The following is a 254644-nucleotide window of genomic DNA, read 5'->3' on the forward strand; positions in this document are numbered from 1 at the left end:
TATTGTTATACAGCATTGTGATGTTTGAGTGCATTAGCAGTGCAAAGGTTCGTGTTATTTTTGTGTTTTAATTGAGTAGTTGAGTACTGTATATCTGTTGCATTAACAATTCAGTCGCCATTTTGAGTGCTTTGCGCACACGCTTAATGAATGACACGAGTCAATCTGGGTGAAGTGGTCTATGTAAAATGGTGTTGGATTTTAGTTTATACATTCTGTGTGTTTAAGTGACACATTTGTCATCTTTCTAGTAATGAGAGTGACATTTATGTGAATCTTTATTGATTTATTTTGTACACTCTTCTTTCCACACAATATGTAAATTATATATTGCCTTTATGTGAAACAGGCTATGGAATACGGGTGTGTATGTATTCATATTTCTTATGTGTACACTCATAAGTTACTAAAGTTTTAAGATCTCAGAAGTAAACTGACGCACCAAAGGAACGACACTCATTTTGTCTGTCTCTTTATTTATTCACAGTGTTTTCACAGATACACAGTGCTTCACTGCCTGTGTGTCCTTTGCTGCCAGCCCAGATATCCCCTAGGTCTGAGGCCGGTAACAATAGCAGTAAGAAAATGGCTAAAGCAAGCGGCAGGAAACAAAACCAAGTGAATTGGAGGTGCTACTATCGGAGGTAGAGACTAGAAAAAATATTTTTTTTGGAACTTTGTCCTCCGAAATTAATAACAAAAGGAAAAAATATGAGTGGGAGAGTTTGGCTGAAGCCGTCAATGCGGTGGGATCTGAAAGTCGCACTGTAAATGACCTTAAAAAGAGACAATCTGATATAAAGGTGGACGTTAAACGGAGAACTGCTGCGCACCGACAAATTGTGGGAAGAACAGGCAGTGGTAAAAGGGGTCGATTAACTTTCACCATTTGAGCAGAGAGTTGCCTCAATTATGGATGACACTTTACTCTCTGGAGTAGTATCTGCTGCTGCGGGAGCAGGGGCGATTCTAGGATTTTTTCAACTGGGGGGCACAAGAGGGGCCACGATTAATACAGAGGGGCCAATCTTGTGTTGTTTGAACTGTATATCCAAATCATTTCAAGAGTTCAGTAACCTTTAAAATCAGTAATAAACAGTGATACCCTATTATATTTTAATAGCAGTTATTCACTGCTCTAAATCAAAACAATCAAATACAATTTGTATTAACTTTTCACTTTACAAAAGTGAAAGAAAAATTGTAATAAATAAAAGAATCAAATGTATGAACAGTGTACAACTCACAAATAATAAAAATAATAGAATTTATTTACAATAGCCTTATATAATATATATATATATAATAGCCTTATTTATATAAATGCAGAATAAGATTAATAATTCATAGAAATAAATACACAATTAATGAATTAATATAACTAATATAAATTTTTGTTTATTATCCACATCCCATTTAATTTGCATAGCAGCAGTTACAGTAAATTTGCATTGATGAATAAACAAAATCTACTTATGTCAAGGCTAATTAATCTTGAGCATATTGATTTAAAAATATCATATAATTATACTTTGTTAGATAGCTACTTGTTCAAAAAGGTAGCTTTAGTTTAACATGTAAAATATGTGGATCCTATAGAAACAGTTTAGAATAGCTTAATAGTCCAGTGTTATTTTACAACCCGAATTCCGGAAAAGTTGGGACGTTTTTTTAATTTTAATAAAATGAAAACTAAAAGACTTTCAAATCACATGAGCCAATATTTTATTCACAATAGAACATAGATAACATAGCAAATGTTTAAACTGAGAAAGTTTACAATTTTATGCACAAAATGAGCTCATTTCAATTTTGATTTCTGCTACAGGTCTCAAAATAGTTGGGACGGGGCATGTTTACCATGGTGTAGCATCTCCTTTCTTTTCAAAACAGTTTGAAGACGTCTGGGCATTGAGGCTATGAGTTGCTGGAGTTTTGCTGTTGGAATTTGGTCCCATTCTTGCCTTATATAGATTTCCAGCTGCTGAAGAGTTTGTGGTCGTCTTTGACGTATTTTTCGTTTAATGATGCGCCAAATGTTCTCTATAGGTGAAAGATCTGGACTGCAGGCAGGCCAGGTTAGCACCCGAACTGTTCTACGACGAAGCCATGCTGTTGTTATAGCTGCAGTATGTGGTTTTGCATTGTCCTGCTGAAATAAACAAGGCCTTCCCTGAAATAGACGTTTGGAGGGAAGCATATGTTGCTCTAAAACCTTTATATACCTTTCAGCATTCACAGAGCCTTCCAAAACATGCAAGCTGCCCATACCGTATGCACTTATGCACCCCCATACCATCAGAGATGCTGGCTTTTGAACTGAACGCTGATAACATGCTGGAAGGTCTCCCTCCTCTTTAGCCCGGAGGACACGGCGTCCGTGATTTCCAACAAGAATGTCAAATTTGGACTCGTCTGACCATAAAACACTATTCCACTTTGAAATAGTCTATTTTAAATGAGCCTTGGCCCACAGGACACGACGGCGCTTCTGGACCATGTTCACATATGGCCTCCTTTTTGCATGATAGAGCTTTAGTTGGCATCTGCTGATGGCACGGCGGATTGTGTTTACCGACAGTGGTTTCTGGAAGTATTCCTGGGCCCATTTAGTAATGTCATTGACATAATCATGCCGATGAGTGATGCAGTGTCGTCTGAGAGCCCGAAGACCACGGGCATCCTATAAAGGTCTCCGGCCTTGTCCCTTACGCACAGAGATTTCTCCAGTTTCTCTGAATCTTTTGATGATGTTATGCACTGTAGATGATGAGATTTGCAAAGCATTTGCAATTTGACGTTGAGGAACATTGTTTTTAAAGTTTTCCACAATTTTTTTACGCAGTCTTTCACAGATTGGAGAGCCTCTGCCCATCTTTACTTCTGAGAGACTTTGCTTCTCTAAGACAAAGCTTTTATAGCTAATCATGTTACAGACCTGATATCAATTAACTTAATTAATCACTAGATGTTCTCCCAGCTGAATCTTTTCAAAACTGCTTGCTTTTTTAGCCATTTGTTGCCCCCGTGCCAACTTTTTTGAGACCTGTAGCAGGCATTAAATTTTAAATGAGCTAATTAAGTGGATAAAAGTGTAAAATTTCTCAGTTTAAACATTTGCCAGTTATCTATGTTCTATTGTGAATAAAATATTGGCTAATGTGATTTGAAATTCCTTTAGTTTTCATTTTATTAAAATTTAAAAAACGTCCCAACTTTTCCGGAATTCGGGTTGTAGTATTAGTTATTTATTTTGCTATTTAATCATGCATTAAATATTTATGTATGATATTTGCGGACATATGATGAACATATGATAAAGCCAGGTGCTAAATTATTTTTTTCATTTTGATTACACACAAGATGAAAAAAGATGTTCAGAGGGATTTCAGCATATTTATATATTTATATATTTTCGGCATATTTTTTTATTTTTATTAAAATGTCTCATTAATCAGGCCAGTAATGATTTATTAAGAAATCCCTCTGGAGATATCTTTAGAATACAGAATATAGGTGTATAACTGGAGAGTTTGGTGCACATAGCTGCTACATAGGCTAAGATGTTTGTAATGAAGAATGACAAAAAACTCATTTTGAGAAAACGGCATTTAAAGATTTGTAATGTAAAAGCTAATTATTTTTTTTAGTGGAAACAACTATTTACAGACACAATATCTTGTCAAATCCTTAGCAATCAACAATACAAACCAACTAAAACACATCAAAACCTATAACTCAGCATTTATGGCCTTCAACTAAACAGAAAAACAGTCAAAAACACTGTGGAAATGTCAGAGCACGTCACGTGATTCGTTCAGATGGAAATTGGCATCAGCCAATGAAATTCACTTTTAGTGTTAAATGCCCCATTGTACTTTCACAATTGGTTGCTGATTAAAAGGAAATGACCATATTTGGATCCGAGAACATTGTATGGGAGAGAGCTAGAGAGAGAGCTTTCCAGGGTGCAGACAGCAATCGCGGAGCACCATGGTGATTTAGAACGCCAACTGAATTTATGAGAAATCTACAGACGCAAATAGACTAAAGGTGTAGTAAAATAAAGACCTATATGTGTATTTTGGACTTTTTTTTCACCACAAGTCTGAAAGAAGACATGTTATTGAAGACAAACAGCCCCAAATCTCAAAATTGACCAGTAAAAAAAACAATGTTTTTGCATCTGTCTCACCCATAGACTGTAAAAAAAAGTCTCAAGTGTGGAGCGTTAGATAAACATCATTCGATTTGTTTCATCACCTCACTTAAGTGAAAAAAGTCCCTAATCGACTGCATGATTCAATAATGACTTTATTAGAATTGCAATTATACTTTTTTTAAACCATTGCTTTGGCGTGTTTGGCCGAAAAATAAGTAAATCGTAACGCAGTAAACCCCTTTTACATTCAGCATCATAGTAAATATAATGATTAGCTTGGTCTGCTCTAGGAGATAACATCGTCATCGAACCTGGTCTGTCTAACACCGAAAGACGTTAACGTTAGTACCAAACACTTCTTGCACTGCAACAACTCGCTAATCGAAAAACATAAGCTATATAAAATAGATCAACTTACCGTGTGCTTTTTTTGTTGGAAAACAGCAGCTCGCTATTCTTGGTCCTTGTTGAGAAGCATCACGACGCAATCATGAGTTATTTACTAAACTGAAAGATTATGATTTGAATTTGTGAGTGACAGACAAGTAGAAGGGTGGGGGCACACTGGGGGGCCAATCAGTTTTCAGGAGGGCCATGGCCCCTCCCCTGGCTACGCCACTGTGTTGTAGTGATGGGATTTATGGCTCTTTGAGGGGATCCGGATCTTCGCGATCCGTTCCTTTCAAAGAGCCGTTCATAAGCATCTCAGTTTATCCTGGAAATAATCACTGGGAGGAATGATGAGGAGAGATTTGTAGTCAAATAATGACAGTGACATCACTATTTTGGATTTACCTTTAGTACAAAGTGTGTGTGTGTGTGTGTGTAAAGCTACGTTGACTTATGTTATTCATACAATACCTACTCACAAATAAACATCAAAAACAAAGCCGGCTGCAATGAATTTCTGTGCAAAACAGCTTTTACTACAAACACTTCCACACAAGAACATTGTTATCACACAAGAACATTTTGATAGAAAACAAAAAATATTTAAAGTAGATAAAATTAAAATAAATAAAATGGAAATGTCTACATACTACATACTATTACTACTGTAAACTTTGCAAATAGAACATCAGCCAACTCGGAGTCCGCCCCTCTTGAGCAGCCAGCGCCCACTGTGCCCAGCGTTTCCAGTGCTCCCCCCAGTGCTAACTCCCGTCCGTCTGGCCGCGTCTTGACGCATGCTGTTTTGGAGTCACAACAGCAAATCGTTATGGCCATCAGAGAAATTAACAGTCACCTGAAAAATATCACTGACGCACTCACAGACATAAGCCACTCATTAAAGGAATTGGTCAAAAAATGAACTTGTCTCTGATTACCATTTATATTGTTGCAATCACATGTTGGCGGGCCTGAACGGCATGTTGGTTGGGGTGCACATACATTGGTCCTGGGTCAGGGTCATCTGGCGGTGCTGCCACGTCACCAAGGGGTATGCCATGCCTGTGCGCGACATAGTGCAGCACACCACAGGCCAGCACAATGCGGCACACCTTGTCAGGGTGGTATAACATCATCCCCCCAGTCCTATCAAGGCAGCGCCACCGACATTTCAGCTGCCCAATCGCCCGCTCTACATCATGGGTTGACCCAGGCCACCTTGCCACAATATTTGTTGGGCGCATTTGTGCATCACATATTATCTGATCATTTATTGAATGGAAATGTTTCCGATTCACATATGCAAATTCTTCTTCAGATGGCACCTTTATAGCAATGTGTGTGCAGTCGATCGCTCCGATAACATTAGGAAAACTGGCTATCGCTGCAAATTTCAGTTTAATGTTTGGCTGGTCAACTGCATCATATGGGAACCTTATATACCTGGTAGACATGCGAATGATCACGTCCCATACCGCTGACACTGCCCGGCTCAAAGACGACTGGCTTATTCCTGAGCGGTCTGCCAGTTCCCCTTGGAAAGAACCAGTTGCCAGGAAACCAAGCACCTGCAAGGGAACGGATATTGAGTGGCTCCTCATTGTCTCTCTCTCTAGATTCGGACCAACACAGAGTGAACACAGGATAGCCCTTGGAAATCTGAAACGGCTGATAAGCCAGTCATCATCCTGGGCCAGAAAATCATTGTGGTCCCTAAAAACTCGTTCTCGTCGGATTCTGCCACTTGCAATGTCCTCTAATAAGGCCAAAGCTGCCATTGCCATAGACTAAGGGTTGTATCAAACTGCATAACGTTATGCTTTTATATGTTCTCATTTAATTGCATAATTTATATAATATTCCCACAAGGTTCGTGTGACAATACCTATATGTCGGCAGCCATATCACCCTGGAGCCCAAGACCGGTTTCCCACTGAAGCTAAGCAGGGCTGAGCCTGGTCAGTACCTGGATGGGAGACCTCCTGAGAAAACTAGGTTGCTGCTGGAAGAGGTGCTAGTGAGGCCAGCAGGGGGTGCTCACCCTGTGGTCTGTGTGGGTCCAAGCGCCCCAGTGTAGTGATGGGGACACTATACTGTCAACAAGCACCGTCCTTCGGATGAGACGTTAAACCGAGGTCCTGACTCTCTGTGGTCATTAAAAATCCCAGGATGTCTTTCGAAAAGAGTAGAGGTGTGACCTCGGTGAAATTCGCCCATTGGCCTCTGACCATCATGGCCTCCTAACAATCCCCATATCTGCTGATTGGCTTCATCACTCTGTCTCCTCTCCACCAGTAAGCTGGTGTGTGGTGTGTGGTGGGCGTTCTGGCGCACTATGGCTGCTGTCGCATCATCCAGGTGGATGCTGCACACTGGTGGTGGATGAGGAGATACCCCCAGACTATGTAAAGCGCTTTGAGTGCCTAGAAAATGTAATGAATTATGTCAATTATTTTATAAATTGCAAATTAATTGCAATGCTTCCCACAGGTGGTGGTGCGATAGACTTGTAGAACAATTTGTTGTGTAATGTTTGAAACTTCACTTCATTGCCTGTAAAAGTCACCAACGGACAAAAACAATGAGAAATGAATGTACGCCTGACATGTAATTGGCTTGGAGGTACATCCGACCGTGAGCGTGAAAGCTGGCGTACGCAAAGTTTTTGTGCGTACGCAAGGTTGATACATGCAACCCCTGGGGCCTGATGTATAAACGTTGCGGACGCACAAAATGGGCATAGAAATATGCGTACGCATTTTTCCACGCACATATCGGGATTTTAAAAAAATAAACTTGCCGTAAATAAGTCAGTTTCAGATTTCCAAGGGCTATCCTCTTGGAGCTCTGTGTAAGGATGCTCTTGACCGTACCTACGCATCTTTTAGAAGAGTATGTGTTTTGGTGACACCAACTGGCCCAAATGCAATAACTATTTAAAATGAAAAACTTCTAATTTATCCTATTACATCACCCAATAAATCAAATTGCATCAACCTGAATTATCATTATCAGCATTCTTAACCAGGTGCAAATACTTTGAATTTACTAATTTTTTTTAATGAATGGGCTATAAAAAGGTATGTGCGTATATAACATATCATCATAATGGATGCTCTAGCGCTGTTAGAAGACCTTGCTAATGACGCTCTACGGAGGGAGCGTGTTTTCAGAGACCGTGAAGATTTCCTTGCTCATGATGATGATTGGCTCATGAGCCAATTTCGATTCCCAAGAGCCATCCTCTTGGAATTGTGTTCTGAATTACGGCCAGTATTGGAAAGACCCTCGCGGAGAAACCACGCGCTGTGTGTTCCTGTACAAGTATTGACCACATTAGGCCATTTGGCCACTGGTACTTTCCAGCGAGAGTTGGCAGACCGATCGGGTATGTCGCAGTCATCCCTGAGGCGTGTAATGCCATATGTATGGGATGCCATAGTGGGGATGGCACCCCGATACATCCGTTTTCCTTACACACAAGCTGAACAGGCCAACATCAAAATGCAATTTGCAGCAATCGCCGGTTTTCCCAATGTAATCGGTGCTATTGACTGCACTCATGTTGCAATAAAGGCACCATCTGAGAATGAATTTGCTTTTGTTAACCAAAAACATTTTCATTCTTTGAACGTGCAGATCATAGGTGATGCGCATATGTCTCTGACAAATGTAGTTGCGAGATGGCCTGGGTCAACTCATTCCTACATTTTGTCCAACAGCAGTGTAGGGAACAGACTGCAAACAGGAGCTGTGCGTGATGGATGGCTTCGGGGTAAGTTGGCAGGAATGCGCATGTAATTGTACAGGTCCCCTTCTATTTTCAATATACATGTTGCCCCTTGGTAATATTATTAGAAAATACGGAATTAGCTTCCACTGCTATGCTGATGATACTCAGCTATATATCTCAACGAGACCAGATGAAACTTCCCAATTATCTAAGCTAACAGAGTGTGTTAAAAATGTAAAAGATTGGATGACAAATAATTTCAAATAAAAGACAGAGATATTAATTATTGGACCAAAAAACACCACACAGAATCTTGTAGATTACAATCTGCAGCTAGACGGATGTACTGTTACTTCCTCTACAGTCAGAAATCTGGGTGTTATATTAGACAGCAACTTGTCTTTTGAAAATCATATTTCCAATGTTACAAAAACTGCATTCTTCCATCTTAGAAACATTGCCAAGCTACGAAACATGTTATCTGTTTCTGATGCAGAAAAGCTAGTTCATGCATTCATGACCTCTAGACTGGACTATTGTAATGCACTTCTAGGTGGTTGTCCTGCTTCGTCAATAAACAAGCTACAGGTAGTCCAAAATGCAGCAGCTAGAGTCCTTACCAGGTCAAGAAAATATGATCATATTACCCCAATTTTACAGTCTCTGCACTGGCTACCTATTAAGTTCTGTATCAGTTACAAATTATCATTACTTACCTATAAGGCCCTAAATGGTTTAGCTCCTGCGTACCTAACTAGCCTTCTACCACGCTACAACCCATCACGCACCCTAAGTTCACAAAACGCTGGACTTTTGGTAGTTCCTAGGATAGCAAAGTCCACTAAAGGAGGTAGAGCTTTCTCACATTTGGCTCCCAAACTCTGGAATAGCCTTCCTGATAATGTTCGGGGTTCAGACACACTCTCTCTGTTTAAATCTAGATTAAAAACACATCTCTTTCGCCAAGCATACGAATAATGTATCTTTTAAATTTTGAGTGTAGTTGCATCTGATCAAATGTGCATTCTTATTCTTTAGCTTGGGTTAAACTAATTTTACTTTGTTGGATCAGCAGCTATGCTAATGATGTCTCTATTTTGTTTCTATGTTTTGCCACGGGATGTAGGATTTACACAAGCTCCAGTCTGGATCCAGAACACCTGAGAAGAGATGATGCTGACCCTCAGAGGACCCCAGATGATCCTAACCTTTAATCAACAAACAGAACTAACAATTATTGCTACATGTGTGACTGCATCATATAATAACTATTAATTAATAATATTGATAGTTCATCGTCTAGCTGACTACGTCTTGTATTATTATTATTATTTTTTATTTTTTCTAAAATCCTGTCAAACGTGCACAAACTACTAGCTACTACTAAATATCGAGAAACATAATTTTCTGTAAAGTTGCTTTGTAACGATTTGTATTGTAAAAAGCGCTATACAAATAAACTTGAATTGAATTGAATTGAATAATTGAGTAATGATGCAAATGTGTTTAAAGCATACCTTTTTAAATGTTTTTTCTTTTAGGTATAATTATAATCTCCAATGATAAACAAACCCACACTTATTTTAATATTTTTTTAAAGCAAAATTTCACATTAATCAATGCATATTTTCAGGAAACAAAACATGTTTTATAGCATTTAAAAATTAAGTGAAATGTTATATTGAATCAATATTGCCCTGGAAAAAACAAAAAGCTATCTGTAGGCTATTTTACAAGCATTTACTTTCTTTAAAGTATTCTTATAATATTGTTTATAATTGTTACCTCTGTCTAGCACTTGAAATGTTATACTAATTGTCCCATTGTATTTACATTCATTGTTTTGTTATATTTTCTTAAAAAAAAATTTGTAAATGTTTTACCTCTCAGGAGACAGTGGTTATCCCCTTAGAACGTGGCTGCTAACTCCACTAACTAGACCCCAAACCGAACAAGAATGGCGTTATAACGAGAAGCATTGCTGGACGCGTTCAGTGGCCGAACGCACTATTGGTCTGCTAAAAGGATGCTGGAGGTGCTTGGATAGGTCTGGTGGCACGGTATTGTACAGCCCTACAAAGTTTAGCCGCATTGTGGTGGCTTGCGCAGTGTTGCACAACATTGCTCAAAAGAATGGTATACCGGTTCTATAGAACGCCCATACTGAAGATAATGAACCCGACCCTGGCCCTCCTAATGCAGTGCATAATGCTATGGCAATACAGCGGCGTATAAATGTAATAAATGGAATGTAAAAAGGCAAGTGAATTCAAACTTTAAGTGAACCACTTGCGCAGTGTTGCACAACATTGCTCAAAAGAATGGTATACCGGTTCTATAGAACGCCCATACTGAAGATAATGAACCCGACCCTGGCCCTCCTAATGCAGTGCATAATGCTATGGCAATACAGCGGCGTATAAATGTAATAAATGGAATGTAAAACGGCAAGTGAATTCAAACTTTAAGTGAAATAAAGACAAAATTGTTTTTATTTCTTTCAGTTCGGAACACACCGCATTAACAGCATGAACCATGTGACGTTGGGTCTGCGTGACTTCTTCCGTCAGTACATGCCTTGAGTTACCAGTGCTCGGTGGTGGCACAAAGGATGATGATGATGCACTGGATTGCGCACAGGATGGGGTTGCTTGGGCATTTGATGATGGCGGCACACTGGAAGCTGGTGGAGGCACACAAGATGCCAGTGGTGGCACACAGGATGGCGGTGGAGGCACACAGGATGCCGGTGGTGGCACACAGGATGGTGGTGGAGGCACACAAGATGCCGGTGGTGGCACACAGGATGGTGGTGGAGGCACACAAGATGCCGGTGGTGGCACACAGGATGGTGGTGGAAGCACACAGGATGGCGGTGGCACATAGGATTTAAGCCTACATCCCTTGTCTACCCCACTTGGACCTCTCACCGGGCTTGAAGGCATTCCAGGATTAACTGTTCTTTTAATCATTAAAAAACGTTTAATTAAATAAAGGTTGTATTGCATATGTGTAAATGTGTGAAATAAAATGTGCACTTGATGACTTGCTTTTGTCTTTTTAAGTTCCATTTTTAGAATAAACAGGAAAATCGACTATTTTAATAAAAGTATATCTTAAGGGCAGCTGCATCTATTGCTAGATTTGTCACTTGGATATTTTAGGACTTTCCACTTCCACGGAATTTGAATTGGTTGATTTAAATTATCCACAATAAAAAAGCAGAATTTTAAACAGACAAAAAACTTATATAATGTGTAGATAAATCAATTACTTACCATCGTCACCGCAAATCACATCCGTATCACCTTGGAATTCTGGAAGAACTCCACTTAATCCTGTTTCCCCTATAATCGCACCCACCCTTGCATCAAAGGCTGAGAGGTCAGTGATTCCTTGACCACCACCAGTTGTTACGACACTGCGCCTGTGTGCACATTTTTTACAACTACTTTTAAGTCAGACCATTTTTTTTTGTCTCTTGGACTGTGCGAGGCACCGAGGTAACAGCATTGACTGCAAAATAGGCGGTCTTAACCTCCAAATATGGTTATTTCGGGAGTAGATTGGGGTAAGTTATAAACACGTGCACCTGCGTACAATATTCAGATAATTGTGATTTATAAAGTGAACCTTGCGCAGGTTCTGGCGTATGTACGGTTTTATAAATCTAAAAAACTTTTGTGTGTACGCAAATTCTGCCTTATGTGCGTACGCATACTTTAAGGGTGAAATCTACGCAAAGTTTTATACATGAGGTGCCAGGTCTGTGGGAACAAAACTATTCTCAAACTAAAATATCACAACCTGGCCTGTTATAGTGGCAGTGCTGCTTTACTGGTGCCAGACTAAAATACAGCAGCCTATATGTGACTTAATGATTTGAATGAAGCAATATAACCAGATTTTTTGTCTTTGTGTCCTTCTGCTTTTACTGTAAACGAGAACCTTCCAGAGACTATTTTGGAATTTAAAAGTCATGAGTGAAGAAATTACTGGCACTTCATTGAAACCACTATACACTCCACCCATGACCTCAAAAAAGTCTCTATTTTAGGTTCATGTTGGGTAAATATGTTGAAAATGGCCACATCTGTATGAATTCTAGCATCCAGATAAAGCCATGAGCACATTGTCATTCCTAATTCTGGTGTTAGAATGGCCAGAGGGCTCCTAAAACAGAGGTGAGGGATCAAAAACAGGGAAATTATGGCAACAATACCACCCAGCTCATTTTCTCACGCACTCCCACTGGGCGCAATGCAGCTAAACAGAGACATGGCTCAATTGGGAATTCCTGCCTCATTGTCCTTGGCAATCTTTTCAGTTCGGAAACCCTTCAGTTGAACAAATAAACATGGGGAAAAGTCAGAGATCAAAGTTCCTGATATGATGGCTTGACCATAAGATACTGAGTTTGAATCTGAGTTATACTTGATCTGCAATTAGACTTTTTTGTCAAGGATAATACAATAAAGTAACAAGACTTATTTCCATTGTGGTCCTTGAATGGTGTAATTTGATGGTTTTAAAACTTTTCAATACCCGGGACCCCAAAACATGAGGATCCCCTTGCAAGGAACCTCTTTCTTAAAGAGGTAAAATATGCTATAGATCTGCCATTAATAGTGTATGAGAAAAACAGTACATGTGATGATATAAATTATTTGCAAAATGCAACATTAAATATTCCACTTTTATATTGTCATTGTACTAAAGCCAAAATAAATTATTACAATTATATCTGGAAAATATTTACTTCGTAGTGAGTTACAATTCTCTACCAATTATGATATAATAATGTTAGACGTATAAACCCAAAGAGAAACATTTTCAGTTCAGTTCAATGTGTTTATATAACACTTTGCACATTAAATTTTGTTCCAAAACAGCTGTAGAGATAATACTGCCTAACAAATCTCCATTATAAAAGCTAAAGGTGACAGTGGTAAGGTGAAACTCCCTAGAAAGATACAGCACAAGGGAATATTATTCTTGACAGTACATTGCAAGGAATAAGATATTATACCCCCCCAAAAAAATATATGCAGATTAGTTTTTATTTTTTACTGTTAAAAACTATAGCTGTAAATAAAAAACAGTGATTTGTCTGATGTTTTAACCCATGTTTTTAAAAAAACTTTCTTTTTATTGAAGTTTTCATTGAACCTACCTGCAAATGTACTAGATTTCTTTCAAACCAACTTTTATTCCCTGGACGACAAGTATAAACCCATACACCAGATTTTTATTTGACTCACATGGGGTCCTTTGCTTTTAACTTTATCTGGATGAAACCTAACAGTTATAATAGTCCCAGAAGGTTCCCATTAGTCTATATTCCAGCAGGATGATTTAAGTACAGTATATAGGTGATGAGACAAGCCTGCATGGGTTGCGTCTGGCTGTGGAAACCACAAGAACATGATTAATCCAGACAGAGATTTATAGATGGTAAAACCACGGTCCTCGTCTGGACATCTTCCCTCACACATTCCTCCATTCTGTGACTCCCGACACATGTGTCTTTTATCAGAAGCACAAAAAAGTGCTGCTTTAATTATTTTTTACCTCTGAAAAATTAGTGGTCTTTCAGAGTGGAGGCGGACAGAGACATATGCCGCGTTTCCACCGAAATTACCCGGAACATTTGTACCAGGAACTTTTTCCCCCCAGACCTGTTGCTTTCTGCGTTTCCACCGCGGTGTAAAGTACCGGGAAGATTAGGCAAATAGACTGGTGACGTTGGTCTGCGCGCGTTTCTCAATACAAAGTACGCTGATTTTGGACGTGCATTCTCGGTAGTGCGGACTTTGTGCATTCGACTCGGGAGTGTGATGTCCGCGACGACGCAAATCCAGTAAATCTGCAAACAGCAACTTCAGTCAGCTGACCATGGCTACTATTTTCCTCTCTGTATATTTACAATAAAACGAAATAGGATATCAAATACCACTGCCTCCTTTCGTTTTCATTTAAGCATATTAACAACTGCAGAAATGTACTTAGTTCAGGGATATGTGTATATATACAGCCATTACAATGAAACGAACTATTATATAGATGTGCCTTTTTTATTTTCATTTTAACATATAGATAAATTGAATACAGACCAAAGATAACCTGTTAGATTTACCCAAAACGAATTATATTTTATGTTTAACCACTAAAGAGACATCAGAGCCAGCGGCACACATCAGAAGGTCTAGCCGAGGAGAGGCTGCTTCTCGGCGGATAGATGAACACTGAGCTCCCGCTGGTCGCGTCGAGCTGACCGTCTCTGAGATCGGCGAAACACATTTTTAAATAGGCGCTGTCTTTATAAATAAACCACAGACTTGAGTTTTAAACAACTACATTGAAATACTTGTAAAATTACATTTCATGACACAATAAAACAGTAATATTTTGAACATGATCCGAATAAATGGTTGTTGAACTCAATCAATGCTGCGTGAACTCAACTCGCTTTGCCCTACTGCAATTTTCCTCTCAGTATAGATACAGTCGGCATCTAGTCATAGCTGGGGGCGTGGCGAGGGCGGAGTCGGCGTGGGGGGAAACACTGCGAACATCGTGTGTATTTGAATGACAAAAATGCGCATATTGAGCACTCATTCCCAGAGACACGTAGAACAATTGTAGTCTCTTTTAACTTTAATACACTAGTCCATATCGATATTTGATTCATTTTAGAGCCCAAATGTAGATCTATTCATTCAAAAATAGCCAAATTCCGTGACGTTCTGCTTTATACAGCAAGTTCTATTTTTGACTGGATTCCGCGATTCAATCGTTTCGCAAACACAGACAGGGTGAATTTATGAATGAAAGTGTAAAAATGCTGATACAAAACTAAGTTGTTACGTGTCCACACGCTTTTTTAAGTGGGTTTATGTTCGACACTAGGCTAAAGTTTTGCTTCAGGTAGAATGATAAGGCTAATTATATATGCATGCCACTTACTGAAACAACCTTACACAGTTTTGATAACGTTAATAATGAACACGATGTTAATATAGCCTGCCTGTGATGAATGCCGACTGCACACATACACATGCTTAGTCTTGGGATTCCATAACTTCCCTTTGATCATCCTCACAACTTATTGCTTGTAGCCATTTTGTCATCCTTTCCGGTTCTGTATGTTTATTAGGAAGGATGTAGAACTTCAATTCATAATTTGTTAGTTTATTGGAGGTACAGAAAACGACACAGCAGCTCTTCGGCGTGATTGTCCCGTGTATTTCAAAATGACGCCAAGGCAATGTTTTCCCCCACGGGCTAAATTCACATCACGTGACGGGGCGTTCCCAGACCAACCGTCTGTATCTATATTACAATAACACGAAATAGGATATCAAATACCACTGCCTCCTTTCGTTTTCATTTAAACATAATAACAGCTGCATAAATGTACTTAGTTCAGGGATATGTGTATATATACAGCCATTACAATGAAACGAAATATTATATAGATTTGCCTTTTTTATTTTCATTTTAACATATAGATAAATTGAATACAGACCAAAGATAACCTGTTAGATTTACCCAAAACGAATTATATTTTATGTTTAACCACTAAAGAGACATCAGAGCCAGCGGCACACATCAGAAGGTCTAATTAGCCGAGGAGAGGCTGCTTCTCAGCGGATAGATGAACACTGAGCTCCCGCTGGTCGCGTCGAGCTGACCGTCTCTGAGATCGGCGAAACACATTTTTAAATAGGCGCTGTCTTTATAAATAAACCACAGACTTGAGTTTTAAACAACTACATTCTCGCCTGAAATACTTTTAAAATTACATTTCATGACACAATAAAACAGTAATATTTTGAACATGATCCGAATAAATGGTGGTTAAACTCAATATGCTGCGTGAACTCAACTCGCTTTGGCGAAACACATTTTTAAATAGGCGCTGTCTTTATAAATAAACCACAGATTTGAGTTTTAAACAACTACATTCTCGCCTGAAATACTTTTAAAATTACATTTCATGACACAATAACAGTAATATTTTGAAAATGTTGATCAGAAAATGAACCCCGAAAGTTCAGGAACCCAGCAGGGACTTTCTGAGGGGCATTTTTTTTACCCGGAACTTTATTTAGTTCCTGGTTCCTGCGGTGGAAACACACCGAGTACCAGGCCAAAGTCCCTAGTTCCTGGGTAAAGTTCCTGCGGTGGAAACGGGGCAATAGTCTCATGCACCACGGTAGTGTGATTGAACACAAACGCATGTGTACTGTTTTCACAGAACAGTTTTGAGGACTTTTCTTTTCTTCTTTTTAAGTTTATAAGATTCAATTGTAACTGACATTTTAGCTAAATGCTCACTGTTCAACAGCTTTAAGGAGATGAAGAAAAAATCTCCTCTTGACCTGGAACAATAAAAATTGAAAAACTGAAATTATTAAAATAACACTTAACACTCTTCTTGCCAAAAAGAGTAGATCAGTAGTTTTGAGAACCTCAAAGTTTTGAATAACACAATCTTTGATTTTTTATTTCATTAATGCTGTAAAAAGTGTATGTTTTGTATCAATAAATGATCTAAAATAATATATAGAAAAGTGAAGTGATGTGTAGAGTATGGTGTCCCATACTCAGAATTTAACCCATCCAACTGCACACGGTGAATAGTGAACACACACACACACACACACACACACACACACACACACAGTGAAGCAGTGGGCAGAGCCTTTTTTGCCGCAATGCCTGGGGAGCAGTTGGGGGTACAATTCTGCTGGTACTGAGACTTGAACCTGTGAAATTTGGGTTAAAATTCTGACTCTCCAACCATTAGACCATGACTGCCCCCAAATGAAAAAAACGAAAGATTTCATTAGAATACATTCTTGTTTCAGAATCTTTTATTTCTTGCCAGTAATGAGCAGAAATGAGAAGGATCATTACACATTACATTGTATAAGTGCACTGGTAGTTAATACTGTTTTTGATGGAATTTCACTTTCTTGAAGCATGGGAAAAGATATCACTATAATCGCTTTCAACATTGTTGTTGTTGTTGCTGTTGTTGACTGTGCCTTTGTACTAAACACACTGCTGTATTTATGGCCATTTGACATCCTCTGAGTGGTGGAAGCTAAACACACTGTCAAGGACAGGAATCTTGTCTGCACACCATGTCATAGCTGTCACCTTTGATGCATAACAGTCTTACAGTGAGGTCACATCATTGGTTTGCTATAAGACATTCAAATCATTGTGTCTCTTGTACACACAGCAACAATGGACTCATACTGTAGACTTATGGGACACAAGGTTCTGTTGATATGGGCCAAACTGGCTCCAGTCAGGAAATGTACATTCATCAGTTATCTTTGATTGCTGCCCCAAAACAAACAATGGGTCTCCAAACACAAATTTTTCAAGTGACAACACATTTTCACAGACATAAGAAATGTTTTGTATCCATTATGATACTGACATTTAGCCTACCCTATTACAGTTTTTTTCGATTGCTAAACGACAGTGAGCACAACTGGAGTCACATGTACAAAACTCTAACTACAGTCTGCACAGCAGCAGTTCATGTGGCCCAGACTCTAGTTCGTTTTTCATTGCTTGAACACAGTTTTCAAAACTCTACACACTTATCCCATGACTTTAACCACAACCTGCACAACACTGTGGATTTACAGCACTTTGTTCAAATGCTAACACACTGCTGTCAAAACTGTGAACCACACATTCAAAACAGAATAGATTTCAGTCTTGTGCCTTTCAAACACTGCTGATTGCAATTTCAGGATTAGCCCCTCAATTATTTGTTCGAATTACAGTATGTACTTTTAGTTTCTACCTTTTTTCTACCTTCTCATTACTGTTATTCTGTAAATTACTACAGACTATTGAAGCAAATTGCTAATTTTCATTTACCTTAAAGAATTGTTATGTTCTAAAAATGTAAATAGATCATGTGAAAGAATGTCACTCTTTTCTTTGAAGAAAATATGACTTTGTATGAAGTCACTGAAATAGTTCAAACTGTAAAGATGAAAAGTGAGTATTTTCTGTATTGGTGGTTGTTTGATGCTAGTGTTTTTCCTCTCCGTGTGTTCTGAGTGACAGTGTGTGTTATCTCAGTGAGGGTTGTGTTTAGTGTTTAGCTGCACTGAGCCTGTTTTGAGTCATGTGTTAAGAGTTGTGTTTCTTGGAATAAGTTTTGCAGGTGATGTGGACTGTTTAGCTCAGGTGACTGTTGGTAGCGCAAACTATAGTTAGAGTTTTGCACATGTAGCTCCAGTTGTGCTCACTGTCGTTTAGCAATCGAAAAAAAAACCTGACAGAACAGGGGAGGATAGTATAAAATTCATAGATAGACATTCAGTTTTTAAATGAATGTCCATTCACTTTTTGACTCTCACATCCTAAACACATTCAGTCTATAGCAGCTGTGAAATAAACCAATAACTAAAAAAAACTATTAACTACAGCAAACCTAAAAAGGGCGCTTGAGACAGTTTGTAAAAGAGGTGTTGAAAAAAATTGGTATATTGTTCCACCTAGTGGACACTTCTTGGTTATACAACGCACTATTGCCCTGTGGACACTCTTGACACATTAATTAAATTTTTACTAGTTTTGTCACATTACAATTTTTTATGGATATTAATTTAAATTAAATTAAAATATATTTCAAAACAAGTATTTTTCTTCTGAAAGTCATGAACAGTTTCACTACACTGCCAGTCCCAAGACACATCTGACTATGTTTCATGGAAATTAACCACTAGAAGTTACATTACATCTTAACATGTGCGGGGATGCTAGGTTTGAATAATATGCTATATTTTTATCATGTCAAAAATTAATTTTACAATATTATATATAATCATTCAATAAAATATTTTTTTGGAGAATTATAGCTTGATTGGACTGTGGGACTACCACATAAAAAAAAAAAAAAAAGATTTTTCACACAATAAATTCTGAAAAAGGTTTATGCTTACTACTATATAATAACATATATTTCCAAATGTGCTAATTCAGATATTTATAATGGATTTTCAAATTCTAAGACTGAAATGTGACAAGCAGAAAGGCATTTACAAAGTTGCAAAACTGCATAAATGTTTAAATCTTTTCTTCATATAATCAAAAGAAGAGTTAAAATATGTTCGTTTTTATACAAAAATAAACACTTGAGACATAAAAGTGCTTTAAGTAGAACCAACAGATTGATTTTCTATTTATACAGTCAGACCGCTTTCAATATAACAGACATTAAACTGAGAAAGTATTCATTACCTTTTGATTAATTAGAGAGGAAAAACTTCTAGATATTTTTTCACAGTTAACACACTGTGCTAACTGAATGGATTGACACAGATGTCACTTTGAAGATTTCTTAGAGTTACCCCTGACAATAAAATTAATGGTGATTTGATCTAGTCTCTGAAATTTAAACCAACTCACACTGAACCAAGACACTGCATTCCACGAACATGCCTCACTTCCAAAACACGCATATTAAAAACAACCCCCAGTTACATCTTGTAAGCCACAGTACTACTGTCCTCGGTGACTTTTAATAAAGGTTATATATGAAGCAGATTGAAGATTACACCCTCAAGAGATACACATCTGAGATACATTTGAGATACACCCTCAAGATTGAATTTAAAAATAAGATATTAAGATAGTGTTAGATGTCTGAATGTTTAAGCTTCTACTGCATTTATTTATAGCCTATATGTAACAGATTCTTTCTTTTTTTTAGGTTTATTTATAAAGCATTATAATATTTTATTATATTTATTAGCTTTTGTTATTTAATATTTCTTGTTAGCTTTTTAGCTACTTTTATTCCAGGTTTTAGTAAATGTAGTCCTTCAACTCTTTTTATTTCAGTTACCAAATTGCCAAAGTTAAAAAAAAAGTCATCTAAGATTTCTTCCAACTTTTATTTAGTAACTGAAAACTATTTTTAACAATGTTAGTTTTAGTTAATAACAACGCTATTTTTCTTTCTTTCTTTCTGATGTTATGTACAACATCATACAACATGACATTTATTTGGTGGACAAAGGTTTTTTTAAAGACAAACAAGCAGCATGTAATATACATGACCATAAAGTTGAAAATATGCATTGACCAATAATAATATTAACCACTTACATGTACTGTACATATATATATATATATATATATATATATATATATATATATATATATATATATATATATATATATATATATATATATATATAACTTTGTAAAAAAAAAATAGCTTTGTGTGTAAACAAAGAAATAAATGCACTATACAGCTACTTGAAAACATCTCTCGGGTATTTTTCGTTGATGATAAATTTTGCTCCAACCTTCGATGGGCACATACTGGTCTGAACATGTTGTTTCAGCTCTCATGTGAGTGAGATGATTATGTAACAGACATGACTTATGACTGTTTGTTTACAAATTCACTGTGCTAAAATTGTGAAACACCCAGTCATGGAAAGATGAGGGGCTTCCAGGAGGGGGGAAGTCTGACGTCTGTCTTTCACTGCCCAACGTCTGATCTCTCTTCTAGAACCATACAGACAGATGAAGATGGCAGGCGGCCATCAGGACAAACAGGTGAGGGACAATAGAAACTAAAAATGTTTTTGTATTGCAAAACTAACCCCTTGATCAATTGTCCTAAAAATCCTTCTGAATTTCTCACATTCTGTACCATACAACAACTGATTCAAATGCTCTTAGGAAACAATAAAATGGTAGTGTAAAATTGACCTGCCATGTTGTTGTGCAGTCAGGGAAGTTCTGGATGTTTACATGCCAACAGCTGTCACATGGGTGTTGTTTGACTGTGTGACTATGTGAATCACCTACACATTTCTCCCACAGATGGAGAGCTTGGAAAGGGAGGGGGTTGGTGTTGCTAAGTTTGGCATGTGACTTCTTCTTTAGTGGGTTGTGTTGGAGGGCTGCAAGTTTCTCCGAATCAAGCCGCACAAACAAGTGGTGGGAGCAATCCTATCCAAGCCGCCTCACGGATCAAGTGTCACAGACAGCCAGCCGGTATATAAACCCTGAGTGTGTCCTTCCCCAACAGATCAAATTAACCTCACTAAAGGCAGAAGCAACCAGAAAAGCTCAAGCTCAACCAAAAGGCAAAGCAGTCAAGGTTATAAGGACTCTACCTCAAACAACAGCAATGGACATCCAAAGGGGACAAATAGTCCGGGCTCCGAGTCCCATGGAGAGTCTGGAGAAGCAGCTGAGCTGCCCCATCTGCCTGGACATGTTCACAAAGCCGGTTGTCATTCTACCATGCCAGCACAATCTGTGCCGCGGCTGCGCCAGTGACCTCTACGACTCCAAAAACCCATACCACTTCTCTGGAGGCATCTTCCGATGCCCTACCTGCCGATTTGAGGTGGTGCTGGACCGCCATGGTGTCTACGGTCTGCAGAGGAACCTTCTGGTGGAGAACATCATCGACATCTACAAGCAACAGTTGGAGAAAGGAGGTAATGCCCTTGAACCCCCTTTGAAATCTAAAGAAACAAAAGAGTCTGTGTGTGAGGTACACGAAGATGAAAAAATTAACATCTACTGCATAACCTGTCAGACACCCACTTGCTCCATGTGCAAAGTATTCGGTCAGCACAAGGACTGTGAAGTTTCCACTCTACAAGGTGTTTATGAAGCCAAGAAGTCTGAACTTAAAAATTCAATCGACCTGCTAGGCACAAGCAACAGCTGCTTACAGGCAATGTTAACGCATTTGGAGGAAACCTGCAAAACGGTTGAAGAAAACAGCCAAACGCAGAAGCAGAAGTTGGGGGAGAAGTTAGATCTACTCTATGCCATCCTAGAAGACCGCAAGACCCAACTGCTAGAGCAGATCACTCAAGAACAGGATGAGAAGGTGGCTCTGGTGCGATCACTAATCCAGCAGTACAATGAACAGTTGCAGACCAGCATCAAGCTGATGGACAAAGCCTCCCAAACTATGGACAACAGCAATACGGCTGAGTTTCTCATCGCTGCCAAGAAGCTGATCACAGAAGCCAAAGATGCATCAAAGAACTCCCATCTACAGAGGCCAGAGCCCGGCTTTGAGAGTATGGACCACTTCACGCTCTTCACAGAAGACGTAGAGGCTATGCTTGCAAAAATGGACTTTGGAGTCCGTGGAGGTAATGATGATAAGGAGGAGGAAGAAGAAGAAGAGGAAGAGGAAGAATAAGCAATGATAGACTTTTGAAAAAGGACTTGGAAGGGAAAAAGGGACAACAGTCGATAAAAAAACCTTCATGGTTCATGATAAGGACAATATTCTAGCTGCATTTGATAACTGTGAGACAAGGGAAGTGCAATCTTAAAGCAGTTTTAGTACAAATTGTACAAATTGCACCATTTGTAATGTCTTTTCCACTTGACTTTTGTACTTTTTTTATCAATATCAATGTTTTTTCATATTTTTGTAGAACATAGAAGTTTATGTTTTGTTTGCTAAATTAAAGCTAGATTTATAAGCTGTAGAATACACCTCTGCTAACTAACTTTATAGTGTCATGTGAGATACAAATGTTTGAATACTTGAAATATTAAATAATGCACTTGACCCTAATGTAATGTTCATTTTCATTGGATAATTCAGTGAAAATAAAGGACTTACAAAAAAACAAAAAAACATTGGCACTTATTTAAATTACACTATTCATTTTTTTTTTCAGATGACCTTAAAATTCTTGGCATTTTACCACTTCCAACTGGGTTGCTATATCTGCATTCTCTCCAATCTATCCTTTTGAGGTATTGCACTACACAGTTGAAGTGGGTGGCTATTTTAGCATGGTGAGAATGACAGAAGCCACAGAACTCCAGGAATAGACTCACAGTGAGCTGCAGGCCTCATGTTTCCAACCCTGACAATTACAGCTGCTTACAGGCATGTTTGACAAAGTTATGGGACAGAGGTCAACATCGAATCTGATATCAGCTATAGACATAGTTGCTATGGCCCTAAAACAATCCCTAACGCTTGTCACTGGATTTAAATAACAATCCTGTACTTCAAGTAACCGAGTAGTGCCATTGTACGTCTAAAGATATATATATAAAAAAAAAATATGTAGATAGATTGAGCATAGAGACTGAACCATAATTTCTTATTTTTAAAAACTGTAATGATTTTATACCAGTAACGCTGGTCCTTTAAAGTATGTATAATATACATCCTATTTATTTAAATAAAACCACTTACACTGAGACAAAGGCTTGAGAGATAAAAGGCTAATGCTTAATGTTTACTGTAATGGCACCTTTAGCCATGCCAAACCCTGTTAGCAAAACTATCAAGCATTAATACGTTCAACTATCACCATTTTTGGCTTTTAGTGGACTGACTTGTCAGGTTTCTTCCCATACCTGCCTATGAACCCAGTGCCCTGTGGGCAAGATCCAACATGCAATATGAAGACTGGGCATCCAGAGAATCTGAACTTTACTTTAATTTTAATATTTTCTGTCAACTTTCAAATTTACCTCACTATATGTCCTTAGTAAAATTTTTACTCTGATTCATTTCCCCAAACCATATTTGTTACTTCTTACAAAATAAAATCAGAAGAAAACAGACTGCAAGAGAGCAGGTTTGACAATTAGTGTTCTGGCACTTACAAGTTGACTACTAAAAAACAAAATTCTAGCACAACCGCGGATGATTTCATTTTAGTCAAGACTTGGGGTGTGTGACATACAGTACTGTATCATCTGCGCTAATATCTTAAGTGGTGTTTTAAAGATGTGTGTTCTGAGATTAAGGAGGAGCCAAACAAACAAACAAACAAAAAAAAACCAGGCAAAATGCCTCTATGTCTTTTTTTATTTAGGCCTGTCATTTAATATAGTTAATCTATAAGAGTGACATTTTTCTCCAGATATCAGCATGAAAACAAATTTGGTAGGCTATTGATTTTACACAAGTTTAACAAAGTTAGTATTACGTTTTTGCTGTATTTCACACAGGACCAAGTTTTCTTATTGAATTAATCAGTTTTTTTTTCTTTTTTCAACAAATTCATCAAATGGAGATTCAGTGACTCACTCATTTAAGCACGGTGCATTCCAAAACGAGATATATCACCCTCCGAAGTGCACTTCAGAGTGAAAACAATCATGGTTGCCATACTGAAGGGTAGTTCCAAACCAACATGCTCAAAACTAGCCACTTCAAAGGGCCCTTCGGAATGAAGGATTTCGAAGGGTACAACTGATGGACACCTCAGGCTCCCATGGTCCTTTGCGCAGATTCTTTGCATGATGATGGTTCCTCCGTGTGTTCCCTTCACCCTTTCAAGCTCTCACTCCGAAGGATAGGGCATAGGGATGAGCCCTTCCGAATGGAACGCAGTTCCATGTTTCATTCTCATTCCTGAATGAATCAACCTTTTGAACAAATCGATTTAATCTCAGTGACTTGCTCATTAACAGTGACTTGCTGCTACCTACTGACGGCTTTCATTTCACATTTCAAGTAGGCTATCTTTTCATGTATTAAAGGGGTCACATGATGCAGTTTCAAGTTTTCCTTTCTCATTGGAGTTTTATAAGCTGTTCGTGAATAGATAAGATCCCTAAAGTTGCAAAGACTTAAGTCTCAAACCCAGGGCCATCGCTAGGATTTTTGGGCCCTGTGCACTGGTTTCGATATGCCAGTTTTTAACTGTTTTTTACCCCTGGCTTTTAATTTATGTAAATAAATTAATGCATAAAACAGGACAGAAACAAATACTGATAGCTATTACGGTTGCACTTTATTTTACAGTACGTGTACTTACATGTACTTATGCTGTACTTACAGTGTATTTATCTAAGAAAGTTCTGGTAATACAAGGTAACTACATGGTGTAGGGTTAGGTTTAGGGTTAGTACCTAGTTATTGTAATTACTATAATAAGTACATAGTATGTACATGGGGAACATGACTGTAAAATAAAGTGCTACCGCTATTACTGAATTCACCACAAATACAACAAACTTAGTAATGCTTTTTGGTCTCATATGAAAGCATTGATTTTGAGCTAGACTGCTGGAAAGTTACTGCTAATAAATTCTGTTATCATTTACTCATTTACTCACCCTCATGTCATTCCAATTGACTTTCTTCTGTTGAACACAAAAGAAGATTTGTTTTAAATTTTACCAAACCATTTTTGGTTACCCTTGATTTCTACTGTAATTGCGTGTATTTCTCAAATTATGTTCCACAGAAGAAAGAAATCCATACAGGTTTGGAACTGGATGATGTTGAGTAAATGATGACAATGTAAATTTTTGGGTGAATCTCCCTTTAAGAGCTTTATAATTTATAAATCATAAACACCTTATTTATATAAGACACTGATATTTATCTTTAATCATGCCCTTATTGAATTAATATTTTGCCTCAATTGGAATTCATTAGAACTAAACATCTAAAAGAAAGATGTTCTTTCACCATTTTACCATGTTTATATGGTTTAGAAAATTAATAATAAGTAATAATAAACTATAAAATTTGTCGTAAAAAAAAAATAAACATGGAGAAACTACTAAACACCTATTATAAAATTAAAATATTCCCCAATATGTATTAACAGTAACATTTATAATAAATATATTTATGCCCCATAAATACACCATAAATTAGGCTACTATAGTGCTGAATTGACAAGCCTATTGGCGTTTTCCTATATTCCTCATTAGGCAAGTTTCCATTACCCTTCAAATTAGGCAAATTGAAATAGTGAATTGAAAATACGCCTAATGGAAATGCATTAATTTTGCAAAAACTCCCAAATATCACAAAAACGTTTTAATGCTTGCATGAGGTGGTTTTCCAGGAAATGCTAAAAATGAATAATTTGTAAAACTGCAATGGAAAAAAAGTTTTTTTTTTTGCATTTACAGGTCACATGGCGTTTGTAAAAATTAATATGATCTTCTTCAGTTGTCACCTCCAAGAAATACTTCATATGTGGCTGCTCTCTAGTATAAGGGGCTTTCCCTACCATTAACGCTTAGACAATTTACACTGCACATGTCTGCGGTGCAATGTGGCTCTGTTATGGCCACTGAAGCTGATTGCGGCCACTCTAGTCAATGCTTGTGTTTATTCAAGCTGTGCCACACACTTTTCTGTTACAGTTCTCTGTGCTGCTTCTGTAAAGATACATGCATATGCCTCCAAAATCTCACCAAAATCTGTTGCCATGACTTATCGCGAGAGGCAAAAGATTACATTTTAGTTTAGGTTAATGGAAACGCCATCATTTCACAATACTTAGATTAGAATCCAAGATGGCGGCGCGTCCACACGCAGCAGCTTCTCTCTGTCCTGACAGAACGGTCTTTTCGTGTTTTTTGTCTTGTGAGTCGCAGTGTTTTTGTATGTCGTCATCGCATCTACCTGTCTGTAAACGCAGTCACGAGTTTCTGCTCGATGTCGGCAGAACCGCATTTTTACAGTTAAACTCCGCCTAGCGGAACGGCTGCGGGATCTCGGTCTGCTACAGAGGCCTACACCATCACTGACCCCCACTACTGCATCTCACCCACAGCGGAGGCACCACAAACGGTGTGAGAGGAAGCAGAAGAGGGGTAAGCGTGGAGGTACCTGGGCTAGGCTAACGGCTAACCCACACAAGCCATCCATCCCCACCATTGTACTGGCTAACGTAGGCTCGTTGGACAATAAAAAAGACTACATTCGATTACTACATTCAACTCAGAGGACTGTAAGAGACTGTTGTGCCTGCATACAGACCGCTCATTAAAGTCGCCAAACCAGTTCTCAAACAGATTAAAGTGTGGCCAGAAGGATCATCAGAGGTTCTTCAAGACTGCTTCAACACAACTGACTGGGACATGTTTAAGCAGGCTGCCACATGTAATAACACCACTGACCTCCAGGAGTACTCAGAGACTGTCACTGCCTACATCAACAAGTGTATTGATGATGTAACAGTCACAAAAACCATCACTCTCCGGGCCAATCAGAAGCCGTGGATGACAGGGGAGGTCTACAGACTCCTGGTCTGCACAGCAGCAGCACTGGCCAAGAAATCACAACAGTGTCTCTACTTCCTCCGCAAACTGAGGAGAGCCAGAGCCCGGCCCACATCATGTACACCTTGCACCATTGAGAGCATCCTGTCGAGCTGCATCACTGTTTGGTATCGCGCCTGCAACGCGTCCTGCCGAAAGACTCTGCAACGCATAGTGAGAGCAGCTGAGAAGATCATTGTTGTCTCTCTCCCCTCCCTGCAGGATATTTACGTAACCCGTCTCCCCCTTAAAGCCCTCTGCATCGCAGGTGATCCCACACACCCTTCAAACAGCTTCTTCAGTCTGCTGCCATTAGGGAGGAGACTGCGGAGTCTCCAGGCCAGGACCAGCAGACTGAAGGACAGCTTCATCCATCGGGCTGTCAGGAAGCTAAACTCCCTCCCAAACTTGCCCCCTCTCCTCTCTTCTAACCCCCCCCCCCCCCCCCCCCACAGATCCCACATCCCTAGGTGCTTCCACCCCCCCCCACTAACATACAATGGTATGCACCAGTCACTTTGTGCAGCATTGGTCTGCTCACTACCTCATTCAGCATGGAACTGATGTCATTCTACTACCTCATCAGTCAGTTAAATAAAATAACTGCTCTTGAACCCTTTGTCACTTTAATCAGACTAAATAACCTTTTTTTTGCACTAAAAATCTGTTATCTTCACTGTTGTTCACTTCATTGATTTGCACTCTATCTGCCATGTGCCTTGCGCTGCTTTATTTTAACTTTATTTTTAATTTTATTACATGTCTTTTTTATATTCCCTTATTGTATAGCTGTATCTACTTTTTATATTTGATCTAGATTTTTAGGCTCTACTGTTAATGTTATCTGTATGCACCTGGGGTCTGAGAGTAACGCAATTTCAATTCTCTGTATGTATGTACTGTACATGTGGAAGAATTGACAATTAAGCAGACTTGACTTGACTTTTTTATCAACATTTATAAAATATCACCAAAGTCTTGGGCTAATCTGTAATGGAAACTCATCTACTGTCGTGGCTGTTTTCTGCCGGTATCACTACAGAACATTTAATGCTTTCATATCACATGACTGTATAACAATTCTGTGTCACATCTGAATGGATCAAGTGACTTGCTCTGTTTATCACTTTTAAATCATGGCAGAAATGTGATGCAAGTTCATCAATGCTTTGCAGGTGACTGATCCCACTGTACATTGATGTGCAGAAACATCGGTTAGCTTTTCTATATGTGGTTTCACATGCACTGTAATTTAAAAACTAATATTGGGGAGGTCTCCCTCATTTCGGCGATCAGCCTACTAATTGAATGGAGTGTCCCGGTGCTTCTGTTGGCCAGAAGGCAATCACGAGCCCCCCAGAACTCTGGGCCCTATGCACTCTGTCACCCTTTTCCTACTAGCGATGCCCCTGCCCAAACCCAAAGAGATATTGATTATAAAAGTTAGGACTGGTCCACGCCCTCCTAAAACATCTTGTTTAAACACACCCCCACATGTCAACATCACGATGTGGGAAGATTTGCATAACGCCGCCCATATGTTCACTCAAAGAAAAAAGGTGTAACTTTATTGTTGCTGCCACCGCAGCCACCATGCCATGGAGACGCTGTGTGTTTTATTGTGAAAGCGAAACTTTGTTTGGCCTTCCAAAATAGGACACAACTAGAAATCAGTGGTTAAGTTGTATTTACAACACTGTTCCAGAAAAGTTCAACCCAAATATTCAGATGTGTGCAGCACATTTTATGACTCATATGTAAAGGATTTGCCACTGATGGTTTAAACGCGAGTTTTAAGCAGTAAAGGGTAGCGCTTGTTGTTTGTCATTTCTCTGATCACAAATGCAGATATGGTTTTATGTTTATGCGGTGCGATGAAATGCAATGCATAAAAAGACAGTATATGTCATTATGATCTGTAATTATGTCCCCATGCTGCAAATACCTCGTTTGTAATGGGTTTTATTGCTTTTGTCTCATCGTGCTGGTGTTCTTTTTTTATTATTATAAAGTTTATTTAGATAGGGACAGATACAAAAATAACATAGGTAAACTTTGACCATCATCTGATGCATGTATCATAATGTTTTTAGCTAAAGCTAATTTACAACACTATTTTGTTCTGATGATTTGTGCTACCCTTCAGATTTTATTACCTCCCATTAAAACAGATGGTAGCATAATTTGGAAGCAAAAGCCTTTATTAACATGTACACCTTCCCCAACCCTAAACCTACCCTTACTGCAGCATAAATAAAGTGTTGGTAGCATAATCTGATAGGTAGTATTATTTGTTAGAACACCGGGACACAGCATCACAGCATGGTAAGGGGCGTAACATTTTTGTCACACGCTTTAGATATTCGGCAAATCACAACACACTACATAGCTGGCCTAGAGCACACCTCACTTTTCAGAATGATGAGCTTTGTAAAAATCAACGCATTTCAGAAAGGCGGAGCAGAGAAGAGAAACAATAATGTACAGAATGTGGAAAATAATGTGTTTTTTTAACCTTAAACAGCATACACACGTCAAAACACCAAATGCACAAAATAATGCTATTTTAGCAACATCATATGATCCCTTTAAACAGTCTGTGTAAATTAATCTAAATGCCACTTTCGGATGCAGATTCCAAGTGGCTCTTATACAAAATGGAAGAGTTAAAACTGAACACAATCTTGTAGCTTAAACTGTGTATAGACAATATTTTATATATATATATATGTGTATACATATATGTATACAATATTTTATATATATATATATATGTATGTATATATGTATACATATATATGTATATATATATATATATATATATATATATATATATGTATATATATGTATATATGTATACATATATATGTATATATATATATATATATATATATATATGTATATATATATATATATATATATATATATTTAATGTATGTATATATGTATATATGTATGTAACATAGCCATTTAGCCTCCTTGTTAGTCGGTCCGCCTCCCATGCCGGAGACCCGGGTTCAAGCCCCGCTCAGAGGGAGTGTGAGGAGCGGTGGAGAGGACCCGGGAGAGAGGGGTTACACATATATTTATATAAAACACTTTTCTATGGAGCCCCACATATGACACGCAGGAAAAAATATAAGGATAAATCGTGTGCACGATTTACTAATTCGTTCCCTCAATGTACTAAACCGTGCACACGATTACTATAGCGTTCCCTCGATTTACTATTGCGTTCACTCGATTTATAAATTGTGCATACGATTTACTAATTCGTTACCTTGATTTGCTAAATCGTGGGCACGATTTAGCAAATTGAGCGAACGCAATAGTAAATCGAGGGAATGCAATAGTAATCGTGCGCACGTTTAAGTAAATTGAGGGAACGAATTAGTCAATTGTGCGCACAATTTATTTATTTTTTCTTGCATGACATGTGCGGGGCTCCATACTTTTCATACTTAAGTAAAATAATTATGACATACTTTAGAACTTTCACTCATGTAATATTCTAAACAGAAGAAAACAAACTAGTGACTTTAACTTCTACCAAAGTAATTTTCTTCTAAGATATCTATACTTTTACTTAAGTATGGCTTTAAAGTACTTTATCCACTACTGGTCAAAATAACAGCTGTTTGCAGGGTTGACCTCTTGATTTAAAATTTTCCAAGTATGTTGGCCTGAGCTGCTGTGAATAGTGTTTTGCACGTCTGTCATGTATATTTATCTGTTTAGTTTGAGGCTCAGCTGTCAGGTTTCTAACACACTGGCACGAGATGAAGTGTGTGCATGTGCAGATCAAAACTTTCTTCTAGAAACAAATTATTTAAAGGTGTTCTTCCATGATTTTCCATAAAACAAATGATTAATGTACACAACTTGTACATTAATAATCATAATTTTAAGTACAATAACATTATACAAATATTAGAAGTGTAACAACGAACAACCAAGTTTGATACTGATCTAACCAAAATAGACTTTATATATATAGTTATATATTTATTTGAAGACGTATGATAATCAGTCAACTAAAGGTGCTGTTCAAAAAAATTCAGGCCTTGAGTAGGTTTGGATCATGATCCTAAGAGTAATTCAATGTTGGAACCTTTTCTAACCTGGACATGTGGCAAGGGTCCTCCTTGCCCATGTAAGGTGGCACAAAAATAGAAATATTCATAATAATCTTGGCTAAAGAGTACAGTATCATGTTAGACACAAATGCTTGCACTCTGTCCCTGATTACATCTAAAAAGTTTTAGATATTGTATTTTATTTAATAATGTATTTTATTTTTGATTTATTAATAATAATTAGCATGGAAGCTCAAATGTATGACATTTTGGGTTTACCATATTTGATGCTAAATTTATATTTTAAATTTTGTTTTGGGTGAACTATACACAATACAAATGGTCAATATCCACAATACATATTGTTATTTTTTTACTGCAATATATTGTGACATGATTTGACTCCTAATAGAGATATCTTATTTTCCAAAGTAAATTAACTTCAAACTCAAAATAATATTGTTTAAACAATACATTGGTTACAGCATGAAATAATTTTGCCCACACTAGGTGCTTTCATTTCTGGCTCTGGTTACAGCTTACCCCTTAATTTGTCGGTTTCATTCTTCCCTATTTAACCACATTTACTTTTAAGAAACTCCTACTTTACAGCTCAACACACTCAACAAGTATATGGAAAGATCCATTTGGTACATTAGGAAAGTCACTGAAAGCTCAGCAATGCTTCCTTAAATAAAAACAGGACTTCCCCTAGCCAGCACCTAAGGCCAGAGCAATACATGGGGGCTAATTTTAGAGTAATGAATCAGCTTGCCCATAGTCTAGCCCCAGTGCACTAAAGGGCACCATCTCATTCAACCTCCTAACCTACAACATGAATAAAACATTATTTTTTTTTAATTATTTTTGCCTGAACCACAGCTCTGGAAATGGACTTTTCTGATAACAGAAACACTGATGCAGGCATTTTGTTTATCTACTAAACACAAGGATGGTAACTGCTGCGTCACTTTGAAAACAACAAAAGGTATGAAACTGAGGTATTGCATGGTGCACATCGAAGACTGCACTATGATGTGTAAAACTATCCCACATTCATTTTTAGCCACCACAGACATTGCCTATAGATGGGCGTACAGTAAATAGAATCTTTCACACTGTCATCTTGCCATATGCCTCATAGGCACTGTAGAGTGCACCAACATTACTTACTAAAGTCACATAAATGTAAAACTAGTTACTATAAAACACAAAAGTTCCAGGAATATTAAAATAGTAGGGAAAACAAGCTACTATTGATTTTTATTTTGGATTTCAAATGGTTGAGCATGGCTATATAAATTCTCTTAAATCTTTCTAAATTTAAGCATGAGGAAGAGTGTCACACTAAATGTCATCACGTCTGCCATTAAGCTTTATAGAAAAGTTTATTATACATGTACTTAATACCCATGCATTATTATCCATGCGTTTATACACTTTTGATCTGTTCCACAAAAACAAGCAGCTGTAGGGGTGCAATCTGTTAAATCAGTGTAGTTTTACTAAATATGAGCACTCTTTGAAAGACAATTAACCAAATCAAATTCAATGACAGAAACTAGTAGTTGTACACATAAAGGTATAGTTTAACCACAATTTTTTTATATTTTATTTTCTCACCGTTATGTTGTTCTGAAATCATTTAGTTAAACATGAATTAAGATATTTTTAATGAATCCTGAGATTTTTGTTCCTCCAACTGAAATTCCATAACACCAATTCTTCGATGCTTCACAAAGTTCATAAAAAGATCATAAAAGAAATTCATATAAATCAAGCAGTTTAAAGTCTTCTGAAGAGACACAATCACTTAATGTAATGGACAGATTTTATTTAGGCTTTTATTCCCAAATGTCCATTAATCGATGCACATGCACAGAAGAGAGGATCCAGGGCACCTTGTCTCCAAAAATTTGATTGATGAGGGTCATAAAAGCCATCTGTTCTAGACACCTGTTTGTACACCCCCCTCCCCTCCCTGTACACCCTCCAGTGACCTTAATATGAACTTATGAACCAAGGAGGAATTTCGGAGGGGGGAGAAGTTGTGGGAAGCTATGTGCTTTTTTTTTTTTTAAACTTTGAAAAGGGGGCGAAATCATGAAAATGGTGTAAGGGAAGATTTTATTAAGGTTTTAAATAAACAGTGTATTTCAAGAAACAGATTATAAACACATAGCAGCAATGGAAACAATGTAATGATCGTTTTCGTAGTTGGAAAAGTGTAAAAACGTTGTTAAAGTTGTTACAAATGAAATAAAACTATGTTACTGGTTATTTATCTGATACAACCAAACGAGTCAAAACTATCAGATATGTTTTCGTTAAGCAATACGTGAAAAAGATGTGAGAGCTTGTAGCATTACAATTTAAAAATGGTGTTTTGTTACCAGTTAGAAAATAAAGAAAACTAGGTAATAGAGTTTTAGCATTTGTACCTTACCTCAAACTGAAAAAAAGAAACGAATGTAAAGCAGCGATACAAACCAGAAAAGTAGGCGTTTTGTCACGAGGTTAGAGAAAATTTAAAACAAAAGAAAAAAGATGGTAGACATTACGTGGATCTAAAATAAAATACACCAGACCCCGTCTTTAAAACACCAGCACAAGATACTTGTCAAAACTATGCTGTACTTTACCACTAACTAAAATTTTACTGACAAGAGTTAAACAAAAGAAAAAAAAGATCCCACAGCAAAGTGTTATGACGTCTCCGGTAACGTTAGCTCAACTCAAACAAAAAAAAAGAAGCGAACGTAAAGCAATACTATAAACCAAGAAAGTAGGCGTTTGTCACGTCGGGTGAAAAGTTAAAACAAAAGAAAAAAATAGGTAACTTAGGCATTTACGCGGATCTAAAAGAAAATAGCCTACATCAGACAAGATACTTGTCAAATCTATGCAGCACTTTACCACTAACTACAATTTTAAAAAGCGAGACTGTTAGACGAAAGAAAAAAAAAAAGATCCTCCGGCAGAGTTGTGAAGCGTCCGTAAAACAACCTCCCGGCACCGATGAACAGTTAGAATGAGGCTCGGGAATGCTCCGGAAAAAAAACCACGCCTCCAGCGCTAGAGAGGGTCGGGCAGGAGGCGTGATAGCAGCATTAAATAGATTTAAATGTTACAATAATTAAACTAAGTAGTTTTTAATAAATAGACATCAGTCCTTAATTAGTGAAAACTTTATATCCGTTTAAACATATGGTCAATTTTTACTTTTTAAATGATGTAGACCTATACGATTTTTATTTACTTTTAGGCTAGTCTTAAAAAAAAAAAAACATAGTTGAAAAAGCGTTATTTGTTTTTAATGTGTTAAGTTAATTACTTTAATCTACGACTAGTCTAAATTTAGACTATCTCTGGCGATATATTTTTTTTATTTTTGTCAAGCTTAATTTCTCAAGCTATGTCAATTAACACACACACACACACACACACACACACACACACACACACACACACACACACACACACACACACACACACACTTTCCTTCTGTCAAGCTTGTGTCGCGTTATCTAGTAAATAAACCAGACGTCATCTCGGTCATCTCAAGCACCGAAACCCGAATGTGTCGGTGTCTGTGTGATTACAGGATTCTACATATCAGTTAGACATCAAGCGGTTGTAAAAACATCTAACAGGTTTTGAAATGCTTGTAACTGGCTTGTGAAACTAACTAATTTCAAGGGGTGTTATATATATATATAAAACACACACACACACACACACACACACACACACACACACACACACACACACACACACACACACACACATACTTTCCTTCCCCCATGCTTATTCTGTGAAACATTTCTATAGCCACATCTTTATTTAACAAAATCTAAAATGAGATCTGATTTATTGCTATATTAAATGCTTCTGTAAGTTGTAATCTTTCGTTGTCATATCTTTTACATTTTATTAAAATAGGTTCAACTGTTTCACAATATCGCATTTAACACAAAGTCCAGACACATGTATTTCATCTTATAAATAATGACTGATTAAGTGCAATGTGTCCAATTCTATGGCGAGATCTTCTCTTCTATTCCCAAAAATTCTCCATTCATTTCCAACTGGTCTTTGAATATTATATAAATGCTGGCATTTATTCTAACCAACCCATTTAATTTGACACGTATCTTTTTATTTTTATTTATTTTTAATTAGACCTTTTTATTTCTAATTTACTCATTGGAGTATTAAATAAGATGTCTGACATTTTAATGGTCCACTTTTATCTGGTCCACTACTTTCATTAACTATATGTGTGGGTATCCATACAAAATAAATCTTTGTTATTGCTTGTATTCTGAACAAACTCTGTAAAATGCCTGACAAAATGCTTTGTCTAGTAGAAGCTTCACCACTCTTTAAACTTGATAGTACTGAAAATGAGTCTGAACATATGACTACTTTAATGTGTTCAACCCCACTGAAGAGACAAAAATATGACAATCATTTCTGTAGTATAAACGGACGGATGATTAGATCTTCTTTCTGGTATTCTATGCTCTTTATTTTTAATCTAAACAAAAGACCTTGATGTTTTATTTTATTTTAATAAGCCACTCACACTTACTAACTTCTTATTAACTTATTAACTTCTGGCACGAAATTCTAGATTCATAAATGTATGTTTTTCAAAATTCCCCCACGTTTAGTGGCGTTTAAAGTGGAATTTGTGATGTATTTGGGGGGCGTTAAAAGGCATGAAAAGTCCCAAACCAAGACTTTTGTATTCTTCATTAGAGGACTTTGGTTTCTTAATGTGAAAATCTGTTACTCCCCCCTACATTTTCTTTATCATTATATTTTTATTTTTTCTTGTTTTATTTATTTTACATTTATTTTGTTTTATGATGTAAAGAGTGTGAACAAAAATTGAGTGTAATCTCAGACCGTATTTGTAAATCTACCAGTAATGGACGTCTTTATGTTTTTAATGTTTAAAGCATCGAATAAAAAATAAGAAACACACACTAACACTTCCCCAACCACCCTAATAACGTTGGTCGCAAAGGTTTAAATGTATGTTAAAAGAATTAAACAAAGTAATGTTTTTAATAACAACACATCAGTTCTCATTCGATGAAAACATTCTACCTGGTTTTAATATTAGACCGATGTTTTAACTATAAAATTAGGTTTACATATACGATTTAATTTTTTAATCTCAACAAAATTCCTTGTTGGAAAAAGTGTTGTTTTATTTAATTTTAATAAGTCACTCACACATACTTTAGTAGTCTAAACCCTTGAATACGTCTTTTATGTTGTCAATATTAACTTCTATCATTGCTATATCATTGCTATTTCAATTAAAACATGCGTTTAGGCAAACACAAATATTAAACAGGAATGAATGTGATATGTCAAGATGGGCTTTTCTTGCCAAAGAAACGTTTACAACATTACAGGAAAGGCTAAATATTTCATCTCTAGTAGTGCGTAGAAACGCGTCTGGTGTCTTTGTGTTAACTTTTACGACCATGTCAGACTTTAAAACATCTAAAGGTTTTTGGAGGGGGGGGGTTTGCAACTCAACTGTAATCTAATTAGTTTTCCGGGGGTTCTGGTGTTTTCCGTGATCAAAGGGTGACAATTTCAACTTCATGGGTTAGACCTGGATAGTAAGTTTAGCTGAAAGTTCATCTACTGGTCAAAAGGATGTGAAATCTTTTAACAAGTCAGACCATAGAAAAATGTAGTTTAATTCGAATTAATTTAGTTTATTTTAGTTACATTTATAATTTTATTAACCCCTAGATCTTTCAACCTCAACATAGACGTACTGAGAATGCAAACAAGTACACAAACACAACCATACAATCATAAACACACACACACACGCACACACACACACACACACACACACAGATACAAATTTAAACATACAGAAAACATGAACATGTAACCAAACAAATACAAATATACACTCAAACAGGTACATAAATACACAAACAAACAAGCGTAGTCTACCTTGCTTTTTTCAAGTCTCAATACACCCACACCCACACCCACACACACACACATACTTTCCTTCTCCCGCGCATATGTCGTGTTATCTAGTAAATAAACCAGACATATGTAGTTAAAAGTATCCCCATTTAACAATATAACAGGAAAGAAATATATCGTCTCAAGTCGTGCATTGAAACGTGACTGTGTCCGGCGTCTGGTGTTGTCATTTAACTGCCAAAACCATCCAGTCATACATCCCAATGTTAGGATTAACAAGACAGAGGGTGTTTTATATATATATATATATATATCGTTAGTTTTTATTTTAATTACATTTTTATTAACCCATAGATCTTCCAACCTCAACATAGATGTACTGAGAATGCAAACAAGTACACAAACACAACCATACAATCATAAACAAACACACACACACACACAGATACAAATGTAGACATACAGAAAAACATTAGATGTCCTTTATCACTTTCCAAATGGGGTTGTTAACCATGATGTTTAAAATAGTTTAAAAAGTATTATTTTTTAGCTTTCATGTAGGATTCATGTCAGCACTCAAATGTTTTTAGCAAGAGTCCAGAGACAGATGAAAATAGATGCGTGAAGAAAAAAATTTAAGAGTTTTTTTAATGACAGACTAGTTGGTTTAGATTGTTTAAAACAACTGAGTTTATGCATTTCTCTTGAATGTGTGTGTAGGGTAACTGTTGTATACATGAAGCAGAAGAAATACATAAACGCATTGTGGTTGATGTTAAACAATAAAAAATATATTATTTATATATCATAACTTACTTTCTTTTCAAAACACAATAAACATTCTTATGACTTTTTAACTGCGAACAACCGGTTTGGTTGGAAAATAAAAAATAAATAAAAACATATTAGGTTTCTTAGTTAGATTGCTTATAGTTTGTAGTAAAATCACATATATAAGCTAAAACATTTTTCTTTCAAACCACACGGTTTTCATACACATTCCTCACAAAACTGCCGACAAAGACCTTAAGTTTTTGTTTTAACGTTTAGCTGTAACTGAGACCTTGGGGGGGAATTATTTTATGCACAGTTTTGGGGAAGTTACTATGAACTTTGCAATAGGTTATAGATCACAAATGAACTGTCACGATCGGTGTTACAAAGAACCACTTGGAGAGATCCAAGTGCAGGTATGTGACTTTATTAAAGGGCAAATCCAAAGGGTAAACAGTCCAGGCAGGGTCAAAACCAGAGAATCCAAACATAAACCAAAACAGATAAGAACACACAGCAAGGGCAAGACAACGGGTTAACATGAACATTAAACAAGGACTCCGTGACTAAGACTCAGACAGACCAGGTATAAATACACAAAAGGATAATGGGGAAACAGGAGACAGGTGGGGAACAATCAATTAACTAAACAAGGAGGAAGGTGACCAAATAAGGAGACAGGAAGTGATAAGGTGACAGACACCGTGAGAAAGGGGGACATCTAGTGGAAACCCAGGGACACAACCCAGACACTGTGACAGTACCCCCCCTCTACGGAGCGGCTCCCAGACGCTCCACGACAGACACAAAACAGAGACCAGGAGGGAGGCGGACAGGTGGAGGCTCAGGGGGAGGGACGGAGGGCCAGACTCACTGAGGGGAACAGACAGAAACATAACAGAAACCAAGAAACACAAAACAGAAATCCATAAGGACATCATGTGGCGCCCCCCAGGGCGGAGCAGAAGACCACCACAACCGTGTGGTCAGGACGGAAGCCCCCCAGGGCGGAGCAGAAGACCACCACAACCGTGTGGTCAGGACGGAACCCCCCCAGGGCGGAGCAGAAGACCACCACGTCCGTGTGGTCAGAGCGGAAGCCCCCCAGGGCGGAGCAGAAGACCACCACGTCCGTGTGGTCAGAGCGGAAGCCCCCCAGGGCGGAGCAGAGGACCACCAAGTCCGCGTGGTCAGAGCGGAAGCCCCCCAGGGCGGAGCAGAGGACCACCACAACCGTGTAGTAAGGGCAAGCGCCTCCCAGGGCGGAGCAGAAGACCACCATGTCCGTGTGGTCAGAGCGGAAGCCCCCCAGGGCGGAGCAGATGACCACCACGCCCCTGTGGTCGATGCTGGAGTCCAACAGGGCGGAGCAGAAGGCCACCCAGTGACTTGACCTGACTCTGAAAGGTCCACGATGACTAGCCCTGTCTCTGGAAAGTCCATGGTACCTAGCCCTGGCTCTGGAAGGTCATCAGTGACTAGCCCTGACTCTGGGAGGTCATCGGTGACTAGCCCTGACTCTGGGAGGTCATCGGTGACTAGCCCTGACTCTGGGAGGTCATCGGTGACTAGCCCTGACTCTGGGAGGTCATCGGTGACTAGCCCTGACTCTGGGAGGTCATCGGTGACTAGCCCTGACTCTGGGAGGTCATCGGTGACTAGCCCTGACTCTGGGAGGTCATCGGTGACTAGCCCTGACTCTGGGAGGTCATCGGTGACTAACCCTGAATCTGGAGGGTCCACAAGCACCTGACTAGCCTCTGGAAGGTCAACCGGAACCTCACTCAACTCTGAAAATTCAACAGTCACCTGACTCGACTCTGGAAGGTCAACAGGAACTTGACTCGACCTTGGAGGGTCAACAGGAACACGACTTGATTCAAGAGGAACAACTGGAACATGACTCGATTCTGGATGATCAACAGGAACTAGCCCTAACTCTAGAGGGTAAACGGTAACTAACCCTGACTCTGGAGGGTCCACAAACATCTGACTCGACTCTGGAGGGTCAACTGGAACCTGACTCGACTCTGGAAGGTCAACTGGAACCTGACTCGACTCTGGAAGGTCAACTGGAACCTGACTCGACTCTGGAAGGTCAACAGGAACTAGCCCTGACTCTAGACTGGTCTCGGGCACCGCATCTGGAGCGGCCTCGGGCACCGCCTCGGCCTCCGGAACAGCATTGGGCACCGCCTCGGCCTCGGGCACCGCTTCGGCATCGGGCACCGCCTCGGCCTCCGGAACAGCATCGGGCACCGCCTCGGCCTCCGGAACAGCATCGGGCACCGCCTCGGCCTCCGGCACCGCCTCGGCCACCGGAACAGCATCGGGCACCGGAACAGCATCGGGCACCGCCTCGGCCTCCGGAACAGCATCGGGCACCGCCTCGGCCTCCGGAACAGCATCGGGCACCGCCTCGGCCTCCGGAACAGCATCGGGCACCGCCTCGGCCTCCGGGAACAGCATCGGGCACCGCCTCGGCCTCCGGGAACAGCATCGGGCACCGCCTCGGCCTCCGGGAACAGCATCGGGCACCGCCTCGGCCTCCGGGAACAGCATCGGGCACCGCCTCGGCCTCCGGAACAGCATCGGGCACCGGAACAGCATCGGCCTCCGGAACAGCATCGGGCACCGCCTCGGCCTCCGGAACAGCATCGGGCACCGCCTCGGCCTCCGGAACAGTCTCGGGCACCGCCTCGGGAATGTCCTCCTGGACGGCAGCGGTCCGCTCAGGGAAAATTCTCCGGGCTTTGAGGAACGGTAGACGCCTGTCACCTCCTCCGCCCTCTATGATGGCGAGTCGGTGGCACCTTGTCTGGAGACTCAGGCGTTGAGTCGGCCATCTTGTGCTGTGGTGCTGGGCTGGCGGCCATCTTGTGCTGTGGCTCTAAGCTGGCGGCCATCTTGTGCTGTGGCGCTGGGCTGGCGGCCATCTTGGGCCATGAATCTGGATCGGTGACTGACTTGGGCATTGGCGCTGGGTTAGCGGCCATCTTGGCGGAAGAGACAGGAGTGGCTGGGGCATCCCACGGAAGCCTATGCTGCAAGAAGTACACGAATTCCCAGAATTCCAGTGTCTCTAAATGCCCCATCTCCTCCTGAGAAACTGGATCATCCAGCCCGCTGTTGAAATAATCCTTCAGGGCCGCATCGTTGTATCCCATACCCTCGGCCAGGGACCAGAACACCTGTGCCAGGGCACCCACCTCATTGCCCTCTTGGCGGAGGGCGATCAGCCGGAGATACTTAGCTCTCCGCTCCGCCATCTTGGCTGGGGAACGGGAAAAAGACATACCGCTGGATCTCAGTGTGACGGAGTCCTTCTGTCACGATCGGTGTTACAAAGAACCACTTGGAGAGATCCAAGTGCAGGTATGTGACTTTATTAAAGGGCAAATCCAAAGGGTAAACAGTCCAGGCAGGGTCAAAACCAGAGAATCCAAACATAAACCAAAACAGATAAGAACACACAGCAAGGGCAAGACAACGGGTTAACATGAACATTAAACAAGGACTCCGTGACTAAGACTCAGACAGACCAGGTATAAATACACAAAAGGATAATGGGGAAACAGGAGACAGGTGGGGAACAATCAATTAACTAAACAAGGAGGAAGGTGACCAAATAAGGAGACAGGAAGTGATAAGGTGACAGACACCGTGAGAAAGGGGGACATCTAGTGGAAACCCAGGGACACAACCCAGACACTGTGACATGAACCTATTTAAAATCTAAAAGGTTGCGCAACTATATAAATTTCTTTAAAAAAAGTAATGTAACTGATAACATTTGATTACATGTTTATGACTTGTAATGTTTTTAACCGTTAATCTTTTGAAACGTGTAAACAGGACGGGTTAACATTAGTGCGCTCAACAACTAATGACCGTCAGACTTTTCAAAATCCTTCATCACTTAAATTAGGATTGTGATCGTGATTTCATTTTAAAGCACAACCACCACAAAAACAGATTTGCTTGGAGATTAAATACATAGAGTAGTTAGAGTTAGTTAAGGTGGTTTACGAAATATATTAATTAAATCTGTACGTGTGTGAAAAAATATTCAGATGTAACATTTTCATAATTAACCGCAATTTAATTATTTTTCTGTGACTGTAACTGATTACATTTTATTTTTGTAATCAAATGATATAATTTAGCTATATGTAACTAGTTGATCCCTAACACTGATTATGCATTCTGACAATAATAGATGGTGAAAGAGTTCATTACCCTCTTTAACTTTAAAAATGCGGACAGTGTCGCTTAACACTAGTTTGGCAAACAAGGGTTTGCTCTTAAAACAACCACCAGACCCCGACTTGAAAGCACCGTGACAAGTATAGCCATTGCAGAAATTTATTATAGAGATGCAGTAAGATAAACTCTGGATGCACGATTGACCGACTTATGACATGTTTACCATATTATTACAAGGCCCTGCTTACCTAGTTTTATAATGAAATATGTCTGTAAAATAAACAAACATACACACAATCTCCAGAACGGGGTCTGATGATGGGTCTTCATCATTTCCTGATGAAGACAGACTGGATATTCAGACCACAGCAGCAGGACACGATTGTCTTTTTCTAAAGATAAAGACAATTATTTGGTTTCAGGACACACGCATCCTAATGGTTCACAAGATAACATAACAAAGGTTGCTCCATTACAGCATAGCCAACCCTATTTTAGCCTGTTTTAGCACATGTACAGTATATCGTATTATTCTTGAATATAGTCGTTTAGTCTAAATATGTGTTATTCTAAAACAGTTATTTATTGTTATTATATGTATTATATGTTTTTGTTTTACAAAGGGGTTCAATTTAATACATTTAACTAATACCTCATTCAAGCTATGTAGATCTTCAGGTCAGGGAACTACAATACCCATCATACACCTTTGCAAATCTCTATTTTGTGATCTGTTTTACTGATGCAAAGTCCGATTCACTTCTGAAAATGATTCATTTGGACAGTTTGGTTCAATGAACCGATTCATAGGGCCCTTAAGTCATTTTCGCAGTTATGTCAGTACACATTTTTTTTCTTCTAACAACTCAAGAGTCATTTTATTTCCGTGAATCATCTAAATAAATGTATTGTGTGAACACATATTGGTGATCATTATCATCTGTTCATTTAAGTTAATGCTGAATCATCTAAATAAAGTTAACTGTGTGAACACATATTGGTGGTTATTGTATTTTGCTCATTTAAGTTAGTGATGTTTGTGTTCGCAGTTTTAGGCACAGTGCCTCTGTCATTTGTTTAGCTTAAACATCGGTTTTTAGTCAGTTACAAAGGTGTCAGGCATTAAATTTTTGTATTTTTAACTAACCTAATTATGACAGAGTTACAGGTTTCAGGTGTTTTTGGTGAGTGTAAGCGGTGAAAACTTAAATGTGACCGTCGAGTAACGTTAGCTACTCAAACGAAGACAAATTGTGTAAGTGTTCATTAAGATGTCGAAATGAAAATAAGCGTACAAATATCCATAATGACAATAAGTACAATATACCCTAAAGACACAATAGCCCCTGCTAAGTACACCCAAAATTTGTTAGAGTGGTGAGATATTTACATTTACATTTATTCATTTAGCAGACGCTTTTATCCAAAGCGACTTACAGATGAGGACGGTGGAAGCAATCAAAACAACAAAAAGAGCAATGGTATATAAGTGTTATAACAAGTCTCAGTTAGGTTAACACAGTACACGAAGCATGGGCTTTTAAATAATATAATAAATAAAAAGAAAACAGATAGAATAAAAAAGAATAGAGCAAGTTAGAGAACTTTACACACACACACACATATAAATAGATATAAACCGCAATGTTTTTCATAGCGTTACACTTTGAAACCAGAACGATATGTTTCCATGATTTTGTTAGCTCTTTCTGTTTGAATCTGTTTACCGTAGTTTTCACCATCCTAATTGCAATGGTTTGGTCTTGTGCTTAGGGCCTATACGACTCGTTTTCCCAGTTTTTGGTCTCGTGTAAGTGGGTCTCTTTGTTCATACCAAGCAATATTTCTGTGAATTTGGGTATTAAAATATTGCTTTAAACATCGTCTTCATTCAAGACGTTTACTTAACATCATTATATTATCCTAGTTTATATCAGATATAAGATATGTTGCTTATTATTATTATTATTTTTCCCGCTTGCTATCGCCCGTACAATCGTGATTTGAAAGTGAAGTGAAAGTGAAAGTGAAGTGACATTCAGCCAAGTATGGTGACCCATACTCAGAATTTGTGCTCTGCATTTAACCCATCCGAAATGCACACACACAGAGCAGTGAACACACACACACTGTGAGCACACACCCGGAGCAGTGGGCAGCCATTTATGCTGCGGCGCCCGGGGAGCAGTTGGGGGTTCGATGCCTTGCTCAAGGGCACCTAAGTCGTGGTATTGAGGGTGGAGAGAGAACTGTACATGCACTCCCCCCACCCACAATTCCTGCCGGCCCGGGACTCGAACTCACAACCTTTCGATTGGGAGTCCGACTCTCTAGCCATTAGGCCACGACTTCCCAAGGCCACGACTTCCCAATCAATTTGGGTCGCATTCCGCCGTGATGATCTTTTGCATCAGACCGATCATCTATCCTCTGTAGTGTAGTTTAAAAACAGGGTCGATAATGTCTTTTATCTTTTATAATGTCTCAACAGCGCCGCTCCATTTACCCTCCATGGGTCTTTGTGCAGCGTCAGACGACTTTTTCAGAATTCGATTCTTTCTAAGGCATAAACTTTGGCCCTAATCGATATAGAACTTTGTCGCCGAATGCGGATGTAATGTTTTAATTCACGATGAATTTCCGGTTTATAGATTTATTGTATAGTTTATTGTTCACAGCAGGCAACTGTAGCATTTATCAGACGGTCTTTGTTGGTTTTAGTGATCGGACCCACCCTCAACCCCTTGTATGGTGTTCACGATGGGGGATTGTCATCAGGAAGTCATAAACATTGGTCACGCCCAAGATGGCTCCGCCCAAGATGATCACTCGAGTCGGCCGTGATATTTTGGTTTGTTTGTTAACAATTCAATAATAATAAGCAACATATCTTATATCTGATATAAACTAGGATAATATAATGATGTTAAGTAAACGTCTCGAATGAAGACGATGTTTAAAGCAATATTTTAATACCCAAATTCACAGAAATATTGCTTGGTATGAACAAAGAGACCCACTTACACGAGACCAAAAACTGGGAAAACGAGTCGTATAGGCCCTAAGCACAAGACCAAACCATTGCAATTAGGATGGTGAAAACTACGGTAAACAGATTCAAACAGAAAGAGCAAACAAAATCATGGAAACATATCGTTCTGGTTTCAAAGTGTAACGCTATGAAAAACATTGCGGTTTATATCTATTTATATGTGTCTGTGTGTGTAAAGTTCTCTAACTTGCTCTATTCTTTTTTATTCTATCTGTTTTCTTTTTATTTATTATATTATTTAAAAGCCCATGCTTCGTGTACTGTGTTAACCTAACTGAGACTTGTTATAACACTTATATACCATTGCTCTTTTTGTTGTTTTGATTGCTTCCACCGTCCTCATCTGTAAGTCGCTTTGGATAAAAGCGTCTGCTAAATGAATAAATGTAAATGTAAATATCTCACCACTCTAACAAATTTTGGGTGTACTTATAGCAGGGGCTATTGTGTCTTTAGGGTATATTGTACTTATTGTCATTATGGATATTTGTATGCTTATTTTCATTTCGACATCTTAATGAACACTTACACAATTTGTCTTCGTTTGAGTAGCTAACGTTACTCGACTAAACAAATGACAGAGGCACTGTGCCTAAAACTGCAAACACAAACATCACTAACTTAAATGAGCAAAATACAATAACCACCAATATGTGTTCACACAGTTAACTTTATTTAGATGATTCAGCATTAACTTAAACGAACAGATGATAATGATCACCAATATGTGTTCACACAATACATTTATTTAGATGATTCACGGAAATAAAATGACTCTTGAGTTGTTAGAAGAAAAAAAAATGTGTACTGACATAACTGCGAAAATGACTTAAGGGCCCTATGAATCGGTTCATTGAACCAAACTGTCCAAATGAATCATTTTCAGAAGTGAATCGGACTTTGCATCAGTAAAACAGATCACAAAAAAGAGATTTGCAAAGGTGTATGATGGGTATTGTAGTTCCCTGACCTGAAGATCTACATAGCTTGAATGAGGTATTAGTTAAATGTATTAAATTGAACCCCTTTGTAAAACAAAAACATATAATACATATAATAACAATAAATAACTGTTTTAGAATAACACATATTTAGACTAAACGACTATATTCAAGAATAATACGATATACTGTACATGTGCTAAAACAGGCTAAAATAGGGTTGGCTATGCTGTAATGGAGCAACCTTTGTTATGTTATCTTGTGAACCATTAGGATGCGTGTGTCCTGAAACCAAATAATTGTCTTTATCTTTAGAAAAAGACAATCGTGTCCTGCTGCTGTGGTCTGAATATCCAGTCTGTCTTCATCAGGAAATGATGAAGACCCATCATCAGACCCCGTTCTGGAGATTGTGTGTATGTTTGTTTATTTTACAGACATATTTCATTATAAAACTAGGTAAGCAGGGCCTTGTAATAATATGGTAAACATGTCATAAGTCGGTCAATCGTGCATCCAGAGTTTATCTTACTGCATCTCTATAATAAATTTCTGCAATGGCTATACTTGTCACGGTGCTTTCAAGTCGGGGTCTGGTGGTTGTTTTAAGAGCAAACCTTTGTTTGCCAAACTAGTGTTAAGCGACACTGTCCGCATTTTTAAAGTTAAAGAGGTTAATGAACTCTTTCACCATCTATTATTGTCAGAATGCATAATCAGTGTTAGGGATCAACTAGTTACATATAGCTAAATTATATCATTTGATTACAAAAATAAAATGTAATCAGTTACAGTCACAGAAAAATAATTAAATTGCGGTTAATTATGAAAATGTTACATCTGAATATTTTTTCACACACGTACAGATTTAATTAATATATTTCGTAAACCACCTTAACTAACTCTAACTACTCTATGTATTTAATCTCCAAGCAAATCTGTTTTTGTGGTGGTTGTGCTTTAAAATGAAATCACGATCACAATCCTAATTTAAGTGATGAAGGATTTTGAAAAGTCTGACGGTCATTAGTTGTTGAGCGCTCTAATGTTAACCCGTCCTGTTTACACGTTTCAAAAGATTAACGGTTAAAAACATTACAAGTCATAAACATGTAATCAAATGTTATCAGTTACATTACTTTTTTTAAAGAAATTTATATAGTTGCGCAACCTTTTAGATTTTAAATAGGTTCATTTGTGATCTATAACCTATTGCAAAGTTCATAGTAACTTCCCCAAAACTGTGCATAAAATAATTCCCCCCCAAGGTCTCAGTTACAGCTAAACGTTAAAACAAAAACTTAAGGTCTTTGTCGGCAGTTTTGTGAGGAATGTGTGTGAAAACCGTGTGGTTTGAAAGAAAAATGTTTTAGCTTATATATGTGATTTTACTACAAACTATAAGCAATCTAACTAAGAAACCTAATATGTTTTTATTTATTTTTTATTTTCCAACCAAACTGGTTGTTCGCAGTTAAAAATTCATAAGAATGTTTATTGTGTTTTGAAAAGAAAGTAAGTTATGATATATAAATAATATATTTTTTTATTGTTTAACATCAACCACAATGCGTTTATGTATTTCTTCTGCTTCATGTATACAACAGTTACCCTACACACACATTCAAGAGAAATGCATAAACTCAGTTGTTTTAAACAATCTAAACCAACTAGTCTGTCATTAAAAAAAACTCTTAAATTTTTTTCTTCACGCATCTATTTTCATCTGTCTCTGGACTCTTGCTAAAAACATTTGAGTGCTGACATGAATCCTACATGAAAGCTAAAAAAAAATACTTTTTAAACTATTTTAAACATCATGGTTAACAACCCCATTTGGAAAGTGATAAAGGACATCTAATGTTTTTCTGTATGTCTACATTTGTATCTGTGTGTGTGTGTGTGTGTGTGTGTGTGTGTGTGTTTGTTTATGATTGTATGGTTGTGTTTGTGTACTTGTTTGCATTCTCAGTACATCTATGTTGAGGTTGGAAGATCTATGGGTTAATAAAAATGTAATTAAAATAAAAACTAACGATATATATATATATATAAAACACCCTCTGTCTTGTTAATCCTAACATTGGGATGTATGACTGGATGGTTTTGGCAGTTAAATGACAACACCAGACGCCGGACACAGTCACGTTTCAATGCACGACTTGAGACGATATATTTCTTTCCTGTTATATTGTTAAATGGGGATACTTTTAACTACATATGTCTGGTTTATTTACTAGATAACACGACATATGCGCGGGAGAAGGAAAGTATGTGTGTGTGTGTGGGGGGGTGTGTGTGTGTGTGGGTGTGGGTGTGGGTGTATTGAGACTTAAAAAAAGCAAGGTAGACTACGCTTGTTTGTTTGTGTATTTATGTACCTGTTTGAGTGTATGTTTGTATTTGTTTGGTTACATGTTCATGTTTTCTGTATGTTTAAATTTGTATCTGTGTGTGTGTGTGCGTGTGTGTGTGTGTGTGTGTGTGTGCGTGTGTGTGTGTGTTTATGATTGTATGGTTGTGTTTGTGTACTTGTTTGCATTCTCAGTACGTCTATGTTGAGGTTGAAAGATCTAGGGGTTAATAAAATTATAAATGTAACTAAAATAAACTAAATTAATTCGAATTAAACTACATTTTTCTATGGTCTGACTTGTTAAAAGATTTCACATCCTTTTGACCAGTAGAAGAACTTTCAGCTAAACTTACTATCCAGGTCTAACCCATAAAGTTGAAATTGTCACCCTTTGATCACGGAAAACACCAGAACCCCCGGAAAACTAATTAGATTACAGTTGAGTTGCAAACCCCCCCCCCTCCAAAAACCTTTAGATGTTTTAAAGTCTGACATGGTCGTAAAAGTTAACACAAAGACACCAGACGCGTTTCTACGCACTACTAGAGATGAAATATTTAGCCTTTCCTGTAATGTTGTAAAAGTTTCTTTGGCAAGAAAAGCCCATCTTGACATATCACATTCATTCCTGTTTAATATTTGTGTTTGCCTAAACGCATGTTTTAATTGATATAGCAATGATATAGCAATGATAGAAGTTAATATTGACAACATAAAAGACGTATTCAAGGGTTTAGACTACTAAAGTATGTGTGAGTGACTTATTAAAATTAAATAAAACAACACTTTTTCCAACAAGGAATTTTGTTGAGATTAAAAAATTAAATCGTATATGTAAACCTAATTTTATAGTTAAAACATCGGTCTAATATTAAAACCAGGTAGAATGTTTTCATCGAATGAGAACTGATGTGTTGTTATTAAAAACATTACTTTGTTTAATTCTTTTAACATACATTTAAACCTTTGCGACCAACGTTATTAGGGTGGTTGGGGAAGTGTTAGTGTGTGTTTCTTATTTTTTATTCGATGCTTTAAACATTAAAAACATAAAGACGTCCATTACTGGTAGATTTTACAAATACGGTCTGAGATTACACTCAATTTTTGTTCACACTCTTTACATCATAAAACAAAATAAATGTAAAATAAATAAAACAACACTTAAGAAAAAATAAAAATATAATGATAAAGAAAATGTAGGGGGGAGTAACAGATTTTCACATTAAGAAACCAAAGTCCTCTAATGAAGAATACAAAAGTCTTGGTTTGGGACTTTTCATGCCTTTTAACGCCCCCCAAATACATCACAAATTCCACTTTAAACGCCACTAAACGTGGGGGAATTTTGAAAAACATACATTTATGAATCTAGAATTTCGTGCCAGAAGTTAATAAGTTAATAAGAAGTTAGTAAGTGTGAGTGGCTTATTAAAATAAAATAAAACATCAAGGTCTTTTGTTTAGATTAAAAATAAAGAGCATAGAATACCAGAAAGAAGATCTAATCATCCGTCCGTTTATACTACAGAAATGATTGTCATATTTTTGTCTCTTCAGTGGGGTTGAACACATTAAAGTAGTCATATGTTCAGACTCATTTTCAGTACTATCAAGTTTAAAGAGTGGTGAAGCTTCTACTAGACAAAGCATTTTGTCAGGCATTTTACAGAGTTTGTTCAGAATACAAGCAATAACAAAGATTTATTTTGTATGGATACCCACACATATAGTTATTGAAAGTAGTGGACCAGATAAAAGTGGACCATTAAAATGTCAGACATCTTATTTAATACTCCAATGAGTAAATTAGAAATAAAAAGGTCTAATTAAAAATAAATAAAAATAAAAAGATACGTGTCAAATTAAATGGGTTGGTTAGAATAAATGCCAGCATTTATATAATATACAAAGACCAGTTGGAAATGAATGGAGAATTTTTGGGAATAGAAGAGAAGATCTCGCCATAGAATTGGACACATTGCACTTAATCAGTCATTATTTATAAGATGAAATACATGTGTCTGGACTTTGTGTTAAATGCGATATTGTGAAACAGTTGAACCTATTTTAATAAAATGTAAAAGATATGACAACGAAAGATTACAACTTACAGAAGCATTTAATATAGCAATAAATCAGATCTCATTTTAGATTTTGTTAAATAAAGATGTGGCTATAGAAATGTTTCACAGAATAAGCATGGGGGAAGGAAAGTATGTGTGTGTGTGTGTGAGTGTGTGTGTGTGTGTTTTATATATATATATAACACCCTTTGAAATTAGTTAGTTTCACAAGCCAGTTACAAGCATTTCAAAACCTGTTAGATGTTTTTACAACCGCTTGATGTCTAACTGATATGTAGAATCCTGTAATCACACAGACACCGACACATTCGGGTTTCGGTGCTTGAGATGACCGAGATGACGTCTGGTTTATTTACTAGATAACGCGACACAAGCTTGACAGAAGGAAAGTGTGTGTGTGTGTGTGTGTGTGTGTGTGTGTTAATTGACATAGCTTGAGAAATTAAGCTTGACAAAAATAAAAAAAATATATCGCCGGAGATAGTCTAAATTTAGACTAGTCGTAGATTAAAGTAATTAACTTAACACATTAAAAACAAATAACGCTTTTAGCCTAAAGACTAGCCTAAAAGTAAATAAAAATCGTATAGGTCTACATCATTTAAAAAGTAAAAATTGACCATATGTTTAAACGGATATAAAGTTTTCACTAATTAAGGACTGATGTCTATTTATTAAAAACTACTTAGTTTAATTATTGTAACGTGTAAATCTATTTAATGCTGCTATCACGCCTCCTGCCCGACCCTCTCTAGCGCTGGAGGCGTGGTTTTTTTTCCGGAGCATTCCCGAGCCTCATTCTAACTGTTCATCGGTGCCGGGAGGTTGTTTTACGGACGCTTCACAACTCTGCCGGAGGATCTTTTTTTTTTCTTTCGTCTAACAGTCTCGCTTTTTAAAATTGTAGTTAGTGGTAAAGTACTGCATAGATTTGACAAGTATCTTGTCAGATGTAGGCTATTTTCTTTTAGATCCGCGTAAATGCCTAAGTTACCTATTTTTTTCTTTTGTTTTAACTTTTCACCCGACGTGACAAACGCCTACTTTCTTGGTTTATAACATTGCTCTACGTTCGCTTCTTTTTTTTTGTTTGAGTCGAGCTAACGTTACCGGAGACGTCATAACACTTTGCTGTGGGATCTTTTTTTTTCTTTTGTTTAACTCTTGTCAGTAAAATTTTAGTTAGTGGTAAAGTACAGCATAGTTTTGACAAGTATCTTGTGCTGGTGTTTTAAAGACGGGGTCTGGTGTATTTTATTTTAGATCCACGTAATGTCTACCATCTTTTTTCTTTTGTTTTAAATTTTCTCTAACCTCGTGACAAAACGCCTACTTTTCTGGTTTGTATCGCTGCTTTACATTCGTTTCTTTTTTTCAGTTTGAGGTAAGGTACAAATGCTAAAACTCTATTACCTAGTTTTCTTTATTTTCTAACTGGTAACAAAACACCATTTTTAAATTGTAATGCTACAAGCTCTCACATCTTTTTCACGTATTGCTTAACGAAAACATATCTGATAGTTTTGACTCGTTTGGTTGTATCAGATAAATAACCAGTAACATAGTTTTATTTCATTTGTAACAACTTTAACAACGTTTTTACACTTTTCCAACTACGAAAACGATCATTACATTGTTTCCATTGCTGCTATGTGTTTATAATCTGTTTCTTGAAATACACTGTTTATTTAAAACCTTAATAAAATCTTCCCTTACACCATTTTCATGATTTCGCCCCCTTTTCAAAGTTTAAAAAAAAAAAAGCACATAGCTTCCCACAACTTCTCCCCCCTCCGAAATTCCTCCTTGGTTCATAAGTTCATATTAAGGTCACTGGAGGGTGTACAGGGAGGGGAGGGGGGTGTACAAACAGGTGTCTAGAACAGATGGCTTTTATGACCCTCATCAATCAAATTTTTGGAGACAAGGTGCCCTGGATCCTCTCTCACAGAGCAAATCAAATATACACTGTAAAACCCGACAAGTTAACTTAACTCAAACCGTTTGAGTAAACAGATTGCCTTGATTTAAACCATGTAAGTTTTGAAACTTTGCATTCAAGTAATTAAGTGATTAACTAAGTGCTGATTGAGCATTAGTGATGAACAGCTGCTGTTAACAAACAGAATCACTGAAGAAAAGAGAAACACAAGAACTACTACAACCGACTTCAGACACAGCCTTAGATGAAATCAACTGAAATAAAATACATGAAATCTCTCAAGATCTGATTAAACAACCCCACAAACAGCATCACCAGCTCCACTTATTAATAACCAGACTGACTTTATTTCTGTCAGACGTCTACAGAAGATCTTATTGAGAATGAACTAAGGTTTAGATGTTGATTTATTGTTTCATTTGAAGTAACCATGTTAGAGATCAGTGTTTGCAGTTTGCAGTGTTAGTTGGGCTCTTGACCCTTGATTTCTGTCTTAGTCTTTTCTCTGGCAGTTATAACCATGTGTTTCTAAAACACATTTGTTGTAATTCAAAAGCCCAGAAGAAATATATTCTGATTATTAATGTCTATTAATGTCACAAATACAAAGTATAACAACCTACACCTAGGTACAGGTTAACACCTGATGGCATTTTTTCTGGGCTTCTGAGTTACAACAAATGTGTTTTATAAACACACGGTTATAACAGCCAGAGAAAAGACTAAGACAGAAATCAAGGGTCAAGAGCCCAACTAAAGCAAACACTGATCTCTAACATGGTTACTTCAAATGAAACAATAAATCAACATCTAAACCTTAGTTCATTCTCAATAAGATCTTCTGTAGACGTCTGACAGAAATAAAGTCAGTCTGGTTATTAATAAGTGGAGCTGGTGATGCTGTTTGTGGGGTTGTTTAATCAGATCTTGAGTGATTTAATGTATTTTATTTCAGTTGATTTCATCTAAGGCTGTGTCTGAAGTCAGTTGTAGTAGTTCTTGTGTTTCTCTTTTCTTCAGTGATTCTGTTTGTTAACAGCAGCTGTTCATCACTAATTAACAATCAGCACTTAGTTAATCTTAATTGCAATGTACATCTTCTTTCAGTGAACTCAACTGAATTAAGTTCAGAGTACTGTTAGTTTTTTCAACTTAAATGGTTTAAGGCAATCGGTTTCCTCAAACGGTTTGAGTTAACATAACTTAAGGATATCTGTTTACTCAAACCGTTTGAGTTAACACATAACTTAAGGATATCTGTTTACTCAAACCGTTTGAGTTAACATAACTTGTCAGGTTTGAGTGAGGCTGTGTCTGAAGTCAGCTGTAGTTCCTTTCTCTCTTTTCTTCAGTGATTCTGTTTGTTAACAGCAGGTGTTCATCACTAAAGCTCAATTATCACTCAATTAATCACTTAATTACTTAATTGCAATGTATATCTTCTTTCAGTGAACTCAACTGAATTAAGTTCAGAGTACTCATAACTGTCAGTTTTTTCAACTTAAATGGTTTAAGGCAATCGGTTTCATCAAATGGTTTGAGTTAACATAACTTAAGGATATCTGTTTACTCAAACCGTTTGAGTTAAGTTTACTTGTCGGGTATTACAGTCAAGGCAATCGGTTTACTCAAACGGTTTGAGTTAAGTTAACTTGTCGGGTTTTACAGTGTATAGTAAACAGAAGACAAATGTGATAGATTGATGTGCAAGAACCAATGAGGTTTACTTACAATACAACTTATAGAAGAATATTATGTCATACCTCAATCTCCTCTAATATGAATGCCTACTGACATACTATATAGACAGACAGCAACAGTAATAGTCCCTGTTGGACTATCTGTTGTATAAAACATAAAAACATATATTAAAAAACGAAAAAAAGATAAACTATATTAACATTAAACAGAAGTCACATTGTAAAACAGGCTAATGTTCAACCAACTGTTTATTGTTCAATAAAATAAGTAATTAAAAAAAGTATCAATACGACAAACGCAAAGAATAAAAAACAAATACTAATAATCTCTCCTCAGATACCAGATTTTAATGCATTCATTATTCTGTTTATTTCAAGCAAGGAAAGGGTGGAGCTTTTCCTCCACCACAATTCATTTGAAAAACTAGACATGTGATTATGATTGCCATACCTCTGACTATCCTCACATTATCTGCCTCATCCCGAGAGACTTGATAAGAGCAGCTACTTGTCTGCAAGCAAGGTAAACAAAATCTTCATTATCATTTATGAAACTTTTTCTGTAAGCATAAAGCCTGCTTTTGTTTTAATGTTTTAATAAGTAATTTTTTTCAATTATATTATATCAATTATTCTTACTGCATTAAAGTTATGAATGTGAAGAGTGCATGCATGCTGTCACACTGCAATTTTCTATTGATCGCAGCAGGTATCTGTCAGACTTGATTCATTTCCTAGGTTCAGTTACTCATAGCACTGACTGAAATTATTACATGATCACATCATGAATATTGTTTCTATGAGGAGCCATGACAATCAATGCACTATTAGAATGAGAGCAGTACCACATTTACACACAACAGTGGTCTCATTGATATTTAAAGAAAATCATTCAGCATGTTATTTATTTTATGTTAAGTTATTCATGTTAAGTATAGCATGTTAAGTTATTCATGAATGATATTGCCAATATTGTGTTCTAATTTATTTTAATAAGTTAATACTTCTTTTCAAAACTTCATTTGAATTACTGATACAGGTGTTTACAGAATCAAAATATTTTGTAGACATGTTGAGAGTAGTCAAATGTATTTTTATTTAAAGGAGCTGCTGAGACTGGACTGAAAACAGTCACACTCAACGAATGAACTTTTGATTATGATTATGACTGCAGTGATTCATACTGTATATGATCATGTTGCATATTCTGGTAGCTCATAATGGTAACCTGTTATGAATGATAAGACTTGCATTATCCATAGACTTCTTATATATGTCATGTTTACTGTTTATTTTGTTTAAAAAAGATCAACTAACCTCTGAAAATGGAGAAGAAGTTGGACCTGTCCAGACTAACAGAAGAGGAGGCCAAACATGTGTGGGAGGTCATTCAAAGAGATTTTGACCTTAGGAAGAAGGAAGAGGAGAGGCTCAGGTAAGGACTTTAAATTACATTATTAATCTATATTACCATAGAGACAAATCGGACATGATTTAACACTGGTTCATTGGTTAACATATGTCATTGGAGCCAGCCAGCACTGACTCCAAAAGATACAAATGGTTTAGTGAACTGAGAGGTACAATTGCATAATTTATTCTATATTTATCTATATATTAGACTCTGTCTTTAGTAAACGCTAGGGGAGCAAGGTTATGAGAAAGGCCACAATGCGTGAAAGGCTGCTGTTGTAAAGACATCATGATGATCATGGTACAGTCACAAGGCCTGATCACACCATTCTCCACTGGCTGGGAAAACATGATGCCCCAGAGCTCTATTCTTTTTGGACAAGGAGGTCTCTGTGTGGCTATTGAATTGTTATTTGGAATATGTTCGTTTCTTTTTGTTGGCAAGGACAGTTTTTATATGGCTTGAATTCAAGTTGAATTATTGATCATGCTCTTTTACAACACCCATTATTTTTTGTAATGCAAATTTAATGTATTATGGTGAATATACTGGAAAATTTACTTTGTGTGGCTTACTGAGGTTTTGAAAACATTGCATTCACAAACGGACTCTTTGAGTCTTGATATAAAAATCGGAGATGCACTGATATTAAAATCCTGGCAGAGTTGATAATCATATAATTATGTTTTATTTTATGGATTATATTAAATAATTCTGTAAAGTTTTGTATAAATAAATCAAGCGTGGAAAATCAAAAACTAAAATTAGTCATTTTAAATAGCACCAGTGAATTCAGGCATCATAAGGTTATAATGTACATTATCAAACATTCCTATTCACCTTGCAATTTTCTAAAGATGATATTTAACATGGTTTGTAAATTATAAGTGTTATTAAAGATTAACCTAAATGAAAACAAATGAAGGCAAAGGTAATTTAAATGTTAAAACAGAAGCAATACCCACGGTAAATCATATATCCTTCAGTACAGATAAATTAAAACATCTCTAATATTGGGTGACAAGATATGGTACAGATATACTGTGTGTCCATAATAGGGAAAAGTATCAGTTTATTAGTTTAGGGCTAAGCCAAGCCTGCCTTCAGAAAGTAACCACAAAGCTTTTTCAGTGACTTAATCATGTATGTAATTTGTTTGTCTGTTTGTTTGTATTACACCACAGTGAGATTAAATCTAAGATTGAGAGGGAAGAAACAAAGAGGGAACTCCTGGGGTCTCAGACAAACCTGACTGACTCTCACTGTATCCGCTGCCTGCAGCCCTTTAAGTTCCTGGTGAACAGCAAACGGCAGTGTATGGACTGTAAACTCTACACCTGCAAGACCTGCAGCCGCTACAACAAGAAGGAGCATGGCTGGGTATGCGACCCCTGCCGCATGTCCAGGTTAGAAAAGGTTCCAACATTGGATTACAAATATAATGGAAATATCTTACAGCTTATTCTCTTAGGTAAACTATAAAGTAATGTATTTAATTAATCCCTGATATTAAAAAAAAATCTTTTTGTATATGCAGGGTCCTGAAAATTGGAACCTTGGGGTGGTACCATGACAACGTACACTCTCGCTTCAAGCGTTTTGGCAGCGCAAAAGTGATGAGGTCACTGTACAAGAGATTAAATGAAGAGGGTGAGTGCTATTAAAAGCTTCCCGATAACCTTTATTGTGTCGAAATGAGCTGCCACATCATCACCCTCTCTCTGTATCCCCAGTCATTTTAAGTGGTTAAGCAAGCAAGTGAGAGCTAAGAAGAGATAATGTACAGTCAGCCGGTCATTAATGCAAAATAAACCCTGGCATGATGATTAGCCTTGGATTAGAGGGGTCTTATATCACCCTGAAGGAGTTTATTTTGCAATCATGACCGCCTAGCTGTACATTATCCATGACATATTACTATCTTGTATTTCAATTTAACTTATTTGATAATTTTAGCAACTGCTAAATGAATGAATGTAAATATATTATCTTTAAGCTTCTGCTAATATAAAAGTATGGCAGTAATTACAGCATAATACACACAATATATATTATAATTTTACAATAATTTCACCTTCAACAATTTCAACACATTTCAACAAACATTACTCTCATTAGTTTAACAAAAATATTATCAGTGATCAGTTCAACATGTAGTAAATATGTAAAGCCTGTATACACTGCCTTTCAGATGAAGAACAGCAAGAGACAGCAATGGTGCAACGCATGTGTTATCATTAGATGTCTGTATGTATTTAGTTACCAAGTGGATTTGTTTATCACTCAGTTGAATTTAAAGAACTCTGTCTATTGGCTGTGTCCCAAGTGCTTAGGCCATAACTGGGTCACATGCTGTGTCTGGGGCACTGTAGAACTTGCTGATGTTGTTTATAGACTTGCATGACAGGACATGTTAAAGAGAAAAATGAGAAACCTTGGTTGAATGCACAAATGGAGGTGTAGATTTTCCACCCCAAGGATAAAGCTGACAACTGTAAAACTGTTAATGTTCTATGTTTACCATTTTTTAGGTTCAATATATTTGCTCTTATTAGTTTTGCTGTGGTATTATGTGCAACAACTAATTACTCAAGTATTTAATTTGTTCAAAATGCCTGATAAATGAGTTAAATACTCAGGAATGTCCAATTTCCCCCTTGTGTTCTCATTTGCACAAGACTCACGTCATTGTCCGTTGTTTATTTAGGGCACCGTGATGATGACACACAGAGCATGCCTGATGTGCGAAGTGAGTACACAAATACATTCATGCTGTGAAGGAAACGTACTCGGTTACTAACGTAACCTCGGTTCCCTGAGATGAGGGAACGAGTACTGCGTAAGCTAGCTTACGCTATGGGAAAAGGTCCCCTTTTCTCGAGAATATGAAGCCAAAAATTATCCTTAATTTTTAAATAATGTAAAACGCAGTGCTGCAGCACAGCAGACCCAAGCGAAGCGGCTCGCGCGCTTATTGGCTGTGCTGCGGCAACTGCAGCAACCTATGGTGAGGCGGCGGAGAGGAACGAACCAATGGGGGCGCTTCGCGCCCATTGGACGTCAGAGCGCGCCAAAATAGGCGTGGCTGGAACTATATAAGCCACCGCTTCACCATAGGGATCAGGTTTTAAATCGACTGAAGCGATCACCCGGTCCGAGCACATAGCACGGCAGGTTACGCAGTACTCGTTCCCTCATCTCAGGGAACCGAGGTTACGTTAGTAACCGAGTACGTTCCCTTTCGAGAGTACTCTCGTACTGCGTAAGCTAGCTTACGCTATGGGAACACAATGTAAAACGCCGTGCGTGCTCGGGAACTTCGACCTGTCACAGCCCGAGGCGAGAGCCCGGGGCTTTATAGCAGGAGAAATCCCAGTCCCAACAGCCAACCTTAGTGAGCTTTATATAGGGAACGAAAAAGGGGACGTGATAAGGCTTAGCACGTCTATATAGAAAGTACCCTGGCCTGCAGGGCAGGGACTTGCAGATTATAGAATCTAATAAATGTGGACGGAGAGGCCCAGCCTGCCGCCGCACAGATATCATCCAGTGGTATCCCGCAGGACCGAGCCCATGACGAGGCCATACCTCGGGTGGAATGGGCTCTGATGCCGAACGGGCAGTGAAGGCCTTTAGATTTGTAAGCCAGCGAGATAGTGTCTACTATCCATCGCGATAGGCTTTGCTTCGTGGTGGCGAGACCTCGGGTGCGCCCACCAAAGCATATGAAGAGCTGGTCCGACCTCCTGAATAAGGCGGAGCGCGCAATATAGGTTTTGAGAGCCCTGACGGGGCAGATGAAGCTCGCGTTGCTTTCGTCGCTTTGCGAGGAAAGGGCTGACAGCGAGATGACCTGCGCTCTGAACGGTGTTGAGAGCACCTTGGGGACATAGCCGTGTCTTGGTCTGAGAATGACTCTGGAGTCATTAGGCCCAAACTCGAGACAGTCAGCGCTTACAGATAGCGCATGTAAATCCCCCACTCGCTTGACTGAGGCCAGAGCCAGTAGAAAAGCGGTTTTGAACGAAAGAAGCTTCATATCGACAGACTGAAGCGGTTCAAAAGGGGGGCCCTTTAAGGCCTCTAGGACCGTAGACAGGTCCCAGGAAGGGATTGAAGGGGGTCGGGGAGGGTTCATCCGACGAGCTCCCTTAAGGAAACGAATGACCAGTTCGTTTTTTCCCAGTGATAGGCCGGCCACCGGAGCATGAGAAGCTGCAATGGCTGCCACATACACTTTGAGCGTAGACGGGGATCTGCCCGCATCTAAACGCTCCTGTAGGAAGGAGAGTATCTCCGTCACGTCACATAAGTGAGGGTCTAGGTTCCGTGTCCCGCACCAGGTGGAGAACACTGACCATTTCTGCGCATACAGGCGCCTGGTTGAGGGCGCTCTGGCTTCCGTAATGGTCTTTAACACTCCCTCAGGGAGGTTCCCGGGTACCCGTTGAGGGCCATACATGAAGGGCCCAAAGTTCGGGGTGGGGATGCCAGAGCGCGCCCTTCAGCTGCGTGAGGAGATCTTTCCGCAGCGGTATTGGCCATGGGGCTGTACTGGACAGCTGCATCAGCTCGGAGAACCAAGGTTGGGTCGTCCAGAGTGGGGCTACTAGCAGCATAGCACATCTGCTCTTCCTGACCCGATCGATGACCTGCGGTAGCATCGCGACCGGTGGGAAGGCATAAAGCGGGCGTCTGGGCCAATCGAGGGCCAGCGCGTCCCTGCTCTTTGAAAAATATATTGGGCAATGAGCGTTGTCTTCTGAGGCGAAGAGGTCGACCTCTGCCCTGCCGAAGATGCTCCACATCAACTGAACCGTTTGTGGGTGAAGAGACCACTCCCCAGGGGGAACATTCGCCCTGGAAAGCATGTCCGGGCCCCGATTCAGGATGCCAGGTACATGCGCTGCCTTTAGCGAGCGCAGATTGTAATGTGCCCATGTCAGAAGACGTTCGGTCAGGGTGTGCAAGGTTTCTGACCTGACACCACCCTGGCGATTTATGTAGGCCACCACTGACATGCTGTCTGATCTGACCAGAACGTGGTGGCCCTTTAAAAATGGGAGGAAAGCTTTCAGGGATAGTTCGACCGCTATCATCTCCAGACAGTTTATGTGTAACAGTCGCTCCGGGCTCGACCAGAGGCCGGAGGCAGACCTGCCCTCGTACAGGGCGCCCCAACCGAGGTTGGATGCATCTGTCGAGACTACTTTCCATTTCGAGACAGCGCCCGTGCTTACGCCTAACTGATACCAGTTGGCTATTTTCCAAGGGGCCAGAGCTGTGATGCAGCCGTGGGTCACCCTGATGCGCGCGCGGCCGGAAATCCAGGCGCGCGCTGGAACATGGTCTCTCAGCCAGCGCTGTAGTGGGCGCATGCGCAGCAGGCCCAGTTTGAGAACCGCAGAGGCTGATGCCATCAGACCTAGCATTTCCTGAAATCGTTTGAGCGGGTAAAGAGACCCGGCTTTGAACGACACGGCTAGATGCTGAATAGTGAGAGCGCGCTGTGACGTCAGACGCGCTGTACATGTCACAGAGTCTATGTCTATCCCCAAAAAGGAAATCCTCTGGCTGGGAGACAGAGCGCTCTTGACAGTGTTGATCGTGAGACCCAGGCATTCTAAATGGCTGAGGATCCAGGATCTGTGTGTCGTCAGTAGCTCCTCGGAATGGGCTTTAACTAGCCAGTCGTCGAGGTAGTTCAATACTCGCACTCCCCGCATTCTCAGGGGTGCGAGAGCGGCATCCATGCACCGTGTAAACGTACGGGGCGCTACGGAGAGGCCGAATGGAAGAACCATGTACTGATAAGTCTGCCCCTCGAAGGCGAATCTCAAGAATGGCCTGTGATGGGGTGCTATTTGAATGTGAAAGTAAGCGTCTTTCAGATCCACTGAGAAAAACCAATCCCTCGGGCGAATTTGCGCGAGTATTTGTTTGGTAGTTAACATTTTGAACGATCGCGTCATAAGCGCTTTGTTCAAACGTCTGAGATCTAGGATGGGTCTGAGACCGCCATCCTTTTTTGGTACGAGGAAGTAGCGGCTGTAAAAGCCTGACTCGCGCTGCGCAGGGGGAACAGTTTCTATCGCCCCTTTTGCAAGAAGGTTTATCAGTTCGGCGCGAAGGACGTGTGTCATTTCGCTTTTCACTTTCGTTTCGACCACGGCGCGAAAGCGCGGCGGTCTGCGAGCGAACTGGAGCAAGTAACCTCGTTTTATTATATTCAAAACCCAATTTGATATGCCGGGGATGGCCTGCCATGCAGCGGCTCGTGCGGCTATGGGTTGAATGTGCTTCGGGCACTGGCCGCCTGTTATGAGGGGACCAGTAGCTCGAGTATGCTGTGCTTGTGACACTGTGGTGACAGCGCTTATTTGTAGGGTTGCGCACTGAGAAGTGGGCACGCGCGCTACATTTAGAGCACCTCTAAATGTGCAGCAATAGCCTCCTCGAGAGGGGGGAGGCTCTCGTAACCGTGGTCTCGGGCGCCGTCGACAGAGGAGAGCGCTGACGAAACAGAAGTCTTCAAGCGTGCGGAGAATGGGGCTTTCCACGACTTCGTGAGTTCATCGTGAACTTCCGGGAAGAAGGGGGCGTTTCTTTGCGGAGGGGCCGAAGGGCGCCCCTGCAAGAACCATTCGTCCAGCCTGCTTTTAGCGGGCTCGTCTGGAGGAGACCAGTCGAGCTGAAGGTCGCTGACAGCCCTTGTAAGCACGCGAGTAAGCTCTGCGTCGATATCAGCGCGTTGTCCGGCGCAGTTGGGTGCTGTAGAGGGGGGGGGGGGGTCCCGCAATGGAGCCCGAACATTCCTCACTACTGGACGCGGCGAGAGAAAGGCTGTCGTGTCTGTCCTCTTCCGCCTCAGGCACTCCGAAGGAGAAGGGGGCGCTGGTGAGCAGGGACTGGCGCTGCTCGTCCACAAAGAGGACAGGCGAAGGAGAGAGAGCGGGCGAGGCACGCGGGGAGTGTTCCGGCGTGAGCTCGCGTGTAGCAGTGTGCTCAGGCATTCTCTGATCGCGGCGTTTCTTACGCGGCACTTGAGAGAGAAGAGGCGGAGCGGGTGGAGCATCGTGGCTGGTTTGAGCTAATCGAGCCCGCAGGGTCGATATAGCCATGCTTTCGCACTCAGGGCAGCCGCCCTTGGAGAGTGCGCTCTCAGCATGCTCGCGGCCCAGGCAGGAGACACAGATGATGTGGCGGTCCTCGCTGGGCAGAGGGCCTCGGCAGGAAGCACAGGCCCGAGGCATTTGAAACAACGCCTCGAATTCTGGAGAAAAAAGTGTGATGCAGCGGCAAACACACTAGCTTTGTAAGGATATAGTCACGCCGGATGGCGCAGCAGGAAGCGAGTGCTGAAGGCGGCGTCGAGATGAAGCACGAGCCGGCGTCCTCAGATCTGCGTTGCAGTGCTATCCCGCTGAGAGGCTTTTCGACGGCGTGTAGAGGCTTCTCCGGAGAAGACAGCGAAGTGCAGGTGAGATCGCTGAAGGAGATGAAATCTGATCCCTATGGTGAAGCGGTGGCTTATATAGTTCCAGCCACGCCTATTTTGGCGCGCTCTGACGTCCAATGGGCGCGAAGCGCCCCCATTGGTTCGTTCCTCTCCGCCGCCTCACCATAGGTTGCTGCAGTTGCCGCAGCACAGCCAATAAGCGCGCGAGCCGCTTCGCTTGGGTCTGCTGTGCTGCAGCACTGCGTTTTACATTATTTAAAAATTAAGGATAATTTTTGGCTTCATATTCTCGAGAAAAGGGGACCTTTTCCCATAGCGTAAGCTAGCTTACGCAGTACGAGAGTACTCTCGAAAGGGAACAACAGGAGCATAGCTGGTGCTGTCACAGAGCAAAGCTTAAGAGCAATTGGCCAAGCCTTATTTAAATTTATCAGTACTGAAACTATGCATTCTCTTTTGAATAATATATATGTTTTATTCTTAGATGTATATAATGGTCATGATGAACATTTGGATGCATCTGAAGCTCAACATTATAAGCAGGTAGACTCAATTTTGTAATGCTTTTGAATTTATGTTTCAATATGAATTTCAAGGGCTTTGTTTAGGCTTTCCCCTTGGTGAATTAACTTAATGGCTTATTATTTTAGTGCACAGTGTGCTAGTCTGGTACAGTTTTTGTATAGTGTTTAAGCCCTGTAAGGGAAAAAAATATAACTGGTAAATCATAATTATGAGATAAAAGGTCGAAACTATGAGACATTATGTCATAATTATAAAATAATAATTGTAAATGATGAAATATCAAGTATTGATTATTATTAACTTATGCTAAGTTATAATAATGAGATAAAAAGTCAAAATTAAAAAATTAAATTATGAGAGAATCATAACTATGACAAAAAGTTGAAATTATGAAATACTAAATCATTATGACTTAAAATGGGACATTATGAGATAAAGCCATAACTATGATTTAAAAATTACGATTTACAAAAACAAACAGAAATGGGCTATAATATATTGACTTAACCTACAGGTGTTTTACCCCTTCTCCATAAATCTGCAGTTTAAAGCAAATTATCTGTGCAAGGGATTTCTGCCACAACAATTAGACAAACACTTTTTTTTTCTGCAATTGAATTATTAAAGATACTCAAGTTACATTCAAAATCCACTTGGCTGAAGTGGCTCATTGAAAGGCATGGTACTTATGTTGCAGTTAAATGCTATACATCATATCATAAATCACTGTGAATACTTTAAAATTGTCTATAAGCAGAGTGGTAATATTTTAAAGTGTGCAATTATGATAAAAGAGCTCTCTCAAACCAGTATTTTGTAAGTCTTTGTCACTCATATTTTATATAAGCTAAATTGTCCTGACTTCTTCACAGAAACGAAAGACCAAGCGTCTTCTCTCTGTCCACCCCATGGATCTTGACATGGACGACTATACCACTCATTCTCGCAGACAGTCTATCCAGGTATTGAGAAAGCTGATATTGTTAAACATCCACTCTGTGGAACAGGGCACTCAGGCATCATAGACACTTTCATTCTTCTCCAGTACATGCATGAAGACAGAGGTCAGCGGAATGATGTAGAATACAACTCTGAAATGTACCATCACCATCATCATCGCCTGAACCGGAGGAAAAGTCTCGACAAGTTCTCACGCCCAGGTGAAGCAATATTCTGTCTGTACATTTTTGTCTTTCTTTCTTTCTTTCTCTTTCTTTCTTTCTTTCTTTCTTTCTGTCTGTCTTCCTCACATCTTTTTCAAATGTTACACATTCACACAAACATTTACAGATCTCATTTCAAAGGCTTCATGTAAAACTAGGATTTTAGATTTCACACACACACGCACACACACACACACACACACACACACACACACACACACACACACACACACACACACACACACACACACACACACACACACACACACACACACACACACACACACACACACACACACACACTGTATGTGAAAACCAGAACAGTCTGGAAAGTCAGCAGGGGATCTTTGATTGATTTTCATCCTTAAATGCCATTAAACTGATTAAACTGCTAATTTGTCTCCTTGATTTCTGTTTTAGATGATGGCATGTACTCTGAAAACAGAATGGTACGCGCTCGCTCGCTCTCTAAAATCAACTCCTCTTTGGCTCCACGCCAGATTTATCTGGATACTTCAGAGGAGGAAGATATGTTCCGATACCCTGTCTACCAGCTGCCCCCAAGACGCCGCAGTCGAGCATCATCTCAAGAAAACGTTCATCAGAGTGCACCACCGGTATCAGAGATTAAGGGACTTTCTTCACATTTGAAATTGATTAATACATATAAGTGCTAAATATTTTCTTTGTTGAGCTACCATTGAAGAAATGCTCTATTCACAGTTAGAGGAGATATTTAAGGATAGGGAGGTTTCTGAATTTAAACAAGGCCACTCCTTGACTGATACTGATATGACTTGATTCTTTAGCTCATGTGGATGTGCAAGATTTTAAACATACTCTGTCAATCAAAAGTTTGGGGGTCAGTAAGATTATTTTTTAAAGAAATTAAGATTTTCATTCAGCAAGGAATAAAGTAACAATAAAGACTTAGCAACTGAAGAATTTATATTTCAAATAAATGCTGCTCTTTTGAACTTTCTATTCATTGAATAATTTAGAAATAAAAATGCATCAAATATTCTACAATAGTATTAAGCAATGCAACCATTTATAACCTGCTGTGCTAATAAAAAAAATGTTAATTAGCACCACATCAGCATATTAAAATCATTTCTGGAGAATCATGTGACACTGAAGACTGTTTTGCCAACACAGAAATAAACTACATTTTGTATTATATTTAAAAAAGAGATAAACACATTGTTTTAAATTTCACAATATTACTGTACATAATATTACAAATAAATGTATCCTTGGTGAGCATAAGAAACTCACTTTTAAAAATCTTACAGATTCCAGAAACAGTAATGGATCTTTTAAAAGTACAGTTGTTTTTTAATTGCACCTTTTAATAAATAATTATGGGTTAGATTAGTTTTAGTCACCTCATGTTTTGACTGTTATTATAGTATGATTGATTATGATGAATGATTTCCACTTTTTTGACTTGTGTTAAATTCATCATTTGACCAATCTGCAACTGTGTTTTTTTTTTCTTTTCTTTTACCTGTTTCTGTGAGGTAGATCAATAACCTGAACAAGAGAATGTCTGCCATTGAGAGTCTCTTAAATCGACTTGAAGAGAAAATGACTTTGCCTCATGATCAGGTATGAGTAAAGTCTCTAAGTAGAACATAGCAGATATGCCCTTCACACTGAAAAAGTTTCATGTAGGTCCATCTCATGAATTTAATATTAAGTACTTATTGTGTATGTCTGTAGCCTGTCCAACCCACAGCAGGGCAGATGGAGGAGGAGAAGCTGAGGAGAAAACTAGATGAGCTGATGAGTGACAAGGCACTGTCCTCTGACGAGGATGAGCCAAAAATACCTCCTCATTCCAAAGGGCCCGCTGTGAGGGGGGACCAAGCACCAATGGCCCCTATATCCCAAGAACCTTTGAGCTCCTCCAGTGATGAAATGCCCACTGAAGCACAAAAGGTGAGGACTCAAACAACACACACATCCACAGATGCTGTCTTGTCCAAGGTAATGTTTTCCTGATAAAATATATTTTAATAATGTTTTAACTGTAGAACAATTTATGCAGATTAAGGTATCACATTATCAGGCTACCAGTGGAATACAAGTGGGTTTTAAGTCACACAACTTATTACAAGCTTGCCATATTATCGGTAAAATATTTTTTAGAATGCCAGACCACAAATACTTTAATAATCCTAAAAAGCTTAGTTTATAACTTAGCATAGGCAAAGAAACAGCTGAAAGATGTAATCCCCCTGGCTTATTTTCATAACCAATCAGTGTCTTATCTAAATACCATGAAGCATTAGCAACACTTATGCCTCATTTAGCTATAACCTTAGCAACACTAATACCTGACTACAGTCATTTTTAGGGTTTTAATGCTGATGAGGCTTCTCTCCTCTCGGTTAATTGCTTTCAGAGATCCACCGCGGCGGCCCTATGCGACATCACAACTGAGATTCTAAGAACAATTAATGCCACTGAAAGCGCTATGAACGAGTTGGCCCCCTCAAATCCTAATGACAGACCTCAGTTAGCGGTCACAGATCTTAAGCAGGCTGATGATGCTTTCAGGGAACTTGAGGAAAATGTAAGCTGATCCCACTAATAGATACTATTATATTTGTTTGAAGGAGTGAGATTACACACTTGGAATGGCATTGGCATAACCAAGGGGTTTTTATATCTCTAAAGTATATAAGCTATTTGTTCAGAACTCTGTATTTTCTTTTTCCTTTTTTACTGCAGGTGTACATGAGTGCAGGGAAGTCCTTCGAAATGGCAAAAAAATTGCAAATGATTGAGCAGAATGCTAAGAATCAATACAGTGGCCCGTTAACTGATTCAGAGCTCTCTGAACTGGAGGACCAGGTTGCCTTGGCAGCTGCTAAGGTTCAGAGCACAGAGAGTGAGGTGAGCTTCTATCTATCCATTTATCTACTGTATGTATCTGTCTGTATGTGTTTATTTATTTATTTATTTATTTATCAGGTCTCAGACATTGAGAGCAAGATTTCTGCTCTAAGTGCTAAAGGATTATCATTTGATCAAGCCAAGAAAAAGGTGATCTAAACAAACAGCCTTAGTAAAATAAAATTTATTGACTCAGGTTTCTTGCAGATTTGAACTAATTATGTGTTTTTGGTCATATTTTCTTTCAGGCACTGAGTATACAACAAAAAAGGAAGTTTTCCCAAGACAGAGTACACTTTTAAGTGTATACTTTACGTTAACTTCTTCAGCATAGTCTTACATATTCCTTATATCAAGATATCTGTGCCTATATTACTTGACAGTGTGCTTCATCATATGTTCAAGATTTTTGACACAGATCTTGACTTAGCACCATTAAATTCTTTGTGTCTTATGTAAATTGTCTTAATCAAATCTCAATCTAAATAAAATGATTAATAGTTAAAAAATGAAACTGTTTACAAGACAATAGATGTTAAACAATTTTCATGCCAAGAAAGCTTGATTAATTTCTGTTAATGATTTATTTTTCCACTAAAGATGTCACTTTATTAAGCTATACATTTCAAATTATTTAATATCTAACACTTACCCATAGAATATACACTGTTAAACATCTCTGGTAGTGATGAGAAGTTCGGATCATTTTACCGACTCGGACCTTTGAGTCTCATTCAGTAAAATGAACAAATCTTTTTTTTTTTGAGTCATTTAAATTAATTTTATCAAATATAATTAAAATGTTACGTGTTACTTCCCTGATGTACTAGTCCTTACGCAAACGTTGATCACACTACAAACAATACAAAACTATAATGCTATAATAAACAGAAAAGATTAATTCATTGATTAGCTCACCTCACCTTATCTGACCTCTTATCTTATCTAAGCCTTTGGGTTTGAGTTAACCAATGCAGTCTGAGCCGGAAAGAGGATTGATTAAGTTCTTCTCATGGATCTTTCAGGTTTGAGTCATTCCTTCATCATGTGACAGACCTATCAGCGTTACTAATGCATTTTAAATTAAATTAAAATTAAAATTTATGCATTTAGCAGACACTTTTATCCAAAGTGACTTACAGTGCATTCAGGCTATCAATTTTTACCTATCATGTGTTCCCGGGGAATCAAACCCCCAACCTTGCGATTGATAGCACAATGCTCTACCAATTGAGCTACAGGAACACAGCATTTTGAGCCGGAAAGAGAATTGTCATTATTATTATCATCATCATTATTATAAGTATTGTTTTCTATTACAGTTACTGCATTTCCTGTCTCAAATTGTAGCTTTTTACTTCTTACAGTTTATAAATGTATGAATTTCTGTCATGATTGTTATTTTTTATACACTGAATGTTGTAACAAAGGTAATAAAGAGTTGGTTATTATTATTATTATTAAGTCTCTTTCCGGCTCAGACTGCACAGGTTAAAGCTTATGGGTCTGTCACGTGATGGATAAATGACTCGAAAAACCTGATGACTCGATAGATGAACAAATCAATTATTTTTTGACCCAGTTCAAATAAAAGCTCAAAGAAGATTCAATGCATGGTTGCAGAGAGACTTGACCTTGAGAGTCAGAATAATGCTTGCTAATGCTTACATACTCTGCACTCTCTCTATATGTGGACAACAAAATCTGTAAATCAGTTGATAAAATCACGTTTAATTTTGTTTGGAAAAACAATATCCATTATGTTAAGAAGTCTGTATTAATGAACACATATGATTATGGTGGGTTGAATTTCCTTGAGTTCTCTTCTTTAAACAACACTTTCTAAATTAATTGGATTAGACAGTTCTTGTGCAATCAACTCAAACTGGAATTTTATCCCCAATTACTACTTTTCCAAATTAGGCGGTTTACATTTCCTATTCCTGCTAGAATCCCTTATAATTTATCTAAATTTCATAAACAGGCATTACTTGCATGGTCATTAATTTTTATGACAGAAAATAATAACTGGTTTGAGAATTATTTTGGTTATTTCCCAGTTATTTAACTCGGAAGGTCTTATTTTAAATTACAAAGAATTCTTATGTAAATGTAATTTTCAGTAACTCACTAAGAATTCTCAATTGTTATGCTTTTAAGGGACTCTGTTAGATCATCCAACACTTTATCTGTTTCTTTAGACTCATTTGAAATCCCAGTAGGAAAACTAAACTTTTTGTCACATCCTTCATCATGTAACTATAAGATTAGATCTCTTTTTAAAAAAGAGCTTGTAACAACTATTTATATGGTGTTTTATTTGAGGAATGTGGCTGATCATATTGATCGGAAAAAAGTATGGACTCTGTCATCGGAATACATAATAACTAACAAGGTTAGAGAAATCTCATTCAAACTGTTACACAGATTTTACCCAGCTAAAGTGTTTTTCAAAAGGTTTAAGTCAGACATATACAAGCTGCTCTATTTGTGGATCTTTTGGGATTGTCCTCACACACAACTAATTTGGATTGAATTTCTCTAATGTTATTCATCGCAGTGTGCTACAGGGTTTCCCTCTGCTTTTTAAGAATGTACTGTTTGGCTTCTTTAATATTCAAAACGACAAAATTAACGAATATTTTATTATTAACCTATTATGACTTCTTGGAAAATTTCATATTCACCGCAGTAAATTCACTCATCAAAATCCTTTATATATAGTAAAAAAAAGACTATATATATAAAAAAAGAAGTTCAACAGTATATCCAAAATATTTAATCTTGCAAAAATATTAAGGCTGTTTTTAATTTATTTTGTTATAGCTTTCATTTAGTATTATTTATTTTATGTTTACATACGTTTGTAAATGGTGCTTTGCATGTAATGCCACTTCTTTGTATGCAATATTGACATTCTCTGTACTTTATCTTTGGTACCTTTAATAAAACGAATAAAAAGAACTAATTTTCTTTCCAGCTCAGACTGCATTGGTTACGCTTATGGGTCTGTCATGCGATAAAGGAACGACTCGAAAACCCGAATCATGAGATGAACTAATCAATTCTCTTTCCGGCTCAGACACTGACTAAAACAGGTGAACTAGACTAATTCCAGTACAGAACCTATAGAAGTTTGTGCATGCGCGACTGAACGAATCACTCCCAGAGATAACTCGTTCTTCCCTAGTAACATTAAAGATTCGTTCAAACTGAACCAATCGTTTAAGAACAACCTATCACTAATCTCTGGGTAACACTTTATTTTAAGGTGTCCTTGTTACATGTTAAATGTACTTACTATTATAATAGCAACTAATTATGCATAATTACATGCAAGTAACCATAAGCCAAACCCAAATCCTACCCCTTAACATATAGTAAGTACATGTAGTTAATTGATATTACTCAGTATTTATAATTACACTGTAACAAGGACACTTTAAAATAAAGTGTAACCCATCGCTGTTTGTGATGCTTTCACTGCTTTAAGAAATAATATACATATATATATATATATATATATAGTTTAGTCATGAATCTCTAGATGGGGCAGGCTGATGGTTGTTAACATAACTGATTATATTTAGAGAGTTAAACAACTTGGCACGAGCTGATTGGTTCATGCTGCATATGCAGCCAATGAGCTTACTGCCTTGCATTTATATTGCAGGCTAACATTTACTAGAGAGATTCCTGCAGCACACTTTTCAGAGTTTCTCTGAAACCCTCCATCTTCCCCAGCTCCACCTGTATAGATCCGCTATGGGTTATTTTATATGCTGTTTGTGCATGTGCAAATACTCATGGGACTGTATTACCGTATGCATTGCCAGTAGTAGGTTCCTGTACTTGCATGCAGCAGCAGCAATAATCTACAATTACAACAATAACCAACAATAACCAAAATCTATTCTGCCAAGACCAAATACATTAATATTGTGATATCCATCACCATGCTAAAATCTTCAGAGAGTTAGCATGATTAATAAATACAGTATATAGTTTTAAACAACAGTTTGGTGAGGGTGGAGAACATCTTTTTAATCAGCAGGCTTTGTAGTCTTTTACTGAACATTAGCAGATGCATTATTATAGATCATATTATAGAAAGTGATCCATTATCATATAATCTCTCGTTCAAGGCAGTGAAGTGGTGCAGTAAAAGTCAGCAGACAAAGAAAAACTTGTTCAAAAATTAGGTTTAAAAAAAACGGATTTCGGCTCGAGTGTTCGTTTTTTTTTTTTTGGTTCACTGGTAGAAAACAGATAAACGACTTTAAAATGTGTTTTCCACATGTGGGCGGGCCCCTTTCCACCAAATCTTAACCTGTGATGTCATCAATTGTTCTTCAGTTCTGTTCAACAAAATAATAGTCCTCTTAAATTGAAACAAATGCTTACAAGCACACCACTCCGCTGAGAACTCCACTATACCTCCCGCAGGAGTGTACGTTAAGAAAGTTGGAAGTGCACTAAATTACTAAAGTTGTCTGAACGTGATGGATCATCCCATGAGGTTGTCAGGTGAGAGGTCATGTGGATCGTTTTACTTACGCCTAAATTATTATTCATTAATTGTACTAATAGTTAGATGGGGCAGGCTTTCACAAATGGGAGTTTTATTACAAAAAATATTTCATTCTCCTTGGGGTCAATTATCTAGGATTGTGCTGCCCTCTAGACTGCAGGATAAAAAGACTAAGGCATTTAATCTTATACAGCATGAACCTTGCCATTGTAGTTGCATTTATTTAATTCTCTCTGTAATTCAATATTATAGGCCTAGTTAAAATTTTGAAAATACATTATTTGAAAGAATAAAGTATTAAAACATAGGAAATAAGATAATAACACTGATATATTTGAGGCTAAAAAAATAACACATACAGTCAGATATATAAACGGTTTATATAAGGTTTTAACCACATAGGGGTTGTTTTTACAATGACCATGACAATATGACATGAAACGATGCACCAGTAGCACATCAACTTTAGTTGTCTAATAAAGCCTCTTGATGGAGCTAATGCACCAGCCCAGACCACTCTGTGATCCTTCCATCTATTCAAAAAGGAACAAGGTTCAACACAGACAGACAGACAGACAGATAGATAGATAGATAGATAGATAGATAGATAGATAGATAGATGAAATGACACATGAATCTCATTTGCGAACTTGCCCTAATATGCTAGAAGACGGAAATAATTAAAATTCAAAGGTCAGGTAACGCCCACAAGTGCCGCCCACTTTTCGCGCAGAGTCCCGCACATTGGGCTGCGGTATATTCTCATCCGAGAGCCGCTCATCTTCATACTGGTTCGATTTGCCCTAGAAACAAATGCAGCTTTGGAACGATTACTTTATTCCTCATTTGGTTTGACGTAGCGAACTAACGTAGGAAGGAATGTTAAGGGATGGCCGGCTATATTCTCGGGAATGAATATTGTCTATCGTAGCCTACTCATGGCGTATCAGCAAACTGTCATCTTCCAATCTTCCATCCTATCCGTGATGTTTTGACATATCGATGCGTCGTTTGAATGTGCAACAGGCTCCCGCCATATATTCATGCGGTTTATGGAGACGACGGGGCATCAAAGGGAGGATGTGTCCTATGCTCTACACATATTTGCTTGTAGTCGTTACAAATATAACCATTTATTAACGTTGCTCACTTACGACCATGACACACTGAATGGTGTCTTTGATCTATACACAACTGGACCGCACTTCAATTTGGCGAAGTCATTTTTTGTAGAAGTTTGTGTCAGATTATAAGGGAATTTAAAATGTCAACGCAAGTAACGGGGAGGAAAAGAATTCCCAACCGGGAGAAACTATCGGCGGAGGATGATTCTCTCAGTCATATAGCTCGAGAGGTAAGACAGATATCCAACATTTCACGTGCTCCTATAGACTCTATCATACTGCACAAAATGCGCCCTTTTACTCCAAGTACTGTAGTATTTATGGGAATAAATATATAAATATATAAGTCTTAATGGGAATCTCCAATGATCTTACTGAATAATTAAAGGGTTTTGTTTTGCATTATTGACACACTGTTTTCCTAATTAATGTTGTTCAGTTGCTTTGATGCAATGTATTTTGTTTAAAGCGCTATATAAATAAAGGTGACTTGACTTGACTTTTGGCGGTTGTGCTGTCCTCACTCCTCGTTTCCCGCATGCAGTATAGGGATAAATGAACACGAAAATGGTGACGCTCGTGTCCTTTAAAATGTGAATGGGAAACATTGTACCCCTTCTCCTCCCAATTAATAAGCGCTTGTGAATGACAAAAAACACAGTTTAAATTGTTGCTAGCATGACTGAAAGACTTAAGCTGTAGGTTAGGCTAATTGTTGTGGTAAACAAGCATTTGCTTCTATACAAATAGCGTTAGTGCAGTTGAGCAACAGCATCCTCATGTTTGGATAACTGCACAGCGGCGTGACGTCACTAAGCAACGATCAAACGAAAAAGCTAAGAGAACGACCCAGACTGCTGACGTCAGAACCTGCTCTGATGCACCCAGTAAATGGCCCGAAAAGCCTCTGGGATGTATTTTCAAACACACAGAGCTCAAATTGAGCTGATCACTTAAATACTTTACCATGTGATCCAGCATTGTCCTCCAATCATTCGGTTTTCAGTTCTTAATGAAAAACAGACACAGACAGCTAGGTTTCTTTTTGAAAGTATGGCGGGGTTTAGTCATTCTTGCTATTTTTATTTATACTCATCTATTATTATAAAACAATTAACTGATATTGTAATTGAAGTCATCTTATTGCTTATGTTTCAAAAGATGTTCCATATTAAGGATAAAAGGTTTGTGTTTAGTTCTTTGCAATAATATTCAGGTTTTCAGGTTCACTTAAAGACCTCTGTGAACTTTTGGATAAGCTGACCACATATGGAAAGCATTTCCTTACTGAAGAATCCACACAGCCATTTTTTTTTTACCAACACACTTCTTTTTTTTTCTTTTTGACCATGACCATATCTTGATGCTTGGTGCCCTTAATAGGTAAACTCTTTGGGTGTGGTGTGGAAATGTATCTTGGACATTTCATTTCCAGCTCTAGCAAAGGGATGGAAAAAGTAATGATGCTTTGCATCATTTGCCTATAGTCCTTGTGTTCTTGTAAAACTCTGTACCCACCCACTATTAAACTCACCACCCCTCTTACAGGATGAATCAGTCCCTGAAGAGTAGAATAAACTCCACATCCTCTAATGTTTTTCCTTTCTTTTTGTTCTGCATTCTCACAGATACTTCACAATCACCCATAATGCCAAAGTCAGAGAGAAATCGAGTGAAAGTCAAAGTAATAGTTTAACCAAAAATAAACTTTTTGTCATTATTTTCTTATCTTTGTGTTATTCCAAAGTCATATAACAGTTATTCTTCTATTTAACACAGAAGGCGAGCTTTTGGAATATACAGGTGCTGGTCATATAATTAGAATATCATCAAAAAGTTGATTTATTTCACTAATTCCATTCAAAAAGTGAAACTTGTATATTATATTCATTCATTACACACAGATTGATATATTTCAAATGTTTATTTCTTTCAGTTTTGATGATTATAACTGACAACTAAGGAAAATCCCAACATTCAGTATCTCAGAAAATTTGAATATTACTTAAGACCAATACAAAGAAAGGACTTTTAGAAATCTTGGCCAACTGAAAAGTATGAACATAAAAAGTATGAGCATGTACAGCACTCAATACTTAGTTGGGACTCCTTTTGCCTGAATTACTGCATTAATGTGGCGTGGCATGGAGTCCATCAGTCTGTGGCACTGCTCAGGTGTTATGAGAGCCCAGGTTGCTCTGATAGTGGCCTTCAGCTCTTCTGCATTGTTAGGTCTTGCATATCGCATCTTCCTCTTCACAATACCCCAGAGATTTGCATTTGAATTTTGACACTTAAAAGCACCTGTCCACAGTCATTATATTGATGACAAAAAGTATGTCATTCAAAATGTATTCTTTTGTGTTACATTGCTACAGATTTGGAAATAATGTTTGGGTGAACTAATCTTTAAAACATATGCCCAAACTTTGTATTTGGAAAAGCCTACTCACATAGCAACCCATTAGACAGCTCTCTCAGGCATGAATTAGGTGTGCAGTGTGAAATGGAGTCATTAAGATGCTGGACCAGTGAGACAGCTTTAGCACTTACATGTTTGATCTGTAATGAATACTCTATTATCAACACCTCTGTCGGCTGAGCTGGTTTTATACACCATGCCTTAGAGAACAGCCATGCCAAGGAAAAGCATTACAGAACAACCATTCTCTATAGAAACTTGACCACCTTTCTTTCCTCTGTTTGTTTGCAGAAGCAGTGGGGTTGGGGTGTGGACTTTATTTTAATGTGATCAGAATGAAGTTTTAGTTTTTGCCATGAAAATTATTGAAAGTCTTCCCATAGTCTTTCCCATGCATTTTATAATTGAGTTCATGTTTTTTATTTAGCTTAAGCACTGTTATAATGTGCTCATAGACTTTATGGCTTTTGCAGCATGTGTCTCAGCTGTTCACTCTTTGTTTTAATGTACAGTGTTGGTTTGGTCTGTTCATCACATTACAGTCAGTAAAATGGTACAAACTAGCATGGGGAGGTTGGTTGACTCTAAGGTCTTTTACTGGGCCCAGGGGAGAGGGGTCTACCCATATTTGGGCCCTGTAAATTTTAGCAACATTATGCCTGGAGCTATTGCTAAAGCCAGTGCTGAATCAAAACAAGAACAATGTGCATGTATTTTCAAATTGTAACATTATCATAATAAGTTTAGTATCTGCAGGATGATGATGCATCAGCCAATGTGCTATTAAGGGAAAAATAGAAACATTTGCTAAATTAGAACAAAGAACATTGCGTAAAAATATTCAGAGAGGCCCTTTCACTTCACTGTGTTTTAGTTGCACAGAAGCACAAATCACATCTCATGATCCAAATTTAACATCTACTTCAGTCACAGCATGTGGATTCCATTGGAACTTTGGACTTCGTTCACATTCGTCTCTTTTTCCACTTACTGCCCTTGTATTTTCCGACTCCTGAGACACGAAGCAGAAAGCCTTTAAGGCTGTACGTCTTAGGCTATATTTCAAATGGTGCTCTTGATATGGTTTTGCAGACCGGCCATGGCTCATGTGCCTGTGAGACCATGGATGGAACGTCCAATTGGATATTTTAAGGATCTCTAGCAGAAGCACTGATGCAGGCTCAGGCAAACTTTTGACGTAAAGTTGATGCGACATTACATCAGCAATGTGTGGATTTGGAGGTAGACCGCAAAGGTTTAGGATCACATTCGGGAACTTGTGAATATTATTGAGTTATTGTTGCAGAAAAGTTGGGTTTGTGGAGGAAAAGGTGTGGTTTTTGGCTCATTGGGGGGAGGGAATTTAGCTGACCTAGTAGAAAAAGAGTATTTAGCCCCTGCTCCACTGCAGCAACAGATTGGCCAGCCACCACCCACTGACCTGCATCCTTTAAGCCTCTCCACAACATCCTGTGTTAATCGGCCCTCTAGGAGCCTCACTACTGTTCATCATTTTAGCTGCTTTCATTGGGACTCCACAGCCATCTGAAATGTATTCCCTTTCAGGGGTACTGATGACAGTTTAACAGAGAAAGACCTCCAGCGTGAAGTGCCAGGAATGCAGAGGCAGTTTTAGTCATGAAGAGTCATACAGTATATCAGCCTATTCTGCTCTCTGTGGTGCAGTGGGAGGCAAAGTTGATGTTTTAGGCCATTGAGTGCTGCCAGATTGGGTTGTTTTGAATTTGATTGTGCGGGTAAAAATCTATTTGGGTGGATGGACAAAATTTGGGCTGGTTTGGGATCAGTTTAGTGTTTTTCAGACTAATTGGCTAACAAATGAAACCCAAGTGTGCATGTACTGCATCCAGTCAGTATTCATGACGTTAACTTACATACAGTACACACACCCACTGCAAAAAGGGATCAGATTTTTAATGTATAACTGTATATTCAAGTGATCACAATGCCAAAGTGGCTTAAATGTAAGTTACATAGTAAATCAGAGCATAGTTGAATAATTTAATCAAAATCAAATCTGAATTTGGGACTGTGCCAAGATCTGTGTTATGTTCTGCAATATGTACTTCATGAAATACTTCCTCTAGTTCTGTCTGAAGTTAAAGTGCAACACGAAGGTAAACGTATTACTGTTGTTGTTAATTTTTAATGGTCGGATTATCATACAGTATGTATCAGTGAATTACACATGAATTACCTGCTTATTACAGTGCTTGTTCTGATCTCTTATATTGGGCACTTTTTGCATTTAAACTTTCTGACTGCTGACATTGAAAATGATGCACGTTTTTTTTTTTTCAAGGGTATCGGTTAATTTCTTGATTGTCGTTTTGACATAGTCCCTGAATGCATATTTTAGTCATATTTTGTAATTCTCTTTAATGTATTTGCCCTGATTTTTTTTTTGTTTTTTTTTTGTGAAATTTATAAATTTTTGTATTATTTTGTCATCATCATTTAGTTAAAAATGGTCCTTATCAACGCCTTGATTGACATGGCAGTAACATTCTATCACATTCTTTTGACAGTTAACTTTTTTCCTATCTGGCAACACTGAGGCCATTGTGAGCGCGTGTGTGTGTGTGTGGAGTGGGGGTTGTTGCAGTAAAGGCCAATTTATACTTCTGCGTCGAGGGTACGCCATAGTGTACGTCGTAGGCTACGCACGTAGGTGACGCCGTCGTGAGCATTTATACTTCTGCATTATGTCTGCGTTGCTCTGCAGTTGCACCGCCGAAACGCTAGTTGGCGGGGGCGGGTTTTAATGTTCCACTGTGTTTAGATTCCTCGCGGGTGTTTTGAGTTTAGGCTACTACAACAAGCAATGGCGACTGAAAGAGAGCGGATCATGTTGGAGTTGGAGCTTATTGAGGTTGAAAAACAGTTAATTTTAGTGAAATTACTCAAATTAAAAGGCAGAAACGAGAGAAGGCGTCGGAGGAGATGGTACGTGCGACCTGTGAACCTGATGAGGCAGAAGGAGGGTGAATTTTCTGTGCTTGTCCGGCCACTGAGAGACATGGACGAGGAAATGCACTTCAGATATTTACGAATGTCTGCAGGTAGATTCGACGATTTAGTTCGTCGTGTGCAGCCATTTATCGTACATCAGTGTACGCACAGTATGCCTGTAGACATTACGCAGAGACTGGCAATCACCCTTCGAGTTTTAGCTTCAGGTGGAAGCCAACAGGCTGTAGCAGCTAGCTACAAACTGTCGTCCAGCACAGTGTCTTCCATAGTCGCCGAGGTATGTAAAGCTTTGTGGAAAGCACTGCAGCCAGAGTTTCTTCCCTGCCCTTCAGTCGCCCAATGGGAAACTATTGCTGCCGATTTTTGGCGACTGTGGAACTTTCCGAACTGTGTTGGCAGCGTAGACGGAAAGCATGTCAACATAAAAGCACCACCGCACGCAGGTAGCGACTACTACAACTACAAGGGTGCACACTCCATTGTTCTGATGGCTACCTGTGACGCCAGATATCGCTTCACCATGGTGGATGTGGGGGGATACGGACGGGAAAGTGACGGTGGTGTCTTCAAGGAGAGCCGATTTGGTTCTAGGCTTCTTGAACACAAACTGAACCTGCCCCCACCAGCCAATCTGCCTGGAACAGGAGTCAAAATCCCACATGTGATCATTGGTGATGCTGCATTTCCCCTACACAACAACCTCATGCGTCCCTTTCCAGGTATGTCACAGACGAGATTTATTTAATGTAATAGTACTTCATGTATGTGTATATATGGTGGTGAACTCAGGTTGAGTGGGACACTTTTTGCCATTGAGATAACTTGGAAAAAGTGTCCCAATCAACCTGAATTTTATATATATATATATATATATATATATATATATATATATATATATATATATATATATATATATATATATAAAATTCATATATATATATATTTTTCATTCCTGATCACAGCTACATTGACACTCAATGATTGCCTATCAATTAATACTGTTTTATTTTTCTACATAGGGATGAACCTACCAATGGATAAGCAGACCTACAATTACCGTCACTCCAGAGCCAGACGCGTGATTGAGAATGCATTTGGCATTTTGGTTGCAAGGTGGCGAATCCTTGGACGACCTCTAGAATGTCTGGCAGACAAAGCAGTTGATATTGTGAAAGCTTGTTCTGTTTTACACAACTTCCTGGCCTACACAGATGAGGTCAGCACACCTGTTAGCAGATACATCCCTGCTAATTTCACAGACACTGACACTACAGGGTCACCTCAGCTCGGGGAGTGGCGCAGAGTGGTGTCAGGGGACACAAATCTTTTGGAACCACTAGATCCACGTCACCTTTCAAGGGCCCGCTCCACCAGAGCTGCAGTTGGTGTACGGAATGACCTGACGGCCTTCTTTCAGTCACCCCACGGAATTGTGCCATGGCAGAACAACATAGTGTGTCGTGGTCAACTTGGTCAGTAAATTGTACTGGTGTAAAATATATACACCAATAAATGACATGCAACCATGTAAATAAAGACCAGTTTTAACTGTTCACGTTGTTTCTTCTTTAATTACAGTAACCTGCACAATACAATGTGCAAACTATGTATAAAATAATGTAACATGTAAAGGTGCAATGGTCTAGAATTGTTTATATTAAATATAGATGCAAAAGAGCAAACTATACACAAATAAATACTGTTATTGATCTTAATTTGCTGTAACCTGAACCATACAATATGCATACAGCAGGAAATGACATAATTGGTTTCAAACTATATATACAAATAGGTTAAAATATGTAAAAGTGCAATGTATAAAGGTGCAATGGTCTAGAATTGTAGATTAAAAATAGATGCTAAAGAGCAAACACACACAAATGGGTAAACTATACATTAATATTTATTTGCAGTAACCTGCACAAAACAATGTGCAAACAGCAGGAACAGGCAATTTTTTGTATGCAAACTATATACACAAACGGGCATACTATGTACAAGTTAGTACAAAGTATTAAGGTGCAATGATACACTATTAACAATAAAAATGCACGAGAAAACTGTACACAAAAGCTACAAACTATATAGTATAACCTGCACAAATAGGTGCAAACAGACAAAATTATTAAAAAACAAAATGCTAAAGTGCATACTATTTACAAAAATGTGCAAACAATAAAACCTGCACAAATAAGTGCAAACAAGCAAAATATGAATAAATGCAAAAGTGCAAACTATATACACAAATGTGCTAACAGACAACTTACTAAAAGATGCAAAAGTGCAAACTATATAAAGATAGTGCACAGAATTAAAAGGTGCAATGTTGTAGAAGTAGGCACAATTGTTTATTTTTTCTGCTGCCACTCAAACAGGACCTTGGACACATCAAACATTGCCTGCGCCCTGTGCTCCTCCGGCACCCTTCGCAGCATGTCGGCAACAGTGTGCCCAAACCGGTCGCTCTCGTCATTTCCATGACTCAGTCTCTGTTGCAGCTCGACCCGCCGTTCCTCCAACTGAGCCTCCAACCGAGCAACTTGCATTTGGACCCAGTCCTCTTGTTCCTTCCTCTTCCTTTTCTGTGCCATCCTTGGACTGGGGGAATGAAGAGATGTCTGGGGGGACTGAGATGTCTGGGGGGACTGAAGCGATGTCTGGGGGGACTGAAGCGATGTCTGGGGGGGCTGAAGAGATGTCTGGGGGGGCTGAAGAGATGTCTGGGGGGACTGAAGAGATGGCTGGGGGGACTGAAGAGATGGCTGGGGGGACGGTGGACATGCTAGTTGGTCGTTATTGGCTGAAGGTCTCACAACAGCCGAACCATTGGAGTTTGAGCTTGAATCGCTCCCATCCTGCGATTATGACAGAAATAGCAAATAGTGTAAGTTAGTCTTTTATATATAAAAGCTGATGCATCCAGTGTTAATTCACAGATAAACAGAGCTATGAATACTGCATATTCCTACATTGCAAATGCTACGTTGTTGCGTTTGTATTATCTGCAAGCCCAATATAATTACAATCTATTACATATAATATAAATACAATATAATTAAAACCCATTACACATGCTTTTTGTTTCCCAGGTATATTATTTTTGCACTAATCAATAACGTTACGGCGTGGTAGCATTGCTAGTTAAGTTAGCTAACCTAAAAACAACAGAGGTTCATAAAGGACGTGCATTATTTACCTTATCGTCAAAGTTTGACTCCGTAAGCCGGTGTTTCACATGAGGTGCCAGCCAAGACAGGAATAAATAAAACGCTGGGACTTTTTTCCCTCCTGGATCCCCGCTCCTTGTGGCGAGCTTTTTACGGAGGCGAACGTACTTGTCTCGACAGTTCTTCCATCTCTTCATACAATCCGCTACATCCAAACCGACGTTGGAGGAAATCTCTCTCCACGAATTCGCTGCCATCTGGCAGTCTTTGTATTCTGCAGAAGACGAGTCATACAGATGGCTGTATTTCCGCACTTCTTCAACTAATCGCTCGGTCACTTGGTCCATTTCCATTTTCTTCACTGAACTTTCACCTGAACTTCTGAATTTAAAAATGGCGGGCGGTGCAGAAGAACACGCCGGAAATGCGTAGCCGGAAATGCGATGCTACCAAGCCGACCAATCACAGATCTTGCGGTCCGCGTCGCCGCGACGCGTAGTTACATTTTTGAGGAGGTGCGCGTCAGGGTACGGCGAAGGGTACGACGTATGGTACACGTCAATGCGTATGCTACGCCGTACCTTCTACGCGCACCCGATGCAGAAGTATAAATTGGCCTTAAGCCTGCAATTAAGTTGCTGGAAAGTGTGTCTGGAAGGTGGAAGAGGGCGGCAAGAACGGACCGGAAACGGAAGTTAGACTAACTTGTGTTTGCAACCGTCGTGAGTGTTTGAAATAAATTATACTGAATTGCTTTAAGTATAAAAGTTGCTGAAATAAGAAGAATACGATGGGGAAATCGAGGAAAAAGAAAAAAGAGGAGGCTGGATCAGAAACAAGAGCTAGAATTGATGAATCAGAGATTGAAGATGAAAGTGATGAGATGGGTTGGACACAAGTGGACGGAGGGAGAATAAAAAGTGTTGAAAAAGCAAATAATAAGAGGAAGAAAGATAATGAAGATGATTCAGTAGGTACAGATGAGGATAGTGAAAGGGGGGTAATAAGTGAAAGGAGAGAGGAAGTAAAAATGATTGTAAGATTTAAAGAGGGACAAGGAGTAAAAGGGGTAAACCCAATTGAGTTAACAAAGGAGTTGAGGAAACAATCAGGAGAGATTAGGGGTGCAAGAGTACTTCAGGATGGAGCATTATTGGTGATTTGTGATAATGAGGAGCAGAGGGATAAGGTGATGAAAATGAAGGTTGTGTGTAAACAAGTGATTTCAAGTTGTAATCAAACAGGTGGAAAATCATGGGTATGTGGAGTAATTACAGGGGTAGCATTGGATGTCACTATGGTAGAGTTGATGATAAATATTAAAGGAGGAAATGTAATTGAAGCAAAACGATTGCAAAGGAATAGGGAAGGGAATAAGGAAGAAAGTCTTTCTGTAATGTTGCGTTTTGAAAGTGGAGGAATGCTACCAAGTAAAGTGATGATTGGATATGTTAGCTTTCGGGTGAGAGAATATGTGCGTGCTCCGCTGAGATGCTATAACTGCCAGAGATATGGTCATATTGCGAGTGTATGCAGAGCCAAAAAGAGATGTGCACACTGTGGGGAAGAACATGAGTACGGAAAATGTGGAAGAGGTGTGGAGGCAAAATGTTGTAATTGTGGAGGAGCCCATAATGTGGCATATGGAGGATGTAAAGTGAGAAAGAGAGCAGTAGAAATTCAGAAGGAAAGAGATGGAAATAAGCTGTCATATGCGGAAGCAGTTAAAAAAGTAGACTGAAGGAAAAAGAAAGAGAGTGAGGAGAAGGAGATGTGGAAAGATCAAATCAGAAATGAAGAAAAGGAAAGGGAAAAATCGGATGACACAATGACAGTAAGTAAAAAGAGTTTTGTGTTATTCATGGCAGAGGTCATAAATTGTTCAGCGCAGACTGAAAGAAGAACAGAAAAGATACAGATAATAGTGAGAGCAGCAGAGCGGTTCCTGGATATCAAAGGGCTAACATGGGAAATGGTTAGAGATGGTCTAACTTTAGAAGTACAGCCTAGTCAAGAATCATGGGATGGACAATAATTTTGATGTTAGTAATTTTACAATGGAATGCTAGGAGTTTGGTGGCTAATGGACTGGAATTTAAGGGTTATCTAAATAAGATGGAGGAAAAGCCAGATGTGATATGTGTACAAGAGTCTTGGCTGAAACCTAAATTTGATTTTGTAATTAAAGGGTATGTTTCTGTGAGAAGAGATCGGGAAGAGGGAAATGGTGGTGGGTGTGTTACTTTCATTAAATCTGAAATACAGTATAGAATGGTGGGGAAAGGAAGAGAAATGGAATATGTGGTGGTGGAGGTATGGAAGGATGATAAGAGTGTTGTAATAATAAATTTTTATAATCCATGTAGACAAATGACATTGGAAGATATGCTGGAGATAGAAGGGCAAAGTAGAGAGAGGGTGATATGGTGTGGGGACTTCAATGCCCATAGTAGTATGTGGGGAGGAAGTGTAACTGACAGAAATGGGAAGGTGGTTGAAGAATTGATGGATGAGATGAATTTGATCTGTATGAATGATAGGGGAGGTACACGAGTAGACATGAGAACAGGTCAAGAAGCGGTGTTGGATTTATCTCTTGTAAAAAGTAGGTTAGGGGGAATAATTAACTGGAGGGTATTAAGGAAATGTACTATAGGTAGTGACCACTTTCCTATTTTGATTGAAATGTGTACCAATATGAATAATTGTGTAGAAAGAAGTGAGAGAAGAGAAGGGAGATGGAAGTATGAAAAAGCTAACTGGACTGAATATGTGAAAAGGGTGGAGGAGGGTTTAGACATAAATGAAATAAGAAGGGTAGATGATATAGAAGCTATAAATGAGAAAATTATAGGAGTTATGAAAAACGCAGCAGTAAGTAATATTCCTAAGGGTAAAGGAAGAAGAAAGACAAAAATGGTACCATGGTGGAATAAGGAGTGTGATGAAGCTATTAGAAGGAAAAGGAGAGCATACAAGAAGGCAAGAAGAATGCATAATTATACAGATTTAATCGAATATAAGAGAGAACAAGCAAAGGTTAAAGAGGTGGTAAGAAGGGCAAAAAGACAACATTGGAGAAATTTCTGTGATAGAATAGGGAGAAGTACACCAATAGGAGAAGTATGGAGTATGATCAGAAGGATGAATGGAATAAGGAAAGATATGGAATATCCTGTTTTAAATGAAGGGGAAGTTACAGCAATAGAAAACTGTGAGAAAGCAGAAATGTTTTGTAATACATTTATAAAAGTAAACAGTACGGAAAATCTGACTGAAGAGTTTAAGAGGGAGAGGGAGGAAGTATTACGAGAGCATCCTCATCTATTGGGAAAAAGACAGAAAAGAGATGATATGATGGATGTGTTTCTTGATATTGAAAAAGCCTATGATATGTTATGGAGGGAGGGTCTGATGATTAAGTTGGAAGAGATGGGGGTAGGGGGAAGAATGTTTAATTGGGTTAATGACTTTCTTAAGCAAAGAGTAATAAGGGTGAGAGTAGGAGATACTATATCATCTCCAGGAATAATAGAAAATGGTACTCCTCAGGGAAGTGTGATAAGTCCAGTACTTTTTATAATAATGATAAATGATATATTTAGTAAGGTGGATAGGAGTGTTGGTAGATCACTGTTTGCAGATGATGGGGCTTTGTGGTTCAGAGGGAGAAACAATAAGTTCATTATGGGGAAAATGCAGAAGGCTGTGGATGAGGTAGTTAAATGGTCATATAAGTGGGGATTTAAGCTATCGGTGGAGAAGTCACAAGTTATAATATTTTCCAACAAGAAAGTAGGTAATGAATGGAAGTTAAGGATATATAACAGGAATATGGCACGAGTAACATCAGTTAGATTCTTGGGAATGTGGCTAGATACTAGACTTACATGGAAAGAACATATTGATAAGATAGTGAATAGGTGTAAAAGAGTGTTAAATATAATGAAATGTATGGCAGGACAAGAGTGGGGAGCAGATAGAGGGGCACTTCAAACAGTATATATAGCAATGATAAGATCTGTACTAGATTATGGAAGTATAGCATATGGGTTGGCAGCAAAGTCACAGTTAGAGAAATTGGATAGAATTCAAGCACAGGCATTGAGAATTTGCTGTGGAGCATATCCAACAACACCTATAGCAGCAATGCAAATAGAGATAAATGAAATGCCGCTTAATATTAGAAGCCAACAGTTAATGGCTGTGTATTGGACAAATCTTAATAGTCAGAATGAGGTACATCCAACAAGGAAAATATTAGGAAAATGTTGGGAACAAGGAATGAAGAAACATAAGAGTTTTGGGTGGGTGGTAGAAGAAGATATTAAGGAGATGGGGATAGACAATTATAGATGTGTACCAAGAGTAATATATATGCATACTCCTATATGGATTATTCCTCAGCCGGTAGTAGATTTAACATTACTGAAGATAAGACAGAATGAAGGAAATAATGAGATGGAAGTAATGAGAGCAAATGAGTATTTAAGAATAACGTATGGAGATAATATACAGATATACACAGATGCTTCTAAAAAAGGAAGTAGAATAGGAGTGGCAGTCAATGTGCCAAAGTTAATGGTGAAGAAAAAAGCTAGAATTAGTGATCATTTGTCGGTGTATACAGGTGAGTTGATGGCTATTCTGCTAGGAGTACAAATAATTAAGGAAAGGAAAATTCTAAATGCAGTCATATGTTCAGATTCTTATTCAGCAATAATTAGTATTGATAATCAAAAGTCAGAATCAAGACCAGATTTAATCATGGAAATTCTTCAAAATCTCTTTGAATTGAACCAAATTAAAATAGAGGTACAGTTTATGTGGGTCCCAGCGCATGTGGGAATTAAAGACAATGAGGAAGCAGATAAATTAGCTAAACAAGCAGTAGATGAAGAGATGGTAGACATTGAGTTACAACATAGTTTAAAAGAAATTAAATCAGTAATAAAAGAGAAAATGAGTAAAAAGTGGCAACAATATTGGGATAATGAGAGTAAAGGGAGACATTTATATGCAATACAAAAGAAAGTGGGAAAAGGTAGAAAAAGAGGGAGAAATAGAAGGGAGGAAAGTATAATTACAAGACTAAGGGTGGGAAATACCGCTTTGAATAAAACATTACACTTAATATCTAAGCATCCAACAGGTTTGTGTGAGAAATGTGGACAGAGTGAAACTGTAGAACATGTGATTATTAATTGTAATGGGTATGATGAAGAAAGAGAAGTGTTAAGAGAAGAATTATGGAAGAATGAAGGGAAAGAGTTAACATTAAAGAATATATTTTACTCAGATATAGGAAATAGTATGGTTAATGTGTTGTTTCAGTTTTTGAATAATACTGGTTTAATGAAGAGAATATAGGATTAATATGTATTTAGGCTTGGTAGAAGATGTGGATGAGTATAGTGTGAGACAGGGTAAGTAGATTTGGAGGTAAATAAGGTTACAGAAGGTTACGGGAGTTAAAGGGAAGTGGGGTGGAAGCTGGAGGAGCTGAACACGCAGCGCCAGTGGGTTTTTTTTTTTTTTTTTTTGGGGGGGGGGGGGTGATTAGAAATGTTTCTGATCCAAGATCCAAGCTACCGGGTGATGGCAGTAATGCACTGTTAAGTGCTGTTGCCAATAAAACAAAAGAAGAAGAAGAAGAAGAATTAAGTTGCTGGGTAGACTGAGGTGAGGAGCAGGCAGGAAGTGATGCGTTATGGGCAGATTAGTCTGGAGCTACTCTCCATGACATCTAATCTTATGCACTGTCACCTGGAAAACAAAAACTCGTTCCCTATAACTGTGTATTACATTTACTCAGAATTACTGTCAAACCAGTTTATATAAACACATCGTTTAAGGATTGTTTATTTGCTAACTGTGTTATTTTAGTGTCTGATTTACCAACATAATTATGCAAATCATGTACTGCCACAAATAAAATGACAACTTTAGAGCTGAACGCAAATTGGTCAGTGCAGTTTCCCATTTTGCAGGCCAGTTCGGAGTGCTAAGTTGCAGAGGAACTTGACAACTGGGATCCAGGCACCTTAGTAAGCTCTTTAAAATGCTAAAAGTGTGCACAATTAATGCATTTCTAGATACACATACTCATCTCTAACAATAATCAGCAGTACATTTAAACAAATGTTTATTTTATAAAATGTTAAAATATTTACTGGCTGATTTCCACAAGCAATAATATTGTTAATGACATGACACTTGTTTTTACTGTTCATTTATTCAAAAATATGTATAATATAATTCATTCAATTTGAAAAGAAAACCATATTAGGAAGTTTGCCAAATTAATCTTTATTATCATCTTTTATAAACACATTTTTACCCAACTGGTTTATTATTAATATCTGAAAAACTTATATCAGCTTATTCAGCTTAATCAAAGTCATGTAGTATAATGTGGTGCATTATTAAATCTTAAATGTTTTTCTGAAATACCACACACACAATAGTTTATTAATTTGCTCCATTGTTTTTTTTTTTTTTTTTATCTGCTTGCATTTTCTCGCAAATTACACTTACAGTATTGCAATCTGTCCTGCTGACTCACTCCATTTTCAGTCCACGCAAACGCAAACACACACTTGTGATCTGGGTGTAGTGTAAGTCAGCATACTTGATATTCAAATGAACCCCTCCGCAAGACTGTGGAGGAGGAGGAACACTCTTGTTGTTAGTTCCATCAGTCCCTATGCAAAGTTCATTTGGCATTCTTGTTCCAAGCCACATATGTTAAATATGCCCGTGAGGTGCAGGCTTGTTTGCTCTGGAGCCTAATGCTAGATGTGCTCATGGTCTCCAAAGACATCAAAAGTGTAAGTTAAAATGGCCTGAACAACAACTGCCTACTTCATTTCTGCCATGTGGACTTCATATCAAACTGACTCAGTGTTGCCGTGTTAGTAGTTTTCTACAAATAGATTAAGGGTGTATCAAGGCTTTGTGATTTTGTTACTGGATTGCCTAATAGAAAAAGTCTGAGTTAAAGTTAATTCACATGGGGTTGCCAAAGCATGAGTTTGATCTCAGATATTCATTAGTTCCACTGCGGCAATTTGAATCAATTATACATCTCTTCCTTCTTGAACCTTAGTGAAAGGTTGGAAGAGATTTGCAAATGCAAACATATGCACAAACAAGTAAAGTCTGAAAATCTTACAATTTATGCCTAAAGTCTAGTCTCTTTTTAACTACAAGCACTTGATTAATGATTATTCTTTAATATATGAAGATTAAATTCTTCCTAATACTGTTTATGTGGCCGGAGTCAGTGCTTCAAGAACCACTACGCACAGACGTATGCAAGACATGGGTTTCAGCTGTCACATTCCTTGGGGCAGCTGTGCCCTTATTGGTTAGAGTGCTGGACTAGTTACCAGAAGATCACTGGTTTGAGTCTTGGTGCTGGCAGGAGTTGTAGGTGGGGGGGAGTGAATGAACAGCGCTCTCTTCCTCCCTCAATACCCGTGGCTGAAGTGCCCTTGAGCAAGGCACTGAACCCCCAGTTGCTCCCCAGGCGCTGGATCTATAGCTTCCCACTGCTTTGGGTGTGTGTTCACTTCTCACTGCTTTGTGTGTGCACTTGGATGGGTTAAATGCAGAGAACCAATTCTGAGTATGGGCTACCATCATGGCCGTAGCCAGCTATGAGGTCACCGAGGTCTGGAACTCTGTAATTTTGTCATGTTCGAAAATAAAATTTGTTCTCTGATTGACTAATTTGCTGCTAAACTCCTCATATGAATGTCTGCATGTATAATTCAGAATGTTTATTGTCCATGGTATGAAAATAATCGCTGCCAGACGCTGCCGAAGTGATCGAGTCTTCAGACTGTTGTGAGCGAGAACACAAGAGGCAGCCTATTATAAGCATTTTTTGACTTGTTATTTCACTATATTTAACACTTTAGAAAGTTAATAAAGTAGGAAGTTGTGGTTTAGGGTCAGCAATAACTTTATCTTATCTACTTTCCAAAATATTAATATATATATATATATATATTATAATATTGGTTTATTTTATTTATTTTTAGGTTTTTGTTTATTTTAATATCTTGCAACATTGCATCGCATTACACTAAGTGCAAATAGCAGCATTTTTTTGTGATATGCTATTTACACTAAGTGCAAATATCTATAGATTCTATTTATACTATGTTAAAATAGCAGGATTTTCTGCTATTTATACTACTTACTGCAAATAGTGGCAATTATTTGCACCTCAGTATTGTAGTACATTATAATACAGTATGCAATAATAACTTATTGAGCCTAATTTAATGGATACCACCTTATTGGGAAAATAAAGCCCTCCCTACACCTACCCTTAACTTTTTGCTTATTTACTTAATTTTCATTGAAAATAAATGCTCTTCTGATATGATTTGAAATTTGAAAAGGGAGAATTTTTTTTTGCCAAAAGGCAGATTCGAACCTGGGTCGATCACGTCAAAGTATGTATAACACATGCTTTACCTTCTGCGACACTGGAGCTGAATGTCAGGTATTGTCTTTTGTAATCTTGACTATCTGAAAATAACACGGGCAATATGTATAGTTGCATGAATAAAAATGATATAATTATATATATTATATAATATATTATATTTAATTATATAATAAATATAGTATTAAAGGTACAGGTTGTAGGACCTGCCACGAGAGGGCACACTACCAAAACAATAATAATCGTGTGGTTTGATGACGCTAAGAAGGAGCGTGGAATGATGGGATTTGTTGTCTTCTACCCAACTGCTGATGGCCATCAATCAGACGGAAAGATAAATCATGGATTTAACGCGAGTTCAATGATTTGCGCGAGTAGATTACATACAAAGCCAATGCAAAGACGGGATCAGACTACGGATCAGACGCGTTCTCGCGCAGGTCTAGAGACGCAATGCCCTGTGTTTGGCACCCCATAAGACTAATCTTGTTGATCATTATAATAGCATACGTTTTCTGTAAAGTTACGAATCAAAACAACTCACCTGTCAAGTAAAACACAAGCGAGATCGGCATCTCTTTCTAGTTGAAGTTTGTCGCGAAGCTACTTCCGCATTTGTCCACGACACTGTTGTCATGTGGTTTCTACGTCAGTAAAGGCGGTAACAAAGGGTAACTAAAGTCACCGACAGGCGACTGCACTGCCCCGTGTCACTGTTTAGAATGGGAATTTTCTCATGATTTACAAGTACTTGAAAACATTAGAGCTATTGTTAGTAATCAGCTGGACAAAATATATAACACTTGCCTAGTGGTTTTTTGATATTTTACTGCAAAAATCTTACAAACTGTACCTTTAACAAACTTTGATGCAATAAATAGGGTATGATTTAAAAATGAGCATCCCTCCAAAAAATCTACATTTCTGTCTCTTTTCAAGTGTTAGTGCATATAATTAGTTGTATTTATAGGGGTTATTATAGCACAATTCTATAATAAGGGGGTTATTATAGAAACCCCCTGGACCTCACTAATTTTCAAAGCCTGGCTACGGCCATGGGTACCATACTTGGCAAATGTCACTACTTTCACTTTCACTTTTATATTTGTGCCATATAAATATAGCGGTTTTCAAAGAATATTTCGGCCTATTTGGGGAAAAAAGTGTCAGGTTACAATTTTCATTTAGAATCAAAATAACTGGAAAATGACTCAGTTCATTGAGGGAGTCAGTTGTAAACTCAGTAATGGTTCTGAATGATTCACTTACTGTGCAAGTTTATTTCCAACTGCTCAATTATTACTAATGAGTGTTTAGTTAAAAATAATTAGTTATTAAGAATCACTTGACCTTGAATCAAAGACAAAAGCACGCTGCATTTCTCACTTTACACATTGTAATAAACTAATGTATAATTAAATGAACCTTTACTGAAACTGCATGTGGATGCACACACACAGTAAAAATTCCCAAACAGAAACTTCCTATACAGAAATATATTGAAGAGTAATTTTATGGAAGATTATTAACAACTGTTTGAGGTTTTATTTATTCCTGTGGTAGTAAAGTTGAATTTCCAGCAGTCATTACTCCAATCTTCACTGTCAGAGGATACTACAGAAATCATTCTAATGTGTGGATTTGAAACATTTCTTATTATTATCAATGTTGATTTTTGTGGAATACTGTATATGTTTTTTTTTTCAGCATTATTCGATTTTTAGAAATTGATTTTCTTTGTATTAATGTCTTCCATGTCCTTGTTGAAAAAAAATCTTCTTTAATACCCCAAACTTTTGAATTGTAGTGTTTGCACTATAGCACTGAACTGTCCCTTTGCTCTTATGTGAGTTCGCAGAGTTGATCTTTTTCCTGGCGCAGAAAGAATCTAGTTCCTTATGGTTCCATAGGGAGGCCTGTGAGGTTCTGACACAGCTGAGGAGGAAAGCAACATCTGTCAGATTCTGCCACACTCTTGCTTGATCTAGGACAGGCACTCTGTTTTCTCCTCACAGAACCTCAAATCCCTCTAATAGCAGTGACTTACAGCCTGTTTTTACAGAGCGATGTTTAACGAAACCAGAAACTAAACATTAAAGCTCAAAATATAGCTTCCTCATTGAGGGAATCGGGCCAATAAAGAAAACACAGATTGATTGCACTTGATTGACTGTTTTCTTTTTTCTTTTTAGTAGAGTATGTCTGAGAGCAGATTTAGTGCATTAGAAATCACTCATGTGAGACAGCTGCGACAATCAGCGAAGCCAAAGCCTTTCATAATTAAAAAAGCTGACTATTGCAACAGCAGTAATAATGTTATTTCTCTGCAGTTTAGTTCTCCACTAACACACAAAACCAACAAAAAGCACTGGTCTAAAGTGGAGAATGTACACAAGTCTGGGACGACCGATAACGCACCAGTTTATCACATACACATGTGACTCATGCTGTATTACTGATCAAAGGGTTTTGACCTGTGGAGTCCACTGGCATGTGGATGTGTTTAGACTAACCATTCTTTATTGGTGCAGTATTTCAGCAGACATTCTGGCATGGAAACTTTTGGGTTTATGTTTCTCAAGCTGTGGTTGGGATCTCTTGTCTTTTTTTATTGACTGGCTGGGTTATTCATTTTCTGTTAATTTTCTTTTACAAAATATTCCCATAATAATCATAGTGTCACCTGGATTATTAACATGATTTTACTATACTAAAAGCAAAGATTTCCTGTTGTCTTTGTTCACATTCCCACCATTTGTTTGTTACTATGGATATGAATTTATTCATCATAGCTGTTCATATTTGAGTTTGTTATATATTTAAGTTTCTTTGTTTAATCAGTTCTTTGTCGGTTGTTGTCTGTTCACACTAGATATATTTGGGTCATTTTATGTTTATTTAAACATTACATGCCTTCGTGTTGGAAATGTTGGACCTGTTTTCATCTTTGGACTTTTAGAAACATGACATTTGGAAGTATAGACTTTTATTTTGACAGTGCTAAGAAGGTCAATGGCTAAATGGTTTAGCTCCCATTTTCCATCTTCGTTAGTTTACTGTGTCAGTTTTACAGTTATATCTAATAGGGGTGTAACGGTACGCAAAAATCACGGTTCAGTACGTACCTCGGTTTTAAAGTCACGGTTTGGTTCATTTTCGGTACAGTAAGGGAAAGAAATACAAACTTTAAACTGCAGGTTGTTTATTACTATACACTTTTTTTAAAATACTTTTTAATAAAATATATATAAAATAAAAAAAGAATAAGAAATAAAATACTGCTGCAAAGTTCTCCACTAAATAAAATACTCTCATTCTCAAACCAATATCATATAATAAAATATAATGAAAAATATAAATAACTATGATTACCGTGCAGCATTACAAATCCCAGCTTGTAGGCCTGCTTCACCAGAACCGTGCCGTGCCTGATGCTGTAGGTGACAGGGAGACCGCCGACAGACCAGGCTCTTGTCTTCATGACAACAATATCTATACTTCATGTTGAGCATAAATATAAAGCCAACAGTATTGACGGCAAAAAAGACTATGTTTGACAGGTGCAATATTTGAAAATCGATAATTATTAATTTATTTTTTAAATTACATTTATATCTGAATTTATGTCAACCTATAGACTTTCAAACATCAAAGTGTCATGAATTAATATGTATTTGTGTACAAAATGACATATAAACATATTTTCCTATTCTATTTTGCCTGGAAACGCTTCCAACATGCTTGCGTGTCGCGTGAAAAATAGGTGTCGGTTTTCCGTGCGGCTCGAGCCGCGCCTGAGATGCGCGTCTCACGCAGGCAGTCTGCAAGCTCTAACCTGTTAACATGGGAGCCGAATTAAAAACGGACACGCCACGCAGCTGAGACAATATGTAAGAAAAATAGATAAATAGACAAATAGATAGATAAATAGATAAGAAATAGTAAACTAGCTTTTTGCTAGTGTAGCGCAATGATAAATTGATAGATTGAATATTGCACTCCAGTAGTACGAGCCTTAAAATACATAGATTTATATGTTAGTCTCATAGAACGCCAGCAGGTGGCAGTCACGTTGCATGGAGGGGTTGTGACACTGTGTTATCGCGTGAGTCTCGCATGAGTTTGAAGGGTGGGATTTCCTCGTGAGTTACAGTGTTTGGTGGTTTGCGCTGCAATTAAAACCTCTGATTTCTGTGTTACAGAATAAATTCACTTTAAATGTGCAACCATCCTGTGTGATTAATTGACTGCACACTGGGAAGTGTTACACTAGCATGATTAGCAAGTGACAAGTATGTCGCTAGCATGGTTGGAAAAGTTACTAACAAGTTGCTAGCGTGTTTCCAACATTGAGCATGTCACTAGCATGTTGCTGGCATTACTAGCAAGTAACTAGCGTGTTGCTAGCATGATTAGCAAGTGACTAGCATGATTAGCTAGTTACTAACATGTCATTAGCATGTTGTTAGCATTATTAGCAGTATAATAGCATGTTGTTACCGTGATTAACAAGTGACTAGCATGTTGCTATCATGATTATCAAGTGACTAGCATGTTGCTAGAATGATTAACAAGTGACTAACATGCTGTTAGCATGATTAACAAGTGACTAACATGTTGTTAGCATGATTAACAAGTTACTAGCATGCTGTTAGCATAATTAGCAAGTGACTAGCATGGGGCTATCATGTTAACATGATTAACAAGTTACTTGCATGTTGTTAACAGAATTAACAAGTGACTAGCGTGTTGTTAACATGACAATCAAGTGACTAGCACATCGTTAGTATGATTAGCAAGTTATAAGCATGTTATTAACATGTTTCTAGCATGATTAACGAGTGACTAGCATGTCGCTAGCAGGTAACCATGATTAGCATGTTATCAAGTGACTAACATGTTGCTAGCATTATTAGCAAATGACTAATATGTTGCTAGCATGACTAGCAAGTGACTGGCGTGCCATTAGCATGATAAGAAAGTGTCAAGCATGTTGCTATCATGTTGCTAACATTAGTGGCAAGTAACTAGCTCGTTGTTATCATTATTAACGAATGACTAGCATGTTGTTAGAGTGACTAACATTTTGCAAGGGTGATTAGCATGTCTGTTAGCATGACAACCAAGTGACTAGCATGTTGTTAGCATGATTAGCAAGTAACTAGCATGTCATTAACATTATTAACAAGTGACTGGCATGTTGTTAGCATTATTAGCGAATGACTAGCATGTTGTAAATGTGACTAGCATGTTGGTAGCATGATTAACAAATAACATGTTTTTCGCATGATTAGCAAGTGACTAAAATGTTTGGTAGCATGACTAGCAAGTGACTAGCATTCCATTAGCATGATTAGCAAGTGACAAAGCATTTTGCCAGTATGATTAGCAAGTTACTAGCATTTCTCTAGCCTTAGCAGGTTACTAGCATGTTGTTAGCATGCTCAAAACCAGCTAGGTTTATGAAAAATGTAAGCCAAATCTGTTAGAAAAAATAGCAACCCAAGTCAGACCAGTCTGAAATCTTACCCGAGTTTTTTGGTTGTAGGTTTAAAAGTCTGGGAGGAGATACATTTTAAAATTTGGTATCAGAAGAAGAAGAAGAAGAAGAAGAAGAAGAAGAAGTTTAAATCAGATTTTATTAAGTTGTCTTTCTCAAGCCAACTTAATTATTAGACAGAACTGTTAAACAAAGAAAGTAAATGGCATATGAAAGTAAAATAGCATTTGCTTTTCTATTATTAATAATAAAAATGCTATAATAAGACTTTAATACTTAATCATCTACCATCAGCATTCAGTGAATATGCATTTATATAGCCAACGTGAGGGGTTTCCGGTGCTCGGTGCTTGGCCTTCTCTCCCTTCTCTCCCTTTCTCTCTCTCTCTCTCTCTCGGTGAGCAGTGCTGTGTGGGTCCGTGTAGTCCGTGCCTGTTGAGGGCTGGCGGTCACACGCTGCTTTCTGGAGGAGAGCAACAGAGAAACATTAGCCGAGTCTTTGGAGACAACTCTCACCTCTCCGTTCGTTGGTGCAGCTTATAAAGCCCAGCCTTGATGGGCTGCAGGTGTGACCGCTCAGCCCATAACGTGCAGGTGCAGGTGTGCCTGCTCCATTTCCAGGGCGACGCTGATGAGAGCTCGGAACACGTGTCAACCCCCCCCCCACCCCCCACCCCCCCCAAAGCGTCGTCCTGTCCCTGTGGAGAAGTGGGGAGATTGGGGGAGGGCGGGTAGTGGAGCCTGACAGACCTGCGAAAGCTGACCATATCCACGAGAGACCATCGGCGTTTGCGTTGGCCGTCCCCGCCCGGTGTTGTACGTTGAAGTGGAAGTCCTGGAGCGCGGGGAACCACCGAATCACCCTGGCGTCGGTGTCCTTCGCCCAGGCCATCAACTGTAGAGGGGCGTGGTCTGTAATCAGGGTGAACTGGTGGCCGAGGAGGTAATAGCGGAGCTCCAGGACTGCCCACTTGACGGCCAGTGGACGGCCACCGTCGAGGACCCGGGAGAGGACGGCTCCCAACCCGGTATCGGATGGATCCATTTGCAACAGGAAGGGGCGATTGAAGTCTGGGGCTCTGAGCACGGGCTCGGACATGAGAAGAGCCTTCACCCGCTGGAACGCGTTCTCCGTCTCCGGGTTCCATGGGACCTTCTCTGGTTGCCCCTTCCTGGTCAGGTCTGTCAGGGGAGAGGCTAAGGAGGAGAAGTTAGGGATAAAACAGCGGTAATATCCCGCCAACCCCAAAAAGGCCCGTACCTGTGTTTTGGTGGTGGGCCGCGGCATGGAGAGGATTGCTGAAACCTTCTTCTCCTGGGGTCGAATGAGGCCGCGGCTCACTTGGTAGCCAAGGTACTTGGCTTCGGTGAGGGCCAGGTGACATTTACGGGGGAAGGCGGTCAGCCCAGCCAGGCGGAGTTCCGACAGCACCTTCCGCAGCTGCTCCAGGTGATCCTCCCAAGTCTCAGAATGTATGACCACGTTATCCAGGTAGGCGGCCGCGTAGGCTTGGTGGGGCCGCAGGAGGAAGTCCATCAGAAGTTGGAAGGTGGCGGGAGCCCCGTGCAGGCCGAAGGGAAGGACCTGCTCGGTTAAGGGGACCTGCCAGTAGCCCTTGGTGAAGTCGAGGGTCAAAATGTACCAGCTCATCAACCCACTGCATCGGGTAGCTGTCAAACTCCGAGACTTCGTTCAAGCGGCGGAAGTCATTGCAGAAGCGGAAGGAACCATGACGATAGGGCTGGACCAGGGGCTGTATGATGGCTCAATTGTCCCTAACCTCAGCATCTCCTGTACCTCTTCCTTGATGGCGTGTCGCCGAGCCTCTGGAACACGATAGGGCCGCTGCCGGACGATCACTCCGGTTGCTGTGCTGATATCAGGCTTGAGTACATGGGTCCGCCCAGGCTGGGGAGAGAACACATCGGTGAACTGACTGACCAGGTGTTGCTAACAAGTTTACTTTTGGGTGGCCGAGAGGTGGGGGTCCATGTCAACAGCAACAGCAGGTAGATGAGCGAGGGCCGAAAGCTGGGGCCCGGTCCCGACCCAGCGCTTCAGGAGATTCACATGGTATATTTGGTCTTCTCTCCGTCTTCCGGGCTGCTGGACTCAGTAGGTGACAGGGCCAATCCTTTCCGTGACGGTGTAGGGACATTGCCAGCTGGCCAAGAATTTGCAGGCGGTGGGGACTAGGACCATGACCTGGTCTCCTGGCTGAAACCCCCATGGGCCACCCTTTTGTAATGCCGTTGCTGGGCTTGTTGGGCCTTGGCAAGGTGCTCCCAGACGATGGGCATGACCCTGTCGATCCTCTCCCGCATCTCCCGGACATGCTCTATCGTAGAGCGGTGGACGGCTGGCTGTTGTTCCCAGGCTTCTCTGGTGACGTCAAGCAGGCCGCGGGGCTGTCGGCCGAAGAGGAGCTCAAAGGGGGTAAAGACGGTGGAAGCCTGGGGTACCTCCCGGATGCCGAACAGGACATAGGGCAGCATCTTGTCCCAGTCGCGCTTGTCCTCCGCAGCCACTCGACGCAGCATTTGCTTGAGTGTTTGGTTGAAGCACTCGACCAGGCCGTCCGTTTGCGGGTGATACACGGTGGTGCGGAGCTGTTTAATTTGGAGGAGCTTGCATAGGTCAGCCATCACCCGGTACATGAAGGGTGTGCCTTGGTCAGTCAGTATCTGGGATGGTAGGCCGACCCGACTACTCCGCAGGAAGAGCTCCTAGGCGATGGCTTTTGCAGTGGCCTTACGGAGGGGGATGGCCTCAGGGTAGCGTGTGGCCTAGTCCAGGATGGCTAGGATGTGTTCATGTCCCCAGGCGGACTTCGGCAGCGGCCCCACTAGGTCCATTCTGATCCGCTCAAAGGGCACCTTGTTGATGGGAAGTGGAATCAGCGGGCTGGGGGGAGGGGTGCGTGGAGATGTCCGCTGACAGGTGGGACAGGCCTGACAGAAGCGTTTGACTTCGGCCTCCAGGCCCGGCCAGTGGAAGTGGTCGTATATGCGCTGGATGGTGTTCTGGGACCCCAGGTGGCAGGCCATGGGATGGGCGTGTGCCAGCTCTATCACCGCTTCTGTCTTGGTCCGCGGGACTACCAGCAAGGTCTTTTCCTCCCCCCTTTGCTGCGCGACACAGTAAAGTAGGCCGTTTTTCACCAGGACGTGAGGCGTCGGATGAAGTGTCGGATGAGGTGTCGGTTGGAGCTCCTTCCCATCGGCGATCTTCACTTGGGCCCAGCAGTGCTTTAGGCGGTCTTCCTCCTGCTGCTCCCTGGCGAAGGCCCCAGCCCCAGTTACCTGCTGGAAGAGGTCAAAGTAGAGGTTAGGGTTATGGTGGGATGACTCACCCTCTCTTGGGCTGTCCGAGGCCAGCAGCACGAGGCACCGTCGGGGTTTTTTCGCCATCTGATGTTTCGGGCGGTTCCCGGCGGGCCTGACAAGCTGGCTAGTGGAAGAGAGTAGGTGGTCGAATCCTGGCCAATCCCTGTCGAGGAGGACCGGAACTGGCAGATCCCTGACGATCCCCACTTCTACCGGCCAGGCGGCGCGGTGATAGTGACGCATCGCGCCGGCACTTCCCTGGTATCGCCATGGACACAAGTAATGGGCAGTCTGGCTTTGGATTTGGGCCATGGAGGAAGGACGGTCGGCCTGACGAGGGTGATAGTGCTGCCAGAATCGAGGAGGTTTTCGGAGGTTCCACGTGTATGGCACAGCCTGCCAGCCAAGCCCGTCCAGGGGACTGGGGAGCTTCGGTGGGCATGGGCTTGTCTTGTGGCCCGGGAACCGCCGGCCTGCTCTCTGGTCGCTGGGTGCCCTCCAGCGTGCGTCGCTTCTGGACCACCCTTCGGGGAAAGGGCAGCGCTCACTCCCCAGCCTCCTGGTGTTGGGTGGGACCCTCGGCCAGTACCCATTGTTGGGCGAGGCGTGAGAGGTCAGTAACTTGCGCACGGGCCGGCCGCCGTGGGTTGTAGGGCCAGTAATGGAAGAGTTCGGTGGTGCTAATGTGCGACAGTCCAACCCGCCCCAAGATTTCCTTTTTCAACTCTTCATATGAACCGCTCCGCTCGGGGGATAAGCATAAAGTACGCCTGTTGCGCTTCTCCCGTCAGCAACGCGCCACGATCCGCGCCCACTCATCCCTGGGCCACTCATCCCTGGGCCACGCCTCCCGGGCGGCGATCGTCTCAAACATTTGGAGGAAAAAAACATCCGTAGCAAGCCAAGTGGGGTGACAATGAATGTGGTGGGATCCTGTTCGGTAACTTCTTCACTGCAATGTCCGCATTCTCCACCAGTGTGACGGGGTAAAGAAACACATGACACGAGGATCAAGGTGAGTTCCCCGAAGGATGGATTTTATTGACCAACGTGAGGGGAAAATAGCCAACGTGAGGGGTTTCCGGTGCTTGGTGCTGGGCCTTCTCTCCCTTTCTCTCTCTCGGTGTGCAGTGCTGTGTGGGTCCGTGTAGTCCATGTCTGTCAAGGGCTGGAGGTCACACACTGCTTTCTGGAGGAGAACAACAGAGAAACATTAGCCGAGTCTTTGGAGACAACTCTCACCTTTCCATTCGTTGGTGCAGCTTACAAAGCCTGGCCTTGATGGTCTGCAGGTGTGACCGCTCAGCCCGTAACGAGCAGGTGCAGGTGTGCCTGCTCCGTTTCCAGGGCGATGCTGATGAGAGCTCGGGACACGTGTCACAATATATATACAACCCGAATTCCGGAAAAGTTGGGACGTTTTTTAAATTTTAATAAAATGAAAACTAAAAGACTTTCAAATCACATGAGCCAATATTTTATTCACAATAGAACATAGATAACATAGATAACAATGTTTAAACTGAGAAAGTTTACAATTTTATGCACAAAATGAGCTCATTTCAATTTTGATTTCTGCTACAAGTCTCAAAATAGTTGGGACGGGGCATGTTTACCATGGTGTAGCATCTCCTTTTCTTTTCAAAACAGTTTGAAGACGTCTGGGCATTGAGGCTATGAGTTGCTGGAGTTTTGCTGTTGGAATTTGGTCCCAATCTTGCCTTTATATAGATTTCCAGCTGCTGAAGAGTTCGTGGTCGTCTTTGACGTATTTTTCGTTTAATGATGCGCCAAATGTTCTCTATAGGTGAAAGATCTGGACTGCAGGCAGGCCAGGTTAGCACCCGGACTCTTCTACGACGAAGCCATGCTGTTGTTATAGCTGCAGTATGGGGTTTTGCATTGTCCTGCTGAAATAAACAAGGTCTTCCCTGAAATAGACGTTGTTTGGAGGGAAGCATATGTTGCTCTAAAACCTTTATATACCTTTCAGCATTCACAGAGCCTTCCAAAACATGCAAGCTGCCCATACCGTATGCACTTATGCACCCCCATACCATCAGAGATGCTGGCTTTTGAACTGAACACTGATAACATGCTGGAAGGTCTCCCTCCTCTTTAGCCCGGAGGACACGGTGTCCGTGATTTCCAACAAGAATGTCAAATTTGGACTCGTCTGACCATAAAACACTATTCCACTTTGAAATAGTCCATTTTAAATGAGCCTTGGCCCACAGGACACGACGGCGCTTCTGGACCATGTTCACATATGGCTTTCTTTTTGCATGATAGAGCTTTAGTTGGCATCTGCTGATGGCACGGCGGATTGTGTTTACCGACAGTGGTTTCTGAAAGTATTCCTGGGCCCATTTAGTAATGTCATTGACACAATCATGCCGATGAGTGATGCAGTGTCGTCTGAGAGCCCGAAGACCACGGGCATCCAATAAAGGTCTCCGGCCTTGTCCCTTACGCACAGAGATTTCTCCAGTTTCTCTGAATCTTTTGATGATGTTATGCACTGTAGATGATGAGATTTGCAAAGCCTTTGCAATTTGACGTTGAGGAAAATTGTTTTTAAAGTTTTTCACAGATTGGAGAGCCTCTGCCCATCTTTACTTCTGAGAGACTCTGCTTCTCTAAGACAAAGCTTTTATAGCTAATCATGTTACAGACCTGATATCAATTAACTTTATTAATCACTAGATGTTCTCCTAGCTGAATCTTTTCAAAACTGCTTGCTTTTTTAGCCATTTGTTGCCCCCGTGCCAACTTTTTTGAGACCTGTAGCAGGCATTACATTTTAAATGAGCTAATTAAGTGGATAAAAGTGTAAAATGTCTCAATTTAAACATTTGCTACGTTATCTATGTTCTATTGTGAATAAAATATTGGCTCATGGCTCAACTTTTCCGGAATTCGGGTTGTATATATATATATATATATATATATATACACGCACACACACACACACACACACATTTCACAATTAAATGTTTGTTTCACATTGGATTGAACAGGCCTTAATTGAAAACAACCCACATCAGAGGACTTTAGTATTAATATTACTATAATATTATTATATACTATATGGTATTGTTGCATGGATTTTCTTGTTGACTTTGTTGTACATTGTAATGAACTTTTTTATTTTTTTATTTTTTTTTCATGGTGTAAAATAATATACAGGTAAAATTACACAATTTGTAGCTTAATTATGTTTCCCTGTCATTTCCATTTTCCATTGTTCTGGTAGTCTGTGATAGTCAACAGCTTGTGGGAGTTGCTCTGCTGGACAGTATGAACACTCCAGCTCTCTGCTCACTGTTGACAGGCCATTGGATGTGGTTGGCAGGATCTAGAGCAGAGACTTGTCTGAAGCCCCTTATTCAATGAGCTGTGACTTGTACAGACAAAAGAACCAGAGCAGCTTTCTAACAGTGTCTGTGTCACTTGGCAAGCTTGTTATTCTGACCAGCGTTTTAGACACTTAGCCAGAATTCATACAGAATTTTACACATTCAGTCTCTATGGATGTTCAGAGAAAATACAGACATAGTTTCCATAGCTTTTAATTTTGTAAACCTAAGTACTTGTAGTACACAGATTATTCAAATGTTATTTATAGATTTATGTTAGTTTTCTGTTTTCTGCTCAATTATTTATGTATATATATATATATATAGATGGGGTGGGGGAAAAATCAATATTTTCTGCGGCAATACTGTATAGATACATGGACACCAAGTATCAATCTTTTTAGTAGGGATGTCCAGATCCGATCACGGGATCAGAAATCGGGCCCGATCACGTGGTTTCAGACTCGATCGGAATCGGACGTTACCTCCCGATCAGGACTCGGATATATATGTAATAAAAGTGTGAATAAATATAGATTTAAACTAGAAAGAGACGGGATAGTCTGCGCATGATCTGGTGTTTTATTCGGACCCAGAATAAGGCGAGATGAACATCACGGAGCGCTAAACACTCTTAGAGCTGTAATCGGGCCTTAAAAGTTAGGCCCGACAGGACCCGAACCCGACAGGTACATTTTGATTGACAGCTTTGTAAAAGCTCAAGAATGAGTCATTTATACATGTTTTAGCATAATTTATTCATAACTAACGTAGACTAAGCCACTTGAAAGTTGGAATAAAGAAATAAAATAAGTCCTCTGTAACATCTTAACATCTCAGCACTCTAAATAAACATAGGCTCATTTAGCCTATAAATAAACCAACGCACCAATAAAAATGAGTCTTTTTTAACAAATTAAATTAAGATACATTTTAAATTAAGAGGGTTATTTGGCAATAACAGAATTAAGATATAGGCTCCGCCGGATTTGCTTCGCCACTAGTAGCTGACATTTAATAAAAGAATAATGCCAACATTAGCGTAAATACTCTGTCCACATTATGCATTTAAGACTCAGTGAATATTTAGTTATCATTTGAAGTTATCATGTAGGCTAAGCCTACATGTTTTTGTGGAGGAAAATTATTGAATCCACTGTAGATGTCTTCAGCGCGTTCCTGCGTTCACTGATGGTACACATCATTATTCACTCATTATTCTCAATATAAACACGGTCAAAACTTTTCCACATCTCAGACTTTGCTTTAGTTGCTGGTGCAACCAAAACGTAATCGCCAGAGGCAAGCCTCCATTACACCTACTCAGCATCCATTTTCGCATCTTTCTCGGGCTAATCGAAACACATAACATGCCTGCTCGTTTACCTCGCAAACCGGAGCGCAAGCCCGAGCCCGCGTAAGATGATATAAATTAAGCCCGAACCCGTCGGGTCCTAAGATCTTCAGCTCTAAACACTCTCATGCAGTGTGCGTTTCATTCATACTCGAAGCCAGAGGGAGCTCTTGCGCAGAAAGTCATATCAGGAAATTTCTAATATGGGCAAAAGCATCCAGCTATCGCTGTATGAAAATAGTTATTTTCACATAAAATCAGAAACTTTTGGAAACACGAAGACATTAATATACGATTATGACAATATATGGTTTTTCAAGTCATCTCCAGCAGGTGATAAATAAAGTATATGAAAAAAGCAGTGCTGATTGACATAGCATTTATAACAGTATAGAAACTATTCTACCTTATTATGTGATAAACAGTGTTTGTAGTTTATAAACAAATCATTATTATTTGTTTTCGTCCAATAGTTATAGATTTTTAAGCCAATTAAAAGCTAGAAATTTGAGAAAAATTAAAGTTGCCAATACTACCAGTCAGAAGTTTTTGAACAGTAAGCTTGTTAATGTTGTTTAATTAAAAAAGTGGCTTCTGTTCACCAAGCCTTCATTTATTTGATCCAAAGTACAGCAAAACAGTAACATTTTGAAATATTTTTACTAGCCTATTTAAAATAGCTGTTTTCTATTTGAATATATTGCAAAATGTAATTTATTGAACACCCTGGATCTGTTTTTTTCGCTCTTCTTTATTCTTTTTTTATGTATTATAGAAGTATAGGATCGGGACTCGGTATCTGCAGATACTCAAAATCAAATGACTCGGACTTGGACTCGAGGGCAAAAAGACCTGATTGGGACATCCCTACTTTTTAGTATACTATTTGGTAGAATAATAAAATAAAGTTTTTGACAATCCACTAGATGGTGGTGTTGAATTTTTTTTCTGGTGAGATCAGCTGGGTCAGCTTCAGCATGCAGTAAGTTAGTAAAATAAAAGATAACGGCATCGCGGAAAGTTATCAGGAAAGCCCCCTCTGCGTTTAAATCGGATGTATGGACTTACTTCGGATTTGTAAACAAGGAGGGGATGTAAGTAGGAATGCACTGCATTTTTGGCATCCAAAAATGATCATAGATAGAAATGGCCGAAATGCAAGCAAAAAAAGATAGGCTACATATAATAATAATAATAATATATGGTGCGCCGTGCCCCCCAAGTTCAAGTTGCACTGTAATATCACAATATATCACAGTATACCACAGTTTATTTAAAATTGCAATAATATTGTATCATGACACAAGTATCCTCCTGCACACCTCCTTCACCTGAACAAACAAATACAAAATTTAAAACAGAAAAAGATGTGAAAGAGCTCACTTCAGCAGCCACACGCGGTGTTCAGTGTGCACATGGCATATGCAGAGAAATGGGTCTCAAAGCGCTTCAACACTGAAATGTGCCTCTTCTTGATCTTGTACTGACAAATACATACAAAATTATTTCAATACACAAAATAATGAGCTTTACAAAAGCATCATATGACCCCTTTAAAGTGACCGTGCCTAGTTTACTATCTGCTGTCGGTGTCCTTAATGTTAATCCAAGAAAATTAAAGGAAGAAAATCACTCACTGCTCTTGACTGAATTAACGCAAATAATTATTTCATTGCGTCTTAACAGTTTTTTTTTATTATTATGAAAGTCCATTGCTCACTGGCTCTGAATACAAATCATGGGTCACAGGGGAGGATGCTCTGGATCAAATTATTTAGGTTAAGCATTTGCAATCACAAACCACTGTCCACTATTATTTTTAACAGAAAAGATTGCGACGAGCTTGTAATCAAGTTTCCGGTAGCACGTGAAGACAGCAGAGAAGTGCTTGCTCAGCACAGTGGAGTGCATTGTTTTGTTAACTTTGTGGTTTATTATTTTGAGTCGTATGGGACATGGTAACACATGTCTCTCTCACAATATATTGCTTTTACACATCTATCGCTTTTGCAGCTCAGAAATATTCACGCAATAATGCACCACATATCAGAATATCTGCGCTCCGGCACGGTTAGTGCTCACACTAACTGATCTATATATAACTGAACCACGTTCTTGCCCACCTCTTCCAACCCAGCCAGGGACTGCTAAATGGAATGGAAACACTTGTCAAATGAACCAGGCTTTGGGGGTTTAGATTACTTAGTGTGAGCACACCCTAGTTATTCTCCCACATCCCGCACACACGAGTCTCTACCCGCCCATCAAGTGTTGTTCCGTGCTGCACTCTGCTGCTTTGGGTCCCACGATCGTGCAGGTCTCTGCTTGGATGGTGCCTGTTATAATGTTATGATCGAGGTTCTGGACTCTGAGCATTACTTGTTTTTCTATAACAAACTATAAAATATTTTGTATAAAAACGTTAATGTCCTGGCAGTGACAAATAGGTTGTTTTATATTTAATTTAATTACATTAATGTTATAAGTTAAGATTTAAAAGAAATATTTTAACTGCTACTATGTAAAATAATAATATTCTGTTTGGATGGGAGTTTGTTTGAGGTAAATATGTCATTGAACACTGACACATACATAACACTATTTATACAGATTTGTACAATATCTTTAAAGATATTATGTAATTAACATGGTGTTTATTTTATGCCAGTTGAGGGGGAAAACAGTGTAGTAAATTAAGTAATATCTTATAAACAAAGCCCAATTTTAAATTGTCATTTCAGACAAAGAACAAAGGGACCAATATTGAAAGAAAATATAATCTAGGCACACATTAAATTCAGTTCAGTTGCAATCAAACACCATAGAAGCTATGAAGACAAGCCTATGTTGTGTTTCATTTCATTGTAATATTAGAAAAACTGCAACATTTGATTTTAAGGAATTTATTTCGTTTTTGCTCAAACAAAAAGATTCACATCTGTAGAAAAATTCATAGTGAGTTTAAGAATTTAGGAAGAAGAGTTTAAGAACATTTTTATGACGATAGATTGTAAGTCTTGACAGTGTTGTGTGTCAGTTGGGTTGCTGAGCAGCCATGTTTTTCTGTTATGGTTTGGGATTCACATGTTGACCGTTTACACATTACTATATTAAAATCTATAAAAAAAGTTTTTATAGTTAGATAATTATACTTTCTCTGGACCGTTATGTTTTTTTTTCATAGTTACAAATTTTCTTGATAGGGAGAACAATCATTTCTAATGACTCTTAATCTTCTATGTTGCTTCTGATCAGTCCTCATTTGCATGGGTCTTCCACCCCTCACTACTGGCATTCATCTGCAGTTGAAGTAAGAGATATAAACTACAGTATAATGGTTTAATCAATGAAAGACTGTGAATAGCTTAATTTGATTTCATTACAAGAACTCTCTTCACCTTAAATTTTAGCTTTTGCTTTGCATAGAGCTCTAGCGGAAAAGGTTTCTCTCTGTCATACTCTGTAGCATTTCTCACTCACACTGGTAAATAGTCCATAATTTCATATGTACTGAGTAGAAATACAAGTGCATTTTATACATTTAATTTAATTACTTTTCTTTTTTATGTTTTAACTAAATTTTTTCTCTATTTGAAAGTTATGACTCTGAATCTCTCTCCATATGTCTTTCTATCAGGCGGAGGCAAGACTGGCAGCTAAACGGGCAGCCCGGGCAGAAGCCAGAGAAATCCGAATGAAGGAATTGGAGAGGCAACAGAAGGAGGTCAGGAGATAATCTGTTTTTCAGACTGTTACAGTTCTACTGTTCTACTGTTCTATCCTTTTCTTAGGAGACAGGAAATAGCTTGTAAGTTTCTACATAAGATGATAACTATTTCACACTGGCACAACATGTAGTTCACTCTTATTTAAGCAATATCATACAATCAAGAGTGCAATTACTAAATACTTAATAGTTTGTGTCATTCAATTATACTAAATCAATTGTTCCCTTTCAGTCGGTCACTCTCGACGCCACGTCGGTGACCGACGAATATGGGATATCGCTTCGATAGACCAATCTACTTCGAGTGTAAACTAAACGAGCCAATGCACATTGGCATGCAATTATTGCATCCACCTGCCGCTGATCACTGCTTGAGTATAAGAAGGCAGCAGGTGCAATGCATTCCAGCTTTTCGCTTCGGAGCCGAGCGTTAGTATCGCTCTGCTCAACTGTGTCTGCTGTGAACTACGAGTTTAGCACGCTCTCGGAAGCTTTGTGTGTTGGCGAGACGGCGCTTCAGCGGCGGTCGTTCCTGTGTCGAGTGGATTGTAGTGATGGCAAAATCGAGGCCTCGTGAACCAATGAAACAGTTGAACCAAATGTGCCATATTGTTTCGAGGCTTCGAATCAATCCGACACCCGTCTCAACGGTGACACCTAGTGGTCACTTGCAGGTGTTGATCTGAAACAACCTTGACGAGCCATTAAAAAAATGTGTTTTTTTTTATTATTATAATGTTCTAATATGTGAAGCTTGTAACCTATAGGCTCCTCACTGTGCATAATGTTATTTTGGTCATGAAAAATGAATATTAATAAAAGAAATCAAGCCACAATGTCTCACTTTTTTAGAGATTTTTATTCAAAAATATTAATTTATCTGCTGTGGAAGGACTTAGCCTACTTTTTTTACAGATAATTTCTCCAGCCTTTGAAAAAATCCTCTCACAAGGGACACTTTTTGCTGGCATACAAAGATATTTTTTTGCAAGGACATACAAATGAGGAAAGATTACTGCTCTCTCTTTCCAGTAAGTTAGTGGATCATGAGTTCTGGGCAAATACGCATCGTTGATGTATTTTTTCACTTCCACTGTGGCATCTGCTGTAGCATTGTGTATCATCTTGGTTTGATGGATGCGAGTATCAAAAAGTTCCCATAAACTGTCCTGTGTTTCTACTGGTGTTGATGGTGATGGTGATGATGATGATGATGGGTGTGATGTTGACATTTCTGGGTCTGAATAAAAATGAAAACAGCAATTAGTAACAAATCCTAAACTGACGGCATTTATGAAGGATATATTATATTACATGATTCAGATTACATAACATAACACAGACTGAAACTGCTTACCAGGATTTGTGTTTGAACGCATCAGTGAAGCACACTCCAGTGTGATATGCTTTTCAGCTTCCTGGGCTTTGGCAGCATTTCCAAATGCCACATTTTTTAACCTTGGGTCCAGCAGTGTAGCCAGTGCCAAGGCTCTAAAACTCTCATAACCTCCACATCTGGAGTGCAGACCTTCTTGCAGATGTGAGCCTATGAGCCAAAACAGGAGAAACACATATTTATAATAAAGACAATAATATGACAGTTATGGCCAATCACATGGGTAGTATGGTCATTGTGGCCTACCTAATTGAACAGTTGATTCCTGCGTTGCATTTCCTTTTTTCTGTGCAAGCTTGTGCTGCAACATCGTGTACAGTGGTATAAGCTTTGAAGCAGACACTCTCTTTTCCTCTGACATCTCTGTTGTTGCGAGTTTGAATGGTTGCAGTATTGACAATGATTGTTCAATAATGTCATAATCAATACTTGTCGGGGAGCAGTATCATTTTTTAAGTTGGAAAGTGCAGCAGCCACTGGTTCACGTTGGTCATACAAGCGCTGTAGCATGTCAAATGTGCTGTTCCATCTCGTGTCAACCTCCTGTATCAGTTTCAGAGTTGGTCTTCCCATCAAGCTCTGCATCTCCACAAGCTTGTCCTTTGCAGCTGGATCTGAACAACCCCACTATCTTTCTGGCCTTCTGGCGTATTTCATTGATGACTGGGGTTTGATCTAGTGCCTTTTTCACAATCAAATTTAAAGTATGAGCAAAACATGGGACATGGCGAAGGTGGAGTAGCTGGGCACTTAGGATCATGTTAGATGCATTGTCAGTCACCATGCACTGAACTTTGGAGGTTATTCCCAACTCAGCCATTAGCAAGGCTTTAGCCTCCATGAGATGCTGGGCTGTGTGGGTTTGGTAAAACCTCCTTACACCCAGTACAACAGTTGCCATTTTTGCCTCTGGTGTTATGTAATGGCAAGTCACACAAAGATATCCATCCATATTAATGGAGGACCACATGTCAGCTGTAAGGCTAACAAATTCGGCCTTTTGTAGGTCCTCCATTGTCTTCTCCTTGGCTTTGTTGTACTTTTCGCTGACCATTATTTTAAGCACCTTCCGGGATGGGAGGACATAGCTTGGATCAAGCTTGTTCACAAATGCCCTGAATCCCTCATCGTCCACGATGGTGAAGGGCTGCAGATCCTTCACCACCATGTTTATAAGAGCCTCATCCAATTCCCTCTGTCTGACTTTTAAAAGAGAAGACAAAACATACTTTCAGACAAATACATTGGAAAAATACAGCTTCAATTAGTGCACATCTATTAAAAGTATAGCCTACTGGTTCATTATTTGGAAACCTTCCAGTGTTTATAATCAGTGCTTTATATAACTTATAAACAGTGTCCCAAAAGGTTGTAATTATATTTCAATTATAATTATATCCCAAACAATGCATACCTTGCTTAGATGGCCCAGCAGTGTCAGTAGCAGGCCTAGGTACAGGGGGAATGCCATCCTCTGCACCCTGCAAAATGGCAGGATGAGTGCTCCTCAAATGGCGCATCATGGATGATGTATTGTTGCAGTAGGCTAGCTGCCGATCACAATACACACATCTCACTTTATTTGGGGTTTCTAAATGGAAATGCTCCCACACCACAGATGTACGGCATCTCTTCTGGGGAGCTTCCATTGTATCTATCTATCTATATATGAATCGATCTATGTATCTAGATATGTATCTATAATCTATGTATCTATATATGTATCTATCTATAATATATGTATTTATATATGTATCTGTAATCTATCTATATATGTATCTATCTATTAATCTAGCTGTCTATATATATTTATATCTATGTATCTATTAATGTGTCACTATATGTATACTCAGTCTGTCTCTAGCCTGTCAGTCAATGTGTTGTGTAAATTTAAATGTAAGTCTAAATTGCCTATAACTAATCAAATCGCACTATATCACCAAAAATCCGCTATCTCAAAGTCAAACTCCTCTCACAAAAACCCACGAGGTCAAAATGCGTTTATTTCACTTTTATACAGATGTGCGATTGTGTGGTCTGTTCCCGACCGTTCCAATCAAACGCTGATTCGGCGGACCACACCTGATGAAACAATTAGTGAAACACTTCGAGGCTTCGTTTGGTCATAGTCACGTGACATGGGTGTTTCGAATCACGCTTCGGATCAGTGTTTCGACACATCTGCGCTTCGGGATCTCGCAAAGCTTCGGAACGACTGTTTCGCTTCAGCCATCCTTAGTGGATTGCACACTTCAGGCTGCACTACCCCTGTCGTGTTGCAAGCGGCCAATTCCCCTGTGCGCCTCAGCACTAAAATAGCATTTCCTAAAGAGCAAATTTCTCTAAAAGAGCTTCACGGGTGCGTCTTTGTAAAGACGACGGCTCGTCCTTATAAGGATGCCGTTTCACCCGTGCGTTTCTGGGTGCGGTAGTTACCTGGCAACGGGTGATGGTCACGATCGCTGCCTCATGTGTCTGGGCGTCGAGCACGCTGAGGTGGCTTTCGTGGATGAGTCATGTTCTCACTGCGGGAATATGACCATATCGGAGCTGCGAATCAGGCTCTGCTACCTTCAGGGGGGTGGAGTCCCTTTGCCGCGGCCACGATCTGGGGCTCGTTCTGGCGGCCGACAGACGAGAACCACTTCCGGCAGTAGTGCGGGTGGTTTGAGGGTCACAGTGGTGGCAAACCCCGCAGGGAACCAACCCTCTGGGGACCACCACTCCTCTTGCACCTCACGGAGCAATCCATGGAACATGCTGGGCCCTCTTCAAGGAGCGTACCAGCAGTATCCAGTGGGACTCCCCCCGACCAGATGTCGATCTCAGCATTGGAGGGAGAGCTGTCGGATGACGATTCGGCTGCGCTACCGCCCTCTGGGACGGTGGCAAAGCCTGAGTCGGATCCCGAAGTGGCAGCTATGCTTTCCGTTCAAAATGTTGACACAGAAACGCATTTTCAGGTGCGTCCGTCCCCAAGATTGGTTTGCAGTGATCGACCTGAAGGACGTGTACTTTCATGTGTCCATCCTTCCGCGCCACAGACCTTTTCTGCGGTTTGCGTTCAAAGGACTGGCATATCAGTACAAGGTCCTGTGCTTAAAGTGCGTAAAAATCACTACAGCAGGGCCCATTCGAGCCTTTGCATTCAGTTGAGCTAAAGTTTCTTTCATTGAAAGCTCCTGCTTGCACTGGCCTCTAACAAGAGGGTAGGGGACCCGCATGCATTTTCGGTCGACGATTCGTGCCTAGAGTTCGGGCCGGCTGACTCCCAAGTAATCCTGAGGCCCCGGCCTGGCTACATGCCCAAGGTTCCCACTATTCCCTTCAAAGGCCAAGTGGTGAACCTGCAAACGCTTCCCCTGGAGGAGGCAGACCCAGCCCTGGCTTTGCTTTGTCCCGTCCGAGCATTAAGGTGCTACGTAGACCGGACACAAAGCTTCAGGACCTCAGACCAGCTCTTTGTCTGTTACGGAGGCCGGCAGAAGGGGAGTGCCGTCTCTAAGCAGAGGATGGCCCACTGGATTGTGGATGCCATAACCCTGGCTTATCAGGCTCAGGATGTGCCCTGCCCGTTCAGGTTGCGAGCTCACTCAACTAGAAGTGTTGCATCCTCCTGGGCGCTGGCTCGTGGCGCCTCGCTGACAGATATTTGTAGAGCTGGGCGACCCCTAACACGTTCGCTAGGTTCTATAGCCTTTGTGTAGAGCCGGTATCCTGCTGTGTTCTCACCTCAAATGGGTAGTGGCACGGAGAGGCCCCGGTTAGTGTCGGCTTGCTTTAACTGCTCCAGAGTGTCCGTACCGTAGACCCTGTTGAGATCCTCCATTACCCTAAGCAGCTGGACGCGGCGGAACGTCCGGCGCCAGGCCTTCATGATGTATCCGCGAGAACCATGGAAGGTTGGGTTCCATATTGAGACCTAAGCGGTACTCGTATGTGTATAGTCCACGGTATAGCCTTAGAGGCCGTGTTTCCCCGGCAGACTTCTGCCTTCCCAAGAGGGTTTTTAATCACCTCAAATTTCTCCGTATACTCCAAAAACGGATGCTATATGTGTATTTGCCTCCGAGACCTCCTTCCGGAAGGATGGGGCTTCCGCAGCGTCCCGGTTCCAAGCGGACCGGGTACGTTTTCCCAGTGTCATCCAATCTCACCCAGTGAGGTAGTGCTTTGACAATGGTGAGTGGTGCTACTTGTTCTGAGCCCCGGCCTACACCTAATAGGGGCGCAGGCGGCTCGCACACGGCCACTGGAAGGGGCAGCACCCTTGGCGCTTTGATAGGGATCCCATATTCGTCGGTCACTGACGTGGCGTCGGGAGTGCCCGACTGAAAGGGAATGTCTAGGTTACGTATGGTAACCCTCGTTCCCTGAAGGAGGGAACGGAGATGCCACATCCCGTCGCCATGGTTGCTGTACCGCCGCTGAGCTGCCGGGTCCCCGGCTCGGCTCCTCAGCAAAAACTGGAATGCATTGCACCTGCTGCCTTCTTATACTCACGCAGTGATCAGCGGCAGCTGGATGCAATAATTGCATGCCAATGTGCATTGGCTCGTTTAGTTTACACTCGAAGTAGATTGGTCTATCGAAGCGATATCCCATATTCGTCGGTCACCGACGTGGCGTCTCCGATCCCTCCTTCAGGGAACGAGGGTTACCATACCTAACCGAGACGTTACTGAATAATACTCAATATCTTGTGACTTGGGCTGTGTTGATATTCAGAGCAACAGCACTATTGCTTGTGTGATATTACTTAAATAAACACTTACCTTATAATGTTCCAGTATAACAGTTCAAGAAACAAGAAGTTAATACTGAGTAACTTACATTTTAAAAACAATATTGCCAGTTTTGTCTTTTTTTAACTCTTTTTTACATGTCTGATGAAGGGCTTGTGCCCGAAATGTTACACGTGGTGAGCATCCATTAAAATTGCTAAGGAGCATTTTCTGGTGTGCGGACTAATTGTTTACCTTTGCAACTACTTGTCTGCCCAGCACCCAGTTTTAAAGTTTTTGGATGTGCGTGCTGTACCTTTGAATTCTCTTTTTTACTCTGCCATTGAAAAAACTCCCAAATGAAGCCAAAGCAGACTTAACCGTTGAATGTCTCATTCAGCACATACTTGCAAGTAATAGTTTCATTCCCGAAAGTATAAGTGTTTTTGAATGAGTCAGATTAGTGAATGATTCAATCACTCACTCAACAGGAATGAGAACTGCTGACCTAAAAAGATGCGTTAATTTACTTTAATTCTCATAAACCAACTCAGGATTAAAGTACAATACCACTCTCACAATTGAACTGGAGCATGAACAATATTATCACTTTTTACATACATTGGATGTACCGTATTTTTCGCACTATAAGTCGCACCCAAGTATAAGTCGCATCAGTCCAAAAATACTACATGACGAGGAAAAAAACATACATAAGTCGCACTGGACTATAAGTAGCATTTATTTAGAACCAAGAGAAAACATTACCGTCTACAGCCGCGAGAGGGCGATCTATGTTTTCAGGGGTCGGCTACAGGAGCACTGAGCAGCATATAGCACACTCTCACGGCTGTAGACGGTAATGTTTTCTCTTGATTCATTTCTCTTGGTTCATGTCAAATTAATTTTGTTAAATAAGTTGCACTTGACTATAAGTCGCAGGACCAGCCAAACTATAAAAAAAGGTGCAACTTATAGTCCGGAAAATATGGTATATACTTTATTTAGTAATTATGCCATTGTGTAACTTCTTTGTTTTTTTTACGTTTCATATTTCAGATTGGCTGCTTTGATAATACTTGTAATGGAATAGTGAAAGTATTAGGGGTTGTCATTTATAATGTGAACTGCTATTGATGCACTACTTATGTTCGGGGTTAGTAAGACTTTTTTAATTTAAAGAAGTCTCTTTTGCTCACCAAGGCTGCATTAAAATACAGTAAAACATGAAATATTATCGCAACCTAAAATAACTGCTTTCTATTTGGATATATTTTAAAATGTAATTTATTCCTGCTGTGGCGAAGCTGAATTTTCAGCAGCCATTAGTCAAGTCAAGTCACCTTTGTTTTTAAAGCGCTTTATACAGATTGTGTTAAAGCAGCTTTACAGTGTTAAATGGGAAAATCATGTTTAAAAGCATCATGTTTAAAAGGCTATTGAGGGTGTTTTTGGTTCTGTAAATGGTACAGGTTATACAAATAAAAATATATTTTAAATATTACATTTATATTTTTTTATATCTATTCTGATTTATTTACAAATCACCTTTATAATCTTCTTCAAGCTCTTCTTATCTTTCTCTTCCTGTCTCATTTTCTTTCTCTTCATCCTGGTCTCCCTGCTGTTTAATTAGATATATCAAGTTCAAAAGGTAAGATCTGTCCCTCCATACTCTTAATTTCTTTCTAGCTTTCCTCAAAAAAAAAAAAAAAAGTAGAAATACAAGCTGCAGTATTTTGCACTATTTTACATATATGCAATTTTTTAACCATCAGTTCACAAAAATATAACCAAACCTTGAAGAACAAAAAACAGGACCAGTCCCACATTCAAACCATGTTTTCTTTCGCACCTGTTTTTAATATCCTCCTATTCTTTCATCATACTTTCATAACCTTCCTCATTTGATCCTCTTGCTCTGCTCCTCTCTGCACCAGAAATACTATGGGCTGGACAGCAAATGGGGCCATATTGAACAGTGGATGGTATGACCTGTCATTATACCACACTGCTGCATGTAGTAAACCACCAAAGATAGAATTCACATTAGAAAATTCACTCAGCACTGGTCCCGAATGCAGTTAATCATTCCCTAACTATCACAATGTCCTTCAGAGAATGAAATGTGATTGGTTGATGTTGCATGTCTCTTAGGCAGTCTGTGTCTGATCCTCATTTCACAGGCTTTGATGGAGCAGTCGGGGGCAGGAGGCCAATCTGACATGTTAGGGTTTAGCAGAGGTGGTCATAACACACAGCAGGATTATGGGGCGGTCGCGTGACCCACATTTTAAAGTACTCAACCCTCCCCTCCCACCCCTCCAGACACCCTGTCTGAACCCTGTAATAAACCATGATATGACAGACAGCATAATCTCTCAGTGCATGCTTTGTTCAGCTTTTGCAGTGTTTGAAAATCATTTGACCTTTTGACCTAAAACTTCCTATTTTCTCTCCTCTTTTCCTGCTCTGCTTTTCAGGAGGACAGTGAGCGGTATTCCCGCCACTCTCTGAGACATGCCTCGGTCTGTATCTCTCCCTCTGCTTTTCATCCTTCTATTTTATTCACTTTTTATTTTATATTATCCTCTTGATTTCTACTCTCCCATGTGTTCTAAAATTATTATTATTTTATAAAAAAAATTTGCCCCCGGTCATTGCTTTTCTATCTCTTCAGTCCCTTTCCCTTCCAGTTTTTCCTCATTCTGTCCTCTTCTCCTTCCCTCTCTTCCTACAGATTTGTTCAGTTTTGTAGTGTGCTGTTCAGACCTCATATTTAGACTCACCTTGATTATGTCAAAAAAAAAAAAGACTTACAGAATAATTTCCACATACGGTTACAATAAACTTTTGAACCAACATTTTTGGATTTACCTCTACCTCACTGTTGTTTTAGATTTCTTTCTTTCTTTCTTTCTTTCTTTCTTTCTTTCTTTCTTTCTTTCTTTCTTTCTTTCTTTCTTTCTTTCTTTAAGATAGGAAGAACATGTTCTACTCATCTTAATATAATGATATCAAGACTTATTTCCTTTTAAACATCCCTAATATTAATTGATTATTTATCAGTATCTGTGATCTCTTCATGTAGTGTTGAAAACCTAACATTATGGACAACAGAACAAGCTTGTTTATCTTAAGCATTTTCACAAATGAGGACATTTCTAAAACAAGGTTTTCTTTGTCTTCCTGTCTCAGATATCAGATGATGAAGAGCGGATCTCGGTTGGCAGTCGGGGCAGTTTGAGGGTACGTATAAATTGTGATGTCATTTGGATGATACTTTTATATTTTATGCCAAGTGGTCACCACACAGAATGATGGGTGGTTGTTAAGAGGTTATTAATTTGAAGGTTCCAGGTTCAAATAATAGAAAAGAAAATTCCTGTGTTTGTAATTTTATATTGAAATATTTTATATTTTATAATGTAACCTTAGTCTCAGTATCAGAGCGACTTTCACTTAATTTTAATGATCTAACAATTAAATAAAAATGTTTATTTTTACAATTAAAAAAAAAAAGTTTATTTTTACGTTTGTCAAGTGTGTGATCAAAGTGTTTCTTTGCTCAAAACATTGATGTTATGTAGACTTTTTAAATTCCAATTTGAATATTTGAAACAAATGTGTTTAATCAGTATGTATTAATGATGGAACTGATTATTGAATCAAGATTCTGTGTACCTGCATTTTGCACAAAGAGCACTGTCACTTCTTCTTCCCTCTGTAATTAATTCAAACTATTTCTTGCTGAATCACACTTGTGCGACAATCTGTCACCTCAGCTATTTTCATGTTTTTTTTTTTTTTACTCTCATTCTCACATTGTCCTTTTGTCCTCCTCTACTTACCATAGGGCAACCACACAGATCTCTGCAACAGCTGCAGCAGCAGTCTGCCTACAGCCAGACTACAAAATGGACGGGTCTGTCCCTCATACAATCCATTATTTCTTCCTTTAGAATTAGATCTGTTTTTCCTTGTTTTATTTTGTAACCCTTTCTTCATTTTGACGACTCCTCCTTCCTCAGTCATCTCATGGGAACATTTCTTTTCAAACAAATGTCAGCAGAAGACAACAGTAGGGTTTGGATGTAAAACCCCTATTCAAAATCCTATTCAAAATTCTTTCTCATTTCAGCTAAAGAAATAATATACAAACAAACAAATAAATAAATTATTTTAATTACTGTATATTCTTAAGTACTACATTACCCACGATTGCATTTATATATTTATATATATTTAGGAGAGAGATTATTTGTTTCACTTGAATGTTTAGTACTGAAATGCAATGTTATGAGCATATATATTTCTTCCTCCTCTCTCTGTTTGTTTTAGCCCTCTGCACTTTTTAGTGAAATCCCCCGTTCAAGAAGTCACAGGGTTTGTTTCCAGTTGTCATCTGCATGCAAACTTACATGCAGATTGTTTGTTCAAATGTTTCATTTTGGTGAATACATGACACATATATGAATGATCATTAATATATAATTCATCCAAAAATTAAAACTCTGTTGTCATTGAAACCATATGCCATTCTTTTTTGTGTGTGTGGATCACAAAGGGAGATATCTAGCAGAGTATTCAAGCTGTTCTTTTCTATAAAATTAAAGTGAATGAAGAACACAGCTTTCCCTTTCCCCATTCTTTCCATTTTGAAAAATAATGCGCTTAACTATATTGAATGTGCTCTTGTGGTGTACTTCAACAGTAAAATAAAAAAAATAAAAGAAATAAAAGGCCACTTTCATGACTATTTCTTAACACACTTGAGTACACTTTTATAAAAGGTGCACTTTGCAACATTTTTACTTTAAATTACAATCATCATGTTTTAATAATATATTTTTTCATGCTCTAAAGTACACTTATGCTTTAAAGTACACTAACATATTAAAGCAAATGTACAGTACTTGATTAGAATTTTAACTGTAGTATGATATTCAGTGTTACATTTAAAGTTAAAATATTTAAAATTCTAAATGGCAGCTTATAATTAATTTATTTAAATGCAGTTAACAAGAAAACATTCTTCACAATGACTTTCACTGTAGAAAACAGCTGCTTGGACATTCTGCTACACTGTAAAATCCAATAGTTTACCTTACTTAGATTTAATTAGTTATCTTTACTTAGTCGTTATACTTACTAGGTTTTATTAAGTATCAGCTACTTTCAAGGCAAATAAAACAATTTACTTACTGTTTTGAGTGACACTTACTTAAAATATTCAAGTAGCCACAAAGGAACCAATGACATTAATAAACCAGTGAGAGGCAGCAGTGCACTAATATGTTGCTAATTGCCGTTTTTTTTTTTTTTTTCAGCTCACCATTATAGTGATTAGCATTCCCTTTGGTTGGGCACTTGAAACTTCATTTATGTTACTATAATTTTCTCTCTATTAATGGAGAAATTCATTATGAAATCAGAGTTATATGATTTCAAAGAAAAGTAATAAATAGTTTGCTTTTATAAAATGACCTATTTTTTAATTAAAGCATTTGTATGTGTGTGTTTAATAATGACCTTTTTTGAGATTTTATTTTTCATAAATACCTTGATATGCTTTTTATATAATCCTTAAATAGTGAGTGGTAATATGCTGAAGTCACACACAGACTTAAACATTCATCACGTGAATCACAACAATGGTAGCAATTAAATTAAATTTATTTTCATTAATTCTAACAATAGCCATTTTATTTGCTCTTTTTGTTGTGCTACTGCTGACACAAGACAGCAAATAAAATTGGCAAATAAAAACAACAACTTTAAAACAAAGCAACTGCATAATTTATTCTGCGCAATGCATTCTGGGAGTCAGTGAGTAGCTCTACTAGGTCATGAGGAAACCTAAATGAAAGGATCAAGTACCCCCTACAGTTCTTTTTTAGTTACTAGAACTCTTGTGTAAGTTAACTATACTAACTAAGCATTTGTCAGTACAACATACTATTCCTATTTCACTTTACTTAGTTTTTTCAAGGCAATCAGTTTGCATGCTTTTTTTAAGTAAGCCCAACTTATTAGATTTTACAGTGTAGATGTCTCCATTTCTAGCTTTATGTTTGGAACACCTTTAGAGCTAAATGATAACCGACTTTTCAATCTTATTTAGGTACATGTCTGTGTTCAATCCCTAATGCGACCGGCATGCAGTTTAGTAACATGATACACAGAATTTGTTTGGTTACACATGTGTTGTCAAGTCTCTGGCTTTCAAAGCCTCTTACTCAGACATCTAATGCAGCAGTCAGTTCTTTGTTTAGTCATTCCATAAGTGCGCCGAGTACATCAGCGTGCATTAAGGTTGATGGCTAATGTGTTAACGTTCTGTAAGCATGCAAAGAGGCTTTCTTTGCACTCCTCTGTATGTAACAAGCATTTCCTGTCCTTGATGTGTTTGAAGTGCATCCTCCCTGATTGTTAGCAGCTCTGCTAGATAACATTTCATGGTGTTGAACCATTTTGGATACATATAGAGGTCGTTTAAGGGTCTTTATTTTTATTGTGTTATGTCTGAGAGATATTGAGTGTGTGAGGTGAATGTAGTATGGTGAGGTGTTCTGTTCTGTCTGCAGGGGTCACTACATGAAGAGAGCTCATACTCTGCCACTAGGCGTTTCAGTGGCTCCAGCGCTAGAGGCGTAAGGCGCGATCTTACCTATCTTTCTGACCGCGGCATGACCTGACACCCAATGCCGGTCTGGGCTTGTTGAGCGTCTTGCATGGTTCAGATCACAGGCTTGACTAGGTGTTGATTGTTCATGTCATGAGGTTTCTCTGAGGAAAGTTTGGGAGCCTCCACTTTACTGTTTTTCCCTAGTAATGAGAGTGGGACTGGTGGTGTATGCACTGTATCTAAAGCATGGTTAATCATCTTGGATTAAATACATTTCTGTCTTGTGTGTGGTCAAAGTTTGGTCCTTCACACAGAAACCCACTAATGGCAATGTGTGTTTTGATCTACAGAACGGGCATGACTTTACACTACTGTTCAAAATCAAAAAAAATTTTGTCGAAAGAAACTATTTTGTTTTCAGCAATGATGGATTAAATTGATCAAAAGTGACAGTAAAGACATTGATAAGGCTGAAGAAGTAAAAAAAAAAAAATATATATATATATATATATATATATATATATATATATATATATAAATTATAAAGAAATAATAATAATAATTATGTATATATATATATATATATATATATATATATATATATATATATATATATATATATATATATATATACATAATTATTATTATTATTATTTCTTTATAATTTTTTTCAAGACATTGATAAGGCTGAAGAAGAGCTCTGTACAAAAAAAACCCATATATATATATATATATATATATATATATATATATATATATATATACACATTATTATTATTATTATTATTTCTTTATATTTCTTTTAAACTCCACAAAAAGTATTATGTGTTTTCATCAATAATAATATGAAATGTTACTTGAGCACCAAATCAATGTGTTACAATTTCCGAAGGATCATGCTGTTGAAAATTCAACTGGGCCATCAAAGGAATAAATTCAATTTTAATAATATTTTAGAATATTTCTGTTTTTGATCAAGCCTTGGTGAGCATCACCAAGGGACTTCATTCAAAAACATTAAAATATATTTTGAATGGTAGTGTATATGGTACGGAGTCATTTCTAAAACTTCTTTTATCCCCTTAACTGTCACCCCGTCCCGAATATGGGACGCCTACGTTTACTATACTATATTACAATCAAATCTAATCTAATCTTGACAAACTATATATCGTTGGAAAGGTCTAAGTCCCCCAAATATATATTATACCAATGTTATTTGTTAAAAATTATGTAGGAAAAGTAATAGATCAATTTATGACAAGAGTGCACCCTCAAAAATCTAAATTATAACAGGAGTTTTGGCCTTTGTTTAAATAAAAGACTTCTTCGTTGCCTTTTCCTCTATCACATTTTAGAAACCATCAGAAGTTATATATCAACTGAAAACTTAAAATTTCAAAATTAATCCTTTAAAACCAATTTTAAAATAAAACATTGCATTACCATGTAAATGGTACATCAATATCATTTTACAAAATGTTTTCAGTCAGGAATTATAAAAATTTAGTATCGTGCACATTCAAGTCTATCTTCAAAAACGTGAGTGACAGTTAAGGGGATTATACTTGTCAGTTCCAGTATGTTTTTTATTATGCTCTCTTCCTTCTAACATCTACTCGTCATTCTGTTTTTCTCAATACCTGCATTCTTGTCAGCCTTCAGACTACAATGGCTTTCTGGGTTCCAGTTCCAGGGCCTCATCTAGGGCTAGTTCAGCCCGTGCCAGTCCAGTGGTGAGCTTCCCTTTTCTATACCTGACCAAGGTTTAGTTCTGCATTTTAAAGGTCACATCTGCCATCTTTGTAGCAAAAACTAACCTGCACTCTTGCTCCCCTGTATATCCTGTTCCTCACACTATCTTTAGTATAATGTGGAATTAGCATGATTCTTGTTTGTGCCGTGCTCCCTCTAGTGGATAAAACATGGAAGATATTATTTTTTCACACAGGTGGAGGAAAGGTCAGATTTCCTGGAAAAGGTCAGTAGGATTACTTTTAGGATGTTGAATAAATACACATCACAGTAGATAATACCACAACAAAGTGATCCACCAAACCAAGTGAATATTTAAACTACATTCTCAGGGGTCCAGGACAGCCTCCACCCTCTCTGCTGCAACTCTGGCATCTCTGGGTGGAGGTTTATCACGAAGAGGAAGCTGTGATACTTCGATTTCAGCTGACACTGAGGCCTCCATACGGGAAATGAAGGTCATTTTGAAAGTGTATTCATAATACTGTATTATAATGGCCATGATCTAAATGTCATTTCCTCATTTTTGTTTGTGTGCTCTCAGGACTCCCTTGTGGAGGTGGAGGAGAAGTACCGTAAGGCAATGGTGTCCAATGCTCAGCTGTACAATGAGAAAACAAACCTAATGTATCAGGTGGACACATTGAGAGACACTCTGATGGAGCTGGAGGAACTTCTGTGTGAGACACGCAGAGAGTGTGAGGAGAAAACCAGAGTAAGGCCCATCAAGTGGTGAAATCACTTAAAAAAAGGAAAATCCTATCGAATAATTGACCCTTTTACAGATACATAACACTTTTATTTTTCTTAAATACAAAACTGATATAGTCATCATCCAAAATGTAGAGTATACTTAAATTGTTTTAATTAATTATTAACAAAAAGAATGAATTGAATATCAAAAAATTTAATAATTTTGTTGATCAAATACTCCACTCTTATTGTGTTAATTTGACTCGGTTTCTGCATTCTAGGGTTAAGACTAATCATAACTGAACTATGTTGCAGAATTTTATGTTATGGTATTAAAAAAAAACATAGGATTCATAAACAGTTAAGGGGGGTTCAATACTAAATTTGCAAGTGGAGGATGGCACACAAAGATATCAGCTATCAATATACACATAGAAGTAATGTGAGCATCACAAAGGATAGGTAGATTGTTCATATACTAGAAATAAACATGATCATTATGAAGTCAGAGTATGCCATTTAATTCTAAGAAATCATAGAATGACAACTGCTCAAATAACTGTTGAAGTGAGTACTAATGATGAGGAATTCAAACAGAAATCTTTAGTGTAATTAAATTAATCATTTACGGATTTTTTTTTTCATTCTAATGTTTGTTAGGACTTCGAGCGAGAGCATCATGCCCACAGTGTCCTGAAGTTCCAGTTTGAGGAGATGAAGGAAACACTGAGGCAGAGTGAAGAGTTGCTGACGGTGAGCATCTCCAGTAAATGACAGACTACTCAAAGCTCTTCTGACTCTTTGTCTTCCTGATTCTGTGTTATTCTGTTGTCTTCTCTCACATTTTCCTCTTATTTCTCTTTGACCTTTCCATCTGTTTTCCTCTGCTTGCCCTCATGACCGGAGCTTAGGTAACCCAACAGTCTCGTGGGAAGCAGGCGGACTATATTAGAGAGATCGCTGACTTGCAAGAAACATTGGAATGGAAAGATAAAAAGATCCAGGTACAATTTCCTTCCATGGCCATTTTCCATTAATCATATCACAACTATTCTTTCTTTTGCACTTAAAAAAAAAGTTTATTCCCTAAATACCTTTTATAGCTTGTGTAACTTACTAACCTAATAACTTCTTAAATAACTGAATGCTTGATACTGTGTCACATCATCCTTGTAGTATTTCCAAACCTTATGTGTTTCCTTTACTCCTTTGTTCTTCATTTCCTTGATTGTTTTGCGGGCTGCCACATTAGGCCTTAGAGAGGCAGAAGGAATATTCAGACATTATCCATGATGAACGCGAGGCACTCAGGGACGAGGTTTACCGGCTTAGGGATGCTCTAAAGGTAGCGATATAGAAGGAGTTCTGGCAATCACAGCAAATATATAGAAGTCATTGTATTAGCATCTTTATTTTGACTTCAAATGATCATAATAAGTAATGGAATAAAAGGGAGATTGACATCAGATTGTATTATTTCATAGAAACATGGCATTGTGCTGGGATCTAAGGTGATAGCCAATGGGGAGGTAGCAGACGGGACGATTGATGGGCATGCGGATGTGGAAACAGCCTCCAGATTGAATCAAGACTCTCAAATGAGTGGAGACAGCGTGTTAGGTAAGACAAATGGTTGCTAGAACTTTGTCACTCATTATCTAAGCATTTTAAACAAATCAGCTATTAGTGCTAATTTATATGCAACTTAATTGTAGTCCAATGATGACTATGTAACAATTTTACCAAATTACAGTTTTTATGCTATTTTGTTGCTGCACATTTGCATTTTTTTAATTTAAATGTAGAATCCATTACAAATTGAAAAGTGAAAGCAAGAAAGAAAGAATTGTGTTCAATTAAAAAAAGAAACATACTGACACTAAATGATAAAAGCATTCTCCAAACTAACTACAATGAAATAAAAATGTCCACACATTAATTTTATAGTCTTTTTGGATACATATTATAAAACTTTAATCCATCTGCACTGAACATGAAAATGCCACTAGATAGGAATAAGACTAGACTGTACTGAGAAAAAAAACTACTAAAAATCTTTAAATTATACCAGTTTAATTATACCAATATTAAATGAAAATAAAATAAATAAATAAAACACATATATATATAGAAACGTCTGAAAAACTCCTGAAAACCTCTAAAACTTACAATGACTGAATACAGAAATGACTACAAATGAAAAACTAAATAAAAATGCAAAACTGTAATAACTCTGATTAGAAGATCTAAGATGTTTCCCAATGCTCTTTGTAAATATTAAACTGGCTATTGTTTTTGATTAAATGTTGCTTGCTTCATTCCATTCTCAATATACCTAGAAATGTACATTTTTAGTTGTCAGCAACAACAGAATTCATCTCTGTTGTAATTCTCTCTCCACTGATCAGCCTTTAAATCATTCAAGATCAGCTGTGCCATTTGCTTAACAAAATCAATCCAATTATTATCAGTGTCATTCTGTTTTAATGAAATTGTAATTGAGATTCGCTCTTTGATTCCAATCAAGTGGTGTTTTCCATCTGGCGTTTCATCTCATTGTCAGTAATGTTGCAGACAGAGCTTCAGAACTGCACATCAAGCAAAGAGTCACAGGATACTCAAAACTATAATGAGACTGCACAGTTATAGATGGTGGAGCGAAAGACTTGTACATCTGAGAATAAAGTCAGCACATTTTGTACACAAACGTTAGCAAACTCTTATAAATGGTACATAAGTACATTTCTGGCTAACACAAGGTCCAACAACTGTAAATGAATCAGAAATTGCAGTTCTCAGTTAAAGGTCAATGTATATGGAGGAGGATTCCAACTCTTAATACAAGTCAACTGACTGCTGATTTAACACCCCACAGATCAAGTGCACAACAATTAATGTGTAGAACCTATAACTGCTGTTAAAACCAAACCAAACAGGTCAGAGGATGAAAGATACATTGATTCAAGTGCAGAAACTATAATCATTTAAAATTTAGAATCCGATAATATCTGACATTGCAGTATATGAACCACAAACTGGTTAAGCAGAGAAAAATAACTGCATAGAAATCAATCCTGGCATTAAAACCTCTAAAGATCTATGTTTGAACCCACAAAGTCTAATGAAGGGGATATTTTTAATACCACAGGAGACAATGATGCACAATCCAGGAGCCAGCAAGAGACAGAGGCTGAGCCGGAGTTACAGTTTGCGAAGGACATATATAGCATGCCAGTAGAGCACAAGGGCACAGCATTCCTTCTCGATAGTTGTGAGGAAGCTGTTGCATTGGATGCTGCTCTTTTAGTGGCGGATGATGTTAATATGCATATCAGTAAACAGATAAAAGAAACAATAGTCACTGTGAGTGGACTGAATGTAGAAAATGAAACACAGACATTCTTTAAGATCAAGCTTAAGATGAAGAGGATCTTTAGCTGCTTTGTGTCATAATTTTTCACAGACTCATTTTGATTTGCTGATGTTTATGTTTAGATTTTTTTTTCCTCAAGCATCTGATCTTACGATGTAATGTTGCATTATGTACTTTAAATTTTCAGTGCAAATGAGACCAATCAACACTTTTTTTGACATGCAAAAGCTGTTCATCACTTTCAATATTCTGTAATTAAAAAGCTTGATTAAAAAAATATATAATATAAATATATGCTGTATCCAATGCTATATGCGTAAAAATCCAAATGTACAATTAAATGCATTGTACTTTGGAAGAATATGTACTTTTTTGATGTTTACCAATGTTGTAATTGTCATCATACTTGTAATCACCACAAATAAAATGCAGATATCAAAAATGTTTCATATACATACAAATGAAATACATTTTTTTAGTGCCTACATTGTCTCATTTTATGATATATTGCCCTTTTTTAATGAGGTTCATGTGCTTTAAAAAATTTATTTGTAACTTTCAGAGATCAGATTGAGGAAGTTGGTGGAAGAGAGAGAGAGTTTGCTCGACCAGGTGAGTTTGGTCATTTCATGCTTTTCAAGTGATTCATTGTTCTGACTGTATATTATTATAATATATATATATATATATATATATATATATATATATATATATATATATATATATATATATATTATATATATATCAGGGTTCCCACGCGTCCTGGAAAACCTGGAAATCCTGGAATATTAATGACCAATTTTCCAGTCCTAGAAAACACATGGAAAATGAGAGAAAACATAGATTGTCCTGGAAAATTATTATTTTTACATTTTCTTGATCATTAAAGAATTGGCCGACAACTGGTTGAAACAATTAACGTAACAGAAAGCGCTCTGTTCAGGGATGCTGAGTTTGACACGTGAGCTCACGCTGTTTAAGCTCCCTGTGACGTATGACACGGTCTCGTGTTGGCGGTCTTCAGGTGCTAGAAATTAAGTGCTCGAATGTTTGCAGCAAATGTTCACTGGTATGGAGGTAATATTTAATTACATGTTAATATTATTGTAAAGTAATTATTTTGATACGCATGTGCAAGGGGTCTGCATGGCGAGTTACAGCATGAGTGACTGCATTTGCCTGAGAAAAGGTTATCGATTTGTTAAGTCTATTTTATTTAGAATCGTAGGAACGTCTTGCATCCCCATGACAAATCAGACCCAAATTTCCCAAACCTGTTTTATGAACGATATAGGAAGGGAAAATGAAATGCTGACGCGATGCACAGCAATAATTGCATGTTCATAGTGCAGCACAGACTTGTGAACATGAGGCGGAGGCCGGTAGTATATAATAGTACTTATATAAACGTATATATAAAGGCACGTTTGCTATTGTACTATTGTCTGTTTGCTCTGTTTCACCAACCTACAAACCTAGTTCCAAACAGACGTTTCTCTTAGCAACAAACAGTACAGTGACGTTTCTTTGCTGACTGAATCTTTGAGAAACGATTCATGACCCATTCATGAAGACCGTCATTTTCTTCATTCCTAAATAAGCGTTTTGAATGAATCGTTTGATAGAATGACTCCAATGATTCACTCATTAAGACTGTTACTTGCTGTTTCACCTTACTGACAAAATCAAATGCCTATCGAAAAAGTGTCGCAGACAAAAGTGAGGAGTTAATAGCTCTAAAACAAAGGTTGGAAAAGTTGCAAGAGAGTTTGAGCCAACTCAAACAGTAAAAAAAAATTCACAAGGTTACTGTGGAGCTTAATACAGTAAATATTTTGGACAGACATTTATTTGTTGTTTAGTCTGTTTGGGACAGATGCTTTTTGCAAAGTATTTTTTTATAATGCCTTTTATTTATTTGGAGACTGCAGTTGGGGGAAGAGGGAAGGGGAAGCTTAACAAGAAGGGCCTAGGCAGTCGTTATAATGTGTTCATTAAAATAAAGTGTAGAGTTTACCTTCAGAAGCTCTGTGTGTGTGTGTGTGTGAGAGAGAGTGAGTGAGTGAGTGAGTGACCAAATGGTCCCCACAAGGATAGTATAACCTGAGATCATCTACATTGTGGGGACCAGCCAGCAGTCCCCATGGGGGAAATGGATTAATAAACATACTAAATGTTTTTTTTTGAAAATGTAAAAATGTCAAAGGTTTTCTGTGATAGTGTAGGGGGATAGAATATACAGTTTGTACAGTATAAAAACCATTATGTCTAAGGAGATTCTCTAGCAGGATAGTAAACCAGACGTGTGTGTGTGTGTGTATTTGGTGCATTTCTGATTTTATAGTTGGGTTATAGCAATAAATTGTATGCTTTTTTTAAGAGAGGAGAGAGGAATATATTACTTTAGGCTGTGAATATGTGATCCTTATATTTTATTCCCATCATCATGAAATTTGAAATGTGCTGGAAAAGTCCTGGAAAATGATCTCTGAAAAAGAGTGGGAACCCTATATATATATTTATATATATATATATATATATATATACACGTTATATTGTGGGGAACATCTCATTAAATATCTGTAATGCCTGTCATAATGACTTTGTTAGCATGACTAAACTGCACTGAATGTGCAGGTACGGAAGTATAAAACCATTGGAGAGCAGAAACAAAAGAATGGGACAGAAGAAGCAGGAATCACAGATGAGGATGACCTACAGAATGGTCTGGACCCTCATATTCTAGATCTGCAGAGTAAGATATGCCTTTAAATTTCAGTAGGCCGAAATTTAGGCTGGTTCGATGTAGGATGGTTTGTTTTCATGTAAATTCTTTTTTTCTTTTCTTCAGGAGATGCTAACAGGCACATCAGTGACCTAAAATTCAAGCTGGTCAAGTCTGAGCAAGAAGTCACAGCACTTGAACAAAATGTAAGTCACTGATAAAATGAACACAAGACCTTATATCAGTATTTAATGTTCTCCTTTAAAGTTTAATCTCCCTTTATGCACTGTTTATTTTGTTCGTATTGTGGTACAACCAGTTCCACAGGAAATGATCTGACATTATTTCATGCATAACCTGTTATCTCATCAGATCATTCGGCTGGAGGGTCAGGTGAGCCGCTATAAAACGTCTGCTGAGGCTGCAGAGAAAGTCGAAGATGAACTAAAAGTGGAGAAACGCAAGCTGCAGAGAGAGGTAGACTAAATCATTAAAAAAAAAACTACTAATATTCCAAACAACTCAGCATTTTTTTTTTGGTGAAACATTCTTATACTAGCTGTGAAATCAATCAATTATAACTTATGAATTGAATATATGTTCCTAATTTTTTTTTTAATAGATCTGAATAAGTATATTTGGTGCCATGACAAATAAAACTGAGTAGACCCAGTAAGTTAAAAGAATAGTTCACACAAAAATGAACATTTGCTGAAAATGTACTCACCCTCAGGCCATCCAAGCTGTAGATAAGTTTTTTTTTTTTTATTGGCACAGATTAGGAGAAATTGAGCATTACATTACTTGCTCATCAGTTGATCCTCTGCAGGGAATGGGTGACGTCAGAAAGAGAATTAAAACATCTGATAAAAACTAAAATAATCCACACATTGACTTCAGTCTATCAGTTAAGCCGATGGATATTTTTCTTACAAAAACCCATTGCTTTGCTTCAGAAGTCATCCATTAAACCACTGGAGTCATTTGGATTATTTTTAAGATGGATGCATGCGCTCTTTAGATCTTTTTCAAGCTCATTACAAAGCTGGGAAGATCCCGGGTAGTATTTAATATAACTCCAATTGTGTTAATTTGAAAGAAGAAAGGCATATACACCTAAGACCTAAGATTGCTCAATGGTGAGTAAACTGTGGGATAATTTTCATTTTTGGGTGAACTGATGGCACCCATTCACTACAGAAGATCCATTGGTGAGCAAGTGATATAATAAATATACTAATAAAATTAGTCAAATAGTAATTTATTTTTTAATGGTAATTTCTTTTAATAAATAAATAACGGATGCAGATGTTCGACAAAATAAACTGTAAACTGATTTTTGGTCAATTGGTTGGGTATGTCCAAACAAACGCTTAAGTGATATTCAGATATTTTACATTTATTTTTCTGCCATTTACAATTTTAGAGTGTGATATAACAAATGCTGTATTTATTCTTTAGCTGAGGTCTGCACTTGACCGTATCGATGAGCTGGAAGCAAGCAACAGCCACCTTACGAAGAGACTAGAGAAGATGAAGGCCAATCGGAGTGCCCTTTTGGCACAGCAGTGACGCCCATCTGTGCCCATTCTGCAGTCAGGGGCATGATTCCCATCTAGCACCAATGATCTGCCACCCTTATAAAACTAAAACATGTATCAATATCATATCAAATAAGCCCAATCATTATCATCCTAATTGAAAGTAAATATGGCTGACAGGCATGAACATCAAACTTCATTTGTCTTCTAGTGGGAGTCCAAGAGGCGGACATATCAACAACTCTAACTGAGGCTCATCAAAGTGACTTTTGGTTTGGATTAGCAGAATTTAGGCCTTCAATGAGGTCTCAAAATGTTTTGACTGGTTACGGATCTCTAAGTCTACAAACCAACTCACCACAGGAAGAGCACAGTTATGGCAGCATGTTCCTTTATGGTAGCATGTTAGTTATGTAATCCAGTGGTGAGGGACATTGAATAATCTTAGCAGACCGTGCACTTTATCCATTCCAGTACTCAAATTTTGTGTTATGTGGAAACTGTAACTTACAGTGCCCGTAAAGTGACTTGTTCGGTTTACTTAGTTTTGTCGTGGCCACGACATAATAACTCGTGGGAACGTGATAATATGTCATGGCCACGAGATATTAATTTGTGGGAACGTCATATTAACTCGTGGGAATGTCATATTATGTCGTGGCCATGAGATCATTTTGTCGAGGTAAGGACATCCTTATGTCGTGGCCTCGAGATGCTATGTTGAGGGAACAACATCCATTTCTCGTGGCCACGACTTCTTATAATGAGGGAACGACATGTTTTTCTCGTGGTCACGAGTTTAATGCGTAAACAAACCTGTGTGACCATAGCAACCCAGGATTATCAGAGATGGATTCATTCATATTTTATTTTGAATTACGAAATTATTATATTATTTATACATATGAAATTTATATATTTACATTATGACATTTTATGTTAATGTCGAGCATTTACAGTACGCTATTATTTACAAAAATATTCAGAATGTTAAGTGTCACAGTGTCTGGGTTGTGTTCCCTGGGTTTCCACTAGGTGTCCTCCTTTTCCACGGTGTCTGTCACCTTATCACTTCCTGTTCCCTTATTTGGTCACCTTCCTCCTTGTTTGAGTTAATTGATTGTTCCCCACCTGTCTCCAGTTACCTCATCATCCTTCTGTGTATTTATACCCGGTCTGTCTGAGTCTGTGTCACGGAGTCCTTGTCTTATGTGTGATACTTTTCGTAGTCTGCTCTTGCCGTGTGTTCTTGTTTTGGTTTTGATGTTTATTGGATATTCTGGTTTTGACCCTGCCTGGACTGTTTACCCTTTTGGATTGCCCCTCAATAAACCTCTTACCTGCACTTGGATCTCTCCTGTGTTTCCTGTATCACCGAACGTGACAGAAGGACTCCGTCAACACAGAGATCCAGCGGTATGTCGATTAACGCTTCTTCCCCAGCCACCGAGCGGGAGAGAAGCAATCGGTTTGAGGGAACCCGCCTGGTCGTGTTTCGCGGGACCAGGGGAGGTCGCCGAGGAGGAGGTGGGCGAGAGGAAGCTCAGCATCGCTCTCCACCATGGCCCCCCTTCGACTCGGGGCTCACGTGGGAGGGACCAGAGCCGCCGTCTCACCAGGGCAGAAGGAAAAAGCCAGCGACACTGCCCATGATGGCCGCAGGTCCAGCACCAGATGGCCGCAAACCCAGCGCCGCTGCGGTGCATGGCCACCAACCCCGCACCACGAGGCAAGATGGAAGCCAGCCTCACACCACAGTGCAAGATGGCTGCCAGCTCAGCACCAACGCCCAAGATGGCCGCTGACACCTTTCTCGATTACTTCGAGATGTTATCAAAGATCCTAGAGATTCCCAAGATGGTTCACGTCATGGCTGCTGAGCCAGCGCCTCAGCACAAGATGGCCGCCAGCCCAGCGCCACAGCACAAGATGGCCGCCAGCCCAGCGCCACAGCACAAGATGGCCGCCAGCCCAGCGCCACAGCACAAGATGGCCGCCAGCCCAGCGCCACAGCACAAGATGGCCGCCATCCCAGCGCCACAGCACAAGATGGCCGCCAGCCCAGCGCCACAGCACAAGATGGCCGCCAGCCCAGCGCCACAGCACAAGATGGCCGACTCAACGCCTGAGTCTCCAGACAAGGTGCCACCGACTCGCCATCATAGAGGGCGGAGGAGGAGGAGACAGGCGTCTACCGTTCCTCAAAGCCCGGAGAACGTTCCCGAGCGGGCCGCTGCCGTCCAGGAGGACGTTCCCGAGCGGGCCGCTGCCGTCCAGGAGGACGTTCCCGAGCGGGCCGCTGCCGTCCAGGAGGACGTTCCCGAGCGGGCCGCTGCCGTCCAGGAGGACGTTCCCGAGCGGGCCGCTGCCGTCCAGGAGGACGTTCCCGAGCGGGCCGCTGCCGTCCAGGAGGACGTTCCCGAGCGGGCCGCTGCCGTCCAGGAGGACGTTCCCGAGCGGGCCGCTGCCGTCCAGGAGGACATTCCCGAGGCGGTGCCCGAGGCCGTTCCGGAGGCCGAGGCGGTGCCTGATGCTGTTCTGGAGGCTGAGGTGGTGCCCGATGCCGAGGCAGTGTCCGTTGCTGTTCTGGAGGCCAAGGCGGTGCCCGATGCTGTTCTGGAGGCCTAGGCGGTGCCCAAGGCCGTTCCGGAGTCAAGTCAGATTCCTGTTGACCTTCCCAAGTCAAGTCAGGTGCCCGTTGACTTTCCAGAGTTGAGTCAGTTCCCGGTTGACCCTCTAGAGTCGAGTCAGGTGTTCATGGACCCTCCAGAGTCAGGGTTAGTCACCGTCGACCTTCCAGAGTCAGGGTTAGTTACCGTTGACCCTCTAGAGTCAGGGCTAGTTCCTGTTGACCATCCAGAGTCGAGTCATGTTCCAGTTGTTCCTCTTGAATCAAGTCAGATTCCTGTTGACCTTCCCGAGTCGATTCAGGTGCCCGTCGACTTTCCAGAGTTGAGTCAGTTCCCGGTTGACCCTCCTGAGTCGAGTCAGGTGTTCATGGACCCTCCTGAGTCAGGGTTAGTCACCGTCGACCATCCAGAGTCAGGGTTAGTTACCGTTGACCCTCCAGAGTCAGGGCTAGTTCCTGTTGACCATCCAGAGTCGAGTCATGTTCCAGTTGTTCCTCCTGAATCAAGTCAGATTCCTGTTGACCTCCAGAGTCGAGTCAGGTTCCAGCGAACTCTCCAGAGTCGAGTCAGGTTCCAGCGAACTCTCCAGAGTCGAGTCAGGTTCCAGCGAACTCTCCAGAGTCGAGTCAGGTTCTCTGACCACACGGTTGTGGTGGACTTCTGCTCCGCCCTGGGGGACTTCAGTCCCCACCACACGGACGTGGTGGTCTTCTGCTCCGCCCTGGGGGGGCTTCATGACGTTGTTTGTTTTTTGTTTTATGTGTTCACTTCTGTTCTTCTGTTTCCCTGTTCCCCTCTGTTAGTCTGGCCCTCCGTCCCTCCCCCTGAACTTCCTCCGGTCCTCCTCCCTCCTGGTCTTCCTGTTTTGTGTTCACATTCTGGTGCCTGTTCCCCATGTTTTTCTTTTCTGGCCCTCCGTCATTCCCCCTGAGCCTCCACCTGTCCGCCTCCCTCCTGGTCTCTGTTTTGTTTCTGTCTTGGAGCGTCTGGGAGCCGCTCCGTAGAGGGGGGGTACTGTCACAGTGTCTGGGTTGTGTTCCCTGGGTTCCCACTAGGTGTCCTCCTTTTCCACGGTGTCTGTCACCTTATCACTTCCTGTTCCCTTATTTGGTCACCTTCCTCCTTGTTTGAGTTAATTGATTGTTCCCCACCTGTCTCCAGTTCCCTCATCATCCTTCTGTGTATTTATACCCGGTCTGTCTGAGTCTGTGTCACTGAGTCCTTGTCTTATGTGTGATACTTTTCGTAGTCTGCTCTTGCCGTGTGTTCTTGTTTTGATGTTTATTGGATATTCTGGTTTTGACCCTGCCTGGACTCTTTACCCTTTTGGATTGCCCCTCAATAAACCTCTTACCTGCACTTGGATCTCTCCTGTGTTTCCTGTATCACTGAACGTGACAGATAAGTAAAGAGATCGAAATTGAAGCAAAACAAAAAAAAGAATATAAACAAAATAAAAAATAACCAATAATAATAATGTACACATTACGGGGGAAAGACTATCAGTTAATGGATTTACAAGACTGTAGGATGGATAAAGAAAGTTTTTATATTTTATTATGCACTTATGTAATATTTATTTATGATACACTTAATTTGAATGCTGACAATTGCGTGTAATACAGCCCGGTAGCCAAAGCATATGGTTACTATAATAATTACTTAATTCAAGATAAAATATGAATTAATCCATCTCTGATAATACCGGGTTGCTATGGTCACGCAGGTTTGTTTACGCATTAAACTCGTGGCCAAAAGAAAACATGTCGTTCCCTCAACATAAGAAATCGTGGCCACGAGAAATGGATGTTGTTCCCTCAACATAGCATCTCGAGGCCACGACATAAGGATGTCGTTACCTCGACAAAATGATCTCGTGGCCACGACATATTACGTTCCAACAAGTTAATTTGACATTCCCACAAATTAATATCTCATGGCCTCGACATTTTATCACGTTCCCACAAATTATTATTTCGTGGCCATGTCAAAACTAAGTAAACCGAACAAGTCACCATAGTAACTTATCTGCACATGGATTTGCAAAAAGAGGTAATGGAGTTTATGTAGCCCAGATATTATATGACTGAATGTATGCTCTTATACAGAGAAAGTGTGTGTTCGTGTAATCTTTGTGCAGACGGGGAGTGTTGTTTATACTATCAACAGTTAATCAGATTATTGGAGAATTGCTATAATGTCCATTTTATTTCACACCAAATCTCTGTGTGTAAGCGTGTGTGTTGGTCTGTACTTAAATTAGGTGGACTAGCACTTCATAATGTTAGTATTTTTTGTTTATATGCTAATTTTGTGTAAACAAGGGGAACTTAGGATATGGCAAAAAAATAAAAAAAATAATAAATTATGTAATAACAATGTTGTTATAACTTTATGGAGTATATCTGGGGATAAGCCAGGCTTCAAAGGATTTGAATCATTATCCTGTTTCAAATGTTCTCAGTGGATGTATTCAAAGTATTCTTTGTTGCTTTATGAAATCACTCAATATATTTTTCTCACATATGCATTTAACTGAAGTGGGCCAAATGATGATAATACTTTTCTTTTGTTTAATATGCAGGTTTTAGAACACATACTTTCTGTGTTTAAAAATACAGAAGCCTCGTTGTAATATGATTAGTAGAATTAGACGGACAGAAAACACAGCTGATCATCAATACTGTTTCATGTCCAGTTTAAACTTAGATCATGGTGCAACTTTATCATCTGAGGGCTAAATGGACATATGAGATGTCACCAGCCTTTAAAGATACAATCTATAATCTGAGTCTTGCTTTTGAAAGCATGCTGAGTCCGTACAATAAATGGGAGTGCAGCTCTTTTATTTATTATATATTTTTTTAAGCTGGTCGTTGTAGCACTTTAAGTAATGGTCTGCCATTTACATTAAGTCTAACATTAAATCTCATTGGATTTGGGTTTTATAGAAATGAACATGGCTTTAAGAAAAAAGAGGGGTATTGTTTCCCAATGTACATCATTATGAAAACTATAATAACGATCGTCATGATGCTGTATCTGCTGGGTAATCGGTTGTGGTAAGATTATTCTTTTTTGCTGAATGCGAGTTTCACTTGCATTCCTCCCCTGGGTTGTGCTACCATTGGAGACACCTTGTCTGCACACTCAGTGAACATGAACTTGCCTTCTCTAAAGAACTGATATAAAGAACTGATATGCTGACCTATTACATTGTTCACCTGTATTACAGCTCTTCAGTATGACATGGCATAGCAAGAAATAAACTCATGCAATAACACTGACTTAAGGTTTTTATTTATGTATTTCATTCTTTTATTGCATATTTTGAAATGTTTTATTAATGTCTTATAAGCAAGCAAACAATAATTGATAAATGGACCTTGCTTCCTTTTAACAATAAAAACAAGTTTGAACAGAAGAGGGCAGCACTGATCACTGAAGTCAGTTCCGCATTCAGGCACTGTAAAATCTCTCAGTAATATGCATAGCTGGCACCCTTTGGGCAATTAGTTTTCTTCTTATTGATTGCCTCTATAGCCAAAACACATTCAATGTCACTTTTTTTCTTTAATATAATTCCTTTGTGTTATCCCTCCTAAACAACTCTGTTAAATATTCTATGCAAAATCAAAAAGAGGAAAAGAAAGAGTGATGTATAGCAAAAAAAAAAAGTCTTTTAGACATGCTGGCCCTCAGAAACAGACAGCTGATCACTGGCCCCTGGAGATTTCGCTTCTCTTCCATACAGCCAGCCTATCTCTGGCTGGCAGCTCTGAGCTCTTTCCTTTGAAAACTGCATAGCAGGCCTGTCCGTTTTGGTGTGATACCACTACAGACTGTACTGAATAAGGCAGGGATTCAAGTCAGATGACTAATGCAGAATGTTGAGTGATACATCATTCTTGCATGATAATTATGTTAGGCCTGTGCAGGATGATATGTTACATGCACACTAACACACACACACAATGCGTTTCACTAATAACACCATTACAATACATGGTGTTGTAACTGTAGTAGTTTGTGTGTGTGTATGTTTTTGTGACATCAGGATAAAACTTTGTATAATGACATATATGACACAGGTATTACAAGGAGAGGGTGACTTATGAGGACCTAACCCATGTCCCCATTTTTCAAAACACTTATAAACCATACAGAATGAGTTTTTTGGAGAAAGTAAAAATGCACAAAGTTACCTGTGAGGGTTATGGTTAGGTATAGGGTTGGTGTAGGGCTATAGAGTATACAGTTTCTACAGTATAAAAACCATTATGCGTATTATTGACAAGACAGACTGATACAAGATGTAGTGAAGTGCATAACAGATAACACAACAGGAACACAATAAACAGAACAGCTAGGGAAGGCCACTGGGAAGGCTTCAGGAAACCACTGGCAGAATACTTTGGCAACAGAGGGGGTAGCAAGACCAGGCTGATAGAGAAGGCCACACAAGGCACCACAGAGCAGAGCTCAGAAACTTGTTGACCACTGAATCTGGAGACAGACCAGATGCCAGACTAGAACCAGGGCAGGATACATGGGGACAGGTCAGGAACTCGAACACAAGACTAGACAGGACAAAGCTCCACAAAAACACAAGTTAAATCCAAGACAAAGAATATAAACCAATGAACTAATAAAAGTAAAGTAACAAAATAAGAAATTACCACTTTAACCAACTTAAGAGAATGATCAAACAAAACCAAGAATCAAGACTAGAAAACTAAATAAATATTACAAATGAAAGCAAAGGGCAAGAACAAACAAATTACTAAAACAAGGAGCAAGACAATAACATAGAATCACAAGGACTAGACAAAAAAAGGGCACAAGACAAACCAGACAGGGAGACATGGACACATATTCAGCCACATCCACAGACAGAGAGAGTGAGAATGACAACAGACCAGCAAACACAAAAGGGTAAGGTGCACTATAAATAGGAAGGAAAATACATGAGAGACAGGTGAGCACAATTAGACCAACTAGGGTAACAAGAGGGTGTGGTAAAGAGGAAACAAGGAGGAGGGGCTAAAGGAGCACATGGCCGATAAAAATAACTAACAAGGCCACGTGCTGACACTAGACACAGGAAACAAACATAAAACAAAGTCACAGTGCAAAACCCTGAAAAGCTTACGTTTACAGGAGCTGTCCTTGTCGACAGAACCAGCGGCAGATGGTAAGCAGTAATTATGTTCCATAAATAAGTAACACAATCCACCATAAAACGTGCAAGAAGTAGTAAATAAGGAACTGATTGAAGAAAGCTAGTGGTTTGCTGGACACTAGACACTACTTCCGCATTTGTCCACGACACTGTTGTGGTAACTAAATGTAACTAACGTCATTGACAGGCGACTACACTGCCCCGTGTCACTGTTTAGAAAGGGAATTGTCTCATGATTTACAAGAACTTTAAAAAATTAGAGATATTGTTAGTAATCAGTTGAACAAAATATATAACACTAGCCTAGTGGTTTTTGGATATTTTACTGCAAATATCTTACAAATTGTACCTTTAATGTTTGGGACTACACTGTGATCCTTAAATATAGTATTTTAATGACATCTAATGATTCTTGTTCTAAATATGCCTGACAATATAATTATTATTTTAATTTTTTTTGGTAAACAATGACATTTTAGTGAACATCATCTGTAAATTATGGTAAAAATGTACGACAGTCATTCTTGCCCAGAAAAAAATAATAATAATAATAATTGTCTTTGACCCACCTCAAATAATACACACACACACGCATGCACGCACACACACACACACACACACACACACATACGTTTGTTTTTGTGAAAGGTGGTGACATCCCATAGATGTAATGCTTTTTATACTACAAACTGTATATTCTATCGCCCTACACCAACCCTACACCTAACCCTAACCTTCACAGGAAACTTTCTGCATTTTTACTTTCTCAAAAAAAACTAATTCTGTATGGTTTATAAGCGTTTTGAAAAATGGGGACATGGGTTATGTCCTCATAAGTCACCCTCTCCTTGTAATACCTGTGTCATACCCATGTCATTGTACAGAGCTGTGTCCTGATCTGTCAAATAAACACGCCCACAGACACACACACACACACACACACACACACACACACACACAAACCAGTCAGAGCAACATTTGCTTTACTGTGTAGCGATATGGAGGAAATCCATATCAGCTTTTCATTTTTTCTGATGGGCGGAAACCAATGAGGAAATTTAGAATAAAAGAGCGCTAGAAACGGAAGTTGGCGCGAGTAAAAAACAAAACACACCTGTAGGTTATTATTGGAGTGGGACACACGCTACCTGAAGCTGAAGGTCGTACTATTCTTTGCTGGAATCTCTGTGCATGCGCTGACTGGGTGCGATCGCCAAAATGACGGAGAAATTGCTCTACTGCGTCTGCATGGTTCGTTCGCCTGCCTGGTGCAACATAATCCAGCCTGGTTCGTTCGCCTGCCTCAGGTACTAGTGGTGATGTCCATCATCTTTTAACCTCACGCCAAGAGTTTCTAAACTCACGCCAAACTCTCGCCAAGTCTCCAAACTCTTTCTCCGGCCCAGGATTTGCGGCCGCTACACAGACTGCTTCACGCAGCCACCACCACACACACACACACATACACGCTCATTGTACACGCACACACCCATACACAAACACTCGTTTGAAGTGTTTTTTTTTTGTGTGTTTTTTTTTTTTTCTCTTTCATTTCTTTATTTTGGCTGAAAATTGAACACAAACTGAGTTTGAAAAAAAGAACTGTTTGCCTTAAATATTTTGTTATTTGTCATGTGAGGTAAAGAAAAAAAAAACTCTGTGAAAATTTAACTTTGTGTAGTTTATTTTATTTTATTTCTTTGCAAAAATGTTTTCTTAAAATATACATATTTTTGACCAAACCCTTCAATTTCTGACTGTGTGTCATTTAAGCCCTATTCTACATTATTGTGGGTATTTGGAGGAATTTATTTTCGTTTTTTGTGTAACGGTGGTTTGAGTTATCTTCGGGGAAATTGAACTTCATTACATATATATATATATTTTTTTTGTTTACTTGACAAGTTTTACTTGTCTGGCGCCCGAACAATTTAAATTTTATTAAGTCAAATTTGATTTGGGGCAGCCACCGTTACAGAAGTGGCACCCGAACAGGGACCTGAAACTTAAACACTTAAACCTGAAACTTGAAACTTGAGACATGAAACTTGAAACTTAAACACTTAAACCTTGATGACTTGAAACTTAAACACTTAAACCTTGACAACTTGAAACTTAAACATTTAAGCACGTAAACCATGACCACTTAAACTGGTCATTTGAGCTTTGAATTTGAGTTTCCCTAAACGATTACTTAAAGGTTGGCTGTCACTGCCTATATTTTTTTGTGTTTGTGAAATTGTGGTGTATATACATACTGAATTGAAACAGTTTTTTTCCTTTACTTAATGGTTTTGTGGGAAGATACTTTTTGTTTGTGAACTTGCACGTTGTTAAATATATAATTGTGTTACCCCTTAGTTGTCTTGCTGCCAAACTGACCCAATTATGTGAAAGTTGTGGAAACACCCATTTGTGTTATTGAAATCTAATTATTGATTTGTGAAGTTAAGTGAATTGAAGTGTGAATTGGTGAATTGGACAATTGGACAGACATTTCACACTGAACTGTTAAGAGTATTCTGCTGCAATTTATTTTTTCAAACATTTATACATTGTTTTTTTTTCACTCAACTTGCATTTCACTACATTTTTACACTGACTGACTATACATACACTGACAATCAAACATGGCTGCCACTCCTCTGTCTCCATCCACTTTTGTGGAGATGGAACCACCAGCACCAGATGTTGCTACCCCAGTCTGGCCTCCAGCACCCCGTCCTCTACTTTCTTCAACTGGACCTCTTCGTGCTCCTTTCCACTTCACTCCTACTCAAGCCAGCACCACTGACTTCCCAGGAACCCATGTGCGGTTTGCAACTTCACCACTAGCTGGCAGTACTCCTGTTCAACCCTTCACCTGGGAGCAGGAACCGAATGGCGACTCCATGCAGATATGTACATCACCTGGGCCTTCATCTTTATCTTCAGTGGCACAGCAGGGCTTGCCTGGCATCCTGTCAACTCCTGGAAAAGGAATGCATCAACTCACTCAAGTTAAAGGAAACTGGGACACGTTGACACAGCATATGCAAACCCATGAAAAAAACATTGGTGAACTTGCCAAAGAACTTAAAACCATGACTGCACATCACGACAGCCTGATTTCTAACCTTGCTGATAAACTCAAGCAAAACCAACAAGAAATGCTCACCCACATTTCTGAAAGTAAGAAGCATGTGAAGGAAGAGACTGATCAACTCACTAAGTCACTTAAAGTCATGATGTCTGATGAACTACACAAAGCTAAGACTACATATGTGTCTGAAGTACGGTTCATGATTGACCAACTTCAAGTGGAGCTTCAGCAGGACATCAAAACCTACCTGGTAACCCATCAAAAAAATTATGACCAGTTGTCAACAGAACTCACCCAGTGCACCCAAACCACCAACACCCTGTGTGCAACTGTAAAAAGCTTACAAACTGAACTTGAGAAAAGACTCGAAAAGCAAGAGAAACAAATGACTGACCTGCAGACAAGGGATTACTCACCCTTGCCTCTGACCACTGCAGTTTCACCTACATCACCAGTGACACCTCCAATGTTTCCTACTCCTGTTGTAAAGAGTGATCATCTTAAGATTACATTTCCTACTTTTGGGAGACAGTCAGATGACTTGGACCCCTTGCTCTATCTAACTCGATGTCAGGATTTCTTGGCGTTACATCCTCTTACTAATGCTGACATCCTGGCCACTTTCCGCACTGTCCTTTATGGTACTGCCCGGGACTGGTGGGAAGTTGCACGATCCTCAATAACCACGTGGGAAGAGTTTGAAGCTGCTTTCCTCTCTGCTTTCCTCTCAGAGGATTATGAAGACGAGCTGGCTGAAAGGGTAAGGACAAGAACACAGGGAGAAAGAGAGAGCATTAGGGACTTTGCATTTACATACAGAGCTCTCTGCAAAAGGTGGAAGCCCACCTTGACCGACAGTGAGTTGGTGAAAATGATTTTGAAAAATATGAATCCTTACCTTGCAAGCCAGATTCGCAGTCGGGTGAACACAGTCGATGAGCTTGTGAAATTGGGCCAACAGCTGGAAAAAGACTACGAACAACAACTGCAATATGAAAAACGTGTGAGTTCTAAGCAACCCCTATCCATGCCTCAAAGACCTATTCCCAACCGCCCGGCAGAGAAGCCTTTAGTGCAATGCTGGCGATGTAAAGGCCATCACTCACCTGGCAGCTGTCCTCACTTTGTCTCTTCTCAGTCCCAGTCACCTCAGTCCACCAGCCAACACCCTTCCTCCAATAACAAGCGGACAACATTTCCATCTTCTAAAGGTACTGGTCCATCTGGCAATCGCTCTGTGTCTGCCACCTTTCCCCACAATTCATCAACAACTGGTAAGAAACCACCACCTGCTGCAATTGTTCCACAACAATTAGTGATACCACTTTGCATTGGTACCTGGAAGGGAAAAGCCATTGTTGATACTGGGGCTAGCTACACCCTTCTACATGAGAATCTCTGGAAGGAGCTCACTTCACAAAAACTCCATCCATGGACCCAGGGTCCGCTCTACCTAGCAAATGGGGAAGCAGAAATTCCTTTAGGTTGGATAAACATGCCAATCACCCTACATCAAAAAGTATTCACCATACCTGCTGTTGTTCTATCAGCCAAAGCCCTGGCCTATGCAGTCGTATTAGGACTGGACTTCATCTTCTCCAGTGGGCTGCAGATCAATGTGGCAGATCAAAAGTATTCATTTCAGTCCAATCCTAAAGAGTATTATCCTTTCCAGCCAACAAATGCCAGTGTACCAGTTATCAGTTCCCAACATCCAAGGGGAAAGATGGGAAATAAAAATCCCAACAGCCTCTCCTTACTATCTTCTGTTCCTCCTCCTCAACTTAACATGTTTCAACCAGCCTGCCTGGATGAGAAGACACTAATTAACACTGCTGTACAGGATGCCCACTTACCTCCGGAAGGCAAGCAACAGTTACGGCAGATCCTCGAGTCAAACCCTCAAGTTTGTACCCTTCGTCCAGGACGTACTGAAGTTACACAGCATCACATATATACTACCCACCAAGTACCTATAAAACAAAGACCGTACCGCACAACACCTGCCAAACAAGCTGTCATTACAGAGCAACTGGAAGAGATGTTGACTGCCGGCATCGTAGAACCATCACACTCTGGATGGGCCTCACCTGTCGTCTTGGTCCCTAAAAAAGACGGAAGCCTTAGGTTTTGTGTGGACTACAGAAAAGTTAATGCCATTACAGAGAATGATGCTTACCCATTACCCAACATCACTGAGATCTTGGAGTCACTATCTGGAGCGGCCATCTTTTCCACCATTGACCTTAACAGTGGCTACTGGCAGGTAAACATGGATCAAGAAAGTAAACCAAAGACAGCTTTCACAACTTCATCAGGACTGTTTCAGTTTAATGTTATGCCATTTGGGTTAAAAAATGCCCCAGCAACCTTCCAAAGACTAATGGAGAACGTTCTAGGAGAATTGCGTGGAAACATCTGCTTTGTCTACATTGACGACATAATTATTTACTCACCATCTGTAGCCCAGCACTTCTCCGACCTCCAAGCTGTTTTTTATAAACTGCAAATGGCTGGCCTCACCATTAATTTAAAAAAGAGCAAGTTCTGTCTTCAGAAAATAACTTTTCTGGGACATGTTGTCAGCGTCCAAGGCATAGCTGCAGACCCAAGTAAAGTGGAGGCTATACGTGAATACCCTGTGCCCACCAACATCAAGGAGGTCCAGCGCTTCCTGGGGTTAGCCGGGTGGTACCACCGGTTTGTACCAAACTTCTCCAGGATCGCTGAACCCATCAATGCACTGAAAAAAAAAGGATGTTCATTCCTCTGGTCACAACAATGTCAACAAGCCTTTGAACATTTAAAATGCTGTCTTACCTCTCCTCCCATTCTTGGCCATCCTGACCTTCAACTGCCTTTTACTGTCTATACGGATGCCAGTAACACTGGTCTGGGTGCTGTGCTGACCCAGCGCAAGGAACAGGGATTGGAACAAGTTATTGCTTATGCCAGCAGAACCCTGAACAAAGCAGAGACCAATTACACAGCCACTGAAAAAGAGTGTTTGGCTGTAATTTGGGCCCTGGAAAAATGGCAGCACTACCTAGAGCACAAACTGTTCACTGTCATCACAGACCACTCAGCGTTACAATGGGTAATGTCTTCCACAAAAACCACGAGTCGCCTCATCCGGTGGGCCTTGCGACTACAGAGATTTGATTTTATCATTGAATATCGCAAAGGAAAACTAAATATGGCACCTGATGCTCTGTCTCGGATTCACACCAGTTGTAACCTGTACACCAACCAACACCAACAGGAGAATGCTGAGTTTCCGATATCTCCAGCCACAATCTGGGAGGAACAGCACAAAGACCCTGTCATCACCAACACACTTAAAGCACTTGCAGAAAATGATTCCTCTTTTAAAGATCAGTATGAGATAGTGGAAGATAAACTCTATCACAAAACTCACCTGCCGAACAATCAAGTTCATTACAGAGTCTACATTCCTACCAGCCTTGTGTCGTCCATTCTACACCACTACCACTCTAATCCCTGGAGCGGTCATGTAGGTATTTATAAGACCTACAAGCGTATCCATGATGTTGCATTCTGGCCTGGAATGTGGACTGACATAAAACACCACGTCAAAAAATGTGTCAAATGCCAGACTCTTAAGGGAGAAAATCAGAAACCTGTGGGCAAACTACAGCAAGTCACCACCACCCGTCCCAATGAGATGCTTGGAGTGGACATTATGGGGCCAATGCCACGCAGCACACAGCAAAATGAGTACCTCTTAGTCTTTGTAGATTACTACTCCCGGTGGGTGGAATTTTTCCCCATGCGCAATGCTAAAGCTGAGACTGTTGCGTTACTTCTTCGGAAGGAAATTCTAACCCGTTGGGGGGTGCCAGACTTCATTCTGTCGGATAGAGGTACACAATTTGTGTCATCACTGTTCAGAGAACTCTGTCAAAAGTGGAGTATCAAACCTAAATTGACAACATCATACCATCCACAAACAAATATGACCGAGAGGGTTAACCGTACGCTCAAATGCATGATTTCTGCCTATGTGGACAACAATCACAGAAAATGGGACCAATACTTACCGGAACTCCGTTTCGCTATTAATTCAGCTGTCCAGGAAACGATTGGGATGACCCCTGCAGAGCTTCATTTGGGGAGGAAACTGCAAAGTCCCATGGACAAGGTGTTACATGGCAAGAATCTAACTCCAGACTGCACATCTTACGATACAGTCCACCACCTAACTGAGCTTCAGACCAAGGCCATGGAATGCTGTAAAAAAGCACAAAAGAGACAGCTTCTGAATTATAATAAAAGAAGACGAGATGTCACATACAAGGAAAATGATCGTGTGTGGATGAGAACCTTTCCCCAGTCTAGTGCACAACATCACTTCACTGCAAAATTGGCTCAAAAATGGAAAGGCCCTTACCGTGTCATAAAACAGGTGGGTCCATTGAACTATCGAATAGCGCTAGAGTCCACTGGCGAAGATGTTCGCATAGTGCATGTGTGCAACCTGAAACCATGCTTTCCCACGGCTGAAGAGCTGGAATGCCAGGAGAAGAAAAGGCTCTGCCAGATATTCAATGAATCTTCTGATGAAGAGGAATTCATTGGATTTTAATTATGATTCACATTTCCACAACCATAGGTTGTCTTCTCCAGGGAGGGAGAGTGTAGCGATATGGAGGAAATCCATATCAGCTTTTCATTTTTTCTGATGGGCGGAAACCAATGAGGAAATTTAGAATAAAAGAGCGCTAGAAACGGAAGTTGGCGCGAGTAAAAAACAAAACACACCTGTAGGTTATTATTGGAGTGGGACACACGCTACCTGAAGCTGAAGGTCGTACTATTCTTTGCTGGAATCTCTGTGCATGCGCTGACTGGGTGCGATCGCCAAAATGACGGAGAAATTGCTCTACTGCGTCTGCATGGTTCGTTCGCCTGCCTGGTGCAACATAATCCAGCCTGGTTCGTTCGCCTGCCTCAGGTACTAGTGGTGATGTCCATCATCTTCTAACCTCACGCCAAGAGTTTCTAAACTCACGCCAAACTCTCGCCAAGTCTCCAAACTCTTTCTCCGGCCCAGGATTTGCGGCCGCTACACAGACTGCTTCACGCAGCCACCACCACACACACACACACATACACGCTCATTGTACACGCACACACCCATACACAAACACTCGTTTGAAGTGTTTTTTTTTTTTGTGTGTTTTTTTTTTTCTCTTTCATTTCTTTATTTTGGCTGAAAATTGAACACAAACTGAGTTTGAAAAAAAGAACTGTTTGCCTTAAATATTTTGTTATTTGTCATGTGAGGTAAAGAAAAAAAAAACTCTGTGAAAATTTAACTTTGTGTAGTTTATTTTATTTTATTTCTTTGCAAAAATGTTTTCTTAAAATATACATATTTTTGACCAAACCCTTCAATTTCTGACTGTGTGTCATTTAAGCCCTATTCTACATTATTGTGGGTATTTGGAGGAATTTATTTTCGTTTTTTGTGTAACGGTGGTTTGAGTTATCTTCGGGGAAATTGAACTTCATTACATATATATATATATATATATTTTTTTTGTTTACTTGACAAGTTTTACTTGTCTGGCGCCCGAACAATTTAAATTTTATTAAGTCAAATTTGATTTGGGGCAGCCACCGTTACAACTGAAACAATTACCCCCATCCTCCACGTTTGCAAGTTCACTGTGACTGCTAAATGTACAGTATTTAAATTGGCATGCATTTAAACATTCTTTGGGACTGTGATAATTGTGTGCTAGAGAAACAGACATCATAGATTAAAAATAATTCATGATTGTATAGTAAAAAATCAATGTCTAACATATCACAAGTTTTATGTGTTTATGCCAGTACTTCTTCCCACAACTATATAGTATTTCCCCTCAAATACTTGTTTTCAGACTTATTTTCAGTCTGAAACCAGATTGTCAAGTTAAGTCACAACGGTTTGGGGCCAGCTGCATAAACTGCTCAGACTAGTCTTATAAAGATAATCAAATTTTTTTTTCATCAAGACTGGTTATAACTTTTTAAAGTGAGTTACAAAAAGGTAGATTGGCCCAATTTGAATAAGAAAAGTAAGACTGATTACCTCTTGGCTAACTGCTAGTTGGTCAAACTAGTTCTTAAGACACAGTCTTAACATAGTGGCTACAGTATATGCGATTGGCCCATGGTTTCACAGACAGGGCTTAGACTAAGCCAGGATTAGGACACAGTGCAATTTGGACATTTAAGTCAATTTTATAAAAAAGGACACATTACTGGTGGTGTGCATCTTGAAACAAAACCAGGGCACTGACATATTTTAAGATCAATCAGTACAAATATTTTTTCAGTTGAAACAGGTCAAATTTACATTATAGTCTAGGAAAAGGCTTAAACCTTTTCTTTGAAACTGTGGGAACATCTTTTAGTTTACCTTTGACACATACCAAGGAACCTGTCTGTTTGGCATCCTGTTTCTCCGAAAATAAGAAGAAAATGCAATGCATGTGCTAAGTATTTTAATAATCAGCTACCTGAATGTATGAACAAATATCTTGATACCGAGCTAAGAGAATCTCACCTACATTTGAACTACACTCTTAAAAAAATGGTTCTTAACAGTAACAGAAAAGGGTTCTTGGCTTGTAACAATAGCAGAACCCATTTTAGTGCTAAATATAACCCTTTTTAGAGGGTTCCATAAAGAACCATGCTTTGAAAGTGCTATATATAACCTTAATGGTGTTATAAATAACCTTTTTAATGATATCTGCCTGTCTTATAATATCTTATAGCGTCTATTAAGGTTTTCATAAAAACAACAACAATAACAGCAAGTTGTGTCAATTAAGTACTTTAATTTTATTCAATGGCATGTGAAATTGTAGCAAAATTGACAGTGCTCTAAAAACAGTTATTAGCAGAATACATTCATTGACAATTGACACTGAACATAAATAAATACTTAAAGAAGTAAAACAAAAAGACAAATAGAAAACAGAACAACAAATACCAAGTTCCAGTGAAATACTGTATTTTCACAATCCTCTATTATGTCATTATGTGTAGTATTTTGGTGTGATTGAGAGGTAGTTTTTCACTGCAGATGACGAGATTCTAGGATGTGACATTATCTGAAATGCACAATTGTGCACAATGTGTCTCCTTCCATTTGTTTATGTAAAACCAATTATGACTATGAAGGAACAAAGCAGTATGTGATCACTCCACAATGTTATGTTAATGCATAAACCCAAGTAATAATAATAATAATAATAATAAAACAATATAGACCATAAATTGAATATAATTACTTAGTGGAGATAGAGAAAGAAGTATCCTTAACTGAACAGAGCTGGTTGCACATACATGTTCTCTTAAACTACAAAGAGAAAAAGACAAGATTGGTAGGAAATTAGTTACAGTTTGAAAGTTAATAATCTGTTATGCTGAACGTTTATTTAATAGTTAGGGAAAAATCAGATCTGTAACATTATATTAGATTTAGATCCATGCATTACAGTAGGTCAGTAGGTCACAATATTGATCTGTCTCGATGTTAATCAAGCATTAAAATAAAAGATGGAATCATTTGCTATTCTTGATTAAACTACAGTTTATATGCATCTTTGTATCTTATTTTTAAAAGCAAAGATAAAAAACAAAACAAAACAAAAAACAGCTATACTGTGATTAATAATATAGTAATTATTATTAAAGGGGTCATCAGCTGCCCATTTTCCAAGTTGATATGATTCTTTAGGGTCTTAGTGAAAAGTCTGTATCATAGTTTGGTTAAAATTTCTCAATAGTAGTGTAAAAAAAATTGTATTTACCCTGTTAAAAACAGGGCCCGGTTCCCCGATAACGCTCGCTCTTTGTCACAGTGTCTGGGTTGTGTCCCTGGGTTTCCACTAGATGTCCCCCTTTCTCACGGTGTCTGTCACCTTATCACTTCCTGTTCCCTTATTTGGTCACCTTCCTCCTTGTTAGTAATTGATTGTTCCCCACCTGTCTCCTGTTCCCTCATTATCCTTCTGTGTATTTATACCCGGTCTGTCTGAGTCTGTGTTACGGAGTCCTTGTTTAATGTTGATGTTAATTCATGTCCGTCATCTTGCCTTGCCTTGTCTTCGTGTTTTGTTTATGTTTGGATGTGTTGGATATCGACCCCTGCCTGGACTGTTTATTCTTTGGATTGCCCCTTTAATAAATACATACCCGCAATTGGTTCTCTCTGCTGTGTGTTCTGTAACACCGATCGTGACACTCTTAGCGCGCTAAGAAGACTCGAAAGATATATCAACCAAGTTGTTTATGTTCCTAAGTGTGTTCCCCGAAGTGTCCCTTAGGAAGCTTCTTAACACGCTGCCTCTTACGTCCGACATTACAAAGGCGCTGTCCCGAGTGAGGGTGCTGAATTAGTTGGCATCGATTGCTCAGGAATCGACTTTCCACTTCACGCGAAGGTGCATTACAGCGTTAAGAAAGACAAAACGTTCTATGCAAATGAAACATTCCACAAATTATTACAGTAACATTTACTTTAACATAGTTTAAGTTATCAGTAGAATATAGACTATAAATGAAATTATCAAATGGTCAGTAATATGTTCACACGATATGTTGTGATGGTTAGACAAACCGGGTATCCCTCGCTAATTATCCACCCTCCTTGTCCCATTGTGCCACTTGTCCCGCTTCTTGACATGGGTTTAATAACTTCTAAAAATTATTTAATACACTTTTATATTAATGGTAAGATACTTTACAATCAGATGTTAAGGTTTTCAATAAAAAGCAACCTATGAACAAAGAGACAGAGTTAGATACAGAATATGGTCGGGAAGCAACATATAAAATGGCACCTAGCTTAGACCCTCTTCCAGGACCTCGATGAAGCTCCCTGTAGTAAAAAACCTTAGCGTTGCAAGCAGCTGGACTTCAGGGCTTAAAGCAAAATTCGGCCGCATTTTAGATCTTAGCCATTTAGAGCCAAATTGTTTGCCAGATTTTAATTATCAAAAGTGATTGCCAATTTAAATGTTTTAATGACATTACGAAAAAATTACCACCATATTAGTTCTGATACCAAATAAAGTCAACTTCATAAATAGGCCTGTATCAATTGCGATACAGGCCTATTTATTATTAAATATTTTATTATTAGTCTTAAAATGTCCATAACATAAAAACATTGTTGAGCCAGAATATTGTCAACATACCATAGTTTGACTTGTACTGCGCTGCGCTGATTTCTAAAGACCGCTGTACAGTGGCGGTGACTATGTCTTGAGCTCAAACAATGCTAAGAGAGAGCTTATGAATGGTCCAGACCAACCTTACGAAAGTGTGACTAACAGAAGATATACTTAGCGTACGAACGTGTCGGGAATCATGCCATAAGGTTAAGAGAGAGGTTAAGGAATAGGTTAAGAACTACTTAGCGATAAGAACGTTTTGGGGAACCGGGCCCAGCTCTTTTCAGAGCAAGCCGTTGTGTAGTATTTTCCTTTAAATGTTAATGAGCTCTGCTGACCCCGCCCCTCTCTTCAGATTCGATCTCAGAAATAATTTTTTAAGTTTACTTTAGCCTCATTCATCGCGACACTTGCTATACACTTAGTGCATTATCAGGAAAGGCGATTTGCAAAAATTAATTAAAAACTTTATACTCATGTCTTCTGTTGGTGAAACTGGATCACAAGTGATTCATGCAAAGATAGACACATTTAGGTAGATCGGAGGCACATTTCCTTCAAAAACAAATGTATTCCACTGCATCTTCAGCGGCTCAGATGTGGGGAGTAAATGGTGACTGCTATGTTCATTATTACATCCAACAACATAACACCTCAATCGTTTAGGAGTTATTCTTGTTTACGCCTGCTCCAGCATCGCATCACATGACAGCTCACTTAGGGCGGGTCTAAGTCCAGTCTGTGCTGAAACCAGTGTTCGAATTGAGGGGGAGCTGGGGAGTTCCCGAACCTCCCATAAGCATTAAAGGAAACCCCATAACACTCTGGTTTTTCAATTAAACATTAAAGTGTAACTAAACCCCTGCTCAGAGCCTGACTCCACCCACTGACAATATTTGAAAAATGCTGAAAAGTGGGCAGATCACAGCGGAGATAGAGGGGATGAACCTAGGGCGGGGCTGAGCGAGTGCGGCGTGATCCTGAGACTCGCAGTGACGGATTGATTGACAGCTGCTGTCAGAGACGCTAAAATGGAGAGTGACTGTAATGACGCAAGTAGCTTTGCAACAGAGCGATCATTTGAAGTAGAGGACTTTTCTCCCCCACTTTTACCTGAAGTGGAGGGTGTCGAGGTGTCTGTTCATATCAATTCGAGCCGCTGGCTCAAACTGCGGTCTTACCTCCCGCACCGCGTCGCTTTTCAGCGCGAGCTGTGTGGAGAAGCCCATTTCCACCTCCATTGCATTGGAGAAGCAATCCCGTGTAAAACACAGTTTGCACACTCGAGCTCTAAGCGGGAACTTGCGGTCTTCCAGGCCAAATGCATGCAACCACTGGCGCTTAATTTTAAAGTCTGCTGGTAAACTATCCCGTCCAGCAGTGCTGTCGCAACCAGCAACACACCTCCGTACCATCCTGACCACTGTACTAAATACAGATAAATCTACGCTAACTTGAAGATCTAAATAACTATATAAATGCTATGCTAAATAGATGCTATATTAGTCTATCCTGGTCGTTACCAATACTCGCAATTCCAGCTCCTGACTCACTACAGTGATTTTGATGGTTTTATACTGCCAAGGGCGTGGTAGCTCGTACCAAGGGGCGTGGTGAGCTGGAAACTGCTTACATCACCTGCCACCGCTTACCTCACTTGCCACCGCAACATCCAATAGGAAAAATCAACTGCAGTAGCCACCGTTCAACCTGAAGAGGGCAGCACTCACACGTTTTTACACCATATATTGTAGAATTAAAACACTTTATACTCAAATGTCAAAAAAGTTACTCGAATCAATGAACAGCACTAATAAAGCCCCATTCTTATAGATCATTAACTAAAAAAAGTTGGTTTAGGGTTTAGTTACTCTTTAATAGTTAAAATGAAGTTTCAATTGCTGTATTAAATGTAGACCTGCTTACGTTACATCATATATTATTTTTTTATGCATTTTTACATCACTGCTTATTATAGTAAATCACATGACTCTGTTGAGCTTAGGAATGCAGTATCCAATCAGAGCCGGTCAGAGTAGTCATTGTTGAAACCCCAGAGTTTTTTTCAGACTGAAACTCGCTAATTCCCTCATCATAAGGAACAAAGTGCAGATGTACATACTATGTAAGTTAGAGACTAATTTATCATACAGTGTGTGGACAGCTTCATTGGTCGTAAGAGGAGTTATGAGTGCTTAAACACTAGCTAGACTTAATGCTCATTTAGAGTGTGTTCTTTCACTATATGATTCAGAATAATAAAATGCATTCAGAATGCTCCCAAAATGCAATATATGGGGGCAGAAAATGCATATATGATGTCATATAGTTTATCAATATCATGCGAAGAGCCATTATTTCGACAAAAAAATCACAAATGTGAAATTGATTTTCTACAACAGTTCAATAAACAAGAAGTTAATATTAAGAGACTTACGTTTTAGGCACCATCTTGTAACTGTTTGTTCTGTTTCGTCAACAAAAATGGTTCCGAACAAAGCCACAGCACTGTTTTGCCCATAGACAGTAAAAGAAATGTACACAACGACCCCATTGGATTCAACGGAGACAAGTGACGTCAATTAGAAGCACGCACTTCCTGGGGGTCGAGTGTACTGCGCTGACTCAAACTGAGCTTGATGACATAAATGTCACGTGAGCAATCTGTCTGATAATTGTAAGTCTTCTAATCACTGTGCCAAGAGAAATCTGAATCACCCACCGAATTTTGCAGACGTTGTTGATTAATTGTGTCCCATTGCTTTTATGGACTCTCTATGGGCTTCTCCCTTGACTTTTTGCCTCCTCGTCCCCCCGATTGCCTCATAGACAGTAAAAGATTTCCTGCAAGCTTCTCCTCCTGTCCATACAGTAATTTCTCTACTGTGAGACAGAGAGTCCCAGGTTATGGCACAATCTTTAGCCTATTTTTACTGCTTCTATGGGGCCACAACGTAAGATACAAGGTAATGGGGCCTTTTATACATTTTCGTGTTTCTTTAGAAATAATGAATGGACAAATGGAGTCTTTAAACGCCTCAGATGTAAAGTTATTCACTGTCAAAGTGACGCCAAAATGAATGGGAGTCAATGGAATGCTAACAGCAGGTGGGGGTCCGCTAACCAATGGCAGCGCCCAGGGATGCTTCAATAAAATATGAAATATATATAAAATATATACCCTGTCCCCCTGGTTTTGCCTCCCTGAAAAACGATTTTGTTCCTGAATGAATCAACAGTTTAAATGATTCTGTTCAATCTCAATGACTCACTTACAGTGACTTGCTGCCACCTACTGGCGGTTTTTAATTTCACATTTTAAAGAACATTTATATATATATTTTTTTATAATTTCAAATATCATTATTCAACGTTTTAAGATTAAAATATCAAAACATTATTTATGCATTTGTAACTGCAGGGTAAAGTATTCATGCTTTGCATTTTACAGTGTATATATGCATCTGAATCCCTCTGGAGATGCAGCTTCTGAGATTCCTCTCCATAGGACAGCTGTGTGCCACTCTCCCCAGAACTCTCTTAATGTTGCCTGCCTAAAAATCTTTTTTCTAGTTTTCTAATAAGCAGAATTCAGTAAGTGTACACTAGATGGAAATGGAGAATATGAATTCGTACTCGTCTAAATAGCTCACCCCAAAATGAAAATTCTATTTTTATGTTTTATGTTACTCCAAAACTGAACTAATGTTTTCTTCTTTTTTTTAGTTGTTGTTGTTATTCTGTCCATACAATATAAGTCAATGGTAACCAAAACTCTTTAGTGTGCTCTCATGATCTGCTTTTAAACGTCCCGTTTTTCGTGATTTTTTTAAGCTTTGTGTTTACAGTGTGCAATATAACATGAGTTCATGTTTCGCGTGTAAAAAACTGTATTTTTCACACAATTCACCTATCTGTATACCGTTGTTTTCACTGTCATAAAAACGGGCTGATGACTTCCTTGCTCTATAAAGTCCCTCCTTCAGAAATACGTAATGAGTTCTGATTGGGCCAGCGGTTCCTGTGTTGTGATTTGACATCAGTTTAGGGCACGCGGGCCTCCTGGAAACGCGATTGGGCTAGTTTTGAGAAGCAAATGGGCAGGATTTGTTTTGAAATCCTGGCAATTCTGATCTGAATGCACGTGCTGGAGATGTACTTATAATCACAGGAGCGTTTTTACTGACGAGATGCGCATGAAAATCGCATTCGATTTTTTTGCACAGCCCTAATATCTAGTTAACAAAGGCTAAACAACGTTGCCCTTTGTGTAATAAGTTACAGAAACTGTTAAACGCACCAACTTAAATAATAAAATACACTTACCGGTTGTGGTCCATAAACAACGCCTTCTCCAGACAAAGAGGGAACTGCTCCATCTTTCAAGAATAATCTTTGTGCGAATCCGGCATTAAACTGATTGAGATTAAGGAAGCTGTACTCAGCAAAATGTGCTGCACATAGTTTTACATGTGGATTATAATTTTCGGGAACCGAGTTAAACATAAATTGTAACCAATGATCTCCAAGTACAGCGTCCCTGGGAAGCCCAAACAAAGGTGATTGGACTCCAAGATGAAAATAACAGCGTTTCGACGACATGGCAACAAACTATGGGGTTAGAATTGTTGCATTATTCCAAATAAATAGATTATGATCCACAAATAAATGTAACGAGATTCACAAAAATATATCAAATTCACAAATGAATATAAAGAGTTTCACAAAAAAATTTAAAACTCACAAATAAATAAAATGAGATTTGCAAATAAAAAAAAATATATTTACAAATGTGTTTAATGTCACAAACACAACTCTACCTGGTATTTATTTGTGAACCGCTGTCTGTGCATTTGTAAATCACTGCACGCATTTGTGGATCGGTTCCTGTGCATTTGTGGATTTGAAACACTTCTAGCGTCGACGTGCAGATAAATCCACAAATAAGTGGACTCCACCCACCGTTTACTCAAGCCAATCAAATAACGGCCACATTGAGCTGACCAATCGTAGCACGTTATCGCTTCAACCAATCACGTTTTGGCTTACAGCCAGGGGAACTGCGGGAATAGACACCGAACTTGAGACCAACAACAGACAGTCAGGGCATTTCTCAATACCAAGTTCGCAGAGTCTGGACTTCCGTCCTTCCGAGTTTGGACATGCCAAGTTGGACTCAGAAGAACGAACTCTCGAGGACGGGAGGACGCGAGTCCAGTCATTCTACAAATGGAACGGCAGCGTACTTGATAGCATCACTCAGCATGCATGTTTTACTTGAATTAACTTCTTTTTTATTTTCAATATATTAAATATATTAGTATTCAAAAACTAATATTTACCTACTCTGATTATTTTCACTTTATATTTATAATGAAATTGAATATAATATTAAACGACTGTCTCTTTTTTATTTTAAAAACTATTAAACATTAATATGTGGTTCAGGTAACATTAATACTGTGATTATATTTACGTCGTTCAAAATAAATAAAATATGTGGAAACAACTGCCTCTTTTCATTAAGAACAATCTAGCAATAAACCCACTCAGCTACAATTTAAATAATACGGTTGAAAAGTGTAAATCAATTGTAAATAAGTGTAAATCAAAATGGAACAGCTTAGGATTGCCATTGCAATTGCTATTTATCAAGATGCTGAAGAGGAGGCTGCCGAACGGAGGAGACAAATCCTTCAAAGAAAAGCCAGGATGCAACGGAGGATGGCGAAGAGACGTGCCATATTAGCATGTCTCTCTAGCATTGTACGTTTTTCTAATTATTCTTTCTTCATAAACTGCCCATATACTTATGTGGACTTAGTTAGGTATATCCAAATGAAAAGTCATAATAAAAATTTATTATAATGTATCATATAGGCACCCTATCAACAGACTACAAAGTACTATCTCACAAAAAGTTATGTAAACTATTGCAGGGATGTAATGAGACAACATTAGATTTTTCAGTATACCAAATAAACTGACAAGTACAATAGGTTTGACAGTTGATAACATTTAAATTAACTAGCTTACACTTCACACACCTTTTATTTGTCTTTGTGGTGCTCAAATAAGTTTATAGTTTATCATCTTTATATAGCTAGGTGCACATCATATTACTGCATTAACACAAACAGGACAATTTAATATCTATAATAATCATATAGGCTACAACTTTTAGACTCTGGGATGAATGTTGTGCTAGAGCTTATCAATAAATGAATGAAACCGAAATAGAGTATAAAGAAATACTTCACGAAAAGAGCAAATGTTAGAGGGAGATTTAATTATGGCAGATTTTAGTAAATTTTAGACAAAATCCTTAAAACAACTGAGTATATAGCTTATATTAAATCCAAAAATATAATAAATACAATGCAACGACAGTACATATAGTAACAACTTTTTAAAAGCAATACATATAACAAATACATAATACAACAAAAGTAAAAACATTCTTAATATATTATCTATATATTTTAACAGGAACAAAGTCCCACTCGCAGGTATTCACAGATCAATGACCAGGTACCAATCCTGGTCAAGTTTTTTTCTGGAGAGGATTTAAAGGCAGCTTTCAGGCTCTCCAGGAACAGCATCAACATGCTGGTACAGATGCTGCCCCGTCAAAAAGCCCATGGATGGAGCCGTGAAATTGAAGTACTTGTTACGGTTTATTGGCTTGCCTGTTGAGCATCCTACAGGGTCACATCAGATGACTTCAGCATGCCACTTTCAACAGTTTGTAGGACTGTTCACAATGTTGTGGAGGAGATGATGACCATCCTCCACAAAATTATTCATTTTCCAAAAGCAGAGGAAATGGATGAGGTGGGGGGCCTTGCTGGCCATGAGGCATTCCGCTGTGCTGCTGGTGCCACATCAGGATTGTTCCTCCTGCAATGCCACAAAAAAGATGCTACATAAATAGAAAGATCTTCCCTTCCATCATTCTACAGGGCACCTGTGATGCTAAAGGCATATTTATAGATGTGTATATTGGCAATCCAGGCTCTGTACAGGATGCCCTTGTGCTGCGCAGATCACCAATGTACCAGCAGGCTTTGTATTCACCAGCTGGATACTATCTTTTGGGAGATGGGGGATACCCTTGCTTGCAGCATCCTATTGCAATCATGACCCCATACCGCCAGCCTGTCGCAAGTAAGAACACTTTTTTTATGTCAGACAGACAGACACACACACACGATAAACCAAATTTTTACTGTTATGAATTTGCAATACACTACACATTTTCTACACGATTTTTGATTAACAGGCCAAGTTGAAGCCCGATACAACAGGCATTATGCACAAGCACGGAACATCATCGAGCGCAATTTTGGGATGTTAAAAACTCACTGGCGTGCAATTTTCTTGCGGGCCCTAGAGATCAGGCCACTGTTCGCCCCAAAGGTGATTGGTGCCTGTTGTATCCTCCACAACATCTGTGTGATGGGAGGTGATCTCTTGGAGGAGGAGGAGGAAAGCCAAGGACAAGAAGACAGCGAGGATGGTGAGAATGCAGCAGTGGGTGAGAGGGACCTATCAGGGAACCATCTCCGAGGACGTCTGGCTGCTCAGCTTTCTTCTCCCGTGGAACTGCCTGGGTGTCTAACTGAACAGTACTACATCTAGACAGTAAACCTTTCCAGATGTTGTCATGTTCATTAAAAGAGCAACATAAACAGTTGAAATAGCTATGACATTAATTAGAAAGATAGGTATGAATAAATGTGCAAGTAGATGGGTATAGATACATTTATACGTTTTCTTAATGTTGGTATGTTCTTCTTGAGATTTAACTGCATGATTGTAAATAATTGTATACCACTATAGACATTGGATATTACATTATTTTATATTATTTGTGTTTTTGTTGTAAATATAAAGAATACACTGTTGCTATAACAATGATTTGCCAGGGTTGAAATTGAAACATTCATTTTTATTTTTTTTTATTCAAATAATCTATATAAAATCATTTATCATTAAATACAACATTAATTTAGAATTTATTAAGTTTTTCTAAAAGAGAAATATGTCTCTGCTCTGGCTGTTGCTGCCCTCTCTCTCTCCTCTTCTCTCGCCAATGCTTCTCTCTCCCTCTCCTCTTCCCTCTCTGCCTGTTCTTTTAGAAACTAAAGAAGAGCCTGGCTGTCCCGTCGCCTATTTCTTGACTGCTGGCTACTCCTGGCTTCCACAGAAGGGGCTGAACCTGGTGTGCTGACTGAGCCACCTGTAGTGGCAGTGGGTTTGATGCAACAACTACGGGCATAGTAACTGAGTGCTGCCCTTGGAGTGCAGCATCCATTGCAGTGTACCACTGCCAGGTGGCAGCAGTCACACTACCGGCCTCTACCCCTTTTCCTGTGGGTGGGTCCCTAAGCTCCTGAAATAAAGCAAAATGCTGTCATGTTCTCACCTCACGTTGTTCCACACTTTTAGACATTTTTTATTTTTGCTCTACACAGAGGAAGATATTCTTAAGAATTTTTGTAACCTAACAGTTTGAGGCACCAAAAAATTACACATGTCAGTGGTGCCCCAGAACTCTTAGGTTACAAATATTCTTCCTTTGTGTAAAGCAAAAAAAAAAAAAAAAGAATAAATAAATAGTGTATACAGGTGTGAAACAACTTAAAATTGTAGGTGAATGGCAGAATGTTCATTTTGGGGTGAACTATTCTTTTTACAGTCTCAGAGTAAACAATGTAAACGGAGTAAACTACATTTTACAAAATAAAATGTAAGGGCCAATGCATCTATGTTAGGTTTCAAATATGACCGGAAAGTCTTTACACACATCTTGGTAAGCCTCTTTCAGTAACAGAAAGTAGAGAAACAGGCAGATTACCTTGTATTTATCTTTTAGGTTATTCAATTTTTTCTTTGCCTGTTTGGCAGTTATGGCCAAACCAGAAGTGGAACAAAATGCCTATAGGCAAAACAAAACCATAAAGATTTACATGATTCCACTTCAATAACGTATTCATTTTTATGGATGAAGACTGTCCAAATCTAGCTCCAAACCTTCAGACATGCAAGGAATTATACAAGCACTCAAAATGAATACTCACTCCCATCCACTTTTGGAGGAATTGCGCCTCCCGGTGAAAAGCCTTTCGTTGGCCGCCCGCCACTCTATCAAGGCCCGAGTTTCCTCAGCAGTCCCTTGATAAAAAATAATGCTTAATTTAAGTTGATGAAAAATAATACAATTATAAAAGAATTTGTAAAAAAAATGTAAATAAAGACAAGCAAACTATTTGGTTAAAATGACAAGAGCACTCTAAAATAAGGTTTGCATTTGATATAAGTATCGTTAGGCAAACGTTAGTTAGGAAACTTTTCCCTCAGGCAAAACAATTGCCCATTAGATATACCCAAAGCAAAATATATCAAATGTTTATCCACTACAGAATCAACACAGGCAGCCCCATATTTTACAAAATGTTACAGGGCCTAGCTACTTTTTAGGAGGACTTGCCGAGGGTTAGGCTACTTTTCAACTCGTAACGAAATCGTCTGAGCAAATTTTCAAATAGTTCCTTAAAATTCGACGGTAGCTTTGAAGTTTAAACAACATTCTGACATCAAAGCTCTTAGAACTACGTTACATTTTGTGATAAAACAACAATAGTATTTCGAAATGTATAACTTACAGTTGTGAGTTTTCTCCTCCGCCATTGATGCTAACCTGGTTCGAGCTGAATTCTGGGTTATGGCCCGTATCAAGTCCGCACAAGTCACCTCTCCATGCATCCTCGGTAAAAGGAGCGGAGCAAGAACACATCCGGGGATTTGAACTGGACTTGGCTAGATGTGAACTTTGAAAAGGGAAACAGTACTTGGGCAGCGACTGATGACATTCCACAAGTCCACAAGTAACGTTACAGACAAGTACGCACAACATGGCCGATCAGGCAAGACGAGATAGAAAACGTGATTGGTTGAAGCGATAACGTGCTACGATTGGTCAGCTCAATGTGGCCGTTATTTGATTGGCTTGAGTAAACGGTGGGTGGAGTCCACTTATTTGTGGATTTATCTGCACGTCGACGCTAGAAGTGTTTCAAATCCACAAATGCACAGGAACCGATCCACAAATGCGTGCAGTGATTTACAAATGCACAGACAGCGGTTCACAAATAAATACCAGGTAGAGTTGTGTTTGTGACATTAAACACATTTGTAAATATATATATTTTTATTTGCAAATCTCATTTTATTTATTTGTGAGTTTTATATTTTTTTGTGAAACTCTGTACATTTATTTGTGAATTTGATATATTTTTGTGAATCTTGTTACATTTATTTGTGGATCATAATCTATTTATTTGGAATAAAGCAACAATTCTAACCCCATAACAAACAGACTCTTCAAACGCAACTCTCCTTCTTCTCCGTCGGAGCGCAACAAGGCCACGCCCCCTTTTTTATGTATTCATGTGGGTGGAGGTTAGTCAAAAAACTGTTTTAGTGACGTCATTACTGCAGGAACTAGAGGGATGTAGTCCAAATGGGTCGTTTTTTGTAGGCGAATTCTGTTAAATAAAATATCTCGCTTGGCATTGAACTTTAAGCTTTAGAATTTTACAGATGTGTGTGTGTGTGTGTGTGTGTGTGTGTATATATATATATATATATATATATATACTTGTTCTTACTAAGTAAAAGTTAATTAGCCTGAAGGGCCAAGTTTATCATCCTTCATTCATAAGGTTTTATATGTGTGTGTGTGTGTGTGTGTGTGTATATATATATATTTTTTTTTTTTTGTCTGATTCCAATAAGTTATACAGGTGCATCTCAACAAATGAAAAAAGTCTTGGAAAAATGTATTTCAGTAATTTAACTCAAATTGTGAAACTTGTGTATTAAATAAATTCAGTGCACACAGACTGAAGTAGTTTAAGTCTTTGGTTCTTTTAATTGTGATGATTTTGGCTCATATTTAACTCACATATTAAATATTAACTCATAACTCAACAAATTAGAATATGGTGACATGCCAATCAGCAAACGAACGAAAGAAAACACCTGCAAAGGTTTCCTGAGACTTCAAAATGGTTTCTCAGATTGGTTCACTAGTCTACATAATCATGGGGAAGACTGCTGATCTGACAGTTGTCCAGAAGACAATCATCGACACCCTTCACAAGGAGGGTAAGTCACAAACATTAATTCCCAAAAAAGCTGGCTGTTCACAGATTGCATGTTAACAGAAAGTTGAGTGGAAGGAAGAAAAGATGCAAAACCAACCGAGAGAACTGCAGCCTTACGGGGACTGTCAAGCAAAATCGATTCAAGAATTTGAGTGAACTTCACAAGGAATGGACTGAGGCTGGGGTCAAGGCATCAAGAGCCACCAAACACAGACGTGTCAAGAAATTTGGCTACAGTTGTCGTATTCCTTTTTTGTTAAGCCACTCCTAAACCACAGACAACATCAGAGGCGTCTTACCTGGGCTATGGAGAAGAAGAACTGGACTGTTGCCAAGTTGTCCAAAGTTTTGTATTTTATTTGGAAACCAAGAGTCTGGAGGAAGGGTGGAGAAGCTCATAGCACACGTTTTTTGAAGTCCAGTGTTAAGTTTCAATGGTCTGTAATGATTTTGGGTGCAATGCATCTGCTGGTGTTGTCCATTGTGTTTTTTGAAAATCAAAGTCACTGCACCCGTTTACCAAGAAATATTTGAGCACTTCATGCTTCCTTCCGCTGACCAGCTTTTTGAAGATGCTGATTTCATTTTCCAACAGGATTTGCCACCTGCCCACACTGCCAAAAGCACCAAAAGTTGGTTATATGACTCACCAGAACTCACCAGACCCGAACCGTATTGTCAAGAAGAAAATGAGAAACAAGAGACCAAAAAATGCAGATGAGCTGAAGGCCACTGTCAAAAAAAAAACAGGGCTTCCATACCACCTCAGCAGTGCCACAAACTGACCATGCCATGCCAAACTGAGACAGTAATTAAAGCAAAAGGAGCCCATACCAAGTATTGAGTACATATACAGTAAATGAACACACTTTCCAGAAGGCCAACAATTCACTTTAAAAATGTTTTTTTATTTTTTATTTTTATTGGTCTTATGAAGTATTCTAATTTGTCGCGAGAAATTTGAGTCAAAATCATCACAATTAAAAGAACCAAAGACTTAAACTACTTCAGTCTCTGTGCATTGAATTTATTTAATACACGATATTGTCACGGTTGGTAAACCGTGATCTCTGGGTGTTTGCACTTTGTGGAGAAGTCTGTGTGTTTCGGGTCTGCACTGATTAGTTTGTGGGCGTCTCCATTAATTGTCATCAGCAGCAGCTGTCACTCATTACTCATCCCCTATATATTTGCTTGTCTCAAGTCTTGTGTTTGTGAGATCGTTGTTTAATGTCGTTTACCCTGTTTGTCGGCTTCAGTGTTGTCTGCGTTGGATGTCTGTGTTTCCCAGAACCTCATCCACTCTACGCACTTCCACTCAGCTACAAACACTTACCTTCGGCTCTATTCCCCGCAGTTCCTGTGCCATCCTCTCCTGCTGCCTTCTCACCGCCATCATCCGGATTCCTCATCTCCTCACCACCATCTTGGATTGTCGTCTTCCCAGCATCATTGTCCCTTTGTGTTTGTTTGTTTGTTTGTTTGTTTATTTTCATTTAACACTGTTAACTCGCATATGTTTCCAGTCTTTCCTTCTCCCCACCGTCACAGAACGATCTCAACAGTCATGGAAGCAGCGAGCACCAACACCCTCACGGACTTAATGCACCACAGCGTTAAAAGAATGGATCAGCAGCAGGAGAGCATCTCGAACACCGGACGCGCTGTCCAAGCGCTGGTGGCACAGGTGTCCGAGCTCACCCAGCAGATCCATCAGCTCACATCTCCCACTGCGCCCATCGCACCGCCTGCGCCGCCGTCCCCCGGGATACCCCCCAGGATCCCTTCTGGCCAGAGCCGCGACTTCCGGCGCCTGAAAACTATTCTGGTGAGCCAGCATTTTGCAGAACTTTCTTAACCAAGTGTTCAATGCATTTCGCTCTACAGCCCCGTACTTTCGCCACCGAGGAATCAAAGGTGGCGTTCACCCTCACGTTACTGTCGGACAAGGCTGCCCTATGGGGACGGCGGTGTGGGAGAATCAACATCCGTGTTGTGCCTCGTTCCACACCCTCTCAGAGGAAATGAGAAGGGTATTTGACCTTGCCGCGGCCGGCAGGGAAGCCGCTCATCAACTCTCTGAACTCCGTCAAGGCTCATTTTCGGTAACAGACTATTCCATCGAGTTCCGCACCCTGGCGGCCTGAAGGATGTGTTCAGTAAGTCCCGTGCTGCTTCTCTTCCTCCGCATCATCCCTACGATTGTGCCATAGATTTAGTGTCAGGTAAGTCTCCGCCTAAGGGCAAGTTATACTCTCTGTCTATTCCTGAGAGGGAGGCCATGGAGAAATACATTTCTGATTCCTTAGCCTCTGGGTTCATCCGTCCTTCCTCTTCTCCAGTGGGGGCGGAATTCTTTTTTGTGGGTAAGAAGGATGGTTCCCTGCGACCTTGCATTGATTACCGAGAGCTGAACAACATCACGATAAAGAACACCTATCCTTTACAACACATGTCTTCAGCTTTCGAGAGGTTGCAGGGAGCATCCATATTGACAAAACTGGATTTACATAATGCTTTTCATTTGGTTCGCATCAGGAAGGGGGGTGAATGGAAAACCACCTTTAATACCCCTAGAGGGCACTTTGAAAACTTGGTGATGCTGTTCGGGCTCTCCAACTCGCCCGGGGTTTTCCAAGCGCTCGTTAATGACGTGTTGAGAGATATGGTAGATCAGTTTATATATGTTTACCTGGATGACATACAGATTTTTTCTTCATCTCTCCAGGAACACGTTCAACATGTCAGACGAGTGCTCCAGAGGTTACTTGAGAATGGGCTTTTTGTCAAGGCGGAGAAATGCGTATTCCATGCACAGTCTGTTCCCTTCCTAGGATATATCGTCTCGTCCGAGGGAATACGTATGGACCCTGACAAGGTTAAGGCTGTGATAGATTGGCCATCCCCAGATTCCCGTAAGGCCCTACAGCGGTTTCTGGGGTTCGCCAATTTTTATCTGCGTTTCATTCGCAATTTCAGCCAACTAGCCTCACCTCTGACAGCCTTGACCTCCCCCAGTACTCCGTTCAGGTGGTCGGACGCAGCTGAGGCTGCGTTCACTAACCTCAAGAGCCGCTTCGTTTCGGCTCCCATCCTTGTGGCCCCTGATCCCACACGGCAGTTCGTGGTGGAGGTCGACGCATCAGAGGTGGGGGTAGGAGCAGTGTTGTCCCAACGTGCTGCTTCGGACGATAAGGTACATCCTTGCGCATTTTTCTCTCATCGACTATCTCCTGCTGAACGTAATTATGACATTGGCAATAGAGAGTTGTTGGCCGTCAAATTAGCATTAGAGGAGTGGCGTCACTGGCTGGAAGGTTCAGGGGTTCCTTTTATTGTTTGGACCGATCATAAGAATTTAGAGTACATTAGAACTGCCAATAGACTCAATTCCATGCAGGCTCGGTGGGCACTTTTTTTTGGTCATTTTGAGTTTATTTTATCGTACCGCCCGGGTTCCAAGAATGTCAAACCCGACTCTTTATCACGTCTTTTTGATCCCTCCGCCTGCCCGGTGACTCCCGAGTGTATTTTACCTGAGAAGTTAGTGGTCTCAGCACTCGTATGGGAGGTCGAGTCGAAGGTCAAGACGGCCTTCAAAGGGGTAACGCCTCCGTCCGGTTGTCCACCGAACCGTTTATTTGTGCCGGAGGAGTTAAGGTCCGAGGTTGTCCAGTGGGGTCATTGTTCTAATGTAGCTTGTCACCCAGGGATAAGTAGAACTAATGGGTTGGTTAGACAACGATTCTGGTGGCCACGTATGGCTCGTGACGTCTGCGATTTTGTTTTGGCTTGTTCAGTTTGCGCCAGTGGTAAGGCATCTAACCCACTTCCTGATGGGCTTTTTCAACCGCTGTCTGTCCCTTCGAGACCCTTGTCCCACATCGCTCTAGATTTTGTTACCGCCCTCCTGCCCTCTAATGGCATGACGGTCGTTTTGACCGTAGTGGACCGGTTCTCGAAGGCGGCACATTTCATTCCCTTGCCCAAATTACCTACAGCCAAGGAGACAGCGGTCACTGTCCTAGATCACATCTTTCGGCTTCATGGCCTCCCGGTAGATGTGGTTTCTGACAGGGGATCTCAGTTCATATCCAAATTTTGGAAAGAGTTTTGCAAATTGCTAGGAGCGTCAGTTAGCTTGTCTTCGGGTTATCATCCCCAAAGTATCGGACAGTCTGAGCGAGCCAACCAAGATTTAGAGAGGACGTTGCGATGTTTGGTCTCCAAAAATCCTTCTTCCTGGAGTCAACAACTCTCTATGGTGGAGTACGCCCACAATTCTTTGCCAGTGTCAGCTACGGGCCTTTCTCTGTTTCAGTGTAGTGTAGGGTACCAGCCACCATTCTTTCCCAGTCTGGAATCTGAAGTGGCGGTCCCCTCCGCTCACGCGTTTGTCCAGAGGTGCCACCACACCTGGACCAGAGCCCGCGAGACTCTGCTCCGGATGAGGGAGCGTACTAAGGCTAAGGCCGATCGCCACCGGTTAAAGCCTCCCGTTTACGTCGTGGGTCAAAAGGTGTGGCTTTCTACTAGCAACATTCCTCTGCGTTCCGTTTCTAATAAATTAGCTCCCAAATTTATTGGCCCGTTTACTATCACCAAGATCATTAGTCCAGTGACAGTCCGCCTCAAACTACCTCCTGCGTACAAGAGGAAACACCCCGCCTTTCATGTGTCCAAAATTAAACCCGTGTTTTATGCACGTATTAATCCGCCTACTCCGGTTCCCCCGCCGCCGCGTCTCGTAGATGGGGAACCGACTTATTCGGTAAATCGTATTCTGGACTCGAGAAGGAGGGGACGAGGATTCCAGCACCTGGTGGACTGGGAAGGTTACGGTCCGGAGGAGAGGAGTTGGGTACCTTCTAGGGACATATTGGATCACTCCCTTATTGATGACTACAATCAGCAGGTAGGCCCTTCTGGGAACTCCAAGAGGAGTTCTTAGATGGGGGGGGGGGGGTACTGTCACGGTTGGTAAACCGTGATCTCTGGGTATTTACACTTTGTGGTGAAGTCTGTGTTTCGCGTCTGCACTGATTAGTTTGTTGTCATCAGCAGCAGCTGTCACTCATTACTCATCCCCTATATATTTGCTTGTCTCACGTCTTGTGTTTGTGAGATCGTTGTTTAATGTCGTTTACCCTGTTTGTCGGCTTCAGTGTTGTCTGCGTTTGGATGTCCATATTTCCCAGAACCTTATCCACTCTACGCACTTCCACTCAGCTACAAACACTTACCTTCGGCTCTATTCCCCGCAGTTCCTGTGCCATCCTCTCCTGCTGCCTTCTCACCGCCATCATCCGGATTCCTCATCTCCTCACCACCATCTTGGATTGTCGTCTTCCCAGCATCATTGTCCCTTTGTGTTTGTTTGTTTGTTTATTTTCATTAAAAACTGTTAACTCGCATTTGTTTCCAGCCTTTCCTTCACCCCACCGTCACAGATATATACTATTTGAGTTAAATTACTGAAATAAACTTTTCCACGACATTCAAATTTACTGACATGCACATATATATATATATATATATATATATATATATATATATATATATATATATATATAATTTATTTTATCTGATTCCAATAAGTTATGTATAATTTTCAAGGTATTTGTGGATAATGTTGAAATGAAGAGAACTCTTTTTTGAAAATTTGCTCATTCAGACTCATTTTGCCAGCACGGATCACAATTAAAGAATTAAATCATTTACCTGTTGAGAGTGTGTTAAAGGGGTCATATGACGTTGCTAAAACGAACATTGTGTAATTGGTGTAATGCAATGTGTTTGTTTCATCCAGGTGGATGCTGCACACTGGTGGTGGATGAGGAGATACCCCCTGACAATGTAAAGCGCTTTGAGTGCCTAGAAAAAGCGCAATATAAATGTAAGGAATTATTATTATTATTATTAAAGTAGGTTAAAAAATTATTAACAAAGAATGCAAATGTGAAGACCATGTAAAATGTTTGTCTATGAGAACCTTTTCCCCCATTTTGCTTTTTTAGAGTTTTCTTATTTGTTATTGAATAAACTTTTTATTTCCTCATAAAAATTACTTTCTATTTTATCTTGCAATTTTGAGCATAGATCTCACAATGTGACTTTGTTACTTTTTTAAAACAAAATTTTACATTTAGCATTTTATTTTATTATGGTTTTTGTTTGTTTGTTTGTTTGTTTACTCTGTGCTGTTTTCAAGTTTCCAGATGACCTCTTTCTGGTTACATTATGAAAATCTGTGACTATGAAATAGCATGTCTGTTACACAACCGGACGGAGGCGTTACCCCTTTGAAGGCCGTCTTGACCTTCGACTCGACCTCCCATACGAGTGCTGAGACCACTAACTTCTCGGGACTCGGGAGTCACCGGGCAGGCGAAGGGATCAAAAAGACGTGATAAAGAGTCGGGTTTGACATTCTTTCTTCACAGCACTGTTCACTGTGCAATAAGCGGAATCTGATGCCTGATTTCTCAGAACCCACTGCACCAGAAAAGGTAGTCTACTGTGTATTCATCAGAAGGCAGAGACTATTCGCAGTAGAACAGTGGGTGTGTTTCTTTTGCTGTTTTCTTTTCTCTCAGTCTTTACATTCTTAGTACTGGAACTATTCACTGCTTTTTCTTACTAAGTAAAATTTATCACTCGATCACTCGACTACTCGACTAGTCTATGCAAGCCCTACCACACACACACATATATACATATATAGTATACAAACCTAATATATCCAGCGTCAGGTACTTTAAAAGCTTTTTTACAGCTCATATAAATATGTTTATTGTACATTGTCATTATGGCGGGTGGCATGTGTAATAAGAACAAGTTTTGATTGTGATGTATGCATGTAACTTTCAGTTCCCTTTCAGTCGGTCACGTTCGACGTTACGAATGGGATCTCGCCCGAGAGCCCAATCACCTTCGAGTGGTACAAAACGAGCCAATGGTACACAAAGTACCTTGGTCTGCGGAATTTGCATCGCGAGCTCCGCCCCGCAGAGCGGGTATATAAGGAGCAACGCGAGCAACTCGCATTCAAGCTTTCGCTTCGGAGGCGAGCACATCGCTTGCTGCTTTCACCGGAGTGCTACAAGCAAGAGTCACTGGTGTTGGTGTGACGGCGCGATTCAGCGGTTCGTCTGGGTTTCCTGCGACAGCTCCCGCGTTCCCCTGAGCGCTTCAACACCGCTAAAAGAGCAATTTCTCTCACAAAAGGGATACGGGCCGATTTGCGCGTTAGAGCTCCCCAGGCCTTCCCGCTGGCTCATCCGGACGCTCAGGCTCGACTACGCGATTCAGTTCGCCCGGCGTCCCCCCAGGTTTTGGGGTGTCCACGCAACGATGGTGGGCAAAGATGCCCCTGTCATGCGCGCGGAGGTCGCGACCCTGCTGGCAAAGGGCGCGATAGAACCGGTCCCTCCAGCCGACATGAAGTCCGGCTTTTACAGCCCTTACTTCATAGTACCCAAGAAGACAGGTGGGTTACGGCCAATCCTGGACTTGCGTGCCTTGAACCGAGCTCTGCACAGACTCCCATTCAAGATGCTAACGCCCAAGCGCATTTTCGAATGCATTCGTCCGATGGATTGGTTTGCAGCGATCGACCTGAAGGACGCGTACTTTCATGTCTCCATTCTTCCTCGACACAGACCGTTTCTTTGGTTTCCTTTCGAGGGGCAGGCATATCAGTACAAGGTTCTCCCATTCGGTTTGGCCCTGTCTCCCCGCGTCTTTACGAAGGTCACGGAGGGAGGCTGGCTCCTCTCAGGGAACAAGGTGTCCGTATCCTCAACTACCTCGACGACTGGCTGATCCTAGCTCACTCTCGAGAGCGGTTGTGCGAGCACAGGGATCTGGTGCTCAGACACCTCGCCCGACTGGGTCTTCAGGTCAACTGGGAAAAGAGCAAGCTCTCTCCTGTGCAGAGGATCTCTTTTCTCGGTATGGAAATAGACTCGGTCGCCATGTTCGCGCGGCTTACGAACGAGCACGCGCAGTCACTGCTGAATTGCCTGAGACAATTCGAGGGCAAGAGAGCGGTTCCACTGAAATTGTTTCAGAGGCTCCTGGGGCATATGGCATCCGCAGCGGCTGTCATACCGCTCGGGTTACTCCATATGAGACCACTTCAGCACTGGCTTCACGACCGAATCCCGAGATGGGCATGGCAACAGGGCACGCTCCGAGTGACCATCACTCCGGCCTGCCGCCGAAACTTCACCCTGTGGTTGGACCCCTCGTTTCTACGGGCCGGCGTGCCCCTAGAACCGGTGTCCAGACATGTTGTTGTGTCAACAGATGCCTCTGCCACGGGCTGGGGTGCCATGTGCAACGGGCATGCTGCGTCGGGCTCCTTGACAGGACCGACTTCAGTGGCATGTCAATTGCCTCGAGTTGCTAGCAGTACGTCTTGCTCTGCACCGCTTCAGGGCCCTGCTGAAGGACAAGCTCGTTCTGGTCCGCACGGACAACAATGCGACCGTAGCGTACATCAACCGTCAGGGTGGTCTACGCTCCCGCCGCATGTCGCAACTCGCTCGCCATCTCCTTTTGTGGAGTCACAAGCATCTGAGGTCGCTTCGTGCCATTCACATTCCGGGCAGGCTCAATCGTGCAGCCGACGAGCTCTCACGGCAGCAGTCTCGCTCCGGGGAATGGAGACTCCACCCCCAGTCGGTTCAGCTGATCTGGGAACACTTCGGAGACGCTCAGGTAGACCTGTTTGCCTCTCCAGAAAATTCCCACTGCCAGTTGTTTTACTCCCTGACCGAGGGCACTCTCGGCGCGGACGCCCTGGCACACAGCTGGCCGCTGGGCCTGCACAAGTATGCGTTTCCCCCAGTGAGCCTTCTTGCACAGACGTTGTGCAAGATCAGGGAGGACGAGGAGCAGGTCCTCATGGTTGGGCCTTTTTGGCCCGGCCGGACCTGGTTCCCCGAACTTGTACTCCTCGCAACAGCCCCTCCCTGGCCAATTCCTCTGAGGAAGGACCTCCTTTCTCAGAGACGGGGCACCCTTTGACACCCACGTCCCGATCTGTGGAACCTACATGTGTGGGTTCTGGACGGGTCACGGAAGGTCTAGGTACCTTGCCACCACAGGTGGTAGCTACCATCACTTCAGCTAGAGCCATGTCCACCAGACATGCTTATGCTTTGAAGTGGAACCTCTTCATCACTTGGTGTTCCTCACGGCATGAGGACCCCTGGAAATGTCCGATTGGGTCAGTGCTTTCCTTTCTTCAGGAGGGGTTGGAACGAAGGCTGTCTCCTTCCACCCTCAAGGTCTATGTGGCCGCCATTTCAGCTCACCATGACCCTGTTGAAGGTTAGTCTCTGGGGAGGCACGATCTGATCATCAGGTTCCTGAGAGGAGCAAGGAGGCTCAATCCGCCTCACCCTCAACAAGTTCCCTCTTGGGACCTCGCAGTGGTTCTATCAGCACTGCAGAGAGCTCCCTTCGAACCCTTGATCTCAGTAGAGCTAAAGTTTTTAACTTTGAAAACTGCGCTCCTGACGGATTTGGCTTCAGTGAAGAGGGTCGGGGACCTCCAGGCATTTTCAGTTGATGAAGCATGCCTGGAATTCGGGCCGGCTAACTCTCACGTTATCTTGAGACCCCGGCCTGGGTACGTGCCCAAAGTTACCACCACTCCTTTCAGGGATCAGGTGGTGAACTTGCAAGCGCTGCCCCTGGAGAAGGCAGACCCAGCCCTGGCGCTGCTCTGTCCAGTACGTGCGCTCCGCACCTACGTGGACAGAACTCGGTGCCTTAGGACCTCAGACCAGCTCTTTGTCTGCTACAGAGGCCAGCAGAAGGGAAAGGCTGTCTCCAAGCAGAGGTTATCCCACTGGAAAGTGGATGCTATTGTCCTGGGTTATCAGGCTCAGGACCTGCCATGCCCCCTAGGGGTGAGAGCTCACTCAACTAGGAGCGTAGCTTCCTCCTGGGCGCTGGCGCATGGCGCCTCGCTAGCAGACATCTGTAGAGCTGCGGGCTGGGCGACACCTAACACATTCGCGAGATTTTATAATCTCCGTGTAGAGCCCGTGTCCTCCCGGGTACTCGCCCCTTCGGGCCAGTAAGGACCTGCTCGGTGTCAATCCGCTTGCTGCGCCATTCCACTCCGCGGACTGGATGCGTGCGCTATTCCCCTCAGGTGAGTTCCTCAGTCAGAACCCTGGGTTCCTCCAGCATTGTTGATGTCCAACACTTGTGTACATGCCCTTTGGTCAGCCATGTGTGGGACTAGGTGCCTCCATGTGTCGTGATTCCCCTTCTGGGGACCCCGCCCGGCGTCCCCCCACGCTCCGCGGCATTCTTTTCTCTCAGTCTTTACATTCTTTGGCGTGGAACTGTTCACTACTTGTTCTTACTAAGTAAAAGATAATCAACCTGAAGGCCCATTTTTATTCATCCTTCTTTTATAAGGTTTTCTGTGTATATATATATTGTCTGATTCCAATTATATTGCCAGCACGGATCACAATTAAAGAATGAGATAATTTACCTGTGGAGAGTTTGTTAAAGGGGTCATATGACGTTGCTAAAAAGAACATTATTTTGTGTATTTGGTGTAATGCAATATGTTTATGCAGTTTAAGATAAAAAAAAAAAAAAAAAAAAAAAACATATTATTTTCCACATAATGTACATTATTGTTGCTCCTCTGTGCCCTGCCTTTCTGAAGCACACTGGTTTTTAGAAAGCTCATCGTTCTGAAAAGTGAGTTGTATGCTGATTGGCCAGCTTTCCAGTGCATTGTTATTGGCCGAATGTCTCAAGCATGTGATGGAAATGTTACGCCCCTTACTATACTGTGATGCTGTGTCCTGGTCAGAAAACCAATGTGACAAATACAAAAACAATAAAACCCATCATAAACGAGGCATTTGTTGCATCCAGTGAGGACATAATTACTGATTATAATGACTTCTACTGTCTTTTTATGCATTGCATATCACACTGTGTAAACATTAAACCATGTCTGCATTTGTGATTGGAGAAACGACAAACAACAAGCGTTACTCTACACTGCTCAAAACTCACGTTTGAACCATCAGTGGTAAATTCTTTAAATATGAAAATGTGCTTACAGACTGTGAGTCAGAAGCGCCAGACTGTCCTTGCAAAGTTGGAATTGCCCAACTTTATAGAAACAGACACGGGCATTGTAGGATACTCTGTCAGGAAACAGTCCTTTTCCTCAATTAAATGTGCTGTTCACATCTGAATATTTGGGTTGAACTGTTCCAGAACAGTGTTTTAAATAAAAACCACTGATTTCTAGTTGTGTCCTCTTTTGAAAGGCCAAACAAAGTAGTTTTGCTTTAACAATGAAACACACAGCGTCTCCATAAGATGGCGGCAGCGGCAACAGCAAGAATAAAAGTTATGCCTTCTTTCTTTGTGAAAGACACTTCTCAAACTCGCAAATCCAAACTTTCATGCCAAGCTGTGACTATGAAAAAGCAAGTCTGTGACCTGATTTTAAAACTGTCAGAACAACGGTGTGCTCCTGATACACTCTTTCTTAACAGCACTGTTCACTGTGCGATAAGCGGAATCTGATGTCTTGATATTTTCTCAGAACCAGTGCTTTAAGTGGCCCAAAAGAGGTGCCGGTACTCTATTATAGCCTATATATATATATATATATATATATATTTTTTTTTTTTTATTTTTTTTTTTTTATTTTTTTTTGATGACTCCCCTCATCCCCTGAGGTAACAACAACTATATTGAAGGGGTTTTTTCTACAGCAGTCAACAGACGACCTTATAAAAAATAATAAATCCTTTTTTTAGTTTGTGGATTTGCTTGAGCTAGAAAGAGCTACTGAACATAAATAGAATTTGCAAAAGGATTTTGAAAAAATACCCTTAGAATTGAGAGTGAGGAGTTGTCGTCATAGTACAGAGCCCCCTCCACTCGATATCACAGTCTCCGCCGTGTTGGCAGGACACCGCCGGCGAAACATGATTGTTTTCGTGTGTTGTTAACTCGGTAGTAGAGGAGGTTTTTGCAATTGTGCACTGTTTTACCATGCCTGGAAGTTACTGCTGCGTTAAAAACTGCTCCAGTACCTCACACGAAACATAAGGAACACATAGGAACAATGGAATACAGTTTTTTTTAGGTTACACCAAGCACAAAACAGCGGTATTTGGAGAAGCTCTCAGGCATCCAAAATATCGACCATACGTGCTCCCTGCAGCGACACAGAGACCTGGACCATACCTCCACACACACATATGGACATTGTGAATTATCTTATTTTTGGTGTAAGTTAACACACAATGCAGGAGTTTAAAAGCCACAAGTCTTTGGAAAGTTATGAGGCTTCCTGCTGTGGCTGGGTCCATCTACAAGCCTCCAGGTGGTGAAAACAGCGTTGTACTGGCCAAGGTTAGTTTCTTCACATGCGTTTTAGCGTGTTGTAATTACACATTGTATTTAGCAGACACTTCTTGACCAAATGACAAAGTAACTTAAATAACTGCCACTGTTTCGTAAAAACTACATTGTAACGAGATGTTCAATGTACACAAACGTTTCCAACATGTTTTGATGTAGGCTTAAGCGGTGTATGTTTAGTTATAATTAGATTTTAGCCCAAGGACACATACTGTACCAGGTTTTTGTGTTGGGGGCTGCAAAGTGGACAAACCAGTTCTGGGTTGGCTAGGGTAGTTAAATGTGTGATTGCAAGATGTAAATGTCCTGGTTAGATTAAAGCCATTAACAGCGTGAATGCAAGGTGACTTACATCGTAAACAATATAATTCACAATGTCCATATGTGTGCACGGAGGTAAATGGTTCAGGTCTCTGTGCCGCTGCAGGGAGCTCGTAGCCTATGGGTCGATATTTTGGATGCCTGAGAGCTTCTCCAAATACCGCTGTTTTGCGCTTGGTGTGAGCTGGTTCCTGTAAGGTCCCCTTTCTTTCGCCTTATCTTTCTGCATTGCTTTACTTTCTTCATTTCTTTCTCGTATTCGTAGATCCGTCTCTGTTCCGCCGACATAATAAATGCACAAAAATTAAAGAGCTCTGGAATGTTTAGTCGCGCCTCTGTGAAGTTCTGAAGGCGTCGCCCCTGGCAACCGATAGCGTATCCTACCATCATTGCCGACCGGCTCAGACCCCTCCCAAATCAACCCAAATCAGCACGTGACTCCTCACTCTCAATAGGGTGACCAAATGAGATTGGCTTAAATTCGGGACGGGGGGTAAGAGGGGTGTCTGCGGTCTTGGTTGACGGGATGGGGGGCTTATGATATTAGACTTCGTAGCCTATAATAAAAGATAATGAATTTCAAACCTTAACTAAACACATTTTTATTCAAAGATCAACCGTCTGTCATTACTCTTTAGTCTGCCACAAGAAACAACAACATTAAAATCATGAACTCAAATGTCATTGTAAAAAGAAAAAAAAAAACAATGACTGTTGTAACAGTGCGTAAATCAGACCTTTCTGTAACGCTAACGCTAATGTGCTGAAACTTATTTTTTGTACACAGTGCCGCGAACTGTCAATCACTCCTGTACGCGTGCATCACTGTCCTCCTCGCAGCTGCAGCAACTTGTGCTCTCTTCATCAAGCTTTAAAACAAAAAGGGGACAAAAAGTTCATATTGTCTTTGTTCATACACTGTAAAACCCGACAAGTTAACTTAACTCAAACCGTTTGAGTAAACAGATTGCCTTGATTTAAACCATGTAAGTTTTGAAACTTTGCATTCAAGTAATTAAGTGATTAACTAAGTGCTGATTGAGAACTAGTGATGAACAGCTGCTGTTAACAAACAGAATCACTGAAGAAAAGAGAAACACAAGAACTACTACAACTGACTTCAGACACAGCCTTAGATGAAATCAACTGAAATAAAATACATTAAATCACTCAAGATCTGATTAAACAACCCCACAAACAGCATCACCAGCTCCACTTATTAATAACCAGACTGACTTTATTTCTGTCAGACGTCTACAGAAGATCTTACTGAGAATGAACTAAGGTTTAGATGTTGATTTATTGTTTCATTTGAAGTAACCATGTTAGAGATCAGTGTTTGCTTTAGTTGGGCTCTTAACCCTTTACGTCTGTCTTTGCGTTTTCTCTGGCTGTTATAACCGTGTGTTTCTAAAACACATTTGTTGTAATTCAAAAGCCCAGAAGAAATATCATCAGGTGTTAACCTGTATCTAGGTGTAGGTTGTTATACTTTATATTGGTGATGATAATCATCAATTATTGAACTGTACGGAGTCTAATCTCCGATGAAATAGGTGTTGTGTAATTTGATTGATTATAGTAAATGGATGCTAAGAGCCAGTGGTTCTGTGATAATCAGTTAATACAAAAACTTTCCAGACAGTTTGGACTTCCATGGTGTCAATTAGTCACACACAGACATCAATAATCAGCATATGAACCTCAACAATGGTGACCATAAAAAAAAAATGCTGCAGAGCATGCTGGGAGCCATGGATGAGTTTTGTAATACAATAGTACCCAGCATGCATTGCAGCATGTTTTTTTTCGTCACCATTGTAGAGGTTCATATTCTGATTATTAATGTCTGTGTTTGACCAACTACTGGCATAGAAGAATAATGTATGTGTACAAAATGTTTAGAAAGTCATTTTTATATTAACTGATTATCACAGAACCACTGGCTCTTAGTGTCATTTTCACTAGAACCACTTCTACAAATTACACAACACCTATTTCATCAGAGATTAGACTCCGTACGGCTCAATAATTGTGAATAATAATGAATAATTATCATCACCAATATAAAGTATAACAACCTACACCTAGATACAGGTTAACACCTGATGGCATTTTTTCCAGGCTTTTGAGTTACAAAAAATGTGTTTTATAAACACACGGTTATAACAGCCAGAGAAAAGACTAAGACAGAAGTCAAGGGTCAAGAGCCCAACTAAAGCAAACACTGATCTCTAACATGGTTACTTCAAATGAAACAATAAATCAACATCTAAACCTTAGTTCATTCTCAGTAAGATCTTCTGTAGACGTCTGACAGAAATAAAGTCAGTCTGGTTATTAATAAGTGGAGCTGGTGATGCTGTTTGTGGGGTTGTTTAATCAGATCTTGAGAGATTTCATGTATTTTATTTCAGTTGATTTCATCTAAGACTGTGTCTGAAGTCAGTTGTAGTAGTTCTTGTGTTTCTCTTTTCTTCAGTGATTCTGTTTGTTAACAGCAGCTGTTCATCACTAATTAACAATCAGCACTTAGTTAATCTTAATTGCAATGTACATCTTCTTTCAACGAACTCAACTGAATTAAGTTCAGAGTACTCATAACTGTTAGTTTTTTCAACTTAAATGGTTTAAGGCAATCGGTTGCCTCAAACGGTTTGAGTTAACATAACTTGTCAGGTTTGAGTGAGGCTGTGTCTGAAGTCAGCTGCAGTTCCTTTCACTCTTTTCTTCATTGATTCTGTTTGTTAACAGCAGGTGTTCATCACTAAACTCAATTATCACTCAATTAATCATTTAATTACTTAATTGCAATGTATATCTTCTTTCAGTGAACTCAACTGAATTAAGTTCAGAGTACTCATAACTGTGAGTTTTTTCAACTTAAACGGTTTAAGGCAATCGGTTTCCTCAAATGGTTTGAGTTAACATAACTTAAGGATATCTGTTTACTCAAACCGTTTGAGTTAAGTTTACTTGTCGGGTATTACAGTCAAGGCAATCGGTTTACTCAAACGGTTTGAGTTAAGTTAACTTGTCGGGTTTTACAGTGTATAGATTAATTAGATAAATGAATATCTAAATTCGTGCCTACATCATATTCGTACATATCAAAAGTGGTGCATGGGTGGCCAAATGTCTAACCTTCACCCAGCAGCGTGTCGTCCTCAGTTCAAGGATGCCAGAAGGGAGCGAGAATGTTGTGCATTGTTCACAGCAGCTGCAGGTCCACAGTGTGACAAATCACCAGGAGCAACAACAGTGGTGACCAGGGCAGTGTGTCACAGCACACAGTTTACCACAGCCTTCTTGCATATGGGCCTGCATAGCCGATGACCCAGTCGGCTCCCAATGCTAACAGCACACCATCTGCAAAAATGCATGACATGGGCCCAAGATCATCAAGATTGGACCGTGGATGACTGGATGAAAGTAGCTGGGTCTGATGGATCAAGATTCCTGGTGCATCATGTCCATTACCGGGCATGGATATGCTGATTGCCAACACAGGCTATGGCACCTGGATGCACTATTGAGTGAACACAGGTCTCTGCCGGCGATGTTATGCTGTGGGCAAAGTTTTCTTGAAACACTAGGCCCCACTATCCCAATAGCACAATCCTGACAGCTACCAGGTATCTAAACATCACTGCAGACCAAGTGCACCCTTTCATGGCATGTAGGATAATGCACCATGCCACACTGACAGTATCATCAAGGAGTGGTTAGAGGAACATGATGGTGAATTTGGTGAATGAACCCAGTCATACATAGCTTCACTGTGATCTTCACTGTAGTTTTTGAAAAGTGATTTCTGTTAAATAAAATATCTCCTTTTGAATTGGACTTTGAGCTTTGTAACTAACTTTTGTGACTAACTAAAGCATAATAGAACCACTTTAAAATGTATGTTTAAAAAAACGTCTCGGTTTACGACTGTAACCCCTGTTCCCCAAGAAAGGGAACGAGATGCTGCGTTGGTAACAACACTGGGGATCCCCTCAGCATAGTGTGTCTGAAGCATGAATTAAACTATTCCAATTGTGATTGGTGTTGCTTCTTGATGTAAGCTATAATGAAGCAAATTTCTAGACTGAAGCTATAATGGAATGCCTGGCACACAACATAGCCAGCTTTTGCGATGAACAAGCCGCTCCCAGGCATGGAGAGGTGTGGCAAAGAGATGCAGTGCCTTTCCCTTTCTCAGGGAACAAGGGTTGCAGTCGTAAGATATTACAGTGTGTCAATAATGCAAAACGACAATAGCAAATACTCAATCTTACATTAAAGGGAGTTCATAACTGAATTCAGTGATGTCATCATCCAGCTCAGTTCAGTTTAAATCATTGAAAATCAAAAAAAAACCTTGGGAGAAACCAGGCTCAGTCGGGGGGGCAGTTCTCCTCTGGCCAAACAAAGCCAGCGGCTCAATTCAAGGCTACAGCAAAGTCACATTGTGCAGAGGACTGGTTCCTGTGGCATTGTCCCAGTGGCCATCTAGGAGACAAGGTCTTCAAGTCATCTGTCTATGGGGCTCATCTAGTTGTCCTGGTCTCAGCTGACATTCAGGGCTGTCAAGGTCATCTCTAGGTGCTGATCCACCATCTGGGCTGGATTCGTACTCGATCCAGGTAACACAAGTGACCATCTGCTCTGGGATGGTCACCATGGGATGATCTGGAATCTTAGGAGGAGAGCACTCGTGCCACCGGCGTGGAGGGAAGGATCAGGCTATAAAACATAATGAAAGTATGCTGGGTGGACCAGTCGCATCACAGATCTCCTGCAACGGGACTCCTGACAGAAGGGCCCTCGATGACTTCATGCCACCAGTAGAGTGGGCCGTCAAGGCCACAGGTGAAGGCAAACTGCACACCTGATATGCCAAGGCAATAGCCTGAATAATCAAATTACTAATTGTCTGCCTGGAAGCAGGGAATCCCTTCTTGGGTGATCCAAAGCATACCAACAACTTTTCTGACCACCTCCAATGAGAGGACTTCAGAATAAAGATGTTAAAAAAGATATAAAGAAGCCTCTCTTCTTCTGCCATCACATGAGGCAGAGGATGGAAGGCATGAAGAACCACCAGCCGTTCTACATTAGATGGCACCTTGGGCACATAGCTAGACCTAGGGTGTAAAATGGCCTTAACTCCTCCAGGGGCAAACTCCAGGCAAGTTGGCGAGATACCCAAAGCCTGGAGATCACCCACTATTTTGAGCAAAGTTATTGCTAGGAGAAAGACTATCTTAACCCTCTGGAGTCGATTAACGCGTATACGCGTTAAGAGGCATTTTTTCCTGATAACCCCGAAAAGAAATTAAATTACACTTTCAGATTTGATTGTACAGATAAGAGCAATACATTAATCGAATCTGTAAAGGGTCTACTTTTTTTGTATACAGACATAATAACAACAGAACTTTGTGCACTTATAAAATAAAGATGACAAACAAGGTGTGCTGTCTGCAGCCTTTGTCTGCGCTGATCTTCATTTACAAACGCGTCATTAAAATGAACTGTAACTCAGTGACATGAGAGATATATCCATAGAAAGCCTGAAATGTCTACTTTTATACTAAACAAGTGCTGTCGAAAACAAATATTCTGTGATAAAGTAATCCATATCAAAACAACGCAATGTCCGTTTTTCACGTCTCCCTTCATTATGTTCTAATGTGACCACACCCCCGCGCTGAGCGTGCTATTCAGATTCTAATGTTTTAAACTGAAGCGCGCAGCTTGAATACACCCACACAACATAAGACTAGGCAGTTATACTGTTCTTCAAGTTTTTTTATTTTACTGTTTGCTTCGCGATGAGATGAATAAGACATAATTCACCCCAAAAAGATGTGATGTGGTTAAGGATTTGAGATTGGATTGGATTTCCTCAGAAAAAAAAGAATGAAGTACTTTATTCAGCAGAGATCATAAACATGAGTAAGTCTCTTTTTATTTATATACTTGTACCAGTTTTCACATAACGTGGAAACATTTTACTAGTTAGACTTTTTCCAAAGACTTTTTCCAAACTAAAATTCCTGACTAAATGTATAATCAAGTGAAACATTATGAAGTTTCAATAACAATATAAAATACTATACCATTCAAAAGCTTGCTGTAAATAATATAAATTTAAAATTAAATGTAACTGTAACAAATGTAACAAACAATGCTGTTCTTTCAATTTACCCCCCCCCCCCAAAAAAAAATAACCTGAAATAATATTCTCAGCTCTTTTCAACATTTATAATAATAATAATAATAATAATAATAATAATAATGATAATAATAATAACAATAAATGTTTTTTGTAGAAAATCAGATTGTTAAAAGGATTTCTGAAGGATTGTGTGACTGGAGTAATGATGCAAAAAATTCAGTTTCAAAGTCAGCTTTGATTGTTCCTAATAAACTGTTTAACTTATGTTGTGGGATAATTAAATATATTCTAAATAAACTACAAACTGAAACAATTAAATAGATTTATCTTGTCCTCACATTCTTTCTTGTAACTCCTCCCTCTCAGTGACAAACCTGACTGAAAGGCTAATTATGCAGCTCATTATGCGGGTCTTTGTCTTCTCAGGTGTAAATCACAATGATATTCATGATAGTTGACGCCTACTCGCGTATGACTTTTACCAACAAAAAGTGTCTTAGAAAAAAAAATCAATATATTGTTTTATGTAAGTGAGTAAACAAGATGATTTTCACATAATTTAGAAAGAAAAATTCTAGGCTACAAGCTCCAGTTCTCAAATGTCCCGGGAACCAATGTTAAATCAGTTGAATAAACATGTCTAAGGCTCGTAAGCATCGCTGCATGACCTTGATCATTCAAAGTGGGTTGGCCCTCAGGGAAAACCCTTTAGTCCTGAGCCACCACTGTAAGGGTCTCATGTAAAGCAGGCCAAAAGGTATAACGTTGGATGCAGCTGCCGTCAGACCCAACAGTTTCTGGAACTGCTTCACAGTGAGTGACTGGTCTTCTCTCACTCTCTGGACTGCCATGGGGATCGACTCGATCCATGCAGGAGACAGACGTGCCTGCATCATGGTCAATTCCTACATTACCCCCAGATAAGTGGTCCTCTATACTGGTGAAAGCACACTTTTCTTTGTTTTTAGTCTTACCCCCAACTCTTCTTATGTAAGCAAGAATGATATCAACTGCTACCTGCTCCTATCCAGGGGACCACCTGAGCATAGCGTGACCCGAACTGAATCTTGTAGCCTCTTTCTACAGTGTGCAGGACCCAATGAGATACATTTAGCAGAAGCTTCACACTGCCAGATGACTCAAGTCTGGCCTCTGGTGTACTTAGAGCAGCTAGCTCTGTACCCTGAAGTGGAGGACCAGCAGGGGCTGGCCGATCTAGCTGCTCTGGAGACCTCCTAGAGGTAGCGAGCCTCCCCTAACAGATATGTTTTGCATTGGAAAATATCTGGGCTTTAGGGGTGATGCTGCAATGGGATCTGATAGCCCACAGGCATCTATCCCACCTTAGACAATGCCCTAAAAGCCTACTCATTCAGCCTGTCAAATAGAATTTTAATTTAAAGGGCAGATGAGCTGGAATGAAAAATGGTTAAATCCATGCTCTCAACAACTCAGTGTGGAGACAGGGAAAACTCAAGAATTCCCGACATACCAACGCAAGAATTTTTTTTTATATTCCAAGAGAGCACTGTACTTAGAGAGTGAGGGAGGAGAACAGGTGAGGCCCATCTCCGATCCTTTTGCTGAATAATAATATATATTATATATATCACTCATTGATTCCCCTGACATTATTTGCTGCAGACCCGTAATGCGAGCCACTCGATTCTATAATGCATAAGACTATCTTCCCTCAAGAAGAGATGAAAGCGGGAGCAGAGCTAAACATCCAAGGTTGTGTACACTTGTACACTTAGGGACATTTTATGAATGAACACAGCCAGCCCTAGGAGTGGGTGATATCTCGATATTTAAAATATATCTAGATATTTTTTAAACACGATATGGATTTTGACATATCGTATATATCGATATATTATTTATATTTAATTCTGATTCCGCCAGTTTGCTTGTTTGCCTTCTCTGTGCTGTGCTCGCCCCCGCCTCCTTGATTTTGGGCGAACAGCAGGCAGATGTCTACTGTAGGGTCCTATGATTTCCACGCTGTAAAAAACGCGGACGGAATCGCGGAATCCAGTCATAAAAACGGAATTTACAGTTTAATGTGGAATGTCACGGAATTTGTCAAATTTTAAATGATTTATCAAAAGTTGGTCATTGCACTCACATCAAATCGCGAAATGGACTAATATCTACAAATATTAAGCCGGAAAAGTCTATTTAAATATGAATCATGCATGTTCTGCGTGTCTGTGTTAATGAATGGAGCAGAAGCGCTTCTTCGTTTTATTACACACCCAGAAGCGCGCGTGACACTCCGGTGATTTCAGCTTCTGTCCTCTCACTAAATAAAGACGTGACCACATGAACAACATCTCCAGAACTACACTGAGAGTCACTTCATGAGCATCTGACCATTTGATTTGAGTAAAACTAGCGTCATATCACATCATAGACTGTAGTATCACATACACAGAACTGTAAAGGTAAACCCATCAAAATAAAAGTATTTGCCAGAAATCTATTACTAGCCTATTGTTCAGCACAATGTAGAAAGCCTACTACTACTACTATTAAAATTAAACGAACATAATTTAAGGAATAATCACACAACATTTCTTCCATGTATTATTTTTTATAGTAAATCCCCTTTGTTTACCAAAAAATAAAGTTTGCTTAATTTTCAATAATTAAAAGATAAATTAAATTAATGTTTTATGCCTTCATTTGATAACCAGAAAAATGTGAATACACAGAATTTCAGAGGGGGAAAAACATTTCACATAAGGCTATTTTAAGAAAAAAATGTAACAAATTAAGTTGTTTTTATGCATTTAAATAATTACACTTGCTTAAACACTGAATTAGATGAAAATAAAACATATGGTGAAGAAAAAATAAAACATTTCATAGGGCCCTAAACATGTAATATTTGGCATATTTGTTTTTACAGTACTTTTTGGGGGGTTATTTTTCCTGTAAAGATATTGAGATATATATCGTATATCGAGATATAGCAAAATATATTGAGATATTTTTTTTGCTCCATATCGCCCAGCCCTAGCCATCCCTCTCAAGAGCTGACTGTGCATGCTCCGCTTCAAAACAAACCACATATAAATTGCGTGCATCCCCACCCCTAATTATAGTGAGGGCAGGAAGAAGAAGACTAACATAAGCATCAAGCTACATAACACACTTTCTGAGATTAATATACATTTTTATTCAAAACTCACAAAACACAGTGTCAGAAACATGCTAATTATAGCCTTTTATCCAGCTTATCACTGCATCTACATTTCTAGAGTAAAAATCCTTTGTTGTTACGACAATACCCCAAATCTCATACTATCGTAATCATTTGTTTAAGAGAATCTTCATGTGTAGAAATGTTTCTCTGGGTTTTCTGAGACAGAATGGGCAAGTGCAAAGTAATTTTATCATCTGAAGTGTCATGACAGGTTATGAGTGCGTAATATGAACGGCAGGTGAGTAGCAAAAGAGCTTCCTCTGAGTCATCACGTAAATCATTGGAAAATGCAATGTGCAACTTGTGTGCAAATTGGGTGATATTATCAAGAACACATATGAGCTGATGCTCTTTGATTTTTGGGGTATATTAATAAAAATAAAGGATTTTTACACAAGAAATGCAAAGCAGGTGCAGCGATTAGCTGTATAAAAGGTGATAATTCACTTCATAATGCTTTAATGTACAAATACCTTGTATGTGTAAACGTACCTGGCAATAAAGCTCATTCTGATTTAGATTCTGATGTATAGTCAGGGGCCACGGGTATTGATTTGGTCTTGTTTGATTTGTTTTCTGATGCTCAAAAACCGGCAGCCATAGACTTGCATTGTATGAATTGCCAAGGACAACGGTTTCACCTAAAAATCTTCTTTACTGTTCTGCTGAAGAAAAGAGGTCAACTACATCTTAGATGGCCTGAGGGTGAGTAATTTAACAACAACATTTATTTTTTGGGTGAATTATCCCTTTAAGATTACAATCGATTAGACCTGTTAGAACCATTTATTTTTACACAACAAATAATGTATTGGGTAGACTGTGGGTGGTTTGGATTTAACAATTTGCAAAGGTGTGAGGTGCGTTTTTTATTTTTTTAGTTTGTCTGTCTAGTGAACAGTGCTTTAGTTGTGCCTCAACCCATCCTTTCCATATCCATTCCTTTTATTTTTTTGCTGAAAGCAGAAATAACCAGATTAATTTAATAGCAAAAGTGCAAGATGCATGAATGCATACAGTCCATCCTATTTAGTATGCAAGATAAGAACAGGATTACAATGATTGCATGACAAATCACATTGAAAATAGTATCCTGGATGATATGTATGAATTGTGCCCAGATGATATATAGCAATCCATCCATGCATTCTTTTTTTCAGCTAATGCTGCCTAAAATTCCTTCTGCAATAAAAGAGTAGTTTCTTGTAATTTTCTTCTGGCATTTTAAAAAGTTTAAAAATAACAACACACTGTTTGTGTAAGAACCTAAATAAAAAGTGCTTTGTAAAAACATGGAAAAGTAATCAAGGTTTGATATAAATGATTTGGATTTAAAAGAAGCGGTTGACTGGGGGAAGCTATTGGGGAAGAGACTCCTCTTTGTCAAATCAATTCAGATTAAACAGTGTTTCCCAACACATATTATATATACATATAAGGTATAAGACATATCACACACAAGGATCAGAAGTCTAATGTGAATATTAGTCATTAGAAATGTATTTTACAAAGGTCTGATGCAGATTTTTTGATAAACCATTTTTAAACCGGGACATTCCTTTACATCAATGAAAAGTGGTGTACAGATGTAACAGTGTTAAAGAAGATGTGCTGTCCTGATCTGGAAGCGCTCTTCATTAACTGCAAGCCGTTCTATTTGCCGCGGGAGTTTCAATCGTTCGTTCTCATGAGAGTTTACATTCATCCGCAAGCGCACGTGATCTCAGCTTTACAGAAACTCGCTGATCAGATCACAGAAACAGAACAAAATCACTCGCACTTTGTTTTAATCATTCTTGGGGACTTTAATAAAGCCAATCTCTCCCGTGAACTGTCAAAATACAGACAGCATGTTACATGTCCCACCAAAGATATTGGATCACTGTTACACCACAATGGAGGATGCATAACACTCTGTTCCACAAGCAGCTTTGGGGAACTCTGATCACTGTTATGTTCATCTTATACCAACCTACAGGCAGAAACTGAAACCAGCTAAACCTGTATTAAGGACTGTAAATGTCATGACTTAGGTCTGAGTTGCTGTGTTTTTGTCTTGTTGTCGATGTGCCTAGTCTCTGAACACATGGGTTTTGTCTTGGCAGCTTCATTATTCTGAAAATCTAAGGACTATGTACACTTCCAGCAACTCAGCATCAGTGTGGAAAGCCCTGAAGGAAATCAGCAACTACTGCCGCGTTGAAACACTGCTTACAAGACACTATCCCACAGCACTGTGGAGAATCAACAACTGGCAGACTATTGCCGCGTTTCCACCGCAGGAACTTTACCCAGGAACTAGGGACTTTGGCCTAGTACTCAGTGTGTTTCCACCGCAGGAACCAGGAACTAAATAAAGTTCCGGGTAAAAAAATGCCCCTCAGAAAGTCCCTGCTGGCGAGGTAGTACTTTTTCAAAGTCCTGGAACTTTCGGGGGCGGGACTTGGGCGCTAAACATGCTGATTGGTTGAGTTCACCCAGTATTATTCGGAAACAACCACCATTATTCGGAACATTTTCAAAATATTACTGTTATTGTGTTATGAAATGTAATTTTAAAAGTATTTCAGGCAAGAATGTAGTTGCATAAAACTCAAATCTGTGGTTTATTTATAAAGAGAGTGCCTATTTAAAAATTTGTTTGGCTGATCTCGGAGACGGTGAGCTCCTCGCGATCAGCAGGAGCTCAATAATCATGTATCCACCGAGAGCAGCCTCACCTCAGCTAGACCTTCTGATGTGTGCCGCTGGCTCTGATGTCTCTTTAGTGGTTAAACATAAAATATAATTTGTTTTGGGTAAATCTAACAGGTTATCTTTGGTCTGTATTCAATTTATCTATATGTTAAAATGAAAATAAAAAAGGCAAATTCATATAATATTTCGTTTCTTTGTAATGGCTGTATTATATACACATATCCCTGAACTAAGTACATTTCTGCAGCTGTTATTATGTTTAAATGAAAACGAAAGGAGGCAGTGGTATTTGATATCCTATTTTGTTTTATTGTAAATATACAGAGAGGAAAATTGCAGTAGCCATGGTCAGCTGACTGAAGTTATCAAGTACGCTGCTGTTTGCAGATTTACCGGATTTGCGTAATCGCGGACATCACACTCCAGAGTCGAATGCACAAAGTTTGAACTACCGAAGATGCAGAGGTGGAAAGTAACGAACTACATTTACTCGCGTTACTGTAATTGAGTAGCTTTTTTGTGTACTAATACTTTTTAAAGTAATTTTTTAAATCTGTAATTTTACTTTTACTCAAGTATATTTTGTTTAAAGTATTGTACTTCGCTACATTTTAAAACACATTAATTACTGAGTAAAAAAATTAAAAAATCGCTCCCTGGAAACTACGTCAGTAAATAATGGGCAGGAGGGCAAACTGGCGCTAAAATCACAAGAAAGATGCAGACGGTCAAAACAGGCGTTCGTGGTGCAGACACCGCTGAAAACGAAACCCCATCATATTCTGAAGTTGAACTCGAAGGGAATGAAGTGTAAGCTGTACTTGTCTAGGAAGACCAAACTAGCAGCTTATAAAATCTCGACAAGACATCAACCCTTCGCAAGAATGTAGAGGTAAGCTAAATAATTGCATCGTTGCATTGGTGGTTAAAATGAAGCTTTGACATTTTAGCAAGAGGTTTTGCACAAATTAGCCAAAAAGACAGTGGTGAGGAGTGTGCTATATATATCGTCTGCGATAATATCATGTTTTTTGTTTTAATGATGTGTGCGCGCATTTATAGTGCGTTCTTTCACTGTGTGATTCAGTCTCCTAAAATGCATTTAGAATGATCACAAAATTGAAGATATAGGGGCAGAAAATTCACATATTTATATAATTTCATATATTAAATCAAAATCACACAAAGAAGGCCGTCTTTTCCTCCAAAAATCATCATGAATATATACATATATATAACAGTAAACAGTATATATCAGTAAACAAGTTAATTAAGAGACTTGCGTTTTAGACACCATATTGCCTTTTTTAGCTCTATTTCTACAACAGAAAATAATTCCAAACACAGCCACCAAAGCACAGTTTTGCGTCTCTGAGCAACGTGACAGTGTTTCGTTCCTGAATGAATCAACCGTTTAAATGATTCGGTTCAGTCGCAATGACTCACTTATTAACAGTGACTTGCTGACACATACTGGCCATTTTAATTTCACATTTAATGTATCTTTTGATTTTTTTAAATAATTAATTTCTTATCATTTCAAATGAGTATTCAACATTTTATGTCTTGTATATCAAAACATTATTCATGCATTTGTAACTGCAGGTTAAATGCATTCTTGTCCTGCACTAAACAGTGTAATACATCTAAATGCCACTTCCAATGAATCTTCTGCATTTCCTCTGCATTAAAAGATGAGTTTGTTGATACTGATTTGCCTGGTAACAGCCCAAATGTTTTATTATTCTAAATAACTGATTCCTTTAATTAAAAACAACTAGTTTGAGATTAATAGACCTATCCCAGCGGTGTCAAACTCAGTTCCTGGAGGGCCATAGCCCTGCAGAGTTTAGTTCTAACCCTGCTCCAGCACACATATCATGTAGTTTTTAAATAAACCTAAATGATTAGATTAGCTGGATCAGGTGTGTTTAATTAGGGTTAAATAAACTGTGCAGGACTGTGGCCCACCAGGAACTGAGTTTGACACCCTTGGCCTGTCCCATTTTTGACTCCCTCCCACTGTTAAAATGTAACTAAGTAATTTTTACTCTGAGTAAATTTTAAATGAGCTACTTTTTACTTTTACTTGAGTAGATTTTTAGACTGGTACTTTTACTTAAGTAAAATTTCATTAATGTAATGGTACTTTTACTTGAGTAGAATATTTTTGTACTCTTTCCACCTCTGCGAAGATGCACGTCCAAAATCAGCATACTTTGTATTGGTACTTTACACCATGGTGGAAACGCAGAAAGCAACAGGTCTGGGGGGGAAAAAGTTCCTGGGAAAAAAAAGTTCCTGGTTCAAATGTTCCGGGTAATTTCAGTGGAAACGCAGCATGTCTGAATGAGTTTTACTGCAGGTTTGAAAAAAACACCCCACACCCACCCTGAACACCTCTCCACATGACCATTCACACCATTCTCATCTCCTGCAACTCCCCTCTCCCCCACACCTGCAATTCAGATCACTGAAGACAAGGTGCGCCAGGTCTTCTGGAAGCAGAAAAGGAAAAAAGCACCAGGCCCAGACGGTGTTACACCAGCCTGTCTGAAATCCTGTGCTGAAAAGCTGGCCCCCATCTTCACACAGATCTTCAACAGACCACTGGGGCTGTGCAAAGTCCCTTCATGCTTCAAACGCTCCACCATCATCCCCATCCCAAAGAAATCCACAATTACAGGACTAAATGACTACAGGCCTGTGGATCTAACGTCTGTGGTCATGAAGTAATTAGAAAAACTGGTGCTGGCCCATCTGGAGGACATTACTGGACCCTTGCTGGTCTTCAGTTTGCCTAGAGATCAAACAGGTCTGTGGATGATGCAAAAAAATGGGGCTGCATTATGTTCTGCACTATCTAGACAGACCAGGGAATTATGTGAGGATCCTGTTTGTGGACTTCAGCTCAGCCTTTATCACGATCATTCCAAACCTCCTCCTGCCCAAACTAACTCAGCTCTCTGTCTCCACCTCCATCTGTCAGTGGATCACCATCTTCCTGACAGACAGGCTGCAGCTAGTGAGGCTGGGAAAACTCACATCCAGCACTCGTATGATCAGTACTGGAATTCCTCTGGGTTGTCTTCTCTCCCACTGTTCTTCTCCCTGTACTCCAACGGCTGCACATCTAAAGACCGTCTGTTAAGCTCCTGAAGTTTGCAAATGACACCACACTCTTCGGCCTCATTCAGGACGGTGACGAGTCTGCTTACAAATGACGCTTTTCCACTGCATGGTACAGCTTGGTTCGGCTCGGTACGGTTTGACTCGGCGCGGAACAGTTCGGCTCGCTTCGCTTTTCCACTGCTTGGTACGACTTGGTACGGCATGGTTTGGTTCGCTTTAGCTTGGTTGCTTTTCCACTGCAGTTAGTACCGCTTCAAAGTGGGTGGGACTGAACGTTAATAGTTGCCGCCTCTACTGTCATGACATCATCCTAAACGCGCCATATTTCAAACGCACAACACAGGAACAATGGAGCCTATCGAGGGGATGGTGTTCTTGATTCTCGGCATGTGGATGTTTTTAACTTTAAGACGGAGAAATGTAATACTTGTGCAACAAACTGCGTCCTGCGATGGAGAGACGGGACACAAACTTCTGCGTGTGTGTACCTCTAAAGAAGAGAGTAGCCATTGCACTGTGGAAGCTTGCTACCGGCTCTGAGTACAGAAGTGTTGAACATCTTTTTGGAGCAAGCATTTCAACTGTGTGTCGGTGTGTTCAGGAGTTCTGTACTGCAGCAGAGACGTTGTTGATACCAGAACAAATTCGTTTTCCAGATCAGGAGAGGTTTAAAGAAATAGCTGCCTACGTTGAGAACAGATGGGGACTTCCGCAGTGTATTGGTGCTATTGATGGATCACACATACCCATAATAGCACCACAAGACTATCACTGTGACTATTTCAACCGTAAAGGCTGGCACTCCATCATCCTTCAAGATGTTGTGGATGGAAAGGGACTTTTCTGGAATGTGTTCACAGGACTGCCTGGAAGCCTGCATGATGCTCGGGTTTTGAGACTGTCCACACTGTGGGAGGTGGCAAGCCGTGGAAACCACATACCACCTAGCACCAAAAACATTGCTGGGGTGAATGTTGGCTACTACATCCTTGGAGACTTTGCCTATCACTTGCAGAACTAGCTATTAAAACCATTCATTGACACTGGACGGCTAACAGCGGAACAGCGGGTCTACAACATGAAAATCTCCAGAGCACGTGTAGTGGTTGAAAATGCTTTTGGTAGATTAAAAGGAAGATGGCGTTGCCTTATGAAAAGAAATGACTGTGCGGTCGACCTTGTGAAATCTATGGTGCTGACATGCTGTGCTCTACATAACCTTTGTGAGAGTCATGGAGAGGCCTATGAGAGTGCATGGGATCCACCTTCAGCAGCAGAGCCTGTGCTGGGACTGGCACAGCCTGTAGAGGAGGAGGGCAGGGATGTCCGTGAGGCTCTGATGCGTTACTTGAATAGTTGACTCTGTCTGATCTGTAAAGTGTGTTGTAAATAAACTTTTGTGCGGTATTTGAAAAAGTTTCCCTTGCATATTTATTTAACCATTTATTATAAAAAAAACCCATTTATTATAAATATAATATTAATAATAAATAGCATCATTATAAAGATGTAAGACTCCAGCTTTGATATTTGACCACTGTTTATGATAAATCTGCTTTGCAGTGACATTAAATTCTTAATTTATTCCAGGAGTGCAAAATTATTAATCTGTAACATTTGATATTTTGAATAGGAATTATCACTCATAATGCACTCAATCATGTTTTCTCAGGTTTGTGTTCACTTACATGCAATATACAGCATTCACCAGGGCTCTTATCCAATTGTGTGCACATTTGGAGAAATAATTATCACATGTTCTTTTAAATATTTTGTCATACAGAATAGCATTTTTGTTCATTTTATGCCCAAACACTATTTTAAACCACGAGCAGAATATGATACAAATACTCAATAGCGGTTTAAAGTGAGTTTTAAGTAAAAGTGTACTATTAACCTTTTAAATTGTGACATTTAGCTTGATGATACCTGTTGCTCTAAAGGCGGGCGTACACGGTGCGAATTCGGATGGTCGGAAGATCGTATGTCCACGCACACGGCACGAGTGAGTTTATATGAAAATCATACGGACGAGATGATATACGACCTTGCCTGGACACAAAGAAAGAAAAGTTATAATTGTGATTTTTTTTTTCTAAAGGTTTTTGCTAAAATCAAAAAAAAATTGAGAGTAAAAATAAAGCTTATCACATATCATCGATTAATTTATGAAAGAACTGTTCATTTAACAACCCCATGTTTTACAGTGTGAACTAATCAATGTTACAGTAGCTAGCAATAATGTATTTATGGTGAGCAACAGGATTTCATGATATATCCAATTTTGGTGCAGGCTTTCAAAACGACATAAGAAAAGGATTAGGTAAGCTTAGTCTAAATATATGATCTGTAGCATTAAGTGTTTTAGTCATATTTCATACCTTGTACCACACGCTCTGGTGTCCTGCTGGTGCTGCTGGAGGTTGCTGGTGGCGACGCAGCTATCACCAGTTGGGACGCTGAGGCATCACTGCACGGAGAAAGTGCTAACGAGTCAATCGTAGACAGTGCATCTGAAACAAAAAGTTTGTACAGTGTTTGTTAATGCACAAATTACAGCAACACAAATCAAACTAGCAACAATAACAAATCCAGAACATTTAAATAATAATTGAATAGGCATACATGTAAATAAAAACAAAATAAAGCTTTACAGTATAGATGGGCAATAAAGTGAAGCTTTCAAATTTAAACATACCATCCTCGATTGTGTTGTCCAACAACGAGGTGGCCGAGTCCAGGGCACCCTCTCTCTCATTGCTCGCAGGTCGATTTCCGTAGATAGCGTCCATTTGGTCGAACCACTTCTACGTTCTTCTGTTTGCACCACTCCGGCCGTTGTGATCCTTTATGGCTCGGTAGTCACTTATTAGTTTTTTTAAGTATCGGTATGGTACGCTTGGAACCTCAACAGAGGTGGTACCATTTAAAGCGAGCCGAAGCGAGCCGTACCGTACCATACCATGCAGTGGAAATGCGCCATAACTGAGCCGTACCGAACCGAGCCGTACCGTACCATGCAGTGGAAAAGCGCCAAAGCGTGCCGTGCCGTGCCGTACCGAACCGTACCGTACCATGCAGTGGAAAAGCGCCAAAACTGGAGGATAAGAGCTGGCTGCCTGGTTCAGTCTTAACAACCTGGAGCTTAACAGGCTCAAAACAGTGAAGATGATAGTGAACTTCAGGTGAAACCCCCTGCTCTTCCCCCACTCACCATCATGGACAGCACTGTAATGACAGTGGAGTCATTTAGGTTCCTGGTCACCATCATCTCTCAGGACCTGAATTCACATTGATTCGATTGTTAAAAAGACCCAGCAGAGGTTGTACTTCCTTCACCAACTGAGGAAGTTCAACCTGCCACAGGAGCTGCTGAAACAGTTCTACTCTGCCATCATTGAATCCGTCTTCTGCACTTCAATAACTTTCTGGTTCACTTCACAACTAAATCTGACCACAGAAGACTACAGAGGGTAGTCCAGATTGCTGAGCGAATCATTGATACAACCTTCCCGTCTCTCCAAGAACTGTACTCATCCCGAGTGAGCAAAAGGGCTGACAAAATCACTCTGGACTCTTCACATCCAGCACACTCTCTTCTTGAACTTTTGGTATCTGGTCGACGTTACAGAGCTCTGAGCACCAGAACAGCCAGGCACAGGAACAGTTTCTTCCCTCAGGCAATCCATCTCATGAACACTTGACAATAACTGTGGAACACACAACACTATTTATACGCTCATACATATTTATCTAACACACACACTTAGTCTACACTTCAAATTTGCATACAAAACATTATATTGTAATGTACCTGCACATACAATTGTAAATGTATATATTGTTCTTCCTTATTAACTTGTTCTTTTTTTTAAATCTGTTTTTTTCTGTCATTGTCATTTTGTTGCACTGCGGAAGCTTCTGTCATGAAAACAAATTCCTTGTATGTGTAAACATACCTAGCAATAAAGATCATTCTGATTCTGAAAAAAAACACCCTTTAAAAAGAAAAGCAAGGCAAAATAATAATAATAATAATAAATAGAAAAAAAAAATAATAATACAAAAAAAGTATTTTTGAGCTATTTGACTCATATGTCTTTTCAGAGGTAAATGTAACGTTATGCAACATTATTTTATTAAGGTGTTTTATTGAAGTCTGCGGTTGAAACAGATTGAGCCATTACATGAGACACAATACATTTCAATGAGTTGTACTTCTTCTTTAACAAATGACTATATTTCTTCCTCTGAGAAACCCCTGAAATGTTAAATGGGTCCATTTCACTGATGGCAAGTTTTGACTGTGTCAGTGTCTTTTGTGCACACACGGATAAACTAACATGTTAGCTGTGTGGAGGCTAGTCCTGGATTAATAATATAGATTTATTGTTTTTAATTAATATGGATTCTTAATCTGAACGTCATTCTTTTCGTATATGTTGTTTCGATTATGCTGTTTTCTGTTTATACGTCAACTTCACTAAGCATTATTTGTAACACACTTGCCATCCAATAATTGCAATGAGCCAATTCTGAAAATAGAAACATGAAATGAACACATTTTCTTTTTATTGATTTTTTTGCAGTAGTGGATCATATTCTTGTTTCGACTGAGGGTCAGTCGTGGCCTAATCATTAGAGTCGGACTTCAGTTTTGATTATGTGGTCTCACATCTTATGTCAATAAAATATTTCTGAGATATTTGAATGTTTTGTATTCTGCTTGGTTTAATAACATATCATATAAGGTTTAAAACATTTAAATAGACATAAAAAAAATAAAAAGAATGATATTAGCCTTGGAAAGCTCTGATTTCAGAGACACGCATAGACAGCTACAACCCTATTCATTAGTGCTCATTGCATCACAATTTGTCTATGAGATGCAGTTTTCAACTTGATGTAGTTCTAAAGCCGTATTCATAAAAAAAAAAACCTTGTGCATGAATGATTGAATGAAAGTAAATAAATATATATTCATGCTGTCCATTTAATGGCAGTGACTCCTGAAAATGCCTACTTATTGTGATAGGTAAATTCAATGGTGTCATATAGAGTTTGACAAATAATACAAATGCTACTTTACACCTTTAAAAAATGTTTTAAAGAGATGTACAGTACCAAGAGTATACAGTAAAATTTCGCCGTCAAAAATTACTTCCTTGGTGCAGCCTTTTGTTATATTAATTTAAAACATTAAAAACATGTTAATTTAAATGTCACCACAGTCAGTTTTCACGTTACATGACAAACAATTTGCAGAGTGCACTATACAATGCATAGAAAGAAAAGAAAATAAAAGAAATAATTTTTAAAAAATTAAAGAAAAAGGGTGGGAAAACAGACTGAGGGCGGGCTGGACCTGCAGGCTAGTCTTCTCTCTTTAGTTGTCAGCACTCATTAGATCTCGTCGCAGATTTTTGAAAGCTTCAAGTAGAGCGTGACTTCATACAATAACATCATGCGAAGGCAACAGCGAAACTGATAAAAGATAAATACTCGATTCCAGTTCTCTGTCGAGGAAACGGCACAATTAATGTTTTAATGCAATGAATGTTCACGCGCGGACATTTATTATCGTTTATTTTGTTAAATACAAGCGTTTGCTGAACGGAGCGGGTGAGAGATTGAATGCAGCCGCGCGAAGCGAACTGTCTACTGCTACAGTAAGTACACACTGCTCGCACACGAGTTACTTTATTCAGAAATGAGTTTGCTCCGTCTTTTTTATTAATTAATGTATTAATATATATATATTTTTAACGAATTACTAGTTTTGTAATACATTTGTGGAGGTCCATGTAGTGTGCTTTCACAATGTCATTCTAAATAGTCTAGCTTGTTACGTTGAGGACGTGCAGTCTATTTTAAATACTTTCTTCCTTATAGGTTGATCAGTCAAAGGAACTGGTTGTCACATGCCACTTCTCGCATAAATTAAATAGACAAAGATAACATAATCAGCAACAGCCTACGTAGATAACTGCCTACTTTAATTGCTTTAATATGCTATACAGTTTGTGTTCCAATTTTTTGGGGAAAAATGTAGTCTACATTTTGCAAATCTGGCAGCTGAAATGTACACTAAATGCATCTGATGTTGGAATATAGATAAAAATATAGCATAAATGATTTGCAAACCATCAAATAAGACTGAAAATATATAATAACTGAAAAATGTATTGCTCTGTTCATTATTTTTTATACAGATTATATTTTATGCAGAGATGAGTACAACCTGTAGCCTATGTGGTGTGTCACACAAGAGCATGACTGGCCAGATGCTGGTAGACTGTACTTGGCAAGAGTGTTGTCCAAAGTGGTCCAAAGGGGAAGAAGACAGACGTGATGATTGTAACAAAGTTCACTGATTCGGGAAGGAGGTGGCGGGAACTGGCGAACATTTGAACATAATTTAATAACAAAATAAATACAAAACCTCACTTTTCACAAAGGATAACAGGTAAGCAGTCAAGCAGGCAATGAAGGTAGACACAAAATGACTGTGAAGCGTGGGTATTTGAGGGATGATTCTAATGAGTGTAACAGGTACAGATGATCAGTACTCCGGTGATTGAGATCGGGTAGGTGTGGTGATGGAGTCTGGTGCTGAGGGGTTGACAGATTCTGTGACACACATGGTGTGACAGGAGAGGTACATGAGATTAATTCTTACATGAAGTACTGTACATGAGATTAAATCACCTTGTGCCCTTGAGCATGGCACTCAGCACCAGGCAGCTACACAGATACTTTTTCTATAATAATTTGTGTACTGAATGCAAAGGAGATTAACTGAAACAATAAAGAATTTGCACATTTGGGGTGATGCCTTTTGTGCTGGATCTCCTTCTTGTGATTCTTGCCAGCACAAAGCTGGAATTGTGCACCTGACTCCCACACTTTAAGCTTTACCAAGCATGATTATGTTTGTATTTGTTTGTAGCATGTATGTGTAGGCAGCTTTTCAAATGATCTTGGGTGTCTAAATCTATGATTAGAGAATGCTCATTGCATGGAAGGAAATATATTTTAAAAGGGGTCATATGATGCGATTTAAATTTTTTCTTTCTTGTTGGAGTGCTACAAGCTCTTGGTGCATAAATAAGATCTGTAAGTTGCAAAGACTAAAGTCTCAAATCCAAAGAGATACTCATCTACGTAACTGTGTGGGAAGATTTGCATAACACCGCCCAAATGTTCACGCAAATACGAAGGTGTAACTTTTATTCTTGCTGTAGTATTGTTGCTGCCGCCGCCATGTTGTGGGGATGCTGTTTGTTTCATTGTGAGGATGATATCCGCTTTGTCATGCCTAGAGCTGATCCATGCTGGTTGGTGAGGAAAAACATCATCTTTGCGCTGTGGATCACCATATTGGCTTTCATTGTGGATGAAGCAGAGTCTAGCAAACATGGATGTTGCCTTAGCAAGTAGAGCTATCTTGCCCTGACCTGGTTCAGAGGCTGAACTGTAATCTGCAGCCTACATCCTTAAAATAATTTCTCATCAATCTATAATATTGCTATATAATCATTTATTTACCCTCATGTTGTTTCAAACCTTTATGACTTGCCTTATTGTGTAGAGGGAAAAAAGCACTGGTCACTACTTTGCATGCAGTTGCAATAAACAGAGATAAAAATGACATAAAAGCAGGGTATTAGCTTGTGAGGTTTTTGTCATGTTAGAGTCTAGCACAGGGTTGTCACATGTGGTTGCCGGACACAACTAGAAATCAGTTGTTAAGTTGTATTTACAAGACTTTTCCAGAACAGTTCAAACCAAATATTCAGGTGTGTGCAGCGCATTTAATGGAGAACTCTTTCCTAAACCTGCAGAGTAGCCTACAATCTGTGCTCAAAGGCTGTTTCTGTGAAGTGGGGCAGTTCCCACTTTGCAATAACAGTCTGGCGCTTCTGACTCACTGCCTTTAAGTTTATAATTTTCAAAGAATTTGCCCCAGTTGATTCGAACGTTTTAGTTTTAAACAGTGGTATTAAAGCAGGGTATTAGCTTGTGAGGTTTTTGTCACGTAAAACAATAGTAAATTACAATAAATTCACTCTTTCATGTTATTGATATTTTTAAGTAGTAGTTTTATTATTATTAGCATTATTATTACTAGTATTATTATTATTTTTTTGACAAACATAAACTTCACTGGGACATAAGCAGGTCACACAAAAACATATGCATGAGATTGTATGAACTAATAAAAATTAGCCACCAATTAGCCAAAGCATGAAATAGTTTCGAAATTGCCAAGATATTGTGTTGGTTACTGCTCCTTTTGGTGAAGCTAGTGTACTCTGCTTATTTCAAAGCAATTTCTTTTTTCTAATGCAAGGGCATTAAATAATTATAGTGTATCTTATTGACACATCATTTTAACCTAACTAAGCCTTCACTCAACACCATAATGGCAATCCACCATCTAAAGTTTTTTTGCCTGAAGCCCTAAATCATTTCTGACCTTTGTGAAAATAATAGATAACACACTATACATATATGCTGAGACATGGCAGTTAGAATAATAGCATCAACAATACCCCTGATTTCTTCTGTTTCATTTAAAACCACTGTTAATACTGCTTTCAATAGTAAACAGAGACTTTGACCCCAGGCAGGTATATGGGTAACCTTTCACCCTTTTCTCATTGAACACTGTTATTAGATTAGGCTTGTCATTCTAGTCTGGGGGATTAGAGCTGTGTCTTTGTGGATCTTGGAAAAGATTTGTGTTTGTGTACAAGCCACTGTTTAGCAATCATTTTACAAAGAAATATGACAAAATATGAACTGTGATGAATGAGGCTGTCACAAAAGCACTGCAGCTGTTAAAATTCCACCAGATGATGCATTCTGCTGGCAAATATCTTCGTGCAGGTAACACACACACACACAAAAAAGAAGTCGCCTACAAATTATACCACCCTCATTGTAACAATACAAAGCTGTTTGAAAATCGGTGAACTTAAGCTTTAATGTACATTTCTTAAATGATTAACTCTACTGTCAAGAGATACTAGTGTCAAACTGCTTCTTAAACTGTGGAAGTTTTACTGAACCTGTGTTAGTTTTGGTACTACTTCCCCAGTGGTTACCAAACAGTACAGACATCTGATCACAAATAACTCTGGAACTGAACATTCAAATTGCTCCAAATAAAATGTAAAATGAAAAAAATCGAAAATAAGCGTCACCTCTTTCTGTCTCCCTCCAGGGTGAGTGTCGTGTAACAGGGTGATGGGAGTCCAGGACTCTATACTGCTGGGATTACGGTATGTCATTAAGCAGTCAGGTCAACTTCTGCTGCTGGTTCTACTGCTCTGGATGCTGCTCTTCCTTGTTGTCTTTACCTACCTTACTGACTCCCAGCTAAACCAGACGAGTTCCCCTTTCAACTCTGAATCTCAACACTCAAGCTATGTTCAGCATAGTGCCCGGACCATTATAGCGTCCCATAATTCCCGCTGGGATCAGTATGGAGAGAAGAGGGGTCCTTTCCAGAGCAGGCAGGTGTTTCAACCTTCTCACGCTAGAGAAGAGTTTCATTTCAGGAATTCTGATGAACGTTCTAAAGAAGTGACTCCTAACAGTGACTACAGTGATGACTATTTTTCTAATGGCTGGTCTGTGGTTCGTGGTCTGTGGAAGGGACAAGTGTCCTCCAAAATGCTAAGCCGACGACTACGCCAAGCAATGAGGGAATATGTTGACTCTAATAACCACAAAGTACTCTACAAAGGCCAACAAAAGACAAGCAAGAGTAGACAGGAGATGCTGTGTCAGATGAAACAGCAAGCAAAACTCAGGACTCTGGATAGCTCTGAACAGCCCTTTTCTCACCTAGGTTTTCAACAGCTGGCTCCTCCTAAATTGCAGCAGATGTACACAACATGTGCTGTGGTGACTTCAGCTGGGGCAATACTTAACTCATCACTCGGACGTGAAATTGGTGAGTTGTGTAGGGATAATATGCATATAAAATATACACTTGTGGTCAAAAGTTTGGAATAAGATTTTTTTTTTTCCTTTTCCTTTTCCTTTTGTCTCTTACGATCACCAAGGCTACATGTATTTGTTTAAAAAAAAAACAGAATTACTGTGAAATATTATCAAAATGTAAGCTACATATTTATTGTAATATTTTAAAATTTAATTTATTCCTGTGATACCTGAGTTTTTTAGCAGCCATTACTCCAGTCTTCAATATCACATGATCCTTCAGAAATCATTCTAATATCCCGATTTGGATGTAAAAGGATGCATTCAATTGATCAAAAGTGGCATGCTGTGTGTAGAGAAATTAAATTTCATTCAGTCTGAGGCTAATTCATTCACTTTTGTCTTGAAAGGGCATTTACATCTGCCAAAATTTATTTTTATGTATATATATATATATATATATATATATATTAAAAACAAACACGCAAACCCAGTCCAAAATTAAAAAGAGATCCAAAGGTAACATAATGCATTATTTTCCATAAAAAGTAACTCCGTAACATAATTAATACTGAATCTGCTTTTGTGCAAGTGAGATGAGTAAATACATGTTCACATTTATTCCAGAACTATAGTAAACATCATGTTTACACAGCGCTATAACTAAAATAATCTCTTGGACCAAAAAAGTTTATTATACTTACACATTTTGTTCATAATCTTCATAAATTAACAGAGGCGGGTCTACCTGAAATTCGATTGGCCACCCCAGGTACCCCCCCTATAAGATATCTTGTGAGTGGTTCATTTTATGGCCAATCAGTCTATAGACTCTATTGAAGTTCGCGATTCAAAGAAGTGCAGCGTCGTCAGAGAAACAACGCTCGTCGCGGACTTGGACTTTTACTTTATCAAGTGTGGGAAGTCGAGACACTTGTGATGGTAAGTTCGGATCATTATACCGACTCAGACTTTTGAGTCGCGGTCAGCAAAATGAACGAATCTTTTTTCGATTCATTTCATTCATTTTAGCAAAATGTAATTAAAATGTTACGTGTTACTTCCCCAACACATCTAGTACTTATACGCAAAAGTTGATCACACTACAAACAATACAAAACTAAAATTCTATAAAGATATGGCGTCCGGTCCGGTCCAAAAATAAGGCAGTAGCAAGTATAGACTTGTCGTGGGAATTCACCATGCAATTGCCAGTAGCCACTGAGTTTACCACTGATAGGCCGGCGGTGCATCAGTATACACACTCAACGCAGCGAATTAATGACTCACTTTCCTCAGCTGGCGACTCACTTTTCTTTAGCGAACGACTCACTTTCCTTAGTGAACGAATAACTTTCCTCACGCAGCGAACGACTCAGTTTCCTCAGTGAACGAATGACTTTCCTCACTCAGCGAACGACTCACTTTCCTCAGTGAATGACTCACGCAGCGAACGTCTCATTTTCCTCAGCGAACGACCCACTTTTCTCATCTGTATAGTTTAATATGTTTGTATGGTTTTCTCAGATCAATGTTTTTACCCCGTCAGGCTCTGCTCTCGTTGGTCGTGGTTGATTTCAATCGAATGTTCAGTCAACGTTTAATGAAACACAATAAAAGTAAAATACGCTAGGCGCTATCATACAATGAACAGTCATGGTGATTTGCATATTTTGTATCAGTTTATTTTGTGACAGTGACCACATAGCAAGATTGCACCAAATGACAATATGCAACAGAATGTTCCATAATAATAATTGTCTGGTGACATGTTACTTGTTAATGCATGAGAGTAAGTCAGTTAGATAGTTAAATTGTCAGGCCTAACTTAGTCATTTACACGTGAAATGACATGGATGCATTCTGTGCATTTCATTCACAATTTGATTTTTTTTTTTTTTGAGATTGAGAATAACAGACACACATAAGTGTTTCTTTTGAAGGCAGGGAAGAGAACAGTGCCAAGCCATGAAAAGAAGTAAAGATATAGGGAGTTTCTTTCAGATAAAAAAAAGAAAACAAAAATGATTTATTCTCAAATTTAACTTAATGGATATATACAGGGATGACAAAAAACTAAATTATTTTCAAGTAACTTTATTCAAGTAAAGAAAAATAAAATAAAATCAATAGGATTTACGTAATATACTGTAGATTTTAGCTTTTTTTTTTTTTTGGTCACTGGCGGCCACCCCATTTGGAGGCAGTGCCCCAGCATGGCTCCCCCACTGAAAATGCTCTAGACACGCCCCTGCAAATTAACACAACTTTTATGACTTTTGAAGCTAAATCTATGCTACAATCAACAGAAGTAAAAAGTTAAAATAGACTATAAACAAACCACACCACAGTCGCATGACTTCACCAGTACCAACGTCACCACAACAAACCTTGTGACAACTCTTTCAGTCTTTATTAAAAATAGCCTATAGACGGTTTCATCGGGCGCACATGCCTGGACCTAAGTTAACTTCCGGTCTGTGTTGTGTATATTGGTCTGGCTGCGGTGCCTTCTTCAAACGCAGTTAAAGTCAAGGTGATGAGCAGACTGAAGTTGGGCTCAGGTGGTTGTGCTGTGGGATGTGTTTCCCATAAATTTATTTATTTTTGGAGACTCGCCACGATTTTAAAACTGATGGATTTTCAAAAAGGCTTCATTGAATAAACATGAGTAATGTTACGTACTGCACGTTTAATAATAATAATAATTCCTTACATTTATATGTTTAAATATCAAAACGAGGCACGGGTGTTTTTATAGCACTATTTCTTAAGGAAGACTTGCATGTTATATGCCTGATAACGCAGCGTTTGTGAGCGTAGCTTTGCTTTGTTTACAGCTGTTACTGGGGAAACCTATTTCTCGCGCTTTATGCATCTCCTGCTCAGAAATAATTAATTTGTATTTTCATTAAGTCCACCTGATTTACGCAGCAAATATATATGTTTGTTATCAAAAAAAATATCTACTCTAGAGGGACTTGGCTGTTGTTATTGATTCTATTTGGAAGTCTACCGGAAGTTAAGTTAGGGCCACAAAAGCGCGCATGCACAGTAACGTTTGTTTATGTTGTTGCCATTGAAACCGTCTATACAAGTTGGAAAACTGGAGTTCAAGAGTGAGATAAGGCATTCAGGTTTCAACCAAAAACCAGTTCAGGACAATGGAAGCGTAAGTGCTAACTCATACTTGTTTAGGGATTTTAGTACTCATTGCTACAGCACTCAGTAGTTTACTTTGTCTTCCAGTCCTAGAAATGTGAAAAGGGACACAACATAAAATCAATTTTCAAGTTCAGTGTATTCTATAGATTATATACAGTATATTATTAATTTGGAAATAATACCTTTAAAATTTTGATTCTCTGGGTCTTAAAAATTGTGCTGTATGTAACTTCTATGTATTGTAATTTTCCTCAAAAGTTTCATTTGTCAACCACGCTTATTTTGATTAAATGACGTATCATAAATAAAGAGTGACGGAACCAATAATTGAGAACGCAACGCAGCCCCGGGTCACAGTACAAAATACTGCTAACATGTGATGCCTTCAGTAAATGAAGATCACGTGCTACAGCACCACAACCATAGACTGCAACAAAACACACAACGCAGACCTCGAGCAACAAGCAAAGAAGAAGCTTCAATCAGCTTCATCCTTTCCCGTAAAAACTTTGAAAGCTCAGCCAAGCGATTTTTAGAGCTGCAAATCCATTTATCCTTTGCTGAAATTTCCGCGTCTTTGTGGAGAGAGCAAGTCATGGTTGCTTAGCAACAGCAGACGCCTCTGGAGCGCAACTGCCCGAGCGCTTTGGAAAGAAGGAGAAAGTGGCGCGCCTAGCGTTTTCCACGCGTTTTTAGGCGCGATATGTGAACGGCCCCTTGAGATGTTTTTTAACTCGATGCGGTGCAGACGCGCCTGGAAAAAACGGGCGCGTCATACCGCGTGCGCGTCGCGACCGCGTCGCTTCCATATGAGCGCGCACACCACACGCCTACATTGAAAATAACGAACTTGAGCACGCAAAAGACGCGATTTGTGACCTTAGCCAGCTTGCTGCTAGCGCTGCAGACCCTTCAGCTATGACCGCAACTAGAGTGGATCTGCACAAAGCTTTTGTGTCCACGCCAACAATGAAAGCCGAAGTGTTGTGGACTCTTAACACAATCGCTAAACACCAGTCCTACAGTGGAAATGAGGGTATCTCAGAGCTTTTCAAATGCATGTTCCCTGACGCCGACATCGCTAAAACATTTACTTGCGGTCACGACAAAGGAGAAGTTGATGGAACTGGCTGTCCTTGATAAAGAGATTGCTGCCCTGAGTGAAGAACTAAGACTGTGTTTCTTAATTTAATGTAGCCTAATGTTGAGTTCTAATTTTCAATGTTTATTGTTCAGGGGTCTCTCAGTTCCCCATATTTCCAGCATGGAATAAGTAGCTAGCTAATGTGAAAAAACAACTTAACATTGTTCGGCAAACTGTCTTGTGGCATACTGAAATGTTTATTTTTCACACCTGCTTGGCTTATCTTTTACCCATTCCACATTTGAAAAATAAATGAAAACAAGTTCAAGGATTTTGTTTTTCTTTGCTGGTAGGACATGAAATAGGTATTAATTTGTTATATAAATGGTCTTAAAAAGGTCTTAAAAAGACTTAAATTTAACTTGAAGAAACCTGTAGGAACCCTGTGATGGTTGCTCTCTCTTTGTTGCTCTCTTGCTTTTACTTTTTTATTCCCTCGCTCCATTTCTTCCACTCAATTCATCGTCCCTCTTTTTTCTTTTTCCTCGTCAGAACTTGATTTGGTCTGCTTTTGACCAGAGACATTGATGCACAAGGCCTAATTGTTGAATGTGTTGGAACATGAATACCACAGCTGACAGCAAATGAGCAGATAAGCATTTGAGCATTTGAACTAGAAGCCCTTGAATAGCATTGTCCTCTTTCATTCCTGGAAGTCGCACAGTGTATTTGCACTTCGGTGACACTGAAACGTATGTCTTCGGCAACTTCTTTGTTGATATGTTTATTTAATTATATTCACGTTTTTAATACTCAAATGAAGCGAAAGTTTGGAAAATGCGTGGAGATAAAATGGTTACTGTTGCTAGATGTTAGTGAATTGTCATTTGGTAACCTTCTAGTGGTGATTGAATGTTTTGCATGTACAAAGACATTGATGGAAGAAGATCATCATAATGCACAGTATAGAGATACTTTGATTATTTAGGTCAATAAATAATGAATTGCAATGGTAAAATCCAGTATACCAGTGCATCAGGCTCCTGTCCATTAGGAGTTTATTTTTGAAGCATTTGCCTTGCAACACCAGAGGGAGCAATATCTTACAATATTAACTTGGCCATTACACTTTTTGCAGACGAATTCGAATAATGAGCACAAGTTCTTTTTATTAATAATAATAATAATAATAATTTTATGTATTTCTATGTTTTTTTGTAAAATGTCTACTAACACAAATGCCAGTTTTTCGTGTTTATTTAATGTTGGGTTTAATTAAACACCTGTACTAATAATAATAAAAAATAAATAGACTTAGGATACACATTTACAATGCTCACTCAGAACTTCCAAGAACTTTCTCTATAATTACAAAGAAAAGGCAAGTAATGCATTGAACTGAATTTTGAAGTAGAGAGACTGTAGTCATCATTGATCAATACTTTAAGTCCAGAATCAACTATATAATGGAGGTAGATTTCTCAGAAAAGGGTATTTTTCTTAAAAATGTGCATATTTAAAGATAAATATGCAAATTAAGCAGATTTTTATTGGGTCAAGCTTTTGTATAAATTGATGTAATTGGTCAATTAAAATAGTTGTTGGTCAAAACATTGATTTGACAATTTTGTATGTTTTATAATTATTTTAAAATGAAAAAAGCATGCTCTTCTACAGTATAATCAGAGTTTCCACTGCGACAACGTAGGAGCATATTGTCGCAAAAGACCAACATTTGTTCTCCCTTATAAAACTTGACTGGTCTTTTTGATTGATTGACTGCTGTTTTTGCCGATCTAGATTCCCATGATGCAGTACTGCGTTTCAATGCTGCACCCTGCAAGGACTATGAAAGAGATGTGGGCAGCAAGACAACGATTCGAATCATTAACTCTCAGGTAGAGTCATTTGCATTAATGCACAAAGACACAAACCTTTACTCTGTCTCCCTGTGTGCAAGGAATAAATAGAGATGTTTTCTTCTCTTTTATCAGATTCTAGCAAACCACATACACAAATTCAACAGCAGTTTGCTCTTTAAGAACATTACCTTGGTAGCCTGGGATCCAGCTCCTTATAATATTGACCTGCATAAGGTATGAATATTACATCATAGTAAATCTGTCAGAAGCGTAATGCCATTCAACCCTGTTAAACTTTGCTTGTGTAGTTTTTTTTAGATAGTTTTCTTTCCTGAGATGTATATTTTGAAAGGCAGAAGCAGTGTGACTTGGAAGGTATAGATGTGACATTATCAGCATACTGGCCATTAGAGGAATCATTTAGAGTGATTAGATCCAGCGGTTGCACTTGCAAAAAAAAAAAAAAAAGATATCTCTGCCTCGTCAGCATCCCACAGCAGCTCCAGTTTCGCATGTGATGTCGTGGTGGAAAAAATCTTTCTTGCAAAATAGTACTTGAAAAAACAATTATAATTATAATTTAAAAAAAAACTCCATAACAGCTGTAAAAATGAGTCACATTTCACAAAAACACACCATCTTGGAGCTTGATAATCTTCCATTGAAATAATCTTAAAGGAACTGGCTGCTTCTATTTATATTAACTTCTGTGTACAATGCTCACACACTCTTCTTCGCTCCTTCTCTCCATGTATATATATATATATATATATATGTCAGATACTTGCACATAAATTTCAAAATATAACCAAAATGTGCGTTTTTCAAAAATGTAACAAATATTTTCCTAAATACACATAAATATGGCACATACATGCCTTTAGAATATACTATGTGAATAAATATGGCACTTACTGTATATGCAGATAGAACATTTAGCAGCAAACACTCAAGATGGGCTTGGTGCATAAAGGGATAAAAAAAAGTATCCTATGTCCACAGTTAAATATACCGCTTTATTGTTGAGGGCCTATTTTTTTCTGCTGGAGGTCCTGGACATCTTGTTGAGATAGATCTGATGGATTCTATCAGATACCAACAGATAAAAATCAAAACCTGACTGCCCCTGCTAGAAATGGGTATATATACCAAAAGTCCTGATTAAACTAAGGCTTAATTTATGTCCTGTCTTTGAAACCAGGCCTAATTGTCAGGACTTTATAGTTAACATAATATCTTCCTTTGTTCTCAATACCCACAGTGGTACCAGCAACCAGATTATGACCTGTTTACGCCATACATAAATCACAGGAAGAATTTCCCTGAGCAGCCTTTTTATATCCTGCATCCTTCATTTATCTGGAATCTCTGGGATATTGTGCAAAGCAACACACAGGAGAACATTCAACCCAACCCTCCTTCTTCAGGATTTCTAGGTACGTCTCTTCATCATTAACACAAGCACATATATCTATCCATTTTTTGATCCTTGCACTCTGGAAAATTGCTGTGCCACATGTTGTGACAGTAATTTCTGAGAGATTTGCCATGCTGTGTAGTTGAAGCACATATTCGACCCTAATTTAAGCAAGATCAAATGTTTCTCTGCCTACTTTTCCAGCATATCTGCTGAATTACAAATGATAATCATGTCTGTTTGTATTCACTGTTCCTCTTGAATTTATTTTTGACTGAAGAGTGCAGGATGTCTGTGTGCGTGTGTGTGCAAATGCTGAAATGTGTTACTAGGTAATATCAGTTTGATTTAGGGGCATGACGGGATTATTTCAATCAGGCAGGGACTTCATGTGGAAAAAAGCAAACTCTCCATTACATTTCTAGAGGATACTAATCTTGCCGCAGGCCAATGGCTACCCTTACCAAAAAGTAGTATACTGCAAGTTTATTTTGTTAAGTACAGTATACTTAAGTAAAGTTCAAGTGTATTTTTAAGTATACTTTATGTAGTAGAGTATACTTTCATGTCAGATGATCATGTTAGATTGCATGTGTTAGTATCAGTTGTTTCTTTTTCTTCTTCACCTGTGTTCTTTTTTTTTTTGGAAATTCTGTGCAGAAGATGTGTACTAGTGACCTATACTGTATAATAATAAAAACACTGATTCCAGGAGCACAAGTATAGCGCAAATATATTTAGACTTTTTATAAGTTTAAGTCATTTATACTTAAATAAAATTTTAAGTAAATTTCTGAGAGGTACATAAAGCCCATTTCTGAGAAGTACATAAAAAGTAAACTAAAAGCATACTTTCCTATTTTTAGTTTTAAAGAAGTATACTAATAGCACAATTGAATAAATTAATTTATCGTAAAGGTAACTGGCTGTCTGAGTGCCCAGGGCAGCATAGAGCCAATAAATGTGCGTGAAAACACACATACACACTTTTTCTTGTTGTCTCCCATGTGGCTTCTTTGCTGAATGTTAATGAATGAAGGTTTGTCTTAAAATTCAAGATCTAAAAGAGACAAAGCAAATGAAGAAAGATTGAGGACTTATGCTAATTAGTATAATTTTGGGTAGTTGGTTTATTTTCTTGTACAATTGACATATAATCAAGGTCCGTGTGAATCAGAGCTGTTAATACAGGTTGATGGCTGTCAAACAGAAAATCAACATTCCTAAACCTATCAAACAGCATATGTGCTATCAATGGTGCAATCCAATAAATACTACTAAGAGACAGCTACAACAACCACCAATGTAGAAACACTCTTCTTCTTCTTTTCTCTTGTTTTGTTATTCATTGTTTTTAGTCAATGATTGTGGATTGTACCTTTAACCCACCATGATGGCTTTGACGTAAAGAAATAGTTCAACCACACTTAATTTACTCAATCCCTCATGTTCCAAAACTATATGACTTACTGTAACGACTGGGTGAAGGAGTGGCAGGAAGCAAGTGCGAGTTAAACACGGTTTAATGAGAACAATGATACAGGACAACAATAAGACACAAAGATGATGCTGAAAGGAATACACAGTCCAGGATGGTGCAGGTGGCTGAAGGATCCGGATGGCGGAGATGAGTTGGCAGCAGGAGAGGGTGACACAGGAACTGCGGGGAAGCGAGCCGAAGGTAAGTGATGTAGCTTGTTGGTGATGTGCGTAGAGTGGACAGGGGTTCCGGGGAGACACGGACATCCAACACAGAAACACACAAGAAAGCAAACATAAGTCACGTACATGAAACAACGCTCTCACGAACACAAGATGCTAGACAAGCCAATATATAGGGAGGAGTAATGAGTGACAGCTGTTGCTGATGACAATTAGCGGAGATGCCCACAAACTAATCAGTGCTGACGCGTAACACACAGACTTCACCCACATAGTGCAAAACCCTGAGATCACGGTTTACCAACCGTGACAGAACCCCCCCCTCTAAGAACGCCTCCTGAAGTTCCCAGAAGGGCCTACCTGCTGATTGTAATCATCAATAAGGCAGTTATCCAGTATGTCCCTAGCAGGTACCCAACTCCTCTCCTCCGGACCGTAACCTTCCCAGTCCACCAATTACTGGAATCCTCATCCCCTCTGTCTCGAGTCCAGAATACGATTCACCAAATAAGTTGGTTCCCCATCTACAAGACGCGGTGGTGGGGGAACCGGGGTAGGCGGATTAATACGTGAATAAAACACGGGTTTAATTTTGGATACATGGAAGGCGGCATGAATTCTCCTGTACGCTGGAGGTAGTTTGAGGCGGACTGTCACCGGACTAATGATCTTGGTGACAGGAAATGGGCCAATAAATTTGGGAGCTAATTTGTTAGAAACGGAGCGGAGAGGAATATTGTTAGTAGAAAGCCACACTTTTTGACCCACAACGTATACGGGAGGCTTTGACCGGTGGCGATCGGCCTTGGCCATAGTGCGCTCCCTCATCCAGAGCAGAGTCTCGCGGGCTCTGGTCCAGGTGCGGTGGCACCTCTGGACAAATGCGGGACCGCGACTTCAGACTCCAGACTAGGAAAAACGGGTGGCTGGTAACCTAAGCTGCACTGAAACGGAGAGAGGCCCGTGGCTGACACTGGTAACGAATTGTAAGCGTACTCCACCATAGAAAGTTGTTGGCTCCAGGAAGAAGGTTTCTTGGAGACTAAACATCGCAACGTTCTCTCTAAATCTTGGTTGGCTCGCTCAGACTGCCCGTTACTCTGGGGATGATAACCCGAAGACAGACTAACCATCGCTCCTAACAATTTACAAAACTCCTTCCAAAATTTGGATATGAATTGGGATCCCCTGTCAGAAACCACATCTACCGGGAGGACATGTAACCAAAATAAGTGATCAAGGACAGTGACCGCTGTCTCCTTGGCTGTAGGTAATTTGGGCAAGGGAATGAAATGTGCTGCCTTCGAGAACCGGTCCACTACGGTCAAAACGACCGTCATGCCATTAGAGGGCGGGAGGGCGGTAACAAAATCTAGAGCGATATGTGACCAGGGTCTCGAAGGGACAGACAGCGGTTGAAGAAGCCCATCTGGATGCCGGTTAGATGACTTACCACTGGCGCAAACTGAGCAAGCCAAAACAAAATTGTGCACGTCCCGAGCCATAAGTGGCCACTAGAATCGTTGCTTAACTAAACCCTTGGTTCGGCTTATCCCTGGATGACAAGCAATGTTAGAGCAGTGACCCCACTGAATAACTTCGGACCATAACTCCTCCGGCACAATTAAACGATTCGGTGGGCATCTGGGTGGAGGCGTTACCCCTTCTGAGGCCGTCTTGACCTTCGATTTGACCTCCCATATGAGTGCTGAGACGACTATTTTCTCAGGTAAAATACACTCGGGAGTCACCGGGCACGCCGGAAGGATCAAAAAGACGTGACAAAGAATCGGGTTTAACATTTTTGGAACCCGGGCGGTACGACAAAGTAAAATCAAAATGACCGAAAAAAAAGTGCCCACCGAGCCTGGCTGGAATTGAGTCTTTTGGCAGTTCTAATGTACTCTAAATTCTTGTGATCCGTCCAAACAATGAAAGGTACCCCTGACCCTTCCAACCAGTGACGCCACTCTTCTAAAGCTAATTTGACAGCCAACAATTCTCTGTTACCAATGTCATAATTGCGTTCAGCAGGAGATAAACGATGTGAAAAAAAACGCGCAGGGATGCATCTTATTGTCCGAGGCAGCACGTTGGGAAAGAACTGCTCCTACTCCAACCTCTGATGCGTCGACCTCCACCACGAACTGCCGTGTGGGATCAGGGGCTACAAGGATGGGAGCCGAAATGAAGCGGCTCTTGAGGTTGGTAAATGCAGTTTCGGCTGCATCCGACCACCTGAACGGAGTACTGGGGGAGGTCAAGGCGGTCAGTGGTGAGACTAGTTGGCTGAAATTATGAATAAAACGTCGATAAAAATGAGCGAACCCCAGAAACTGCTGTAGGGCCTTACGGGAATCTGGAGATGGCCAATCTATCACAGCCTTAACTTTGTCAGGATCCATACGTATTCCCTCGGACGAGACGATATACCCTAGGAAGGGGACAGACTGTGCATGGAATACGCATTTCTCTGCCTTGACAAAAAGCCCATTCTCGAGTAATCTCTGGAGCACTCGTCTGACGTGTTGCACATGTTCCTGGAGAGTTGAAGAAAAAATCAGTATGTCATCCAGGTAAACATATATAAACTGATCTACCATGTCTCTCAACACGTCATTAACGAGTGCTTGGAAAACCCCTGGCGAGTTGGAGAGCCCGAATGGCATCACCAAATATTCAAAGTGCCCTCTAGGGGTGTTAAAGGCAGTTTTCCATTCATCCCCCTTCCTGATGCGGACCAAATGATAAGCATTATGTAAATCCAATTTTGTAAATACGGATGCTCCCTGTAACCTCTCGAAAGCTGAAGACATCAACGGCAAAGGATAGGTATTCTTAGGGGAAGTCGTAGCCTAATGGTTAGAGAGTCGGACTCCCAATCGAAAGGTTGTGAGTTCGAGTCCCGGGCCGGCAGGAATTGTGGGTGGGGGGAGTGCATGTACAGTTCTCTCTCCACCTTCAATACCATGACTTAGGTGCCCTTGAGCAAGGCATCGAACCCCCAACTGCTCCCCGGGCGCCGCAGCATAAATGGCTGCCCACTGCTCCGGGTGTGTGTGTGTGTTCACTGCTCTGTGTGTGTGCACTTCGGATGGGTTAAATGCAGAGCACAAATTCTGAGTATGGGTCACCATACTTGGCTGAATGTCACTGTCACTTCTTTATCATGATGTTGTTCAGCTCTCGGTAGTCAATACAAGGTCGCTTTTACCCACAAAAAATAATCCCGCCCCCGCTGGAGAAGAGGAAGGGCGGATGAACCTCGATGCCAAGGAATCAGAAATGTATTTCTCCATGGCCTCCCTCTCCGGAATAGAAAGAGAGTAAAGCTTGCCCTTAGGCGGAGACTTACCTGGGACTAAGTCTATAGCACAGTCATAGGTACGATGCGGAGGAAGAGAAGCAGCACGGGACTTACTGAACACCTCCTTCAGGTCCAAGTACTCTGCGGGCACGTTTGATAACACCATCCTTCTGAAAGACAGAAACAGGCACAACAGGACAAGCGGAAACCAGACAAGACTCATGACAACTTTCACTCCACAAAGTGACTGTGTTGGAACCCCAATCCACTCGTGGATTATGTTTGACCAACCAGGGGTGACCTAAAACAATGGGAGTGACAGGGGAGTCCAGGAGGTAAAAGGATATGGTTTCACTGTGGTTGCCTGAGGTGAGCAGAGTTCAGGGTTCAGTGTAGTAAGTAACGTGTGGCAGTTCCTGGCCATTGAGTGCGGTGACATTGGTGGGATGAGACACAGGAAGGACAGGAAGGTTCAAGTGACGTGCAAGGAGAGAGTCAATGAAATTACCTTCGGCCCCAGAGTCAAGAAGGGCATGACAGTCGTGAGTGTGGTTCTCCCACCGCAGTTTTACCAGAAGGAGAGTCGAAGATGTGGTTGAGGACTTCCCGGCGGAGATCCCACCCGATAGTAGCCTCAAACTTACTACCGGGCTGGCTCTTTTACATGAATGGATGGAATGCTCCGAGCCACCGCAATACAAGCATAGTCCTTGTGACCTCCGCCGCTCTCTCTCCCTCCGGGAAAGCCGAGCTCTACCCACCTGCATGGGTTCGTGATCGTAGATGGGACCGACCATGTTCTCTCGACTCGAGCGGCCCCGTTCCGGAGAGATGTAATGGCGTGATGGACTGGCTTGTTTACCTAGGCGATTAATCCGAGTGTCCACCCGGAGTGCCAGGTCGATAAGACTGTTGAGTGTTGGGGGCAGCTTGAGGAGGTAGATCTCCTGCTGAACATGGTCGGCCAGCCCATGCAGGAATCGATCCCACTGCGCCGACTCGTTCCACTGGCACGCAGCCGCCAGGGTGCAGAACTGGATGGAGTAATCCGCCACCGACAATTTCCCTTGTCAGAGGTCTGAGAGTTGGTGAGCAGCCTCCCTACCGGCCGCAGCTCGATTGAACACTCTTTTCATTTCTTCGGAGAGGGCGTGGAACGAGGTGCAACACGGATGTCGATTCTCCCACACCGCTGTCCCCCATAAGGCGGCCCTGCCAGAGAGTAGGGTAAGAGCAAACGCAACCTTGGACTCTTCCGTCACGAAGGTGCTGGGCAAAATTGGTCCTGGAAGGTCTCCCAGGTGACGGGCGTTGCAGGCGGTGTGGTGGGCGCAGTGGGAGAGGTGAGTTGATGGATCTGCTGGGTGAGCTCGGACACCTGTGTCACAAGCACTTGGATCGCGCGTCCGGTGTTCACAATGCTCTCCTGCTGCTGATCCATACGGTTGATGCTGTGATGGATGAATTCCGGGAGTGAATGGTGCTCGCTGCTTCCATGTTTGGTGAGAGCATTCTGTAACGACTGGGTGAAGGGGTGGCCGGAAGCAAGTGCGAGTAAACACGGTTTAATCAGAACAATGATACAGGACAACAAGACACAAAGATGACGCTGAAAGGAATAAACAGTCCAGGATGGTGCAGGTGGGTGAAGGATCCAGATGGCGGAGATGAGTTGGCTGTAGGAGAGGGTGACACAGGAACTGCGGGGAAGCGAGCCGAAGGTAAGTGATGTTGCTTTTTGGTGATGTGCGTAGAGTGGACGGGGTTCTGGGGAGACACAGACATCCAACACAGAAACACACAAGAAAGCAAACATAAGTCACGTACATGAAACAACGCTCTCACGAACACAAGACGCTAGACAAGCCAATGTATAGGGATGAGTTATGATTGACAGCTGTTGCTGATGACAATTAGCGGAGACGCCCACAAACTAATCAGTGCTGACGCGTAACACACAGACTTCACCCACATAGTGCAAAACCCTGAGATCACGGTTTACCAACCGTAACACTTACTTCTTCAGAGTAAGAGTGCTGCAGTGACAATGTAATTTTGTGGGCCCACATTTATTTATTTATATATTTTGGTTGCTTCAACAAAATCCCAGAAGGATCTATTTGATTTTGAATTATTACAAAAACTAAGTTCAACCAAAGTCTATTTATTTATTTATGTGATAATGAACAAACTTCATTGCATATGCATTTTGAAGCCTTTTTGGTTGTTGTTGAAGATTTCGATATCTCCACCATAGAGCACTGAACAACTACAGTCTTCATGTAGTAAAAAAACCTGTTTGCAAGAGCGTGATTATAAACACGTTGAGGCTCTGAAAGCAGAATAGTGAGTAGATGAGTTTACCTCCTTTGCTTGATGAGCTTTATTGTCCCCGTTAACCTCTGTAGTCCAATTTAGGCACTTATTAGCAACTACCTTTTTCAAAACAAGTAAAAGATTTAAAAAGATCACAAAGGGGTACAACTTCAAAATATCTTGAGCTTGTTTTAACAACCCATAAAAAAACAACAACATTGACTTCAATGGAACCAGAAGAGCAGAAATGCTAACTCGTTTCCAGAGCGAAGCCTACAAAAAAATGTCAACCCTGCTGTGTTCTATTCGAAGGCTACATCTTTCTAAGTTCAGTCTTTTATGGCTTCTGTGCTAAATTCCTCCTCAGCATCAAAAGATAAAATGGCACTGTTTAGTAAGCCTCATTTAAGTTTTTGCCCCCAAGGTCACAAAACAAAAATACTATTATAAAGTAATGTAGGTAAAAATCTTTATATTATTTTATGACGTCTTTATATCATGCTATGGTCAACTTTGAGGACGCGAGTTGATGCATCCTTTGAAACATGCTCCATGATGGATATGAAACAAAAGCTGCCTTCCAAGGATCCTTCAAATTGAGATGACCTTCAAAGGCCCCAAGATATGCAGATTTGCTAGGATACAGTCTTCTGATTGAGAAGCCTCCAATAAATATTTGTTTGGGTGAATTCCATACAATGACAGTACATCGCCACATACTAGACTGTAATGTTTATTTGCTTACCACATGCACATTTTTGCTACTACTGCCACTGGACTAAATTCAAGCATCTGAATACAACACTTAAATTAGTTAAATTATTAAGTATGAGTAAATGACCAAATTTAAATTTTGAGTAAACTCTTCCTTTAAAATTACCATGTTTGGAAATACTGTCTTAGATCACTACACAGCTTTGAAGCAATGATGTGACTAATGATCCAAATGTCACCATGCTTGATCTCCAGAAAATAATGGAGAGATTAGGAGCAGGGAAGAAAAATAATACAAAGCAGTCATGGGTTGAGGATTTTACCAGTCTTCCAGCTTCCTTTAAATTCACAGATTTATTCAACATCTTATTCAGGCCTAACCTTAAATGGGTTGGGAACATACAGTCAACATGAGGGAAGCACATTCAGAAGTAATGTACCACTAAACATCCATTTTAACAAGTCACCAGCGGATTTTTGCACTTTTCTCACTCTTTGTAACATTTATATTGACAAGTTAGATACAAATATTTACCGAAAACAGTATGTGTTAAGTCAATCAACAGTTTTTCATCAGAAAGATGACTATAGAGATTTATTTGCTACAGTTCTGGTTTTCAGCTTTTGATTTCACTCTCAGAAAAAAAAGGTACAAAAGTTGTTACTGGGATGGTACCTTTTCAAAAGGCACATCTTTGTACCTAAAGAGTCCATGTTGGTACCTTAAAGGTACACATTAGTATCTGAAAGGTACAAAAGTGTACCTTTTAAAAAGGTATCACCCCAATGACAGCTTTCATACTTTTTTTCTGAGAGTACAGGCACTCAACAACACTACACAGTTGATTTGTGTTCTGGCATCATTTGGGACAGTATGTAGGTTTTGAATGGAACATCAAGGTGTGATTTTTATTTTGTGGATTGGTTCAGCCTGAGACAGGGGTGCTGCACTCATTTTGGAGACCAATGGATGGAGATGCGTTGCCAGCCACTGTGTTGCTATAAGCCCTTCGGTTGAGCTGGATACCAGTAGTTCTTGAAGGCATAGATGACTGTCCATTCTCTAGAGAGCTGCGTTTGCAGTGAAACAGGATGACGAAACACCTGTAAAACTGCACAAAACACAATAAATTAGCAATCATATTTTCTAAGACACAAAAGATGCAGAGCCACTTTAATTTTGTATGACATTTCAATTTTGTGTGACAGTTGTCTAACTTACTTTGAATTGTAACACCTCAGTGCATTATTTATTCTACTTAAGAGTTATTAATTTAAAATTTTTATGGCCAATTGAAGTGGGAATATCTCAATTGCATGAAGACTTTTTTTTTTTAAATCTAGTTTAAAACACTTCATGTTCTTTTCATTTTCATGTTGATTTTACATGGTTTTTTTTTTAAATTGCATTTTAAAAAGAAACATTTTACTTCAATGACACTTAAATGTAATTTAAATAATAATATTTATTAATTGCATTTTTTTTATGTATTTTTGATTAATTAATATATAAGACAAAAATAAGAGTCATGTCATTGACCCAGTAATTATGAACTGGAATGTTTTCATGGACTTGTTTCTTCATTCTGATTAGATGCCAGATTTCCAGTCACTTGTCAAGAAGCAAGGTGCAGAAATAGCTGTTAACCTTCAATCTTTAGTGTGTAATGCTATCATTTCTTCACAGCTTCTGTAGTGTTCGTAAAGTGTGGCAATTAAATTCAGACCAGTTCACATAAAAGTCCCTGTGGCATACCCCTAACTACAGTGAGCAACATGAGACACACACCCTGCTGGTTCTCAAATGATAGCTGCTGGGTTGGTGTTAGTCAATACACTTGGATCACTTTGTTGCCTTGACAACCTATAGATGTGGACACTGAACAAACAATCTGTCTTAGGTGGATGCCTTATTGTTCATCTCATGAGACTCTATGTCTGATTGGCTTTGTCTTTGTCTGAGCCCATCCAGGCCCCTGATTTGCCTTCACATTGACATGTGACTATACTGCCAAGTATTTGATGCATGTGTCACTTGTGTGTGTGTGTCTCCTGTGTGTGTGTGTGTGTGTGTGTGTGTGTGTGTGCAGTGAGACAACTCTGATGTCTGATCTTGGCAGGGTGCTGTCAGGCTGTGTGTGTGTTGCCAGCCTGCAGGCAGATAACAGTGTCTTGATGTAAAACTAAAATACAAGACTTCAGAGAGGGAGCCACCAAAAAGAGCACAGTACACACAGCTGACAGAATGTGTGCAGTGTACTAATGTCTAATCAGATTTAAACAATTAACCCATTAAGACTTAAAAGTTCCAAACCCCATTCATTGTATGTGAGTGACACTTACAATGAATGAGGTTTGAATCTTTAATGTCTTATAAATTTATATATGATGTATCTATAGTAAACACTACCAGATTAGAATCATTAATATTTTTATTCATTAATATTAATATTCAGTTTTTGCTGCTTAATGTCTTTGAAAAAAACATGATAATATATAATTTTAATATATATAATTTGAAACAGAAATATTTTGCAACATTATAAATGTCTTTACTATTCATTTTCATTTAATGTGTCTATGCTAAATATAAAAAACTATTCCCCCTTACCCAAAACCTTTAAATGGTAGTGTATGATGGTTTCCACAAACATATTAAACAGCGAAAACTGTTTTCAACAATATTAGCATATTAGAGTGATTTCTAAAACATCACGTGACACTGAAGACTGGAGTAATTGCTGCTGAAAATTCAGCTTTGCCAGCACACGAATAAATAAATAAATAAATATATATAGTTTTTATTTTTTTTGATCAAACAAATGCAGCCTTGGTGAGTATAAGAGTGTTCTTTCAAAAACAATATTACAATTATTCTAAACATTTGACTGGTATTGTACAGTACAATAGATTGTGTGAGAAGCAAACTGAAATTGTTGTATCTATGTGTGTATTTAACAGGTATAGTCATGATGATGAACTTTTGTGAAGAGGTCCATGTGTACGAATACATTCCTTCTATGAGACAAACCAGTCTGTGCCATTACTATGAGACATATTACGACGCGGCCTGCACATTAGGGGCATACCACCCTCTGCTTTATGAGAAAGTGCTTGTCAAGCAAATGAGTGCAGCTTCTGAGGAGGATCTCAAGAAAAAGGGAAAGGTCACACTCCCAGGATTCAGTAAGATCAAGTGTCCACTGTGATTTACAGACTCAAATGTACAGTTGCATAAAAAGGTGTACGGGTCTTCAAAACTGTACGAGCCCTTTAAACTTAAACTAACATAGACTTTTATCATCTAATGGGGCTTTACCCATAATTCTTGTAACAAACTGAGACTAGACATTACAATGAGGAGGGTAATTAACAAATTTCGGCCTGATGAACTTAAAATAACCTAAATTTAGAGATTGCATCTGCTGTGTACACAAAACATGGTTGTGATGCAGGACAATTGAAAGTTTCAAAGAACAGTATGTAATGGGTTAAAATGGAACATAGATTTCTCTTTTCTGTCTGTGCTGTTCTCATAATATTTTATGGTAATTCGTGATTAAATCTTTTGCAGTTCTCATTGGTTGAATGACATTTCAAAGCTGTTAATGTACTATAAGAGACAAAATCTTTAGATTTTAACTATAGATAATTTATCAGTGTATTTTTTAAAGTTTTTTTATAAATAATTAATTCCATAATATAAATTGGTTTTGAATGTGAACTACTACTGACAAACCTCTCTCAGAAGAGTGTCTTGCTCAGAAAAGTTTGACTGACTGTTGTGTATATTATTTCTATTAACCTTTTTATTTATTTCTTGCATTTTAGTAAAAAGTTGGAACTATTTAAAAAACCTTGAATATATTTTGACAAAACATGGTGTCGCTGTACAAATACTTACCTGCTGTTATTGTTTAAAGAACTCACATTTTGAAAGTAGTTTAGTATTATTTATAATTTTCTACAATCATTTTTGTACATGGTATTGTTTCTTCTGTAAGCTTGTAATTTGTTTCATCACTGTGGTTGTTGGATTAAGATTTGTGGAAGGACTGTTGATTTTTTTGACCCATGGTGTATATGATAAGAAATCAAATCCCTTGAATCAGTGCTAATGAAAAAGTTTTAATAGTCAAACCTGTTTGTTCATAAGGATGTAAATAACAGGGTTGATGACTGTGCTGCTTTTGGCAAGGAGGGATGGCACCACGCTTGCAATGGGTGTGATGATCCCCGGACGTCCAAACGTGGCCATCATGGCAACAACCCCATAAGGCATCCAGCACAAAAGGTAGCACGCCACTGTTGTGACGACCATAAATAAAATGTGGTACTCTCTCCGTCGTGCTGCTGTCTTCCTGATCCGCCCTACCTGAGGAAAAACATGTATACATTGAATTATATTTTTTTGTTTGCACCAGTAGATGATTAAGAAATGGTCTTCAGTATATGCAAATCCCTCATGAAAGCATTTCTGATTCCCTATAGAAAGAACCTACCATCTGGTTTAGAGGAACCACTGACTCATCAGGATCAGGAATATAATTTATTGATATTTAAAAAATATTGATATTTATTGATATTTATCAGCAGTTTTGCATATATGTAAAGTCTATATGTGGAACAAATAAATTGCATTCCAAATATAATGAAAGTCAAATATTGTAACTCATAATCAGAATTGTTGCTCTGCATTTAACCCATCCAAGTGCACACATACAGCAGTGAGTAGGGAACACACACACACCAGGAGCAGTGGGCAGCTATATCCAACACCCGAAGAGCAATTGGGGGTTCAATGGTTTGCTCATGGGCATTGAGGGTTGAAGAGAGTGCTGTTCATTCACTCCCCCCACCTACAACTCCTGCTGTCACTGAGACTCGAACCTGCAACCTTTAGGATACAAGTCCAACTCCCTAACCATTAGGCCACAGCTGCCCCCTCAATGCACAGCTTTAAACAAATTTCAGAAATTGTATTCTTATTATGTAAAAGCACAATTCTTTTTTTAGAAGCTAAAAACAGAACTTGAGTATTTGAGTTTTCAGAAACGGCTAAAGATAGCTATTTTTCATGACGTCACATCAAGAACATCATCCTTTTTTGTGACTTATTTTGAACAAGTGCATAATAGTGCTGACTTATCTTATTTTTCAGCATAATAGAGAATGTGGATTCCAGATTCCACTGGCGTTTTGAGGCTGTTTAAACTTTATCTGGAGTCTGAGATATTGACCTTATTTTAGCTCGAGTCAGAGAGTTGTTGTTTAGTTCAAGAGAAGATTTCAAATTGCACATTGCAAACTGTACTGACATAATAAGATTTACAGTACACTGAACTGAGACGTTGTTACTGAATTTACCTGTTTGACAGCACAGAGGAGCCGGCCGTAACAATACACCATGACCAGCACGGGGATTCCCAAACAGAAAATGAACAGACAGATGATATAGGAATGTGACTGCGGGGTGTTAGCTGTCCATGTAACCGAACAGCTGGTTCCTGCCCCTTCCAGTCCATAGCTACTCCATCCCAGTAAGGGGGGGACTGTCCAGAACAGTGAGTAGAGCCAGGAGCCCCCGACAGCCAACAAGGGTTTGCTGTAGTCTGGGGCCCTCTTGTTGTAAACAGTTAAAGTACTGTAACGATCATACGAAAGGATTGCCAGAGAGATCAATGATACAATCCCTGTAAAAACAAAACAAACAAAAAAACAGAGAAATTAGTATGTATTTTAATGCTCACTGTTAAACTACAAAGCCACTAGTATAATGCAACAAAATTATGTCAGAACTGTTATTTAAATTACCAGAAAAAAAATGCAAATGGACCTGGGAATATTTCCTTAAGCTCCATGAGTAAGTTCTATATTTATAAACTCCAAGGTAAAGCTGTCTAGAGAAATACATCAAAACATTATGATGACACCCTAATTAGGGACCCCTTTTTAAATGTATAAAGGCAACTATTTATTTTAATTCACATTTCATGAAAAGTGTTTTGTTGTTGTTTTTTAGGGATAGTAAGTTTTAAAATAATAATTTCTTATAAATTACAATGAATGCCCTACTATTTACATTAGTTCCCAAGAGAAGCATTCTTAATGTCAAAGTGATGTTATGATTTTCAAAACAATAATTATAAATGACTTCCAGGTTCATGGCTATTTCAAGAAACACAGCATAAAGTTGGAGAACTACCTCAGCCATGTTCTATTGCTATTACATATGATTGAAAATTCCTTTAATTCACCAGAATATGACGAGCTCATAAACCGTTCCTTTGTTTACTCACCCTTACGTATGCAAAGGCCTGAGTTAAAAAAGATCTTTGTAAATCTGCTTAGGCTGTCGTATTTGTCACTGTGTATGCAAGAAATGGCACACAAGACTGGAGCCAAAGATAATTGAACTGCAGAAATACAGAGCAGGGGATTACAGGGTAATTTTCACATCTTGAGTGTGTTGTTTAGTACAGTCAGACACTGCAACTTACCTTCTGCTCACCTCTGCTATAGTAATAAGGCACTTTTAATATAAGTTGGCTATCTATACAGTAGAAATATTAAATTAAAAAAAAGGGTTTGCTGTGGCGAAAAAGGTAAAAAAAAAAAAATGCAGAAGTATGATAATGTAGTGTCCTGGAAATTCCCAATATTAATTGGGACAACTCAAACAACTACAGTTGTTAATATAATAACTACAGTATCTCGGGCTAATTCCCTGAATACTTACAATACAATACAAAGAACTACAGTATCGAGGTAATTCTCTGAATTCCTCTAATATTTACAATATAATACAATACTCAATCACACATAAGCACACAGGTCTTAGCATCTATACACTCTCACTGCAATTCTCAGCTTATGCTGTTACCTCAGCCCAAGGACGGCTCTATAGTCTTCCAACACTATCACTGTCTTTTGAGCATAGAATCTTTAGTACTTCTATTCCTCAGCTGTGCAGCATATACCAGACACCACTCCAAAGTTGCTCTTTGCAGGAATTAAAGTTTTATTCATGGTTGGGAGCCCACTGGTCACAACAACCGAGAGAGACTCTTGTTGTCTGAGTAAAACTCAATGTCACTCAAGTCTTCTTCACTGTAATTTTAGTGATCTGATCTGGTCATTGGTTTGTCACATGACTGTTCTACTGTTTTATGCACTTTCTGAGTAAGTATAGATTATTTAATCATAGGGACAAGGGACACTTTGATCTTAGCATTCTTAGTCTGCACTTTGCTTAACATTCTATGTTGAACATTCACTCTTGACTCCTTCTGAGGCCATTACATAAAATATTTCCATCACATTGTAGTTTTCACAGAGGCCCACAAGTCTGACCAAAGGCCGCCAAATTACACATTTTGCAACTTTTGCTGACAAATGAACACTGATATCTTGGTGAAAGTAACACATAAGGGTGAAGAGTAATACATATTGTTCATTTACTCATATACTGACATTATGGAAATACAAAGCTGGTTAAAATCAGTCAACTTACCCTTTAAATACTTATTCTTGATGCTTATTGTGGGGAAATACTATTGAATTTATATGTAATTTTGTGTGCTATAGATTTTTATAACTGTAAAAAAAGATTATATTTTAGCTCGGTCATCAAAAATAGTTCCAAACCAAGTCAAAGCAGAATCAACCATTGCTTGTCTCCAAGCAACACAAAGAAGTGATGTTCAATACCTGAATGAATCAGTGACTTACTTTATCACTTGTCGTCATCTACTTCTACTACTTCTATAGTAACTGCGAAATCCCCACCACTACACTGACAGCTTACTATTTTGGAACATGCAAACACAGGACTAAATATAAACAATATTGTAAAGCTGTCCGGCCAATCAGATTATAAGGAAGGAACTTAATGTTGAATAACAAACAACATTATGTCACAAATGTTGAAAACAGAGATTAATTTATAAAAAAAAATGTAAGATAAAAGCATAAATTCAATGTTCATAAACTAAAGAGTATGGCTTACCAGAGAAATACATGAGAAAATGTGTAATAGCATGTTTATTTTCTTAATGTTTATGTTCTCACTGTTATTATTAACCTTTCTTCAGCCCAATGGGGTTTTTGACACTTGCATTCAGCTCACTCAAAGCCAGCTACAAGGGGATATCATATTCAACAGGTACAATATACAGGTGCATCTCAATAAATTAGAATGTTGTGGAAAAGTTTAACTCAAGTTGTGAAACTCATGTATTAAATAAATTCAGTGCACATAGACAGAAGTAGTTTAAGTCTTTGGTTCTTTTAATTGTGATGATTTAACATTTAACAAAAACCCACCAATTCACTATCTCAACAAATTAGAATACTTCATAAGACCAATAAAAAAATAACTATTTTAGTGAATTATTGGCCTTCTGGAAAGTATGTTCATTTACTGTACATGTACTCAATACTTGGTAGGGGCTTCTTTTGCTTTAATTACTGCCTCAATTCGGCGTGGCATGGAGGAGATAAGTTTGTGGCACTGCTGAGGGGGTATTGAAGCCCAGGTTTCTTTGACAGTGGCCTTCAGCTCATCTGCATTTTTTGGTCTCTTGTTTCACATTTTCCTCTTGACAATACCCTATTGATTCTCTATGGGATTCAGGTCTGGTGAGTTTGCTGGCCAGTCAAGCACACCAACAGCATGGTCATTTAACCAACTTTTGGTGCTTTTGGCAGTGTGGGTAGGTCCCAAATCTTGCTGGAAAATGAAATCAGCATCTTCAAAAAGTTGGTTAACAGAAGGAAGCATGAAATGTACACAGACTTAAGTAGTTTTTGGTTAAGTTAGTCTTTGGTTCTTTTAATTTTGATGATTTTGGCTCACATTTAACAAAAACCCACCAATTCACTGTCTGACCAGCAAACTCACCAGACCTGAACCCCACAGAGAATCTATGGATAAGGAACCCCTACCAAGTATTGAGTACATGTAGAGTAAATGAACATACTTTCCAGAAGGCCAACAATTCACTAAAATAGTTTTTTATTGGCCTTATGAAGTATTCTAATTTGTTCAGAGAGTGAATTGGTGGGTTTTTGTTACATTTACCCGATGCTTTTATCCAAAGCGACTTACAATTGCTATATATGTCAGAGGTCACACACCTCTGGAGCAACTAGGGGTTAAGGGTCTTGCTCAGGGACACATTGGTGTCTCACAGTGGATTCGAACCCAGGTCTCTCACACCAAAGGCATGTGTCTTATCCACTGCGCTAACACGCTCCAGTTAGTATTGTAACCTCGGTTCCCTGAGAGCAGGAATGATACATCACAGAGATATTTCTCCGTTATGGGAACTCCTTCCCTTCCAACCTTTCCTGAAGTTCTATTGGCTCACTCTAGTCAATGACTGGCCAATTGACGCGAAGCAACCACATGCAAATACAGACAAGCTCAGGAGGCAGTATAAAATGCGGTGAATGCGACAATTGCGTTATAATCTGATAGTGAACACTGCTTAGCTGATCGAGCAGCGAAAACAGTGACCTCCGTGATGTCTCATTCCCGCTCTCAGGGAACCGATGTTACGATAGTAACTGGAGCGTTCCGTCTCGAGCTTTCATGAGACATCACAGAGATATTTCTCCGTTATGGGAATGATATTCAATCCCACCGTGAAAAAGGCTATGAGCAGCCTGAATAAGATAGACACTCAGCAAAGATAATACACATGATTCCAAACCACTAGGGAGGCTTATGAGCGCCTAAAACCAAGGCATACAAATTTTACATATCTGGCCAGTACTAACGTAGGCTGTGCTGAGAACAGGACAGAAGCAACAACCACACTGTAAGGGGCTGCACAGCAATAACGGTGTTAGGCAGCATAACACAAAACATAATAAGGTAGCACGAAGTGAATCAGACATGAATAACAGGAAGCTGCACTGAGTACAGGGCAGACAACAACAATAGCATAGGGCTGCGCAGAGTAATTACTGTGCGAGACCGCAACACACATGAATAGAGGTATTAATCAGTCACTCACCTACAGCACTCGAGAGGCTAAGGACTGAACGTCCAGCTTGTAGAACCTGGCGAAGGTATTCTGAGAAGACCATCCAGCTGCAAAGCATATCTCTTGAATAGACATACCTCTTGACCACCACCAGGAGGAGGCGATAGCTATTGTTGAGTGGACCCTAATGTGAAAGGGGCATTCCAAACCTTGGTTCGAATAAGCAGCCGTGATAGCATCCACAATCCACTAGAAAAAGCCTCTGTTTTGACTCGGGCCGTCCCTTCGCACAACCACCGTAGCACACGAAAAGCTGGTCCGATTGCCAAAAGCTGGCTGAATGGTCAATGTAAATCCTCAAAGCCCTGACAGTGCACACTGAAGTCTGAGCATCCACATCACACAAGGTCGATGACTCAGAAGACAGGGCAGACAGCGAAACGGGTTAGATAGTGATTTAGGCATATAGCCCAGCCTCGGTCGGAGAGTGATGCTGCAGTCACCGGGTCCGAAGCAAATACATTCACTGTCCACAGAAAATGCATGTAAATCCCCTATGCATTTAGCCGAAGCGAGGGCAAGAAGAAGTGCACTTTTAAAAGATAACTCCTTCATATTAACGGATGCAAAAGGCTCGAATGGTGGCTGTGAAAGATTTCTTAACACCACCTCTAAGTCCCAAGACAGGACTGAAGGCGGACGCGGGGGATGCAATCTCCTCGCTCCCTTAAGAAAACCCACCACCAGCGCGTGCCTACCGGTCGATTGCCCACCCAGCGTGGAACAAAAGAGGCAATAGCAGCTACATAGACTTTCAGTGTTGATGGCATAGATCTACTATCCAGTCTGTACTGTAGAAACGTAGAACATATGACACGGAGCAAGTAACCCGGTCGATATGAAAATTATGGCACCATTTCACACACACTCTCCATTTTAGAGCATACAAACGCCTTGTAGAGGGCGCCCTCGCCTCCGAGAGAGTGTCGAGCATACAAGAATGCAGAGCGCTCAGATCCTCTCATATCCCCGAAGCAGCCACACATGAAGGCTCCATAACTCCAGGTTTGGGTGCCACACCGCTCGCTTGAGACAGCAGATCCTTCCTGATGGGGATCGGCCAGGGCGGCACCACCAGCAGCTCTGTCAGGTCAGGGAACCAATGCTGGTTTGGCCAGTTCGGGGCAATGAGTATCAACGAAGCCCCCTCCTCCCTGATCTTGCATAAGACCAGTGCCATTATCTTGATTGGAGGAAACACATACGGCCTGGTTGCTGGCCAGTGTGATGTCATAGCGCCCCCTTCCAGTGGGGAGTGAGACATGGAGAAGAACAGCTAGCAGTGCGCATTCTCGCTCGTGGTGAACAAATCCTTTAGAGCTAAGATCACTGCTTCCAGCAGACCCAAAGCTGGCATTCCCTCACACACTGCTCCCGAGCCACGAGTCTAACATTTAACATTAGACATACAAAACACTAGGGTTGCTCAGATGAGACTTCATTTGCTGTAGGCCACCCACTTCAAGATTTGACATGTTGCATTGAAAGATGTTTTTCTGCACAGCAGTGTGTCACTATTTCAGTTACAGGGATATACATATATATATATATATATATATATATATATACTTTTTTTGCCACAATGCAGCTGCTTCAACCACTGGATGTTTTTTGTTTGTTTGTTTGTTTGTTTGTTTGTTTGTTTGTTTGTTTGTTTGTCACACCATTCTTGAAAATCAGTGTCATGTGATAAACTAACCTGGTTGACTATAATTGATTGGCTGAGAGTGCCAAGATATAGTATCTCCTTCTGCAGGTTACACTGTGATGCGCCAGTAGGTTATTATCATTATATTTAGCATTAACATTTTTATTTTATTTAACATAAAAAACAACTGATATTCGTTGATTAATTTATACACATCTATATTATCTAAGAATGCTCAGTTTATAATCACTGCAGTTGCCAATTATTTTGATTCAACACAAGGTCTGCTCATTTGCCAAAACTTGTATTATAATACATTGAGAGCATTTGTAAGAGTATGTGAGCTTGGTCTGAAGAAAAAAAAAATAATTATATATATATTGTGATGAGTCAGCTGCCTCCCCCCTAATTATCATCAGCACCCCTTCCTTAATCGCTGCCCTTCACCAGGCTCCCTACAGGAGTGGGTGTGTGAGAGGAGGGGTGCTGGATGAGCCAGGGCTGGTGGCATGTGATGGGACACACCTGAAGGAAATGGAGCCTCATCACCGCTGCTGTTGAAAAGGCCAACGCACTTCTCCTCGGGAGACCTGTCTCTTCCCCGTGCATGTACTCTGGTGTCCTTGAGGGTCCAGGAAGGGTGCGTTGAGGGATTCCCGTGCCACCAGAGACGTGAACTGCCGGACCCGCGGTCCGGACAAGAACTGCATCCTCTTACACTGCCATCAGGCCAGGATGCCAGGCCGTCTATCCCCTTCAAGTGCCGTGGCCAGTGAGAGGGATGAAGCCGCTGGAAGATGCCGCCGCCCCTCAGCAGGGAATTATGGAGGAGGAATGAGGTAAGATGCAATGTGTCAGTGTGTGTGAGTGCTGTGCTAACCAACAAGGACAGGTCACTTTGTTACATCACCTCCCCCCTCTACAGGCCACGAACTCATTGGGTGCCAAGACAGGTACTTAGCTATCTTGTTCTGAGTGCCAGGTCAATGTCAGGCCAATTTTGAATTGGTAGGGTTGCTGGGAGAGGTAACATCTGGTCACACAAGAGTTTTGAGCCTTCATTGTGTGCATCCATGTCAACTTCCTGCTCAAGTATGCAATGTTCCTCTCTTCACCCGGATCTCCCTGGGCCAGGACTGCTCCAATCCCCATACTAGAAGCCTTTACCTAAACAAAAAAAAATCCTTGTTGATGTCTGGAGTCTTGAGTACTGGGCCCGAACATATCTGTTCCTTTAGGGTGTTAAAGGCTGCTTCACACTCCTCAGTCCAGGTTAACCTTTTGAGCGGTACGGTCCCACATATGGGATTCTTATTTCTGTGCCCCTGGGAGTATGGTCCCACATATGGGATTTAGAACGTTCGGTGACGTCGGCATAAGTGCAAAATTCAAACTGCGTTTTTGCATGTTGGCTGGCGCTGAGCCAGAGAGAAACGTGCACTGTTCTTGTCATATTATCACAACTATGCAGTATTATTAACCACATAATGCATATTTTAAGTTTCATACATTTAAATACACATAAATACTAGTAAAACAATACATTTAGATTTTGAAAAATACGCATATGCCTATGGAAGCAACAAAAATAATTTATTCAATTTAATTTGCATTTGTTTTGTTTTTTATTCATATCAGATATACATAGTGTAAGTAACTATAAAGTTCACTCTATTCTTCACCCAGTACACCGTCCACTTTTAAACTCACCACTGAGAAGGTTAATGGGGCTCTTGACAGTTTTGCAGAGCAGGTTGGTCAATGGAATAGCAGTGGAAGAAAAGTTGGCGATAAAACATCGATACTATCCCACCCGCTCCAAGAAATACTCAATCTCTGCTTTCAGGGATACCACCAGCCTCTCGATTACTTGGTACAGCTGCTGTCAGGAAGGTGCTGGATCAAGATGGTGGATTTGATGTTGTACAAGGGTGGTCCGTCCAGGCCTCTGACGAAACATGTGTTTCAGGTTTGCTGGATGGCTCTTCCCACTCCTTCATCAGATTAAAGTGTTAAGTGTTTGCCAGGATGATGAATCTCATATGTCACTGTCTTGCAACCAACGTTGTAGTATCCTTGCCACTTCATCAGCAGTTTGTTCGTTGAGGTAGGGAGCAGTAACAGTACTTTCTGTCCAGGTTACAACTCTTGGGTTCTGACATGCTGGTTATATCATTTCTTTTGTGCTTTTTGCACCTTTGCGAGGTTCTCTTGGGCTATCTCTATGTAACACTCCAGGTGGTCTCTCATCTCAAGAACATACTGAGCAATACCCTTCTCACACTTCATCGTCTTATAAAACTAAGGGACCTCCCAACTCTTTTGCATGAGACACATTTACATTTATGCATTTAGCAGATGATTTTATCCAAAGAGACTTACAGTGCATTTAGGCTATACTTTTATTTTTATTTTTTTAACCAGTATGTGTTACAATGGCCCATGGACCCGCCTTCAATACAGGAGCTCGTATGGAGAAAAAACATGTTGATGTTGTGATACAAACAGCAAGAATGGTAGCCACTTTTCCCTGTCCCTTCCAGTGTCAGAGCAGAGCATGTTCTTGAGCGTCTTGTTAAAGCATTCCACCAGTCCCACAATGTCCATGATGATACGCTGAAAAGGAACAGATATCACAGGCAGAAGAAGTAAAGGTGCCTGTCAGTGAACAGCACTGTTTTATTGGCATGTGGGGCACGTGGTGTAGTAAGTCTGTACATCAGTGATACTGTACATACAGTAAGATTATTGAGCTGGCCAGGAAAGATTTTTTTTTTTTTTTTGTGCTTCACCTGTCCAAGTTATAAGATCATAATCGTGTACTATACACAACTTATACTACACTAATTGTTAAGCTATAGTGAATATAGACAGTGAAAATATTTTTTAAAATCTTAAAATTAGTTTTTTATTTATTCATTTATTTTCACTGTAGCCTACACAAATTACATTAAACCCTAATAATGGAGGTTCATATTATTTTGTCCAACCCCTGTATGCATTTTATATAAATATACATGATGTTTTATATACAAATACAGTGGGCCCCAAAAAGTATTTGGACTCTTAAGTCACACTGTGTACAAATGTACAAATTATTAGTGCATAGTAGATGTGCTTTAAATATATACTGTATATATAATGTGAAATTTTTTGTTTGAAAAGTTTTCTTGTGCTATGTTTCTGAATTTTGTCAAGTGAAGAGAACTCTAGCAGATATCTCTAGTGTTTATGGAGCAGTGAACACAGTTTAGGAACAATGTTAAGCAGAATGAAGCCTGTGTGTCCACAGCAGTACATAATATGCGTCTTCTAATGATCCGTTAATGACCATCAAGCCTATAAATTTCAGAAAATTAAATGGCATTTATATTTGATCTGTCAGGCTTCAACAAGATTATACATGCTATTAGTCTTTTGATGAACATTTGAAATGATGGAATACATATATTTGGTTTTCTTAGGATATATTGTTCACTGCTGTTTCATAAATCTGTATTATTAAACTGAAGCACCAAAGCATTTGCAGTGTAAATCAATAATTGAATTTTCAGATAGAGAACATAGATAACTACTGCTAGAGTTATGTTATTGTTCCTGGGAATAGTTCCTGTCGGCAAGGACCTTTCCAGAGAAGTACGTACTTGATATTTAAAACCCTCTTCCTGAAGTTGCAAACTGATCTTTGTTACTATATTATTATAGTTTATCACAACCATGAATAACCTTGTTTTGTAGTGTTTTTCCATTTCTTCTTGCTATTCACATGTAGTAATGAATCGGAAGGAAAGAATCACAGAAAATAACTCCCTTCTATGCTGAGAAATAAGGTGAATAAGACTAGACAGAGTTTGTTTTGTTATTTCTCACTGTGACAAGGGTACATTATTTTATTCTTAATGAGAAAAGGATAAAGTAATTACAATACTCTCTGCCACATTGCAGCTATTTATGGAGAGACTGATCAGAAATGGAAACCAGGTGGGTGTCAGGAAAATACATAATATCATCTGTAGAAGATGAGAGACTCTAATTATCATTATTATAATTCTGGAGAGGAAATATTCTCTCAGCATCAGTCATCTGATGACAATTTCTAATTAAAAGATGGATTCACATATTCTCTGAAAGTGCTTTTGTCACGAGGGCCGATCCTGAGCTTCTTCTTGGACTTAGATCTTAAGTTCTTCACCCCGGCTTTACGTGGGAAGAAGGTGAGTTATGCAATCAATTTCCTAATGTTCCCAAATCACTCATCAGGCCTGTCTTCTAACAGGACAGCATGTTCTTATCTTCAAAGCGGTTTAATCATGCTTATCTAAACTTAAGAGAATACTATGCTCGTGAGGACTTAATCCCAACATACTTAAGTGAAGACAAGAAATAAACTCAATTTGAGATTAACTTGGATACACTGTGCGCAGCTTTCTAACCTGGCCTAATACATACAACTTAGCATGCTATCACAATATAATAGCACATGACAACTACTCCATATTCTAATTAATGTTCTTAATAAAGATGAACTGCAAGAATTAAACAGTCAAATGTTTATACACAGTTTGACTATATACTCAATATCCCACTCATCTTTGCAGCCTTTATAAAAAATGTATCCCTGATACTGTTTTTTATGACCTCCATGACATAGGAAATGCCTTAAAAATGCAGCACGGGGCAAATGTATTACACACACAAAGTTATTTGCCTGCACATATATTTTCTTCTTAACTGGTCTTGTGTTCCACATCTAGCTGTTTTCCCATGCATCAAAACTTAACTTCCCAGGGACTGTGATGAATTTAAACATACAGTAAATTTTTCACCTTCCAAAGTAAATGCTTTATAGAATATTTATTGCACTCCAGGGATGATCTCCCTGAACATAATTCAAAATGTATTTGTTACTTCATGATTTAAATGTCTTTATTAATCCATCTGGAACTTTAAAAATACTTTTCAACAATTATAGAATTCCAAACAGAGGGAGGTTCAACAGTGACTTTCATCAAAGAAGTCCAAAGAGGTTATACATAAAACTGCAGTCTGTAGTTTTACAAAGAAATTGTGTGGGAGAAAGAGAGAGAGAGTTGCCTTAACCATATTTTGGGTTAATTCATACTCAGAAGTGAGCTAAATCTGACAAAGCCTCATTTTGAGGATATCATTTCTAAATCGTTCAAGCAAATTAAGTTTTATGGTAACACTTTAGTTTAGGAACCAGTTCTCACTATTATAGCATGCATATTACTATAGCATAGTGGCTGTTTATTAGTACTTATAAAGAACATATTAATGCCTTATTGTGCATATTCTAGATACCTTAATCCTACCTGATACCAAATACAGTTTGTACAGTATAAAAACCATTACGCATATGGAGAGTCCCCGTAAACCACAAATGCAAGTAGGCAAGTGTGTGTGTGTAAAAACATTTTTGATGCATCATGAAAGTTTAAATCTGTTTTTCTCTTTGGCACACTAACCTGTTAGGTTGAAAGCAAAATATGTTAAAACTTGTAACTAATATTTTTCCATTTATATATTTCCATATATATTTACTTTGATATGTGTTTTGCGTCCACATACTTTCTTTGTTTGTTGTTTACTGCATTACTGAACAGACTGAAGCAAATTTTCTAATGCATAGAGTAAAAAGAAAACAAAAAGAAAAGAGAAAACCTTGAAACAATTTATGAATTGTGTTTAGTAAACAAGTAAAAGGTATTGAAATAAACTTCAATAAACAAGTTTACCTAAATTGTATTGAAGTAGGCTATTACACATTATAAGTAAATCAGATTGTATGGCGCTTCCCAATGTCTGTACCTATAGCTATCTTTGCATTCTTTGTTTGTTTTTTTCGTTTTATATTCTTACTTACCAAAACATGAGTTGACGAACCCGTACCACATGCACCCGTGCTTCCCCACCAGCCACTGACCGCGGATACTGGCCGCGAAGCTGAGCGTGGTGCCGAAGAGACAGACGAGCATGTCACTCACACTGATGTTGAGTAGAAGCATGTTCACAGGAGTCCGCAGGGTCTTGAATTTACAAAACAGAACGAGAACGATGAAATTGTTCAGGATCCCGAACACAAGAATAGCTCCCAAAATAACAGCGACCACATTATGTCCCGTCCGTGACATTTTCTCAGCCGGAGTATCGCTCCAGTCGTCATCTAACGCAGACCGCAAGTCCTCATCCGTGCCGTTCGAAATGTAACTTAAATTAGCGTCTTCTGAAAACATCTTTGCTTAATGCTATTCAACTTATGTTAGGCTACTTTTGTCGCATGCTTGATGCATGGACGAAATTCTTTCGGAGGTTCCCCACACATGAGCATGGATCATGGCATTCACGGGAAGTTCTTTGAAGAGTCTCAATTCATGTTTCTTCTAATATTTTGGTAAAATCCTCAAAAAAAAAAAAAAAAAATCACAGCGCGAGAATACAGTTGCAGGGCTCAGCAGCCCAAATAAAAAGCATCCCAGTCAATCACAAACACATTTAAGCGTGTAGGTTAACCTTCATTTGTTGGTCATTTCCGAAGATGCTGTTGCAGTGTAAATTCACGCCTTGCCGCTACTAAATTTAAAGCACAGGTCAACACGAAATGAAACAGTTTTGCAGACTCTCAAAATGTACAGGTAATCTACAGAGTCAAAATCTCACAGACAGAGGTCGAATAAAGGCTCATCTTATCTTGACATGACGCTGAATAAATAATAGATATGCAAAAGTAACGGTAACCAGGAGACATTGAGACAAATTCAGCCTTTCCTGCTGCCGGTGCTCGTGAATCTCGAGTTTGCCGCTTCTTCACAACACTTGAGAGCGGAGAGCGCATACTGTACGTGTGTGGAACAAGCCTCGAGACTGAGAGGACTACAATACGTGACGTAGACACTCCATATCATCATGTGTAATGCTTTAGGTTCTAAAATGCTTTTAGGTTCTCTAATGTGTTAATGTTATTATCAAAAATAATAGTTGATAATTACGGTTTTATTATGTTCACGTGTTTCACCCAGTAGGCCTAGTAAAAATATTATTATGATGTTGAACTGTCAGAGATGTTAATTCAATTATTTACCCCACCACAGATACTGAATTGTTGTAACATAATAAAAATAAACACTCTCACATTAATATCCTGTATTCTTTCACATTCACTGATGCATATGACTCTTTTCCCCACACACCCCTCCTGGCACCGTCTCTGCCATCCCAGCTCTTCCACTCTGTTTTTATGTATGTATTTATTTTGTGCAGCTTTTACAAACATATTTAAATCAGATATTGAAATTCCTTATTTAACTGTACAACTTTGGAGTCTTTTGTTATTCTTCAGACAAGGAAAGATGGATTCCGACCCATGTTTTGTGACCTTGTCTAGCCATTTTACCATGTGTTAAATACTTTAACGTATGGATTTATGCTCATGACCCTGTCTGTCAAGTCATGCTCTGTATTTTTTTTTTTTTATGTATACATAAGGCTACAATGTTTTACTGAAGGCCTGTAAATTCAGTATGCATTGATTAGCCTTGTTATGTGTCATTCCTCTGTCTGATATCCAGACATATCAGACATTAGCCATACATATGCAGTATTTGCATCCCCACAGAGCACAATATTACACAGGGCACACTGTGGCCTGAGTCATATGGTGTCAATACAACAAGGCTGCCACAATACAAAACAGGACCCTCTGTGTCAGAGATGTTAATTCAATTATTTACCCCACCACAGATATTGAATTGTTGTAACATAATAAAAATAAACACTCTCACATTAATATCCTGTATTCTTTCACATTCACTGATGCATATGAGGGTTTCTGTATGTGAAACAAAGCCCTTAAGATTCTTCATGGCCATGACTCACAGGCATCTGAAAAAGTTACAATATGACAATGATCCCAAATGATTATAAGAGTATTGGTTATATGACAATGATTTTAAGAGGTTTGACATTTGAGATGATCTAGAGGTCCATTAATGAGTCTCTCTGTTAGCACTTATTATCGTATAGTGTGTGAGTGACATGACACATCTGTAAGAAATGCAAAACAGACAAAAAGGTCACAAATCTAAAAGGTCTAGCATGATTTGATAGCAAATGCTGGGAAACTGCTGACAGGATATTGTAGAAAGACACTTGGCTCTGAATTTAATTGGAAAAATTGTTTAAAAGGTAGTAAATTGTCATTCAGATGCTCCAGTTCAATCAATGACAGAATAAAGTGGATTTTCTTGATGTATGAGCTTCTAATTTCTTCTCACATCAGCTATTTCAAGCATTTCAGCCTTATTTTAATTATGAGAAGACTGAATTAACTTACTTTCATTTAAGCACGTTTTTAGTGCCAGATGATTGTGTCTGTAATGAGCTTGGTAACATTATCACGCTGTAGTAAACACTTCATAAAACATAAGATTTTGAACTTTTGAACTTTAGAGTTCCTTCAGAATAATAAAATGTAATTCTGACTTTAAGGTAAGAAATAAAGTAATATAGTGATATATGAAGTCACAATTATGAAATTTAGACACAGAGTCACAGATGTGAGATATAGTCACAGTAATGAGAAATAAAATAAAAAATAATAAGAAACAACAAACGATATAGATCAAAATCCCAATTTAAAACAAACAAACTAATAAAAGGGCTATTGTCTGACAAAATACCTAAGCTTTATATATATATATATATATATATATATATATATATATATATATATATATATATATATATATATATATATATATATACACACAAAGAGCAGAAACACAGAGCAGACTATGAGCTAAACGATGGGATAAACATTGTGACCAGACCTTTCCAAACATGAAACCTGCATGATGACATGTAATAGATCTATGTTTTTTCTTTGTTATTCTTATGTCTAATGTCAGGAACAGTTCTTCCATGTTATAAGCCTGGATGAGTGTTGAAGATTTATGAAATGGAATCCATGTGCAATAATATTTTTCTCACATTGTCTTTTAACAAAAGTGTATGAGGGGGTGGCTCATGGCAGAAATGTTGTTTGTCTTGAGGGTCCACTGGCAGCAGAACATGTCATGATTCAAATGAGACAGGATATTAGGGTATTGACTCTTTTAAGTGAACCGGGTATTGACATGCCCGTTTATTTTAAGCAGTATTATGTTGTAATCGATGAGAACTGAAATATGAAGAGCTAGCGAATGTATTCCTTTACCGAGATTAGTCCACTGACGGGTTCTATTGGGTGACCAACACATGCACTAGATGACACAGTCAGTAACAGATCTTTTTTTTTTTTACACAAATGCAAAGCTTTTAGCATAATAATAAAGCAAACTGCCATGGTTGTATTTCTCAATGAATTGTTCTTTGTTCTGGGTTAATTTAAGGTGATATTAAAATGGAAACTAATAAGCTTATCTGAAAGCAGACAGACATGTATGATCAAACTATATTTTAAAGTCTGATTCTTACTACTAATAAACCATTAACTATGACTTTTGCCTCAATTAACTCCTATTTTGTTGCCTATGAATAGATAAATTTAGGTATTGGGTAGGAATAGATATGTAGAATATGGCCATGTACAGTACAATAAATGCTTAAATACATGCAAAAGATGGAAGCTAGCCCAACACCACAGCACAAGATGGCCGCCAGCTCAGCGCCACGAGGCAAGATGGCCGCCAGCCCGGCGCCACAGCACAAGATGGCCGTCGGCCCAACAACACTGCCCAGGATGGACGCAGGTCCAGCGACACTGCACAAGAGGGTCGTCAACCCAGCGCCACGAGGCAAGATGGACGCCAGCACAGCGCCATAGCACAAGGTGGTCACCAGTCCAGCGCCACGGTGCAAAATGGCCGCCAGCTCAGCACCAACGCCCAAGATGGCCGCTGAGACATTTTTGGATTATTTCTCCATGCTGTCAAAGATCCTAGAGATTCCCAGGAGTGTTCACGTCACGTCTGCCGATCCAGAGACTGTTCACATCACGTCTGCGGAGCAGCACCACAGTACAAGATGGCCGCTACAGTGGGCTTTCCTGAGTTGAGTCATATTCCCCTTGACCCTCCAGAGTTGAGTCAGGTTCCAGTTGACCCTCCAGAGTCGAGTCACGTTCCAGTTGATTCTCCAGAATCAAGTCAGATTCCTGTTGACCTTCCAGAGTCGAGTCAGGTGCCCGTTGACTTTCCAGAGTTGAGTCAGGTTCCGGTTGACCCTCCAAAGTCGAGTCAGGTGCTCGTGGACCCTCCAGAGTTGAGTCAGGTGCTCATGGACTCTCCAGAGTCAGGGTTAGTCACCCTTGACCTTCCAGCGTCAGGGTTAGTCACCGTTGACCTTCCAGAGTCAGGACTAGTTCCTGTTGACTTTCCAGAGCCGAGTCAGATTCCAGTTGACTATTCAGAGTCGAGTCAGGCTCCTGTTGACCATCCAGAGTCGAGTCACGCTCCCGTTGATCCTCCTGAATCAAGTCCGATTCCTGTTGATGTTCCAGAGTCTAGTCAGGTGCCCGTTGACTTTCCAGAGTTGAGTCAGGTTCCGGTTGACCCTCCAAAGTCGAGTCAGGTGCTCGTGGACCCTCCCGATTCGAGTCAGGTGCTCATGGACCCTCCAGAGTCAGGGCTAGTCACCGTCGACCTTCCAGAGTCAGGGTTAGTCACCGTTGACCTTCCAGAGTCTGGGCTAGTTCCTGTTGACTTTCCAGAGTCGAGTCAGATTCCAGTTGACTATTCAGAGTCGAGTCAGGCTCCTGTTGACCATCCAGAGTCGAGTCACGCTCCAGTTGATCCTCCTGAATCAAGTCAGATTCCTGTTAACCCTCCAGAGTCAGGGTTAGTCACCGTTGACCTTCCAGAGTCAGGATTAGTCACCTTTGACCTTCCAGAATCAGGGCTAGGCACCGTTGACCTTCCAGAGTCAGGACTAGTCACCATTGACCTTCCAGAGTCAGGACTAGTCACCATTGACATTCCAGAGTCAGGACTAGTCACCATTGACCTTCCAGAGTCAGGACTAGTTACCATGGACTTTCCAGAGTCAAGGCTAGTCACCGTTGACCTTTCAGAGTCAAGTCATGTCACTGGTGACCTTCAAGGACAGGGTCAAGTCACTGGTGATCTTCAAGGACAGAGTCAAGTCACTGGTGATCTTCAAGGACAGAGTCAAGTCACTGATGGTCTTCAAGGACAGAGTCAAGTCACTGGTGATCTTCAAGGACAGAGTCAAGTCACTGGTGATCTTCAAGGACAGAGTCAAGTCACTGGTGATCTTCAAGGACCGAGTCAAGTCACTGGTGATCTTCAAGGACAGAGTCAAGTCACCGGGGTTCTTCATGGGAGAATTCAAGTCACCAATGATCTTCATGAACAAATGCAAGTCACCAATAATCTTCATGAGCAGAGTCAAGTCAGCACCGATCTTCTGGAATATAGTATAGTACCATAAACAGTATAAACACCATGGGATTACCAGAGTCTCGTCACTTCTCTGTGGACCTACCAGAGCCTCTCCACATCTCTGATGAACTACCAGAGCCTCCCCACGTCTCTGCTGAGCTGTCGGAGCCTCTCCACGTCTCTGATGAACTGCCAGAACCGTTTTTTGTCTGTCTTCCTCCTATGGACCTGGCCCTCCGTCCCTCCCCCTGATCCTCCGCCGGTCCACCTCCCTCCTGGGTTTCTAGTCTGTGTCTTTCTTTCTGTTTCCTCCTATTGACCTGGCCCTCCGTCCCTCCCCCTGATCCTTCGCCGGTCCACCTCCCTCCTGGGTTTCTTGTCTGTGTCTTTCGTTCTGTTACCCTCTAAGGACCTGGCCCTCTGTCCCTCCCCCTGATCCTCCGCCGGTCCACCACCCTCCTGGACTCCTTGTTGTGTGTTGCACTTCTCTTGTCTCTGTTTTCCCATTCTACCTGGTCGTCTTGTCTCTGTTTCCCCATTCTACCTGGTCCTCTTGTCTCTGTTTTCCCCATTTTACCTGGCCCTCCGTCCCTCCCCCTGGTCCTCCTCCGCTCCACCTCCCTCCTGGTCTCTTTGTGTTTTGGTTTTTCCTTGGGTTCGGGTGGAGCATCTGGCAGCTTCTCCGTGGAGGAGGGGGTAATGTCACGTTGTCTAGTCTCTGTTTCCCTGGGTGTCCACTAGTGGGCTCACTTCCCCTTAGGCACTTCACCGTAGGCACTAGAATTCCTCTAGTCTGGTTCTGTCTTCACAGTAATTGCACTCCTGTTAATTGCACCAGGTGCAGTCACTTGTTTGTCATTAGCCTCCTTATAAATACCTGTCTTTCCCTGTTGTTTGTATGGAGTCCTTTCCGTTCGTATGCTCAGCCTTCTCGTCATCCGAGATTCTTCTCGTCTTCCGAGATTCATCCTAACCTCTCATCTTCCGAGTTCCCTTTCCTGTTCCCTCCTTTGTTTATTTGTTTGTTTATTTTGGACTGTCTGTTTGGCTTTGACCTTGGCTTGTTCGACCACGATTTGGATTACCCTTGTACAATAAATACCTGCAATTGGACCTCTCGCTCTCCCTCTGTCTCTCTGGGCAACGATCGTCACAAAGACCCATTTTTATGATTATAAGTAGGCTAATCATAATTAATTTGCATTGAATGTCCAGCTGTTACATCCAAGTGTGTAATTTGAAAGTTGTTTGATTAGCCAGCTGAACTTGTCTCATTAAATTATGACATTCTTCTGATCCCTGAAGTCTCCTGCCTTGCCAAAAGTGCAGAGGAATAGCAGTTCCTGAGGTTTACATCCAAATCTTCAGAAACTCTATATGAGCCATGTGCTGAAGGGTGATTGAAATGAATCTCTTTGAAAGATAAAAAAAAAAGCTCTGTGAGGGATCAGTTTACCATGAGAGATGCAGGATCCTGCAAACAAACAAACATTCACAACCCTAGGAAACACAACGAGCCATCATGTCACAGATGACCATGAACTCTAGTCAACCCAACTATTGAAACAATTTTGTAAAAAATTGTCAGGACACCATTATATTAAATGTTTAAGATAATTTCATTATAAGATGTCACTTTATGTCATGGCTGACAATGCTTTTTAATCATTTGAAAGCAATAAAGGCTCCTTAGTCAGGGACAGACTAATAGAAGGCTGATAAAACACCTGAGATGTTTGCCATCAGGACTATTTATTTTTAGATATTCATGAGGCTAACAACGTCACAGTCAGAGTCAGATAAAACAAACAAAAAAAGAGAGAAAAAGACAAAAAAGTACTTTGCTTTCCCCAATAGCTTCAAGTAGTCAGGGACACATAACAAATAAATAACCTACAAAATAAATACCCACCTTTAAAGTAGTTCAGAATAATTGCTTGATGTGTCTTTAAATGTTACTGTTTTTGGCAGGAAAACATAGCCAGATAGAAAAATGTCTATCATGTATTGAATGCTGGGATTTCAGATGTTGTGCGCTCTTCTCTAACTCATTATGCTGTTTTCTGACACACACACATACATGCACACACGTACATATACCTGACACACTGATGTCAGAGTCTAATGCACTCCACTGTGCAGAGATCTGAAGGCATACATATTACTGACAGATATGGGTATGGAGATTTCAACTGAGAATCCTTTTAGATGAAACACAGAAGTAATATTATCTAAATTCAGAGTGTAAATTCTTATCAGATGTTTGAGGTTTTTACAGTGTGCTTAGCTGCTATGGTGAAGTAATACAAAAAACGAACTTAATGCTTGATATCTTCATAGCTTAGACCTATAGGTTGAGTCTACATGAGGACCTGAGGCAGCAGGCTTGGCAAGACGATGGGATTTGCCAGTGGGCAGAAAGAAAGATACAAATGTAGCGGTAACAGCAAGAGCTGTAAATTTGTTCCTTTGATCCCTGTTCTTTGGTCCATCAAAATAACTAAAGGGATAACTAGGTCACACCTGGCGGTTTTATCCAAAACCACCTGGACAGCAAACAGCTATCCTAATTTGTTGATTCTGCATGTATTTTGATATTTCAGATAGGCTTTTCTTGTGATACACTATTAAAAGAAACCATGTCAATAATTTCTGTTGTCTTCTTACTGTGTGGTTAGTTATTCTTCACATGCTTTATAAGGATCCCAAGACAAGCCTTGCTGTCCTAATTTTCGAGAAAACTGGCTGTTTTGTGTGTGCTTCAGGTTAGAAGTATTTAGAGACATTTGTGAGTATCAGTCACTGACAAGGATAACAATTCATCAATCATGTTAATGTTTAATTAGCCGTCAAGACGGTTCAAAGCCTTAGGGCAACACAGCTGAGGACACCGGTATTCACTTAGGAAATAATGAAGCTGTTTTTTTTTTTTTTTAAGAATTTGTCTGTTTCCTATTATGTTGTTTGTCAGTTTAACAAATGTTTGGTTGTTGTAGTACTGACAAGGGTTTAATGAAATTCCTTTGACTATATCAGGCTCATTAAAATCATCCTGCCAAGCGTGAATCAGCATAAATATTTCTTCAGTTTTGGCTATAAAGTAATCAAGAGACTACCTTACCTTACTCAAGAGAGTTACCTTACTATATAACAAGTAATTAATATACAAACAAAAGGTCAAGATGATGTACAGTAGAGATAGAATCATACAGTCATCATTCTGAGATCAGATCACATTTCTAAAACTGCATTCTTGTTCATATTGCACATTCTTCGTACTTTGTTTGTGCCCAGATTAGTTTGTTTGGAGTCCAATTTGTGTTGCAGGCAACATTTTGACATTTAAAGACCTTTTCTTATGATATATGGGTGTTGCTTTTTGTGGACACTTTTGGTCCTGTGGACTTTTGGAAAAATACACTTTTGTAGAGCATACTGCTCACACTCTCACAGTTCATTGACAAAGTTCGAAAGGGAATATATACGTTATACATCAGGAGAATTGCCTTATCCTAAATGAAACCGTTCATACTTCTTGAAAAACTGGAAAAAATTATAGCTTGAATGCATATGAAAGCCTACACATGAAAATAATGTTTTAAAGTAATATCTATCCAGATTTATCTGTTGTCTTAATTATCTCTGTTGTATGACATATAAACTGTTGCAATTTATGTGATTAATTCTGTTAATTAATTAATATAAATATGCAGGATTGTTTACTTCTTCTTCTCTATTTCCTGAGACTAGCTCACACAGGCTGTTTGGTAAGAGGATGGTCAGTACGTGGCATGATCAGCCACGGTACCTGAAAAAAAATATATATCTTATTCAAACAGGAGTGTGAAGAGAGTAATGACAGGGGCAGCGTGACATCTGTAGTTAATTCTCATAAATAAAAGCAAAGATTTAGTTGTAATAAGATCAACCATGTTTTGTTATTGCTGTTAATGCAAACAAAAACAGTATAGTCTAATAATTTACAGTTTGTGTATTAAATGTTAAAAATGATTCAAATATATTGTTGAATGCCTACATTATTAACCGTTTTAACCTCAAATTTTGAAAAACAAAAATAATTAGCATTTGCATTGCCAATTACTTTTGATAGTATTTAGCAATATTAGCTCTGATACATACTTCCTTTATGTTGATTTTATGTAAGTTGAGTTTGTGTAAGCAAAACTGAAATACACAAACCCTCTGTGCATCATGCTCAGATGACCATGTTTCTAGTCAGTTATCTCATGGCATGTGCTGCTCTATCCAGCCTTTTGTGTAAAGTAGGATCTGCTTTATCTATGTAGTCCTGGTTCTGTTTTTCCATCTCAAGCTCTTGAAATCCAATGGCGTGGGAGAAGGGTAAAACGTGTGTAGGTCGCTTTTTTGTTTTTGTGCAAAGTTCATTTAACTTCAATTTGATTCTAGCTCTGTGTTCAATCTTACTTAAATTTTTAAGTGACCATTAAATTTAGTTAACTGATCACAAAATCGATTATGTATCAGTTTAGCAATTTGATTATTCTGGACTGCCCATACTTTCAATCATTCATTTATCAGGGACCCGATGCTAAATTTGAGTGTTAAACACAGTGTGCTCATAGAACACCCATTATAATTGTTTGGGCTACTACACATAGACTAGCTGAGTTTATTCTTTAAAACAGAAGATTGTTTTACTGTAGGTGTTTTATGAAGTTCTTAGGTAAAAAGGTTGTAGACGTGTTTTGTGTAAAATTAGAATAACTATAATATTGGAATTGTCCAGCAATTTCAAATTACCTGTGTTACTATGTTGAATTTGTTCTTCAGATCACTGATTTAGCAAGTAAACTACTTTTTGTCAAAAGCAAGCAGTAGGAGGTAGATTTAAATGTGTTAGTCAGCCTACATCTGACTAAAATCAGACTGGTGAGTTTGTGATTGAGTTCCTCACCTACCATGCGAAACTCAAATGCGACATCGGGTCTCTGATGAACAAAAAAAGTAAAAGACCTACATGCATTATACCTTCGCCGATGCCATTAGATTATGTCATTGGGCCAGTTGGGTGAACATTACAAAGGCAAAGCACTGTGTGATAATCAGAAACACAATCTCTCTCTTTCTGTCTCTAATTATAATCAAGAGCATTTTATTACTCACAAACTTGTCATTCACATATTCTTTTGGTTTCATGGCCAGAAGACCTTTTCCATCACTTCAGCACTATCATTAGTGCAGTATGATAATTTGACTGATGTTTTCTGGCATGGCTGTCCATCACATCATCTAGATGTGACCATAAGCAGAGCAGTTAGAGTCTAGCTGTCACTCAGTGGCTGATCTTTCCCGACATCTCCCCAGAACCCCGCTGAGTTCCAGACCCTCTGCATAGCAGGTCTCCTGTCAGTTCTTTGAATTTGTTATGAATTTCTTTCTGCTGACAATAGTACAACATCACAAGACCAAATCTAGTGTCTCATACAGTATACTCACATCATGTTTATTAGTTTCATTTGTGGAACAATGGACATTTAAATGTTAGGTCCATTGAATGATGGTGCCAAGTCTGCCAAGGAATTGAAATATGGGATTTGATCTGGCTGTCATGATTTTCGTTACACACATGGTACCTTGATGTATTGAATTGTCCTCTTTTTTTCATTACTATCCAGGGACTACTTCCTGGGTGACCACAAGTCAGTAAATGGCTAGTAAGTGCACTTCCTAAAGACCAATGGATGGCACATTTGAAGTCTTGGTCTGAGAACACACCGAGTAGGCAGCCGCAAACTGCCTGACAACCTTGGCCATGGATGGCCACCAGGATCGCTGGTGGATGGTAGCCAATGACCTCTGGACTCCTGGGTGACAGGCCAGCCTGGATGAGTGACCCTTCTGGATTACTTCAAGCACAGTTTGGTGGGAACAAACAGGTTGCCCGCTGGAATCCCCTTCGGCATTGGGCTTTTATGCAAAGCCTCCTCTAAACTTCTTTTGATGTTCCAGGAGTGGGATGCCACCTCTTTGGGCAAAATGGTGTCAACTGGTTCATCCTCCCCAGGGGCCTCAAACAGAGGGGAGAGTACATCGGGCTTGATATTTTTGGCAGGGTGAAATTGACTCAGCCAAGAAGAGGGCCCAGCAAGACTGTCAGGATATATTTAAGGTTTTTATGATCCGTCTAGACCAGGAAGGGCTGAGTTGTACCATCCAACCAGTGATGCAACTCCTCCAAAGCCAGCCTGACTGCCAACAACTCCTGTTCTCTCCCATCCTGTTGCGACGCTGTGTTAGGACCGTGCCTACTCAAAAATCAAATGCATCCACCTCAACAATGACCTGATGCTCAGGATCAGACAGGAGCAAAGATTAACCAGGACTTTAATTTATCAAATGCCTCCTGTGCCCCATCATTCCATTTGTATGCTACCATGGGAGAGGTGAGTGCTGTTAAGGGTGCAGAAATCTGAACAAAGTTTTGATTAAACGTCAGTAAAAAGTTGGCAAACCCCAGGAACCGCTGTAGAGCCTTATGAGAGTCAGGAGCTGGCCACTCAGCAATGGCACTTACTTTACAGGGGTCTGCTGTGATCTCTCTTGCAGAAATGATGAACCCCAAGAACAGAACCGACTGGGCATGGAAGACACACTTCTGTGTCTTGACATAAAATCTGGTTCTCCAGCAGCCATTGAAGCAACTAGCAAACATGCTGAGTGTGTACCTGTGGAGACAGGAAAAATATCAAGATTATTCTACAAAAATATTGTAGAAAGTTTTAGCACCACTTATCTGTATGATCTGCTTATGCTTACAATGCTTTTGGGAAATTCATCCCTGTTGTTGATCTTGGCAAAATGGATCTGCTACACATGCTGGTACTGCAGAGCAAGTATCTCTTGTGACAGTCTAGACAAAGACAGAAATGCAGTAAGACTAGCTGTAATATCCATGAGTGCCTAAAGTTTTGTGGTCAGACTCATAATGGGTAATCAAATCTTGGATAGACCAGAGTTTATTTTACTAGTGCCCTAAGTAGCCTTTTTAACAAGTTAGTATATTATATTAACACATAAATTGAATGGAAAGGATGATTATGAACATATTAATTATATGTAACACATAATTATATGATTATGTGATAAATGATTAAACTAATTCCCAAATAACTATGTATTTGTTATTAGAATCCCAAACTATTAAATGTCAGATTTACTGACAGCTTGAACCCTAACAACTTGCAATTTGTAACTTGCACCCTCTGTTCAGGATTTACTAAAGACACAGAGTGAAACATTAGCGATAAAAAGATGTGGACACAGTTGTTTTTTTATGGCTAACCTTTAAGTTTCCCAGTCAGATGCAAAATGTTTGGAATGAGAAATGTGTCATAAATGTATTTTATGCCCCAACCAAAAGCATGTCTTAGTCCGTGTTGTTTTTTTAGTACATTAACTGACCTGATTATAATCAACCTTATGCTAATTGGCACTGCTCTTGGTAGACTTGATCTGGCTTCATCCGCGTTCCTTAATTTTCACATTGTCAGATCAGCTGAAGAACTTCCCACTCCTGTCTGTGCTTTTATGAAATTGCATTCTCACACTTATTTGACCTGTTTAATAAATCTGGCCACAGAGGTCTGAAATTCAAGAATGATCCATTATAACACATTTTATTAAACCTTTTACTTCACAGAACGGTTGTTTAGTCCATACAAATAATCCATAGCTTTGAGAGAAAGAATGCATCAGCAAAACAAACAAGAAAGAAAACAAAAGAGCATGAGAGGTTTAGAGGTTAGCCTTTATTTATCTTTTTATGTAATCTCTTTAAGTGCTAATGTGTAACAGATGCGTTAGGAAAACACTTATGTCTAACACATTTTTTCCTCTAATAAAAATATGCTTTTCTGAGCACAGATTTTTCAGACAATTTAAGGATTTTATTCCTTTATGTACTTTAATAAATACCTTCATATGAACTTTTAAAATACAAATGGAACATATACAGTTTTTTATATAGGTTTCCCTCTGTTTCACGCTTGCCTTCATGATCTGCTACGGGAAAAAAGTGAGGGCAGAAATATGCTGGCTAATTCAAGTCGTTTGGGGATGCATCTGGGTGCCGCCTTACAATGCTACGCTCAGTTGGACTGAAGACACACACGGCTGGTTCTTCAAACCAGCAGATAAGTCAAAAGTTCTCAAAGCTCCCGTGCACTCTGCCCTCTGCAACTTCTGGGAACATGATCTTCCAAAATAAATATTCTAAACACTCTGCTTTGTGATTTGCAAGCAGAGAAAATGATTTGTTTGTACACAGACATTGCATGATGCACTTGAAAACATTCTCTTTGAGTGCTTTTCCAGCAGCCCTTTCCAGTAGATTTTCAGATTCAAGTGGCAATAATTTTTTCTTGACAGTTTAACATAATTTACATACTATATAAACCACAAAATAAAATAAAAAAACACAAAGAATATCTATATTCCCTTATAATATGAAAAGGAGTCAATGTCAGTGGACATCAATAAATACCGAAATACAGTGCTACATTGTTTAAGCTATTGTTTTAAAACACTAAAGGTTGCCCCTTTGTTGCAGTTTTTACAATTGCCCCTTGTAACGAATTAAAGCTTCCTAATCATCGGGAAGAAGGAGGCGGGAACTGGCAGACAATCAAATCAAAACTTTAATGTAACAAAATAAACACAAAACAGCACGTCAGCCCCTCACGGATGACTGACACGCACAAATAAAAAGCAAACACAAAATAAAGTCCAGGCCTGGTCCTCTCTCGTCCTTCACTGTCGTCGCTCCAGTTTTATATCCTTCCATCTCCTCCGTGGGACTCGAGACTGGTGGGTCAAGCAGGTGTCGCTCATCTCCAATCACTCCACCGGCCTCGCTCTGTTCCCACGTCTCTCGGCCCCACCCCACTCGTCACACCCCTACTGGCACACAGCAGAGGACAGAGGTGTGAGGTGATAGCATGGGGGATGCCAGTTGTGTGGCTGCTTTCTGAGTCTAAGAGATGTTATACAACATAGTGATCCATACATCTTGATCCCCCGCTTCCACAGCCACCAGTGTTGCTCCTGCCCCCACGCTAGCACTGTCAGAGCCATCCAACTGCAGGGAGTAGGATGAGCTTTAATTGAGCTTGGCGTCATCTTGAACCTCTTATTTTTCTATGAAACACTGCCAAGCTGCATCCAGCCTGGAGCAGATATTTATGATTTCTCACTACCGTTTTGACAGGGTGACTTTAACAAGTCTCATTGTGATCATCTGATAGGAATCCACAGAGACAATTATAATGGGGTCACATTTAAATTCACACATTTCGTGAGTGAGTTGTGGCTGATGATGAATTTTTAGCACAGCTGTAATGGACATATACATCATATGTTGTAATCTGGCCTGAAGTCAAAGTAATTCTCCCACATGTGCAATAATTCCTGATGGCTGAGGCAAATATTGGTTTGCTAATAAATGTTAGTATGAATCTTAATTATTTACAGGCTTCTGTGAATCCAGTGTGTCCACCCAATATTTGCAAGAAATACATAAAAGCTCAACTGAGAAAGCACACATATCACTTTTATGAGAGTAACTGTTGCTAAAAAACTGTGGCACAGAAGTCATGGATTTGTCTCATAAACTACTCAAGTAGAAACATGCTCTTTTTTGCATGTTGTGAGGCTGTCAATGATGGAATACCTGCCGGTTAATTACTATACTTACTGTAGGTTGTTGCACATGATCTAAATAGAAATCAGAAAAAAATAAAATAAAAACAGCTGGTTGACAAATGTGCCAATTAGGAAATAGTTGTTGGGATTTACAGAGCACTTTTTTTTTTTGCCTGGCTGCAGTTCAGGAAATTCAGTTAACATTCTTGATCATGGGTTCTGGGGGAAAATATTATAATTATTTTCTTTCTGTTAATTTTAACACTTTTCCTATTAATTTTCAAGGTCATAAACATGCTGGACCATTTTCATACAAAAAAAATGTAAAATGCATTTTGCATTTGCCAGATCAGATTTTTTCACAAAAAAAGTTAACAAATTAAAATTTCTGTTGAAGACATTTTTAAGAGTGAACTGATAAGTTCATTCAGTAGCCTGTACCATTGGCAAGATCCGAAGTATTTGAGTGGGTGGACTTTTGTACTTGGTAAAAAAAGGGTGGACTTCTATTTATTGTCTCCCTTCAAAGTTCTTTGAAACTATACCTTGTCAAGCTACAAGGTCATAATTTTAAGTAAACTACAGTCAAGCTGCTGTTTTGAAAAAAGTAGTCGGCTACACTGTTGTCAGGATATGAGCCATGACTGAGACAGAGATTAACAAACCCAGACGTGTATTTATTGAACAGAGTGCAAATGGAAGGAAACAACTTGTGGAAGGAAATGACTTGTGGGATGATGAACTTGACAGACGATTTTTCCTTTTCCAGGGAGATGCGAGGATGACTGAGAGGACTTGAAGCACACACTACTAATCGTGATGGGTAAGTATTCAGGTATAGTTCAGATCGTTTGAACTCAGAATAAAATTATTCAACATTATATCATCACAAAAACTATCTGTGTTTTTATACTTATTCCTTTTAAGTTAATGGCATCAAAAACCTCTTGAAGTTGCTTGATTTGCTGCTCAGAATAATGTATTTGAATCCCGAAATTATGGATCAAATTACTTGCTATCTTATACAGAACAGGTATAAATATCTATAGATATATGTGCTAATGGTTGCATGGTCTCTTTTAGTTACAACCTTTGAAGAATTCATTGGTTGTTCCACTCTTAATCAGAAGCTCTGAGGTACATACTTTAGGGAGACATTTGTTGTTTTATATGTATTATGCAAGTTTGTATACCATCAGAATCTGCACTACAGATATTAACTCATTTTGGGTTATAGTAAAGCAGGCAGTTAATTTTAACTTTCAAAAGAAGCTATTTCAAAGCAAACTTTTCACAGTCTGTAATTATAAATTTTAATGTGTGATTTTCTTTTGTCAAAAAAATGAAAGAATACTGACATCTTAAACATGCTGCAATACAAAACAACCTTGTATGTTCGTATTTAAAAGCATGTGTCACATTTATATAAAAAAAAAAAAATTAAAGTGTTTCATTTTATTCTCACTGATGAACCTTCAGTCAGCATGTATATTAATAAATCATTTTCTGTTGTCCTAAAATGAAAGATTGTCCTGACTCCTAATATATGACGCAAATATTTTTTTGAATTAGTTATGAGTCACTTTCAAACTGTGAATATTACAAAACAGTGAGATATTTTCTTTTCTTAGTCTGAGATTTCAAAATTTAAATTGAGTTACAAGCACACCTTAGCATCCAATGTATCTCAGCTCTGATCTCTCTAGTTATATCTTGGTTGGAGCATAAGAAACAAAAGGAGAAAAAAACATTTTATTATTATTTCATTCAAAGATAATTCTCAACTTTAACAGTAACAACGTTACTGTTCTGTTACAATCAAGGAAATACAGGAGATAATCCACAATAGGAGCTTGAGCCAACACACATAGAGAACAAATAGACCTGACACACACACAATGAACAGAGTAAAGCAAATAAAAAAGTGAAAGTGAAATGACATTCAGCCAAGTATGGTGACCCATACTCAGAATTCGTGCTCTGCATTTAACCCATCAAAAGTGCACACACACAGCAGTGAATACACACCCCATGAACACACACCCAGAGCAGTGGGCAGCCATCTCTGCTGCGGCGTCGGGGAGCAATTGGGGGTTTGGTGCCTTGCTCAAGGGCACCTAAGTCATGGTATTGCTGGCCCGAGACTCAAACCCACAACCCTAGGAATCAAACTCTCTAACCACCAGGACATGACTTTCCACGAGTAAGAATTTTAAACACAGGGCAATCAGGGGAACACAAGTGACATCAGTGCAACATAATCAAAATAAACTAGAACAGGAACATGACCAAATAAGATCAAACAGGAACAAAAACCGTGGCAAAACATAACAAAACCGGTCCATAATCCTGAAAACTATATTATGAAAGATATAACAGAATGATTTAATATACTACTTTATGGAGTATGTCCATTAATGTTCATAAATTGGTATTCCCATTCTATACAATGTATCTATACATTGAATATAATTTCCATCTTAAATGTGTTCTTGGGGCAAACCTTAATGAAAAAACAGAAGTGTAATAACAGGAGTTAAGTGTAATAACATTTTTATAAGAATATCATAGCATCCAGACTTAAACTTTGGCATGTCTCAGAGAAATTCACTAAAATATAATGTCCTCTATAGAGAACAAAAGTCCATGCCTGGGTCCCAGGAGGATATTATTTTCTCTAATGTCAACAGATGGCATCAACCATAAGCAAACACCACCATTTCACTGTAGAAACAGAAATCAGAAGCTGCCAGAATATAGCTGATTTATTAGTAAGAGTTCATATTTTCATTCTGGAGGTTCAGCACTCTCTTGATCATTGTAAACTCATATTCTGGATAATTGTGATTAATAAACAGTCTCCCTGTTGTGCAACTGAATTGTACATCTGAGTAAAGGTTCACTTATGTATTTGCAAATCTATGGCACCAACCATTAATCAAACCTTGCACCCACTCAAACAATTCAACTGCATGTTAATAATGTATGCTACAATGAAGTAATCTTTGCATTCTATACACTAGATAACAATCCATTACAATGATTTTGCAATTTTGCCTAATTGTTCCATTACAATAACCATTATTACTGGCTCACAAATGTAATGTTCAGGAGGTACGAATGGTAATAAATGGTCACATTGTGAACAACTAATCACACAGCTTGCATCTGAGTAATGTGTAAGTAAATATATTTTATCCTAAATATATTGTATCCTAAAAGTATCCTAAAATGAGAGTCAGGAGAGCTCTGAATCTAGATGAACGAGGAAATTGTGTTGCATTTCTGGCCTGGTTTGGAAAATTAGAAACTCATTTTTGTTAGATAGAGTTTGACATGGTGGAGTCTTGATTTTGTCTTTTGTTTATCATCCTCTGAAGTTCTTATGTTCCCTTAACTCGTTGCTTTGGCCAAAGAGTGAGAGAATAAACTCAATCACAATCAGTTTTTCAAAATAATAAGCCCTTGCCAAAATATCATTCCTATAGTGCCCATAAGAAAGCTACTATGCTACACAAACCTTTTGTGTGATGCATGTACATAAACAGTAATGACTACAGTATATACTGAGATAAGAAAAAGGATGGGAACAAAAGGCAAAGAAATGGTAAAAAAACATGAAGTGCATCAATCAATGCCAGCCATTACAGATGTTTATATGGCGCATATAACATCTCTAATCTGAGAAACTATTAACATACTCAACAGACCCATCCATTGTAAATTTATAATGCAACCCTCAATTATACATCATTTTGTGTCTGCAATTTCGGTAATGTAATTCTGTAAAGCACAAATACATTTCACACAAATGTGTGCTAATAGCTTGTTTTGCATTATAAATTATTTTTTTGTATTTGTAAAAAAGGCCCCTTTTCTAAGCTGATTAAGATTTGAAATGCATATATGCTATCTGCTGTTCACAATTCTCCTGAATGTGAAACTAAAGCAGTTTTTGTAAGGTGCTCTGAATAGGAACATATGTAAATGGCATAAATGTCAATATAAATGTGCCTTGAAAATTATAAAGAAATTCGCCTTTACATTTTAGGATACTTTCGAGACACATCTGCGTAATTTGTCAATATATCATATACATATCTGCACACATGCATTGTAAGAAAAAAAAAATCCATAGGAAAAAAAATATGATAATATCGTATATTTATGTACTTTTATAAGTGTGTAGCCTAAACCAATTACCTGTGATAACATTTATCAATAGCCTATTTGTTTGTTTTTTTAAAAAGCAGCTCTTCAATTTGAAATTCTGACATTTCCAACACTGTCGATATGAAACACAATGATAAATACCAGATAATTGCTTACTCCATCAACATACTCCTATGGGAGAACCCTATTAAACATCTTAAGAATGAATTGGAATGCCAGCCAACATCATTACCTGACAATATGGATGCTCTTATGTCTGAATAGGAGCAAACCACCAAAGCTATGCTTCAACATCTAGTAGAAGAGTTGAAGCAGCAAATAACCAATAGTATTTATCATCATTATTAATTACTTGTAAGACCCAAAATGATCTCCTAACTCACACAAAACAGATGCCATGCAACAAACTTGCCAGTCTGAAAAGAAGATCTCAAAGAAAACCATTTGCTCAACTGTCCCTTCACCCATCCTTAAGCCACCCTCCTTCCTTCATATATATATATATATACTGTATATAGGTGTGTGTATATACTGTATATAGTTTTTAGAAAACAAAGTCCTTTCACAGAGGACATAAGAAGTGCTTGATTCACATTTGCAGTGTATGTGAAAGTCGGAAGGAGTTTACTACATGTTCACCTGTGACAAGCTCCCTGAGGGACGTGTTTCTATCAACTGTTACCTTTCCACGAATCTCTCTCATCTAAAGGCCAGAAATGACGACATGTAGGCATGTCTAGTGTCAGTGGGAGATCTAGAACATGGCTTGTGCATTACTGAAAGGAGCTGGTATTCTTCACACTAGAATTTAGGGGAAGTTTGAAGTCTGGTGTTTGGGTTACTGCACTCACAAAATAAAATTGAACAATGAATTTGATTAAACTTGAAAACTTTTCCAGGAATTAAAAAAAGGTAAAAACAAAGTTTAAACTGATTTGTTGTAAACTCATGATAATTTACATTCATTTAGTTCTATTTACTGTCTACTATCTACTCATGTGTCGTGGTACTCTTGTGAATGCGCTGAACATGGAAGAGAAGAAATTGTTGAATGAAGTCATTTTTGTTTTCTTTGCACACAAAAGGTATTTTTGTAGCTTCATGAAATTACGGTCAAACCACTGATGGATAATTTTAAGGATGACCTCCTTTCTGGCCCTTGAAAGTGGTGGTAGTTGCGTTGCTTTGTATACAAGACAAGAAAGCGCTCATATTTCATCAAAAATATCTTAATTTGTATTCCAATAATGAACAAAGGTCTTACGAGTTTGGAACAACATGAGGGTGAGTAAATAATGAAATAATTTGTATTTTTTGGGTGAAATAACCCTTTAAAGCATATTGTATTGTGTAATGCATTTCTTTGTCAATGCCACACAACTTTGCTGGGCTCCAGAGACACGTCTCAGCCTGGGTGTCAGACATTTCTCTGATCTCAGCATGTGAGAAGAGGCAAGGAGTGCTTTAAATTGAACCAGACCACAGTACCTCTCACTTTGATCTATAGGATGTGCAGAGAATATCATTTTAGTATGATTCATTTCAGTCATCTGCAGGAAATAGAAAGCTGTTGGAAACATAATGATAACATGATGTATATATATTGTCTGGCCTATATATATATAAATTTTTTTTTTTTTTTTTTTTTTTCTTTCAATAGGAATAGGGCAAGAATTTGACTGAAAAAAAAAATCAGATTCAAACTCAGGTCGGTTGTGTCAAAAGCTAAATGTGGCTAAATCATAACTTTTCACATCATTTCACTTGTTATTAAATGGGTTTCCTTCTCATTTTATTTTGCTCAACCAGACAATGTGTGTGGAGTTAGTGTAAAATAGACAAGACTGACTATTTTCACTTATTGTGAACAGACACTCTAAATGTTTTTTGTTTTTAAAAACCACTCTCAAACAATATGGTCAAAAATGGCAATGATGCTTTTTTCCTTAATTTCTCTTGAGTCAAACTTGGTGGAAGACGCACCCGGGACTATTAAGCAATATAATCTGTTCAGGTTCATTAATGCCTACACAAATCTTCAAGCAGATCAAGCATGCCGTGGATGTGAGTTGACAGTAATTGATTCCAGCACTGTGAAGAGAACAGCTAGCACTACCTTTGGGCTGTTATCAAATCTCTGCAATCACCATTTCTCTGTTAAAGGTTAGCAAAGCCTACATTATGCTTAAGATCACAATTCCATCACTCTAAATAAGACTTCACTGAAATATTGAGCACATCA

The 254644-nt window shown here is 39.5% G+C and overlaps 5 protein-coding genes across 10 annotated transcripts; 4 read left to right on the plus strand and 1 right to left on the minus strand.

Moving 5' to 3' along the window:
* Positions 1-21337: 21337 nt before the first annotated feature.
* Positions 21338-22896, plus strand: LOC132152015 (E3 ubiquitin-protein ligase TRIM63-like). The gene has a single exon (XM_059560633.1). The coding sequence runs from the start codon at positions 21475-21477 to the stop codon at positions 22510-22512; it is 1038 nt and encodes a 345-aa protein (XP_059416616.1). The 5' UTR covers positions 21338-21474; the 3' UTR covers positions 22513-22896.
* A 9352-nt stretch (positions 22897-32248) lies between these two features.
* On the plus strand, positions 32249-68508 carry LOC132151346 (melanophilin-like). Of its 2 annotated transcripts, XM_059559443.1 has the most exons (16): positions 32249-32420; positions 54842-54986; positions 55771-55898; positions 57062-57283; positions 57415-57527; positions 58585-58626; positions 63821-63879; positions 64734-64823; positions 64907-65021; positions 65445-65641; positions 66552-66635; positions 66750-66968; positions 67435-67605; positions 67764-67928; positions 68007-68078; positions 68177-68508. In XM_059559443.1, exons 3-16 carry the CDS (start codon positions 55789-55791, stop codon positions 68228-68230), a joined length of 1713 nt encoding a protein of 570 aa, XP_059415426.1. In that variant the 5' UTR covers positions 32249-32420; positions 54842-54986; positions 55771-55788; the 3' UTR covers positions 68231-68508. The 2 variants fall into 2 exon arrangements, with proteins under 2 accessions (XP_059415426.1, XP_059415428.1); XM_059559445.1 differs by lacking the exon at positions 67435-67605.
* Positions 68509-73140: 4632 nt separating this feature from the next.
* Positions 73141-131718, plus strand: LOC132152018 (leucine-rich repeat flightless-interacting protein 2-like). 5 transcript variants are annotated; one of them, XM_059560637.1, is made up of 20 exons: positions 73162-73813; positions 107805-107891; positions 116498-116542; positions 117213-117263; positions 117871-117939; positions 118356-118400; positions 120602-120667; positions 122301-122378; positions 122594-122623; positions 122730-122855; positions 122942-123112; positions 123751-123843; positions 124002-124094; positions 124343-124435; positions 124575-124710; positions 127026-127075; positions 129101-129218; positions 129315-129394; positions 129561-129665; positions 130650-131718. In XM_059560637.1, the coding sequence occupies exons 1-20, from the start codon at positions 73724-73726 to the stop codon at positions 130758-130760; spliced, it is 1737 nt and encodes a 578-aa protein (XP_059416620.1). In that variant the 5' UTR covers positions 73162-73723; the 3' UTR covers positions 130761-131718. The 5 variants fall into 5 exon arrangements, with proteins under 5 accessions (XP_059416623.1, XP_059416624.1, XP_059416620.1 ...); XM_059560638.1 differs by lacking the exon at positions 120602-120667 and having other exon boundaries at positions 73170-73813; XM_059560641.1 differs by lacking the exons at positions 124002-124094; positions 124343-124435 and having other exon boundaries at positions 73159-73813.
* Positions 131719-199184: 67466 nt separating this feature from the next.
* Positions 199185-218750, plus strand: LOC132152016 (beta-galactoside alpha-2,6-sialyltransferase 2-like). The gene is made up of 5 exons (XM_059560635.1): positions 199185-199914; positions 205954-206051; positions 206148-206249; positions 207277-207451; positions 218393-218750. Exons 1-5 carry the CDS (start codon positions 199203-199205, stop codon positions 218638-218640), a joined length of 1335 nt encoding a protein of 444 aa, XP_059416618.1. The 5' UTR covers positions 199185-199202; the 3' UTR covers positions 218641-218750.
* LOC132152017 (opsin-3-like) lies at positions 215742-233696 on the minus strand. The gene is made up of 4 exons (XM_059560636.1): positions 233016-233696; positions 220799-221124; positions 219573-219806; positions 215742-216543 (listed from the first exon to the last, which is right to left on the minus strand). Exons 1-4 carry the CDS (start codon positions 233383-233385, stop codon positions 216358-216360), a joined length of 1116 nt encoding a protein of 371 aa, XP_059416619.1. The 5' UTR covers positions 233386-233696; the 3' UTR covers positions 215742-216357.
* Between the last annotated feature and the right edge of the window lie 20948 nt (positions 233697-254644).

The sequence above is a fragment of the Carassius carassius genome, chromosome 10 (assembly GCF_963082965.1).
Source record: "Carassius carassius chromosome 10, fCarCar2.1, whole genome shotgun sequence".
Taxonomy (NCBI): Eukaryota; Metazoa; Chordata; class Actinopteri; order Cypriniformes; family Cyprinidae; genus Carassius; species Carassius carassius.

Bases quoted from the DNA above. Each gene is read 5' to 3' on its own strand.
- LOC132152015 (XM_059560633.1), top strand. From the start codon at position 21,475: ATGGACATCCAAAGGGGACAAATAGTCCGGGCTCCGAGTCCCATGGAG.
- LOC132151346 (XM_059559443.1), top strand. From the start codon at position 55,789: ATGGAGAAGAAGTTGGACCTGTCCAGACTAACAGAAGAGGAGGCCAAA. The intron at 55,899-57,061 runs GTAAGGACTTTA...ATTACACCACAG, and splicing joins AAGGAAGAGGAGAGGCTCAG to TGAGATTAAATCTAAGATTG. The intron at 65,022-65,444 runs GTGAAGCAATAT...TTTCTGTTTTAG, and splicing joins CGACAAGTTCTCACGCCCAG to ATGATGGCATGTACTCTGAA.
- LOC132152018 (XM_059560637.1), top strand. From the start codon at position 73,724: ATGTCAACGCAAGTAACGGGGAGGAAAAGAATTCCCAACCGGGAGAAA. The intron at 123,844-124,001 runs GTGAGCATCTCC...ACCGGAGCTTAG, and splicing joins AGAGTGAAGAGTTGCTGACG to GTAACCCAACAGTCTCGTGG. The intron at 127,076-129,100 runs GTGAGTTTGGTC...CTGAATGTGCAG, and splicing joins GAGAGAGTTTGCTCGACCAG to GTACGGAAGTATAAAACCAT.
- LOC132152016 (XM_059560635.1), top strand. From the start codon at position 199,203: ATGGGAGTCCAGGACTCTATACTGCTGGGATTACGGTATGTCATTAAG. The intron at 199,915-205,953 runs GTGAGTTGTGTA...TTGCCGATCTAG, and splicing joins ATCACTCGGACGTGAAATTG to ATTCCCATGATGCAGTACTG. The intron at 206,250-207,276 runs GTATGAATATTA...CAATACCCACAG, and splicing joins ATAATATTGACCTGCATAAG to TGGTACCAGCAACCAGATTA.
- LOC132152017 (XM_059560636.1), bottom strand. From the start codon at position 233,385: ATGTTTTCAGAAGACGCTAATTTAAGTTACATTTCGAACGGCACGGAT. The intron at 221,125-233,015 runs GTAAGTAAGAAT...TTGTTTTTACAG, and splicing joins GTTCGTCAACTCATGTTTTG to GGATTGTATCATTGATCTCT. The intron at 216,544-219,572 runs GTTTGACTATTA...TGTTTTGTGCAG, and splicing joins ACATCCTTATGAACAAACAG to TTTTACAGGTGTTTCGTCAT.